Source organism: Colletotrichum fioriniae, assembly GCF_027942845.1.
Source record: "Colletotrichum fioriniae strain IMI 355084 chromosome Unknown scaffold_6, whole genome shotgun sequence".
Taxonomy (NCBI): domain Eukaryota; kingdom Fungi; phylum Ascomycota; class Sordariomycetes; order Glomerellales; family Glomerellaceae; genus Colletotrichum; species Colletotrichum fioriniae.
The window spans coordinates 2,193,398-2,465,802 of NW_027076842.1; the positions used below are offsets into that span (position 1 = coordinate 2,193,398).

Below are 272,405 nucleotides of genomic sequence, written 5' to 3' on the forward strand. Positions count from 1 at the left end.
TGCGTCGATTGATCGTCTCGTTGACTGATTGGCGCAAGGGGTAGCGGGAACAATTTGGAGAAGGGGGTTGGACAGTGTTTGTGTTAACACAGAAGGGGGAAAGAAGAAACAATCTGTCACTTGAGACTTTAGTCCGAAAAAGAACTAGAAAATGAGACGAACCGTGATTGAGGCGAGACAAGTCAATCAACTCCTAACTGGCCTCCCGTCGGGCACGCACACTAAAAGCTGCTGTGCATACCTGCAGAGAACGTGTCTGCTGAGGTGTGTTAGCTAATCCATACCTACGAATAAGGCCTGGAATGACACCGAGCACAGTAAGGTTAAAACGTTTAGGCAAACTGTTTTGAAACTTGGGAAACGCACCTTAACAGCAATTAACTAAGCTGCCAGGTAAGCTTGAACTGCAAAGTTGTAACGTACTAAACACATAACTGGGCCGAGGGACCCAGAGCCACGCATGTCCCGGCACGACTCCGTAGGTATCAACTCTTGGGTCTTTTCCCACTTTCAACTCCTTGATCCAATGTGCCGGTCTCCAGTTTACCAAGATCCAGAAAGTCCAAGAGTCCAGCCAAGTTCTAGCCCATTCTTCCCATTCTTTTCTCAACTGTGAGTTGTGATGAGTTTTATTCGATTGTACTCCAGCACTCCAGTAATCATTTCCCCAGGTTACATTACAGCGAAAGAAAAAACCACAAAAAAAAGTCTTGTTTCTTCGTCGCGGACCAGTTGGTGACCAGGCGTCACGCCCTGCCAAGAAGCCCACTCCAGATTCCACCAGTCAAGCCTGTCAGGTGTCTCCGTATAACCTGTCCCGAGCCGCTGTTTCGTTTTTGCCAATGAACTATGGGACATTCCACAGGAGACCACGCGAGAAGTGGAAGGGGGGAGACGAGACGAACGCTTTCTCCCTCCCTTTCCCTCCAGCCGCATCCGAATTCCAAAATTCTAAATCCGAACTAACCGACGTCCCTTTTCGTTCCCGATTGGCAAGCTGAATATAGCTAACCATCACACACGTAGCCGCCAGCCGCCCAGCCGCCTTACTGCGTCAAACGTGCATTCTCAAATCTCAATCCTCAGCAGCGTTAGGTTGCTTACTGACTTTTGGGACCGGCCCCCTTGAACATGCCCCCCATATGTCCCCCCAACCCCTGAATCAGAACGAAAAGAGGACCAGCAAACGACTGGCTCCCATTCATCGCTGACAAGATCCTCGAAAATCTCGCAGCCCAACCTTGTTCTCCACAGTTTCCGTGGTATCTCTCTCCCAGTCTCCCTTCTTCAATCCATGATCCATGAATCCCTACCTACCTCACTGTGGACTTTCCCTGGTGGCCCGTGGGACGACATCACAGACTCTCACTCACAGAGACAGAGACTGAAAAAAAAAAAAAAATGAAAAAAAAAGGGGTGGCCTCTCACCCTCTCTGGAGGACCGGTGTCTAGACTTTCCGACTCGTGGTTCACTGGTCTCTCTGCCCGCCAGAATGTCGCAGAAATCCACCGTCCGCCCGGGACACAGAGTCTCACCGGCAACTCTCATCATCCAGCTGTCAGTCTCAATCACTCCCTCTCTCCCGCGGACCATGACCATGATCATGGACCGTGGTGGCCCGTGTTGGCCCGTGAGTTATGAACCCATAAACCCGTAAGATTCCCACTTTCCATGTGGACAATGCACAATCTCGGAGCGACTCCTCTTACATCTACCTCGCTTCTTTCTTGATTTGATCAAAGTTGTTTAATTATGTTTATCCCGTTTACCGGTTGCCCCCCCCTCTGAGCCTCTGCTTGTGTTCACCTGTTCTGCTCTGTTTATCGCGCGCAATTACTGCCTTGTTCCTAGTAATCTATCCATACCTATAACGGTCGAGGCTCAGCTTCGCTGGCAGTGGCCGCTGCACAGGTTTATACCTATCGTGTATAAAGGGATCCATTTTCTGTTGATTATGTTCAAATTGTCCCAGGGTCGTGCTTACCTATTCATCACCGGGGAAGAAAGCCGCGTCCAAAAGGGACAATCCTATTGTTTTCCCTCCCTCCAAGGCTCCACTGGAGACGGCGGGCCAAGTAGACGGTCAGACACGTTTTTTTTGTTTTTTTCATCAACGAGCATTCCAGCACCAAAGAACAATGGGCAGTGAGAATTTGAGAAGTGTAGAGTTTGGTCGCTGGTGAGACAAGGAATCACAGGAATGAACATGATAGAGAATGACTCGGGCACAGGCCGAGCCTCAATGGCATATCCACAGCCCACAGCCGTACGACGGTCCGCAGCCCGAGAGTGCGCGGCGTCCCCAGATGAAATCTTGATTGCAATCCCAATATCAAGCAACTCTCTGCGTACGGTATCCACGTAATGATTAGGTTCGCCTTTCCCGCCCACTCGCCCGTCCCGAAGGAAATAGCTTGTTTGTCTTGCACCGCCCACACTCGCGGGTCTTAGCAACAAGACATACACAGTAACTCGTTCTCCCCTTACGTCTGTGACCTGTCTTGTGTGATGCCTTGCCGCTACGCCGCACCATCTCTGAACTACAAGTTCAACATGCCAAGACAAAACATCTCAGACATTGGTTCGAATCTGAGAAACGTGAAACTGTCCAGTTTCCATAGTGCTTTTGCACTAGTTGTCGAAAGTCAGACACCTTGTTTTGGTATGCACGTGTGCCTCGTATGTGCGCATCCGCGAGAGAGAAAAAAGAGAAAGAGAGAGCGATGGATGTGTTGTGCTGCGCTGCCGCTGCTTGCGCAAAATGATTGCTCCCGTCTTGGCGAAAAGGGATCAAGCCCGCCAACGTAGGTAGGCGAGTTAGATGACGTACGTCATGTCGTGGCCGTTTGTTGTGTACTGCTACTCTACGGATGGGCTCGAATCCTCGATAACCAACAACTGCCTTGACCTTGCATCTTATGTCTCAATCTGTCAACTTTGGTCCGAGTTCCTGAAATGTCTCTGATCGGGCTACCTGAGCCGACGATAGATGATACGATTCAGTTTCCCTTGCTCGGCATCACCGCCATGCTTGACCCATACAATTTGACCAGGTGCGTTCGGTAAACAACCACGCCGTGTTTGCGTCGGCCTCTTGGTCAGGACAAGCTGACATGTTCGAGACCGTGGACGCTGTCTGAGGGGGGAGTAGAGGATAATCTCAACTCCGCAAGATGTGGTTGAGATGTTATCGTGTACTGTTCACCAGGTATCCCCCCATTACACGAGGACGCCCGCTAAGCCGTGTACTGAAATGCACCCGTCTCTATATCATGTTGTCTATGATTTGCTCGTGCAAACTCCTCACAGCATTCATGCGGCGGAGTCAATTGTCAGGTGCCACGACTGTACTAAGCGCAACCACACCAGCCAACCGCAGCTTGTTACGAGAACATCACATCGGACGGCTTGAAGCATCAGGGTGAAAGAACTTTGCTGGCAGAGAGGAGAGGTTTCTTCGTGAATCAAAGCCCGATGAGGGAGGAGCGGTTCTAGAGTATGACAGGAGCAGAGACGAGGAACGGGCGAGACTCATCTCACTCGCCCCCGAGTCTCGCTTTGTCACCCTTACTTGGGCTCATAGGCCCCTTTGCCCGTCCTCTAAGCAGTTCCCCGACTTCTCCTTCGCGGAAGCTGAATCACACCTACTATTACACCAGACTCCCCAAAAAAGTCTCTATGCGAAAGGCCGAACCTGTCACTCCCTCCATAATACAGTTTCCCAATGGTCATCGGTTGAATATTCCAGGTAAATTGAATACTGGGCGGGGAGTTATACACCCTCCCTTACTTCGCTCTCATTTTTGGAGTTTCTTTTGATACACGGTATTGTACACACGCCAAAGACCTCGTGGGTATCTTTTACACTTGATTTTGTTGGAGTCGTTCTTGGCAGATTTCTCTCTCTTTATGACTCGTTGATCTTGGCGAGGATCCTGGGTGAAGGTATTTGCGTTAGTTACCTTTTCATCTTTGGTAATACAAATTGAATAGCTTTCTAGCTGAAAGGTTTGTGTGGTGAAGGAATGTTGTAGACTTACTCGCTGTCACGGAAGAGGTGGTACTCCTCCTCACCGACCTTGACCGGGGAGCCGCCGAACTGCAACGCATACCGTCAGCACATCGGATCCAAACGTTTACATGTTCAACCTGATCGTCCATCCTGTCTTCACCCGCCCCCATCGTCCCATTACTCTAATTCCACTTCCGCCGACATAATGCGGGGCAACAAGTATCAAGTAAAGGAGTTCCGGGCCCTGCACATTCCCGACTCTGCACTGCCTTCACAGACTGGTCACAGAAGCAAGAAACCAGAGAAGCGGGGAAGATCGATGATTGGCGCCGTAGTTGATGTTGCCATCAGGGTCGGAAACGTACCTGGGGGATCAGGACACGGTCACCAGAGGCAACGCCCATGGGTAACCGCTTGCCATCTCTGTCGAGGGCACCGGGGCCGACGGCGAGAACCTTGGCCTCGTTGAGCTCCTTGACGGAGGACTCGGGCAGGAAGATGCCGCTGGCGGTCTTGGTCTCGGCCTTGACGCGCTGGACGAGGACGCGGTCGAGGAGGGGCGCGAGGGCGCGGATGGAGCGGAAGGAGGCAGACTACAATGCGTCTTGTCAGCAAAAGGGCTTCGTCAGATGCTGCATTGTTGTCAATGGCGGCAGACAATGCCAAGGGTCAATAACGGGGTGCCCGTCGTGCGGCCGACTTAAGGGGAAGGCTGCTATCGGGATTGCTGCGTCAAATTGCGGGTTGCCAACGTACCATTGTGACTGTTGAGATGGGATTGACGGCGAGAGCGGCAACTTTGGTCTGTTTGAAGGGATTGGGCGGATGACGATCGGTAAAGTACAGAATCGATACGGGGGGACGAACTTTAAGCCTTGAAGCTATTCCAAGAGCTTCCAGAATGTCAACAATTTTTTGGGCCGATCGGCCAAAGGATTTCCCGACAGCCCCACCGTGGTATACCCCTGGATATCGTCCGATTGGCTGCATATGCCGAGGAAGAAGGATGTACTTACCAATCGACCGTATCGCATTCGACGTATGGACACAGACCATCCGTGAACGAAGATGAGTTCCTACCTTGACATACCTACTTTAGAACGGGATACCCCTTGGCATCACTCGATCACGATCGGCTAGGTCGACATATTGAGTCTTTTCTGAATAGTATTATCTACCTATCTAATTCAATCGCTTGATCCAAGGCCGTGAGCGGAGCCGCAGCAGCATCTACAAAACCTCAAGACGGACTCCGATACCACCCAAGCTCCAATATCATCGCTGTATCCCCAATCACAAGGGGCTCATGTCATTCCAAATGTCTCCCACACCTTGTCCCATTCCAAAACCCCATCTACAACCGGTTAAACGCCTTTCGGACATGCAATTTGTGGTGACCGCGCCCGTGCAGTGACCCCTACTTCGGGGGCTGTGGTGGCTCAAGAGTGTGAATATGATCCTCTGCATGTACAACGCGGCCTGGCTCGGGTTGTTGACAAATAACTGTGTTGGCAACCCAGGGCTCATCGAGAATTTCTTGCATCGTCGCACGATCCTTCACCTTGATCTCCAGCATGCGACCAATGATGTGACGGCTCTCGCGAGGTAGCAGGCGCAAGATCCTCCAGGGACCTCTTATGACCTCTTTCTTATCTGCAGGTTGCTGGCCGTCGGCCTTGGTCGAAGCCTGCGTCGAGCTTCCCTCGCCGTCTTTGGGAACATTCTTCTGGTTCTCCTTTTGGTTATCCCCCTGGCTTTCTTTCGGCTCGTGCTTGTGAGTATGATGCTTTCCATCCTCGAAAATATCTCTCTGAGGAGTGTTGGAGAGGTCGTTGGCAGACTTGGATGGCATAATCAGCTTTTTGGGGTCGTGTCCTGGTGTTGGCTCGGCGGCGAAAAGCTTGAACGAGTTGTCTGTCATGCGAGGGACCTTCCACGGAAACCTGCGCAATGTCATACAGCAAAAGATAATTGCCAATGACCAAATATCGACCGCTTGGGGATCATATTTTCGTTCGTCGTAAACTTCAGGAGCCAAGTAAGGATCGGAGCCCACGATACCTATAATCAATTAGCCAATGTGTAGAAGCCAATTTGAATGAAAGGCTTACCTGAAGCGAGGACAATGTCACTCTCGAAAGGATACTTATAAACGTGGGCACTACCAAAGTCGATGATTTTCATAATCCCATGCTCACTGACCACGACGTTGTCAAGCTTCAAGTCCCGATGGGCAAGACCCATGCTGTGTAGATATGTCACACCGTTGAGGATCTGCAAGAAGCAGCAACCGACCTCCTCTCGTGTCATCTTGCCAGTCATGACACATGCGAAAAGGTCAAACGGAGCGTACTCCATGACCTCGTACCACTTGCCCTTCTCCTGCAGAATATCCAATGTCTCAATAACATTACCGTGGTGTAGAGTTGAGCCAACGCAAAATTCAGCCGTCAGCTTCTTGACGTACTCTTTCTCGGTTTCGTAAGAATGTCTTGGTCGGAATTCCTTCACGGCGAAAACGACACCATCATCGCTGCGCTTCATCAAACGTACAGATCCCCCAGCACCTGATCCAAGAACTCTGCCAAGCTTTCCGTATTTTGAAGTCAGTCCGTGATCGTCTCCGAAAGGAACATGTTGCGACCCTCTGGTAGGGGGCGTTTTGGTGCCCGATCGAACCGATGATGGGGAGGCTTCCCTCTTCATCTTGTGATGTCCGCCGACCTTGAAGAACCTCTTCAGGTCGGCAAAGGAGCCTTGTCTGCTCGTGATGCTAGCCGAGTCATCGTGAGGGACCTGCAGCTCGTCGCCATGTCCCTTCATGCCCAAGAGCCCGGAGTGTCGTTTGTCGCTTGCTCGGCCCAGACTTGAAGTAGAACCAGATGGCGACGACCCGTGCTTGTTCTTCCGGCGCGAGAAGACAAATCTTGAATCGATCTGGCCCCGCTGAGGGGCCGGAGCCGGTGGTTGACGTTTGTGAGCCGCATAAGGGTCGTTGGCATCTCCGCCTGGCGTCATCGGCTTAGAGTAGTACAATGAGGCCCGAGATGGACTAGATTCTCGCGAAACCGGCACTGATCCTCCAGGGCCAACAGAAAACATTCCCCTCCTATGCGACCTCGTGTCGTGTGATTGGTCTTCTGCCGAAGCTGATCGTTGAGGTACCTCCTCCGTCGACTTGCCTCTGACGGGTAACTCTTTCCTAGTCGATGATGGTGGTGAGTCCTGGGAGGACGAAGCCTGCGGAGTGATGACATGGGGGTCGCTCGTGGATGACTTGCGATCGTCATTTTGATCTCTACTCTTCCTGGCTGTCGGGTCTGAGGGATCGGTCCCCGCCGGGGTCAGGGGAGGTGACTGCATCGGATGCGCCGGACCAAACCGCGGCGATTTCGGTCCGCTGGAGTTCGGGGTTGGCAGTCGACTGTTGTCGGATTCCTCCTCTCGTGAGCCAACCTATAGGTGCCGGTAGTTAGTGAGAAGCAAGTTGTGCAGGCTGGTGCGTGCAATGCAATGGCCGAGTGATGTTGTCATGACAGGTTGGGGGGTAAGTGGGATGAGCTTGAGACTGATCATTAGAGGTTCCGACGAAGAGCTTCATCGAGAAGAAGCCTCAGATGATTATAGCGAAGACGAGGTGAGATGTTTGGGGAAGACAAGTCTGACCGTCGAGGCAGTGTTGGATGGGTGGAGGGGTAGGTATGAGACTTTGAAACACAACGCATCAGGGCGGACGCCCAAGCCAACAAGAAACAACTTCAAGAAGCTCCGAGACCACGCATAAACTGAAGAGTTATGACGGAACAGACTACTTACGCGTGATGCAGGTAGTGAGTATGGTTCGAAGCCAAAGACGTTCATCCGGCGCTGCTGCAACGGTGCACCTTGGAGGGACTTGGAGAGAGCTCTAATCTGATCGGGCGTGACTTCGGCCAAGGTCTCTTCGCCGTCTCCGGTAGCGGCGTCGGTGGGAGAAAGAGTCTCGGTAGGTGATGTCGTGGTGACGGTTGGCGTTATCTCTTCGACGGAAGAAGCGAAGCGGACGGCGGGAGCATCTTGAGGGGGCATCTTGTCGTCTTTGTGGATATTTGGATTATCTGGAGGATTGTGGGTGATTTCTAGGCATTGCGCATAGCGGTCAGCACAAGGGGATCTGCGTTGAGGATAAGATGCAGGCTTGGGGCATGAGCGTATGTGTGAGGGTGAGCGTGGACGTGGGACATTGGGCGAGTGAGTGTTTGTTTGACTGTGACATGCGCAACAGACGAACCGAGGGCGGGGTTGCGCGCGCCGGAACAGACGGAAGGATATGGCGTTTGTACCTGGGACTTTGACGTCCTCTTTCTGAGGATCGCGGGCCGGAGACGGGGTAGCCATGGGCTTAGCTGGAGCTGCGGACAGTGACTATTTGTCGTCTGCAGCTTCTCTGGAGTCGAAAAAGGACGATGATGACAGCAGATGGCGGGGAAGAGGAGCGAGAGGAAAGAAAACCAAGACCAAACGACGACAACACGAAGGGCCGGGCTTGGGAAAGAGAAAAGTACGGATACCCAGGACTAGGTGGATGAGTGAGGTGTGGATGCCAATTGCGGATGGTGGGGCACTTTGAGATGCACTAAGACTAAGAGTCAATGGAAGTACCTAATCATTGCGTACCTGATGGGAAGGTACTGGTAGAATGCACGGCATGGGTACAGACTACGGAGTAGACGTTACAAAAAATCGAAGGTCCTTGCCGGAGGATCTCTCCCTGTACTGTGATTTGACACATATTGTTCAATAACGTTGTCACATGCTCTAGGGTTCTCATCTCACGTCTTTTTCTCTATTGATTTGGCACAAGACTTGGATGAACAGGCAAAGAATGAGATCACCTGAAGAGATCTTGCCGGTATGTAGATACCGGGACCCGAGGGGAAAATATCAAAGTGACAGCCCGAACCCGGTGCAAATACGTGTCGCGAAATCTCGAGTGCGCTGTTCACGGGTCCGTCTGACCTCCCGTAACCCGTGCCGAGCAAGGTACTGTAATATGGAAGGTATTGTACGTAGTATACCAAGGTAGGAGGGTCAGCAAGTACACGATACTTCTGCTAAGTGAGTGAGCTTGAAAAGGATGCAATCTGAATGGTCAACTAGATCGTTATCCATTCCTTATCGGGGAAGCGGCGGACTGGATAAGACACGGTGACATGGCACTGGAGCACCAGGGCCGCCGAAAGGGGAGCCGAGAAAAGGGAAGGGGGGCGCTACTGGGCTGGAGACTGGAAGTGTTTTTTTTTTTTTTTTTACGGCTTGGAGCCTTGGAGACGGCTTGGGAACGGGAGAAATACTTGGCAGTACCCCCAAAAATCATGGATGCATTGCGCGTATCTGCATCAGGAACCCGGCCCAAGGAGAGAAGGCCCTTGCCTGCCCTGCCCGCATAGCAGCTCCTGCCTGTCCCTGTGGTGATCGGAATATTATATTTTTTCTACCTCATGACCAGCCGGTTCTAGTGTTCTGAACTTGTCCGTCGGTCATCGGCTTTTTCCAAGATCCCTCTCGAAAGTGCCTTCACCTCAGACCCCCCGTCTTCAAAGTGCTCCTAATTTGCGCCGGGGGGTTTCTCGGCTTCGCATCCGTGACACATGCGACAGCTGTGAGGCGTTATTATTCGGCGGCTCGGCGGTACCTTTTGGTAACATTTTAATCGTTTTTACGAACCTCGCAGCACACCAACGAAGACTCATCCATGGATGTTGATGGTTTTTTGCCTGCTTCGGCCGCGGCCCGATCTCCACAAGGCCGATGACTCTTTCAATTTCTCGCGCCTCTTGAAAATCTTTTCTTTTGGTTCAGGCTCTTCATTCCGCCGACGGTAACCAGGGCATACCCGTCCACAGGGTCAACGAACGCCAATGCGCGCCAGATTATTCGACAATGCACCTCTTGTCTAGACCGGGACGAACGAGTCAAGCCCGCCAGGAAACAAAAGCACACCAATCCCAAGTCGTCTTCGCCCTCCTTCAGGCTTCAACAAACGAACAATAAATTACCTACCTATTACCTCTGGGAAGGTTGAATGCATATCCGACGGCCCACCAAACGAGAACCTCGTCACTCACCGGCTGACACGAGCCGTGAGGTCCAGCTCTCTGTCAGCTTCCGGCAAGCAAGAGTTAAGACGGTGGTTAGGATGGAGTGATGGACTGGAACAGACGGAGCTTTGCTCTCCATCTTCCCCAGCTGCCCGCTAGCCCGAGACAGACTTTCAGAGCACATGCCGAGACGTACCTTAACTGGCCTGCCTTCGTCCCGCCCTTCCGCCCTACGAACACCGCCGCATCTCCGGTCCCAGACAGACGAGCCCAGCTGTTCCAGCACAGTGGCGTGGTTGCTGATGTGTTGCACCTGCAGCATGAAAACGGCTACTGTTCCGTCACATCACCGGCTTCGAATCGGTCCCACACTGACGAGGCTTGGAGGCGTTCTTGCAGATGACAGGCTGCTGCTGATGGAACCCTCTATCCAGGCACGCTGCAAACGAGGACCGCCTTCCAGGGCCTTCCAGGGGCACCAGGTGGGCAAATCTCCATCGGCATTACCCTGGCATTGTCTAGATCTGAGCCTGCATTTCGTCGCAACCAGCGGGCCTCCGCCGACGGAACTGAAGCACCCGCTACCTGGACCCGTTACCCAATCTTGCACAGCAAGTACCTTCTTGCGCAAGCTTCTTGTAGGAAGCTTCGCATCATAAGACATGGAAGGAACTGTCTACAACACGCTTCACCAACGACGAGGAGGAAGACGTGTAAGCTTCCAGTCTCAAGAGTTTTGTCGATCTCGATTGCGAAACTTCGGGTGACTTTGAGCCCTCTCTTCTCCACTGATGTGCTGGCTTTGCCGCTTGCATGTCTGTTCTAGACCGCTGATCGCGCATCTGACTTTGGAACGACCTTGTCAATTATCCCCCAATCCTGTGGTTCACAACTGCACAATGAGGCTTTCCCCTCACACCATCCCAATTCGACATACAGAGTTCTGGCGGGTCATGATCCAATCCGCTCTGCGTCTTACTCAAGCAGGCGTGCGATCGATCATTGGCATTTTGTCATAATCTTTTGTTTCTACGTCGATTCTTCCCTTCCGAATTCTTGGATAACGGCCAGACAGCTAGTCGTTTCGGTCCCCCACGGACGGATGTCGTTACACGTACTACCGTGCGCAAGAAGAAGCGTGAGAACGGACTTCGCCTCAAAACGAGACATATGTTCAACGTCACTGCTCAGTTGGGACTTCTGGGGCGCATGAAGCATCCCTTCAGGCGTGCCATGTTCCGACCACGCGGCGCTAGTGTATGAACGTTTTTTTTGTCGCCGTGCTCTGCCTTTGCTTGGCGGTTGAGATTCTCATCGTACAGTACCTCCTGTCTGCTATTCTAACCTTGCCTCGCCTCGATCCTCCAATAATTGTACATGGGCACGCTCTTCGTCGTTTGAGATGGTATACAAGTGGATGCTTTCTTTCCGCGCCTGACTCCGTTTTTGGTATACGTGGTTGAAAATAAACTGTTGCAGGACACGTGCTCTATGGCACGACGTTGATACCAATGGACTTGCACTGGTAGATGACGGAGCGGCAGATGGCCTCAAGGCTGAGACCCGATAGACGCATTTCGGTCTGCTTGATCTTGGCGATCTCGTAGACGTGCTTCAAGCTGACAGTTCCGACCGTCTCCTTTCCGGGGTTCGTTGCGCCCTTCCGCTTGCCCTTCTTGCCGACCGGCACCTCGGCGGCGTTGAGGAGAAGCCAAGATGTATGAGGTGTGCGAATGTCAAAGTGGAATGATCGGTCGCCTCGGACAGTAACTCGACAAGGCATCGGCGTGCCGGTGATGATGTGTGCTGTTCTTGCATTGAACTCCTATCGATTGAGCAAAGACACGTTAGCATTGATCTCAACCATGGCATAACCGCCCCCTTAAAAGCACAGATGTTGGGCAGAGAGTGGCATGTGTTGCTTCATCAGAGTCCCAAGGGCAAGTCTCACCTTGCAAAAATCCATCGACTTGACACCCTTGCTACCCAGCGCAGGACCAACTGGGGGACTCGGGCTGGCCTGCCCGGCGCCCACGATGAGCTTCACGACCTGGTCGGCAATCGTCGCTCCTCTCTTGGACATGGTGGCGGATATACAGACGAGTCTGCTCGTTGGGAAAAGGAAGTGACGGGTGGGTGGTGATGGGCAGGTATATTGCGCCGCGCTACAGACAACCAAGCTTCAATCGATCAGATGCTGCTGCACCTTTTCGGAGGTGGAAAATTTAGGAGCCTTGAAGCACCAGCCACGCGCCAAAGGTCCAAGCGACCGGGATGCTCGGGGGAGCGCAGGATCCACCCTGGTCGCATTAGCCACAGTTTCACCGTCATTGGGTCGTGGGATGACCCCTCGGCCCCTCCGCTGGTTCTTGTTTGGGGCGGTCAACTCAACTTCTTCTCAACTCGGCTTTCCTCTTAAGAACACCACCAAGAAGCTTGTTTTTCCTGTTACCCGTGTATAGACCTGCTGCATTTTACCGCCATCGACGACCACCCTATATACCCCTCCCATCTCCATCCGTCGTCACCCGTTCACGCGTCCTGCTGTCAACATGTTCAAGTGGGCGCAACAAAAGTAATTAGTGTTTGCTGTTCTTCAATGTTGCGTCAGCCAAGGCTAACCTTTTGATTCTGCCAGGCTCGCCGATGTGGCAGGTACCCAAGAGCCTATCTACGGCCCAACAGCTATCAGATCTGTTGCCGAAGAGGCCAAGACGACCACCCACACGGAGACCACCAAGGATGACTTGAAATGGATTGCGGCCGACTCGACCTCTGTTGAGACGCAGAGCTTCTACCTGATGGGCGACAACGGACACCTTGGGCTGGCCCAAATCATCTACAGCAACGTTGGGTATGTGAAAGCTACAGTACCTTTCACATCTGTCTCTTGATGCTGACCCCATGTTCTAACAGTGGCATCCGCACAACATGCCAGTTCAACGCCAAGATCTTCTACCCCAACAAGTCGAAGCCGACGCTCTGGGAGACCACACAGCTCAGCCACTACGAGGTGAGCGAGGACAGGATGTCCTTTTACGCCGATGACTGCGCCGTCGAGCTGTCCGAGGACGGCACCTACTACACGATCAAGAGCATGAACTCGGAGAACGCCATTGTCAACCTCAAGGTCACCCGCATGTCACCCGGCTTCCACGCCGGCAAGACGGGCAAGACACTGTTCGGGACCGACATGTCGAAGCCGTGGGGCACCATGCGCCACGCCTTCTGGCCGCGCTGCATCACCGAGGGCACCATCACCACCAAGGACGGCGCCGTTGACTTCAAGGGCCGGGCCTTTTACGTGTACGCGCTGCAGGGCATGAAGCCTCACCACGCGGCGGCAAAGTGGAACTTTGTCGACTTCCAGGGCCCCAATTACTCGGCCGTCATGATGGAGTACACCACCCCTCCTTCGTACGGCTCGACTACCGTCAGCGTCGGCGGTATCGCCAAGGACGGTGAGATGATTTACGGCGGCGTCACCCAGACGGCTAAGCACAGCAAGGCGAAGAACGATTCCGTCAACGAGTGGCCTGAGCCCGAGGAGATCAAGTTCACTTGGTCCGGCACCGACAAGGATGGTAAGGCTGTGGAGGGTGTCATTGAGGGCTCGTTGGGCGAGAGGCTGGACAGAGTTGACGTACTGGCCGAGGTTCCCGGCTTCGTCAAGAAGATAGTAGCTGGCACGGCCGGCACCAAGCCATACATCTACCAGGTAAGCTACCTTACCGAGTCCCCAGTAGCTCCAAGAACCAAGCTAATAACGATCACAGTACTGCCCGACAGAGAAGAAGCTCACCTTGAAGCTCAAGATTGGAGACAAAGAAATCTCCGAAGAGGGTCTCTGCTTCAGCGAGGCGACCTTCATCTCCGAATAGACGTATGGACAATGAAACGACGGCGATGAAATTCTTGGGTAGTTGTTGCCGGTCTGGTTAGGCGTTCAGATGGGGGCTATGGTCACTCGTTGAATTGGGTACGCATACTTGTTCTATAAAGCTGTTCTAATACAAATACACACTTTCAACATTCTGAATACGTTGTGCGAGTTTCTGGTCATTGGAAATCGTGTGCTTTCGCCTCGTGCTTCACGCCTGACCTATTGTGCGCAGGCAGCATAGCTCCTCTGCTTCAGCTCTCAGCTACCCAAAAGCTGGGGCATCACATAGACCCCGACTCCGACTTCAGAGTTTCTCTCTTGAAACAAGACATATGACAAACATTCGCCGGCAAGTTCCCTGCACCTGCATTGCGAGCAATGAGTATTTACAGTGCGTGGTGTGTGTTTTTACGGTGTTTTGGCACGGGGCAGCTCTGCACGGGCCAGGCTGCGCCGATAAGACTCGAGACGTGACTGAGAAGATAAGGCAGAAGCGTCCCTGCCACGCCTTGGGTTGGGCTGTCTCCAATGGATCAATGGTAGGCACCTACCTCCACTGCCCTGCATCCAGTGCTTCTATTGTCTCTGGGTACCTCAAAGGCCCCTAAGGCTGCCCCAAAACCTCCTTAACCCACGGTTATTCCCCCACATAATCGCTGCCAACTCCCCCGCCGTCCCAAAGTCCTCAATTACAACAGCCCTCAAGCGGCGCGTCCACCCACCCAGCCACAATCCTCACCTTCAACTCCCAGTTTTGGCAATTCACGATCTCACCCGACGAGAGAAAAATCTAGCAAACTTTTCTTCTCCAGCAGTCTGCAACCGCATCATCACTCACTATGCCGCCCGCGCCCGCGATCCGCGGTGGCCCGTGGGCTTCCAGCTCCGGCGGCGGCAAGCGCGGTACCGCATCCAAGATGCACCAGGGCGGAAAGGGCAAGACAGTGCTGCAGAATGCGGGCACCGGTGCGAAGCGACACCGGTAAGGGGTTCTCTCTTTCAACCTTAATTTTTTCACTTACGGCAGGCGGAATTTGGCTGCTGACGAGCAGAATAGAAAAATTATGAAGGATTGTATCCGGGGTATTAGTATGTTGCACTTGACTCAGTTGATGACTTATACAACTTGGATATGAAGAGCTGACCTGGATTACTTCTTTAGCTAAGCCTGCTATTCGGTATGTTTATATTCCTTGATTGCGGGAGGTTTTCTTCTTGAATGAAAACTATTGGTACACCTGGACGAGGGCAGGTGGTCTCGGGTTTCCTTAGATTAGGATGATGAAGGGGAACTTGAGTTGAGCTCTTCCTCGAGCGAATCTCATTTCATGCTCGTCACCGACAGTATCACTTGCTTTGCCCACCTTATCTGCCCCGGTCTCTCTACCACAACGACGCCTACACTTACCTCCTTGATCCCTTCTGGAAATAGATCTGAAGCTGACCGCTTGTTCTCATTTAGTCGTCTGGCTCGTCGTGGCGGCGTCAAGCGGATTTCCGCCATGATCTACGACGACGCCCGTGAGGCTCTAAAGACTTGGCTGGAGTCTGTTAGTATACACTCTCATATACACCTCATTCTCTTTTCTTTTTGACGAAGAAAGGCCAACGAGTTACAAATAGGTCCTAAGAGACTGCGTGACGTATGCGGAGCATCGTAAGGCGAAGACTATCACTATTCACGATGTAAGTCTCATCACCTAGCCTGACCTCCCCCTGAACCATCGCCTCTGTAAGATTCTACTGGTGGGGTCGGTGTCGTTTTTGAATGATTCGTATCTGACGCTTCCCTCCTTCCCAGGTCTTGCATGCCTTGGCTCGCAAGGGCAAGCCAATCTATGGCTTCGACCCCGATACCTTTGTCGACCCGAAGTCGCGCAAGGCCAGGGCAGCAGGCATTCAGGACTGAAAGTGTTTCGTCGTTTACCTCCTCTTGCGTCTCTTCAACATTTCAGAGGCAATCTGTTGGTAAAGGGGGAAAAAAAACGCCAAAGGATTTCCATCATCAGTCAGAAAAGCGCGTCATCACCACAGCAATCCATTGGACCTCCTTCCACGTTTTGGTCCTCTCTTACTTGTCTTATGGGGTATGGGCATTTCTGGCGTTTACGGTTGAAGCGAGTATGGACGACAAAGGACTACGGAAACGGGATATGTGTGTGTGTCCCACTTTCTTTACCTGGATCCCGACGTTGGGCTATGATAGTAGGAGTCTCGTGTGGGGATGTGAGAAAACTATCGACCGCCTAAAACGACGGGGGAGGAGAGAGAGATATCTTGTCACCGCGAAGGAAAGACTGGAAAGGAGACTTGGAGATTCGTTCCCGCATATTCGGGCCTCGGGAATGAGGAAGGAATGGAAATCCCGTACATTGTCGGTTCTCGATTCTGGGCACATAACCAAAACAAGTCATTCAGCATTATACGGGGCAGCCAAAAGAAAAAGTGAGATTTTGTGGTAAACCCAGCTAGAACTTTGTCAGTGAGATGTGGATAAGCGTATCGAGGCAATCAGTCAGTCGTAAATGGTCCGAGCCATGTCGCGGCAGCCCCACGTAATTCCTAGTTGGGATATTTAAGTAATATATTGACATCGAATCGTGAGTGGAAACGGTTTTCGAGTAAGCGGGTGAGGCTGAACGTCATGGTTGAGCATAACTAATAGGATTCAGACTTCGGCCGCTATGTCTAAGTAGCCAAGTATGATCCTTACTACATCACACTGGTAGTCTCACCAAGTACTGAGCCTCTCTAACGACGAAAGGCTTCAATCACATTTTGTACGCCATAGTCCAAGAAAACTGTGAACGGATAGATACGTTGCCAAACGAAGGGTTTATATTAGGCAGCAGGAGGGAAGGGAACGGATGGGCCTATAAGGACCTCCCCCCTCTTCCCTCTCTAGACGCTGCACCTCTAGTTGTCTCTTGTCCTTGTGGTCCGCGTTTCCACATCGTTCAATGGAAGGGGGGTGCCACACTCTTGATTCTCTCCACGATTTCCTTCTTCTCTATACAACAAAACATTGTATAATCGCCACCCGAGGCGCCAGTAAAAAAATAAAAATAAAAAGAGCCGTTTGATATAACGAGGGGTATCGTTTGAAAAATAAGACAACCAAAAATGAAAGATGCTGTAGGAAGGGTTCCCTTGGGGTTATGCTAACCCGTCGGGTACTTTCCCACAGCTCTAGGGTATATTTGTAACCAATTTCCATCGACCGTCCCCGCCTAGTTGTCCGAGAAAGAGGGAGCAACAGAAAACACACATACACACACGCAGACGCACACAAAAAAGGTTGCGAATAAATGGGTAGTAGCAAATACGAGATAGAACAAATGTCTGTTGTTTTTGTAGATGATGGAGAAGTGAGACGAACATGACGACTGACGACGTCGACGGTCTTCACCTCTTCTTCTTTGTAAGCTCCCGCTCAGCCAGCACGCCGTCGAGCGTCTTGGCGGCCCAGCGCTCGCGCTTCCTAAACACGCCGTTGAAGAACTCGGGCATGACCATGCGGCTGTTGGCGTGCTCGAGCGCGAAGCCGACCTCGGCGTCCTTGCCGCACCGCTCGCGCGTGATGCGGACGGCCTCGTCGAGCATGTCGGTGCCGACGCCCTTGCCGCGGTAGCGGAGCTTCGTCGTCCAGGCGCGGATGATGCCCTTGCCGCCGCGGAAGCTCGAGGCCTTGTTGCGGCGCCGGCTGCTAAAGGTCGAGGCGACGGCCGGGCTCGCGGGCTCGAGGTGGAGCACCAGGGCGCCGACGAGCTCGTTGCCGAAGCGGGTGCCGAGGACCAGGTCCTCCTCGTCGGCGGAGGCGTCTGGGTGGGGCCGGATGAAGGACCAGGACATTTGCTCGGCTAGGGGCAGGTAGCCGCTCGTTGCCCAGCGGATGGCGAGGAGGTAGGTCATGATGACGCCGCTCAAGAGCGTGAAGGCCATGCCGATGTCGCCTTTGCTGGCGTAGGAGTACTGGTAGGCAACGCCGAGGGTCGCTGTGAGACCTGCGAGCGGCACGGGGTGGAAGACGAGTGAGTAGGCTGCCTGTTGGCGCTGCTGAGCGATGGAGTCCGCCACGAGGTGAAGGGCTTCGGCCTTGTCCTCGCGGGTGGAGAGGACTTCAAGCGACAGGGGAGGGATGTCGTCAAAGGGGTCGAGGGTCTGAGAGGCTGCCAGCGGAGATGGTGCTGCCGGGCGATGGGTGTTAGAAGCCACAGTAGGCTGAAGGACGGGCGTGTTGGTGTTGGATGACATGGCGGATGGGTTCAGAACCAAGTTGGCGCGGAGAAATGTGAAGAAGGCTGGACAAACTGGTCAGTTTACGTTCGTCGTGATACCCGAGTCCAAGTTGAGAGCATTGATGGAAGCCACGTGAAAAGAAAAAAAGTGAGATGTGGTCAGGTGCAGTGAGTTGCGAGGTTGTGACAGACAGGATGAAAAGCTTGTCAATAGTTGAGATGAGATTTTCGTGTTCCACGTCCTCTTCTGGATTGGTTCTAGAGCACCGAAAGGCCGATAGCCGTGGGCGTGGCCGAAACTTTCGGCGCTTTTGCTGCACGTTCTGAAAAAAAGCCAGATCCCCAAACGGCCCTGCCGGAGCGTTGGGAAATGAGATTGGATGAACTGGATGACGATGTTGGGGGGTGGTTGATGTAGGCGTATGAGTGAGTCGTGAAAGAGACACACAACACGAAGTGAGGTTGAATGAGAATGCCAAGATGAGAGGAAAGGTAACGTTGAAGAATAGGTGGCCAAGAAGAAATGATTTTAAAAGAGCCGCAGGGCAGAAAGATAGGGAAGACGTAACGAGAAAGCAAATGAGGGTAGAAGAAAATTCGTGCTAGCTCTTACCTGCGCTTGTCTTGATGGCGGGGACCGCATGATTGAAGGTATCGGTAAGGGCATTGTGAGAGTGCCAGTTGCTCACATTGAGCTCGCGAATGCCCATGTGGTGTGGTGAATCCATCTTATTGGCCCGTTGGTCTAGTCGACTTGACGACCCAGTTTGGTTGTTGGCTGTCCGATCCTGGAAGGAGAAATAAGTCGCTTATTAGGCGGGCAATTGTACGGATACGTCTTGTCTTGTCGGGGGCGGGTTTGCCGTCAAGACTAGGGAGAACCGCCGGTAACAGGGAATAAAAGACGCCGGCTCGGGGGTGGTTGGAAATTGGAGAGTTGGGGCTGGTTGAATTCTTAGTGGCGGCAGCTGGCGACAGACGATAGTAAGCGCCGGGCGGGAACAAGCAGCATACGACAGGGCCGCGAAGGCTCAAGATGGATGGTGGTCTCGTGAGGTCGTAGAGTGAAAGACGTGAGAGGACCCTGTCACGGAAAGAGGGGCTGCAACATGGATCGATGGGTTCCGTCTATCGTCTATATATCCTCCGGGGCTGGCCAGGTCGTCCAAAGAAGGCCCCAAATACGTCGTTCGTTCGTGTCTTTGGCGTTGGCGTTGGGGGTGGCTGGAATGTTCAGGGAACAGAGTTGTTGGTGGCCGTTGCGTTATGCCCTTGGGTATTAGTAGTATGGTGGTTATCGCCGGTAAGGTTGGTCTGGTCAAGGTCTGTGGTCCTTGGGTCTTGGACTGTGTCTGTTGGTTTGAGTCGGCCGTTGGACTTGCACACAGACAGGTATCTATAAGATGAATCGCCCGCGCACCCGTCGTCGGGGATCCCGTCCCAAAGTGGCTGGTGAAGGGGGCTTGATGAAGAAAGAAGCCAGGGGGAAGAGGGAAGAAACAAAGCTCGGAAAGGATTAAATAGAGAGTAAGAAGGGTCTCGTGGTATTTGTTACTTTTGTTACTTGACCCCCGTTCCTTCGTCCAGCAAGATGGGAAGACTAATAAGTGGGAAATGAAAAAGAAAAAGGCTTGGGACCTTAAAAATCTGCAGAGAAAAGGAAAATTTTGAAGAGTGGGTGGACTTTGGTTAAGTAGGATCGGTAGGCGTGGGCTGGACAGGACTGGACAGGCCCGGGGATAGATGAGAGAGAGAGCTGCGAGCACTGATCAATGAGCAACGAGCATGGAGCATGGGATGGATGGGGAATCGGGATGGGCATGGGAGAAGGGCAAAAAAGAGAGAAAGATTGTCGTCGTGTGCGCGTGCGAATGGGAACCTCCTTCAAACCAAGCTTCGAAACGAAGTACCTCCGCCGCTAGACGTTAGACGTACGGCACAGCCAAGCTACTTTAGGTCTCTTTTCCTTCAGCTCGAACCGGGGGTGCTTACTGGTAATAGGTATCGCTACTGTTTTTTCCCTCTGTCTCTTATGATTCTTGACCAGGAGGCCATGACCGTCACTCTAGAAACCTCACCCCCCAACCCAACCTGGAAGTGTCATGTATCTCCTTTCTTGCTGCGCCGGTTTTTTTGTTGGTGGCTTGATGCATGTGGGTGAGCTAAAGGTGAGGTATACCGCATGTTACCGCCATATCAACCCTAATATCCGTATCATCGGGTCGGATGGCACCACTGGTTGGTTGTTTCTGCCCTCTCTTGGCTCCTCTCTCCTGTCTATCTCTTGCCGCGGTGACGCCAGTGGTTGGATGCATTTGCAAGAGATACACGGAGACGCACAAGCACACACACACACACACACACTCTCTCTCTCTCTCTCTCTCTCTCTCTCTCTCTCTTTCTCTTCCTCCATGCATGTCTCTCCGTCTATCCGTCTCTTTCTTCCTCGCCCTCTCTCCTACTGTCTCTCTCTCTCTCAGACACATACCGACAGACAACCCCCCGGTCGACGTGCTTCTCGCGCCAGCGCCAGTGTCGCGCGTGCGGCGTGCTGCTGGGACTAGCAGAACCTGGGATGGTGATGGCAAGGGCTGGGCGGTGGGAAGGATTGCAGCAAGCAGTAACAGCTACTGCAAGAAGCAGGGCAAGCTGCAAATCCGCACCCGCCGTCTTGCAGATTCTGATAAGGGTCCCCCCCCCCTCCACCGAGTGCGCGTGTCACCCGTGTCACCGTGTCTCCGGAGCTTCTCACAGGCTCGATAAGGCGGAACCGTGGGAACGCCAATCATGCCTGGCGGGACCGCCGCCATGGCTTGTCAAGCCCAAACAAGGCGGCGAGCGTGCTGCCAGCGTCTGGGACCAACGGACGGGGTTCTTGGCCCGGCCGGAGAGTGGGTGGTGGGGGGAGCAAAGACTGAACAGAGTGAGAGACTGACAGACTGTGACCTTGCCCAGACCAAAGGGGTGGTGGGGTGCCCAGCCTGGTGGAAGGGTCCTTGTCAGTGAGTCGAGTGTCAGGATCCGATCCAACGCAACGTGACCCAATGCATCATAGTTGTGACTTGTTCCCTAGCCTCCTACCAGGCTCCCCATTCCCCCCTGGTAGTGGTAGCGTAGCGTAGAGCAGCCATCCCCTGGTCCCCCCGGTCTGCAATCGATGGCCTGGGCCCAGATTCTTTCTCCGAACCGTCGTCTATTGTTTTTTTGGCGTCTGTCTAGATGCGATGGTCTTTGATGCCATCGGTTTCGAAGAGTCGTCATTCGTCGCAGCTCTTTGCCGGCAAGCAATCAAGAGGGAGCTATTGGCGATGCACAGGCCATGGATTGCGTACATATCTTTCGTGTTCTAGTTTCTACGAATAGAGAGAAGTGAGAAGTGAGGGGAGGTATGTATCTCTCTCATACTCTCACCTCGCACTCTTTTGCATCTGCCTTTCCGACATTTTTTCGATATCAGAGTTTCTCGGGGTTAGGCGCGGCGGGCGGACCTTGGCAAACGAGGGTGGTGGCATTGCTTCAGACCTCGAGGTTGCTGATTGTCGATTCTGCAAGATGCTGTGTCTCTGGCGTCACCCTGAAGTCCCCGAGAAAAAGCTGAAGGTGTGCTGGTAACCAACCTCACCAGGTGGTGTTGGAACTGGCACGACTGACTGACTGGGTTTGTGGTGGTGGTGGTTGGGTGTTGGGGCCTCTTTCTTTTGGGGTGGTGGATGGCATGGACCAACGCCATTTTGAGGGTGGTGGTGGTGGGATGAGTGGGATGGGATTGGACTGGATTGGATTGGATGTCTTGGAACTGATAGCGAATTCGCCCGGCAGGCTGGCAGCAGCGAGCGAGAAGCCAGAGTCAGTCAGCGGCTGGTCCGGCCGAGGAAGAAGAAAATCTGTCGACTCGGCTCGACGTGGGCACTGATGCGAGTGAGGCAAGTTGCAGCTCAAGTTGCAGCACGCGAAAAGAAGGTTTGATTGCGGGCAGATCAATCAGCTCAGTTGTTACTAGTTGCTCTCGCTCTTTCCTGATGCCGTGACCCGTACTGGGTACTCCGTATTTTTTTCTTTCTTGCAATGGCAAGTTCTCGTGGTCTGCAACTTCCTCGGGCTTCACGCACGTCGCTGATTCAGTATCCATACCTTGACACTTCAGCTAATACTTGCCTTCCTCGGATTGTTTTTGCCGTCTGTAAACCAGATGACGCGAGTAACGGGGATCACAGCGGGGTGAGAGTTTCTACTTTTAATTAACACGATGACTCGAGTTCTTCAGAGCAATATCAAGACGGGAACTCAGTTTCAACCAACAATCAACATCGACACCGGCTTATCCAGGATGTAAAGCACCACTATGAGCATCTGCCCTACAATGTACAGATAGTGTATGTGACATTCTCCCAGAACGTCTCACCCCTCCAAATTGACCCTCCCCCCTCTTCTCCCCCAGATTGAGCTTCACAAGCATCCACCACCAGCAACATCCTTGCGGGCGCGAATCACGGCTAATCCGCACCACCAGTTTGCTGCCCTTTTTCTTGCTTTTCTCTCTACCTATCCTTATCCTTACCTGGTTATCCGTATTTACTGTCTGTTCGCTAAGATCGCCCGCCAACATTCAATATCTAAAGTCCGTCCGCCGCCGAGGGGGGACTGACTGACTGACTGACCGTTCACGGGCTGATCAAACTATTTCCTTATCTCGTGAGAAAATGCAACGCTGCAGAGTTCAGAAAGACGTGAACAAGCCCGTGACAGCGCGGCATCAAACGAGGCAAGATAAGAAGAGCAGCGCCGCGCCCTGCATAATGACGTGCCGCATCATTTCCCCAAAGCCAATTAGACAAAGATTCGAGGTGATAAGGTTGAATTCTCCGGGGGACAATCAATCCAAGGCCGCGTTGCCGCATCGTTCTCAAAATGGCTAGGCCAAGTAATGTCGTTGACTTTTTGGTTAACCTTTCTATTAATGTAATGTGTTCAGATATGACCTCAAAATTTCCCCTGTCAAAACACCATGCATCCAATTATCCGTACTCCGTACCCCAAAGAGTATATCCCTCGAGGTACCTCAGCCTTCCAAGACCTTCTAATCAATGGCTTATCGAAAACTGCCCTGGACAAGGAACCCATACTAGACCGAGCCGGTCGCAAGCGGGGAAAGCAACGTCGTCTGCCCAATGATCCAAGACTCAGAGACGATAGAGCAGACGGCGCCTGCCGGGTTAGCGAAACCGGCTACGGTGTACAGGCCGGGCGGGAGCGTGAGCGTGCCGTTGGCCACGGCCGATGTCGTCGGCACCGTGAACGGCGGGGCGGCGGTCGTGGTGAAGCTGCTGACTGTCGTGGTCAGGCTGCCGCCCGGGCCGGTGCTGACGATGGTGCTGGCGACAGTGGTAACGCTGCCGGACGCCGTGGTGGTGCCGCCGGTGTTTCCACAAGTGGATGCTTTTTTTTTGGTGTTAGTGACTATGCGTCTCACAGCTTCCATCCGTACGGAACAAATAATAAGCAGAAAGGTGGAAACATACCAACAACGGGACCGAGTTGAACGGGAGCACAGTTCGCTGGGTACGACACGGTCGGGTCAGCAAAGGTAGCATACACCTGGCCTGCCGTATCCTGGCAGAACCCAGCCTGGCCGCCAAAGAAAGCCGGGTTCGACCAGGTCAGCGCGCCGTTGCGGAGAGCAAAGGTAACGGTGACGCTGCCCTGCGGGCTGATGGGCCGGAGGGGGATGAAGGGCGTCCCGGGGTTCATGGAGATGACCGAATCGCCAACAACGAGCTGGCCGAGCGTGTTCAGGCTGAACTCCGCCGCCACACCGCAGTCGCTGGTGATGGGGTTGGCGGCCGTGTTGATGAAGCCACCGGCCGTCTGTCGCTTGCTGATGCCGTTGCTTCGCTCACGAAGGGCGGGTATCGAGGGCTGAGGGGACCCGTCGCCGCCGACGAGGTCGGGGATGGCGCTGGCGTAGGCCCCTGCTGCGTAAGATGCGGCGGCCAGTGCCGCGACTTGCTTGAGGCAAACCATTGTGATAGTGATTGTGAAATGCCCAATAACGATCCCTGCAAAGTATCTTAACTTGGCGATTGAAAGAATGGACAAGGGCGATAGAAGCACCGACTAGCTTGATATTGAACGAGTGACTAAACGAGAGTTGTGGAAAGATCGGGCACTAATCAATGCTCAGGGTGTCTGAATGGCCGGGGAGGTTTCCGTATATAAGATACCACAGGTCTTGTAGGCATGGCCGTGGCCATCAGTTGGATAGCCTGATGAATGTTAAACACTTGCTCGTCAGTCTGGAATGTGGGAAATGAAGCTCACGGCCCAACAAGGGACGGGGGACGAGAGTTCCATATGATTCACATTCCTCAACTTCACGAGTGAAGTAGCACAGAAGGAAGGGAAGCCAAGGCAAGCAACCATGTGCCAGCCCTCCAGAACGACCCGATTCCTGGGACTGCCACTGACGAAATCGCTTACATACGACTACAACCAAAAAGCCATCTCTCCTCTCGACGCGATTTTGAACATCAAACGGGCAGCCAAATGAGACTCAAAGCTCCAAACGCCAGCTATGTGTCTTTGCCGTGGAATAGAGGAGGCTGAGACAATGGCGTTGGATAATATGAAAGGCATGTCGCCGACCTTTGGACGTTGGAATCCAAGGCTGTCAGCCGCAAACAAGTCTCGGAGGTTACAGCAGACGGACGGCCCGTGGCCAGTTAGGTGATTGCTTCATTTGGCGTTTAGTTATTGCCCACCGTGGTCTCGGCCCGGACAGATCGAAAACACACTGAAGACTTCAGTATCAGCTGTCGAGGCAACGACCGGCAGACGGTTGACAGTCTGCCTGGAGCATGTTCTCCCTTTCTTGCCCCAAGCATACCAAGAGAGAATCTATCACTCAGCCTGTACGACTGTTGACTTCGCTTGGCACGGTGTGTAACGGTTGGGCGAGAATGTGTATAAGTCGCGATGCAGACGAGCTATTGGTCAGTGCCAGCAGCCAATGCTTGCTGACTAAAGGGGCGGTAGTTGAGCATCTCTGCAAAATGTACGCATGATGAGTGCAGTGACCTTACCTTACGCCTGTTAACCCCATCCTGTACGACACCGTGAACACATTGACCTACAGACAGGTTTTCGTATAGACAAATGCACATGTTGCCATATGGGGGCCAGCATGGTTCTGGCGGAGCTGACCTGAGAATATGTCTGCAACTGCTGACGTACTCCAGTCGATGCCGACCCCAGTCGAGGACGATTCTGTAACCGATGCCTGCAAGCTGGAATCGACTAAAACAAAATCCCCGCATCTGGGTCACCCCCTGATGGACAACTCAAAGGCAGCTAGCCAAGCCAAGATGTTTTGGCCCGCCTCGAGTTGTGCTCTTATTCGTCCCGAGAAGTTCGCTCGCAGCTATGCGAATATGACACGATATGCAAGTGGTAGCAGAACGGACCGACGAGTCGACAGCGCCTGGTGCTTTGAATTGGGCCCGCCGTAGCCGCTATCCGTGATGGTTGGCTTAGAACTTTCCTCGCGGAGGGAAGAACATCTCGAACTCTCGATTGTCGACGACTCAACGGCTCGCTGTTGATGCATGTCTAAACCCCCGTCTTCTCTTTGTCGTCCTTAGAAGTCTGATTGGACCGTGTCAGCCTGCAACATGAATCCTTAGCTATGCGGTTCAAAGGAACGGTCGAGGGATGCCGTGCCCCCGGCGATCCGCCCACATGCCCGATATTTGAAACAGCGGTTAAGTAGCTTTGCAGCATGTATGCTGTGCCCCCTTTGACGATCGCCCTCTCCCCGAAGCATGCTCTTCTTTTGGCTGTCCAGAGTCTGGAGTCTGGAGTCTGGGCCAAACGGGGCGTCTCCGTGCATATTCGTGTCGTGAAGTGCCAAGAATAAGATGCTTCCTTGAAGATAGGTTGCGGCATCTACTTCATACAACGTCGTCCGAATGGGGCCCGCTTTCCCCTAACAGATCTTCGAAACGTGCGCCCCCCCCTCCCCCATGTAACCATTCGCTGCGGAGCCCATGACGCCGCCTGATGTCGACATGAAGTCGTCGAATTGGGGCGGACGACGGATTGAGTCGGCGAATCCGGCCGGGAGTTGCTCTTTTGCAGATAATTACCGAAGCGGCGAGCTCCATCCGGGATTTCCACATGGTCTTTAACCAAAACAGTGATATCCGACGGCCTTGGGGGGACTTTGGGGGACAGCGCAGGTTGCTATGCTAGACTGCAGGCGTAGATCGCATGACCAGGATTTTTCTTTGACAATGATGGAAGGAAACGAGATGCATCATAACTGTCCAGTAATGCATCCGTGAGTGAAGTTCAGCGAGCGGTGAGATCAAGTTGGAGGGTGATGTTCCGTGGTCTAGAACACTAAGTGTCGCTATTAGACGGACTCTAGAGACTTGCCGGTTGTCGACTAGGTAAGAGTCTATGAGAATGAGCGCTGCCTTGGATGCAGCTAAGAGTTAGCTTTCCAGACCTCCGGTATATCCCGGAAGAGGAGCGGCATGCACGATGTGTCTGCCCTGGTGATGGTGAACTTGGGGCTGAAGGCCGAACGATTGAACGAACTTACGAAGCATCTGTACTAGCCGTGCCAGGGTTGTGGCCTGCGAGGTATGGTTTAGCAGCAGGCCAACCCCAGTTGTGTGGCCCAAGGAAGGGATAAATTGAACGACGGATGACAGAAGACTTGGGACGACTGCCAGCATAATGGTTTGCGGCAAAAGAGAGAGGCATCATATCGTCAAAATGCCGTCCCATGAGTTTGACATGTTGAGAGTTCTTCCCCTGCGTATCTGCCGTTGAGGTTCCTGCCGTCTTCAGTCGGAATCAAACCCATGGGAAGGTCCCGTCCACGGGGCGCATTGTTGCTTTCCTTCCTTCATTGCAATTGGACTGACACGGCAGCTCCGTTCCTGCCGTCGGGGGCTTGCAGGAAGAAAACTTCCAAGGAAAAACTTTACGAAAGCTAAATGATCTTCAGAAAGTTCAGCTTCGACTCGATCCCGTCTTTCCCGCGAACTCAGTCTTCTTCCGACACTTAAAAGAGTCTGCAGGGACAATAATTTAACGCAAAGTCAGATCGTCATTCTGTGTGTATGGCGTATACGGCAAGACGATACTGCCAACCGACATCGAGCACTCTCATCGCTACCTCTCTGAGGCGAGAACATCACACAGTAGCTTACTTCACCTCTTCTGCAAATCTGCGGAGGATTGGTTGCGCCGGCATCCCATCCCTCAAGTGGCTGAACTCCGTGTTCATCAGCACAGCTCAATGTGCAAAGCCACCGCAGCACAGCCTACGATGTCATCTCCTGGCTACGGATAGCGCAGGACTTTCGACCTGCCTCGTATCGGGCCCGGGTTTTGGAGGCTCCGAAAGCCTCAGTGTGCTGCATTCCGCCAATACTACCATCAGTATCGGTTCTCTGACCAATCGTCTGTGCAAGTGCACACCAAGGCGGATAGCAAGGCATTCTTCCCTTCAAGACTGCGTTTCCTGCACCAACCGCGGCTCGCCATCCAGTCATCGACTGTGTGCCTTGCTGCCTCTGCGCAAGCAAGCCACCAGCATCAAGGTTGGCTGGATGCAGAGCATGTCCAGGTATTATCTTGATTTCAAGATACTACCACAGATGATGACGGGGGCCTATACCGTCTGCCTCATTTCTTATCGCACTCGCAAGTGCTGAAGGATGTCAGTCCTATGAGGCTACTACCTAGGAACAGAGGAGGAAGAAGCCAAACAGAGTCTATCTGTGTTCGTGACCAGGAGACCAGAACGATTTGTTGATTTGAAATCTGTTTGCTACAGGAACAATGGAGTATCCCGTGTTGACTCGAAATTGAACCTTCAAAGACCCAGGACGGCACGATCATACAAAGTAAGGTGATTCGCTAACGCGCGCAGCCAAAATCTCACTCCGCCCTGCGACCATCTCGTCCTCTCACCTTGGAGCCTCGGAGGCCTGTCACCCTGCCTGCTTACCTCACCGTGCCGTCCACTCAACGGAGGCCGCGGTATGGCATTGGATGGCACCCGACCCGCACTGAATGTCTCTTCCCCCTCTCTGACGCTCTTTGGCGGGACAGTCTGACCAAAGTTCGCTCCCTCCCACGCAGCACGCACAGCATCTGCCGGTGGCCCGGGAGGAGACCACCTTTTTCAGCCAGTCCCGACCCGCAGCTCAAGTCCTAGGGATGCTACCAAGTCCTGAGAGTCCTACGAGTCTACGACACCGACCAACCTTGATACAATCTTGCAGGCTTCATCCACCTCATCCTATGGACAAATAAAACCAAAATGGGTGGCGGATCAGTCTCGACCCGTCTCTGACCGTTGCTTTCCTTGCAATTTTGTCCCTTGATTTCCACCTGTCCGTCCTTGGGAGCACCTTGGGCGCACTATGGAGTCCAAGACTTCGCTGTCGCCCTTCGGGGATGACCGCCGTTCGCTGAATCAGAGCCCTTCACCTTCAGCCCTACGAGCTCTCACCTCGTCCCGCCTCAGTTTCGGCCGCTCACGACGGGACTCTTGCTCCACGAATTCGACTTCAACCTCTTCGAACCGCTCATCTATTGACTCAATTTCCTCGCCATCATGCGTGTAAGTCTGGTTTGCTTCCTTTGTAGCCTCGTAGATCTCGGGCTGAGATAAGAATCGCAGTACTCGCACAGTAAAACCAGACCAATGCGCTCTGCACAGGTTCATAGTATGGGCCGCCGTCCAGCGCAACAAGTCTCAAAAGATGACGGCCACTGACCGTCTCGAATGCCCAATGCTTCGCTGTCGGAAGAGGTTTCCAGACCACGCCGCTATGCTGGAGCATCTCTACGAATGCCCTCAGCTTGGCACGGGCGAGTATTGGTGCTATGAGTGTAGCAAGGCTGAGAAGTTTACCGATGGGAACTGCAAACGATGCCTCGGCCATCCTGGAAAGAGACGCAAGATCATGAGCGTCGCTAAAAACTTCTTCTCATCCCTGGGGCATAAGTCAAGAAATAATCAGAGTATTCCCGACTTCCGCCTGGACAACGTATCCGAAGTCGCCATAGCACCACCTCCGAGTTACGACGACTCCTTGCACATCCGACCACACCAAGTTGAGCTTTCTTCGTCGTCGGAGATCTTGGAGATTGACTCGGTCGAGGTCCCCTGGCCTTTACCCTCGAATACAAATCACAACACTATGGTTGCTCAACATCACGTATCTACGGGCATGGTTCCGGCAAACCTCCAGCACCCAAACTCGATTCTGCCCGATCCTTGGTTCGCGCAGAACAATTTGGACATCTGCGAGAATACCATGGGCAAAGCCGATCGGCCATTGTTGGCCCTTAATACTGACGTTTTTAGCCACCCCCGCAAACAACTGCAGCCCACGACAAGAACCAAGAATCTTTCGCCGAGCAATTCACTTAGATCAAATGCGAGCACTGATACAACTGCTAGCTACCTTATTTCGCCTGCGTCTGCCTATAGTGGCGCATGGACAACTGCCGAGACAAATATCACATCACCGACCTCTGACGGCGGCTCTGGCGGATATCTCTCCAGAGGATGTTCTAATGCGAGTCGATACTCGAATAACAGCGTGGAGCCATACAACTTCATCTCGGAGCTTCCGGCAGATGACATTCTACTACAACCTTTTCCTATGACACTTCCGGCCGTTGATTTCGACCAGCCGGCATCCTCAGTGGAGATATCAGCCGCCGTTAGCCCCTTATCTGAAGCCGCCGATATTCCTACTCAGCAAACAGTCGAAGAACGTGCGCTCAACAAGTTTTCGGAAGAGGCTTTGTTTGATCATGTTGTCGACGTCAACTCGCTTGTCGGATCGGCGTGGGATACCCTCAAGACTCACATCAGCTCCTCCCTGGAAAAGCTGCAGCATGCCTCATACAGTGCTCTCGTAGCACAGCTGAAAGGTCTTTCGCCGCAACAAGTAGCAGACAGGGCCCTCATCACGTTGAAGGGCATGTCTGAGGGTAGGCATCCCGCTACCAGCATCGATACCCTTTGTTTCGTCCATCTCATCTACTCGATCTCGCTCGTCGTCCACGAAGATGGTGCTCGGGACCGCTCCAGGGAGCTTTTCGCTCAAACATCTTGGTACAGCAATGCGCTCCCTGAGTGGGAGCAATCAGACTATCTTCGAGTGGCATCAGCGGTCTGGCAGCCCTTGGATCTATCTGCCGGGGAGCTGGGTGGCGTCACATCAAGAAAATACGCGGGTGAAGTTTCTCGGTCGTCGAGCAAAAAGGGCAAAGAACGGGATTCTGGTCTGTCGACATATCAATCTGAACCTGGACAAGATAAATTACTGGAGGTGGCAATGTTCTTCCTAGATGGTACGTATACACTGGCTCTTTGGCTGGTTAACAACTGCTTACCCTACACTACAGAGTTGGACTATGCTGTTCTGTCTAGCGGGCAACCCGAGTCGGGCGAAGTCTTGACCTCGCTACTTTGGGCACAGCATTGGCAATGCAATACCAGTCGGGCTCCATTGAACGGTGCACTATCTGCAAGCTTCAAAGGAATTCGTAGCAAACTCAACCAAGACTTCCCTCACGCCGATGGTCTAAGTGCAAAGTTGAGGCGTATTCACAAGCGCATCAACGACGGCAGTATCCGGAGCGCCAGGCAAGCGGAGATGGAGCTCATGCAAGCCGGTAAAGTAAGTGTCGAGTATCGGGAAAGTTCTTACCGTATTATGCTAACACCTGGAGCAGGGGTCCATGGTGTTGCCGAACTACTTTAATCATTATGTTCCAAGTGTCAGGGCACAGTCAGAGGTCCTCTACGCCGATCCAGGGACTGTCCCGCGGATAAGCTATTACGCATACGCTATCAATCTGATGGAATCTATCATTCGCGGCATTTGCACAAAGGAGAGGCTGGAGAAGGCCGCTCGGGGCCCTTCCAAGATGACGAGTGAAGCGGCCCTCGATGATTTCATGAATCTGACAACGACCTTGGGCGACACAACTTGGGGTGATGTCCAGGCCACGATGACCGACGCGCCACTTGTCCCGGCGCCCTTGCCTGACATCGATATTTACATGGATGTAGACAGCAATGGCTTGTCGGATCACTTGACGATGTTCTTTGAGGATGGTGGGGTTCCGGCAGCGCCTGCCTTCCATACACCACCATCCGTGACACAGGCCAACGATGTGCCTGAAAATTTTGCGGTCAAAGTCCAGGAAGATCTCCCCTCGAGCTCAGCACCGAAGACAGAGGCTGAGGCCAACGAGAAGTGTGAGATCTGTGGATACCGGCCAAAAGGCCATCCTCAGTGGTTCAAGGGGAGCATGGCAAAGCACAAGAAAATGCAACACTCGACGGCGCCGCCCAAGATTTACAAGTGTCCGTTTCCAGGCTGCACAAGCCAGTACAAGAACCGCCTAGACAATCTCAAGCAGCACCAGCAAGACAAGAATCACTTTGTGGACGGGGAAACCGAGAGGAGACCAAGCAAGAGGAAGAAGACAGACTAGCGGAGTTTTGGGATATGTGTCCTTCGACAGTCGACTGTCGTCTGCCTGATAGAATGGGTTTGGTTTTCCGGAGTTAAATGGATGGATGTAAAGATACCACATGAGCGAACAGAGCCTAGGTTCTTTCTTTGTTCTTTTCTATTTTGATTTCTTTTATCGTGGTTAGGTGGGACACTGTATACTATACCCTCAACGTTTGGACTAATGGCATTCGATGACGGAAAGAGAAGATGACATTATAACAAGATCATACAAGAGGAACTGGGATATCAGTCAATTATGTCAACGTTGTGTGCGTGGCTTTCTCAATGATCGCAATTACATGCTTCACCACTGTCACGTGCCTGAGAGGGGTTTTTCACTCCGAATCAAGTCCGACTGCTGAGCTGCTCCCTCTTTTTCAGTGTTTTGCAATTTTGAATAAAGCTGCTGCAAAGAGGCCTGGTGCATTGCTTTGATCAGCTCAGATGAGCAACATGTCCCATGTGCTATCGTGGTATCTTATCGCATTGAGAGGAGCAACTCGAATATGTGCCTAATCGAGATCTCGAGCAGTCAGCAGAAAGGATGGCAATGAAAGGTGCTTTGGGCCGTGCGAAGGGGCCAACTTGATGGAGTACGGGTTGATGATTCTACGTTAGCTATAGTCACTTATCACTGGAACTAGTTTGTAGCCCTGGACGATTCGAGAATCCTAACTTGAGACGGAACGAAGATTTTAAGATATACATGTATACTAGTGTGCACTAAATGCTAATTATCCAGAGAAATATTCGAAAAGGGTGAGCCTTTTCTAATCACCTTTGGTCAACTTGGAATATACCAAACACCAGATAAAACTAACTTGTTCCTAATTATTGATATTACACTTGCCATACTGCTGATGACTATTTATCCGAAGACCGAAAAAATAAGCATATAAACGCATGGCTTCCATTCAAGAATCACCATACGGAGGTACAACATCCGGCAACCTGAGCTTGAGGAGCCTTGGACATTGGCATAGATGTCATTCACCTCGGTGAAGTCGGTGTAGGCAATATGTAAACACGCCACTTTTTTGATAGCCCAGCCTTGAGCAGGGATCGGACCTGGTCCATACCTAAGGATACATCATTGGGACTGGCGGAGGTAGGAACCCCCCCACTAAAAAAGCACCACGAAAAGCACAGACAGGCCACCCAGCTCTCACTCACTATCCGGTCTCGATTTTGTATCATTTTCGCAGGTGCCGGGGGTGGGTTGTAAGGCTGATTTGCGGGCTGCTCCAGGGGGAGCTTGGTGCTGTAGCGAGCCGTCGAAACCCCCCGTACTGTAAGGTAGCTGCATGGGGTGCGGGACGGGAACGCCCTTGTGAATAAGGTAAGGTAGATAGTCCAGTGTTTCCGTAAGGCGAGTTACGGAATAGGGGCTTCTTCACCTATAATTTGTATCTCGTACCTCGCGTGGCCTTGAAGAAACCAACAGTTTTAAAAGGCATGACATGCAGAACCTAAACTTACCTTATTCTTCTCGAATCGTACTGTTCAGAGATTCGGGGGTTGTGGAAGGGGACCTGAACAGTTGGAGGGGGCGTGGGCGTGTGGTCTGGTCGAGGTCCCCTGGGGCCCCAGGAGGGGAGCTTGTACCTGCAAAAAAGGTGGTACAAGCGCAATCTGGGTACCTGAGGTGTTTACGGATACTTTAAGGTAGGTACTCAGCGGTGGTGCTCCAAGATGGGTGGCTTATCTAATCGATTATGCCTTCAAGGAGTGCGGATAGAAAAAAGCAAGTGCAACAAGTCACGTCCAGCGCAACGCAGCGCAGCACAGCGCCGCGCGCCTCAGCTGTCAGGTCAGAGAGGTGTCGAGCCAGCGCAAAATGACTTTTGGAGCCTCAAGTGACACTTTTCCCACCCACTCGGACACTCCCGCCATCTTGCAATTTTTCCAATCTCACGCCTCTGTTCGGGACGTGGGTAAACGCCAGGAGCTGTCACCCTCCTTTTTACTCTCTACGTGCACCTGGGTGCCTACGAGGTAGTGGATGGAGTATCCGTACCTTACCTACGGATAGAGTCAAGGTCAATCAATCTTTTGAGCCTCAATTGTAGAAGTGCACCACTGTGGATTCATTCATCCCGTGTTTGCGCTTTGGACCGGCTGAACGCGCGCAAGTTCTTTAATCCGATATTTTGCTTGCTCTCGTGTTCACCCTTGACGAAACACGTTGCCTTTCTGGCTCTGTTGTTTTTTCTTTTCTTTTTTCTTTTCCCCTCTCCGTCTCACGCGCTGACGAACGCCAGCACTGCCAAGCGGGCGGTTACAAAAAGAAGTCGGCGCAGCCAACAATGAAGTGGAAAAAGGGGGCCGCTCAGTCCATTCTTGATGACATCACCGCTGGATTATAGTCACGTGCTACATGTCAATCCAGCCAATGCCAGCTGGCCCAAAGCCCCTTCGAGGGGGCGAAGGGGAAGGGGGTCCTTCCCCTCGAGTCTTGACTCCTCAGGCTCCGATCCCGATTCTAACCCTTCCCTTCCCTTGAGTTTGGCCGTCACCGCCCCGTCCCTTTCCTCTCTTTGATGCGCGCCCGCCCCAAAAAAAAATAGTTTGGGTGCACCTTGAGGAAACCTGAGGGCCCGCGCCACAGAAAATTTCTCTCCTGGTCGCCCTTTCAGCTTTACCTTAGGCTTCCCCTTCCCTGTCTTCCCTCCTGGTCCTCACTGTTCTTTCCATCGCTCTTTGGCTTTCTGTGAGGGTGTGCTTTGCTGCTGCCACTGGGCTCTCTGGCCTTTTCCCGCCAGTCCTTTCTGACTTGACACGGTCCTGGGTCCAGTCCCAAGTCAAGTCCAAGTCCACGTCCCTCCCCCAATCCGCCCAGGTCTCTTCCATGTCCGCCGCCCTTCTCTTCCTCGCACACCACCCTTCACACCTCGCATGTTTGCTCTCCCCTTCTTTTCTGTGCACACCTCCCAGAACCCACACACACTCCACGCCTCTCCCTCCCCCCAATCCCATTATCGACACCCCCAGACCACATTCAAGGGTTCGTTTGTTGCATCCTTTTGAGCATCTCTGGGATTCGGGTTACGATAGCGGAGGCTCAGCGACTTTGAGCCAACGACTCCGACGTTCAAAGTCGAAACTCCACGCGACTGTCCATCCGTTGATTCTGACGATACCCTCGCCAGACACGTTCTCCCCCGAAGCCTCGCCTCGCCTCGGCGGGTGAACGACTCTCCCCTCACCCTCACCCTCACACACACGCACACGTCCGACCTCGCGCTCCTTCTTTTTCGCCCTCCTCGCCTCCCTCCCTCATCTCCATCAAAGGCTTCGACCACCCTTCTCTCGGCACACAATGTCGAGTCTGGGGCAGTCGGGAAATAGCCACCCAGGCCTCGCCTTTCCCCAGCCGGGTAGCCTTCGTCGAAGTCATGGCGGCCCAGGCGGCTTCCCGCCCCTGCAACACGCGAATCCTGCCCAAAAGCCATCGCCAGGCCCTCACAACGCGTCCCCTTATCAACAACAAGCATACACGCCTCAGCAGCCGCCCCAGGCTCAATATCCTCATCACCTCTTCCAGACACCGACGCCCGTCAATGGCAACGTCAACGGAACCTCGCGTCCCCCGAGCCACGTCCCAAATGCCGCCGCCCTGGGAGCACGCCAGAGGGGACCGCCCCAAAGGCAGCAGATGGGCCAGGGCGGCCCCAATCTGTTCCTCCCTCTAGGCAATCAGCATGGCCTCGGTCAGCAACAAGGACTCGGTCAACAACAGAGCTTGGGTCAACAGCAGGGTCTGGGAGGTCAACAAAGCCTCAGCCATCAACAGGCTCTCGGTCAGCAGCAAGGCCTGGGACAACATCAAGGCCTTGGCCAGCAGTCTGCCCTCAGCCAGCAAGGGCTCGGCCAGCAGCAGGGCTTGAGCCATCAGCAGAGCCTGGGTCAACAGCAGGGACTCGGCCAGCAGCAAGGTCTGGGTCAGCATAGTCAACATCAGCAGCACCAGCACCAGCACCAGGCACATCAACAACACCAGCAGCATCAGCAGCAACATCATCAGCAACAACATCAACAGCACCAGCAGAGCCTGACTCAACAGCAGACACTGGCGCAGCAGCAACAGCAACACCAGCAATCTCTTAGCCAGCAACAAAAGCTGAGCCAGCAGCAAAGTCTCCATCAGCAGCAACAGGCTCAGCAGCAGCAGCAGCAGCAGCAGCAACAACAGCAACAGCAGGCGCAACAACAAGCCCAGCAACAAGCTCAACAGCAGGCCCAACAGCAGGCACAACAGCAGGCTCAGCAACAAGCCCAGCAACAGGCTCAGCAGCAGGCTCAACAACAGGCTCAGCAGCAGCAGCAGCAGCAGCAGCAGCAGATCAAGACTGAGCCAATCGTGCCGCAGCATACCCCTCAAGCCCAGACTCTGTCACAGCCCACGCCTCCCACAGTTCAACAGCAGCTGCCGCAGGTTTCCCAGGTCCAGCAGGTGCCTCAGCAAGTCCAGCAAGTTCAGCAGGCCCAACAAGTGCCTCAGGCTTCTCCAGTCCAGCAGCAGGTTCAGCAGCCTGCTCAGGCCCGACCCGAGACGCCTGCCCAGGCTAGCGATCACCATGGGGAAAGTATGGAGGTTGATGCGTCCCTGGCCGAGGGTGATGATTCCCTAGAGCCAAAGATGATTGATGGGGCGCCATTCGTTCCTCGGACGCCCATGGGAGAGATGATGTCTGCTCCTCCCGAGGGAGGCAGCTTCCCAACCTTGGAGGCGGTGCATAAGAGCGTTCTCGCATACTGCACATCTGTCGGTTACGCAATCGTCATCGGCCGCTCCAAGAAGACAGTCCCTGGGCTCAAAAAGGTTCTGTTCGTGTGTGACCGGGCAGGCAAGCCTCCAAGTCGCGTCAGCCCCGAATTCCGCAAGCGCAAGACGTCATCGCGTAAATGCGACTGCCAATTCGGCTTCTTTGCCATCGAGCAGCGGACCCAGTGGACGATTCGATACCGACCGGATCCTCAGCATCTGCAACACAACCACGGCCCTAGCGAAAGCCCGCTCCTCCACCCAGCAGCTCGCAAATTAGACAGCAAGATGGTGGCCGCCGTCAAAGCTCTCAAGGAGAATGGTGAGCCGGCAAAGACAACACCACGAGAAAGAGCAGCCGCTGACTCTTCGACAGGGGTTAGTGTGAACGAGACACTGGAGATACTGCAAGGCGAAAATCCTCACGTTCCCCTCCTCCCTCGCGACATCTACAATGCTAGAGCTGCAATCAATCGCAACCCGCAAAAGGTGGCTACGGGATTGGCAGAGAACAGACCGGCCATATACAGCAAACCACACCCCACGGCAGAAGAGAGGATTCGGGCCGATCTCAGAAAGGAACTCGCCAAGGCACGCGAGGATTTTGACAAGTACAAGGAGGACAAACAAAAAGAGGTGGACGAGTTGAAGAAGAAGCTGGTGGAAAAGGACCAGATCATTGAAAGGTTTGAGATGTTTATCGACATTTGCAATCAACGGGTCATGGTTCAACGGGAGAGGCTCGGCGGCCCAGAAGGATCTGGCAACAACGGCACGTAGTGTACGGCCGTGGACGGACGGGATTCAGCAGAGGGTATCCTTGCATGGCGGATCGGGATCGGGAAACTGGTTTGAGAAGGGGCTTGTACGATGCTTTCCTTTCTGCGTCGCGGAAGCATGGCTGTTGGTATGCCGAAAGTGCAAGGCAGGATGGAATCAGGTGTTTGAACGGGGCGGAGTCGACTATTGGTTGTGTTCTGAGGTCGGTCCCATTAGAGGCTGGGGTCATCAGGCAGTTTTTTGTCCTTTGTTATTTTCTTTCTGTCTATCTGGAAGTCCGGGGTTGCATTGGGTGGGATTCAACCAGCAAACTATCGCGAACATGACTGAAGCAAGCATTCAACTTTTGACCATGTTACTTGATGCAACTTTACGTGACATTGACAGGCTGCGGGAAGTCGCGTCAGGAACGTCAAATACCTGATGTCAAGACAGTACTACGGCGTAGTGTGCCGTGCAGACACGTGAAAGCCTTGGCCGCTGCAAATAGCAATCAGAAGGGACGGGACGTGGGATACGAATTGAGGCAATGGACGGCATCTTGAGGTAGGATATCGAACAAAGTAAAGTGAGGTGAAGTAGTGGTAAGGTAGTGGGGCAAGGGCGCGCGCGGGCTGGGCGGGAAGCTGCAGCTTGAGCTATCCAGGGGTCGCTGCTAATTAAGAGGCGATTTTAAGAGTAATTTTGGATCCCAAGGATAGCGGGCGTGGGCGTTGGATGTGGCAGATTGGATGGCCATTTCCGTACTGGTAGCATTTAAACGGGCCAGGGGTCTAGTGATAGTCTGGTGATGGCGATTTGTGAAGAGAATAGGAGCGGAAAATCATTTCATTCATCATATACTATTACTCTCGACTTGTGAGGCAAAATGGTGTTGATGGGTATTCTGCAAGCTGTAGCCTGTAGGTAGCTTAAGTATTCGGACGCGTCGTTGGCTGCATTACCTAAGACATGCGGGCATGTGAAGAAAGAACAGTTGTTGTTTCTGAGGTACAGATATGCAAGCCCACCACCTAGGTAGTGAAGGGGAGGGGCTTGTTGCTGCTGCTGACTGTTTTCTGTCCCCATCTGCGGACATGCACAGGGAGGGGACCCTGATGCAGATTTATGCCTGGTGCAGTGGTGCAGGTGAAATGTACAGACGGGGACGTGTGATGGCCAGCGTGTCTGAGCTCCTCTTATCCCCCCTTTGACAGTATGCATTGCCAGCACAGGAGAGAAAAAAAAAAAGAGGACTTGGTCGCGGTAGATCAGAGCTTTGATTTGGCAGAGAAAGAGGGTACGACCAATCAAATGACTCCCGCAGTCCCGGGTGGATACTCCGTACGGTCTACGTACAGTCGACGTACCTGAGCTTGAGTGGCCAGCAAACCTCCTGACACATGCTGTCGCGACAAGGGTCCAGCCTGGTCGCGTTAAAACTCGCAGACATTGGATCTCAGGGAAAGGAAAGGACCACCGCCCTGGAGCAATGTACCTTTTCCCGCCGTTTCCTGTGTAATTGTACACTACTCGCGGGAATGCTCCATTGCACTTGCACAAGAAGTTCCCAAACGAACGTGAAAGTGGAACCCGTGGACAAGTCAAGCCGTCCGGGGACTCTCCAGTAATTCGTCTGGAAAGTCAACATTGCATTGCAGCAGACCGGGCACCTCACCTCCGACCTACCTACCTTATTACATAGTTGCATTTCGTAGACTCATCCCACGACAAGCCCCCGAATTTGCGCTGCGCATCAAACTCGCTGTCGCAAATAATCCTCGACTACCAAACGACGACAACGGGACGACGAGCACATCTAGGTTCCCAAACGCGATAACTACTTTCTCGTTCCACTCGAGGATACCACAACTCTCCTTTAGCATTTTCCGTTCTCTCGCTTCTCTCCGTTTCGCTCCTCGGCACACCACGACTCGTCCATCTTGCGGCCGACAGTCATCGCCCCTGAGGTTGCCCTTTTTGACCTGAAAGACACACTGTCCACCCGTCCACGTTACCGTCTATCCGTCGTACCTACGATGATGCCGACCTCGACACTGTAAATATCGTCCTTCTTCGTCAGAAACCACATACCACATACCCCGAGCCGCCATGGAGGTGGCCTCCACCCCGATCCCGGGCGCGAACGGCGTCGCCTCGCCCACCGCCGAATCTTCGATCGATCCGAGCCGCGTCCTCGACCACATTGCTCTGGTCTGCCAGATAGCTCTCGGAGCGACCAACGAGGACCTCGAAAGCCCCGGGAGCTTGCTTCACAAGCATCGCTACTCTGATACTGTCCAGCGCTGCACCCGCTTCGCTACCGATACCCCGAACGCCCTGTACATCCAGAAAGACATTTTACCCGTTTCTACAATACAGAATGGAACCGACGACTCAAGTTCGTTCAACCCGCGCGAGGCAGAACTCTTGACGGCTTGCATAGGCACCGCTAACCGCTTGAGTGTAGAGTCTCCATCCTACACATACTCCCTGACGACCGAGATCTCTTCGTCTCCCACGACCGTGTCATGCCTGGTGCTGCTCAAGCAGCGCCCCGGCCCGATCGACCCCTCGCTGCCGCTCACTTCTCAGATACTCTTGACTAATCTCCCAGGCCCTGCGACCCTGAATGCCACCGCCGGCGAGCAAGGCCCCTCCACTTCGCCCTTTGAGATCCTGCACTCTTATGTTCATAATGCGCTTGCGCCATACTTTGATGCCAACACCCGAAGCCAGATCACCAATGGCGCCAGGGGCAGGGCGGATGTGGACTCCAAGACGGGAATTCCCGTCACGAAGAAGAGATGGAACGACTTGGAGTTGAGCTTGCTTCACCTCCAGCAGAACGTCGAAATCCCAGAGGTCTCCCTCATGTTCCACACAATGGTACAGAACGCGCTGGAAGAGGCCGATTCGCGACACTCGAAACCCACACTTGATCTCATCCCGGGCACCGTGCTCTCCGACAGTACCTTTCTCAACAGCTTGCAGAACAATGTGAACAGCTGGATTAAGTCGATCCAGGTCATTACGAGGATGACCAGGGACCCCGCCGACAGCGCCAAGGACTTCAAGTTCACGGCCAGTCAAGAGGTCAACTTTTGGCTTTCGATGGAGTCTGCATTGGAGGGGATCGAAGGACAGCTCCGTAGCGAGGGGGTCCTCTTGACTCTTGAGATTCTCAAGCACGCCAAGCGTTTCCAGGCGACTGTCAGTTTCACGGCCGATACCGGCTTGAAGGAGGCCATGGAGAAGGTCCAAAAGTACAACCAGCTCATGCGAGATTTTCCGCTCGATGAACTGCTTTCCGCCACCTATCTATCCAAGGTTAAGGATGCCATTGTGCAGATCTTTGGCCATCTGAACAGGAAGCTCAGAATCTGCCCGTACCCCATTCGGAGAGCTCTCCCTTTGGTCGAAGCTATTTCTGGAGACTTGGACGAGGTGCTGCATCGGCTTTTGCCCGGTACGGAGCTTGTAAACCTCGACTACACTGAGTTCAAGGCCATCATGAAAGCAAGCGACGATATCTTCACTACATGGGACGAAAGCATCAAGGAGTTTACCAACGTCGCCCGTGAGGTAACGCGCAGGAGAAACGAAAAGTTCATCCCCATCAAGGTCAACCCGAAGCATGCAGAGCTTCAAGGCCGTCTCAAGTACGTCAGCACATTCCGCGACAATCATGAGCAGCTGCAGCGGACTATTGTCAATGTCCTTGGTCCCAAGGCTACCGTGAGCGGCTTGACGGAAACAACCAACACCAACGGCGTAGTCGTTGTTGAAGAGATGGGTGATGTGGACGCCGTCGAAGAAGTCAAGCAGGCCTGGGAGGCGTTGAAGAACGTCGACCTCTTGGATGTTTCACCTGAGGGCACCGAGAGATGGGCCAAGGCTGAGAACATGTACAATGAGCGAACTTCTCGGGTTGAAAACTCCATCATTGCGCGCCTGAGAGACCGCCTGGCGACGGCAAAGAACGCCAACGAGATGTTCCGTGTCTTCTCCAAGTTCAATGCTCTTTTTGTGCGCCCCAAGATTCGTGGTGCTATCGCCGAGTACCAGAACCAGTTGATGGAGCACGTGAAACAAGCCATCCACGGTCTTCACGAGCGCTTCAAGCAACAGTATGGCCACTCCGAGGCCCACGCCATGGCCCAGTTGCGTGATTTGCCGCCTGTTTCTGGTGCTATTATTTGGGCGCGACAAATTGAACATCAGCTCGACAACTACATGAAGAAGGTCGAGGACGTGCTGGGTTCCGAGTGGGCCATCCACGCCGAAGGTCAGAAGCTGCAGAGCGAAAGCAATCTCTTCCGGAAGAAGCTGGACACGCAAACCATCTACAAGGCTTGGCTCGACGATGTTCAGCGCCGTCAAATTTCCATTTCTGGCTTCCTCTTTGATATTCGTCGTCAGAGATCCACGGGCAACAGCTACGAACTCATGGTCAACTTTGATCCTCAAGTCATCACCCTTTTCAAAGAGACGCGTAACCTCATGTGGCAAAACTATGCTGTCCCCCATTCAATCAACAACGTGTCTAAGGATGCCAAGCGTGTCTACCCTTTTGCAGTCAGTCTCATGGAGAGCGTTCGTACCTTCTCGCAGACGATGCGACAAATCTCCGAGATGGGCGAAGAAGCCGTGCTTGTGTATGGATACAGAAACGACGTCTACGCTCTGGTGTCTAGAGGAGTACCTCTCCGATGGGAGTCATTTGTTAACTCTCACGAGATCTTCTTTTCTACCAAGAACAATGCTACCTTGCCTAACGTGTCCGAATTTGGGCTCTCCAAGCCGTCTGAGAGCAAGCATAGCCTCTTCATTCGAGAGTTTGCCGCGGCCGTGTCCTTGCTCCAGGCCAAGACCGCTTCACTGGCGTCAATTCACGCGACCGTGGAGAAGGCGCTTATTGAGCTCAACACTTGCCCTTATGAAGCCAGCGCCTTCACTTCACGCTTGGAGACTATCCAGACTGCTGTCGATCAGCTTAACTTGGAGCAGTACGTCAACTTGCCGTACTGGGTCGACATGATGAACCAAAAGCTCAAGGAGGTGCTTCTTACTCGTCTGCAAGACGCCATCCTGGCTTGGATTAATGCCTTTGAGGACGACTATCTTGACGATGGGCGCCGCAAACAAGTGACTGAGAATGGCGAAGAGGCTGTGCAAGAAGGACCTACAATCAAGCGTCTAATCCTCGAGTTGTCCATGCGGAACCAGGTGATCTACTTGGACCCTCCACTGGAATACTCCCGCTCGAGCTGGTTCGTTCAACTCCACGAGTGGCTCGGAATCGTCTGCAATCTCAAGAAGATCAAGGCCACGCGATACCAAATGACTTTGACGACTACCACGTTAGACGAACCACACTTTGACGACCTTCCCAGCGATTGTACCGACTTGCTCAGCCGCGTATACGTCTCTGTCGAAAAGAAATTGCAGGAGATCGGCTCTTACGTCGACAAGTGGCTGCAATTCCAGTCCCTCTGGGATCTTCAGTCTGAACAAGTCTATGAGGCTCTGGGAGATCAGCTTGCGAGATGGCTGCAGCTGCTCCAGGAGATCAGAAAGACGCGGCAGACTTTTGACACGCAAGAAGTTAGCCGGCAATTCGGCCACATCACGATTGACTACGATCAGGTCCAGACAAAGGTCAATGCCAAGTACGACCAATGGCAGCACGAGATCTTGATGAAGTTCGCTAGCAGACTCGGCAACCGTATGCGTGAAGTCCACGCCGAGATTGAAAAGGCTCGCCGCGATCTTGAGAGCCAAGGTCTCGATGCATCGTCCACTGCACAAGCCGTCCAATTTATTACTGTTGTGCAGGCTTGCAGACGCAATGTCAAGCTCTGGGCTCCTGAGATCGACATGTTCAGACAGGGCCAGTCTACCCTCGTGCGCCAGCGCTACCAATTCCCCAACGACTGGCTTCATATCGAGCAGATTGACAGCTCATGGGAGTCTCTTACTGAGATTTTGGAAAAGAAGTCCAAGATCGTCCAGGACCAGACTGACGCCCTGCGATCCAAGATCATCGCCGAGGACAAGATTGTCAATGACAGGATTGCCGAGGTCGCAGTGCAATGGAACGACGAGAAGCCCGTTTCTGGCACCACTCAGCCTGATGTTGCCACCGCAACTTTGAAGACGTTCGAGACCAGAATCTCCAAGCTGCAATCCGATTTTGAAATGGTGGCCAAGGCGAAAGAGGCTCTCGATATTCCCACCTCCGCGGACACCTCTCTCGGTACAATTTTGGAAGAAGTCCAGGACTTCCAGTCCGTTTGGTCCAACCTTTCTACCATTTGGGCGAGTCTCAATGAGACGCGAGAAGTCCTGTGGACTGCTGTCCAACCCAGAAAGATCCGGTCCAAGATTGACGACCTCATCAAGAGCACCAAGGAGATGCCTAGTCGCATGAGACAATATGCCGCCTTTGAGCACGTGCAGACCATCCTTCGCAGTCTGCTCAAGGTCAACACCATTCTTTCTGACCTCAAGTCCGAGGCTATTCGAGACCGCCACTGGACCAAGATTTACAAGCAGATCAAGCCTGGTAAGCGATACTCACCAGTGTCGATGACTCTTGGCGATGTTTGGGACCTCAATCTTGTCGCTACCGAGGTCATTGTCAGGGACATCATTGCTCAGGCGCAGGGTGAGATGGCCCTGGAGGAGTTCCTGAAGCAAGTCCGCGAGACGTGGTCCAACTATGGGCTGGAGCTCGTCAACTACCAGAACAAATGCCGACTCATTCGCGGTTGGGACGATCTGTTCGCCAAGTGCAGCGAAAACCTGAACTCATTGCAAGCCATGAAGCACTCGCCTTACTACAAGGAGTTCGAAGAGGAGGCGTCCTCCTGGGAAGACAAGCTCAACAGAGTGCATGTCCTCTTTGACGTCTGGATCGATGTTCAGCGTCAATGGGTCTACCTTGAAGGTGTCTTCACTGGCAATGCCGATATCAAGCACCTTTTGCCAGTGGAGTCCTCGAGGTTCCAGAACATCAACAGCGAGTTTTCTGCCGTCATGAAGAAGGTCTACAAGCAGCCTTACGTACTCGACGTCTTGACCATTCCCAACGTCCAGAAATCTCTCGAGAGGTTGGCTGAGCTCCTCAACAAGATCCAAAAGGCTCTTGGTGAATACCTCGAGAAGGAACGTGTCTCTTTCCCTAGGTTCTACTTTGTCGGTGACGAAGATCTTCTCGAGATGATCGGTAACAGCAACGACACCCTGCGTATCGCGAAGCACTTCAAGAAGATGTTTGCTGGTCTGTCGGGACTGATTATGGACGATGAGACTATCATTTCTGGGTTCACTTCGAAGGAGGGTGAGGCTGTGCGTCTCAAGAAGGAAATTTCCCTCGCCAAGACGCCCAAGATCAACGACTGGTTGGCTCTACTGGAGAGTGGCATGAAGAACACGCTGGCTGAGCTCCTCGCGGAGGCTGTCGAGCAGTACACTCCTATCTTTGAATCTGAGAAGATCGACAAGGAGGCGATGGATGCGTTCATGGAAGCCTTCCCCAGTCAGATTGTCGTTCTAGCGACACAAGTCGTCTGGACGACATCCGTCGAAAAGTCTCTCGTTGACGGAGGAAAGTCACTGCAATCTCTCTACGAGCTGGAGGTGCAAGTGCTTCGCCTTCTCGCTGATACTGTCCTGGGTGATCTTGAGGTCATTCAGCGCAAGAAGTGCGAACAGCTCATCACCGAATGTGTGCACCAGCGCGACGCCATCGAGAAGCTCATCAGCCTCAACGCAACCTCACCTACTCACTACTGGTGGCTGCTACAGATGCGCTACGTCTACACTCCCGAGGGCGACTTCCCCAATCGTCTGCAGGTGAAGATGGCCAATGCCAAGCTCAGCTACGGCTTCGAGTATCTCGGAGTCCCGGAACGCCTCGTTAGAACACCTCTCACAGACCGATGCTTCCTTACTCTTACACAAGCCCTCGAGCAAAGATTGGGTGGATCTCCCTACGGTCCAGCCGGAACGGGTAAGACGGAGTCAGTCAAGGCCCTTGGTCTCCAGCTCGGTCGTTTCACTTTGGTCTTCTGCTGTGACGACACTTTCGATTTCCAGGCCATGGGCCGTATCTTCCTCGGTATCTGCCAGGTCGGAGCTTGGGGATGTTTTGACGAGTTTAACCGTCTCGAGGAGAGAATTCTCTCCGCTGTCTCGCAGCAAATCCAGAATATTCAGCTTGGCCTGAAGAAGGGAGCCGAAGACGACAAGGCCCAGACCGAACTGGTTGGACGCCAGCTTCATGTCAACGCCAACACTGGCATCTTCATCACCATGAATCCGGGCTATGCCGGCCGTTCCAACCTTCCCGACAACTTGAAGAAGCTGTTCCGCAGTGTTGCCATGTCTAAGCCTGACAAGGAGCTTATTGCCGAAGTCATGCTGTACTCTCAAGGTTTCAACCAAGCCAAGCAGCTATCGAAGCACACGGTTCCTTTCTTCGACCAGTGTGCCGCCAGACTGTCCAAGCAAGCTCACTACGACTTTGGTCTTCGTGCCTTGAAGAGTGTTCTCGTCAGCTCTGGAGGTCTTAAGCGTGCAAGACTTGTAGAGAGCGATGGCAGCATTGGCGCTGAGGAGGTCGTTGAGCCCGAAATTATCGTGCAGAGCATCCGCGAAACTATCGCCCCCAAGCTTATCAAGAGCGATGTGGAGATCCTCGGCGAGGTCGAAGAAGACTGCTTCCCTGGCGTCAAGTACGTACCAGCCAATTTGCAGGCCCTCGAGGAGGCCATCAGGACGCTCGCAGACGAAAGAAAGCTGGTGGTCAACGACACTTGGATGACAAAGGTCCTTCAACTCTACCAGATCCAGAAGATCCACCACGGTGTGATGATGGTTGGTAACTCCGGTACTGGCAAGTCTGCTGCATGGACTCTTCTGCTCGACGCTCTCCAAAAGGTCGAGGGTGTTGAGGGCGTGCAGCACGTTATTGACTCCAAGGTCATGTCCAAGGAGGCTCTTTACGGAAACCTTGACTCTACCACGCGTGAGTGGACGGATGGTCTGTTCACTAGCATTCTGCGAAAGATTGTCGACAACCTTAGAGGCGAGGATTCCAAGCGCCACTGGATTGTTTTCGACGGTGATGTTGACCCCGAATGGGTTGAGAACTTGAACAGTGTGTTGGACGACAACAAACTTCTCACCCTTCCCAACGGTGAGCGTCTCAACCTGCCCGCCAACGTCCGCATCATGTTCGAGGTTGAGACGTTGAAGTATGCTACGCTCGCCACGGTCAGTCGTTGCGGTATGGTCTGGTTCAGCGAGGACACCGTTACGCCAATGATGATGCTTGAGCACTACCTCGGCACGCTCCGCTCTAAGCCTTTCGAGGACCTGGACGAAGACAGCGTCGCAGCTGGACAGAGCCCTGCAAAGGCTCTGGCCGTCCAGTCTCAAGTCGCCGATTTGCTCAACGCTTACCTCTCCGGGGAGGACTTCCTAACAGCTGCTCTCAAGGAAGCTGAGAGCTACAACCACATTATGGACTTCACTGTCGCTCGCGTCCTCAACACACTGTTTTCTCTCTTGAACAAGGCAGTCCGCGACATGATTGAATACAACGCTCAGCACTCCGACTTCCCCCTGGACCCTGAGCAGGTTGAAGCCTATATCGCGAAGAAGCTGCTCCTCGCTTTGGTTTGGGCCCTCACTGGTGACTGCCCTCTCAATGACCGCAAAGCGTTCGGAGATGCCGTCGGTGGTCTGGCCAGCTTTGGCAACGCGCCTCTTGATGGCACCAGCTCGCTCATCGATTTCGACGTGACTCTTCCCCAAGCCGAGTGGGCGCCGTGGCAGAACCAGGTGCCTACCATTGAAGTCAATACTCACTCCGTCACTCAGACAGACGTGGTCATTCCTACTCTCGATACAGTGCGCCATGAGGATGTTCTCTACTCTTGGTTGGCCGAGCACAAGCCGCTGCTGCTTTGCGGTCCTCCCGGTTCCGGTAAGACGATGACACTCTTCAGTGCTCTTCGCAAGCTTCCCAATATGGAGGTTGTCGGCCTCAACTTCTCCAGCGCGACTACTCCCGACCTTCTTATCAAGACCTTTGAGCAATATTGCGAGTACAAGAAGACCCTGAACGGAGTCATGCTTTCGCCTACACAGATTGGTAGGTGGTTGGTCATCTTCTGTGATGAAATTAACTTGCCTGCCCCCGACAAGTATGGAACGCAGAGAGCCATTTCCTTCCTGCGTCAGCTCGTTGAGCACAATGGTTTCTGGAGAACCTCGGACAAGTCTTGGGTCACTCTCGACCGTATCCAATTTGTCGGTGCCTGTAACCCTCCGACGGACGCAGGTCGTACACCCTTGGGTGCCAGATTCCTTCGTCATGCTCCTCTCATCATGGTCGACTACCCCGGAGAGCTTTCCCTGCTCCAGATTTACGGCACCTTCAATTCGGCTGTTCTCAAGATTATCCCATCCCTCCGCGGCTACTCTGAGCCACTCACGCAGGCAATGGTCAAGTTGTATCTTGAGTCGCAACAGCGATTCACGCCCAAGATCCAGCCTCACTACGTCTACAGTCCTCGTGAACTCACTAGATGGGTGCGCGGTATCTACGAAGCCATCCGGCCTCTGGAGACGTTGTCCATTGAGGGCCTTGTCCGTATCTGGGCGCACGAGGCCCTGCGCCTCTTCCAAGATCGTCTCGTCGCTGAGGACGAGCGCCAGTGGACCGACGATGCAGTCCGACGCATCGCTCTTGATCTCTTCCCTACTGTCGATGATCAAAAGGCACTTGGCGGTCCCATCCTCTTCTCCAACTGGCTGTCGAAGAACTACGTACCAGTCGACCGGGAGCAGCTTCGAGACTTTGTCAAGGCCAGACTCAAGACGTTCTGTGAGGAAGAAGTCGACGTACCTCTCATTCTCTTCAACGACGTTTTGGAACACGTGCTCCGCATTGATCGTGTCTTCAGACAACCCCAGGGTCATCTTATCCTTATCGGTGTGAGTGGTAGTGGAAAGACCACGCTCTCGCGCTTCGTGGCCTGGATGAACGGTCTCAAGGTCTTCCAGATCAAGGTGCACGGCAAGTACTCTGCCGAAGACTTTGACGATGATCTGCGCGATGTTCTCAGACGTTGCGGTTGCAAGGGCGAGAAGATTTGCTTCATCATGGACGAAGCCAATGTTTTAGATTCAGGCTTCCTCGAGAGAATGAACACTCTGCTCGCCAACGCCGAGGTTCCCGGTCTATTCGAGGGAGACGAGTTCGCCGCGCTCATGACGGCTTGCAAGGAGGGTGCTCAACGACAAAACCTGCACCTCGACTCGCCCGAGGAGCTATACAAGTGGTTCACGCAACAGATTGTCAAGAATTTGCATGTTGTGTTCACCATGAACCCGCCAGAGGGTGGTCTGGGATCCAAGGCTGCTACCAGTCCTGCCTTGTTCAACCGTTGCGTTCTCAACTGGTTCGGAGACTGGTCCGATCAGGCTCTCTTCCAAGTTGGCCATGAGCTCACCCAGTCCATGGATCTTGATCGACCCAACTTCCAGGCGCCTGATTCTATCCCCGTGGCGTACCGCGCCCTCAGCCTTCCCCCTACGCATCGCGAGACTATTGTCAACTCCATGGTCTACATCCACTACTCCCTCCAGAGATTCAACACCAAGCTCTTCAAACAACAAGGCAAGGTTACCTTCCTTACCCCCAGACACTTCCTGGATTTCGTTGCGCAGTATGTCAAGCTTTACAACGAGAAGCGCGAGGATCTGGAAGAGCAGCAACGCCATCTCAACGTTGGTCTCGAGAAGCTTAGAGACACTGTTGACAAGGTTCGTGATCTGAGGGTCAGCCTTGCCGAGAAGAAGTCTCAGCTCGAGAAGAAGGACGCCGAGGCCAACGAAAAACTGCAGCGCATGGTTGCAGACCAGAGAGAGGCCGAACAGAGAAAGAACACCTCACTGGAGATTCAGGTCGCACTCGAGAAACAAGAAGCTGAGGTGGCCTCGCGAAGAACAGTTGTGTTGGAAGACCTCGCCAAGGCTGAACCCGCCGTTGAAGAGGCCAAGGCCAGTGTTAGCAACATCAAGCGTCAACATCTTACCGAAGTCCGATCCATGGGTAACCCGCCCCAGGGTGTCAGATTGGCTCTCGAGTCTGTCTGTGCCCTGCTCGGTCATAAGGTCAACGACTGGAGAACGATCCAAGGTATTATCCGTCGCGACGACTTCATTGCCAGCATTGTCAATTTTGACAATGAACGCCAAATGACCAAGGCTCTGCGTACCAAGATGCGCAATGACTTCTTGTCGATCCCCGAATTCACTTTCGACAAGGTCAACCGCGCCAGTAAGGCCTGTGGTCCTTTGGTACAATGGGTTGAGGCACAGGTCCTGTACTCTGAAATTCTCGATCGTGTTGGTCCTCTGAGGGACGAAGTCGATGCGCTTGAGGAGACAGCTCTGCAAACCAAGGCGGAGGCCAAGGCTGTTGAGAACACTATCAACACCCTCGAGTCTAGCATCGCCCAGTACAAGACGGAGTACGCTGCGCTCATTAGCGAGACGCAAGCCATCAAGTCTGAGATGTCCAAGGTCCAGTTCAAGGTCGACAGGAGTGTCAAGTTGCTCGATAGTCTGTCGTCTGAGAGAGTCCGTTGGGAGGAGGGCAGCAAGTCTTTCGAGACCCAGATCAGCACGCTCGTTGGCGATGTCCTCGTCGCGGCTGCCTTCCTCGCTTACAGTGGTCTTTACGATCAAACTTTCCGAAAGTCCATGATGGATGACTGGTTGCACCAGCTGCAGCTATCTGGTGTACTATACAAGCAACACAACCCAGTCACCGAGTACCTATCGACTGCTGATGAGCGTCTCAGCTGGCAGGAGAACAGCCTGCCGGTTGACGATCTGTGCACGGAGAACGCCATCGTTCTCAAGCGATTCAACCGCTACCCTCTCATCATCGATCCTTCCGGCAGAGTCACCGAATTCTTGCAAAAGGAGAGCAAGGACCGTCGCTTGACAGTCACCAGTTTCTTGGATGACTCGTTCACCAAGCAATTGGAGAGTTCCCTTCGTTTCGGTAACCCCATCCTCATCCAGGATGCCGAATACCTCGATCCCATCCTCAACCACGTCCTCAACAAGGAATACCAGAAGACTGGTGGCCGTGTCCTCATCCAGCTTGGAAAGCAGCAGATCGATTTCTCGCCATCCTTCAAGATCTATTTGTCAACCCGTGACCCATCGGCAACCTTTGCTCCCGATATCTGCTCTCGAACCACATTTGTCAATTTCACGGTCACCCAGAGCAGTCTCCAGACTCAGTCCCTTAATGACGTTCTGAAGTCGGAGAGACCTGATGTCGATGAGCGGCGATCCAACCTCATCAAGCTTCAGGGAGAGTTCAAGATTCATCTGCGACAGTTGGAGAAGCGTCTTTTGCAAGCTCTCAACGAGTCCCGCGGAAACATCCTCGATGACGACAACGTCATTGAGACCCTGGAGACATTGAAGACGGAGGCTGCGGAGATTTCAGACAAGATGAGCAACACCGAGGGCGTCATGGCAGAAGTCGAAGAGATTACCCAGCAGTACAGCATCATTGCCCGCTCTTGCAGTACTGTGTTTGCTGTGCTGGAGCAGCTCCACTACCTCAACCATTTCTACCAATTCTCGCTTCAGTACTTCCTCGATATCTTCCACTCTGTTCTGCATGGCAACAAGAACCTCGCCAACGAGACGAACCACAACATTCGGCGAGACATCATTGTCAAGGATCTGTTCATCACCGCCTTCAAGCGGACTGCGCTTGGCCTGCTCCAAAAGGATCGGATCACGCTGGCCATGCTGCTTGCGCAAGCTTCGCCCTACAAGATGGACAAGACGCTGATCGATATCATCCTTGATGATCGCGTGGAAGGCAAGGATCTCTCTACCGACAAGGATGCCAAGGAAGAGGCTTTCACTCGTGCTGGTCGCATGAGCGTGCTCAAGGACAAGCTTGACGCTGTCTCGTCTGCCGACTGGGACAAGTTCCTGGCTGAGGAGCTTGCCGAGAACTTTGTTCCCCAGATCTGGGACGACAGCACGGAGGCCTTTGACCAGGCTCTGCAATCTCTGCTCCTTGTCAAGCTCTTCCGTCTCGATCGCTTCGTCCCCGCTGCCGAGCGATTTGTTACTCTGGTGTTTGGATCAGACACATTTGATGTTGTCGAGGATCTCAAGGAGACGGTTAGCCAGGTTCCCGCCACTAGACCGATTTCTCTGGTCTCTAGCCCTGGTTTCGATGCCAGTTACAAGGTGGACAACCTTGTCGAGAGGCTTCGCGTCAAGTGCACCAATATTGCCATGGGTTCCAACGAGGGTCTCGCGAGTGCCGACAAGGCCATCAACAACGCCGCGCAGTTGGGCAACTGGGTCTTGGTCAAGAACGTACATCTCGCACCTACATGGCTGCAGAGTCTCGAGAAGCGCATGGAGTCACTCAACCCCCACTCCGAGTTCCGCCTTTTCCTGTCAATGGAGTCGAGTCCCAAGATTCCCGTCAACTTGCTGCGGGCCTCCAGAGTCCTCATGTACGAGCAGCCCGCCGGTGTGCGCGCCAACATGAAGGACTCCATGTCTTCCTTGTCTACGAGAGGCGCCAAGGCACCTGTGGAGCGCACGAGATTGTATCTGCTGCTTGCCTTCTTGCATGCAGTCGTCCAAGAGCGTCTACGCTACGCCCCAAGCTTGGGATGGAAGGGCTTCTGGGAGTTCAATGACAGTGACGTAAGTTTAATATCCAAGAGCACATTCGAAGTAGACACAAGCTAATTTGCTCAGTACGAATGCTCGGCATTCATCATTGACACTTGGATCGAAAACGCTGCCGGCACCCGCACGAATATTGCACCTCAGAGCATCCCTTGGGAGATGATCCGCTACCTCGTCACGGAAACCTATGGTGGCAAGATTGATAACGAGGGAGATTTCAAGCAGCTGAACCAGCTGGTGCACTCGTTCCTGACGCCGTCTGCCTACGACGTCGGACACAAGCTTGTCGAAGGCACGGAGAACCAGGAGGGCAGCCTCGTTGTACCGTCGGGTACCTCTCTGTCGGACTTTATGGCCTGGATCCACAAGCTACCGGAGCGCGAGCCGCCTACGTACCTCGGCCTGCCCGCCAACGCAGAGAAGCTGCTCCTGGTCGGTCTTGGACGTAGCCTTATTGGTAACTTGAAGAAGGTCACGGAGTTGTTGGAGGAAGGGGAGCAGCTCATGGTTGAGGCCTAGTGAGCTACGCCTAAGAGAGTGAGGGTATGTGGAAGAGGATAGATAGAGGACGTTGACAATTCCCTGATTACAGGAATTGCTTCTTTTTCTTTTGTGTCAAGAGAGAGTGGGCAGAGAGTCCCGTCTTGATTGCGAGTGGTAAAGAGTGTGTGGCATCATTGCCGATTTTTCCTTGCTCGAGAAGAACTCGGCGGAAAAATGGGCGTGGAAATCATTGAGGATTGGAGTGGACTGCGTTGATGTTACAGATATTACTTATACACTGATACCCTATATTTCTTGTTGTTTTCCCTTATACTGGGCGAGCTGTATGTCCTTCTTGTGATGGCTTGGTTGACAGAATGCGTGAAGACTCGAGTTTCGTCGGTAATTGATCAATTTGTACTTTGAAGCCGCGATTTGCCTGATTAGTTATTCACTTCGCAACGACTCCACTGAAAGCGACGGTTGCAGTCCTTGAACAATTATGTAGAAATATCAATAGAGGTGCGCGAAGCTCAAGTTGCAGTACCTAGTTCACATGTCGAGAGATAAAGTGACTAACTACCCTGGATTGCGAAGAGAAGAGAGTATAGTGATGCATGCATGTACCCTTCGGAAGACGACGCGGATAAAGAAAGAAAAAAGGTCAAGGAATACCGTTGCAGTTAATGAAAAGGTCAATTTTGTTGAAGGTTAAGAAGGGGAAAAACAAAAACAAAAACAAAAAAAGTCAAATGATTGATTACTCGTAATCTGTGTTCAGATTACCGACGACCAACCTGGGACTCGAACCCAGAATCTTCGGATGAGTTTGTATTCCTCATAGGAATCCGACGCCTTAGCCATTAGGCCAGCCGGCCTGCCAGGATCTTATTTCTTGTTGAAGCGAGGGGCAGAAGTTGGGGCCTATGACTCGTTTGGAATGGTAAGCGGTTTGCTGTCTCCGTGTTGTGCGCGTGCGCAGTTTAGTGGAGTGCTTGTCCCCCTGTCTTTCCCTTTGAGTCCGCTGCGCTCGCGGGCGGGTTTGGCGGGGGGCTTGTCCTGCTGTAAGGTAGTGGGCTCAGTGGGGCTTTTTGGAGTCCAAGTTCGTTTTGCTGATGAGGTTTTCTGGCTGTGGTTTACAGAGGTCCACTGGCGGAAGGTCGTGTCGTGCGTGGTTGGTATATATATATATATTTTTTTTCATTCTTGAAAGCGCCCTGCGCGGACGGGAAAGAACAAGAAGAAGAAGTTGGGGAAGAAAGAAGAAAAAGAAAGAAGAAACCCAAGCGAAGAAGTGAAAGATGGACAGGCGACGGTAGCGGGTAGGAAAGATGGTAAGGCAAAGTGCAGCGGTCTCAAGCGAACCCCCCCAAGACTGTTTGGCATGATGTGGGAGAGGAGTCGCGCGGGTAGGCAGGCAACATGGACAAGTCGGCCCATATTCAATATGCAAAGCGAGAGCAAAGAATGGCAAGCGACTGCCTTGAGTCTTTATATTTACAATGTCATGGGATGAGAGCCTATGGTACAAACTTGCCTACAACTACATCTAATCCCATGACATGTCCTTCTACAAATACACTTTTGTTTCTTTCTTTTTTTCTTTCCATCTCTTCACCCAGGGAATCTCTCTCTCCTCATTGCCCCTCTCAAATCGTAACGTCGTGAATCTGCTTAACGGTATCATCCTTCTCAGCGGCATCTTCAGTAGTCTTCTCACTTTCCTCAGCAGCCTTGTCCTCAGCCTTGTCCTCGGCCTTCCTCTCAACCTGATTCGTCTTCTCAGCCGCCTTCCTCCCCATCTTTGAAAGCCCGTCTTCTCCGGCCCTACTAAAACATTAGTCTTCCTTTGCGCTTCGGCCTTGGCCCTCCACGCCTGCCACGCCTTGGAAGGCCAGACACACGGCCGTGGCGTAGTCGCCGTCGTGGCTGATGGAGACCAGCACCTCCTGCCCTGGCATGTCGTCGTGTGTGCCGCGCACGATGGCGACGGGCGGACCGCTTCCGTTGGCGGATGTGGTTGCCGCCTCACTGCCCTCGAGTTCTTTCGGCTCCTCCACCTGCTTGTTCTCCGCTCCCTGGCCCTTGGTCTTTCTCAGCTCTTCAGTATCCTGTAGCTTCTCGAATCGCTTCCGGACGATGGTGATGTCGTGCCATGATAGGTTTCTCGTGGGGTGGGCTTTGAATGTGGCTTCCTTGGCTGCGAATCTGAAACTTGTGAGCTTTTTGCACCCTCTCAATTGACCCGAGGAGAGAGAGGTGAATTCCGGGAATAGAGCTTACCTGCCAGCTATGAAGCTAGCCTTCTTCCAAAGCAGCGGGTTACGCTTCTTCAATGCCTGGAAGTCGTCGTCTTTGGAAATCGCGGTCGGCGTCGCTGAGACATTAGCCAACATCAAGTTGGCAGGGATTGCGAGGCGCTCATTCTCGGTGAGGATGCGACGGAGAAAGCTGGATTTCTTGTCGCTGGCCAGAATCCGGTAGATACGTGAGATTTGACATAAGTCAGTCCCTAGTTGCAAAGGGAAAGGAAACCCTCTGGGCGGCAGCATGATGAACAGTTTTGGGTATCAAAAACAGGTGGGGATCTTCAATTGGTATCCGTGATCTCAAGCTGCAACAATGGCAATTGATAGATTCACTGCAGGGGGGTTGGAGGTACCTAAAGTCGTTCCACCTTCAGCTCTGAGCTAGGTACCTCGCTACAACCTTAGCTTAGTTCGAACCGATAAACAAAGCTCGGGAACGATAAGGATAATGATAAGACCGTAGCTACGTCATTCCTCCCCGGCCTCTCTTTCCTACCTTCAGCCGTATAACAAACAACATGGGGAATTATTGTGCTCTCCTTCGCATGCATGGCCATAAAAAATGCCATGTACATTCCATACCGAAAACAAATCAGTTGTCGCAGCAATCTCGGAACGAAAACAACTTTTTGACAACCATGACTCTGCCATGGGCGGCTTCTAGCCACACTTCAGCTCGACCTTCTCCCCTCGTGTAGTGAGGGATGCTTCTGTCGCGAGTACACGCCATTGCGCAGACTTTAATCTCGAGCCTCCAATGCGGATATAATGACATTTACTGGTCATCAGCAAGAAGGGGAGCGCGCTCCGAGTCGGCAGTGCGGCTTCTCCAGGGGTAGTCTTTGCCGGTCGCAGCCGGGTAGGCAATGACGAGAGTCGAAACGAACAACACAGCCATGATGGTGAAAGCAAAGATCCACTGGAAGGCGACGATTTGGCGACCGAACTGTGCAACGCCAAGGGCGGCGGACAAGACGCTGAGAGAAAAGCCCATGGTGTAATCCTGAAACATCATCAGTCAGTGAATTTCAGAATACAATGGGCATAGAATCGCTCTTACCTTGTAGGTGACGATGAAGAAACCTCCGTAAACCAGAATGGACCAGACGAAGATGTTGCCAAAGATGCGGGCAACGAGGTTGTGGGGGTGGGGAACCATGATGGCGCCGTTCCAGTAAATAGCCACGAACGTCCAGGCCAGAGGAGCGGAAACGACTGGCCAGTGGATGAAGCGAGGGTACGTGTTGTGGCGGAAGTAGAGCGACGACAAGTTGGCGAAGTTAACGATCAGGATGAACTCAGCCCAGCCGAAGTGGGAGCGCACGAACAACATGACAAAGGCGAAGTGCAAGAGGTTGTTGAAGATGAAGTGCGATCCGACGCTGGCGGCGGCGTTGACATAGTCGCTATTGCTCGAGAAAAGGTGTCCGACATAGCCGATTTGGAGGATGAAGAGAACGACCCTGAATGATGTTAGAAATGTTGTGCGCCTGAAAGGACGAGTCGGAATTACCAGTAGATGTCGATAATTGTGGAGTTCAGAGTGAAGGCAGTGCGGTAGAGGTAGTTTTGATCCCAAATTCTTCTCCGAATCGTGAAGCCATCATGGGGCTCATTGACGGTGTAGTAGACAGTGACGATGAAAGCCAAGAGCCAACTCAGAATAGTCAAGACCTTGTAGGTGGTGATGGAGGCGGCAGTATGAGACTCCTTCTTAGAGAAGGGGTTCACTGGAGGAAATGTCAGTCACTAACAAATAGTTGCATACACCGAGCAGGAATGGTAGCTTACGGGCGTGAATGCGCTCTGTTGCGGTAGGCATCTTGAACGATGATTGTCTTCCGGTATTGACTCCCAAGTGACGATACTTTTTGCGGTATTTGCAAGTCTTCTGGTGTTGCACAAAAAGTTGTTGATGACAGCAGAAGCTTGGAAGTAGCAGAAACGCCTGAGCTGAGGAGGGCAGCGGTGGCTTATAAGCGAGGGAAGCAGGAAGCAGGAAGCATGGGGTTGGTAGATGGGACGTTAAATCTGCGGGGAAAGCAGCTCGCCACAAGCACATTAGCGTGTAACGACTAACGCGGATGCAGAGAGAGGTTCCTTCCTTCCTTGCTGCAGCGGTCCTCGTCTTCCAGCGCTGGCTGTGGAGGCAAGAGGCAGGAGGACGGGGAGGAGGTATCTTTCCGGACCGAACTGCGGGACCTCAGTACCTAAGATACCTCACAGATTCCAGGCTGGGGCGGGAAACATGGACCATTGGACAAATGAGATGGAATGGCTTGGGCGTGCTTTTTTGGACTTGTTTGGACGCCTCGCTTGATCAAGTAGGCTACGGGCTGGCGCCTAGAGGGTGCTACTACCGATTGGCTGTCTCGTGCAGCACGCAAGTTAATGGGTGACCTCTTCGGTCAACGATCCTTTTTGGAGACATGAGGATGATGTACCAGGTAGCCGTGCTGTCCCACTACCTTGAGGTATCGTAGAAGAAGAACTCAAGGAAGCATTGGGTAAGAACAACAAATGGCCTCAGGCGTGAAGCGCTTTGGATCGGGATCGCCCCTGCGGGTTTGCGGTTCAACAACATGACACAGGGAGCCTGCGAGCGGCAGCCATGCCAGCCAATGCATGGATAGTCAGACGGGCTGATCTGGACCTGTCAACCCTGTCTGGCCGATGCTCTTTCCTGCTGTATCCGGACCGCATCAGCCACACCTTGGGTCCGGGGTTGGAGACGACGTTTGTAGCGACGCTGTCGTCAGAGCTGACGATGCCGCCCTGAGCGAGCGTGACCATAGTCGAGAGCAGGCACATTTGACTAGTACTCTGAGCTTGGTGAAGGTTTGAGACCATCCACCATCTTCTGCTCTTGTACCTACCTTGATGGGGTGGCACAGCAGCAAACTGTTGTGAACAATGTGCCACTCTTGAGGCTAGCGGGAAGGGTCGGTCGATTCAATCCAAGATGGCGAACATTGCAAGCCACACATTGTGTCAGGAAGCCAAGAGGTAGGCTTTGGTCTTGAAAAACCCGCCTGCGCTTCCTTCCTGGCACCAGCTTGAAACTGAAGGGATTTTTCGCTTGTCTTGGACAGTGGTCCATGGGAAGGAAGAACAGGCAAAAAAGGAGACGTTTGGAGCAAAGAGATGAGGTGAAGCTGGAGCACACACACACGCACACGCCGCCAGTGTGGAGGTACCTTGGCACCTTGCAGCTGCACCTTCAGACTTCAGTCCGATCCAATGGCTGGCAGGTGTGGGCGGAGTGGGGCTATCCATTATTGGGTCATCCTTGCACAGGTATGACGACTTGCCGCGACTTGACGCTGAAGTTCGTCGACTTCAGTTGAGGCAAGAGCTCCTAACCTCCAGTGATCCCAAATGCCAAGGAGCCACTCTTTCCCGCTTCTCAACTTCTCCATGGACCGTCAGACATTTCTTCCCGCATTTGCCTCATTGCAACCTGTTGCGCAAGCCATCTCCAAACACCTCCACCTGTAGTTGGTCTGCCTAGTTGAGGTCGGAGCTGGAGCCCGTCAACCGTCACCGAGGCCGAGACACAGTTACACTTGCTCAACTAGGCCTCATGATACCGAGCTCACTAGGTAGGTACCAGACCGCACTGATGCTTACCACCCATAGTCTTCCACTTTGGCTAAACCACAGGCCAACATCTCATTTCTTAGACAAGTTGGCATTCTACAATATACGCCCCATCTATCACTCCCACAACCAGACTTTAAGAGCCACAGGGTGCCCCATGCCGACTCTTTATACGGACCCAAGTCGCTGGGGCCCATCAAGAAACAAACCCCCTGCGTTCCATCCGTGGACCTTCATCATCATCACCTCATAGCTTCCCTTCCTGGTCTGATTTGCTGCTGACGGATGGAGCAGATGAAAACATTTGCCCAGCGCACCTAGAGCCCCGTTTCCTCCTTCTCTCCAAATACCTCTCAATTCGACCTCATACATATGCAGCCTTTGCCTATCCCTTCCATCGCATCTACCTAGAAAGTTGCGACTGATTGCACACCCACCCGCACAACATCCAATTCTCCAATGGAACGGTACGCCGTTCGAGGGGGCGGAAGCTATGGTGGGCGGGTAGCTCAGCAGCACACCACTTTGCAAACCACCAAACCCAACTAAATCCGCCGGCCACAGACCGCTCCCTGCTATGCCGGGGCACGCTTTATTATACGCAAAATGATCGGCAAGAACGCTTTCTCGCCTGATTTCGACATATAATTTCTTTATTACCAACGAATCCACGGATACCGCTGTCTCGTGAGATAATAAACAGCCATCGGCCGACTGCACGTCTCATGTCACTTGCTCTATTCTTGGCAATGGCCTCAATGCAAAGTTCCGGAACTATACGCGGCAGGCGTCGAGCTCCAGTCTCCAGAGGACCCATCCCCGTCCGACATCTGCACCGACGCGAGCAGGGACGAGGTATCTCTACCCGGCCGATACATCCCCACGTCACCGCACCTTTCCCTCCGGCCTGTGGGCTAAATTGCGGGGCACACTCCAACGTGCATCACCTGGCCCTTCTCGTGTCCTGCCCCCTCACGCCTGATGCAGCATCCACGAATCAATCCATCTGAGAGCTGCGGCACGGCCACTACCGACTGGCTGCCACGAAGCAAGGTACTGTGTTCCGAGCAAGTTCAATTCATCTCGATGGTTCAGGCCTTTTTTTTTTCCTTCTTTTTTTACAAGATTTCCTGAGGCGTGGCGACAAAGCAAACAGCTTCATTGGAATAGCATACTACTCCGGTATCTATCTACACGGCATCCTACAATTTCTACAACAACACTCTTTTTCTTCACACCAGTCATGTAAGACACTCCTTCTCGTCAATCCAGTCTCTGTGCCATCTTTTGTTATTGCAAGAAGCCACAAAACGGCTCACCACGTATCGGATTTCGGACTCTGTTCCTGATTCTGAAGTATTCGTCCCCAGCCTTGTTCAATTTACTTAGACTCATCTGCGCCCTTTGGCCTGGCAGGATGTCACTGCTAGTATCCTCTCTTTTGGTCTTGTATGCATAGAAGATCGGCTTCTCTTTGGGGCTATCGATTGCCCTATGTCGCTGCATCGGTTGTGATTGAGGATGCATTGGATCCGCATGAAATGAAGTTGCCGCCGAGTGTTGGCTTCGATGTTCTCGGAGTGGGGTCGGTCTCCGACGCCCGTGTGCCGATACTCGACCCATGTTCGCGGCTGCGGGCGCCGAGGGCTCGGAGTAAGACATCTCTCTTTTAGGCATTGCTCTCTCAGAAGACCACTTTTGAATTTGGTTGGCGAGGACTCAGCAATACTGTATGGGCGCACAGCAAAGCAAGTGCTGTTTATTCCGTGGCTGAGTGGGTAACACAGAGAGAGGGCGCAGTTCAAAAGACGTCAAGTTGAGAAGGCTCGCTTGTTGTCTGACTTGGACTCTGTAGCGAGGACCCGCTCTGAGGGGTTCCCGAGCCTGGATGCTTACTTTTATATGAAAAGCCTAGTACGGAGTCTAACGTTTGGCTGATTAGGCCGGTCTAGTATCATCTCCAGGTGGCCAGACTTCGTCAATGGGATTTACACTTTTCTTGGCTGGATGTAGCGGCATGCATGACCCTCGGCTTTTTGGTATTTCGATGTATTGGTGTTGTTGAAACCCAAGTGAAATTTCAAGTCCCAAAATGACAATGACAGGTCAATTGCTGACCCAATGGCGGTGCAGGGAAACTTGCACTTTCAACCCTTGGCTGAGCGGTGATTGGATCGTGTAAGGACTTCGCATACAGAGTGAAGTGCTATGAAATTACAATTTCGATTCAAGGCTACGTACTTGGTCCGCGGACTGGGAGCCTTATATGAAATCCAGCCTCAAGAAGGCGACGAGGGGCGAAGCCCGTTGGGCTTTCTTGGGTCATGAGGAGGACTCCAAGGCAGTGTGTTTACTGCGGAAAGATCTTCGGTTGTTGAAGACTACAAAAATTCTACAAAATGGCATCAGAATATTTGCCCGCCTTCGAAGTTCTGGGCAACACCTTTTGGGCGTCACCAGATTCTCAAGGCCATATGACCAACGGCCTCGATATGGCGAAAGAAGCAAAAGAAGCGAGCTTGCGAGCGTCCCGAATTCCCCTGGAAACCTGGGAGAACATGAGGCCGACCCTCCGCAAAGAATATAAAACGAAGACTCTTGAGGAGCTGATCACGTTTATAAAAGACGTACATGGCATCATCGTTACGTATGTTTTCCCTGGAAAATCCGATTTCGGTACTGACTTTAGTTAGGAAACGCCAACTTGTCTACAGGCTAGGCATATGGAGATACGGAAAGTATAACCGCAAGGATTTCAAAGGTTGTGATGGCGTGCTTGCTTGATGACGATGGGGATTGCTGACGATGTCTTCTCAAGACGAACATAGCAACGAGGACTTCGACCTGGACGATGAAGAATTCGGCCCAGACGACAGTCACTTCGACGAGGCTACCGACGCATTGGGGCTCACGTCCTCTTTCGAGGCGAGCTCCTACGAGTACGATCTCCAAACCCCCAACATCCAAGCCGCGAACGCGATCTTCGCAGTCGCCGGTGGTACTTACGCCTGGCCAAAATATAACGCGGACTTCCCCAACGACGTGGAAGATTCAAAGAGGCTTGTCGCCCTTTGCCGGTCAGCCGAGACCGTCGAACAATGCCGGGAGGCTCTGGAGTGCCTTGAATCACGCATCTCGCACTCCAGCAGTCACGTAGGGTTTTGGTCCCTACTATGCGTACATGTTGTGGAGAGCATGAACCACGAGATTAGAGACGGCAATCTCTGTACGTTGAAGGAACCCGTTAATCAAATGCTTACGGCCGCTGTTTCGTCCATTCTCCTCGGATCCTGGAAGGGCTTCTTGCTCAAGGAAGGCGGTTCTGTCGATCTATTTGCGTTCCATCTCTTGGACACCGTCTATGAGCGACAGCACGTGTTCTCTCTACAGTTGGAAGAGACGGAATTCGGTCGCCTACTCTACGATCTGAATGACTGGGTTCTCCCGGCGCATAAAGACAAAGAGAACTGGTGCTCTAGACACGGTGAGGCAGTGCGCGAAGTGGTGCTTCCTTTCGCTCAACGAAGTCGCTTGCGATCCCAACCAGGCGCGGCTACAGATTTTCTCTGCCCACAACGAGCATGAGGCTGACTGGAAGGCGCTTCTCGAGATTTACGGAACTCTTTGGCACAAGCTGTTTATGCAGCAGCTCAACCTCCCAGGACAAGGCTTTGGCACCGGTGCCGAAGCCGAAGCCGATGAGGGGCCTCTTGCGTGGGCGCAAAATTCCCGGAGGGACCTGGGCATCTCCCCACGCCGAGGTGCTTTCGTGCATGTGTTGGATCATCGTGAACCATGGTAGTCCGAGAGACGACGGCCACGGCCGCGACGATGGAGCTCAGGAGAGCTTGTTTGGACGGGCAAGGCTTGCGGCCGCTGAGGTGTGGAATATCGGGCCGAGGGAGCTGTGGATCGAGTTCCTGCACACTTTCAAGAGGTTCAATGATCTCACGGCCACGGAGGGGCCAGAGTATGAGCGCTCCAGGAATGCGTTTATGGAGGAGTTTGTGGCGTTTGTGGAGGAAACGCTGAAGGTATTTGTGACGTTTGGTGCGTCTAAGACGGGAGAGAGGATTGGGGATGAGTTCTATCCTGTGGTTGCCTATTGAAGACCGGCGGCCGACATGCTTGCCGGCATTCTAGATGATCAAGTGTAGCATGTATTCTCAAGGTACCATCTCGGGGTAATTTCTTTTGTATTCTGAGAAATTGGTTGGCACTTCTACATGTATCATATCTAAGGCAGGCCAGGTAGTTGATCCTTCATGTTATCTAAGGTAAGTATTTGCGCAACTAGAAAACAAACAAGTCCTAATAGTGAAATGTTCCATCTCATCTCACTAGCTGTGGTTTTCAGCCGTGAGAGAGAGCCTTGGCCTCCACTCTCATAGCAATAGCCGGATCTTTGGCTGTGGGATCAGTAATCGAGCAAGTTGACAGTCAGATCAGTAAGGCGGCTGAGAGGCGAAGCTGCTACTAAAGCAGAGACACGTTCGAGTCTTCTCTTGTGAATGTGGATCATCTCAGTCACATAATACGGAGAAAGACGTGGCAGTCTGATTCCTGTTGCTCCCGTTCTCAGTAAGTAGGCGCCAGATCGAATGCACGACACACAGTCGTCAAGTCAGTTGAATTCTAAATAACGCACATGATATTCTCCGGTTCCTCGACTTCATGATGTAACCAGCAAGGCAGCCATTATAAGTAGACCCTTATGCTGAAGGTAGACAGTTGCCCGGCCACAGCCATGACTGTCCCTTCTTGAGTGTACGGATGGAAGACTCTTTCTTTTCTTTTGCTCTTGTTAGAGCGGCTGATGCGCTTATGCTCTGATTTGTATACAAAGGTGATGAGAACCCATGGTTTCCGACGCAAGGTTCTCACAGACAAGACAATGGCTCTGTGCATGATCTCTCATCCCATTTCTCTATTATAAGGGCTAGAATACACGGGAAACAAGGACGAGTAGTAGCTGCTACTGCTACTGCTGAATTTGAATAGGGTCGACAACAGGTCAGGGTTGCGAAGATACAAAAACGAGAACCAATGCCTCCCTCTCGTTCTTGTCTGACACCGAAGACGACTTCGAACTTGCGTTCAGTGCTCTCCAGATTAATGTGTCCAACAGGCCAGGCATTGATACGGCTTTGGTACTTGCTTTTATATCTCGAAACATCTGGGTACTGCACCCCCGAGGGATGGGAACCTATTCGCCTTGGCACAACCAATATGTAAACCCAGCGTGGAAGATGATTATTCCGAATCTCAGGGGAGCATGGCAAACTTATCTCTCCAGGTAATGTGTACAGGAGGTTGGAAAGCCCCGAATTTCGGCAGAACCTTGCGGCAGAACTTTTCCCGGACGACGTGTACGGCATCAAAGCCCTCCACAGACACTTGAGCAGGTTTTCTCGTCTTCAATTACCTCACCCCCCCCACCCCCCATACTTGAAGGGCTTCAGTAGAGACAATGAACGGGCGAAAAGGTTCTGGAAACACCAAAAAGTCTCGGAAATACACCCCGATGATTGGCTTTCCGGCCGTAAGGGGGGGGGAGGAGCGGTAACCGGTTTGGTCGGTCGGTTGGGTGAGAATCCCTCCGTGTTGCTGTTGAGAATTGAGAAAGGGATTGGCAGGGTGTTGGTTCTGAAAGGCTTGCGATGGTGTGTGTGACTTGGCATTTTGTTTATGAGCAGACAAGAACGTATGGTGGTTTGTCTAGGGATTCCAGCTTGAGAGAGCGGATCTCTGAGGTCTATTCGTGAATTCGGGATGGCCGCTATCCGAGAAAGGTTTCCTACCATCACAGATCCAAGCCACTTGAAGGAACGCGAATAAGAATCCGAAAAATACGGAAGTGATCAGAAAACATGGCTGTCAAGGGGCTGGCTGTCAAAACGATAGCAGAGCCGCGAACGGGTAGTAGCTTCATTCATTGAATGTGGAAACAAAGCCAAGGCCCACGCAAAATCATAGCATTTCAAAGCACATTCCCAGATGGACATCTCCACCCCCCTCTTTCCCTCTAAACTACGATGAGGACCTTTATCCAGGCCCGTACTGGGTAGGTATTTACTTTTGCACATCTACGGTAAGCTAGGAAACTTTGTGAAGCCGCCTAAACGCTGACGGTGATCTCACTGGTCAGCTCGGGCCCGGCAGAGCTATGTTTGCGAACTATGGTTGTTTCTTATTCCCCAACATTGCAATGTAATTGCAGGCTTGGTTTGATGAATCCGCCAATCAGCATCAACTCTCGCTTATAAAACCTATCGGACCATCCATTGGCCGGTCTTTCTTTTGAATTCCTAGTCGCCATTTGGCGTGAATTATGAGGGCATTTTGGTGGGTGGATCGTCTAAGAATGTTGTTGTTGATGATGGCGAATTTAATTCTGAAGAAACCCTAGAGTCGAGGGTGATGTAGGGTAGGTAAGTAACCGGCGAAATAGGCCTCGATCGGTAAGACTCGCCTGTGTCTTTGCATATGGGATGCCTTTCTCGCTAGACACTAATAAGTGTGCACCTGTCCGCATGCTCGCCCGCAATTTTGGATCAAAACCACAGCGCTTAAAGGCAAATTAGACGAGCATCCGGCCGTAGGCGAGTAAACCAAAGTCTCGCTTGTGCATTTCAACCTGTCATGAGCTAGGCTTATCAGGTGTGGCTCCGGATACGTAGGCGGCTGTTGAGGCTTGGCTGCCCATTTCTTACTTCTGACCTGTAGCAATTGTAAATTCCATGAATCGAAAAGGCTCCCTTTGATCCAAACTCGATGAACGGGATTTGCCGCGAGTCTACAAGGTGCAAAGTGGCAATATAGACACCAAGAAAGAAATGTAGGGCCAAGCGTATCCCGCCTCTTTGGAACGACCCCACATCCCGTGAACGGCATTTCTTCTCTCGGGAGAGAGCTCGGCCTCGATTCTTTGGGGAGTTCTGATGACTCGTCGATATGGGAAAGGGCAAAATGCCATCCTTTCGAAATTCGGAAGCTGCCCGGCCCCGAGATCCGGAGCGGGGACGAATATCGAACCGAAAGGCTAACCTGTGTTGACCAAGATGCCATGGGGCTAGATAGACGGCATTTAGCCGCTTTATCCGTATGAAGGGGTGTTGAATGCCGCGCCGAATGGACTCGGTGAGCAGAACTTCTCCATATAAGGGAGTCTGGACCACTCTGCATGCGTGTTTGTCTCGTAAGGCAAACCACTCCCTCCACCTGTTGTCTCTCGCTTCTCGGTCGAGGCCCTTTGAGGTGGTGAGGTATGCATTACCGAGATTACCATAGGGTACGTAGCCAGCTCACTAAAGGAACTTGGATATCGTTGGGCGCGGCTGAAGAAGGGACCAGAGACGGTTCCAGAGACATTTCTCGTAGAGCTCAATTTGGCATTGTGAACTGACTGCTCTCCTTCGTTGTGGATAGCATGTGATCTCGATCTCCTGACTGTTGGCATTATCAACTTCTAAAAAGTATTGAGACAGCATGTGAATAACGGTTGCGACATGTGTTACATGAAATGAATGAGTCTCTGAGCGAAGTAGGTGGCGGGCAATACACTAGGTACGTCGAAAGCCTCAGTGTCTCGTGGGTTCAGTTGTGTTTTGCGGAGAGCATGAGGGAAAACGGGCAGAGGCTCACTTCTTGTCTTAACTTTAATGGCGCCCTTTCCCACCAATTCGGTAAACTTGGCAACGATCGGTCCGGAAGGCTTCTCGTATTACGCGAGAGAAGCCAATCCGTTCCCTCGCTTGCCTCGTTGGAACTGCTGGAGGGCTGAAATGCCTGGGAATGATGTGTGGTAATTTGTGAGACATGAGAGATGCAGGGATGTAAGTCACCCGTGGCCGGCCTAGACAGCTGCCGTCTTGGGGTCTTTTTGATGAATTTTCGGGCTTGCGAGGCTTGCATGAAAATCGATGCTTGAAAGAGTAGGTTCCTGAGTGGTTTGGAATCCTGGCTACCTGATGCAATCGATACAGCGGCCGCCGAATTTCGGTGCGAATCTAGGAGGACTGTCGATGAGAAGACTGGGCGGTAACGTGCTTGCGGCTGATTCCTTTGACTACCCCGAGCCGTATGTAAGAGGTTTGTGGGGAATCAAGCCCACGATGACGATGGATGGAATGAGAAAGAAGGTGATTGAACATGCAGAGAGGACACTCGCCCTGTAGATGTCAGGGATCGGGGCAGGAACATGATAAAGTTGACGTGACTGCCTGAGAGGCGATGGTGCGATGGTGGCAGGCAGAGATATCTCACAAAAGAATGTGAGGGAAGGCTTCGGCGAAGTTGTACTGGGCGGGACAGGTCTGTGTCTCTGTGATAGGATCGAATCACCGATCGACGGCAGGAAGAAAATGAGTTCATCCGTGGCGGGAATCGGTTAGCTCTTTCCTTGCAAGCCGGTACCTTTCTCTCCCTTACCTCGCGGATGTTGGGGAGACGGAGCGCAACCACGTTGCTGGGCTCTTGCCAAGGCGACCTGAACAACAGAGTTGGCCGACTCTGCTTCTCTACCTTACCATTGCTATCATGTGTGTACTCCGTACATGGCCGAGGTCGATTGGGCGAATGCTTAGGTACCGGGATGCGGACAGAGTGAGACATACGAAGATATGGGAAGTGCGCATTCGTGCCTCACCCAGAGGGCACTCTGGCCGCCCTTGGGCCAGTGGTATTTCCCCTCACCGGACATCAGCGGAGTCCGATATATGGCGTGCAGAAACAGTCTTCAGTCCTGCTTGAATTGAGGTGCAAGACGGCCCGACCATGGCAGGCAATGGGTACTCTCTCGGTCCCGGGTTCTCTGGTATGTCTACAGGTACGGTGCTGGTACGGATTGGAAAGACCTGGGGACATGACCTGCATATCTGTTCATGGGTGGTGACCGTGGGATGCCGAACCCAGACACCGAAGAAAGCATTCTTTCACTGAGGGCATCGGGACGAAGGGGCGGTCAGACATGACTTTACTATGACGGACGATCCCCGAAGATGCTGCTGATGATAGGCACAACCACTCAGGCCTCCTCCAGCCGCTCCTTTGAGAAGATGCTGGGAGTGGTCAGGGAAAGTCGGAGCTGAAAACATGCATTCATGGATGCTGCTGCTTGGTACCCTAATAAGATGGCCGACTTCCATTTTGAGAGCTTGACTTTTGAGAAGGAGGGGAGACTGCAGAAAGTGTGAGGGGTGAAGTGAGGTGAGGTCAAGACAGGAGAGCTTGCCAGCTTAGAGGTGCCCCGCTATTGTACCACGTGAGCAACGAGTGGTGTTCCCTGGGGTTACACGGAAACGGCCTTCAGCTGGCAGGCCCCGTCCTTCGAACCTGCCTCATCCATTTCCACCTGTTATCGCCTCCGGCTGCCTTGCCTGGCCTGCCTGCCGTGGTCCGGGCGCACCTGGGTTCTCTTAGTAAGACGGTACGTACTGCGACTTCACGAGGTGACGGACACACGGCCCACGGGATGAGGTATGGTATCCGCACATCGTCAAGGCCCATACCCAAGTACGTATCGGTCCTCCAGTAGCATTGGCAACCACTTGCAAGTCGTGCGCTCTCAATGTTTTCTCCCTTCTCCCCCTACCTCGTCCTCTCCCTCTCTCTTTTTTCCCGTTCCAACACCTCGACCCGCGACACCCGCCCGCCGTGGCGGTATGGCTTTCTAGTCCCCCTACTGCCACAGGGCCGACTAATGCCTATTCGGGTGAGAGGCATGGCGCGTCGCCTCCACTGGCATTCTCTGTCTCGTTTCTCGTGTAACAACCGAACCCCCCGCGAGACATACCAAGCAGCATTGTCTCTGGCACAAACTCGTCCCGGAATCGCACATCATTGACAATGATTGGATCGCAGCCAGCTCCGAACCATTCCGTCCATTCACCAAAAGACTCTGGAGTCCACTTATGCCTAACCGTGGAGAGGAATCGCATCTTGGGCGAGCAGAAGCAGAGACATTCAAACGCAGACGATGCTTGGCCTTTCCATCACCTGCCTGCCAGTTAGGCCGAGTTGGGCCAAGCAAATGGAGAACCTTCAAACGACCGGGGGACATCTCTGCGGGCTTATCCGCATCCCAAGGTACCATCCCACGAACTTCGATATTTCGGACATGGCAGCTCGGCAAACCTTGTCTGGTTCCATCCATACATGCTTCGCACCCACAGAGTGTTGTTGCGTCGCTACCAATGTTCCCACACGCTTGACGGAAATAGCGTGTGCAAACTTTGAAAGTCTGGACGAGACACTAGAATCCATGCAACATTCATTGCCTGCGTCTTCAGTAAAACGTCTAGAGTACGGCGCTAATTTGGATCATCGTCGTTGGAATCTGCTCGGCTGACTGTCGGCGGAGGCATACCAAATCCGGACTGCCGACTGCTTTCTTTTCAGTTTCACTTCATAGGGCCATCATTAACCCTTCTCTGACTTGTCAAATGCAGTGTCCGTGTCAACGATCGGAGCCCCAGGAAAGGGGTCTTTCTGGTCTGGCTGGCATACGGAGTACGCACGGCGGTGCCACAGCCAGCCCGTTGCCGACACTACCTCTCGCCTTCGTACCAATCAATCACTAATCGACCTGAGATCGGTCGATGTGCAGCCCGGGACCAGGCATTCTGGGACGCGGACCGAAATGCAAAAGCATAGCCAAGGCAGACGCCGCTATCCACCCCTGGACATGGAGACTTCCTGTGGCCATTTAGGCTTTGGGAAAAGGGGAGGGGGGTTAGCATCGGCACCACCACCGTCAGCGGTCCCTTATGCCTGGAACCCTGGGTCGTTCGGCTACGTTGCTCACGGCGCGGGCCATATTGCGGCGCACGCTATGAATTCAGCAAACCATGCTCCATCTTATCTCATCCCCCGGTCTGCCACCATCAAGTTATACGTTTTTTGACGGACAACACGGGCCACTCCCGCGCCTCCTTCGGAGCAAAGAGTCAATGCGCCAGATGCCCGCTGACCGATCCGCGGCCGTCTGCGTCCCCAGACGAAGAGAACCTACCTCGGGCGGGATGATGCCTGTTCCAGTCCTGAAGCAACCCAGGTGATGTCGGCGCGGGGGCGTGGGCATGGCTAATTTTCCCTTGACACGCCAAACGAAAGCCGACATGCTCTGCAGAGAGGCGACAGCTAAGCAAGAAAGCCACGCCGATCATCCGTCCCTTGTCCCAGTCGTCTTGCTATTGAGAGTCACGAGTGTATCCATAGGCTCTGTCAGTCAACCTCGAAGCCGGCTGTGGAACGCGCCATGGGAATGCGGCCTAGAAGATGCAAATCGCCATCTGCACTTACGACGGAATGGACAGCGATACTGGAACCACGAGAAGCATGGAGTTGTGATCTTCACGATTATTTCACGTCACAATTGCAGCCGGCAATTGCCACCTGATGACGATACGTTTGGCATATCCCGCCTTTCATCGCCGTCAAATGTTCCACAACAGTCGTTCCCGCTGGTTAGAACCGTTCGAATAAAGGTCAATGTGCCAGGGTTGAGCACAACAACAACCCCAGCTACCTTGCGGGGCCGCCCGGCCGAATACCAAATCTGGACCAGACGTACCGCTGAGCAGAGGCACTGGAGTCCTGGACGGCAGAGTATCAGAAATGTACGAAGATCCGTCCTACGGTCCCTCGTCTCCCAAGCCAAGCGTTTGGCTCAACAAGAAGCTTGTATCCCTCGGGCATATCACACGAATAATGTCCAGGCAAAGAACTCCCTTGGAGTCTCAGACCCAAGATGCACAAAATGTTCGGCGAAAGCGCCGAAGGGACTTCTTACGCTGTCCAACGGGACCCTTGTGAATGCAAATGTACTTTCCCTCGGGGATGGAGAGCAGCTTCGCTCGTCTGTTCCGGTTGGCACTATCCGGAAATCGTTCCAGCATCCTTGCTTGGCCGACCTTGATCTTGACCTGGGCCGTCCACAGCGACCCCTCGTGCGCTCCCACCAATGCCCGCCTCATTCCTTCTGCGCGTGGGGTTGATCAGAGACATGGGGCCTGGTGTGTGGCCAGAAAGCACATTCACACCATACGGATGGCACACCCGCCTTTTCTACAGGCTTGGTTCACTCGACTGTGTTGCTATGCTGTTCTGACTGTGTCCCCATAGAATTACTCTAGCAGAACCAACAGCCCGGACGACGGCGACGAAGGGGTAGAAGCAAACATGCTTATTCCAGACTCTATCGATCTAGTCGGTGCCAGAGAACCCCTCCGTAATGGAGAGAGCAGAGGGACAAAGCCAGCTTAATCAAGAGAGACAACAAGCAAGGGAGAGGCGGGCAAGCAATGCTAGCCGGTGAGGCCCGGCACACACAGTCAATTTGGGGGCCGACAGCACGGCCGGCTAGAATTCGACCATTTTCCCACCCTCCCACGCCTCCCTGCACCCCGGCCACTGCTTCGTGGGAACGCAAGCTTCAGACCACCACTCATTGCTTATTGCTCAAGTCGGCCACATCCATCCCCGATTAAATTCGCAATCCCACTTCCCTGATTTCCCTACGAATTGTGACCTTACGCATTCCCAGCAGGGCAACTCTCTTTACCAGAACGTTTTCACCAGCACAGCGTTCATTCAGACTCTTCGAATTGCAAGCCAAACTTCGCTTATTCAATCACTGCACGCATCATTGATCCCGAGATACCAGCTTTACCTGCCGTCCCCAAAGCTTCGTTCTTTAAGCTCTCCACCTCAGCAAGCAAAGAAGTAGGACTACGCCTATCCAGTCATCGCACCTTGGCCACCCGTCAAACCCGAATTTGTTCAGCACCTTATCGTGGAGTGCGGGTTACCCGACGTACTGCAGGTGTTTCGTGTAGCACCTGAAGCAAACACCCGTCGGTCGCAAGCTGTCGACAGCCACTGCCTGCTCATCTGTGCCACTTGAGGCCTGCCTTACTTAGCATCGCCTCGACAAACATTGGTCACAGTCGTCCAACTCTGCGTATCTTGCCCTCCCCTATCCCAAGTCACTCTGTCACGAGCACAGTCATCCTGGCGCAGCGCGGGTTCTACAGGAGGGGAGCCCACTGGTACTTGGTGCACCGAGTATCTCGTCAAGGTTTCTGCGCCCAAATATCTGCCACCCCTCACTGGCTTCGCGGGTCTATAACAGGCCCGAACCGCCACGATTTCTTCCCAACTTCGCATTCAGTCTATACTCTCTCCTGCGTCGGATTCCGATGACGCACCCACAGCGTCCTCCACTCACACCACGCCGAAGAGGAGATATCAAGAAACCTTTTCGCCATCGGAGAGAACCTCCGCGCCCCCCACTGTAGCAGAGCCCGCAGATAGGCAAGCTTCGGGAGGGGCCAGATTTCACACGTCTGTCGTGCCCGACGACGATGACTTGAGGCCGATCTTGGCGGGAGGCTCAAGTGCCAAGAGACCTTCTAGAGCCATGCGGCCGCCGATGAGATCTAGCATAGCTTGTTTGAGATGCAGAAAATCTAAAATCAAATGCGACAACGACAACACTGGGTCGCCTTGCGACACATGCATCAAGGCAGGACACAAGTGTGAGTTTCCTGATCCAACGCCTCTCCCGGCGAAACGATCAGAACCGCCAACTGCGCCGAAGCAGGAAAGGGAAGTCGGGCATGATCGGAAGCGAGTGAAGAAGCTCGAAGATGCAACGTCCTCGGATGGGCGTACTGTTGCTGCGCTCGCCCAGGAAGTGCTTTCGGCACCATATCTTACTGTCGACTTGTGGCATCAACTCTTCGACATTTATAAGTTGCACTTCGCTACCGAACTCCCGTTCTTGCACCTACCAACTCTCAAGGGTATCATTCACGACAAAGACATTAAGAAGCCGTCAACCGAATCAAATCTGATCCTATTGGGCATTCTGGCTCTCACTGCAAGATTTCACCCAGACTTGGTCAAATATGTGGCGCACATCACACATGACAAAATCGCGGGCCCAAAATCTCGCGGTGCTCTACCCAGGCCGGAGCCATCAATGGCGTCAGAGTACTTTGCAAATGCTCTTACAAAGGCACTTGGGCAACTCGAGTCAGCCCTGACATCAGCTACTGTCGTCCGTGTCCAAGCTTTTCTCATGCTCGGCCTATACAAATGGAGCCAGCCGAACGGCGGCCTAGCTGCGTGGATGTATGTTGGTGTTGCCATACGGATGGCCCAAGGCTTGAAGTTGGGGTTTGGAGACAAGCCTTTGGGAGGCAAGAGAACCTTGGCTCCATCTCCTCGGTCGAGTAAATCTGCTCAACTACCCTCGGACCGTTGGAAAGACCAGGAAATCAGACGCCGTACCATGTTTAGCTGCTTGATACTAGATCGTCTCTTGTCTTGCGGATCTGATCGGGTTTCTATGGTTCGGTCCGACGATCTTCAAATCCAGCTGCCATGCACCGAACACGCCTTCGACCTGGGCCGCGTTGTCTATACCGGATTCTTACGACAGGTGGGACATGGCGGCATGGGGCCACCGATCGACGACAGCGTCTTGAGTCGATTTGTGCAACTAGCAGATTTCTGGGGCGATATCACCAAGTACAGTTTCGCGGGCGGCCGCCATACGGAATCCCTTCCGCCGTGGGACCAAGAGTCGACTTTCTATCAACTAAACAAAAAGGTTGATGCCTTTTACGCTCACCTTCCGGAAGAATTTACCTGGTCCAGCTCGAACTTTTGGAAACACGACAACAGTATGTACGTATCACTTCACATGCTGGGCGCCCTTTGCAAAATCATGCTACATCGCGAATACATCCCGTTCATCGCCATCAAATGCTCCGAGCCGGTTGGTCCTCTGGATGAGCCCGTATTTGATCCCGAAACTGTTCCCGACCACTTTTGGGAGCGCAGCGCAGAGCAGGTTTTTAAGGCTGGAAGGGAAATCATCGACCTCATCTCAACATGCCGAGACAAACTTCCTCATTCGTCACTGGTCATATTCGCGATTTGGCAAGCAGCGTTTGTTGGAATATACGCACGGCACTATCCTCACATGGATACTCAAAATCACATGGTCAGCAAACAGGAGATCGAAGAACGGAACTCGGGAGCCATCTCTGAGAACACGCAGACGGGGAATACCAGTATCGCTTTCCAAGCATTGACCAAAGTTGCACCTTACTTCAGCATGGCCTCCAATTACGTCACGTATTTCAAGGACATTGATCAGTATCTCACCAAGGTCTTCTCCGACTACACGAGTCGAGGTTCGAGGAAGAGCGGGGATGGTTCTCTGACCATTCGACTGGGCGGAGGTGGCGGCGGACTGGAAGAGTGGAGGGTAAAGGCCGATAAGATTACGAGCAACGGCATCATTTTGGACGACGACCGGCCAACAGCCTACGATGGCTCCGACGGATCGCGGGCTAGCACGTTAGAAAGGAGCTCTTCCTTGGGCCCTGAGTATTCCCATCTCAGCGGCAGTGGTTCGGATAGCCGAAGGGATTCTCGCCAGGCGTCGTCATTTACCGCCATCAACGCCGCCGCATTCCACCAGCAGTCCGGCCACGAAGGCTATGCCGGAGGCTTTCCACATCACTCACCAACCCAGGGCTTCCCGCCAACTCCCGGCTCCCTGCCAAACGAGGCTGCGATGGCTGGCCTCAATGCCGAGACAGTCAGTATCGATTCTTATGTTCAGCAGAACCAGGGTCAGCGATTCGGCACCATGCTTGAGGACATTCAAGAATTCACGACGGGCGGGATGGTCTGCGCGCCCAACATTGGTGACTGGGACATGCTCAAGCCCCCCTTCTACACGCAGATGGCCGGGGGCAACCCGTTGACCCAGTTCAGCGGGAGTTATTCTTGAAGGGTTCAGATGAGCAGGTGGGGGAGGCTTCGAGGCCCCCAATCCGAGACACGGTTATATGGGGAATGATGTATGGGAACGCCGTGTCATGGAATTGCATTTAAGCGCGTGTGATATTTCAGACAGAAGTTACGAGTGCGTTATAATCTTTGGTACGAAGCTATGACGAATCCCCCGCCGCGGAGCGAACAGTCACAGGAAAATGTCGACCGGGCATAATCAGCATGAGAGAGCGTTAGAAGACAAGAAAAAGAAAAGACAATCATCACTGTATTGGGCTACAAAAATTCATTACGCGGTGCAATAAGTTGCGCCACATAAGGGAAGGGGTAAGAGTAGGTTTGTCAATTTTGGCCCTCTAACGAAGACCAAGGCAAATGCGTGACGAAATTTACTGATGGTATCGTCACCCTTGGCGCCACCGCGAACGTTGAGCACGTTCTCCTCACGCTCACGTCACGCAGTTTCCTCGTGGTATTCTTTCGTTTCTTTCTGCTTGCAGCTTTCGCTCCTCCGTCACGTGGGGAAGGCGTGTCAGAGTCGAGTCGAGTCGACTTGATTTGAGTTCGAGTCAAAAAAGGAGGAACAAGTTAAGTCAGCTTTTTTTGTTTTGTTTTGTCAGTCAAGTCAGTCAAGTCAGTCAAAGCTGACCTCAGTCAAAAAAGGGGTCTCTGTCCTGTCTCTGTCCTGTCTCTGTACTACGCCGGCCGTGTCCGTTCCCCTAACATGTTTCGGTAGTGGAACAATGTCTCGACTTTTTATTTTCCTGGAATGAAGGTTTACCGATTCCCAGGTACGCGTTTTTTTTTTGTGTGCTTACGCCGGCTTCTTTTCTCACCCATGACAAAAAAAAAGTTGACCGAAAGGGAGCGCATTCCATCCCCTTCTAAACCCTTCACCCTTGGAAGGGGACCGTAATTCGAGCCCCAGCTGGCTTGGCCCCAGGCCAGCCAGCCACGCGGAATCCAGGGTTGAGAGGTTGCGGGCGTTGAATGTTTTTTCTTAGGGGTTTCGATGACGCGCCGACCGACGCTTTTTTAAATGTATTTGTATATCTCACCTTACTCGAAAATGCCGGCGCTATTTGTCGAAGGCTCGGTCTGGAATACTATCGTGTGATATCTAAACGATTCATGTCGATGACGACTACCCGATGCCAGTGCCCCCCCCGACTTCCGGGTGAAGAAAAAAGTAAACATGTACGGCAGCGTTACACAGGGAAGAAGGAAGAAAAAGCCACGTAGACCGGCGCTCGGGAAGCCGTGTGGTGGGATCACTCGAATCCCGAGACCTTTTTCTTTCCTTTGGTACCCTTAGTGCGTCTAGGCCTATTGGGCTTACGGAAAACTCCATCTTACTCACTCACCCCTTCTTCTTCCCCCCCTTCTCCTCCCTCACACCCGCGCCCGCGGCGCGACAGCAGTCCCGCTAACATGCTGCTTTTCAGTTTCTCACCTGGCTTCTGGATCGTATCTTTGTACCACGCACACTGTTTATCATTTCTTGCGCCTCCCGAGGAAAAGATTGTTTAATTTTGTTGAATGGCATTCTGCTGTCTCATCTGACGAACGTGTGATCGTCACCGAGTGCCAGCGTGCGGTTTGTGCGGTTTGTGCAACTTGCCTTATTCGTATGCGTGGTGGGAAAGGGGAAGGGGGTTACTCCCGGTCCGAACCGTCCGGTGGGTTCGGACGATAATGCCGACCCGACCGGAAGGTAAGGTAGTACAGGGAAGGTGAGGAAGACTCGGATCCGGTGTGGGGTGCGGCTCCGGCCCGGGAGCGTACAGGACCGAAACGGGACGGACGGAATGGGGGCGGGACTGCGGGGCCCCGACACGATAACCGGACCGTGATGTCAAGACAAAGAATACGGGAGCCCAGAACAGTAAAGACGGTGAAGGCAGACAGCTGTGTCTGAGAGCATAATCCTTTTCCATCGAGGACCATTGCCCATTACCATCGAACCGTTGTTGGTAATCAAAAGGTTCGTCCCAAAAATAGAAATTAGACCAGGTTGGTCATGCAGTCAGCTTCTCAGCCCAGCCCTAGAGGGGCTTCTTGCAGCCTAGGCAGCAGCAAACGAAAGAAGGATGCAGCGGGCATCAGCAGCTGGCGAAAAATGCACGGCCACACAGCCCGCATTGGAAAGGAAAAAAAAACAAAAAAGTAGACAGATGGGCGACGCGGGTGGCCGCAGCTTTTTCGGGGCTGAGGTATGAGGGGATGACCAAACCCGACCAGACCATACGAATAGCAACAACCAACGCGGCAACTGCCAGCCATTCGTGCGTTGCAGGAGACCCAGTCTATGAGCTCCAAGGTAGGATTTTCCAGGATTTGAGGGTAATAATAAGCTTAGCTTACTAGCGAATCCCACGGGCTGCATGTCCGTCCACTTGAACAGCCTGTCCCGCGTTGGCCCTACCAGGCGACCGCTTGGTTGACCGATGAACCTGATATGCCCCAGTCAAATTATCGCTGGTCCCTTTGCCAAGAATATTGCCTTACCTCGCCGGCCACGCTGCCATTGCATGGTGGAGGCGCACTCGGAGGAGTTGCTTTTCATCCCCCGGTCCAAGCAGGCTCTAGCCCGAATCACACCTTCGTACATGGACCGACGTCTGGTGTCCAGCGCGGAGAAAATAGAGACAGGCGATTAGGCTGTCAGACTGCCAGATTGAGGGCCTTCTTGCTGCGATACTAGTTTCTGGGCACTGGCTGGGGTTCTCTTCCTTTTCACGGTAGTTTGTATCTGCGGTTGAGGCTGAGTGATGTTGTGGGCTGGTCGATGGAAGGCCCAGTGTCCGAGGCTCACCAGAGCACCCGAATATCGAAGAATATATGATCGAAGAGGGCACGCTTCTCTAGGTATTAGTGTAGCCGAATAGTTATCAGTCTCAATACTCTGTATACCATCGAGACCAAGATCTTTTCCTTTTCTCTCGCTTGTCACATTGTCAAGTACCTGTTTCAAGATGAAGGCCTCAATATTCGCTTCCGCAGTGGCCTTCGCAGCCACTGTGATGGCTTCAATCCCGACTCCACAACTAAAAGCGCCGCAGCTATCGCAATTCCCTAAGATGGGCGGCCTCCAACGTCGAGCGCATTCGGGAACGCAGGTCCACAACGGCACGTTCGACCAGTACCTAGACCATACCGACTTGTCCAAGGGCACGTTCAAACAAAGATACTGGTATAATTCGGAGCACTGGGGCGGCCCAGGATATCCCGTATTCATGTTGAATGGTGGTGAAGGTGATGCTGAGGGCCTGACCGGTTATCTGGAAAATGGCACCCTAACATACTTGTATGCTGAGACGTACAAAGGGGCAATTGTCCTGATGGAGCGTAAGTCAGCTGTTGGAGAGTCCACAAAAAGACTTTGGTAGACTGACACCTACTATTATAGACCGATATTACGGAAAATCTCTGCCCTTTAAGACTTTCACAGCCGACACCTTGCAATATCTCAATGTGCCGCAAGCCATCTATGACAACACACACTTCGCCGAAACTGTCGAGCTTTCTTTTGACAAGAAGAAAGGCGCCAACGCGGACAAGTCTCCTTGGGTATTGATCGGTGGCAGTTATCCTGGTGCCCTCTCCGCGTGGACATCTGTCATTGCACCTGGCACCTTTGCTGCCTACCATGCCAGCTCTGCCGTCGTCCAGGCTATTGATGATTTCTGGCAGTTCTTCACTCCCATTGAGCAGGCCCTGCCGCGCGCCTGTTCTGCCGATGTCAAGCTTGTCATCAAGCAAGTAGACAGCGTGCTTGAGAAGGGCTCCGCCAAGGAGATCGATGCGATGAAGGAAGAATTCGGCTTGGAGACTCTTGAGGACAATGCCGACTTCGCATGGTACCTGCTGAGGCCTATAATCGAGTGGGCACACAACGAGACCGCGGTATACGAGTTCTGTGACTACATCGAAACGAGCACAAACAACGGCAACGTGATCAAGGGCACCGAGAAGTCGGGTGTGGGTTTGAAGGCTGCGTGGAAGGGATACACATCGTATATGCACAGCCGGTATAGCGAGGTGTGCGAAGGCGAGGAATCATGCGACTTGTATGGAAAAGCCGTGGGATATAACAGACCGAACGACCTTAGTACTGATCGTAGTTGGACTTGGCAACTCTGCAACGAGCCCTTCGGATGGTGGCATGTCGGCCCGCCCAAGTCGGACGGCACCAATATCGTGTCATCGCACGTGCGGCCTGCCGACCGCCAGCGCCAGTGCGATCTTCGCTTCCCACAGACGTTCGGATTCAAGCCGGCCAGCTCTGAGGGATTCACCGCGGCCATGTTCAACGACTGGACTGGTGGTTGGAACGCCACGTTCGAGAATGTCCTCTTCTGCGATGGCGAGCATGACGGTTGGAGGTCGGCATCGATGAACTCTGATTATCGCCCCGGTGGACCGGTCAAGACCACCGAACAGACGGCTACCTTTGTGGTCAAGGGAGCAAACCACGTCCCGGACTTTCTTCTGAACAACGGCGAAGACAATGCCGCGATCATTGCGCAAGAGGTGAAGGTTATTGGCAAGTGGATTGAGGCGTGGAAGCCGAACAAGTCGTCATAGTTAGACGGGGTTATGAAATAGTCGTGGTGTGTTAATGGCATAGCATTGGGTGGTGTTTATGGCGGCTTCGGTCTTGGCAGCTATTTGCTGAATAGGGGTGTTCGAGTTTTGGTGATACCTTTTGCGTATTAGATAGGATAATTCATGAAAGGAGGGATTTGCATGTCCAAAAGGTAGAAGCCTTTTTGATGCACCGTGGAGAGACCATAAATCGAAAATCGGCGAAGCCAGGTGGTAAAGAATTGGCCAAGAAGGCGACGCAACGGCATTTCGTATATCAACTGATGGTCGACAAATCGGGATACGTCGGTGATCCATTCTAGCAAATAGAAATAGACAGCTGGCCCTACAATGTCGTGGTTGGGAGTTGGATTGGTGTGGAAGATGACTCCTTCCGGGAAATATTTGACGACTGTTTGCTCTTGACATCAGTGCTACTTTCCCAAGTAGATGGAAGTTGCCTAGTCCAGCAGGAAGGGTATCGTGCATCCAGGCAAGGACTTCTCAGGAAGCGGCGGGGCTGATCAGTCATTCCTTCCTTCGCCACATGTAGCTCTATGTACCTCAATGCTGTAGGCATACTCTTTCTCCGTCCGGCTCGGATGCAAATTGCAGAAGTCTTACAAACTCCTCACTACACCTGCGATTATCAATCGGCTACTAGGGCGTTTGGCGCTTTATTTGCTGACTACGGCAGAAGTGAGTCATTTGTGCTGTTTGTATCCATGAATAAGACAAATGTGTAGTGCTCACTCATCTTTGTTGTTTCTAGGTTTCCACTCTCCACATTGGCGAAAACGAGAACGACGGCGTAGCCTCACAACACAGGCAGATGGCGATAGTATCGGAACGACGTCCGTCCCAACGGCCCCACGAATACCTACTGATGCGGGCCGCGGTTCCTTATCTATCTTGGAGAACTCAGGAACCTCCTCGATTGGCCCCGGCTCCCACCTTGGACTACCTTGTCACTGCTCGAACCGGCCGAGTGATCTTCAGAGACAACTGATAGATAAGCTTATCAGTCTGGGGAAGATCGAGCTGCTCCTCGCCGTTGGGACGTTCCCCCCAGCACCAATGTCACGGGAACTTTCCCGTCTGTGGCCTTATGCAAGGAACAAGTGATCCAACTGGTTCGCCCGAACTCGAGATAGCCGAGCAGCGTCAATCTGGCTGTCAAACAAAGCCAGATGTCGATGCTCGCCCATCTCGCTCTACCCATACTTGACCGAGCTTCACCGAAGGTGTCTGGACCCCCCACGGCGCACACCGCGGTACCGGGCCGAATTGTCTTGACCACGCCAGCCATGGCGATAGGGTCTTGTACAGATGCATACTGGCGCAAGAATCCTCGGCCATATACGATGCTCATTACCCCTGACGATGATCCCATGTCCAACATTGTCAACACTTTTCGGAAAATACGGCAACGCGACAAAATCCTCCGTGGGCTGTTTCGGACTACAAAGCCTACTAGGGTTGGCAGACGAGAAGAGAAGCTGCACGAAGGTAACACCGACACGCAACAGCTTCCCCGCACTCGTGGACGGAAATCATGTCATGCATAAATCGCGCTTTGCTGTTGAGCTTCTCTTTCGTCGCCTTGACTTTTGCCTTGCAGTATGGCATTGTCATAAACTGCGCTTTGCAACGGGGACAGTCGATCGGCACGCCCTTTGGGTAACTCAATTGGAACGGTACCTGAGTTACCCCGCCCTCGTGTGGAATCTTTGGCTGTTCTTTGGGTGCCAGGCACAGCATCAATAGTTCAAAAGTACTATGAGAAAGTTAGCCGGGAGCCAACACTTTTGCTGCCATGTCCCGTCAGAGGAAACATGACGTCGACATATCCTCACCCACACGCAGTATGACCCGTTGTTGTCGGCAGGATTGGTCATCTGGGTGGGCTGAGGCTCACCAAGACGTGTCGTGTAAGTGTCGGAACCTCCAAAGGCCCCTCACTCTACTTGGTCTCACCCCCACAGGCTTCAGGGAGTTTTGCAGCTAATCTGGGCCGGGGTTGCAGGCTTCGTGCCGATCTGGAAGCCCAGGCCAACAAGTGCTCCTTGTCTTTGGTGGCACCTTGGACACCAGTTCGCACCGTGACACCCACTCGTGGTAGTTAGTCACGTTAGTGTAGGCGACCTCGCCAGCCGATGGGGAGCTTCCCAAGAGCTTCGAAGAGCTGTGGCAACTCCTGAGCTGCGACTAAGCTGGCTGATATCTTCACTTCTGCAGTCAGCTTCACTACTGCTCTTCTAGTGCCGAATTACTCCGAATTATGGTGTTTTTCATGAGCCTCAACCTCGCGGATGAGAGCTGGCCCTGCTGGAATTGGATGCTGCGTGTTTGGTTTGTTGGAGACACCCGAAAGCTCTGCACACTCTCTCCGAACGCTCGTTCTGGAAGCTACGAGGATGGCCTTAGCCGCGAGGAAGTTTGTATCGAGCATGCAAAGCAACCTTACCGACACCCCTGATAATTGCGGTTTCGAGCCTCGCCAAGATGCCGCACAACTTTCTTTTTTCGCCAGATATCTTTCGACCAGGCAACAAATGCCAAATAAAGGTCTCTTGAAGCTTACCCTTTCCCGCGCAGTAGGGCGCAACAACGGCCGCTTCCAATAATCAAGGTACCACAACTATGTCGAATCCGGTGATCCGCGTCGAGCTCCAGCAATAGTAGCGTGGCTGCCCCCTCGGTGGGGCGTGGGATACGCCTCAGATGACGTCCGCTGATTTGCTCAATTACAAACCTCTCCCACTCTCTGTCAAGGATGAAGCTGTCACGCTCCTCTTCTATCTGCACGTTATGACCAAAGGAATTGCACTGACTGGTACAAGGTCCACGGAACCGGAATACCTTTAGTGTACTTCCGAACGCAGCCTTCAATGTGCTGCCGTCTCACTTGATCCCATGTCTGGCGCCCAGTACCCCGATCGTACACATGCTCACGCTGGCTGCCAACATCCCCAAAATACTTCTCAGCTCCGTCAAGTAGCTGCACTGTAGACCAGAATGGCAAACCATGGCCCGCCGAGTCACCAATTGTACGTCTGACAATCCACACTCAGCACTTGGTACATGTCTCGAACATGCCCTATTGCTAGCATGGCAACACCAACGTGTACCGTCGTATGCTTGCCGGCACCTCCGCCGGTCTGGGAGAACCCAGGTAACTTTGCTGTGGCCCCTATAAGGTAAAGGTACTCGTCCGTTCTTCTCGTCTCGAAAGCACATGTTGTCTTGCACATGCTACTTTCAACATTCTTCATATAACTCTGACCTTTGTTCCTCTCTCTTGTATCCGGCCTGTATTCAACACTCAAGCCACTGTCTTTCCGTAAACCCAATTACTTGTCACGATGGGTTCTCTTGCCGTCTCTCAGGACAGCGTTCCCCACGCCAGTATCAAGGCGACTAAGCAACAGGCAGTACAACCAGTGGGCAAACATGTCCTTGACATCATCGATATTCGACGCGTTGCGGTTGAAACAAACTTGAAGGACGACATCATTTCCATGTGGAACCCCACAAACGGACCCCGGAGGCTACCGACCCTGCTTCTCTACAATGAACGGGGCCTGCAATTGTTTGAGGATGTAAGTGCTGATCGAGTGCTCCTCAGCTCAGCCACATCTTGCGTGATCAACGCTAACAACTACCCCAGATCACATATCTGGAAGAGTACTACCTGACCAACAACGAAATCGAGGTTCTTGAGAAAAACTCAAAAGAGATTGCTCAGAACATCTCAACCGACTCTATGGTCATTGAGTTGGGAAGTGGGTCAGTGAATACCTGCTAAAAATTGATGACTCGCCTGAGATGATTCTGACCTTTTCTTGAAGCAACCTTCGTAAAGTTTGCTTATTGCTACAAGCGTTTGAAGACGCCGGCAAGAACATCGATTACTACGCACTCGACCTCTCCCGAGAAGAATTAGAGCGCACGCTCGCTCAAGTTCCTGATTTCCATCACGTCAAATGCCATGGTCTTTTGGGGACCTATGATGATGGCCGGGAATGGCTGAAACAGCCATCCAACCTGGCGCGCACCAAGTGCATCTTGAGCTTGGGTTCAAGCATAGGTTAGAGAAACTAGATCTTCGATTCTCAACTCTAGGCATATCTGACTACTTGTGTAGGAAACTTCGAGCGCGATGATGCGGCCGGATTCCTCAAGCACTTCAGTGACGTTCTGACGCAGTCGGACAAATTGTTGATTGGGCTGGACGGATGCTGCGATCCTTCCAAAGTCTAGTGAGTTTCGACCCCGTAGCTCTCTGGTCTTCAGCTAGCTAATCTCAGGTCCAGTCATGGTTACAATGGTAATGGCTCTGCCTCGTCCAACCCACTAAATCCATCTACTAACACTTAGGTTTTCAAGACCAGAAAGGAGTAACTCATGCGTAGGTGTAACATGAACCACTGTTTCAGCCCCATTGACTGACCTCTCTGTAGGTTCATCCTCAACGGACTCGCCAATGCCAATGAGATCTTGGGAGAAGAGGCCTTCAAGCTCAAAGACTGGGAAGTCATCGGTGAGTATGTGTACGATGACGAAGGAGGACGTCACCAAGCTTTCTATTCGCCCGTTCGAGACACATACGTTTTGGGAGCACTTGTCAGGCAACACGAGCGCATTCAAGTTGAGCAGAGCCTGAAATACTCTCAACTGGGAGCCGAGAATTTGTGGAACATGGCAGGCTTGGTCGAGACAAACTGCTGGACAAAAGGAACCGAGCATGGTAAGTGAAATCCTTCCCTCGCATATGAAACCGAGTGATCAGGGCCGTTGGTGGTCACCCTTCGCGAAAATGGTTCTGCACCCCATAAGCCTCCCCCACGTTTGGCCGGCTACGTGGATCCAATTGCCCAAAAAGGCCCTGTGCAGTCTCCGGATCGTAAGATGATGGATCTCACTGGTCCCAATTCGATCATCTGACCGAGTCCCAAATATTATATTTATTGCAACCGAAACCACTTGCATCATGGCTGGCAGCCCGATCTTCGTTTCCAGAGCTGACTTGGTCATAGGAATCCATATGATTTCGAAGAGGAAAATGCCCTTCAGTCGTCTCCCCGAACTTTACGCTTCTTCGCCCTGTCCCACTCTGGACGATTGGGAGGCGTTGTGGGCGGCATGGGATGCTGTTACACAGCAAATGCTACCAAAAGAGGAGTTGCTGGACCAACCCATCAAGCTTCGCAACGCCTGCATCTTCTATCTTGGACATATCCCGGGGTTCTTGGACATTCAATTGTGTAAAACTACAAAGACGCCTCCGACCGAGCCAGCCCACTTCCAGCCAATGTTCGAGCGGGGCATTGACCCTGATGTCGACAATCCGGAGCAATGCCACTCTCATTCCGAAATCCCTGATGAATGGCCCGCAGTGGAAGAGATTCTTCAATACCAGCAGCGTGTACGGTCCAGGCTACTTGACCAGTACAAGAATGGAATCGATAACATTCCCAGAGCTGCTGCTCAAGGTATCTGGGTGGGATTCGAGCACGAGATCATGCACATGGAGACGCTCCTTTATATGATGCTCCAGAGCGACAAGACTATCCCTCCTCCTGACGTTCTGCGCCCGGACTTCAAGCGCTTGGCCAATAAAGCTCGCCAGTCCCGGGTCTCCAACCAGTGGCACGATGTACCTGCTCAGTCCATTATTCTTGGCATGGACGAGCCTGATCTTGATGCTGGTGTCAACGGGTACTTTGGCTGGTAAGCGACGATTTTCAGAAACGTGAATTCACAACTTATATGGTACTAGGGACAACGAGCGACCTGCAAGGAAGGCCAATGTTCATGCATTCCAGGCACAAGGACGACCGATCACAAATGAGGAGGTGAGTGACTAGATATTCTGCGAGATCGGTTCAAGGCTGACTTGAAAAGTATGCGGAATACATGTTTGAAAACCACATCAAAAAGGTCCCTGCATCATGGGCCGATGTTCAAGCAGCAGAATCCGATTCTGACACGGCCGTGGATGCGAATGGGCAAACGTATCTTGCTAATGGAAATACAAATGGCCATGTCAATGGGGTCAACGGGCATACCAACGGCCACGTCAACGGTCACACAAACGGACATGTCAATGGCACTGCAAATGGACATGTGAACGGACACCAGAATGGTGATAGTGTGGTCCCCGATTCATTCCTTGACGGTATTGCAGTCCGCACAGTTTATGGTCTGGTCCCGCTGAAATATGCATTGGACTGGCCCATTTTCGCATCTTTTGATGAACTCGCTGGTTGTGCAGCATGGATGGGAGGCCGAATCCCGACGTTTGAGGAGGCTCGAAGCATCTACACTTACGTTCATAACTCGAAGAAGATGGAAGCTGAGCGTACGCTGGGCAGGACGGTGCCAGCAGTCAACGGGTAAGTTGAATATTCAGATGAGTACAGTAGTCTTATCAGCTGACGTCCCTAGCCACCTGTCGAATGATGGCGTCGAGGAAACACCGCCAAAGAGAAAGTCGCTTGAGGCTGCGAAGGCTCGATCGGAGCTTTTCGCGGACCTCGATGGTGCCAATGTTGGCTTGCAGCATTGGCACCCGGTTCCCGTGACGGCCGACGGCGGTCGCCTCGCGGACAGGGTGAGCTCGGTGGCGTCTGGGAATGGACCAGCACGCCCCTTGCTCGCCATGAAGGGTTCGAGCCTATGCCTCTATACCCTCAGTACACGGGTAATATACTTGCATTTCACGAGATTGACAATCTTGCTAACGATGAGCTGTAGCCGACTTCTTCGATGGTAAGCATAACATCGTGCTTGGAGGATCGTGGTCAACGCATCCCCGCATCGCCGGCCGAAGATCATTGTAAGTCGTATAGTATGTAAGCGATGTCTTGACATTATGTGCTGATAATTTGTAGCGTCAACTGGTACCAACGAAACTACCCCTTTGCCTGGTGCGGCGCAAGACTCGTCAGAGACATTAAATAAGCAGTTGCTTTCTTTTCATCTTGCTGGCTTTTATCGCCTAATGTAGCATTACCTCTCTTAATCACATCCCTTCTGGCAAAGGCTCTCAGTCCAACACTGCCCTCGCCACGAGAACGACTCAACTTCGTTCGCACCATTCCCTTGGCATTTGTCCAAAAAGCTTGAGTTTCTTTTGTCTTGTCTCGTTTTGCAAGGAGCATCATTGGGGGAAACGAAAAGGGATCAAGGGGCATTCACACGGGTTTTCATATCTAGGTGTATCGTGTTTCCTACTTCGGGTTCCTTATGGGTGGCTTGGGTATCGTTTCTTCGATTTGAGATTGGGCATCGAGAAACGTTTTCACTGTACCACTACTTTTCGCCAAACCAGGCGACTTCCGCCGACTTGAGCGGGATATCATCAATCAAGATTCACATTCGCTAAAACTTACCAGAGCCTGTGTTGGCTCACCGCGACGACGTGGTATTTGCCACTACTGAGTACTGACGATCCAGGATCCCGCCCACGATCTCCCGCATCCTCGGTTCTCGGGCACCTTACCTACCTTTACCAGTTACGTACCTTTTCGGGAACAAGAACGAGGTGCCGGACATCCATCCATCCATCCATCCATCCCCGCCTTTTCCAACTCATCCCCGGACCATCAAAAAAGTTCCTGCAAACCCCTCGGTCGGGCGTACTGCGTATGCAGGTCATACTGCGCGCGTGGACAGTTCCCATATTGGAAGTTGTGACGTCAACAGGCCGTGGGGGTCCGGTCGGGCCCCCCCTTCGGTTTTCACCTTCTTGGACCTTCCCCGTCTTTTGTTGTATCATGGGGTAGCAGATATCACGAACAAGTTACGAGTGCAGGGGCGAAAGGACGGACTGTGAGGCGGGGGGTGGAGGGCTGCTCTGCCCGCCCGCCCTATTGTGAGGTCGTTCGTGTGCAGTGTAATTACGAGGTAGTCCACCTCGTTGGACTCTTGGTTGCATATTCTCGTATATAGAAACAAGCCAATTCGGCGAGGGTTCATCTGGTCTGTACTGCACGTATGCGTTATGGACGCAGGTAGCAAGCAGTGATTGGAAAATTGAACTTTTTTTTTGGTCTTCCTCACTCTATGTCGAGTTCTAAAACGGGCATTTCTTGCCGACATGTCTCTCCCGTCCCGTCATCAGCAGGATAGTTCCCCCCGACAAGGCGTCTACGCCTATTCAAGTGACAAGCACCTTTGAGGTGCCTGATTCACGGTCACACTACTGCCGCTGACCATGATCGGTCAGTTCCCTTACTATGCGCCTGGCCATCGGACTCTGCCATTGAGACGCAGCTCTATATCGCCGGCGGGACTTTTAGTCTCCACAATACGGCCCCCGGCACGTCCGCGGCCGGGCCCCAGTGGCATCAACGCCCACGATTTTCATCATGTGCGGTCGGGAGTCTCCAAACTGTGAAACTCTGAAAATCATAGGCGGGTATATCATATGTGTTTCGTAGTGAGAATCAACCGTTCAAGCTACCGTAGATGTCGAGGAGCTGCTCAAACACGTAGCTGGGTAGCTTGACGCCGTTTTCTGTCACGAGGTTGGAGATGAAATCAGGGGGCTGTAGTATGTTTATTAGCACTCATGGGCACTCAGTCAGGATATTGTGATTCATATAAAAACTCACAGTGTAGTCCACCGCATCCTCGGGCTGCTCGCTGGCACCGTCCGTCCGGAAGTCCAAGACGTGCTGCTGGAAACCGAGATCCCGCTGGTCCAGGGGCACCTTGCGCACAAACTTGTGGGACTCGGCGGCGACGTAAAAGGGTAGACCGGCCTGCTTTGCCAGCTTGGCAATCTGGTAGGTGCCCATGCGGGAGATGATGCCGCCGTTCTGCGTGACGGCCTCGGCGCCGACAAAGACCATGTGGACCTGGCGCAGCAGGCCGAGGACGTGGGCGACGGCGGGCTCGGCGATCTCGGCGACAGGAATGCCCTTGTCGCGGAGCTCCTTGACGACGCGATCCGACTCGGCAGGACGGTGCTCGTCGCGGACGTAGACGACCTTGAAGCGGACGCCGCCGTCGCCGGACTGGTCTGCGGCGCGGAAGAGCAGGTTGGATACGGCGCGGGAGGCGCCGTGGGTGAGGACGACCTTGCCGTCGCGGACGAAGCGCCAGCCGGCGTCGGCGATGCGGTCGCGGGCGGCGATGGCGCGGGAGGCGAAGAGGCGGCCGTTGCGGAGAAGGTGGGTGCGGACGGCTTCGAAGGACTGGTAGGGGGAGGGGGCGGCGGCGGCCGAGGCGGATGCGTTTGCGCCTTCTTGCTGCTTAAGCGAGGAGACGAGGTACTGAAGGAAGAGGTCGGTGCCGGCCTGGAGCGGGACAGGGTTGTTCACGGATGCGTGGAGGGTGTTTGAGGCGCGCTTGACGAGGTCGAGGGTCTCGAAGACGGTGGTTGTGCCCGAGGCGTTGAGGAGGGCGATGAGGGCCTCGATGGCGGCGACGGGTTTTGTCAGGTCTGGGTCCTCGAGGAGGGAGTGGTATGTTGAGACGATGCTGGAGGGGAGGGAGAGATTAGCTTTGGGCTAGATCTTAAGAGTATGTGGTGTTGTACTCGATGGCATCACTTGTCTTGATACGAATGGGGATATCGTTGGAAGCCTTGGGCTTTTGGCTGTCGCCAGCTGCTGTAAAATCACGCTGTCAGTGTTAATTCCTTTTATTTGGTGCGTTTGCATGTCGGTAGGTTGCTAGATAGGGAGAAAGGGGGCAGCGCACGTGTGAGGTCGCCGGTGGCCATGGTGATGTATGAGAAGAAAGATTCGGCTCGAAAGATGGGCAAGATGGGCAAGGCCCTGCGCAGCATGCAACTCGTGCGCTGCTTCTCGTGTCGTCAGTGGTGCTCACAGCGGTTGCCGAAGAGACTATCGGATATCGGTGGTGTGGTCAGAGGGGAATCGGCCGAAGTTGGTAATGGGACGTCGAGTTGCGAGTCGCGATGGCGGGGTTTGGTGTTGAAGCTCTCGGAAATTTTGGGCAAAAGGCAGTGACTCAATTCCCACGGGCCACGAGTGACCGAATGGAGCTTGCCGTTGCGCCCAGGCCCCAGGAGATTGATGGCTCTGATTTGGCGGGGTAATTAGGAGGGGCTCTCCTTAGGTTCACCACCGGAACCTCTGATACGGGGCTACCTTTCCTCCCATGCCATCTACACGTCTTTCCCAAGTATCCACCTATCTGCTCCGTATCTTTCCAGGTTGCCCTCCGATGCCGTAAGCAAGGTGCACACCTCCGTCTAGGCCCCCCGTCGGTCAAGGGTCCTTACAACACCATAGAAATAGCGGTCTCATCGCCCTGTATCGTCACCGTCACCCTGAAAGCATCCCACTACCGACAGCGGGGTCCCCTCCACTCCCGAAACACTGACACCACCCAATGCCCAGCTAATCAAGCTCCCGTCCTTGTAAGCCTTCATCTCCCCCCCTCCCTCCCCTGAATACAAGCAAGCAATTCAACCCCGTTCTTTCTCCTCTGCTTCTTTTCTCCATCATGAAGCTTCTTCTACCTCTACACGATAGAGACACCCGTAGAAGCTCCCAAGCACATCCTCTTACCCCTCCCTGACAGTAGTTGAAGCTATATCCATCCTTCCAAACCACCATCACCACCACATCTACAACACATCACAGTTCTTCACACATACACAAAGAACAAAAGGCAATGGAGCAAATCGATCCTACAACGGGCAACCCCCTTCCCACCGACGCAATCCAGCGCATCCTCTTCATCGCCTCCGGCGCCCACGTCTATAACATCCCTCCCTTAACCTCGAACAAGGGCTACATCGCCGCCGGCTGGACCGACCGCCAAATCTTCACTGCGCGCCTCCGCGTCCTCGAAACAGCCTGGGAAACCACCGCCGCCGCCCGCCCTACCCCAGTAGGCGTAGGCTCCGCCGTCGTCCCCGTGGCCCCCGGCGCCCCCGCGGGCATCACCTCGAAAGAGAACCACATCAAGGTCGACATTGTCCTCGAGGACCCCTCCAACGGCCAGCTCTTCGCCGCCGCGCCCTACACCTCCATCAACGCCGTCGAGCCCGTGCTCGACTCGTCGCGCTTCTTCGCCGTGCGCGTCATGGACGGCCAGGGCCGGAAAGCCGTGCTGGGCGTCGGCTTCGAGGAGCGCAGCGAGGCGTTTGATTTCGGTGTCGCGTTGCAGGAGGCGCAGAAGAGCTTGGGTTTGCTGGATGCCAGCCACGCCAAGCAGGCGGCGGAAAATAGTAAGCGCGCCGAGGAGGAGAAGAATAAGGATTACAGCCTCAAGGAGGGTGAGACCATCACAATCAACTTTGGCGGGTCAAAGATTGGGCGCCGGGCGAGGACCGAGTCCGGGTCCGAGATCCCCGGCGGAGGAGCGGGAGGAGGGCTGCAAGGGTTCTCCCTTCCGCCGCCGCCGAGCGCGCCCAAGAGCAGCAGCGGTGCTGGTGCTGGCAGCTTCGGATTGCCGCCGCCGCCAAGTGCTGCCAATATCCGGGACAAGAAGAGGGAGAACAGGAAATCCGCGCAGGATCTGGGGTTTGACGACGGTCAGTTTGGAGAGTTTGCGTAAGGGGCTGGCTGACTGCCGCGGAGCGTCAGTCATGCACGACCTGGACGAATGCTACCAGGTAGTTTCGTTTTCGCAGCTGCCAACGAAAGAAGAAAAAAGTAACAAAAGCTCAGCCCCCTACAAGAGGAGGCTTACGAAAGATCCGAGCTACACCTCATATGAAATGAGGCTCGGATTTTTACAAGAGAAAGCCGGGACTCGAACCCGGGACCCATGGGAGCGGGGCAATTCAAACGAGGACATTCCCCGCCACGCCATGGGCCTTGGTGACAGTATCAAATAAATTTGTGTGTTATAGAGGCATGGTGGCAGGTGGTTGGCGGTGAGTGAGCGAGCAAGCAAGCCTGGATGAGTTGGTGACGGTTGTGGTATATTCATGGCCAGGAATAAACACAAAAGTCTAAAAAGATGCACGTTAAGGAGTTCGGAGGCGGCCCTTGTTTGATGATTATAGTAAAAAGATTCCCTACCCTGCTTTACTGCAATTACCATATGTTTGCCTACTCCCTGGATGAAACATGAGAACACCAAAGGCACACGCAGGCTGGGTTCGTCTACTTACGCCTGTCTGCCGTACAACTATGCTCAAGGTAGTTAGTTTGGATAGACCTGTGATACTGGCTCGTTCGCCTTTTCGCCTGGTCTACGTAGCCCCTTAACCTCTGGCCAGAGGCTTTTCAATGAGGGTAGACCACTTCTTCTGCCCGACATCAGGAGTTTGTTCTCCTCGCTTGGTTCCTGGCTCTGGCCTTCATTAACGTCCTGCCACGAATACTCTGCCCTCTCCCCATAAACAAATCGTAAGCCATGATTCCCAAAGTCGTCCGTGAAAACCTCAGCAGGTTAACTCAAATCGGCCCACGATTCAGCTGGTGCTGTATTATACACCTCGTAACACACCTCATACCCATGCTCCCTGAAACGAGGCGCCGCCCCGTGCCACGTGTTGTAGATTGGATGGCAACCCGCGGGAAAGAAGACCGGGGAGGCCGCGTCCAGCGGCGGCGGCATCATCGATGTCACATCAGATGGAGTTGTAGCATAAGCAGAAGCACTGGGTGAATCGATGGACCACCATCCATATCTTCGCTCGTGGAGTTCGTTTTGTATCTGTATCCAGGTCTCGCGGCTTTGAAGCTCCACGTAGATATCGCCGAGCCGCAGGAGAATGGCCTTCTTTTGTGCCGTGGCATCGATGATCTTGCTCTTGAGCAGAGCTATCTTCTTTCTAGTCTTGCGGCGCTCGTCAGACGGCAATCCGCTGTCCACATTCCCCTGAAGAGTCGACAGCCTTCGCATGAGGTCGATCTCGCGTTCGCCCTGTTGCATAATGAAGCAGTCAGGTAAGCCTTTTCCGTGTATAAATGCTCGAAAGAAAGCGGTGATGCTGAGGCCGACCACACTGATTTCGGATTGGTGGTCGTGATGAGGCTGGCTCCTGGATTCGGGCATCCGAGTCTCAGAACGGGCCGGAGTGGTGATGGTACTGCCGGAGTATAAAGCATTCCTGGCCCTCTGAGGCATGGCAGGCTTGGAGAGTCGTTCGAGGCCGAGTCATCAGACGATGCTGTAGAGTCTTGATTTCTGATGTTGGAAGGAACGAAGACTGGAGCTTCGACATACTGATTCATGATGAGGGGCAAAGATAAACCATGGTACTAGTGTAGACGAGGTTGCCTTTCGAGAGGGAACAGTTGGCTCTGTCCGATCAGATATAGGTTGTAACCAATTAGAGTCGATTCCCACTGTGTCCCGATCTGGCCAGTTCGAGCCTTCGAGGCAAAGGGTAGCTTAGGGGTTCATAAGTATGAAACCCCCTCGCCGCGGCATCCCCATATCCGAGACCGAGAGCTCTAATTGAACTTGATGAAATAAAAATGCAGTGACCAAGAGAAACCGGATTTAGTCTGGTACGTCTGAGAAAGAGCAGGCATTTGGCAAACAAGATGGCGCAGTTGAAGCTCCGGTGCGATCAGTGCTTCCCAACAATATCCGAATTCGCAGCAGATACGGCGTCCTAATGAAGTATGCATGATAGAGCTGCCCATCTGCTTGTACTGGCAAATCAATACGGGCGATTTTACCTGCATGCTCGTCAGCCCAATAGTTCTCAAACGTAGACTCGAGGTGAATGAACGCCTTAAGAGCTACTGAAACGCAATTGTGGATCTGAACATTGATATGAGGACCAAACGATCATAGAGGGTACTATGCCAGCAGTGATGCGATTGGTAGCAAAACAACCACGTCACTCACGCAGCTGTAGGTGTTGACGCCATCATAAAAAACGGTCGTGCTGTTGGTATAATCCAGACGAACACCCCTGCTAGAGAGGTCTGGATCGCCATACGTCTGCGGCCGTCCTACCCGTGCAGGGGCATCTTACCCCTTTGAGGAGCAACTTCCAAGCCTGTCGCAAGAGCACCTACCATCGTTCCTTTCGACGCAAGGTATTTCTTTTCAGATGTTGAAGCCGTCGTGCCGAGGAGGATCGCAGAACCGCCAAAGACCAGCCGTTTCCGCAGCCTTTCGGACCGAGGATACCTCGTCTCCCGATACGGCTCGGTTGATTTCGCTATAGCGGAGCTCGTCGTCCTGAGTGTCGGTGCTCTTTTTGTTCCGTCTCTTGGTCTTGCCAACGTGCGCGTCTGGGTGGTACTGCTCCATAATGTTGACGAAGCAGTCTCTGGAAACTTCCTCAGCTAAGAACTGCATTATGCGATGTCCCTCTTTTTCCTTTCCGGGCATGACAAGATGGCGTACTAAGAGGCCGCTCTTGGCGATGCCATCTCCAGTAAAGCACAGATCACCGACCTGATTATGCATTGCTTTTATGCTCTCGCGAGCCGTGGCGGCATAGTCGTCTGCCTTGAGCAGCCGCTTGGATGTCGCCGACTCCCATACCTTGAAGTCAGGTAGGTAAATATCCACCAAGCCATCAAGTAGCTCCAAGGACGCTAACGAATCAAAACTGGAAGTATTGTATATGATTGGCACTCGCAAGCCTAGCTCTTTCGCATGCAGGATGCTGAGGACAACCTGGGGAACGACATGTTCCGGGGTAATGAGGTTGATGTTGTGAACGCGGCCGATTTGCTGTAGCTTAACGTACCATTCACCCAGCTCTTCGGGTGTCAAGTCTTGGCCGTTACGCTGATGTGCAATGTCATGATTTTGGCAGAATACGCAACGCAGATTGCAACCCGAGAAGAATACAGCGCCACTGCCATTGTGCCCTTGGACGCAAGGTTCTAGACCATGGTTAGCTCGAAAGCATTTTGCAGGACCTCCGAGAGGTTGGTAAAGATGTTGGATGCGATGGAGAGGTTTGCTCCAGACCTTCACCAAAATGCGGAGCAATCACGTTGACCTTGGTGTCATTGCCAATCAGACACATTCCAGTCGTCTCGAAACGATTGACACCGCAAAGTCGCGGACAGAGGTTGCACTTGGAAAGATGAGCGTAGGCCTTTGATCGCTTTTTGGATTCATCGATGGAGGTCAAGGCCATATAACGGGGCGTGTAGTCGTCCAGGAGGAACGGGGGCGCAAGATGTAGGTAGCGGCAAGCGCCCGCCATGCTCCGACGAAAGACGTCGTGCCTCTGTGTGATGGCTCGTCTCAACATGCTCATTCTGCGAGTTTGGGCATGGCAATCTGAGGTGTAAGGTAAGCGATGGAAACATTTCTTGCGTCACACAGGACGATTGGAAGGAGGAGAGGTGACATTACTTCATGTGTCGTTTCATTGGCTCAAGCGCCTAAATATGGGTCCTCTTCCGATCGTCCATCGGCCGACGGCGAAGGAGCTGTCCGTCCGTGCCGTCCTGCTGCCCCTTCCGTGTAACCTCCTCGCACATCGTCCTTCTCAGATGTTTCCTCCCAAGTTTGCCATCGCAATTCTTAATTTGTTTCTCAAGGAAATGGTCCGAACTTCTGCAAGACCTACAGACAATGCAAAGTACAATTCACATTTCCCGCATTGAGATAATGGTCGACTTGGCGATTCCGAGAGGCTCCAAGCCCTGGCCGATGTTCGTCTCTCAATTTGTTGCATGACAGGAGCTCGCAATCGCATCATGGGCTATGTCAACGCCCGAATATCTGGTACGGCTTCAAACGGATGAATTTAGCAATGGTAAACAGTCATCTTCATCTGGATTGAGAGAAGCATCTCAGCGCTGAAGCCGTGAGGGTAGTGCGTGTATAAGTATCAACACTTGTCTTTACAGGCTTGTCTTCCGTAATCATCTCGACATCCATTTTCGCCAACTTATCTTGATTTCAAAGCTGGCCGTGCTGCAGGGATCTCTATTCAGCTCTACAACAAGCTCCGGCTTCCGTGAAGATCGACATAACACCACCCGAGGGGACGGCCAGAATAGAGGGGCACGTTTTTGCTTTTGCAACGACCCACTGAGGGTTCTTCTCGAGTGTAAAAATTGGATCTACGAAGATACTGAAGATTTCAAGTGATTCAAGCTAGAGTCTTGCACAAGATACAGCGCATGATCTCAGTCAGATCTATCACACATCATCGACCATTTCGAAATGCCCAAAAGGACGGCACGTCAAATAATTTACCCGTCCGTGAAAGCCGATGGCTTGTTACGATCGCCGGATTACTTGCGCGAGCTGAGTCAACTTCAGATGAAGGAGGGGCAGCTGTCGGAATAAGAAAGTTGAGTCTCTCGGCAAAACAGTCTTCTACGAGTCTCTAAGCTCTGAAATAGGGCGAAGAAGAAGGACTTGCGAGCTAGAAGACTTGTAACGCGTTCTAGTGTGTTTTCAGACACATTGCTGTGGGTGAAGGGGACGCCAACAATACGAACTCGTGGGTTGAGGTGGTCTCCGCAACTCTCTCTTACAACACGATCTCGTGCCACTTCTTGTCTTGCTGGACTGAGGTGCTCCAGATATCTGCGTGGAGTGCTCCAGGAATCTCATCACAAATGGCAGAAGAAACGAGTATGGAAATGGGAAATGGATATAACACTTGACGGGGTCGAGTCTTTGGGTGCCCAGTCATGCGCTGGTGAGTCTTCCGTGACTCTGTCCTTTCACTCTTTTCCCGTTGTCCGTGTACATCCTCAAGATAGTCAAGGCCGGGCGACTAAGCCTTGCATCCATTCGTTTGACCTAGACGTTCACCTGGAAGACCTCTTTCTCACTCTCGTTAATCAGAAAGCTCTTTTTTTTCTTTTTCATTGGTTCTGTGTCAATAATTTCCACTTCATCATCATCCTTTTTTTCAGTGTTCATACATCTTGGAAGGGCGTTTGTGTTCGAGCCCTGACGACAACAATTCTATTCTTAATATCACCTAGAGCGCGTCCCGACCTCAACCAATATGAATTCGACTTTGGCGTTGCTCGTATTCTTATCTTGGGTGTTGCTTCCCATTTCGAACGCCCTACACATCACCGACGAGACTATCGACAAGTTCCTCCTCGAAGAATATGACTACATTGTCGTTGGCGGTGGTCTCTCAGGCTTGGTCGTCGCCAACCGTCTGAGCGAGGATAAGAACAGTAAGCCCTTCTTCTTCTCCTTCATAATCCACGCGCGGGTTTCAACATCACTGACCGTACGCCAGCGACTATCCTCGTGATCGAGTCTGGCGAGCTCGACGGACGTGAGAGCAGGGTTATCGCGCCCGGTTACATTGGCCTCACGCCGCCCTCGCCGTACGGCAAGAGCGTCACGACAGCTCCCCAGAAGTTCCTCGATGGCAAGACGCGCGGGATCAGCCAGGGCAGAGTCATTGGAGGCGGTTCCGTCACGAATGGCATGTGCTGGACCAGAGGCTCGGCAGCGGACTTTGATGCTTGGGAAGAGTTGGGGAACCGAGGATGGGGATGGAAAAGCCTTCTTCCCTACTTCAAGAAGGTGAGCTTGATGTTTCACACATGGCAATGGCAGTGAACAAATAAGAACCCCAAAACTGACGTGACATACAGGTTGAGACGTACACCACCAATGTTGATCAAAACATCCAGGACCGCCTCAACATCCACCCAGATATGTCGGTTCACGGCACAGAAGGAGCCATCAATGTCGCTTATCCTGAGTACTTCTACAACTCGTCCGGTATGGTCCCCTTACCAACCATTTGGTTTCAATATCCTGACTTCCTCACAGATCATGTTATTCACGGACTATCAGAGATGGGCATCCACCTCTCGGGCGACCTTAACACGGGCGACCCGACGGGAGCCATGATGGTCCCGTCCAGCATGTCTCCCACCAACCAGACCCGTTCTGATGCGAGAACAGGCTACTTCGACCCGGCCATCCCTCGATCGAATCTGCACGTCATTACCGGACAGACCGCGACGCGTCTCATTGCAGGCTTGCCAGGCTCACTGGCCAAGGAGGGAACCCGCCGTCGAATCATTGGGGTTGATGCAAGTCCACCATCCGTTCTCCTAAGATGGCGTCTCCGGATTCAGGGGGACCTATTCACTAACTGTCTATAGTTCTCATCTGAACCCCTTGGCATCAACAGAACAATCACCACCAAAAGGGAGGTCATCTTGGCTGCCGGCGCAATCCAGTCGCCCACGCTTCTTCAGGTTTCAGGCATTGGTCCTCGGAACGTCTTGGAGTCTTTGAATATTTCTGTGCAGATTGAGCTGCCAGGTGTCGGAAACAACTTTCAGGACCATCCCATGGCCCAATTCGGGTTCGACTGTATGTCCTCCCTTCATCCCTCTTACTGCCTCCCAAGATGGCCATAGAGCTGACTCGAACCACAGATTCCAACTCATCCATATTCACTTCTCGCGACCTCACCGGCGCCGCCTTCGACAGCGCACTCGACACCTTTGTCACAAATCACACCGGTACGTCGACATCCCTATATTACACAACCAAAACTAACAAGTCTTTAGGCCCCCTGACCGCCCCCCTAATCAACACAGTCGCCTTCCCAAGCCTTCAATACCACGCATCCGAGTGGAAACCCCTCCTCCAGCACGCCCAAAACCAATCCTCCTTCACCTTCCTCCCGCTCGACACCCCGCCGACGGTACAATCCGGCTACACCCGCCAAAAGCGCCTCGTCCTCTCCCACCTAGCCCGCCCGGACGTCGGCGCCTACGAGCTCCTCGCCGCCTCCTGGGGCCAAATGTCCATCGCCAACCAGAAGCCTCTATCCCGCGGCACCGTTCGCCCCGCGTCCGCCTCAATCTTTGACGGACCCGTGGTTGACCCGCGCTACTGTGCCGACCCGCTCGACTGCAAAATTATCCGTCTCGGCCTTCAACTCGTCCAGCGCCTCATGCGTACGGAAGCCATGACGCCTCTCCAGCCCGTCGTTGAGGATCCGCGTTTGAACTCGACGGATGAGATGGAGCTCATGGCGGCGCTGAAGCCGCTCGTCGGCACCGAGTACCACCCCAGCGGTACGACGAGCATGATGCCTCTGGAGCTGGGCGGGGTCGTGGACGCGGAGCTGATGGTGTACGGGACGTGTAACCTGCGCGTTGTCGATGCCGGGATCATGCCGCTCGTCCCTGGGGCGCATATACAGGCTGCCGTGTATGCTGTTGCCGAGAAGGCTGCGGATATCATCAAGGCTGCTGCGGGCGGACCGGAGTTGTGTCCTTTGGGTCGGCCGGAGTGGCCGCCTGTTTAAGGGGATGGGTTGTTAAGATTGAAGGTTGTGAATTGAGTGAGGTGGGCCAAAGACCAAGATGGTAGAGAGGTTATCATTGATTGAACTTCATGATTGTGTCTATGTCGATAGTAATGATAATTAGGCGGTCGATCATATTGACTGACGGTTGATTGAACTAACCACCTGCTCTCATGGTGACCATGATACACAATTGCTCAGAATTCCGACCACAGTCTGTGCCATAGTCAGCGAGATAAATACATGTGAAAGAGGACAAAAAAGAGTTCATCCCCCCGGTGCTGAACTGGGGGCTACATCTCTTAGTGCTCATGCTGGGAAACTTGGTGCTCATTCTGGGATTCGAACTCGGCGTACTCTCGCTAAGCCTGTCGTCGAGTAGGCTGGTTGGTGTAGATAATTGATTATTGACCATTAACCACTCCACCATCCAGCCAGTTTGACCTGACCCGTCGACCTAGACAGGCGCCTGCTGGCTGGTGACGGGAATGAGACTGAGGGGATATGTAAAGGTATACATCAAGGTCCTAGGGCAGGCAGGACCGGAATACTCGTACGTCTGGCCGCGCCTGCCTGGCCGACAGTTCCTACCTACCTTGTGCTGCGTACATATATGGTTTGGCTTGAGGTTCTCTTCTAAGCATACACACCATACCGAACAGCGGAGACATTTCATGGACACGTGAGATGTGCCTTTACTTGTTTGGAGTCTTGTCAATTTCAACGCGAAATTAAGACTGGATAAGGGAGCGATGAAGCTTATCCCCAATGGCTTTGTATGTGTACTAAGACCTAGACGCTGAATATACCGAGCGTCGCATAATTCATCACTTTAATACTGACCTCGACGCAAGGCAGAGAGTACTGACGGTATGCAAACAACCGAGACTGGCATGAAGGAGGAATCGGACTCAATTATATTCATCCCCATCCCACATCTACTCCAAAAAAGAGACCGCCTTGGCCCCCGCCTACAACCCTTTCATAAACTCCAGCAACGAAATCGGCTTCCTGACAGCATTATTCAATCCTTCATGGTACGTAACCCAGACCTTATTATCACTCTTCCCGCCCTCGTGATGATCGTGCCCCTTCTTCCTCTTAGCGTTGCCATCCACCTCACCTAGTGGCCTCGCAGGAATCACACGCCCGAAAAAGTCCTTCTTCACGCTCGACGCGAGGATCCTCTCCTGCTCCTTGATCATGTTCTCCTTGTCCGCCCGTTGTTGCTGCTGCGAAGGTGTATCCTCTGCCCCTCCCAGCGGCCCGCCGACCTTGAATCGCGCCTGGCGGGCCGCGGCTTCGCGAAGAATTATGGTCTTTTGCAATTCCTGGTCTAGCACCTGGCGGACGGCATATCGGGTTGGTGCTTGGCTGGATAGTACCAGGTTCCCTGCCGTCTCGTATACCGCGAGGGCATCGAGATCACTATTTGAGCCTTGTTAGCAGAATTCCCACCGAATGTAGTCCAGAAGAGGGAGAAAAGTAACTCACGGTTCCATACGGTACACCCACTGCGGCCCCCTATTCACCAACGAATCCGTCTCGATCTTGCCCTTCTGCATCTCGATCCCGACCTCCGCCATGATCTCCGCCGCCCGCTTGACCATGATCTTCTCCGTCTCTTTCCGCACGCTAGCCGTGCTGATGCCGCTGCCGCCAATCACTACCGGCTTGACGTCCGGCGACACCATCCGGACCAAGTACGGCATGAACTCGGTCGAGATATCTTCAGCGCTCCGGAAGGACCGCCCCAGAGTGGGCGTAAGCTGAGCCTGAATGGCCTGGAGCATGGCCCTGTTCTGCTTCTGCGCCTCAAAAGCGGCATAATCAGCTCGGGGGCCCGAGAACGGCACGGGGGGCTCGCTGTCCTCCTCCGTGGCGCCCCATTTCTTGTCGTAGCCTTTGTTGACTTGGTGTCGTTTGGACGAGGCGAATAAGCTGTGGCAGGCCAAGATCGGTTGGCTCAAGTACGGTGCTAACTCCCACTCCTGACTTCCAAATGTGCGTGACGAGCAGGTGTCTAGAAAGTTCATCCAGTCGTACGCCGCATTCGGCTTTGAGAGGAACGAGTCATCGTTGAATTCTCGGTTTGGGTACTCCAAAAAGACGTCTGTCATGACGCGCTCGACCTCTCCGCTGGTGTCAATCATGTGTCGCAACCGCTCCATTGCGTTCTTCTTGTGATACTCCGCAAAGCCCAGCTGAGCCTTGGGTTGCTCGTGCTGGTTCTTGAAATTTTGTGATGTGTCCAGGGCTTGTTTCGGGAAGCCACCGCCTTCTTGAAAGACGCGCGACACAATGTCCTTTGCACTCCCTCTCCCAAGCCCTCTGGCTCCTCCAGCGCCTTCTGTAAGGTCGTGCATCACGTTTTGGTCTAGCCATTGCCTTGTCAAGCGCTCATTGAAGCCGGCGGCAGCCCTGAAGCGCCCGGCAACCCATTCGCCAACGACCATGACTCCTCGAAGATCGCCCTCAGCTCCGCTCTCCGCGCCACGCTTTGCATCGATGCCGCTCGTCATGCCCCAGGCGGCTTCACAAACCTTGCGTGCCGCGTCTTTCTCACAGGGGATACCCTCCTTGTCGAATACGGTCTTGAGGCGTGTAACAACAGCATCGATGCCCGGCTTACCGACATGGATTACCTCCGCCATTCCCGACTGCCGAAGAGGTCTGAGAGAGGGGTGGTAAACATCATTGCAGATGAGAATAAGGGGGCGCAGTAGGCGAAAGTCATCCCCCTTTTTCTTCTTCTTGGAGTACGATGAATCGGATCCGCCAGCACTGTTCTTTTGATCGATGAGCACGAGGTCAATCAAAGCCTTAACGAAACCACCCTCCCCTGAAGCGCCGGATCCACCCACGACACCGTCGACCTCATCAACAATGACGCAAGCCGGTTTGGCAACCTTTTGCTGTACCTCTCCATCTTTGGACTTGACGTTCTCGACAGTCTTGACACTCTCGGTTCCTAGGGACGTTCGTATCCGGTTCTTGACGACGTCTCGGCTGCGGTCGTCGCTGGCGTTGATCTCCATCACTTCGTACCCCGCTTGTCTCGCACAGACGTGAGCCAGAGTCGTCTTGCCGAGACCCGGTGGTCCCGTCAGCATGAGAATCTTCTTGTGCGGCTTCTCCTCCTCTTGGACCTGTTTCGCGCCTGGCCTTCGTACGATTGGGGCCTTCTTCGCAATGCCGGGGAATACGATTGGGTCCCACCGCTTCAGCCAGCGCAGGACCATACGATTTGTACCATCGTCACCGCAAAGATCCAGAAAGTTCTTCGCCCTGTATTTTTCGGTCCACAGGAGGGTCTTCTTTTGAGATTTGCCAGTGTGTGTCGGCTCGACTGACCGCACTGGGACATCGCTTTCCTTTCTCTTTGGGCGTGGTTCTGAAGCTTCGCTCTTGGCCTTGTCGATGAGCTCATTGATAGCTATACCGTAGTATGCACGCTTGGCCTTTCCCTCTTTCGTCTTGGACCGCGCCGCGATGATGCTTTCGTAAGATGCGTTCGCCGTCGGCTTTCGTTGCTTGATGGTGGTAGTTGTCCCGTTGCAGGTAGTGAGATTGAAGGTCCTCGAAGATTTGAAGATTGATGGCGTGTCTTGGAGTAGCGATGATGCAAGGCTTTGAGGTCGGGCAGGAGGAGGGGCATTTCGTGTAGGCGCAACTTGAACACGATCATTCGTCTTTTCAGGTGCTTGTGCTAACGGATCGGGAACATCGTCGTCTGAACGGGAGGTGATGGGTGTTGGGCGCTGCAAGCGGGCGCTAAAATCGAGGAGTTGCTTCTTTAGCGGAGGCTGCTGCTCATTGTTGTCGTCGGAGTCGGAATCATCGTCAAGAAGGAAACCGCTGTTGACCTTTGGCTTTGATTTCGTCGGGTCAGCCGCCGGGGGCCTTGGGCGTTTCGCTACGGGCGGTGATGGGCTGGCGGGAAATGTGACGGGTGAAGATGCGCTCGGCATTTTGGAGGAGAGCCCGATTGAGCTCGAATGGTTCAATTCTCTCGTTTTTTTCGTTGCGACGATGTTAAGTGCTGCGCTGAGTGCCTCGATTGCAGTCTGGTAGATTGGTGTCGCTACAGTGACAATTATTCTTGGGATGGAAGACGCGACTCGACGCGACGACCCTGGACGCGTTAATGATTTGGTGGGGGCCCCTGGACTTGCTCCAAGCTCCTTGGTGTACCGTGCTAATTGCGAGCTAGCCAAGCCAGGCACTGTCTTCACGACGAGGGAGTACCACGATTAAGGTATGTATCTTCGACTAACTCCCAGGTTGCTGAATTGCATCCAAATGTTTAGATTATGGTATGAAAAAGATGCTTCTTTTTCTCTTTCATACTAATGAGTATTTGTCTCATAAAAATCCAGACTTCTGTGTCAGTCTTGTGTCTAGCACTCCGCAGCGTGATGACGCACATTGAGCACATTAAGCTGAGTTCAAAATGAGAGCAACTTACAATAATCAACTCTTGGAACGCTCAATTCATCGTGATATGGTAGATAGGTATTCGATGTCTAGTTCTCACTCACTGAACCCATATCCTTCAACAACTCACGATACGAGTCAGCCTCAGCCACCATCTCCTCCATACTCCTCGCCTTCCTCATCGCATCCTCAATCTTCGCAAACTTCCCTCCGGCCTCTGGCCTCCTCCCCAACTCCGCATCCCACAACGCGCCACCAACGTTTCCTTCCTCAGCAGACATCTGCTCATAAATCTCATCTCTCGGCCCTTCTCCATCCTTCCCCGTCTCGCCGGGGACGCGCGGGATAATGTGGACGTGAACGTGCGACACCGTTTGGCCCGCGTCGGCGCCGTCCTGGACCGCAATATTAAACGATCCGGGCCTCCGGCGCTGCCGGTTCTGATGCGGAGGTGGTTCTGGAAAAGTAGCGGCGCGCGAGCATCTTTTGGATGAGCTGTGTCGTCGTGAAGAGGTCCGTTACCTCGGCGGGCTGGAGATCCGTGAGGCGTTTATGAGGCTGGAGGGGGCAGACGAGGACGTGGCCTGGGAGGAGGGGCTTGAGGTTTATCAGGGCGAAGGAGTGTGCCGTCTTGTAGAAGACCTGGTCTTGTGTTAGTCTATGAATGCAGCCGCGATGCCCGCATCAAGGTTTCTTGATGTTGAAAAGAAGTGGTGGTCATGCCACATCCGTAAAACGTCTCCACATCAAGATCGTTATGAGATGTCGCAAAGCTACTATGAGATCGATATCTTTCACACCAGGTTTTCAATGACTGAGATGATGCAACTGACCTGGTTGGTGACCTCAAATGGCCCGAAATGAATCTTGTTTTGAGAGCTCATGTTTCGTCGGATATTGAGGGTTTGAGCTCGAAGTACCTTTTGTACCAAAGGCCGTGTCTTGAACATAGCCTACTGTCAAATATGTAAGCGTGATGAAGTCGATTTGTAGCTTCAACCAGAGTAAGTAGATTGATTGAGGGCGATCGTTGGTGGAGCTAGGCTTGGAAATTGTTAGCACATTTCAGGAATACAGTGGCGTCATCATCACAGGCAAAGTCCCCTTCAACATTTCCAATCCTTGCTTCTTTGCAGCTGGTCACTTCATATTCACCACACATCTCCAATTTGAACAAAGGTTACCTATGAAGTTGCGGGCGAGTCACTTTGTGCATGAATGATGCAAGAGATTTGAGAGTTGATGTACTTTTGAATTCGCCATTCTCCGAATGCCATTTTAGACCCTAACAGATCCCCGATTCCTGATATAATACACGATTACGGATACATGCCGCAAATTAGATGCGACTCATTCTTTATTGGGCAAGAGTCTTCTCCTGCGCGGGGAGGAGCTTCGACTGCTGTCCCGCAAAGAACTTCTTCGACTCTAGGCACCGCTCGCTCTTGCAGCCAGGGCATCGCAACTCCATCTGCGGCGAGCAGGCCACGCTGCTGTCGAGATGAGCCTTAGCAATGTCGGCAAGAGCCTTAATGAAGACGGGGCTGCCGTTCAAACTCTCCACTCTCTTGACAGTCTCCGGGCTTCCAGAGTCAGCGATGACCTCGAGGTCCAACTCGAATAGGGTCTCGATGTGGTCCGACGTGAACGCAATGGGAATCAACACAAGGTCCTTCTGGCCCTTGTGGACGTAATTCTCGACCGAGTCGGAGGTCTGGGGTCCCAGCCAGGCCGACGGGCCGACCTGGGATTGCCAGCAGAGGCGGTATGGGTTGGAGAACTTGAGGCGCTGCATGACAGCGTAGACGGTCGCAGCAACTTCGGCCGGGTAAGGGTCGCCTCTGTTAACCACAGACATGGGCAGGCTGTGAGCGGAGAAGATCAAGACGGCATCCTTGCGTCTGTCCTCCGGGTATTCCAACAATTTCGCCTCAATGTTCTGCGCAAACGCCTCGACCAGGCCTGGGTGTACCGGCCAGCGATCAATCACACTCCATGAGATGGTGCCGTCGCCGGGCGTCGTCTCTCCGACGGCCTTGCCTTCCAGCCGTTGCCTCCACTTCCACAACTCGTTGATGCTGCTTCCTGTCGTTGAGCAAGAGTACTGGGGGTATTGTGTGAACGCGACCGCTCTTCCGCCTCTTCCCTTTCCAAACCCATCCTCAAACAGCTTGTTGTACATCTCCTCAGTCAGAGGGTCGGCGTAGCGGAAAGCCGTATACGGCTTGTGCGGCGCCGTCTCGGGGGAGATCTCGTCGAGGATCTTACACATCTCGGCGTTCTGATACTCGGACCACTTGCGGATAGGTGAGCCGCCACCAATATCGGCGTATTGCTTCTGGATCTTGGGAGTTCGTCGCTTCGAAATCAGGGGACCGAGGTAGTTCTGGAAACGGCCGAGGGGAATTAAGTCGCCATCTGCCTGCGCATCGTTAGTTTTGCGTCGGCGTCGCAAAGTAGAGTGAAGGGGGACACCTACAAAAAGCCTGCTCAGGAAGTCTCCCACTTCATCCGTCGTTGAAGGGCCACCCATGTTCATGAACACCATCGCCGTTGGGCCCTTGGATCCGGCAGAGTTTTGCGTCACAGGTGGTACGACCGTTGCCATGGATCTAAGCTGTGCAGCCGACTGCTTCGGCAGCGCCATGGTGAGAGGCGATGAAGCATTGCGCGCGGTTGTCGTCGCCTTGGACAAGCTCCGCGAGAGCTGTCCTGTTGAGTACTTGAGCGCCATTGGATCGTGACGATGGATGAATGCGAATATTTGACAAAAAATCAATGTGGTGGGAAGGGGAAACGTGGTTAATGTTCAAGTGACTCTAGATTCTCGCACTTGTGGCAATCCGCGAACCCCGGTGATGCGTCGATGCTGGGCGACACTTTGAGGAATTCGGGCTTCGATGACGAAGGAAATCCCGATCTGGACAGCAGCCCACCGAGCACCGAGCAGGACCCCTGTGAGGCCGAGAAGATACCTCGATACTTCTGGAGTCCCCTGTTCTGGCCCTAAAACAGCTGGTGCCTGGGTATACCCCTAACCCGCAGTCAGATTGACCAATAAGACACTGCGTAATCCAGAATCACGGCGATCACGGTCACGTGGTCTCGCGCTGTGATCAGGAGCCTTTGCGAGCTTGGCGCGCGAGCTTCCCAGGTGCGCGAGGGCCTTAGTCGCGCTGGCTGCCTGGAGCGACGCCTGGTAGCTAATCTGCAAGTGCTTGCTATATCCATCCCCATCACGACCAACGCAGCGCAACTCACCCCATCTTCCCTTCATACATATGACGAGTGAATTCTCAAAGATGGCTGATCGCGGGCACTTCAAAAGAGAGGATGAGGATGAGGACGATGCTGAGGAGGAGCTTGATGAGACCGTAAGTCCTATGCACTGTGGATCATGACTTACAACTGACCTTCCGCAGGACTTCAAGGCTCAAAAAGATGCCATTTTGCTTGCCATTGACGTGAGCTCATCAATGCTGCAGCATCCGCCCGCAACAAACTCCAAGAAGGCCGATAGGGACAGTGCCGTCGAGGCAGCTTTGAAATGCGCCTATCATCTCATGCAGCAGCGCATCATCTCTAATCCTAAAGACATGATGGGCATTCTCTTCTTCGGCACGGAAAAGTCAAAGTTCCAAGAAGAAAGCGGTAGAGCCGGCCTGGGCTACCCGCACTGCTACTTGTTTACAGACCTCGACGTTCCCGCTGCCGAGGATGTCAAGGCACTGAAGACCCTGGTCGGTGCAGATGGAGAAGAGGCCGAAGACGAAGATGAGGTGCTAGTGCCGGCGGAGGAAGAAGTCCAGATGGCCAACGTCTTTTTCTGCGCAAACGAAATCTTCACTACTAAGGCGGCGAACTTTGGCAGCAGACGACTCTTCATCATCACAGACAATGATGACCCACACGGCAAGAACAAGGATGCCAAATCGGCCGCGGCTGTCCGTGCGAAAGACTTGTACGATCTTGGAGTTGTGATAGAGCTTTTCCCTATTACCAGAGACGAGAAGAAGTTCGACCTTGGCAAGTTTTACGATGTAAGTACTGAGCCCTACCACTGCAATCGGCACAAAGCTGACCGCACAGGACATCATCTATCGAGACCTAGTTGCAGAGGCGAATCTCTCCGAGACTAGAAACTCAAAGTCCGGCGACGGCCTCAGCCTTCTCAACTCTTAATATCAAACATCAATTCCAAAGAAACGCCCAAACGCTCATTATTCTCCAACCTCCCCTTCGAGATCGCCCCTGGACTAAGAATCTCGGTCAAGGGATACAACATTCTTCACCGTCAGACTCCAGCAAGGACATCATACATCTGGCTGGACGGTGAGAAACCTCAGCTCGCCAACGGCGAAACGACACGAATCGCCGAGGATAGTGCCCGGACGGTTGAAAAGGTCGAGTTCAAAAAGGCCTACAAATTTGGGGGCGAGTACGTGCACTTTGCACCAGAGGAGCAGAAGTCACTCAAGGACTTTGGCGCTCCCGTCATCCGTATCATTGGTTTCAAGCCGCGCTCTATGCTGCCTTTCTGGGCGAGTATCAAGAAGTCAACATTCATCTTCCCATCAGAGGAGGACTACGTTGGCTCGACTCGTGTCTTTAGCGCTCTTTGGCAAAAGCTGCTAAAAGACAATAAGATTGGCATCGCATGGGCTGTCACCCGTGTTAATGCTAGTCCAATCCTCGTCGCCATCATCCCTTCCCATGAGAAGTCTGAAGACGATTCAGGGACGCCCTATCTACCCGCTGGTCTCTGGCTCTATCCGCTCCCTTTCGCTGACGACCTGCGCGAAGGCCCTGAGCCCCCAAGTAATCACGTCGTTAGTTCCAACGAGCTCATCGACGAGATGCGCATCATCGTTCAGCAGCTGCAGCTGCCAAAGGCCATGTACAACCCCAAGAAATACCCCAACCCGTCGCTACAATGGCACTACAAGATCCTCCAGGTCTTGGCTCTCGAGGAGGAGTATCCTGAAAAGGCGGAAGATCTCACAGAGCCAAAATACAAGGCCATCAGCAAGCGCGCCGGCGGTTACCTGGATGATTGGGCCGAGACCCTACAGGACGAGACCAAGATAGCGTTAGCAAAGGCAGCCATCAAGCGCGAGGCGGACGACGGTGAGGACGACAGGCCAGCCAAGAGAGCAAAGGCGGCGCCGAAGGCCGCAAAGGTTTCTGGGTCTGGTATGACGACGGCGCAGCTCAAGGCTGCTGTAGACAGTGGTGGATTAAGTAAGATGCTAGTCGCAGATCTCAAGGAGGTGCTTGCTGCGAGGGGGCAGAGCACAGCAGGCAAGAAGAGCGAGCTGGTGGAGAGAGTTGAGGAATGGGTTGAGGAGAATGCTTAACGCTGCCGTGGAATGACGACTTTGTGATGAAACTGTATTATACCAATTGATGACGAGTCAACAGCAGGCTTGTTTATTATTCGGGGAGTTAACCCCAAGTACGCTATGCTCAAACTTGCCATCCTAATTGTCTTGCAGATGAGCTAACTCTTTGAAATCATATCCTTTCATTTCTTCTCACGCACCTGAGCTTACCGACAACCCCCCGCTCGCCAACCCGGATGATGTCCAGGTGGCACAGTCCTCCTTGCCACGCAGCGCGGTTGCCCAAGAAGCTGACGGCGACGAGCAGGCACCCAGTCATAATCAAGGATGAAAGCCAGAATGCCACGCCAAGCCTCTGTCAGCACAATATGAATCCTGCCGGCTCTCTGGACCTGGGCGACACATTCAGATCCTTCCTCTGCAAGCGAGTAGCGAATATGCAGGCCAGTGTTGCAAGGCGCGCTTCAATTGGTTTTGCGGCCCAGCCTGTGACTTGCACTCCTACCCTTTCTGCAACAGCTTATGACCTGCTAGCCTGATGACAGTATATATCACACCCGACAAAGTAGGTAGGTCGCGTTTGTCACTTCGTATGTTCACTTGTTTTCTTCACGCCTTATGTCTTTCCGAGACTTGAAACTTGAACTCCTGCCCACTCTGGCAATTTCCGTTTTACAGTCGACACTACATAGGCTCAGAAAACCGACAATTCATATCTGATCTACGATCGTGATAATTCTCACTCGCAAACACAACTTGCCGACCATGGACACATCCGAAGAGGCCAGACGCGAGGCCTCGTCAAATTCTATCAAAGGAGAGTCGAGACTCTTGCAGTGGCCTCCGCAAAGGCTCAAGAATGGTCTTTCGAAACCATCAGAACTTCTGCTTGGTATTTTTTCCTTACTCATAGTGGCTATTGTCATAACATACATCGGTATTTTGCTCTTAAATGATGGCCGAAACATTGAGAGCATCCCAACGATGTGGAAGTTCGCTAGTGAATTCTCCCGGCTCGTAAGACTTATTGCTTCCCCAAAGAATCCACTTTCAGTATTAAAACTGTTGTCAGGGCCCTACGGCGGTACCCTTGATGTTCGCATTCGTCATTGGCAGGGCTGTCAGGAGCTACGGGCATTGGAGGCTCCAACGAGGAGAGCGCATCGGGACCTTAGGCAGCCTCTTCGGGTCGACCACATTGACTGGGACGGTCACCACTATAATTGATCTGAAGAGGATTGGGGGCTTAGGAGGCTTACTGGTGGTTATTTGGTCCCTGTCGCCACTGGGAGGACAGGCGGCGCTTCGAGTCCTGTCCCCACGGACCGAGGAAATTTCCTCTCGCGCAGTACTGCCCTACCTCAACAACAGCGTTGGCTTTCCTCAAAGATATATGGCGGCAGGGATGCAAGGTCAACAAGTTCCTATCAACACACTAGTTCTCGGATCACTTGGGGCTACGGACGAAATCAAGAATTCAAGGACAGATACTTGGGGCAACATCAAAATCCCCATGATTGAGTCCTTCCCTCAACATCTTTGGCTCAACAATGACGATTGGATTTCCCTGGACCAATACCGAGGTGAAGTCATGTACTCTGCACTTGTTGGAATACCTGTTGCGAACGTTTCCCAAAGACACCGGTCAAGCTTCACCTTAGAAACTTCGTATTTGAAGCTAGACTGCATCGACCTCCGCAACTTTACAGGTAATGCTACCGAAGCGGTCAACCCTATACGGGAGGGATGCGACAAAAGAGAAGGAATAATGGAAAGCAGATGCAATTACGAATTCAAGTGGGGCGATATAGCCACCGTTCCTTACCCGTATGGAAGGCAAAACTCTACGCGACGAGATGATCGCTGCACAGAACCTCGAATCGCTGCCAGAGACTTGCTCTACTGGAACTATGATAATTATCAACCAAGTGGCGGTTACACAATGGCAAAATGTTCCATGACGACGTCATTCGTCGACGTCCAGGTTTTCTGCTTGGGTTGGGACTGCAAGGCCACGGCAGTGCGACGGTCGGCTTCAGCACCGCAGGGCGGACAGGCCACAAACAGAACCTTCTTTGACGGTTGCCCACAAGAGAACGTTAACATATGGAGATGGTTCTTTCGTTACTTCGATACTATGGCCGACAGCGGTGGCGGCGGAATTGGCTCGCCCACCATTGTGCAATCATACTTGGTTGATCCTAAGCTAGGATTGAACTCTTCAGCAGCCTGGGACCTTCCACCAGTTTACAAGGTTGGGAAAGAGCTGTTTTCAGTCCGCCTGGGTCAGATTCTGAATACTTACTGGTGGGCCATGATAGGCAATGAGCCGTTATTCTTAGGCCATCCAGAGAACTACGACGGCCTGACGAAATGGGCCACGGGAAGTTCAGAGTTCCCATCAAACGACGACTATGTGTTTTCAAAAACAGAAGCCACTGTACACGTTCGCGTCCAAGTCCTCCGATATAACAAACCCTGGATGATCGTTCTCATCGTGGCAACTTTGGTGTTGCTACTCACAACAGTCTTGGATTTCGCGCTGAGCCTGAAGATATGGGTTCCTAAGCTTCTCATGAACGTCTCGACTTTGACGAGGGGCAACCCAAGCTTTGACGTGCCTGCCGGCGGCGGAGCGCTTTCAGACGAGGCCAGGGCTAAGCTTTTGGCTAACGTCAAAGTTAGGTTCGGAGACGCTGAAGGTGTCGATGAGTCCCATGATCTTATCATTGGGAATTGTGTGGAGCATGGGGGTCGCGTGTCTAAATTGACGAAAGGGAAACTTTACACTTGACGGGTCAACTGTTGAGAATACGACGGTTTCTCCTTTGCTTTATCCAGACAAGATCTTCCAGGCTATAGAGAAGATCTCACAAGAGAGCGAGTGTCTTGACATAGTATGAAATGATATTCAGGTTGAACGCGGTCTCCACCGCCACCGTAGCGTTGGAAACCAGCCATTATACTGCCTTTGAAGAGGATGTGATGACCACCAGATTCCTCGGGTAGCTTCGCCCCGCATTCCAGACCTTCTCCGGCATATCGGATACGGTCGGCCGTCTCGACTCGGTGAAGTGGAACCGATCGGGGAGTTGTGGCGGAGGAGGTTCCCGACAGGCTTTCAGGGCGCAATCCTAAACCTGTGAGGGGCGGAAGATTCCCCCTCAAAAAGAGAGTTGCGGGAGGCGCAATCAGTACGAGCGAAATTCAGAGTCACTGGTTTTGAGGTAAATAGTGGCTTCAAGGCGTCCTCTAAATAAGATGGCGGCGCCAGATAAGGCTCTTCGGTCGAGTTCAAGACCGCTTAGGTCCGCAACTTGCACGAACACTGTAGTGCTGCTCTTCATAGAAAACGGCGGGTTGCAGCGGACGGCGGTTAGACGAGCGCAGCTGGAGAGTCAGAGTGCGCTTGATAAATCCACGTAAGACTAAGGGAAAGCATGAAATCCGGCATGGTGTAGCGGTTAGCATACTCCGCTTTCATGGAAAGTCCCGGAGAGATCCGAGTTCGACTCTCGGTGTCGGAACGCCTACTTTTTTGCGGTTTCTTGAAAAGACTCGACGCCAAATATTAAGTACCACTTATACCGAAATCTGTAAGAGCATTTGGCGAGGCAGGTGATCAATTCATTGATTCTATCTCTTTTTTCATGACGTGGTAATTGAATTCTTACTTTTCGGTCTGTGCTGTGCAGCAACACCATTGAGCTGAACTCAAAATGTCGTTTACTGTGTTAGTGCGCGAACTGGTTCCGTGGGGACTACGCCTTTGGGCCTCGCTCATTGTGTACGAACTGTGCAAATATTTCCTTACACTTGACATCACATATGGTTATTAAGGTGAGGCTTCGATATCATTGTCTTATGGCTTTTTCTTCTGTTTTTCCCTCCCGAGAGAGAGCAATAGATGAAATACTCATAAGCTCTCATAAATGTGCTCCGAGAACACCGTAACTGGCCAAAATACATAGCAAATGTCTACACATAGAAACGAACTCCTCGTCCTCCTAAACTAACCCTCTCAATTACACCTCCTCACATTGAACCCCCCACCATAATTCGGGATCGGATTCGCACTGACATGCCCAAAAAAGTACCGATGGTATCGTTTCGAATCCTCTCCGTCCGCGACCGCATAACACGAGCCTCCCTTCCCCGGGTCGCGATCAACCACCTTCTTCCGCGCGCCGGGCCTCTCTTCCTTGACATCGACCGACATCTGGCAGTAACTGAAATACCAGTCCTGACACTCTGCAACATAACACTGATTCGTCAGGCCCCGTAGGGGCTCGGTGCCAAAAACGTTGTTGAAGACGTCATACATGATTAACAGAGCTTCTTTGGTGTTTTTTTGGCCGATGCGGTTGCAGGTCCAGTCTGTTTCTCCGCGCTTTTGGAGGGAAGAGGTGGTAGTAATGGGTAGGTCCCATGCTAATGGGCTTGTGTTGCTGCGATTGAGAGCGTCGAGGAGGTCTGCTGGGTGCCGGTGATGAGTTTTGTTGGTGGTGGTGGTGGTGGTGTTTGCTCGCTCAACAAAGGGCGTAGATCTCTTCCATCCGTCGGAGCCACCTCTGGTATCGGAGCATCCCGCGCACTGAACGAAACCCCCCTGTCCCTCGCGGAACTTGGGCTTCGCAAAGGGATCTTCGCTGCTTCCTCCGTCTCTGAGGACCGGATTCCATGGACCGTCTTCGACATCTCTCCTCGCGGGGCCAGAGTAACTATACGCGTCCAAGGCATCTTGCTCATAGACTCTCTTGGCAATCTCATCCGTCCCGTCCTCAGAAAGGTCGTCGTCAGAAAGGTCGTCGTCATCCTCAACCACCTCGATTAGCGCCCACTCTAGAGCATGTTCCTCGATGGCCTTCCGTAAAGCTTCCATGTTGATCGGATCAGCCCGCGCAACCCGCACTCTGCCCTCATCGCTCTCGGAGAAGCGGACGCCGTAAAAGAGCCTGTTACTATCGCTGCCGTCGTTGTGTCTCGTGCTATAGGGACGGTTGAGAATCTCTCTGACCATGTCTTCCCCGTCTCCTTTGAAATCGGCTTCGAGGATGGTTGCTCGCTGCCGAGGAGGTGATATGGCCCGTCGCGGAGCACCGAGGGTGAGAGAGGCGGGTTGGAGGAGAAGCAGGCAGATGAGGGGGAATATCTGATGGGAAGATGTCACCTTCAGCTTCTTCAACGGCCTCGAACTCACATTTTGGGCTACTTACCATTGTGCAGGCTTCTAGCGAGATCCCGAGCCAGCAGAGGCGTTGTGTTTTAGTGGCCGGTATGGCAAAGAATAGGCATGAGATGGATGGCATATAGATCTCATCGAGATGAAGGTGTTGATGGTCTTTTTCACTGGCTCTGGACGTAGCAAGGGACGGACGACCGTCGTACTAGCTATTTCCACATACAAAGGTCTGGTCAATGGCCAAGGTACCGAGGCCAAGGGAGGGCAAAAGCCTTGATCTAGAATCATTAAGTGTTAACATATGTGGTCAGTTAAAGCTCTGCAAAGGAAGCACGACTCTTGAACCGCTCTCTCGATGCGAGGGACGTCTGAACGATCAAGGAAAGGTGTATTGATGGTATCGAGGGATACTCTTGTATCCGGTGCGGCAAAATCGCCGAAGCTCTAAATCAAAAGAACCACTACTCTCTAGCGCTCAATGGCGCTGACGTCTATGTTCTAGGTATCTCAATCCCCCTCTCGCTATTCTTGTGAAATTACACAAACACTACATAGAACGTACAACTCGCCAAAGCCCATACCGGAAACCTAAGCTTTAGTTATTGGGTATCATCTCTTCCTCCGTCAATACCTCTAGCGCCTCTGAGCTGGCGTTTGAGCTCTGCTGGGGCGCCGATGAAGGAATAGGCTCATAAGTCTCATCGAGGAACACTGTGTTTTCAGTTAGCAAATGGGGGGGTTTTTTCTTCTTCTTTTTCTTTTTGCAGAACTTGAGCGGCATTGAACAACTTACCACCGGGTCGCACCACAAAGCTGGCCAACAAAGCCAAACCAAACAGGGATGCAAGGAGGACGAAGATGGCCTGATCAAAGACGCCGACGGTCGAGTAGTAAAGGGTGTTGAAGGCGATCGGACCCAGCACTCTCGAGAGAGCGTGCAGGACTCCAATGGCGCCGAGCAGCTGACCGACCTGATCCGCAGGCACATGCTTGGTGATGGCGGCCTGGATGGTCGCACTGCCGAGACCGCCAAAAGCAGTGACCATACCAGAGAGCACGAATACGGCCTCATTTCTCGCAAACAGGTATCCAGGGAGCCTGTGACGTCCGAGAGCAGGGCGAAGCGGAGAATCCAGCAGTCGACGTTGTCGGCGCCGTTGTTCGCCTCGACGATGGAGACACCCGAGACCCTCCTCCGGTGGGCTGCGGGCCGCACGCGGAAGACGTAGTTGACGAGGGGAAGGACGACGAGCAGCGCGACGACGCGGACCATGGAGACGGCGGAGATGTAGCGGGAACTCTCCAGGGTGCCCCAGCCCCATGTCTCTGGGGACTCGGAGTACAGAAGGATGACGGTGGCGGCGCTCATGGCAGAGCCGAGGAGGATCATATCAGTAAAGGAGAGCGCGGCGATGTTGAGACGCAGCCTCGAGGAGGTGCCGGGTCCCGTAGGCCAGAGAGTCTTGAGGGGAGCCAGAGGGTTGGCCGCCTTGATCGTGGACCAGGTTCCAGCCCCGGCCTTGGCCTCCTTTTCTTGGTCGTGCTTTTGGCGGGCGCGGAGCTGGCGCTTCACGCTGAGAGACTCGGGAACGATGAATCCGACAAAGATGATGAAGTAGATGTGACATCCCATTGTCACATAGAAAACGGAGAGTAAGTTGCCGGTCCAGGCGGCAAAGTAACCTGTCAGAAGGGGGCCAAAGGCGAGACCGCTGAAGAGGCAGGCATGAAGATATCCGATGCGCACACCACGCTGAGACGGCGCGGTGCAGTCGCTGGTGTACGAGTTGATGAGAACACTACCAGCCGTGAAGGATCCGGTGAGGCCGTCGGCGACGGCGCCGAGAAGCAGCCAGTTGTAGTGGAACGTCCAGGGGAAGTTGGCACACATGATGACAATGAACTCGGCCACGACGCCGCCGCAGGATGCCAGAGCCAGGAGTTTCCGACGGCCATAACGGTCCGACGAGAGTTGACCCAACTTGGGCGCGGTGATTGCGGACAGGATGCCGGTCAACAGGTTGATGGCCAGGGTGAACATAGACACACGCTTCTTAACCTCGGGAATGAGGCATTGTGGGTTATCCGCGCCCAGTATCACAGGAGTGAAAGCGAAGGCCGGGTCCAGCGCTGTCTCATCGGCAAAATGCCTTTGGCATACCAGATCGACGATTCTATGTCGCACACGAGATTAGCGACTGCGATCGGCCGCCAAGACATCACGAGATCATTTTTACATACAGATTCAGCTTGGGCACCAGCGAGCCTCCAAAGGCCAGCGTGAAAAGAGCATACGGGATGAGAAGCCAGAAAACCTGGCGCACGGAAAGTCAGCACCTTTGTTCGGGACCATAGGGCGGCCCGAGCCGGAGGCAGAAAGAGAGAATCCTACAGAGGGAGTCCGCCACCACGGCAAGTGTTCGAAATCCGCATAACCCGGCCATGTATCTTCGCAGGAGCTGCCACCGTCGCGAGCGCCTGCGCTCAACAGCGATGTGGTCTCTGTTGCCTCATTTATGGGTTTCCCGTGGACGTCCTGGTCCACCCGGGTGACTATAATGTCGTCTTTCGGTGCCGACATTTTTGACTATTTTGTTGTTGTTATTGCTGCGCGTGCGCTGTATCGAGTTCGAGTGTAGGTAGTGTAGTGTAGCGTGCTTGGTGCAGAACACAGCACAACTGTCGCAAGTAGGTTCCGAACCCTTTTTGAGCTTACTATCTTACAGACAAAAGGTTGCGAAGTTTCGTCTCGAGTTTCTGTGTCTCTGGGAGAGCCGTCGTCGAGTATTGGAGCTATATCCTGACTTGGACTGTGTAGTTGGGGGCGAGCGCGGCAAGATGTACAGAGCGACACTGCCACGATTCCATTCCTGTAGGATCGTGTTGGACGTACACAGCAGTTGGACGCCTCTCCGAGAGTGTAACTGTCAAGTCGGAAGAAGGACCAGAGCTGGCAAGGCAGAGGGGTATGGATACATGAGCAAGGGAAGAGAAGCGCTATGTGCGGCGCAACGAGAAGTGGGAATGGGAAAAGAAATAGAAACCCGAGCTACGTAGCAGAGGACCAGGGTGCGCTGCCCACATCAAGAGATAAGGCGGGTGTGGAACAGCGATGGACGCTGATGAAATCGAGCCAAGGGCCCGGGCGAGCGAGAGACAACTGCACAACCACACATAACCAGAATTGAACAGGGGGGGCGGCTTCGAAGACGGGTGTGGAACAAAGTGGGATGGACCAAACTAGGTGCTAGGATGGGAATGGGATGGGATGTGTCGTGGACTCATGGAATGGGAACAGCGGCGCCCCCAGGGGGACATGGATCGTAATGTTCACTTCAGAAAGCGGAAGGTCATAGCATCTCTCGAGGCGCCAGTGATTCCTATTGGAGCGGCGTGGGGACGTTGACAAGATCAGAAAGAAACAGAGCAGCGCAACGCTTCGTCCGGCGTCCGTAACGGCCTAAACACGTTTCGGTTGGGGGCGTTGTACTTTCGGGCCACGGGGAACTCGGGGATTCTGATAGAGACTGGAGACAAGAAAAAGGTCCATCATATTGCGGTCATGTCTGAGAGTTTGTGAGTTGTATTGGGTGTATTGTGTGGGTGGGATTAGCCCAGCGAGGGGGAACTGAAGACGGCAGTGATTTGCTTGTAAATCCTCGTAACCGAAGTAAACAGGGAGGTACTTAATTCATGGTCGGGGAATCGGGGAAAATGGACTGAGGTCTCTGTGAGTCTCTCTGAGTCTCTTTTTCCAAGCAGACCTCTTAGTACATTAGGTAATAGACGAGATACGGTACAAGTTACAAAGACCGAGAGGAAAGGGAAGGGAAAGGTGACGACGAGACAAGACGACAGGACGCTTCCTGCCGCGGGTTGAGGAGCAACCATCCCGTGTGACGGTGGGATAGGTGCGTGCCTGCCGGACTTAAGAGTGACCCCGTGTGAGTGAACCAATCTCGTGGGACAGAAGGCGCATGAGTTGGCGTCTGCCAGGCCTATCCATGACGCAGTTTCGCAGCTTCTACGCTGTAGGCCGATAAGGGGGGGTGCCACAGTACCTCCTGAACCTGGGAAGTTCAGCCACAACCCAGATCTGTCAGGGTCGCCGTTGCTCTGTTGGAAGGGGGGGCCAGACTCTTGTCTCTCGGTGCTTTGCTGCAGTGTGTACGTACTCCGTACCTTAGCGTGCTTAGTTCACCTAGTGTAGACAACTCCGCAAGCTTGGGGAGGTGATTTCTAAGCTGGAGCCACTCCCGCGCGGGCACTTTGCTCCAAGTTACATCACCAGAGTCAACTCCGCAGCCTGTCTTACGAACGACCTATCCGAAAACAGAGTGACAGAGTCCCAACGCCCACCGGCTCGCCAAAAAGACGTTGTTAACTTTCAGCCTGTCAACTCATCGTACCTAACCATCTAGGTAGTACTATCGTTGTCGCCGTTCAGCAGGCTTCAAATGTCCGAAGTCCGGTTTATCAAAAGACAGTGAATTAACCCTCTCACGCGCGCGGTGCCACGTATCTTGGTGAGTACTTACACAAAGACATGCTGCATCCAGAACTCCCATCTTCTCCCATTTTACCTGAATGCCAGCACGAACTTTGACGCCCAAAATGGCAGCACAGCAACACTTCGTCCAACACGACTCGACAAGGTTCGGTGGTCGGCATGTTTCAGCACCGACTGGCGGACCGGTCCCGCGGAACCACTGTCCTGGAAGACGCCACGCTCTCCATTCACCTTTACTGAAAGCTTGCCCTGCTTTCTGGAAATTCTGTCCAAGTCCCCCCTCTCTCTCTCACTGGGCTGGACAGGTCGGCAGGTTTCGTCTCATCGTTGTCGTTATCGTATTCCGGTTTCCGATTCGGTGGCCCCTCTCAAGACAATCCGAGAGCGACTTGGACCACTTGGTCGTAGATAGATTATCCCATCTGCGTCTTTGGGGGGATGTGTTTGCCGCCATCCGACGGCATATCCCCTGGGCTTCCGCGAGGGTGCGCTGTCTTGTTTGGACTCGTGCTGGAGACGGCCACTCTTAAATTGTCAGACGGTGTTTTGCGCAAGCGACAACGTGCTGTCATTGCCTTTCTCGCCATGTGCTCGGTGCTGTTTGGACCGCCTGCTGCCGTGTTCCGCGGTGCTTGATACCAGGAAACGGCTTGTTGAACAGCATGAGTCGGCATCTTGTGTAGACTCCGCTCAACTGTGTGGACCCCAGACGCCACGCCATATTGCAAAGCAAGTGCTCAGAGCTCGCCACGAACAACTCATCCCCCAAACATATGGCCTCTTGTAATTGATCATTGCTCTGCATCGGAAGACAGAAGAAACCCCTCTCTTTCAGCCCAACAGGACGCGTGGATGCTACTATGCCTCGGCAGCAGAATAAGGAAAGTGAGGGGGTGACAAGCTGAGAGTTCATGAATGCGGCTGCCCTTATCAATATAGTAGCGGAGTTGGGCCGCCAATCACTGCCAAGATCCATGCACCCTCACCTTGTGTCGTCGTAATTGACTTCGATCTATGCTCGCACTACATTCCTTGAGCAGGACAGCACCATATACGATGTTAAACTTCCAGCTCGAAACCGCGGGTTTCGTAAAAATGCCGCCGTTATCTAGAATCAGGAAGATGCAAGAATGGTGTGTTTCTGGGAATGCGATTGCTAGAATGGGCTTTCGTATACTTTAGGTCAAAGCATTTTGTCAAGAGTTTATTTTGCATGGCTTCAAATGTTCTGACCAGAAAGGAGCTTGCACTGGTGACCCTGTCGGACTTTCAATCCGGACAAGCAGGACCTACACTAGGCATCAACTTCTCTTGGAAATTTCCAGCTTCACCGGCTACACCGAGGAAATCGAGGTGTGCGTCGGTAAGCTGCATTAGGCGCTTGATGTGGAGCCAATCATCATCACTCTCGAAAGCTGACTAAGATATGCCGAGCCGCTCTCAGCCTTGTGTACCCATCCTTCACGATTGGCCTCGCATCACAATTTCTTTTGCGCAACGCCCTCGCGAAGGGGACTTTCGACAACCACAACTCGCGCCGCCTTCCGATATCTTTCAATCCTCGTCGTCATCATGGGTGTCGTAAAGGGAGGCGTTTGGACCAATATTGAGGATGAAATTCTCAAGGCCTCCGTGTCAAAATACGGTCTGAACCAGTGGGCGCGTGTCTCGTCACTGCTCGCGCGCAAGACCCCGAAGCAATGCAAGGCAAGATGGAACGAATGGCTGGACCCGAGCATCAAGAAGACCGAATGGAGCAAGGAGGAGGACGAGAAGCTTCTGCACCTCGCCAAGCTTATGCCGACACAATGGCGCACCATTGCACCCGCCGTCGGCCGAACCGCCAACCAGTGTCTCGAGCGATACCAGAAACTCCTCGACGAAGCCGAAGCAAGAGAAGCCAGCCAATTCGGACTCACGGGAATTGATGGTGGCGAGGCATCAGCACCCAGCGCCGACGATGTTAGACGATTGCGCCCCGGCGAGGTCGACCCAGACCCAGAGAGCAAGCCCGCCCGACCCGACACGATCGACCTCGACGAGGATGAAAAGGAGATGCTTAGCGAAGCCCGAGCGCGTCTGGCCAACACACAGGGCAAAAAGGCCAAGAGAAAGGCGAGAGAACGTCAGCAGGAGGAGTCTCGCCGTTTGGCGGCGCTGCAGAAGCGACGCGAGCTCAAAACGGCCGGCATCAACATCAAGGTCGTCACGCGCAAGAAGGGCCAGATGGACTACAACGCCGACATTCCTTTCGAGAAGAAGGCTGCCCCTGGATTCTACGATACCGCTGAAGAACAGGTCCGGAACGAGCATCAGCGAGAGGCTTTCGACCCGAGGAAACAACAGCTCGCGAGCAAGCGTAAGGGTGATGGCGACGACGATGGAGACAATAAGAGGAGGAAGAAGGAAAAGGAGGCGCCTTCGGCATCATTCCAGGCCGCTGTGAAGGCAGGCCAAATGCAAAAGATTCGAGAGGCTGAGCAGAGCAGCAAGAGAAGAGCGCTGAATCTGCCAGCTCCTCAAGTCAGCGAGGGCGAATTGGAGGAGATTGTCAAGATGGGTATGATGGGTGAGAGAGCAAGCATGATGGCACGCCAGAGCGAGAACGATGCAACCCGTGGCCTGGTCAGCGAATACTCGACCCTGAACAACAACGCCCCGATCCGAACCCCTCGAGCTCCCGCCCAGGAAGACCATATCGCAAACGAGATCCGAAATATCAGAGCCTTGACGAACACCCAGTCTTCACTACTCGGCGGCGAGAATACCCCGCTACACGAAGGAACTGAGTCGACTGGATTCGATGGCGTCGCCCCCCGCAAGCAAGTGGTTGCGACACCGAACCCCCTGGCGACACCAATGCACACAGATAGCGTTGGCCAAACACCGGCACGCGTTGGACAGACTCCAATGAGGACGCCCCGCGACAGTTTTGCTTTGAACGCCGACGGCAGCCAGGCCCTCGTCTCAGCGACACCGAGAGATGTCAAGATGCGAGAACTGGTCCTGCGCAGCCAGCTGAGACAAGGCCTTGCATCGTTGCCCAAGCCCAAGGATACCGAGTGGGAGCTCGAACTTCCTGAAGACCAAAAGGAGCTTGCTCTGAATGAGGATCAGTTAATGGAAGATGCTGGAGAGAGAGATCGCAGGGAACGCGAAATCAAGGCAGCACAGGAAGCATTGGAGGCGCGGAGACGGACACAGGTCATACAGAGACAGCTGCCGCGGCCGGCAAAGGTGGACGTCTTAGCTCTGCTTTCGAATGCGGAGTCTTTCCAGGACAGTGCCGAAGCGCTCATTGCGCGAGAGGCTGCTGCTTTGGTCGCCAACGATGCCGTCAAGTATCCCTTGCCTGGCTCCAAGATTAGTGGCGCTGCTCCTCGGCTAGACACCATCAGCGACGACGATCTTGCCGAGGCGCGTCTCCAGATTATGTTGGAGACGAAGCCGACGCCTTCGCCAGCCGAACTCCAAGCTTCCTTCGAGGCCAGGAGCAAGAGCTCTCTGCTCCTGGGCCTGGGATGTTACGGCGATGACGAAGAAGAGGAGGAGGCAGCCATGAAGACCGCCTTTGACGTAAGTAACACCACACACTACCCTCTATTCATGCTTCAATTTCAAAAAAAAAAAAAAAAATATAACCTAACATCATTCACAGTCTATCCAAGATTCCATCTCCAGCACGGCCGAGGAAGGCATCAAGCTCGAGAAGAAGCTGGGCCTGCACCTGGGCGGCTACCAGAAGCGCCAAAAGATGCTCAAGGACAAAATTGGCGAGGCCGCCGAGGCCCTGGAGAAAGCCAACAACGCTCTCAGTGGGTTCAAGACGCTGGCCATTTCCGAGGAGGTGGCGATTCAGCGGCGTCTGAGCGCCCTGAGGGAAGAGGTCGGGTTCGTCAGCAGGAGGGAGCGCGAGGCGCAGGAGTTGTATCGCAGGACCAAGGATGAGCTTGATGCGTTGCGGGTTAATGGGATGAATGGTCACTATTAGAGGTGAAAGGGGGGGGGGGGGGATTGGTGTATGCGCGTGTATTTATAACGGGCGAAGAGAAAGGCAAGGCAAGGCAAGATAAGGCTTAGGCCTGGGTTTAAGGCAAGGCAAAAATTGAAGCTTGTATGATGACGTGGAACCGCGAAATGCTTCCGCTAGAATGCTAAAAGTATCTATGCAACACAAATGCCATACAAGATGACGCAACGACAACTTTCCCCCCCAAATTCATCATAACCAGTGCATGATAACCCGGACCTCTTTACCGGCTTGTCTTCCTCGCACCCAGTCTGGGTAACTTGATTGGGACAAGCAGGGCCACCGAGACAAAAGCAATCACGACACAACACAAAAACGTTGTCCGCAAAGCCGCCTCGTAACTCATGACGACCTGCTCGCGGTACGCAGCCGGCAACTTCACAATCGACTCGACGCTCTCCCTCACCTTGCGAATCACCTCGTCCTTGTCCGGGCCCTGTACGTACTCGTCCAGATACCCCACCAGCGCATTCTGCACGACGAGACTGCTGCTCGCCACGCCCAACACCATGCCGAGCGAGCGCCAGAGGATGAGGGTGCTGGTCACGACAGCCTGCTCGCGCTGTTCGCTGGCGGCGAGGACGGCCATGAAGGTTCCGGGGAACTGGAAGCCCTGGCCGATGGAGGAGGGGACGAGGCAGAGGAGGTAGACCCAGGAGGGCCAGCCGCGCCGCATGGTGGAGAGGGCGATTGTGCCGACGAGGAGGCCTACGGCGCCGGTAAGGGCAGGCCATTTGAGGCGGCGTGTGTAGGTGATTAGGAAGCCTGTTGCTGTGCCGACGATGGAGGAGACGATGGAGGGGAGGACGAGGTTGAGGCCTGACGAGGTTGCTGTTGTGAGGAGGACGGCTTGGAAGAAGAGGGGGCTGTTGTGCGCTGGGTTAAATTTTGAAGTTTTCTTGGAGGAGTCACCTGTCTTCGAGATTGTTTGGATGTATACGGGGACTATATTGGGGACTTACATGTTGAAGAGGATGGCATTGCTGAGGAGAGCCGCAAAGAAGTTTGAAAAGATGAGGTTCATTCGGGGCGAGCGGCGGACGAGGTAAAGGGGCATGATGGGGCGGCTGACGTAGGATTGAACGTAGAGGAAGACGGGGAAGCAGACGCCAAAGATGGCGAGAGATGCGATTACGAGAGGATGGGACCCTTGAATCTCTATTAGCTTACTGTTTCGAGAGGAGGAACCGCATTCAATGGGAGTGATTTGAGAGCCACTTACAAGGGAGAACATTTCCTCCGAGGTTCTACAACATTGCGACAAGAAGACGTTAGTTCACATATTTAAAGAGTCTGGCAAGTGGTGAGGCCACTACATAGTACAGATCCATCCCAAGTCATTCTATAAGAGGGCAAAATGGAGGACAAGACTTACAAGACCCAGAACGAAGAAGGTGATGGCCGTGGTCAGGAGGATGGAGCCCTTGAAATCAAAAGCCTTGAGGGCCTCGACAAAGCTCTCCCGCTTGGTGCCGGCCATGCCCAGGTCGCTGGGGACGGCGATCATGGCAATGATGCAGCAGATGATGAGGGGCGGGACCTGGATGCCGAATTCCCAGCGCCAGCCGAGGTGGTCCGCCATGGCGCCGCCCAAGGCCGCGCCGAGGGCGGAGCCGACGCCATAGATCATGTTGATGTAGGATTGGTATGCGCCGCGGTTCCTGCGTTTCATGATCAGCTTTTAAACCGCTTCTCACAGTGACTGTGCTCCCATTGCAAGGTATGTCATGCTAGACATGTTCGTGTGCATTATTACAAAAGCGCACAAGAAAGACTTTTGTAGACTTAGAGAAACAACTTACTCAATTGGAACCAAATCGCTAACAATGATACTACCCAGCGTCATCATCCCGCCGGCGCCAAGTCCACACGCCGCCCGGGCGAGAATGAAGCTCGTCATGCTCTGCGCGAGCGCGCACCACACCGTCGCGAGGCAAAAGATGACCATGGTGGCGACGTACGGCGGCTTCCGGCCCACGCTGTCCGACAACCGGCCCAAGATGGGCTGAAAGGCCGAGGACGTCAACAAGAATGCCGTCGACAGCCACGAGGCGCTGTTGGAGGCCTTGAAGTAGGACGTGATGACGGGGTGGGACGAGGCCATGATGGTGCCGTCGAAGCAGGCGATGAAGTAGGTGAGGAGGATCTCGGAGAAGATGAACCAGAAGCGGGAGCGGGAGATGCCGTTTAGGAACGGTGTCGAGGCGACGCTGCTGCTGATGGAGACGGCATCGTCGTTGTCGTTGTCGCTGTCGTTGTCGTCGTCGACGGCGGCGATGCCTCCGGCCTCGGAGGCACGGTCGGAGCGGCTTGCGAGCGAGGGCCGGCGGTGTTTGGAGGCCGTGCTGTAGCGCCGGGGACCGCGGAGGAGGGGGTTCACGGTCGACTCGGGCTCGAGGAAGGGTCCCGTGGAGGGAATGGACCTGGAGAGTAAGAGGTCGAACTCATTTGGCGGGATGGCGTTTTCGTCTTGCGGGGTGATGGGGAGAGGGGTCGTGGGCTCGTCGACTTGGAGGAGAGGCGTGCGCTCGGTGGAGTGGTTGCCGTTTGACGCCGCCGACGACGAGGCCGGGTTGACTTTCCGGGGTGCCATTGTGAGGAATGGCTTTTACGGAAGAGCAGACAAGGGTGGCATTCAAAAAAAATTCACGATGGGACCGGGCGGGAGATCTGCCTTCATGAATCAGTCTTGTGCGGTCTTGGTAGGTATGATGGGGCCGGGGTTGAGAAAAGCTTACTCGAGAGATCTATATTCTGCAGATGTGAGATAGAGTCTTGCAGATGGACCGCGCGCAGGAGAAAAAAAAGTCAAGTCTAACGACCTTGGTGTCCTGCTAACAATTGCTGTTCAGTCTCAAAGGATTGAGGTTCCGGAAACACAGTTCGATGACATAGGTGACACACACCAAGGGAATGTCACGAGTCAAGAAAGATGGGATGAGGCGAGGTGAAAGAGGAAAGTACCTTGGACTGGATACCGAGAAAGAGAAAGAGATGAATCTCAGGTAAGGCAGGAAAGAGAAATTCCGCATTGAGATGGGACGCGAGCGCGAGGAAAGCACGCCTTTTTCTGCTCACCCTTGCCCCGGGAAGCCGTTGACTCAATAAATCGGTGTACCTACTTTTGTACCTTTTTTTTTTTTTCCACTCTTGGGATCCGCCGTTTCCTTGTTCTCTAAGGGACCTTACAATATCAACGTTGGTAGCAAACAGCCATGTAGAAAACGACCCAAGAAGTACATGGCGCCGCGGTATTGCTCCCGCCTACCGCTTACCGCCGGTCACGGCCCCGGCCTTTGCGCGCTGGCAAGTCCAAGTTTGCCGGACCTGCTGACTCTTTTCAACTGTCAGCGCCGGCGTTGGCCCTCCTACAGTCTTACGGCCTACTTTGACCCCTCGCTTCTCCCCCCTCCATCTGCATCACGCTCAACTCTCACTAGGACGGGGGATACCTTGCCGTGTACATTAAGGGCGTCGAACTAAAGAGATCCTTATCCTGCCCCTCCATCTTCCGTCGCCGTTGCCCATACCAATGGCCTCAAATTTGTTCATTGTCCAATCACGTAATAGCGGGTATGCAAAGGCGGCAGAAGCGTACAGCGCGGACTCAAGCCGACATGTGCCCGTTTAGCTTACCTGATTAGCATGCGCGAACACCGCCCAACGATGGGGAGGGACGGAGGAGATGTTGCCCACTTCCCCAGCTGGGTGTCTTGTTTTTCCCGCTGCAGACTTGTCCAGAGCGGCGTTTTTGCAGTGGGCCGAAGGATCTGATCCCAGAGTGGGGGGTTCCTTCCATCCCGGCCAGCGGGGGTCCCGTTCCGGTGCCGGATATCGGAGCCGACCCGATATGGTACATGGGCACCTGCCGAGATGCTGTCGTACATGTGCCACCGTCTCGCCTTTCTGTATAACTTTCCATCCCGCTGAATCTTTGCATCAATTTTGGCCTACCAACCTTTCTCAATCGCGTACGGAGAGCTGCCGAAATCGATGTCGCACAGATCGAAGTCTATCACTGGCAAGATTGAGAACCACTCGGGAGTTTCCTGGGCAGCACTCTGCAGGCTGCCAGGGACCGGACTAATGTGCCACATAGATATTGTATATGCGACTTTCCGCCGATCGAATCACCGACTTTTGCATTGCATCTATCATGTCTGGTTCTGCTTGTCTCGTTTACTTGGACCCGGGCGGGAATGAACCTTGAAGCCGAAGCCGATGATTCGATCAATGGAGCCGAAGCCGAACTTTTGGGAATCTAGCTTCCCAGGGGTTCGTATCCCTGATCAAACGGCTGAATGCATGCAATATTTGACCTCGTTTAGGCATTTGACCGTTTTTTCTGTTGGGACCACAATGTTCGGACTTGCACGAGACTATGAACAAAACCAAAGATCAAATGTAGTCTGAGAGGAGCGTGCACGCTGAAAAATGGTGTTCGATATGCTGCGAGCCTTCGCGGCTTTTCAACCGAGTCCTGAATGAGGTACCTATGGTTTTTCTCCCTCCATCTCGGAATCGTAATCATATACCGAAACAGGATAGTCCCTTTGCGACCCATTCTTCCTGATTAGCTTCATATTGAGCATTTGCAAGAACAACCTGTCATTAGCGTCTCCATCGTAGTCGTCTGTCCAGATAGAATTGTAGTTCTCCCACTGTCTGTTGTTGTGCTCGTAACGCGGATGGTTGGAAAAGTAGCTGAGCTGTTCTGCGCGAAAGATCTCAAGATCAGGGCAGTTCGTCCTCAGATGCGCAAATACGTCTTCCCAGTTGCCCCCATCCCAGTGGATCTTGACGTCGTCAAAGTTGACTCGGCGGATCGCTGAATCCTGTGACGATAACGGGACAGCTGACAATAATTGCAGAAGTGAGCGAACGTTTGTCCATATCCGGCGAAGCGAGAGGTCGCGCAGATTTTTGGATCCAAATCGTGGATTCTTCCACTGTTGAAGGTCCAAGTTGAGATAATGCGTCGCCTCGATGCCGAGTGCCTCAAGTTTGGGGCAAGATGCCACCAAGGCCCAGAGTGCGTCCTGATGTTCTCTGTTGGGATAGGTTGCCTGCACATTACTCGGCGCAACCGATCCCAGGATAGTCGTCCTATCGCCGTCGTTATTTTCCTCTTCTATCTTGGTGTATTGTGCGCTTCCGCTCGGTCCAGTCTCGTCGACGATGACCAAACGTAGCTTCCTAAGGCGATCCCGGGCATCTTGAGAGAGGCCACCAGCTAATTGTCCAATATGCCACGTCGAAGGCACCGCAAAGCTGAGGTCCATCAAGTGTTGGAATCCCGGACTGGTCAGACCATATTTCACTGTTGCTAAAATCTCATCTACGCCTTGCATATCGTAACAATTTGCCATGAGATCGTGTTTGCTATGGGCCGCAGGGAACTCAATACTGAAGCGCTCTATGTGTTTGACAGTGTCAAACAAGCGTCGAAGAAGCGCGTGTTCCTTGTTCTTCCCGTAATGGAGCTCATGTCTAGAGCGTGTCGGGTCCGAGGTCCACCAATCTGTCGTCCTAAGTTTGTCGACATAGGAGTGTAAGATGATGTAGTCGTCGTCGACATCCTGACCCTCGAACCTGCATCAGTCTTGGGTCAGTCGTTCGTTCTTGTATAGGCAGTAAATTCAAGTAGGCTTGTTGGCGTTCTACAAAACCGAGGAGTGCTTAGGACATGGTGGTGGACGAGTAAATCTTACATCTCAAAGTCGTACGAGTAAAGCCGAGAAAAAGTTCGTAGTCCATCGAGATCGTGGAGATTGAGGTTTCTGATCCAACTACATGGACCGCCATCAGACCCGTCAGAGACTTGCAGAAGTTTCTCGAGGCGATTCCGATCATCAAAGGGTACACTCCACCAATCGTGCTTCTGCAGCATTCTGATGACGGAGGAGTTCCATTGGCGCGAGACCAAGCGCAAGTTCCAAAAGCCGCATCCGATGGGGGGTAATTCGCCCCGGTTAAATCCCATCAAGATGCCAGAATCGTGGCGCGTGCCAACAGGAAGCCGCGCAGATTGTGACGTGAAAAACCTCCAGTCATCTAGAGAGTAGACGCCCCGGACTCTTGGCAGCGGCTGGTAGACCATCAACCCATCCAGTACCTATCGAAGGCGCATGATTAGCCGACCGCACACAATCGCAAGAGATTCAACGAACCTGGTCGAGTATTTCGGGAGGCAGTTCCATGATGCCCGAGATGGATCGTGACTAGCTTACCGAAGTGCGGAAACCCGATCACGATGAAGGCAGTGCCACATCTTACGTGGTCGTTTGGGGTGTTGAGTTGTAGTTGCTGTGCCTCAGGGAGGAAAGTAGCGCAGGCCGCCATCAGAAGTCGGGCTTAGCGCAAGATACAGGAACAGGCCGCTGTAGGATTAGTCATACGCCCTGCAGGGAGCACCTGCCATCAACCATTCTCTCCGGAATGGAATTTATGCACAACATCGATCTTTTCTACTCCATGACCACTTCTATTCCGAATTCATTCTGGCAGGCTGTGAAACTTCTTGTGCCGTTTTACAACTGAGTAACATAACGTTCTCTTTGAACCATGTCGGTGAAAAATCCCAGTCACTATAGAATTGGCAGAGGCCGAGGGGACGTACTCCAGTCTAAATACCCACTGGGTGACTGACTGATCACCGCTCCCAACGTAAGCGCGAGGGGTGTTGAGTGAGCAGACGTCCCAAGAAGAGTGTGCATATGTGCTTAGATTACTCACGACTAATACACATTGCCACCGGTGCAACAGAACCTCCGACCGACTCAAGCCTTGAATCATGCTCAATGCCATTCACAGATTAAAGAGCCCCTCAAACTTTTCAATTCCACCTGTTTCTGTATACAAAACACCAACCGGGGTTTAAGACTGCTGACTCGCAGACTTGCAAGATTACTAGAAGTACTTGGCGTGAAGAGTGACTATCACGTAAAGGGATAAGACATGGTAACTGGGGAATTTGAAACGGAGTTGAGTTCACTATTCGAGAGTGAATTCAGCCTCAGGGTGCGCAAGTGAGACTATTGGCGCTGCAGCGTGTAAATTAAGGGTACACCTAGGCAATGGCAACCGTCAATGTCAGACTATCAAGTTATCAATACCCTTGGCGTCCTTTACCATTGCCAGTATATCACCCTCCAAATTTCAATAGTAGTTCTCACCACGGCCGCTCATAACACACTACAAATAACTCTATCCAATATGAAAGCTACCGCCATTGCCCTCCACCTTTCCAGTAGTCAAGCTTCCGCTGAAGTCGCCAGAGTACCTTGGACTGCCAACAGCCCCTAGGCATTGAGGAGTATGTTTGACCCTGGTAAGATATTTTCAATAAAGAATAATGTAGACTGACGACTTGGCACAGAACGGCAATTGTAACGGCGACGATACCTTGGCGTGTGGTCAGCGTTGTGGCCAGGTTGGTTTCCAGGCTCTGTTAGACAAGTTAAAGAACGATTCACTAATACACTGCAGTGCATCGACGAGAATGAGTAACGTGGCTATGCTGGATCTTGGTTCGTGCTCATCTTCTCCGAGATCATTTTTAGTTTTTCCGCTCACATTATCAGGCGTTCATCTGACAACAAATGCGACTGCTGTTGCTACTAGAATCTATAAAACTCTTCATGCTCTGAGACCGTTCGATCAAATCTTGCCGATGGCTACACGCCTTTTCCCAGCAGCCAAAATAGAGTATTACCGATCATTTTATATATGTAAATCACCAACAACATGACAATATGTGTACATGAATAGAGAGAAAACTTGACATTGGAGTCTAATTGATATGATCTGTATTATTCTTCACATTTGCCACGTCAAGAAATAAGCATTTCCGGAAAGAAAAGATTTTTTTCCTTCTCGTTCTTGGACTTCAAATTCGAGACGTTATTTTCTAACCTGATACAGAAACTCTCCTGGAAGATAAATGTTAGACTTTGGGGGTTGTCATGGGATCTCAAGCTGGAAATATCATGTGGTTGCCTTAGGTACCTCGTGCTGACGGTCACAGTCAGGGGACGCCCGGCATAAGGGATCCACTATACCCGGGTCATGCGCTTAGTCATCGCATCTAGAATCTGCGAACCGATCTCAACCGATGCCAAGTTTTGCCGTCTTGAATCTCATCCAGGATATTTCACTTGTAGGGGACGATGAAAAGCAGTATACAATGACACGACGTCTCGATGACGGCACAACGACTTACGACCCGTTTACAGGCGTCCTACCTGTCCTACCGCCTGATGCCCAGCTTCCGGACAAGAATCCGCGCAGCAACGCTGCAACCGCAGCATCGGCCGCCGGCGTGCGCGCCTTGAGCGCCCAGGCCATTGCATTCTACTTCCGCGCTCCCGTCAAGGCCTTCTTTCGCACCCGCGTCGACTATCTCGCGTACGCGCGGAGTGTGCACCAGGCCCAGATCGAGCTGCTCGCCCAGGCCGCCGCGAAGGAGCCCTCGACCAAGCTGAAAGCGACGCTGAATCAGGCATGGTTCTATCTGCGGGGCACGACGCCGGGCGTGCTCACGTCGGCGGTGAAGCAGCACGGCTGGAGCGTGCTCCCGAATCAAGTCTTGCCGCCGCTCATCGCGAACGTGGGCGTCGGAGCCGTGCTGTATACCAGCTACCTCACTATCCTTGGCAACTTGCATGAGGAGAGCGGCAGAGCGACAAAGACTGTCTACCCACCACCACACCCGACGCAAACCTTCACCGCGGGACTTCTCGCCGGAAGTCTCCAGAGTTTTATCGCGGCACCTTTAGATGCCATCCAGGCACGGTATGATCACCGCGACCTCATGCCAACGGAGGGCGGGAAGCCTAGAAGCATGTGGGCCTTCAGTGCCGAGAAGCTGAGGGAGATTGGTGTGCGTGGCATCTTTGCGGGATGGGGTCTTTCTCTCATGAAGGACAGTTTCGGCGCGGCCGTCTTCTTCAGCGTTTTCGAATACGTCAAGGCTCAAGGATACTACCGTTTCGTCTCGTGGTACTACGGCGGCCTTGAAGAGCACATTGTAGACTTCATGGCCCAAAAGCGACCTGCGAATAATGGCAAACCGGACGATGACAACAAACAGCCTCTTATCATTCGACCGCACTATGCCATAGAGCCTATCTTCTTGCTCCTCGGAGGACTCAGCGCATCCTTTGCCCAACAAGTCGTTCTTCATCCCTTGACTCATGTGCAAGTGGAGCACTGGGATCGCCTCGAGGAACTCGACGCCAAGGCAGCGAAACTGAGGGAAACCAAGGGAGCCGACCAGACACAACGTAGAGACGGATGGAAGATGGCGAGGGCCTATTATCGGGCTTACAAAGAGACCTGGTCAGAATGCTGCGCAGAGGCCGCAAAGGAAGGGTTAGGTGTGAGGAAATGGCTATGGCGCGGTTTCTGGTGGAACACCATCCGCCAAGTTCCTAGCACAAGCGCTGGACTGATAATTTTTGAACTGGTGCGACGAAAGTACGGTCTCGGCAGCGAAGAGGTTCGCATCATGGGAGACGGGTACGATATATTACTAAACTAGAGCATTTGGCACGCGCGCAGGCGTTCGGAGGTTGAATTTCTGGGATACTCGACTCCCCGCTAAGCATTTGTACAAATTCCTTAAAGAGACTTGTTTTTCCATCACGGACCGGTGGTACGATACGAAGTTGCAGCTGTGGCTTGTATGTGGCAGGACTCTACAATGGCTGGCTGGTTTGCGGCACCTTCGGGTAAGTATTTCCTGCACCTCCAACGTCGTGCGGTGATAGAGCAATGAGCTTTCACATTGGATGCAAAAACCTGGGGAAGTGGAGAAGACATGTTCATTTGATAATCACCGATGACGTCGGGGCGCCATGCGGCTCAGGAAACTTTGTCTAGTATCTCTCCCCTCTTTATCGCCCTAAAGTTGTCTCATAGTCTGTAAATCCACTATACTCAGGTTCATCAACAAATCGACGAAATGGCCAACATTCCAAAATCAGACAATGTCGTGCGCGTCAAGCTTGTCGATACGACAACTGCCATGGTCGGTGTGGCCGAGTCCTTCGTTCAGCCAGTCGTGAAGGGGCATGAAGTCATCAATTTTTGCTCGCTAGCGTTCCTCCTCGAACACGAGAAACTCGGAAAGAAGGCAATGTTCGATCTTGGTGTCCGAAAAGATTACTGGAACTTGCCCAAGGGCGCCCAACAAGGAGTGCTGGGGCCAGATAGCGTAATCTTTGGCATGAGTGTACCAAAGGGCATTGATGAGGTGTTGGCGGATGGAGGAGTAGATCCAAAGTTAATTGGTAGGAGCCCTTTTCTCTGAAATGGATTTTAGGAACATGCTCTCATAGACGACCGTACAGATTACTGCATCTGGTCTCACGCCCACTTTGACCACCGCGGAGACGTGTCCGTCTTTCCCAAATCAACAACCCTGGTAACAGGACCTGGATATTTCTCGTCCAAAGGAAGACCCGGGGGAAGGGATGATCCACAGGCAGCAGCAGAATTTGAAGGCCGGCCTCTCGAGGAAGCTAACTTCGACAAAGGTCTGATGGTGGGCAAGTTCAAAGCCCAAGACTTCTTTGGTGACGGGTCCTTCTACCTTCTTGAGGCTCCGGGTCATCAGCCAGAGCACATATGCGGTCTCGCCCGGACGACGCCATCCTCATCCCCTGAGGGAGCCACATTCGTCTTCCTGGGCGGTGACATCTGCCATTTTGCAGGTGTCTTCCGGCCGTCCGAAGAGACCCCGCTCCCGGATGGAATCCCCGCCTCGGCCATTGCATTGCGCAGAGATTGGGCGTCCAAGGCCATGTGCCCATGCTCCCACTTTACTCCCCACCATCCTAATGCGTCAGACGAGAAATTGGCGTCGATCACGCCCTGGTATGAGCTACCTCGTGGAGGTAAACACCCCGTCTATACCGACATTGACCTGGCTACCGAGTCGGTTGCAAAAATGCGTGAGCTGGATATCAAGGACAATGTCATGGTCTGCATCGCGCACGACGCAAGTCTACTGGACGTGTTGCCAGTATTCAACAAGCAGCCGGACAGGGACATCAATGACTGGAAGACGAATGGATGGAAGGCGACGACGTATTGGAGTTGGCTGAATGAGGTGGCGGTGGACGGTAAGACGCCGCATGAGCCGGTGGTGGAAGGCTTTTGGAGGGACGGCAAGAAGTGGGACTACGCGGGACACTTGGAAACTCTCAAATGAGGCTGTATGATTCCGTAGCTAAACGAAGTAAGTAGCGTGGGAAGGAAAGTCTTGTGATGGAATGAATAAATACGATGATGCTATCTGATGGAGAAAAGAAAGTGAACCCAGAAGAAGTGAACAGACAAGGCAGAATCCCGAAGCCTGAACAAGGAAATGAAGAAACAGCTTCTCTACTCGCATTAATGAACGTAAAGCCGCTCCAGATGCGTAAAGTAGTTACGAAGCCTCAAAACGATAGACTATTCCTCGGCTATTCACTCTCTTCTGCCTTCTTTGCTTGTGAAGCGACGTATTCAAATGCACTCATATCGGGCTCGCACGTAGTCCCGATCTCAGGCATCTTGCCATTCTGGAAATATTCACGAACGATATTGTCCACGCAACTCGAGGGGTGGTTGGTATATCCATGCTGAAAGACATGTTAGCATTGATATTCGCGGAGAAAGTGACCTGGAGTACTTACACCAACACCATGATGAATAACAGCCCGACTATTTCGGAACCGCGCAGAAACCTCCCACGCCGTGTTCTCAGGGGTGACTGGGTCCCAGTGCCCATTGATGATGAGGGCTGGGAAGCTAGTCCTGACGTTCCTCAAAGCGTTGAGGTCGATTTTCTCAGCGGCATCGAATCGCCAGCGAGAGCATGGCATGCGCAGTCTGGCGCTGGCGTCGCCGAAAGAACTGCCCTCCCAATGGGTCCGGTAGATGGAGTACAGATCATCGACGTTTTCAACGCGGAAAGACGAGTCCGCGCAGGCGATGCCCCAGACGCCAAAGGTGCCGCCTTCGTTCCATTCGGACGGCAGTGCATTAACTGCAGAGGCAATGGCGCGGGTCCAGTTGCCTGTCAAGGCGGCGTGGACTCTTGCGACGGCTAGAGGGTATTGCAGCGGCTTGTATAGCTCTGTCAACAGGGATATCTTGAAGAGGGACACGAGATCGTCTTTCTCGTTGGCGGTGTCATTCTTGTCGTTGATCTGCTCCTCGAGAAGGGTTTCGAGTGCCTTCATCAGGCTGTCCCCGGTAGTATCAGCGCCGGTGAAGTTAGCCAGTACGCAGACCTCAGGACCGGCCTCGACGCACTCGTCAAAGAGGTGGTGCAAAGCGCGCTCCGTGTCTCTTTGGCCGGTTTTCCACGTGGTATCGGCATAGTCGTCGGCGATGAGGTTGCTGTCCAAGACAAGACGTCCAACGCGATCAGGGAACATGGAGGCGAAGACTTGCCCGAGAACGGTACCGTATGAGACGCCCCAGTAGTTCACCTTAGGGCCTTGGCCGAGGGCGTCGGCGATCGAAATCATGTCTCTAGCCACGAAAGGCGTACCAACGAAGCGGCCGTACTTGGCATAGTCTCTGAAGCAGGCATCGGCTGTGACTTTCCAGGATTCCCAGTCTACCGTCTTGATGCTGTTCCAGATATCGCCCTTGGGGAGCGTCTCAAAATCACGTCGGGTAACGGAAGTCTCAGCCGCTGTCACGTTGCAGACGTATGGAATGGTTTTGCCAGTGCCTCTGAGAACGTGTCAGTCGCAAACATAATGAAGGCAGGGTGCTAAAATGGCACGATACCCACCGAGGATCGAATCCAATAATGTCGTAATTTCCTCCGACAATGCTACAACCAATGGCTGGGGTTAGCAAATGAGAAGCAATCGTGCTAACGATGACCTACTCTCGCAATTTGAGCCCCAGAGCAGCAACCGACTCGACGCCAGAGCCTCCTGGTCCGCCGGGGTTCCACAACATACTCCCCATGTAGGGTTCTTTGTTTGCGCTGGCCTTAATCAATTGAAGCTGGATGGTTTCGCCCGAGCTGAGGCTGGTGTAATCCAATGGAACCTCGAGTTTGGCGCACTGAAATTTCTCCGCCATAGCGTCAAAAACAGCGTTGCCAGCCTCCCCAAAATCCAAATCACACTCTGCCCATTGGATGGATGACTGGTTTGATGGCGCCGAAGAATTATGGTTGTCTCTCCGTAGGGCGAGGTGGGCTTCAGTCGGTACCATCAGGGCACTGGCTGAGCCCAGAAACAGATGGCCGATCAGGGTACTTTGTAATTTCATGATGACTGATTTAAGACTTGAAATGATGTTCTGTGATGTGTGAGTATTCAGAAGATATGATCGAAATCTGTGGCACCGGCTTGCAGACTTATATGTGCGACGAAGTGTGAGATGGATGTTATGGATAGTGACGGGATCAGCTTGAAGTGACTAGAGGATATTGATTGCCTGGATAGTGACTATCAATTCGAGAAAACAAGCAAGAAACAAGGTTCTAATTTCGAGGATCGAGGCTATGCGGCTGACCCGTCGACTCATCAGCTTAATTCGTCAAATCATAGCAACATCTTATTCCATCATGTCGGAACTGGCGCCTTGGCGACGAAAGCTGAGCCCGACTGAGCCCACAGAGGACGTCCAAAGTCTCAATTTGGCAAACGAATTGCATGCGCAGTGAGCTCACATGCCGCCCCAAATGCGCATCCAGCCCTGCTTGTCTCAGACTACAAGGGACAGCTTCGAACCTCATTGGGAAGATTGAGTGTTGTTAGGGAACTGTCAGCAATCTTGGCAGGATCTACGTAATTGCTCTGCTGGGCTTTTACCCTTTTGGGGAAAAAGAAGTAGATAGGTACAAAACAGTAAGCGGGACGTTTGCTTAGCGGCTGGCGGGGTAAACCAACACCCGATGATCAACATGAACTTAGGGCAGACAAGTTTCCTCTTAATACATGAAAAGGAAGCCTAGTGTCTTATACTTGCCATAATACGGCCTTGGCGATGCATCATGACATTGTTGAACAAATTTCAACTATACCTAGCCATGAGGCTCAAAATTTTGGCCCTTTCAAAAGGCGTCTTCATCGTAATCAGCTCTGCCTCACATTCTCAGAACTCCAGCAGTAGGTTGATCTGAGGCACTAAAATTCGGACTCAATATTATCTCATTCAAGGAGCAGTATCAGTCAACGTAAAGATGGCCAAACGTAGTTGAGATTTTCTTTGAACTAACGGCAAGATATTGAGACCCAGTTAGAGTCCACCACTATGGAAATTCCCCTACTGTTCCCGTGAGCCGGAAAGAAGTTCTTGCCTAATACCACTCGCCTATGTTGAGTTGGTGATGGTTGCCTAGGGACTCTGGCCAGAAAGGGCATCTTCGCCCATATTTTGATCATCGTCACTGCTGCTGTCAGACTCATCCCCTTCTCCATCAACAATGTCGTCATCCTCGTCATTGAGAACATCCTCCATCATCTCCGTGTCGGGATCTTCAGGAGGCTCATTTTGAGCTTGTTGCTCATAAGAGACGGCTAGCGAGGGCTCTTTGGCTCGTAAGTCTCGCCCATGCTTTGGCGAGCCCGACAGCCACCAAAGCTTGATGCGTTGAAGGCTTCCACTCAGAAGCTTGGAGACAGATTCCTTCATGTACATGCCGTCCAGACAAAACAGCTCCAAAATAGCCAGAATGAGAACCACCTTCCACCACATTGAAGTCCAGAAAGAGGCTGGCCAGATGAAAACCATCGTGAGTGCCTCTGCCACAGCAGCAAAATGCCAACGATTGGGATAGATATGATTCCAGAGAACCCGAGTGTCGTTTACGAAAAGCTCTATCGAACTTGGCAAGACACACGTTCGCCAGTGCCTAGCAAGCTCGCCATGATCGAAATCTTGTCTTGAGTCGGTGAACCGAACTCTATGCCGCAGCCTATGTTCCCACATCGGCAACAGCCTGCCTTGGGAATCCCACGGCTCCTGTTCACAGAATTTTGTCCATCTGCTCCAAACCTCTAGAGCGATTTCATCGCTCACTTCGAAATATTCCCTGTGCTTCTTTCCGCAGCCGCAAGCCCATGATCGACAAAAATTGATCAACTCGGCGTGGACCAGCTTTTCGGCAAAGCTGTTCCAGGAAAATTTCGCTGCCGGTGCATTTTCATGTTCAAAGAACTCTGGATGTTTGCACTGGTATTGAATGTCTTTGCCACGCTTTTCTGGGAGAAATTTGGTGACGCCGATTTTAAGCAGGCGTTGGCTGATTTCTCGTGGCTTGGTGACCTGGACATAGAGGAAACCCGCAGACTTTGCCTTAGGGCCGGCCTTGATCATGTATTCAAGTTTGCGGTCAATTTGGGGTCCGCTGAGCTTCTTCGCTTGCGTTGAAGGTGGCTCGCTTGCACTTCGATCCCGTACGACAGGCCGTTGATTTCGTCTTTGAATTTCAGAGGTTAGGCTGGGGGAAGTGTGGGAAGTGTGAAAAGCTGGCTTAGCCCGGGTTACTTCGCCAAGGTCGTCAGAATTTGGCCCGAGGTTGTCAGATCTCTCGATGTGGGGAGGTTTTGCTGATTTCAACGACATTGCAGATGTCGACCTGTTTCTGGGGACGCTTTTCTTTGACGGGGTGTCCAACTCAGATTCATCAGGCCTCCCAAAAGTTGGAGTCCAACCAGGACTGGCGATTTGATCCCAAGAAGGAACATTGACTGACGCTCGGCGTGGTAGCTGATCGGGCGTCATCTCCGTTATGGCCGGCGCCAAAGGGGAAGAAGCTGTGCTCGGCTGCGCTGCCTTCACGGGCCTAGCCCTGCGCTTTGTGACCTTAAGTTCCGGAGAATTCTGCATCGTAGGAGTATTTAAACTGGTTGATGGGTGAAATCTTGTGAAGAGAAATCTGAACTAATCCAGTGAAGGCAACTAGGGAAGTAATCGATGAGCAGGTGTTGTGGAAGCCCGTATCAATGAATCTTAGACCTCTCAGTGGTATAAATACTAAATATTATTAGGTTCAGCACAATTTTGGGAAAGGTTCCGGGAAGCAATTTTCTTTTTACGACGTTAAGCTGTAAGCGCCCTTGTTGGTTGCGGAAGCTGCGCCTCCCTGAGCCAGTGAGGTCTGTCTGAGCATCCTTGCTCATGCATCGGGAGCTTCCAGATCAGGTCCAACGAGGCAGAATCTTGTACCCAGAGGAGGCTTCAGTGCGGGTTTCCAGCCAAAACGCGACCAACTTCGTGGCATTGCTGCAGAGTGCCATCGTGTGTGTGGGGTCCTTGAGTACAATTAGGAGCTGCAATGGCTTTTTCATTGCTTGTGTTGCACAGAAGCCACCTACCTTGGCTAGACGGGTTCATATGCGAAGATGATTCGAGCATCAAGAAATATGCCTTAATGACAGGCGGTTTTAGATGTACGACTCGCTATCTAGTACAACGGACATTAGCATCGGAGCTCGACATCCCGGTGGTGTCTATACCATAGCCATTGTGTGAAATCATACAAATCTGGTGGTGACGAAAATCAAAATGTTCGGTTGATTCTGCGGAAGACAAAGAGGAGGTTGTATGATTGAGCTGGCGACCGACTCGAATGTGATGTTATCCGAGATGCTCGCATCGGCCTACCTGGCTCGCGGGTCGAATTGGACTTTCAACCCGGCACTCCGCTAAATTCGAAGTGTTGGGTAAAAGAAACAGCCCCAGAGCAGCTTCGAAACGAAAGACCATGATTTTCGTCTCATGAGCAATGTTATGCGTGAAGGTCCTTTGAAAATGATTATCCCAAGACCGGTCTGTCGAAAGCATTGGTTGGCCTTCACCAAGCCTATAAGCCGATAGCTAGTCCGGGGGTTCCAGTTTTAATCGGCGAGACGGAGTGCTCCAGCAGCATCCGGGCCGGCCTAGCCGGGAGACACTACGCTTCGGTCGTCTCGCTTTTGGCTCAGACAGAAGCTTTCAAGACCTCTCTGAATAAATCAGCTGAGATATCACTCTAAATGTAGCCAGTTTGACTTTTGAAAAACAAGGTTGGGACCTCTTATATTTGTTGTTATCTTGATTCTTCGCAATGCCGAACATGACATCCGATTCTTCACGTGACGCAGCGATGGTGAAATCGCTTCTGAGGATGGCGACAGATGGCGAATACATCCGATCAACCCAGTTTCCTACCAAAACCCCTCTTAACGTGTGATAGATGACAAATGAATCTGACTTGACTCGATTGCGAAGTTCATTTCCTTCTGGACTTTTGTGCTTTAAATACTTTTGTACACCGTAAATCTGCTTGTGAGACTGCTTTGACTGACAAGCGGATCTAGCCATTCTTCGCAGTTTGTTGGTCTGAGCTTTTAGACGCACTGTCATAATGGGAGGCGAACGTAAGATCAAGTCTGTAGCCATTATTGGGGCAGGCGCTGCAGGTAAGTACCTCTTGAGCCGCACATGGCAGCTTTCCGGATGCAAAGATGCAAGCCACCGAGAGATCATCTGCTGCGAATGCTTAATCGATGATAGTGGCTAATTTATCTCCGATATGGACTAGGTGCTGTTACCGCTGCAGCTTTCAAAGCGGAAGACTACTTTGAAAGAATCCAGGTATTCGAAAGAAGAGAGTCCGCGGGCGGAACATGGTATTAGTTCCCCTTTGATTCTTATCTTCAACATTAGGCTAACTGTATCTTCTAGGATCTACGATCCAAGCCCATCAGAGCTACCTCCGCTTCAGCCTGGGAGCCTCCCGCCCGATGTCGATCCCGCAGTGGAGATCCCGGGCGAGCTTCCCCAGGTCAAGCCCCATAGTCAACGAGAACGCTACTCACAGACTCCGATCTATCACTCTTTGACGTAAGGATCGCTGAAACTCCACATGTCATGCGAAAGAGCGATGCTAATGATATTGTAAAGTACCAATGTTCCTGACATTGCAATGTCATTTTCGGATTCCAGGTTCGCTTATGGCCCCTTTGCGCCGCATTGGATTCCACGACAATACATTGAAAACTACTTTTCCCTGCACAAAACCGATTCGATCCTGGTGCTTAATACCACAGTTGAGGATGTGACAAGAATTCCGGCCAAAGACAGGCCTGAGCAGTGGAGATTGACTCTGCGCAAGTTCGACGCTGCGCGTAACGTCGATGTGTGGTGGCAAGAGGTGTTTGATGCCGTTGTTTTCGCTAATGGCCACTACTCGGTACCCTATGTGAGTATAACTATTTATGAATCCCGAATTCGAGTAGCTGATTTGCCTTTAGGTTCCTCACGTTAAGGGTTTAGACGAGTACATCAAGAAATTCCCAGGCCGCGTCGTACATTCCAAAACCTATCGCATCCCACAACCTTACACGGGAAAGAAAATCATCACCATTGGAAACTCTGCATCTGGCCATGACGTGACAGAGGAACTGGTGCAGACAGTCCGTACTCCGGTTTATCAATCCCGGAGGTCCAAGTCACGCTGGGATGGCGACGAACCGCCTCCAGGCATCGCCTGGAAGCCTATTATTAAAGAATTCCGCCTCGACGGGCGTGTAATCTTCGAAGACGACTCATATCTTGACGACGTTGATCACATCATCTACTGTACTGGCTATAAACCCTCGTACCCCTTTTGGAACTCGGAAGCGAATGGCGGAAGGGCCCTATACAATTACAAAAGTGGAAAGCTGATCAAGACATTCTGGCACACCTTCTTCCAGGACTTCCAGACGTTGGGGATTGTTGGTATACCAAGAGTTCTTACGTTCAGGAGTTTTGAGTATCAGGCCATCGCATTGGCAAGAGTGTTTTCTGGAAGAGAGTCTGTTGCATTGCCGCCCGTTGAGGAACAAGAGCGATGGGAGAGGGAGAGGGAAGAGCTTGTCAAGAAGGAAGGAAGAAAGTTCCACGACATTGCCTGGGAAACTGGCGAGACGTTTGAGTGGCTCAACTGGTTGTTCCGTGTCGCCGGTCTTCCGACGCTCAGGGGCAAGGGGCGGACGCCGCCTGTACTTTCTGAAGAGCTGATTTGGGCGGTCGAGCACTTGAGGAAGTATCCCGAGCCCGGGAACCCGGATGATGATGATGATGATGAGAATCAGCGGAAACACAAAGGAGCGCAGAGTCTGGGTCTTCACGAGCAAAGTCATGAACAAGACGAGCAGGGTCATAAGGGAAAGTGGAAGCTGGCTCAGAGGCCAAAGAAGGACCTACTGGAGTTTATTTAGGCTGGTTTGGTAAGATGTTAGATTTACCGACGATAGAAGAAGATTTATCGATACAGTGACGATGCTAGAGATGCAAATCTGAGACTTGCGCAGCTGGGCAATGCGGCAGACGGGATAACGCGGGATAGACCTCTCACTTTGTGCGGGATATCGGGGTAGTGCGGGGTGTGGGTTCATCCCCCGGTTGCGGATCGATTCAGCGCCATCGGCCATTTCCACCAACTTAAGCTCGGATATGACCCCTCAATTTGTTCCATAGCTCTACCGAACACGGATGCTGAATTATTCCTTGTGAAACGGGGAGAGATATTAGTATTATTCTATCCCATGCTTTTCTGCACTCTTGATCTTTAAACCTTCACCTATTTCCGACGTTCTCCTGCAACCCCTAGAGCAAAGATGTCATCCGAAAATAGCAAAAATCTGCGCGCCGAACTATTTGAGACTGGTCTAAAGAACCGACGCGAAGTCGTTGGAGAGGGCTATGTCGAGACCGCGATGCGCAATGGCTCTAGCGAGTTTGCTTTTGCTCAACAAGAGCTGATTACGGAGTGAGAATCCCAATATACACCAATTGATTGTAGTTCAACCTAAGATCCATCGAAATAGGTGGGCTTGGGGAAACGTATGGTCGCGTCCTGGCCTGGAACGCAAGCAGCGAAGCTTGCTGAGTAAGTCAATTCGAATTGAGCCGTGCCGCAATTGTGCATGACATGCATATAGGTAGTGTGCCCTCGAGCTAACACCTACACCAGACATCGGCATGCTCATTGCTCTGAAGAGCTGGGCTGAATTTGGAATCCATATCCGAGGGGCGATTAGAAACGGGCTGACAGAGCTTGAAATCCGCGAGGCGATTCTTCACGCAACGGTTTATTGTGGTGCACCAGCGGGTGTCCAGGCTATGAAGGTTGCCGACGAAGTCATCAAAGACATGATCGAGAAGGGGGAGCACCAAAGGCAGTTGTCAGAAGTCTCACCGAACTACAAGAAACCCGAGTAGATCACAAATCAAACTTTACAATCTCGACACGGCGTACCAAGATGGGAATTTATATCATTCAACTGCCTAAGGGTATCGGACTAATAGGCGTAGTGGGACTTAAAGACCACAGCTCATCGAGTTCGACCAACATGGCATCGGCAACAGCAAATTGCTTTTTGACTTCGAGGAGACACTCAGTCACGGCCTGACGCTGGGAATATTCTCGGGACCTTGCCCCTGCTACTCTTAGTGGGAAAAGGTGCAGAAGCGGCGATAGAGTAGAGGATCGAAGCGCTTCCCTGGTTGTCTGCAAGATGTCTTCCACATGCTTCATTATCTCATCTCGGCTTAGCACTGGTACCGCAACGGTCATTGCTTGCCAGTGATGTAGGTCGTAGTCATAGTTTCCAGAGAGATATATGCTTGTTGCCGAGTAGTAGCTCATGGCGAGAAGCATCTCGTTGTGTTGGGCAGATGACAATGATGCATCAAGCTTCCAATTCTCAAGTGCATCGCGAAGATAGAAGCCCTCAGTAGCTAATTCTAGAGCATCAATGGATGGGACCTCAACTCCGGAGAAGCTGGTGTGAGCTCTGATGAACTGGCCCGTACTGGAGTCGTAGATCAGCATTATCTCTTTGACGCAAATCACACGAAGAAACAAAAAGCGCTCGAACTTACCGTGCTCTGAGCCTAGAGCATAACACAATCATGTTCAGGATATCATCTACAGAAGCCCGACTTTGAATGTTTGCCTCTTCCGATAAATTGCGTGTCACCTTCATCCACTCTGGTGCTGCCAGGAAGCTAGACTGGTTGAATATTATGCTTCTACAGACTTCAAAAGTTCGTGCCTGTATGAAGAAGTTTCGCATTGTTCCCGAGGTACATGCTGACGGGCCGCGGGCGATGAGGGCCTGAGATGTGCCGAAGACCATGTGCTGTAGCCATTTCTGGCCAGAGGCGTCTTGAAGCAACTTTTGCCAATGTCAGCTCGTTATCTTGCCATTTGAAAAATAAAAAATGAAAAGCTCGAGGCTAAGTAAATAAGAGCCTCCGGAAAGGTTTGTTGAGCTTTACGAACCTCAAATAGCCCTAGGAAAAAGGTTGACCAGAGAATGCTATCTTTCCGTGTCAACGTGGAGTCCAGGACAGCTCCTCGGAGAGAGGTTATGGACTGCAAGTAATGTTCAAGCGCGAAACGTAGGCTATTGTGGCAGCCTAATGCGCCAAGGATATTTGCTTGCATAGCACCCAGAGCTAACATTGCGTCCAACAGATGGTTGTGTGGGGCTCTCCCTGCTCGGCCGCAAGTCTTGACTAATTGTTGAACGTCTGTGAGGAATTCAAGCCCTCGACCGGTGAAGCTATTCTTGCGTATAAAGATATCGAAGTAAAAGAGGTAAGTAATGGTGTTGTCTGAGAGCGGCGGGGCAGGTCGTTGTATGACAGGCGTTGCGAAAGACTTGGCCGTGAAGAGCTTCCCCTTGGCCAGCCGGATTGCAGCTCCGTTGCTCGGAGCCGACGCTGCCGGAAATACACATTCAATGCGGCGTTTCTGGCATTGGGGGCATGGAATTGAACCGGAACACTTCGATAGGCGAGGATTAGGAGACCGTAATTCGAAGAAGCCCAATTGCTCGCGGCAATTGCAATAGCAAAGACAGGGGTGGATTGCCGTACCTTCGAATGGCTGGCAGCGCACGGCGCGCAGCGAGAACGTCTAGTCCGACGGTCGAATGGCCCAAGATGCATTGTTGTTTTGCCAGAATATCATGAGAGACCTATGATTTCCGTATGGCTCAAAGTCTTTGTTGCTCGCCGCAAAATTTGCGAGAGTAGTCATCATAGGGAGAGTGTGTGTACGAAAGGTTCGCGCAAGTTGTGTAAGATGTTGAGATCGTCGGGGGGTGGATCAGGACCCCGAACTCACCAAACCCAAAGCGGAAGCAATTGAGCGACGCTAAGTAAAAATCCCCAGTAAAACAGGGTAGTGTGGCCAATTGAACAAAAGCCAACGTCTAAGCTGAGGTGGTGCCTGGAGAGATGAGGGCCAAAGCCTCGAGTTGTCTTCAAAGTTCCGACTCAAGGTATGAGAGGCGCAGCTACTCTCTTTTTCCATCTTTCCACCTTGCCCAGCCTAATTACACTTATCTCAAATGGGAAGCAACCACGCGAGAGGGTCTTTGAGCTGTGATCATGGGCACGACGAAGTGACAATGGATGAGTATAAGATACACCGTCTTTCTCGTTCTGTTTCATCATTCTCAACTCAGACAAGCACTATCTCTCTTGATTGTATTACATCTCACACACCGAGCACCTCATCAAAGCATTTTCTACCACTTTCCAACCTTCAACTTCTGACATCATGATCCCAGCGTTGATCATAGGCGCTCTCGCCTCAGCGACTCAGGCGATTCTCGTCAACGGGCCAACTGGGCCTTACGCGGTTTCCATGTCAGTGGAAGCCCTGACCGATGAGAGCAGGCTCGACCCTTATGCTCCAGTCAACAACACGCACTTACGACGAGTTATGACTTCGACTTTTATGCCCGTTGAGAAGACCAAAAACTCCTGTGAGGGTATGGAAAGAGTGCCATACATGACGCCCCTCGTGGCCGCGGCCTACGACCAGCTGGGCGTCGCTGTCGGCCTACCCAACGGCACCTTCTCTTCATTCGAGATGGAGTTCTGCCAGCCTAAAACTCGTTCATGCAGGCGTCCTCGCTCGAACTTTCCGCTGGTGCTGTTCTCCCCTGGCTGGGGCAACCCACGCCTCCTCTACGGCGCTATGGCTCGCGAGGTGGCTAGCCATGGCTTCGCTGTCGTTACGATCGACCACCCGTATGATCCTTCTTTTGTTGAGTTTCCTGATGGAACCGTTTATCAGGCAGTCAATCTTGATACCGACAATACTACACAGTTGGAATCTCTCACCCAGGTAAGTTCCACCCCTAAGTAGTCCCTGGCCGACGTGTAGCTGACAGAATTCCAGGTTCGAGCTGACGATGTCTCTTTTGTACTCTCACATCTTCAAAAGAATCCTATCAATAGCGTCAACCTCAAACACACGATTATGTTTGGCCATTCTTTGGGAGGTGCCACGGCGGCGGCTGCAATGTTGCAAGATTCGCGCATCCTAGGCGGTATCAATTTGGACGGCAAGCTCCTCGATCCCGTACTCAACGCAGGTCTCGATCGACCATTCACTCTCGTTGGCCGACCGGGGCACTCGGCCGATGATCCGACCTGGGCCGTCTTCTTCGCCGCTCTGCGAGGCGCGAAAGCTCTGCTGACCGTCAATAACACTACGCACGGGGCGTTCACGGATTTCCCCAACCTCATTTCTTCACTGAACCTTACATTGCCCGAGGCAGCGCGCTCTTTGTTGGAGAGCGAGCTTGGGAGCCTGGAGTTTGGCAGGATTGGAAAGGTCGTTGCTGGAATTGTTGGGGCTTTTGCTGATTTGGTGTTACACAAGCGGGTCAAGTCGGTCTTCACTAGCGCGGGTGATCCTGCTTTCCCAGAGGTTGTGGGAACCAGCATCGACATCTGATTTCGATCAAACTTGAGTGCATACATGTTTGAATGCTTTCAGACTGATATCAGAGCGAAAGGGTGCTTGAAACCACCATGGATACATCGCGGCTGAACTGAATGCCCGGAGGCTTGAATTACAAAGGGGGGAACAATAACATAATTTTCACTTCTTTTTGTATCATTAGTAATATATTTGCTGAGAATCTACTTTCCCGTGTAATTTTAGTATTCGAAAAAAATCTCTATTTGTAACATTGGCCAACCAGGCGAGGCGCAAGTTAATGCCGTTACTGTTGTAGGTATGTTCCCATCTTGGCCAAGCCAGCATTGTTGCCAACCTCCTCCATGCACCTCTTCAGCATGCAATGGAACAATTCGAGTCCTTCGCTGCTGACCTTCTCTTCGCGAAAGCCTCTTAGAATCGTCTCGAGCCCCTTGATCTGCATCGAAGCTGGGTTCCCAAAGTTTTCTTCCCAAGTTTCCTCATCCAGAGATTGGGCAACATCAGACAGATGAGATAAGAAAGTCGAAAGCAGCGGCAATATGATCTTGTCCATCGGTTTCTTGGTTGTCGGGGGGGTTCTCATTGCCCTTTTCCGGCTTTTGGCGTTTGAGTAGGTTGAGAGCAACGATACCTCCGGTGAAGGTTCCATACAAGGCAGCTAGGGCTGCGAGATCCCACAAGCTTGCTGCTCCAGAATCCTCAGAGATGTAGTGGACTTTCCCCAGTGGCTCCAGATAACGCGGGGATACTTCGCTGAATTTGGCGTCATTCTCGCCGCTGAAAAACATTGAAGCGTGTTCGGTGCCTACCAACGCCGGCGTCACCATGATGGCACCGTCAAAATACGCAGTGATGCCGTTCTTCTTAAGGAATGATGCCATATCGCGCGCCTCCTTGGGAGTTCCCGTTATAATATTGATGACCGAGACAGAGCGTTCCCCTCCACCCAAGGGAAGGGCACGTCCGAGGACGTCCATGATGTTGTCGTAGATTGAGACACACAAGACAACTTCGTTGCTGTTTCGAATAGCTGATCTGATGTCTGTCTCGAGAACAGCGCCTTGCTCGACGAGCTCTTTAAGAGATGGCCGTTGAGGATTTCGGTTCCACAAGGTGACGGCTAGTCCAGCTTTCAGCCAGACTTTCACCATTGCGGCACCGATGTTGCCGACTCCAATGAGCGTAATATCCGTCTTAGACATTTCGATGGGACGTGAATTCGGCGGTTTAACTTGCTTTGATTGAGACAATGTATCGGCTTCAAATAAGGTTCAGGATTGGTCAGGCCTAAGAGCACACTTGACTAGAGAACGGGATTCGAGAGACTATTGTCTTATCTGAAAGGTAGAATGATACCAAATATCAGTTCTGTCGTAAGTTTCGTCCGATACGCTTACAAACTTGCCGTATGGCACCTCATCAATATTCCATTACTTCCGAATCTCTTTCGGTATCACGGGCCTCGCGGACTCCGAGAATGCAGTTGAGGAGCATGCCATAATATTTAATGACTACCTAGTTTGTACGGGCATACACTTGAGATTGTAATTATATCTAAAACTGTCAGGAACGAGAACTTGAAATTCCTCTATCCTAGGGCTCTTCGACAAGCCTCATACAACTCAACGACGTGCACTGCTGGTAGACAGATAAGCAATCCAACTTGATACTAATATTTTCGAAACAGTGGTCAATGGTGTTCAGAGCGAGTCTGAATGCGGGTGAGCTTTCTTTGCGTGCATGGTTCACCAACATGCTTCATTAGGTTTAGCATCGACGACGTGGGAGCCGAGGGATGCGCCTAACTATGACGGCATACAGAATTTCCTAGGCATCGACAAAGACAGCTGAATCTACAGCAAGGTGATGATACCTGCATGTCCGTTGGTGGAGTTCGCTGGCGGAGTTTGTTGCTAAGTTAGAATCGACATTTTTACCTCGTCATGTACGGAAAATTGACAGGGAGCCTTCGGGATTCGACTTCCGATAGAGTTCCAGGATCGATACTTTAGCTAGTAGTCTTTTCTCGAGACCTTGTCATGGAATGATTGCAGTTCCTGTACCAAAGATTCGGCATTCCAACCGGAAGGTAATGAATGGCTGCATTAGGCATCAAATACTAGTAATCTATCTATTATAGGGCTCCCATCCTAGGATGAATCCAGTAGCTCCTATGCTGTTCCCCGAAGACTCCATGAAAACACAACGCTTAACCCATGATTCATGAATCGTATAACGAATGGTAGAGGCCGTTCAGCCGTTTTGCCAATGCCTTTAAATAATCTTGCCCAAAATCAAAGCAATTTAACAGTCCATGCAGCAAGTAGAGCAGCTGGACTCTGGTGAGGCAGCCTGAGGTTCTCTCTTCTTGGTTTGACGGCACCTCCTTGGGAAGAGGTTGTTCCTCAACCTCTGATGAATCTTCTTGTAGTGCTCTCTCTGTTGTTGCAAATTAGCTTGTGTTCCAATGGGGTTACAATAAGAGTGGGCTGAACGAACCATATTGTCCTTCCGGCTGAAGATGCGATCACAGTCCGGGTGCATGCACCTCACAGCAGGCTTGTGGGAGCCCATGTGCCGTTGAAAGTCCTTGCGGGTCGCAAAACCAACGCCCGCTTGCTGGCATCTCTTTTCGGTGCAGAAAAAGTACTTTGCATGGCCCCGGAAGTGCTTCCTAAGATCGCACGCGCGTAGAAACACTCGGGAGGAGCAGCAGCCTGAGTAGCGGCAGCGCCAGTTGCCGGCGACGTCGAGATAACCCATTTGGTGAAGATCTGCCGGGCCCCAGCTCTCGGGCTGCACCTCCTGTGGGGGCGATCGCGGCGAGACAGGTCCGCTGCTGGTGCTGGGTGGTGATGCGAAATCCAAAGGCTCACTGGGAATGGGCGAGAAGTCTGAGCGGGGAGAGGATGCGGTGAATGGGGTGTTGATGGTTGCGTAGTCGGTGTCCAAGGAGAGTGGAGAAGCGTTGTTCATGAGAGGCATAGATGTTTGGTATGGCGGGAATGAGTATGGATAAAAGAAGTTCTCTGTGCCCTCTGATGCAGGGAAAGGAATGAATTGAGAGTCGAATGTGTACACTGGGCTGCTGCCCTCGACACTGGGGAAGAAGGTGTAAGATGTCTCCTCGAGATAGGAATCCATGGTGCCTGATACCTGCAGACAATGAGTAGGTTGTTGGAGTAGAAAAGATGTAGTTGCGAGTGGTTGATATTATCGCAAAGTATCTTGATGTGAGCTTGAGACACAGAAGAAATGAGCTTGGCGAGAACTGGATCGACGACGACGTTTATGTATCTCACGATCACAGATTCTCCAGATTCTCAAATCACCAATGCACACCTTATGCAAGTCATATAAACACTGTAGTATAGCTCGATTCGGGATGCAACGTCGGCGGCCCCAAACGCCGGGTGCTGTTTGCGCAGTCTTCCGTCCAAGACGGACGAGGGACGTTAGCGGCCTTACAGCGGTGGAATCATGAGATGGGAAAGTGAGAAGCGTGCAACTTGCAAGGCCCCTAGTCGGCATTTGCGTTAGACTTTGACAACCTCAGCAGATCTATCCCCAATTTAGGGACAACCAACCGACTGTTTCAATTGTCAGCCATTTGACATCGGCGTTAGACAGCGTTCCTGAGTGTTCTTGCCAAGGATCTCGTGGCACGAACAGTTGGGGAAATGAGCGGGGGTTGGAAGGGGAGGTGTGCTTCCGCGAGAATGCGATTCGCTAGTCAGCCGTTGTGGAAGACATGTTACAGCGTCAGATCGCCTGGAGATCACGAAGAGCACAGCCGCGTTGACCAGGGGCACACATATAGGTAGTGCGAACCTATATGTGAAGAGTTGTGTTCGTTCCCCCGGGACGGGATGCCACCGTCTTTCATCAGCGCTGACTGAACTTAGTAGAAAGCATTAATCGATATCTGATCCCTAATTTTGTCGACACCTGGCTGGGGGATGCTGTCATGCCGCGTTTATTTGCTGGGGGGTTCAGCCGCTGTTATATCTGAAGCCCCTCCGCTCAGACTTCTCAAGTTGATTGCGATTGGCTCTTGCGATTCTGTCAACGTGAACTCTAAAGTCCAGGAAGCGCAGAGTTCCGAGATGGCTTCTGGGTAGCCAATCGGTATCCAGCAAATTTTGACAACTCGCTTGTCTCTGGGATAACCCTCTGAAGCTCTCCAGTTTCCGAGATGACAGCTCGATTACAACGCAAGACTGCCTGCCAAACCGCCAAGTCATAAACACAGTAACCCAACATAACCCCTCTCACCCCCCCGGTCTCTTCTGACACTTGAACGTCAATCCTCGTAAGGCTAGACGACAGGCCGTCAACCGTCAATGTCTTTAAACGGATAATAGTGGGGTCCTGTCACTGTTCGTGAAATGCGATTCGCTCATGAGAATCGCCCTCAGCCACCACCACTGCATCAGTCGAGACGTCTGGCGGCACCTCCTCCTCTGCCTACCCGACTGGATCTTCGCCCTTCCATGTTATGATCGCCGTGGCTCATCAACGTCACTTTCGTCGATGATCTAGGCCCCCCTTCGAAACGGACCATTCTGACCATAAACAATGCAATCACGACAAGGGCGGCTACGGCGTTTGCACCATCCGCGCCGACTCTCATCCACATGCAGACCACCTGGTTCCATGAGAGTGGCTGGACCGCGAATCATTGGCCATCGTGGAGGCCTCTGTTCTGGAAAAACCTGGTTGGGCTTACCTCAATGTTTTGGAGCCTGCATTCATTAGAGGCAGTAATTCTGCTCTCTCAGGGACGGGTTCGACGATCATGGTTTCGAACATCATTTTGCAATGTGATTCTTCCAACTTCGGTGCTGATTCGGCCGTGTCTCACCTTTGTCTTCTCCAAGCCGTTGTTTATCTGTGTCTCTGCCAAGGTACTGCTCATTGCAGCACTTGTATTGCACCCTGGTGATGGAAACAGGTGCCAAGCAGGACGACCTCAACGGGACCCGTGGTCGATGCAGCTCAAGACGTAGCCACTTGTCTTGTAGGGCTAAGAAACTTTTGAAGAAAATTTCTGAATCGAACCTGGATAGAGTCAGCAGTGGTAAAAGTCAATGTCAGTTTGAGTCAGTGTTCCATGGCTCGGTGCACCAGTAGATCTCACCTTGACTCGCCATGCAACGACGTTGAGAATACGAAGTCAATCTGAACGTAGATCTTCAGATTGAGTTACATAGTCAATCGGTAGGCGCTAGTTGCGCAGCCTTCAATTGTGAGTGAACCCGGGGGAACGGCAAAGTTTAAGTCATTTTCGAGTGTAAATCCACAACGCCCCTTTTCACTGTTCAAGGGATACTAGTCTTGCGTAAGTGACCGGAGCCGGTGGGACAAGATAACTTCAAGCACGATACGACGTGTCATTCAATGGTAAGGTCCCTGCGTAACTGATGGTTGACGCTAGAGAACCTGCCATTGTATGCCATGAATGCAACGGGTTGACGGCCATTTTCGGGTTATGGACCGAAATTCGCAGGTTCGTTTAGATGAAATTCAGAGCAGTTCGTCTCGATGAACGAAGTCCATCTAAGCTCTGATTCCATATGCATCATCTCAGCTAAGAGGCCTCCTTTATGTCAGTAAGAACATGGGAATCGAAACATTGGCAACGGATGTGGAAAGACGTTGCCGGAAGAGACAGGACGGTAGACACGTGGAAGCGAGAGCTTCGGCTAGACCAAAGTGCCCTTTGGTATGCTTTTTTTCTTCTCAGCTGTACTCTGGTAGTCTAACAGAGACTCAGACTTGTCCCGCATTCTATTAGGAGTACTTGAACGTGTTCATCTTGTAGGTCCGGGACTTCATTGGCCTCGTGTTTCCAATAGGTAAGATTAATAATCTCTAGGTAGAAGTCAAAGTTGTTTGACAGCCACAAGCATACAGATCCCCGTCAAGGATGACACCAATGTTTAACTTGCCAAACGAACGCCAGCCAGGTTCCACGCAAACTTCATATGCCGGCTCCCACCCCAGCAATCTCATGGCCAATGGCCATCGCTCTTGGGCTAGCCAAAGGCTCGCCGAAGGAACCGACTCGGCCGTATTAGATCCGAGCCAATCATTTTCTGAGGAATAGGAAGATTATCTTATTATGCCTCTACCTTGGGGGTTTATGTCAGCAATGCAACTAGGAACAACGGTTCGATCTGTGGTTCACGCACCCGCAGATTAGGAACCCGCAACATTTGAAACGAGGGCGTGACACAAGCACCGCCTCATTGAGCTTTGTGACCTTCACTAGTCTCTTCTAAATTTTTCTTTTGCTAAAACGACAATGATGAACTCGATCCGTGAGAACTGCGGAGCTGAGCATCGCCGCCTATATGGCTGATATAAAATACGTCTTTTGGGACGAAATAGGCCGTATAGAGGCAGTCAGGCGTTGCAACTTGATACAGGCTCGACTTGTAGTTTTGTTAGTCTTGAGAAGGGAATTGACTGGAGACTGAAACAATCCCGAAGATGGTCACGTGGTCCTACCTACCTTGGCCGGTGATAGTCAAGTACTTGCCCTTCAGATGAGGGCTAGCTATATGCTAGAAGATCTATAGATAATGAGTCGTGCACGTACTTCAATAACGGATATTGAAACATTTGGCCGACTGGCTCAATGTTCTTGCAGAATGAAGATTAAGGTAGTTATACAAAAAGAAAAAGGAAAAAAAGAAGAAAATAGAGGGAAAGGAAAGGAGGAGAATACACGCCTTACAAAACACGCCCCCATCCAAAATCAAATATCGAGCCCCTCAGTCAACCCGGACTCTTACTTCATTGCAGTAATTTATTTATTTCACCACTCGACTATCTCACACACACAATTCGATCTGACCCGCCTTTTTAGATAGGCGGCTCCAGTTACCTGCACTGGTGATAGCAACGAGGTTGGAGGTGCCTAAGTAAGATGGCCCCCGAGTAGCCTTTTTCGGATGATTTGACGAGGCTTCTGGACCATGTTAAGACTCCGAGGGTCGATAGAAGATGAGGAAGTTCCTGTCTGGAAGCCTGGGGGTAACATGGCAAGTAGAATCAAGGCACAATGTTTATTGCCACAGTCTTCCGGCTATGGGCGTTATACCTAGACGCTATTCGGTCAGTAAGTGCCTTGCCAACAGCTATGACAGGTTTTAATTGAAATCATTCTAGAACATCAGGCCCGACTCACAACACACTATATATTTCTCAACACAAAACATGCCCAGCATATGCTCTGTGTTTAGCAATGGCGATATGCGAGCCTCAAATATGCTTGCACGGAACTCAATGGACCCTGGCGATAAAGTCCCTGTTCATTACTTGCGAAGATGCTTAGCTAGTTCTGCTCACCTCAATCTTGTGGCATTTAGGGAGCGGGTAATCCGGCTGCACGGGAATCGCATTATGACATTGAACTTTGGCTGAGCTCATCTACCTTCTAGTCAGTGCCGGGCTTGTCAGACCACTTAAAAATTCAATTTGTCTCAATATTCCTCCATCATGTTTCTTGACTATGCATGTCAAGTCACGTAACGTTCATTATACAACCGGTCTTGTAGTATTTGCTCTCATTTATGCTGTGTCCCATGATGGCGGACATAACCATTTAAAGGTCATCTGATTGAGCCCAGAGGGGACACATATCAGTATGCAAGCTATTTTCCATCCAAGATGGAGAAGCCTCCTTTACCGATAGGTCCCTGAAGCTGAAGCCGATTCCAGAGGTAAAACCATACCTGGCGACATCCCAGTAGCTCAAATCTCCGCGAAGCCTTGAGAGATCACCGCTTATTAGATCAAGGACTCAGGGCGAAATCGTGGCCAAAGGTCACATTACTATTCATCAATCTCAAGTGAATTGATATCACACTACCGACCATCTCAACTGTCCTGTGTGAAGTATGCTGGATGGCCACACCATGACTGTGTTACCGCAGGCGGGTACACTGTGTTTCTACTCCCAGAACAAGGTTTCGATCCCTTGACTGCATCTGCATGAACCGGGTCATCATCATATCCAAAGATGTGGCTGATATCTAGGTAGGAGACATGTCATCTGGATTTGGGTACCCATATCCTGCAGGCCAGAGCTTGTTCCCTAGCTTTTCGGAACGGCTCCGGCCCACGGTCCACCGGGGTCCGTGAAGCGCGGCACATCCGTTGTGGATACCAGCCGAGGCACAAGCTTATTGTAGAATGGCGAGCATTGGATGTTTCTTCCATAGAAGCACCTATCCTGCAGGTTGATCGCCGCCGAGGTATACTTGGACTTCATTGTTCTTAACAGTCCCATGACCAGCTTCCACGACCGGCAACTTGCAACGGCAAAAACTCTCGTTTTCACCAATACAGTGTTTGCCCTCAACTATAGAACCGTACGCAAAGTTATATAGTTACCTGCCTCCCTGTCAATGACCATCCCCTCATCCAGGCAACGTCACTCTGCCCTCTTGTGCAGACTTTGGCCATGATGAGTAAGTCAGCTTTAGTCTGGAGCGAGGCGCACTCTTCCCCCCCATGTTGTCTTCCCGGTCTATCTTGTCGCCTATAAAGACGCTGACAAGAATTGATCACCAGAAAATCTCTCAATTCCCGACCACCTCGCCGCCGTCTGGGCCGGCGTCTTCCCACTATCCGATGCCACTGGACCTCCCCAGCAGTGGATCGACCTTCACTCGAAATCAGTCATCTACAACGATCACGCCTTCCGTGTCCAGCGCAAAGGGCACGCCGGCATAGCGGATCACGTCGGGATGTGGAAACATGCGAACCCCGACTTTGAAATGCACGTTGAGCTTGTCTGGCCGGAGCTGAAGAAGGATGAGAAAGTTCATGTGACTTTTGCCTTTGTCGGTACCGGAACGTACGTGAACGACCTGACGAGCTAGTTCAAGGCCAGCGGGAAAACGTTCCGCTATCGAGGAAGATTGGACCTGACTATAAACGATGATAATGGGCTGATTGAGGTTGTGGATGAGTACTATCCTCTCTGCTTTGACGCGGGGACCTCGGTCGAGGAGTATCGGAAGCGCGAGAAAGACAATTAGTTCAAGGCCTATGGGCCTCACTAGACTTTTGGGTCGCGGAGCAATGCGGTAGTGTACCTCAATAACGTGAATACCCCTCCCTCCTTCGGGCACTCACTATTACTGAGGTTTGAGCAACACCACAGATAGAGCGGGATAGGCCTTTGATCCTTAGCAGCAAAGAATCGTCAACACCATTAGCAGACTTGCCCACTAGTATAGAAGATGAGAACCAAGACCGCTGCCCTGAAAAGCTTGGCCGCAAGGTGATACTTCAGTACAATTCCTACCGCGTTACGCTTGGTCAAAGCCAGCTGTTGATGATGTTCTATTAGGATCGCCTTACGAAGCCAATTGCTGAGACTCTTGATCGTCTTCGCGTGGTTTCCAATATGGTAATGGGTGCTTCTCAGGGTCGTTCATCGCACTATCTTCACACATGTTGGTATTGCTTGCCGTCGGAGCAAAACCGAGGATTCAGCCGAATTGAGATGACCATTCAACCTTACTCTAGAAAATTTGCATGTTAACTCTTCAACGAAGAGACGCTGACAGATACTTCGGGAGAGCCCATAAGCGAGATATCTACTTTATGCTGAAACCATCTTACCTTATGGTGCAATCTGCACTGGTTGTCGTTGACTTGTGATCTTATCGATACCGACTATCTCGATCAAATCCAAGCTCGCTAATCAATCGCGTCTGATCCCCTGAATTCGTCTTCCTAAACAGCAGAGGGTACATTCGGATCCATTCATATCCCCTCAGAGCAACACCCAGTCTCCATTTTTGAGCAAAATGACGTCGTTCAGCACGGTACCTCTTCAGTACCCGCGAGGACCGCGAGGGTAGTTCCTTGTGAAGGATTCTCCTGATCTCCTATGAAGGTACAGACTTTTCCCTCTTTCTCCACCGACAGTTCTCCACCGGGATGCAGACCGGTGGGGCTCCCGGCGCACTCACTGGCACCCCCTCCGAGGTCTTGCCGTCTCGGTCTGATTTGGCGGATCCGGTTCTGACTTCTGAGACGATAAACGGCGGGCGTTGAGTCGGTGCTGCGTGGTGGAGAAGAGTTGACGTCCCTGGAAATCACCGTTAGGTACGTCATTATGTGGAGATGCTGAAAAAAAGAAGTGGTCCCTGAATTCTTGAGGTGCATTGACATCTGATGAGTTGTGCCCCGCGTTCGGTGAAGGAGGGGCTCTCACCGAGACTCACCGAGCGATCAGCCATTCCGGATCGCGGCTCTTGGCTTGGTGATTGCAAAAGGCATCAATTAGATGCCAGAGATTCAAGTAACTTCCAATGGTTTAGAGCATGACCGACCAAGCACAATGATTCCATGCCAGTCGCCAATATCTCTCCGAGTCTATCTTTGAGAAAGACTTCAGAACACCCCCCATCCGTGACCAGCCGCCACCAGCCGGGAGCCCGAATCCACTCCCCGTCCCGCGTTACGATTCAGGTTCCTGAGTAAGCCCGGACAGCCGCAAGAGACGCAACTTTATGGCTCATCCCACTATAACACCACCACCTCATCCCGACTCCCGCCTCGCCCTCGCCTTCCATGTCCCTGACTAGCATCAGTACAAGTAGTAGAGCTCTAAGATCAACAGTCTCGTCTCTGTCCCTCCGCTTCTTGTCTTCCTCCTCCTCACTTTCATCTACCACCTCACGCCCCTTCTCACACCTCACCACCAAAACTCATCCCCTCACCCCATCCCGCTCACCACTCACACCCAAAACCACCCCGCCATCAACCTTAACCTCAACCTCAACCTCCCTCCACCTCAGCCCTCGCCGCACCCTCACAACCACACCCAACATGTCCCTCGTCGAACAAGCCAAAAAGGCAGCCGCCTACCGCGCCGTAGACGAACACCTCGCCCCAGACGCCCGCTACGTCGGCATCGGCTCCGGCAGCACAGTCGTCTACGTCGTAGACGCCATCGCCGCCAAAGGTCCTTCGTTTTACGGCAACATGACCTTCTTCCCGACGGGCAGCCAGTCAAAGGGCCTCATCCGCGCTGCCGGGTTGCGCCTGTGTAACCTCGACGACAGGCCCGTGGGCCCGGACGGCAAGCTCGTCGCCATTGACGTCGCGTTTGACGGCGCCGACGAGGTGGACGCCGAGCTCAACTGCATCAAGGGCGGCGGCGCGTGTTTATTCCAGGAGAAGCTTGTTGCTATTGCTGCCAAGAAGTTTGTTGTCGTCGCTGGTAGGTTTTTTTTCCCTTGAGCAGGGAGACCTAAGAAAATGTAGCTGACTGGATATCCCAGACTACCGCAAGCTCTCCGCGAGACTGCTCACGAACTGGAAAGCCATCCCCATCGAAGTCCTCCCCATGTCCGCCCCCGACGTGCTGGACAGGCTCACAGCCCTCGGCGCCGTCAAGCCCGCCGTCCGGCCCGGCGCCCCCGGGAAGGCCGGCGAGGTCGTCACCGACAACGGCATGTGGCTCATTGACGCGCCCTTCCCGCAGCTTCTCCTGTCCTCTGAGGTGTCCGACGGGAGTGCCCGTAACGCGAGTGGCGCGTGGGAGGTTTCGGCTCTGGCCAAGGAGCTGCTCATGATCCCCGGTATCGTCGAGATTGGTATCTTCCACGGTCTCAACGGTGTCGAGGCTGCTGCTGCCGGCAAGGTTGGGTTGGCGCAGAAGCCCGTCGCTGCGTACTTTGGTATGGAGGATGGTAGTGTCAAGGTTACGGGAGGTTCTTCATAGATTTCTGCCGCGGGGTGTGTGAGTAAGAGGTGTAGAGGCGGAAAGGGCGCATTTGCATTTTATAGCGAGATTGGAATACCTAGAAAAGTTGAATTTTGTTTTCCAGTAACAGCTGATCTTGTTTTTTGCTGATGACTTGGTCGGACTACGATGGCTCTGCTGATATTTACTACAGGATTCATATCGACAAGCGAAAGAAGGCGGCTGACTGTACGTTCTGATGGTGTTACTGCAATATTAACGGACTATACGGCAATACCTATCAGTCAACTTTTATGCAGAATCTCGTCGGATCAGAGACAAACATGTCAAATTTCGAGGCTGATCGTCATGCACAAATTAACTATACATTACTATAAACATTATTCTGAGCTGGTTAGTGTAAAAAGACAGTGGCCGTCAGTATCAGATAATCCTCAGGCGTCAAGCACCTTCCAACCCCCAACCAAGAGGTTCGTATAAATCCTCAGCGGGTCATACTTGGCGCGAATAGCCTTGAGCTTCGCCAAGTTTGCCGCCGGGTAACTCTGGAATATCTTCTGCCCCTGTCCCGCATCGTTCAAGTACAGATACCCGCCCGCAACGCCCTTAGCCACCAACCCGGCCTCGATCTTCGCCGTGACGCTGTCGGCAAAGGCCTTTACCGCGGCGTCGTCCTTGGCGTCCTGCCACGTCAGGTTCTCGACGACCCAAAAGTACGGCGCCTTGGACGGGTCCACGCCCTGGGGGTTGCCGCCCTTGGCGACGCCCTGCTGGATGAACTCCTTGGTGATGGGCTGGAAGGTGATGGACGCCGAGAGGCCGACGATGCTGGCGAGGCCGGCGCTGGTGGCTGCGAGGAAGGTGTCGTGGACGTAGTCTACTGCGTCGCGGTTGACTACAAGGGACATGACGCGAAATCTGGAAGAGAGTTAGTGCTTTGGTAAGATAGCAGTTCGAGGGGCTTAGACAACTAACTCTTGTCGGAGACCGGTGGGTTGAAGTGCATCAACGGCATTCACATAATCGGCGAGAGGCTGGAGAGCATAGGAATCGGCCACAGGCGTCAGGGCAGGAGAGGTAAAGTTCTCGAATGCCGTCGTGGGCGCGGTCTCTGAGTCGTAGAACCGGGCAGCCGCGTACGCGGTGATGTTATAGGAAGGATAGGTGAGGATGGTGGGAATAATGGCGGCTTTGCCATCCGCGGAACCGAACTTTCCAAAGTTGTAGACGGCGTCGAGGTACTTAGCGCTGTCCGCCTGCGCGTACTGCGAGATTCCTACCCACACCTTTGGCGACACAAAGGTCTTGAGGTCGAAGCGAGTGACAATGGCAAAGGAGTTGCCGCCGCCCTTGAGCGCCCAGAAGAGGTCCGAGTAGGCATTGGTAGCGGTCGCCTCGACGACTAATCCGCTGGAGAGCACGGCCTGGTACCGAACAACGTTGTCGGCTGCGAAACCGTACTGGTTCGAGTAGAAGGAAATTCCGCCCCCAAGAAGTAAACCGGGGACGCCAACACCGCCGATACGGCCTCCGACGACTGCTAAGCCAGAAGGTGCAAGGTAGGAGTAGACATCTCTCCACCTGTAACCAGCACCAACAGATACAGTGGACTTGTCGCTGGAGAGGGCCAGAGTGGTCAGATTTGACGTTGATAGCAGGACACCGGACGATCCGATGCTGTTGTATCCAACGACTGGCATATGACCGCCACTGCGGACGGCGAACTTGGTCAAGCTCAGAGTCAATGTGGTAACAGCAAAAGACACTTGCTGAGTATTCTGCGGAACGAAGACGCAAGCTGGTGTGTTGTACTCTGTCGCGGACCAGTACTGTGTCTGTGTCTCATACGCGTAGCCATCGGAACCGGAGTAAAAGGTCTGCTTGGGGTAGCGGGAGTTGAGCAGCCCACAAGCAATCTTCTCTGAACCTGCAAGGCTGGCTACAACAGTCGAAGTGGTAGCAGCGTCAGCGATGTCCTCAGCCGCAACGGCGAGGGTGTTTGCGACAACAGCCAGCAAGTTGGCGACGAGGGATGCGCCACGAACCATGGTTATTGACTAAGGTAACTTGGCAGGAGAGTCAGAGAAGCGACGAACCACGACGAAACGCGAAGGAGGTCTGGATGCAGGAGGAAAGTCAAGCATTCTTCTATCGCGGGATTCCGGGTTTCGAACCCAGTTTCGTAGCGATGGGAAGTATATTAAAATTGGGAGGAATTTCCCCCCAGGCGATCCCATGAACCTGCAGAAATATCGTTAGCGAAGGACGGAGGGGATCATGCAGGTTGGTTGAGGTCTGCCATCGAGTGCAGTAGTGTCATGGTTCGACGACTCTCTCATTGGCAGGTCGGTAGCATCCTCGCAGACGCGAGATGAGGTGCTGCCGTTGGTGGCAAGCCCCCGGTCGATATCCAAATACCCTTGTTCAACCCCACGTCGTCCGAATCCCGACTCGGGCTAGCATGTCCGTTGACACGAGCGAGAAACAGCAAAAGAATATTGCCCTGCTGGTATGGCGCAAACCTAGCCGGTATTCCCGCAGGTGAGTGACGAGAATCCCTTCCATCCTTCTGTCAACTCGCATGGGCAGGATGCGTCTCGGCGTAGTGCCCCTGATCCAGCAGGTCGGTTCGGGGGGCGAAGGCAAAATGCAAAAAGAGAAAAAAGCAACGTGAATGCGTTCTTTTAATGCCCTCGTGTGGCCACTTTTCCCGATATTCAGCTGCTGTACCGCTGTCGAACTTCTGAGTAACCCACCAACCGATCCAGAGACGCAAACCTACATCGTCCGGAAGACGAACGACTCGCAATATGGCGACTCCGGTGCTCGGCTATACTGAGATGATGGTAAGCAGCCAACCGACCCGCCCGTGCCGCCCCGCCCCCGCTTACTCGGAGTCCGGCACGGCCGGGGCAACGTCTCCGTTTGTCGATCTCTGATCCGTGCCTCGGTCGTAACCGTCGCATTGGCCACGCTACCCTATATCACTCCGTTATTCGTTAGCTGACACGAGATCTTACGTCTGATAGATACTCATCTGGGTCATGTGGGGAGCCGCCTTTGGAATGACAGTCTTTCGAGGCAGCTTCCAATGGATCCTCCAGCGGCGCCTCTTTGCCGACGACTACTTCATCATCGCGGGCTTCGTCACTCTGACGGCCTTGACTGCAGTCATCACTTGCATGCTGCCGCAGTTCTACCTCGCCGGCGAGTATACCAAGGCGGCTGCTAAGGATCCTCTGGCACCTTTGCCTCTTGCGCCCGAAGAGTTCATTGGCAGGACGATTGCATCCCTCAAGTTGATGTTCTGCCAGATGCTGCTGTTCTGGACGACACTGTGGGCCGGTATGTTTCTCCCCTCTCTTATCGGCACAACGAAGACGGTGGTCAACAACGCTGACCGTATTTGTGTGATGAACAGCAAAGTTCTCCATTCTCTTCTTCGTACGAAGGCTTGTCACCGGACTGCCCAAATACATTCGCGCCTGGTGGGTGTGCTTCGGTGCGGTCTTGGTGCTGTATCTAGCTTGCATGCTTTCCAACTTTTTGACATGCACACCGTTGACGAAGTATTGGAGTGCTAGTACGTTTTCGCGAACCCAAGACTATTGGACGAATGGCTGACGCTGTAGAACCAGCCGGTTGCAGTGCGCCGGAAGACCTGGTACGAGCAGATGCTTCTATCAAGTTCGCGACGAGCGCAGATGTCGCGGCAGATATCCTCAGTACGTTGTCGGGTTCGAAGCTGCAGTAGGCGTCCCATATTACTTACGCAATGCAAACAGTCATGATCCTACCTCTCAACCTTCTACGCAAGCTGAGCACCTCCCCATCCCACAAGTTCGGCCTAGCTATCCTCTTCTCCCTCGGTGGCATCATCGTAGCCTTTGCCATCGCGCGGCTCGCGCAGGTGACGAAAGCCACCGGCGACGCAGCAAAGGACCCAACAACGGTGGCCAACGGGCCAGTGCTCCTGAGCATGTGGAGCCACATTGAGTCGTCCGTCAGCATCATCGTCGCCACGCTTCCCGCCTTCCGCTTCCTGCTCAGCAAGAACAGAAACACAACGAGGAAGACGACGGCAAAGTACGTGGGTCCTACGATCGGGGGCTCGGGCGGCATGTCGCTGCGGTCGAGGAAGTGGCAGAAGGGCGCGGTGCGGCTGGAAGGCGACAGCGATGGGCGCGTATCCTCGGCGCAGGACAGCGAGACGGAGCTGCGGCTGGTGAGGGGGATACAGAAAGATTTCGAGTACAAGGTTGAGCAGTCGCCTGCGGACTCGTCTGCTGGGGAGACGAGGCGGAAGACTCAGGAGTTATTTGCTTGACGAGGAAGTGAGGCGTACCGAATGGAATCTGAAAGATCAACTCATGCAATATGAGGAAAGAACAAATACGGGCAAGGGGAGAGAAGACCTGATTTGAGCATACTCTAACAAGGTACATTCGCACTTTCCTCCGCCGCTTCACCGCTCCCGTCTTACTCTTGCCGCTGTTCTCGTCGTCCCTCTACACCTGCCGTGCATGTCTGTCCTACATCCGACCCTTATCTCACCTCACCTTACACAATGTAGGTGAAAGCGGATTCATTCTCCAGCCTCTATTCAGGTTTGAATACGAATTAGCGCTCAGCAAAACCACGGTGGTGGAGCATAAGCAGACTTAATCAGTGATTCACATCGTAACAAGAGTTCATATTGACACATATTGTGCATTGACAATTAGAATCTGACATTATCTTCGTAAAACATAAGAGTTGAGTTGCCCTGGATTAAGCACCCTCGTAGATAGACCAAGATTCCTCCTCCTATCCCTAAATGCAACCAAAACTCCATGGCCCGTCTGCCTGTTATTAGATTCTATAAGACTTTCCTGCACAGTCGAACATGGTATCTAGCGAAAGACAAAAGGGGAAGCTAACTAGAGTCGAACAAGAAAGCCCAGAATTTGTGAATATGCAATCTCCCGCTTCTTTCTCATGACGAAACGACAATGATTTAGGCGGCACCAGCCAGGTTCTTGGTGTTGAGCTTGCTCCACCTCGATCCGAGAGAGATGAGGAACGAGATGCCGGCGCCGGCGACGGCCAGGGCAAACGCGACCTTGAGACCGTCCATGTAGGCCTGGATGACGCCCGGCACGGCGTCGGCGGGGAAGGCGGTGCGGATCTGTGTTGCGCCGGTGAGGGCGACGAGGTTGGGGTCAACGTTGGGCACGTTCTCGGCGACCTTTTTGAGGACGGTGATGAGGAAGCCTGACTGGGCTGCGGCGACGTAGAAGGCTCCGCCGACGGTTTGGAAGACTGTAAGATTTGGTGTTAGTAATTACATCCAAGGTAATTTGCTAGAGATGGACTTACAGAGCAGAACGGCGGTGGCAGATGCAAGATCACTCTCGCTGACTGTGCCCTGAACGGCAATGATGGGAACCTGGAAGGCCGCGCCCCATGCGAGACCGGTGAGCACCTGATATCCGATCCACTTGTCGCTTCCAGTGCCGATGTCGAGGGTGTAGAGGAGGCCGGCGCCGACGGTAGCGAGAGCAGCGCCGACAACGAGGATTGGGGTGTAAAGTCCTGTGGCGGAGATGGAGATGCCCGAGGCAACCGTGGCGATGGTGACGGCGATGATGAGTGGCAAGTTGCGGACGCCGGATTGCGTGGGAGATGCGTTGTCGACGGATTGGAAGTAAATGGGCAGGTAGTAGACCAGAACGAAGTAGGCGCCGGCGAAGAAGAAGGCGTATGCGGAGGAGATGTAGACGGTGCGGTCGCTGATGAGGCGGGGCGCGATCATGGCACGCTCGCCTTGATACCACTCGAGGACGATGAAAGCGACAATCATAAGGCCAAAGCCGACAAAGAGGCCGATGACGGTGGACGAGTTCCAGGGGTGCTGGTGGCCTCCCCACTGCAGAGCGAGTAGGAAGGAGATAGTCGCAGCCATAATGAGGGCGGTGCCAATGAGATCCATCTGGAGGAACTTCTCAAGCATGCTCGCCTTGACAGGGACGGCCTGTGGCGGGGTGTGGAAGTAGAAGAGGATGATGGCGGCAGAGAGACCTCCGATGGGGAGGTTGATGTAGAAGCACCAGCGCCAGCTAACGTGGTCGGTGAAGGCGCCGCCGATCAGAGGCCCAATGACCGAGGCAATACCGTACGAGGCTCCGATGATACCGGTGAAGGTGGGTCGCTTGTCGGGAGGGGCGGAGAAGCCGATGATGGTGTAGGCACCGGAGCCGATACCTGCGGCGCCAACACCGGCGATGGCGCGGCCGACGATGAGGGCGACGGAGTTGGGAGCGACACCGCAGATGAGGCTGCCAACTTCGAAGATAAAGATGGAGAGCAGGAACGAGGTCTTGAGTGGGAAGTACTTGTATGCCTTACCCCCTGTTCACGATGGTGTTAGTGATGTTCTCGTAGAAGGAAGGGCGTTTAGGAGGGGTCGGATGACTTACAAGTTGACTGGAAAGCGGCAACACACATGAAGAAAGCGGCACCGTACCAGGCGACCTGATCCAAACCGCGGAATTCGTCCGTAATTTTGGGAATGGCGGTTGCGACAATGGTCATATCGAGAGCAACTAAGAAAATGCTGAGAACTAGAGCGACGACGATGAAGGTGAGCCGGATCCCGGTGGGGTATTCGGGCTCTTTGGGTTCCGTTGGTTGTGATGAGCCGGCTTCCTCATCGGTCGCGGTGTCGGCCTCCTCCTTCTTCTCTACTGGCTCTTCGTCAAGCATCGATGGTGTAGGAGTGTTTTCTCTATCTGTCTCTCCTCCTGTCTTCTCCCCGGTCTTCTCTCGTGGTGTTACTAGGGTGCTGGTGGTTGAAGTCATGGCTGCGGTGTTGCCAAGCAAGTAGGTCGAGTACTCTGGCGTTATGACTGAAAGTTTGATATGCCTGCAACGGCTTGTGGCTTCTAAAATCCAAGCCAGAGTTGGATGCTAGGATAATCAGGTTGAGGCTGAATGTTTCTAAGGTGCGTGCCACAAAATAGACGAGAGTGAAAGACCGGGGGGAGGCCCGGCTCTCTTATGTGTCTGATCAGACACCATGATAAGAATCTGGAAGCGATGCGGGTCGGAGTTTGGAAAGCGTTGACGCCGGTAGCCCGCCGCTCGGAGGAAGAGAGACAACCCGCAAGTGTGGCCTTGGTCCACTCCGAAGTGCGGTAGACGCCTGGGCGCGGTGAGAAGCTGACAAGGGGGGAGCTCCTGAACGGAGACATTTGATGCGATGGCTCATTGTGTATGGTGCAAGACTAACATTTGTGCTATGTCGCGGTAACATAACGGGCGACGGGTCGTCCCAACATGCTGGTGGTGCGTTCAGGTCCGAGAAGGATGCGTTAGGCTGGGACGTTACGGCGGTACGTATGAACGACTCGAAGCGTGATGTAAGGGCGTCATTGGTAAGCCCTACTACAAACACTTTAGCACCGAGCCCAAAAGGGAAAATGACCCAAGATGTGAGAACCTTTGCACGACTTTGGCGCTGCTGCTTGGTAACGACAGAAGTGAAAATCGTCCAATCTCCGCATGCGTGCCGCAGGTGTGGTTGCGATTCGTGATGCATCCCTCTTCTTGCACTGGACAGTCGAGTATATCTCATCTTAGGCTTGACTCCATTTCGTAGATCTGGAATGTTCCGAAAGTCCGCAACATCCCTTGTGGGCTTAACTTGGGGGCCTCTGTTCCCGCTGAGGCTCTCTGCTTAGGCAGATTGGAGGCCAAGATAGGCTCTCCGAAGTTGCATCGCTTACTGTACATCAGCCGCCCCCCTGTCTCTGCTCATGGGGCTGCATTTACGCAGCGTGCAGTACCGGTTCCGCCGACTCGGTGGAAGTAATGGACATAACGACCTATCTGCGGAGTTTGGGTGGGCGTAACTCGGGCGGAGGAGTCAGAGCCTTCAGTCCAGGTGTCTAGGTACGCAATGTATCGTTCTTTGGGGTCGATCCGAGCCCCTAGAGACGCACTTGCGAACACCTGGTACAAGCCAGTTGGGAATAGCTCGAGTTTCACAGGCATCTCGTTGGATGCTGCAGACGGATAAGGCTGCGCTTGTTGCCCACTGAATGCCGCCACATCATCAAAACTTGCGCCCGTCCCTACTACTCAGACTAATGTTTCCCATGTTGATTTGTAAAGCAACCGTGTGCCCGATGGTTCGCCTGCCGGTGACTCGTCCGGTGATTCAACACTCGAGAATCTTGAGACGATGAATAATAAGGACGTCGGAGAAAAGAAACGAGAACCGAAAAAAGAAACGACAGCTCGATAGGCTTGATCAGACAAGCATTGCCTTGTGGTGCGGAGCGGAGAAGAACTAGGGCGAAGTTCGAACAACCTGTACCCAGTTCCCATTGAATAGGCTCTTGAACGGTGTGCCCGCTGCAAAGATGATTCATCCGCCGTGGCTGCTAGGCCGACATGATGCTGAGTGCTAATTCAAGAATGTCGCTTGCGACACGAATCGCCCAGTGCTCATAGCACAAAGTTCATCCATCACGGGTGGATTTTCTGCACGCTAGGTTCGGAGCAACTTTGCCGACTTGGGGTCATGCATCCATCACAACGTCCTCCGCGAACCCGGATGAAGGGTTTTTTTCGTGTATCGAGACTGACTGAGATGCATTGGAAAGGGGTCTCGGGATGCGGAGGAACAGAGTAGACTCGAAGCAGACGAAGTGTGTGTGTGTAACACCAGACTGGTGTGCCGATCTTGAAGCCAACTGGGCCGACAAGTCCGTTGAGTATGATGCCAAGTTGACGCTTGGGGGTGGCTTGGGTGCTTAGGTAGGATGTAAGGCGGAAGAGGGTCGTCGGCGACAATTGCGTGCCAATGTTGCCTGCCGTTGCACGTGTCGGAGAGATTGCCGTCTGTCAGATTTACGAGGGCTGCAGAAAGGACCAATTACCAAATACAAATGAGGTAAGCAGCGCTGGCGCAAGTTGTGATACGTACCGGCACCAAGAGACCGAGATGGACACACGTAAAAACCTACTCTGAATCTGGAATGGAGGGGAGCAACCAAGGAGCAGGTACCGTAAATCTGCTCGGGCACGGATGGAATGATCCAATGAGATTCCCCCACGCCGGCACACCACCTCGTCCATTAAGCAGGCAAGCACCCCTGGTACACCGAACACACCTAACTACACCGAGCTCTCACCTAGAGTGATGACAGGACCGGTGGAGAAGTACAGAGGGACTTTGTGCCATCCACACCAAATGATCCCATTAACTTGGTTCTGAGCGTTCCCGTCTGATCAGAAGGGATTCTCCGACAGGATCCAACTCACGCTGTTTGGAATCTTCCGCAACTGTAGATAGCTTACACAAGGTAACTCAAGCTACCTGTACCTTAGTGTGTCTTGCCTTCAGCCCAAGAAGTACGTCACAACTCCACGCTGCGTACTCCGACACGATTTAGGCATCACGGTAAAATATAGGATACCCTTCATTCCAAGCTGACGTGGACCGAGCGGGCGACGACACGCCTCCCTCCACTCGAATTCATAACATCCGATACGGGCCGGACTTTCCGGTCGACTCGGCCGCACCGTCCGCTTCCCACCATCCTCTGGTGGACAAGCTTCATACCGCACCGAAGTGACGGCTCTGCTAACTAAGATGTGGCGGCAGAGAGATACAACGAATGCACTCTCGTTAACCGGGCTGCGAGCATCTGACTTACACCGATACACTGTACATGGGCCTCACGGGCCTCTCGATCTTCTCCGCCTTACAAGAGTCATGCCATGATAACCCCAGCTCGCAGTGGATAATGGCAACTTTAAACAAACGCCCCAACCACAACGGAAGTAGATAAACATCTACGGGCTCTCTCTACCTTACGCGCTTGCCTTCATGGTTAAGAGAAGTATAGTGCCCATTTCCCCCTTTTTCCACGTCACAAGCTCTTTGGGGATTGCCAAGACATCTCACCTCACACAGCATCCCTCGTCCTTATCAGATATTCATCTCACCAGTCACGTCGATATCCGCCGCCGTGGGATCCGGGCTCTTGGGAGTAGATCATTATCGGTTCGTCCTCGAATCAAAGGGCGACACCTCACGCAGACGGGCGGTTCGGAGTAATGCGTCAGAGGTCTGACGTGAGATACCTTGTCACCGTTGTTGTACATACTCGGTATCCTAAATACCGGTAGTCAGAAATGCCATCTCTGAAAATTGACAAATTGTCAGATTCCTAAAATCAGAGAAAACATGGCATGTCAGTCAGACGAGGCACTGTCCTGATACTGTGAACAGCATGTCCCGGCAGGCAACGGTGGCTCGCCTCCGCAGTGTTAAGTAAGCTGGGTAAAGGAGTGCAGGAGGGCCAGGCCCCTTCTTTCAGCGCGAGAGTACTGTGTTTGTCAAAAGTACTGACACTGTTTTCGACTTTTCCTCCGTCATATTCAATCACCGCGCTTCTTAGTACTTTGATCTTTCTCGTGACAACCTAAGATCGCAGATGCAGATCGGACAATCCTAGCCATGGCAGAATCGACCCCTCACCCAAAGTCCATCCTCCGAGGTCACAAAGCCCAAGTGCACGCTTTAACCTTCATCCGCGGTAACGATCGTTTAGCCAGCGGAGATGCAGAAGGCTTCGTCGTCCTCTGGGATCTCACCATAATGCGCCCGACGGCCGTATGGAGGCCACACGAGAACGCAATTTTGGGGATAAAGGGTTGGGGAGACGACCGGATAATAACGTGAGCATCCCTTCATCACTGCATCGCTGATCCTCTGTCTCACCCTCTACATAGCCACGGCCGGGATCACAAGCTTGCCATCTGGCAATTGGGATTCAAGGATGAGTCCCATCTGAGCAAGAAGCTACCTCTCGACGAGACACCAGAGTCAAGGCCACAACCTTGGCTTTTGCATCTCATCGACGTCAATACCATGAATTTCTGTTCATTCGCATCATGTGCTCCACTGCCTGGCGACGACGCGTCCGAGTCTTCGGGCTTATTGCTGGCAGTGCCAAACACTTTGGCGTCGGAATCGGTCAGTTCACCACCCCGGCCAATTATCTCCGCCATTAAGCCCGGCCTTCTGCATGAGACCGGCAACCTAACCCGTGCATCCGTGATAGGTCGACATCTACGAATTACCGTCCAAGAAGCGACTTCACACAATAAAGTCAACAGAGAAAAATGGCATGGTCATGGCCCTAGCCCTGCTGTACGTTGATGGGCCCGTGTCTACGCAGGCATCCACCAATGGTCGTTTGACCCTTGTCGCCGCATACGAGAATGGGTTAGCAACGGTCTTGCAGCTCAACAGTGGGACTTGGAATACTACCTACCTGTCTCAAGTCCATAACCAGCCCATCCTCTCCCTCGACGTCGTCTCGGAGCAAGGCTACTTTCTTACCTCCGGTGCAGACGCAACAATCGCCAAACACCCTATTCCGGGCCCTAATACGGGACCTAACTCCGATATTGACGGGGACATCATCCAACACCCTGTGAAGATTCTAAATACCAAGCATTCGGGCCAGCAGGGTTTACGCATACGGGACGACGGACGCATCTTTGCTACCGCTGGCTGGGATTCGATGATTCGTGTGTACTCCTCCAAGACCCTTAAGGAGGTGGCGGCTCTCAAATGGCACCAAGTGGGATGTTATGCGGTTGCCTTGGCCAGTGTGAGCGCGACATCTCGGACTGATGAAACCCGAGGCGCGGCCGGCGATCCCAATCAGCTTCCCCACGATCTTATCTCTCGTTCAGGACAGCAACAGCTCAGCGTCAAGGACAGGCGCATCCAGCAAGCTCAAAATGCTCACTGGCTGGCAGCTGGGAGCAAGGACGGCAAAATATCCATGTGGGACATTTTCTGAGGGTCCTTCCTGAAGAGGGATACGATCCCCTGTCTGATCCAGGTCGTAAATGATCCTGCAGTAAGACCTACTGCGATGGACAACGCCTAGCGCGGAGCCAAAAACATGATATCCCTTTCAAAGGTCATTGGAGGCTGGTGGAAGCTTACGCCAGCTCAGCCGGCTGTTAGGACCCGATCAAGTCGGCCCGTGTCCGAGAGGTAGCAATTGACGTCCCTCAAACAATGACCGCCTGGTTAATGCGCCACTTGTCACCTTAAGGACCTTCCCCGCGTCTAGGAAGCTCGCTCATATCGACGTTTGCTTTACCCCATACTAAGCACTAAGATACCCAATAAGCCATTGGATTCATGTACGAAAGAATGTTTACGGCTAGGGTACGGAACTTTGGACTTTTGGTCTTTTGTAAAGTCTTACGCTTGAGCATAACGACCCGACACTTTCTTTTCCCGACAGACGCTGACGTGAGAGTAGGGTGTCCACCCGTCGCTGCATCCATCGTGCTGTAGAAATTCTCCTCGTCAAACAAGGTCAATGAAAATCATTAGCTAGGACCTCCTCTGGAGCATCGCATAGTACCGATGCCGGGTCCCAGAGACAGGCCGATAGTCCAGCTCCACGTTGTCGCTACCGGAGAGAAACCAACTGCGAGCCCCGGCAGCCTCTGGTAGTCCCTGAAGGTCCACAAGTCGGCAGCATGCAATGTGACGTTTGATGAATCCAGCATGATATAAAAGAGTTGCCATAGCCGCTCTCTCTGTCAACATTGGGACGCATCGATATCTCTTCCATTACTTGGATACCTCACCTCAGAGACACTATTCATCTACTATCATCCATCTTCCGAACGGACAGACCAGCCAAGATGTCAGTCATCGGCCAGGAATACAAGAATGTCCCCACGCTGGGCATGAATGCCTACGCGGCGCCCTCCCTATTTCAACCACACAAGGCTCGTCAAGCCATTCGCGATGCGCATGAGAAGAAGATCCCCCCATTGATGTGCTACTATGCTGGCCTCAGTGCTCTACCCATCACCCGCTTCCTTGCCCCCATGGGATACGATGCAGTCTGGATTGACTGGGAGCACACTTCCTGTAACGTTGAGACCATGACATCGGTGAGTCATCGGCCAGAACGGCTTACTAGCTGTGCCGAACTTCACTGACCAACGGGGATAGATGGTCCACGAAGCTATCTTCATGAGCCAGGGACGAACCATCCCCTGGGTTCGGTAAGGGTACCCACAAACAAGTAGCAACAGTGAAGCTAGCGCTAACATTCATCCCACAGTGTTCCCGGTCACGATCACGCCGCCATCGGCTACGCCCTCGACTGCGGTGCCAGTGTCGTCATTCCCCAGGTCGAGACGGTAGAGGAGGCCAAGCACGTCCTGTCCGCGGCTAAGTACGGCACCAAGCAGCGAGGCACACGCTCTGCTCCCCCGTTCCGCCTCATCCCCTTCCTCACCGACACCCCCTACGACCCCAACCGCGACATCCACAAGTGCGTCAACGACCAGGCCGCCATCATGATCCAGATCGAGTCCGCCGAGGGCGTGCGCAATCTCGACGCGATCCTTACAGAGTGCCCCGACATTGACGTCGTCTGGTTCGGCACGCTCGACTGCCGTGTCAGCATGAACCTCGAGGCTAAGATGGGCGGCATGGGCGCCGACGAGCCCGAGTGGCTTGAGATCTCGAAGCTCTTCTTTGATACGATTGACAAGCACGACAAGCCATATGCTGGCTTCGCTTTCTGCGCGCCGCCGTACGGAAGCCCGGAGAAGCTTCGGGAGGCGGCGAAGAGGATGAGCCTGATTGCCATGTCGGCTGATGTGCTTCACCTCGGCGCGTTGGCTCAGGATTTGATGGTTGCCCGGGAGGCTATTGGTCCTGTTGGTCAGGAGAACGGTAACGGGACGAATGGAAAGGAGACAGAGAAGACTGAGGAGGCCAACGGTAAGGCGTAGAGATGACCATTTTACGATTTCATGATCTAAGACCTTGTGCAGGTATACCCTTGAGAGGAAAAGAAGAATAGATTCTTTGCAATTTAACGGCCTTGTGGAAGCTAGAGACCGATATAGTGATGTTTTGTTAGACTGAATGAGAATCTTGGATTACGGAGGATGTCCCTCATACTACAACGGAAGTCCAAGTCATGTTGACAATGCCAAAAGTCCCAAGCTGCAATCTCATATGTTTGAGCAACTTAGATATAAATGACAGATAGCCCCTTGCAATAATTCCGCTTTCGCTGTCACAGACAATGGGCGTTGGGGGTGTGGGAGAGAAGTCGATCTCGATGCAGGCTGACTGAAGCGGCGGTTATAGCCGCTGTTCTTCTTTGAAGTCGATGACATGAGTTCGCAAAACCACGATGGGCTTAACAGTAGTTTCTCTGTTCCCTATGTCATCCTCGGCTGTTTATTCGTACCTGTAGTCTAGCCCGTCAGGACTCAGTACTGATGACTACTTTTAAAGACTTAGTCCGAGGGATCTAGGGAAGGGTTCCGATTCAGAGGCATGACATCCACGAGTCCGACTCCGTGGACGAAAAGCATATACGAAGACTCGACCAAATCCGAAGAACACTTCTGGTGTCAGAGGGCTCTTGCTGCTCTCTTCTTCCTATTCTCTTTGGCCGCTACTTATAGGGAGGTAGGCGAGAATCTATCTCAAAACCTTGACATCCACAGAGATCTAAATGAAGTCCATCTCCTTGGTCTGTGGTCTTTTACATGAGACGGAACCCCATACCGGTTGTGCGTAGTGTTACAACTCCCGTATTCTCTTATTAATTGTACAGCGCCGCTGTCAACACAGATTCTAGGTACGCTGCAAACATGGCATCACGGATATCTCGGGCCAGAACAGCCGCAGTTTCTCCTCGGCAATCAGTATGCCACGGGTGGACCCCTTCACAATCTCTCTTCACACACATGTAGCAAATCACTACCTCGAGAACACCTCTTCAGCATCGACAAGGTAAACAACCCCAGCCAAGGAGAAGCTGCGGGGCTATTGAGTCAGCGGGAAGTCATAGAAGCAATGTCTTGACACAGTCCTATGACCAACACCTTCAGATTTTAACCCTCAGTTGCGGTCTTTCCCAGGACAAGACTCTGTCTATTAGGTATTCAGATGATGGAAGGCATGACTGGATGCTGGTGTTAGCCGTGATTACTAATGTGACTCGAAGTTGAGGGAAACCCCGCCACTAGCGGCGTCATTATCATGTGACTTTATTGATAAGCCCCGCGCTCGCCTTATCGGCCGGGGTTCATGATATTTTTTTTCCCCCTCGATGAACAACCCCGCCATATACCGAGCCCAAATTGCCCAAGAGAGCCCCTTGTCGCCTCATTTTCCCATACCTTTTCCCTCCTCGACATCGACAAGGACTTAGGCAGTGAGGGCAAAAGAGACGCAAAAATGAATAGCACCCACGCCACGATTCTCTGCTGCAACTGCGGCGCTCCCATCGACGGAACGACTGCCGCCAACGCACTCTGCTTCGACTGCATCAAGTTGACCGTCGACATCTCCCAGGGCGTCCAGCGTGAAGCCACTCTCAACTACTGCAGAGATTGCGAGCGCTGGCTGCTGCCGCCCAGCAGCTGGATCGTCGCCGCGCCCGAGTCCCGCGAACTCCTCGCCCTCTGCCTCAAGAAGCTAAAGGGCCTGAACAAGATACGCATCATCGACGCCTCCTTTGTGTGGACGGAACCCCATTCGAGACGAGTCAAGGTCAAGATTACGATCCAGGACGAGGTCCAGAGCGGTGTCCTTCTCCAGCAGGCCTTTGAAGCAGTTTACATCGTCGCGTACCAGCAATGTCCCGACTGCGCAAAGTCGTACACGGCCAACGTGTGGCGTGCCTCTGTCCAGGTCCGGCAAAAGGTCCTGCACAAGAGGACGTTCCTCTACCTCGAGCAGTTGATTATGAAGCACGGCGCACACAGAGATACCCTCAACATTAAGGAAGCAAAGGACGGAATCGACTTTTTCTTCTCGGCGAGGAATCAGGCTGAAAAGTTCTGTGATTTCCTCAACTCCGTTGTGCCTTGCACGGTCAAGAAGTCACAGGAGCTTATTTCGCAAGATATCCACACATCGACAAAATCTTTCAAGTTCACCTTTTCAGTTGAACTGATTCCCATTTGTCGTGACGATCTTGTGGCTCTGCCCATTAAACTGGCCCGGGCATCCGGCAACATTTCTCCCCTCGTCATTTGCCACAAGATCGGAACCGCAGTATACCTTTTCGATCCCAACACCCTTCAGACCGCAGACGTCAGTGCTCCAATCTACTGGCGCGCACCGTTCCGTTCCCTCGCCGACGTCAAGTCCCTCGTTGAGTTTATCGTCATGGATATCGAGCCGACGGGTATCACAAAGGGCAAGTGGCATCTCGCAGAGGTGCAAGTAGCCCGCGCCTCCGATCTGGGCTCAAACGACAAGACCTACTTTGCGAGAACACACTTGGGCGGCCTGCTGCACGCCGGCGACTCGGTCATGGGCTACATGCTCACGGGCACCAACTTCAACAATGAGGAGTTTGACGCGATCGAAGAGTCGCACGCCTACGGCTCGACGATACCCGACGTCATCCTCGTCAAGAAGCACTACCCCAACAGAAGAAAGCACAAGAACCGCAACTGGAAGCTCAAGCGCATGGCGAAGGATGAAGGCGAGCTGCTGCCCAAGCAGGCTGACCAGGACCGCATGAACGAGGACTACGAGCAATTCTTGCGCGATGTCGAGGAAGATGACGAGCTGCGCGCGACGATGGCGCTGTACAAGTCACAACAGCCGCAGAAGGTTGATCCGGACGCCATGAGCATCGCCGAGACCGAGGGCGATGAGGGCGCTCCGAGGGTCGACATGGATGAACTGCTTGACGACATGGACGAACTCCAGATTCAGGATTAAGCGTCAGGTTAGAATGTCCGTCTTCCGAAAGGTGGAGGGCAGGGGAGGGGCGTGTCTCTTTGAGGTCCCCGACGTTTAGTGGCCCCGGGGCGGTGTTAAGGTTAAGTGGCCGTCTGCGGGGAGGAAAGTTGTTTCCTTACGAGATGGTACGTGGACACGTTTGGTTTCTTGGGCAAAAAGAAGAAGAGAGTGAAGGTATCTCTCTCAAAAATGGATGGGATGGTTTCAAGGATGGGGTGGCAAGGCGTGTATGCATCATCAGATACCTTTGACTGAGACTGCGACGCAAGTGAAAAAGGGCGTTTGCGTTTGTCGTTGGAAAGAAAAAGAGACTATACTACTAGATCACCACGTGGCTCATGCGTCCGCCTTGTCTTGTTGCGTTTCTCTGTGTTTCTCTCTGCCGTTCAACCGCCGCATCTCACGATCCATCGCCATCGCCGTTAAGCAGGGATCCAGTCTCAGAGCTGTCGGCGATGTGCCATTTCAGCCTGTCTGAGCTTCTCTTCATGCACTCTTTCTTGTTCTCTCTACGTCCCGTGCTCAACACTCCCCCAAGTCCCATTGATAGGCAACGTTGTACGTGCGCCCGGCAGCAACCTTTCGCACGGCCCTCGGCAGGGGCTCCCCCGACTTATACCATTCACACCATTCACAACCTATCCTCTGGTGTTTCCATGCTTACATACCCAAGGGCCAAGAGCACATCGACCTTCCCATCAACAGCTCAACGTCCGTGCCTCCTCCTTCAGTTACCCAAAGAGGGTGCCGACTGTCTGGGACTGCCGACCTGACTGTTTCTAATCGCCGACTCCAGCGGGCTTAAGCACGCAAGTCACACCACAAAGTCGGCAACCCCCAGACCCTTCTTCACCTTAGTCATGAGCCTCATGAGCCCATGGCCTGTCCCTTCGTCTGTCTGTCTGTTCATTCGAGAGGCGGAGAGCCTCCCCTACATCCATACAGCACTGGGCACTCTTGGGACCGCGAACCCGGCCGCCGCCGACTCTAGGAGCCACGCCCTCTGAGGCTCTGCCTAGGAACAGAGACGGCGGTCGTTGTTTCAACCCTCTACGAAACCGAACTGGCCCGTCCTCCTCCTCATACCCTCAGGCTTCCCCCAGAGTCTACCCAAGGGGCCCTTTCGACTCAGCCTTACCCTCCCCGACCCCGGATCCGAGTCCTAGACAGCCTCAAGGCGCCGGCGGGTAAACGGGAGTAAGGAACCTGTCGGCACCTCCCTTTCCCCAGACTTTGGACCACGCAGACCATAGACGTGTCCGCTACACCCATGGAGGCTGTTCAACCGTACACACCCCATCCATCATGAGGTAAGCCTCCACCTCCACCCTTCCCGAACACCAACTTTCACTGGCGACATTGATGAGACGGTGGAGGAAGGGAGGGAGCGGGATGCCGACGGGGACCTGACTGTCGGCGCCGCACCGCACGGATTTACAGTTTCTCTCTGAGGTTTGTCATGATGGTGGGGAGGAGGGTGTACGTTTTGTATTCAACCTTTTGTTTCTACCTTGCTCACCCACAGGTCAAGGCGGACTCCGACGGACGGGAGGCTCTCTCTCTTACCCACACGGCGGCGGGCGGGGCGGCTTGATTTACTCCATTTGGCCGGGGGGGCCTCGGCGAGCGGGCAGAAGTTGGAGTGGAGACCGCCCGCGTGCGCGCGCAGCGGGTGTTGCCTCCTGCTTTTTGCGTTTGAGGCTTTTGGAGATCGGGGTTGCTGCCATCTGATCGAGATGCTGTAGACGGGTACTTTGTTTGCTTGGTTTCTTGGTCGCCGGTGAAGGTTGGCGCGGCGCGGTGCTTTTTGACAATGACTACGGTTTCGTGTGAGTAGGAATAATAACATGCCATGGGAGGCATTCTCACTCATGGCTTATGTCTAGGAGCTTGGATCGGTATTGTTGAGTTGAGAGGTTCGCCGAGGTTGCGTTGTGATGAGCTCGGTGTAAGTTGGTGTAATTTGAGGCCGAGGCTGGCGGACGGCTGACGAGGTGATCAAGATCGCAGCCGCGGCTGGCAAGGATCTCTACACAATGACAACTTGTTGCAAAAATCCAATGGAAGGTCGTCCCGAGCCTAGATTGCTGCAATTACGTACTCTCTTCTATGCTTGTGCAGTTTATCGAGCCTCTTTGGGCATTGCGCTAATACCGAAATGCCAACCGTTAGCGCCGGCTATTGTAACGACTTCATTTCGAGCAGCTTCTTCGTCCGAGATTCCAAAGGGTCATTTCATCATATCTTTCATGCCAAGTGAGTAGATCGCCAAGTCAGAAGCTCGCCAAGTGTGTAGCTCGTCACGGAGCCGAGAGTGGTGTAGATGAAGTATTCGCATTCGCTCCGTTATGCAGTAACATACTTCGCAATCCCAAGGGTCTTCTTTATGCTGGCGACTACAGACGACACGCATCATCCTGCCTGAAAACTACCGCGGCTTCTCAACTGTGCATAGCTTCGTCCCGTAGAGGGAGATACACAAAGGGACATCATTTCGTCTTCTCTTTTCATGCCAAGGTGCCAGACAAGATTGCCCACCTCAGCCGTCAAAGATGGTGACCCAGTAGCTCTCGCATTCGTAGTCCGGCAAGTCGGCCATAGATGCCCACCCCTCCGCGTACGCTTGCAACCACACACACACACACACCACAACATCCCGAGGCTGCCGGTCCAAAGGGCTATTATTTTTCATCTTATGATTCTTGAAAGTCACATTCTATGCTCCCTATTACCAGTAACATAAGCGGCGATAACTGTTGAACGCCGAACATAAGCACACACCCTACCCCTCCCCATCTTCATCAGAAGATCTTCCCGAGCACCCTCGCAACATCACTTGCCGGCTTCGCAGCCGAGCCAGCCTCGCTTTTCCTATTTGCCAGGGGTATCTGCTTAAACACCGTCCGCCTCTTGTCCAGCTTCTCGTCCGCCGCCGACCCCGCCGCCGCAGCACCGTCGGCAGAAGCCCCCGCTTCCGTCGTCGACGCAGCCGCCTTGCCGCGCTTCTCCCTCGTCGCAGCAATACCATCCAACACCCTGGCCCTCTCCACATTGCGCACAAACTCCTTGTTCTCCTTGCTCGCCTTGCTAATCTCGGCACGCATCCTGCTCGTCCGCTCCGCGTTCTCGGCCGTGATCTGCTCCGTCAGGTGGCGCCACTTGAACCCCTTAAGGTACTTTAGCGTCCAGATGTCGTCGTGGTAATACGACCCCTTCTTGCCGCCAATGGTCCGCGCGTTCAGCAGCTCGCAGACGGCTTTTGCGTCCCTTTTCCGCATGAACTCGACCCAGCCTTCCGTGTAGGACTTCTTTTTGTTGCCGCCGGCCTTGACGCGGCGCGCGTGCGCGGTCGGGTCTTCGGGCGCGAGGAAGATGCGGTTAATCTTGCCGTAGGGCTCGAGGAGAGAGCGCAGCTTCTGGGGCTTCATGAAGGGCGGGATGCGGGAGATGTAGACGACGCCGGATTTCTTGATGGCCTCTTCTGTCGCGACGAGGTTCTTTTTCGTGAGGGGCTTGGAGACGTCGGGAAGATCTAGCTTGTTCGAGCTTGAGGACTTTTTCTTGGTTGAGGTTGAGGCTTCCGCATCTTCTTCGTCGGCATCTTCGTCGGCGCCTTCATCGTCGCTCGCTGCGTCTTCTGCACCCTTTGTGACATTCTGCTCCTCGTCGCTAAAGTCGTCCTCGTCTTCGCTGTCGACTTTGCGCCTCTTGGCGCTGCGGCCTCCCTTGCGCAGCTCCTCGGCCTCGGAGTCGTAGCCCTGGTCGAGGTCGTCGTCGCTCTCGTCTGCGTCGAGGAACTTGTTTCGTTTCTCGGGAGCCATGGTGGCTGCTGGGACTGAAGTATGAATAGACGGTGGGTCCTCAAAATCTTGGATTGCTATCAAGAGTAAGATGCAATTCCCCTGCTGCAGCCTTGTCGGTAGCCTCGTGGTCGGCGGTAATGCAACTGTCGTTGTACAATATCCAAGTAGGAGTCCGCGATCTCAACCTCCGGCGCGCGGTCTGCAAAAAAATTGAGCGGGCCTTATCGCCAATGTCTTATCGGTGGGTGGTGCTGATTGATTACATCATCCCTTATCTTACCGCGTTCCCCACAAGCGCGGTCCGGCAGGAGGTCACAGGTGCGGCGGTTGCCCCTCCATGTCATTGCCCCTCCACCTGCCCCTCAGTGAACTCACGATTCATGAAGGGGGATATCTAAGCTGCGAATTGCCTCCTGATCAACAACTGTGAATTGATTCCCTTTTTCTCATTCATACTCTTTTCTCTTCAACTTGAACCCTTTGATACCCCGTGAAGAAGAGAATCAACCAAACATGTCTGTCGAAGTCCTCAAGACTATCTCCCCCACCACCAACGAGGCCATCCTCACCCGGAATGGCGTGTCCCAGGCCGACTTAGATGAGCTCCCCAACACCGCCACCAAGGCTTTTGAGTCATGGAGCAAGACCTCACTGGCCGACCGCAAGACCATCGTCAAGAAGGCTCTGAGCCTCCTCCTCGAGCAAAAGGATGACCTCGCTCAAGAGCTTACCGTCCAGATGGGCCGCCCCTGCGCCTATACCGGCGTCGAAATCGCCACGGCGGTGAAGCGCGGCGAGTACCTCCTCAAGATTGCCGATGACGTTCTCAAGGACACCGACGGCGAGGCTGAGAAGGGATTCAAGCGCTTCATTCGCAAGGTTCCCGTTGGCCCGGTCCTCGTCCTCTTTGCCTGGAATGTGGGTTTTTGTTGTCTCTTACTTTGCGTGGCTTCTCCCGTTACGTGGTGTCCGCAGCATGGTTGAATATTCCAATTGCTGTGAGACAACGCGCGAACTGCTGAGCCACCACCACCGCGATACCCCTGTCTCTTTCACTAACATTGCACTCCCAGTACCCTTACCTCATTCTGGTCAACTCGCTCATTCCCGCGCTGTTGTCTGGCAATACCGTCATCTTGAAGCCCTCACCGCAGACTCCGACCATTGTGGAGCGTATGGCCAAGGTGTTTGAGGAGGCCGGTCTCCCGGCCGGCGTGCTGCAGTACTTCCACTGCGGCTCTCCCGTCATGATTGAGTCTATCGTGCGTAACCCCAAGGTGAAGCTCGTCGCCTTCACCGGCTCCGTGGCCGGTGGTCTGGCAGTGCAGCAGGCTGCGTCAGACCGCGTCGTCAACGTCGGTCTGGAGTTGGGAGGAAAGGACCCGGCCTACATCCGTGGTGATGTGGATATTGACTGGGCTGCGGCCGAGATTGTCGACGGCGCCGTCTTCAACTCGGGACAGAGCTGCTGCTCCGTCGAGAGGGTGTACGTCGACGACAAGATTCACGATGCCTTTGTCGAGGCCGTCCAAAAGGTCCTCAAGGGATACGTGCTTGGAGACCCCTTTGACAAGGGCACGCACGTTGGCCCCGTCATCTCGAAGCGTTCTCAGGAAGCCATCGAGTCGCACATCAAGGACGCCCTCTCCAAGGGCGCCACTGACGCAACCCCCGAGAACGAGTCCTTCAGCAACCCCCCGCCCAAGGGCAACTTTGTCAAGCCCACGCTCCTCACCGGTGTGGACCATTCGATGACTGTGATGACGGAGGAGACGTTTGGACCGGTGATTCCCGTCCAGCGGGTCAAGAGTGACGAGGAGGCTGTCAGGCTCATGAACGACAGCGAGTTCGGCCTGACTGCCAGCATCTGGACCAAGGACACGGACCGCGGCTACGAGCTCGCCGACCAGGTCGAAGCAGGAACCGTCTTCGTTAACCGATGCGATTACCCCAGCCCAGTGAGTATACCCTACAACCAACAACATGCCATTTCTTGGACTTGGCGATCGTCTGATCTATGTTCTGCCCGCTCCGATCACTGTGCTCCGTGTTTGTTTGTCTCCGGTCCCCACTCTTTCCCTCTTCCTTAGCCCGATGCTCCCCCCGCCCCGAACGCTAGAGTTGGCAAAGTGGTTAGGAAGACCCGACTCGGGGCGGGTAGCCGCACCTTATCTTCTTTTTTCTTTTGTTGTTTTATCTGCCTGCCGGGCTTCGCAAACTTTATCAACTTGCACGTCGTTCTTCTATATCCCACCATTGTGCAAGCCATCTTCGTCATCAAGCCACCGCCATCATCCTTCCCCCCAGAGTCTTCGGTACTGACAACTCTTTTAGGACCTAGCGTGGACGGGTTGGAAGAACTCCGGCAAGGGGCAGACCCTAAGCCGCTTCGGCTACGATCAGTTTGTCAAGCTTAAGAGCTACCACTTGAAGGACTACCCCAAATGAGCGGTAGGACCGTAGCCTTCCTCGCGTGAGCACGCTTTGCGCCCGCTTTCACTGGCTTCTTCCGTGTCATGTGGGAAAGCTTGGGTGACGAGGAGGAGGAGGAGGAGGAGGAGGAGGAGGAGGAGGAGGGGTGTTGGTGATATTGATAGGATGGTGTTTTGCCCGGTGAAGAGCAGAGATCGCGGCGGGACATGTCAGGCGAAGGAGGCTCTATCTAGTCAGCACTGTCTCTGTCAGGAACCTGAATCCCGGGTCCCGAAGCTTTTCTGCTAGACTCGAGCCCACGTCAGAGGAGACGGCGTTTCTTCAGCGCACAGGCAGCCGCTTCTCTTGTGGACACTAACATGGTGTAGTCTTCCTTGACAAGTTTTGCGAAGCAGTGGGCGGCCGGATGTCTGTGTCACGGCTAGGCTGAACCAGAGTATCGGAGAGAGATGCAGGATGGAGATGGAGCGTGGAGATGCACGATCACACGATATTGTCAACGCTTGAAAAATCAAAGATACCTCTTATTTTGTTACTCTCGCCTCACCTCACTCTGTCAGCGAGTTACACGCCAAGGGAGCCGACGGAACTACCCATGGTAAACCTGCCATGTGATGTGACTAGTTGCCAAAACTTGTATGAAGCAGAAAGCAAGGCACCAAGGCTAAAGCAATGGCATGATTGACTCAACCCGCCGACAACGTCAAGTTGCCAGTGTCACTCACGTCAACGGCGTTCGCTATACGCTCAGATGGTTCCTCACGTCGGGTCGGAATCATGCCATTTGGTCTATGGTAGTGTGATAAATATTGTGATCTGTGAGTCCACGCACGATCGTTCCACTGTACCTCCCCTTACGTCCCCGACGAGCTGGCACGCTAATTCCCCTCGTGTCCTCGACTCCTCTCTGCTTCTGTGCCCATTTCCGACGCCGGCTCCGTGATTCCCCACGGCCGCGCTCGGAAGATGCGGTGTCGAAGACGGCAGGTACTGTGGTAGATCATTTCAGCGTGGCAGCGTGTGAGCAGCGTGGTATGGGCATGGCGATTCCGAGACCGAGGCTGTGAGTGGTCAGTTTGCGATTGCGTTACGTTGCGACATGATGGGATTGCGATGCGTTCGTGCGTTTGCATGCCGATTGTGTATTCGCTTTTGGCATCTACACACGTTTCTCTCTCTCCCTCTTTCCCTTTTACTACCTACGTGGAGGAGGGAGGCGTGTGCAGCAGCAGTCCGAGAGCCGGCAAAACGGGGACGTGTCATCATTCCTTTCCTGTGTCCCCCTTGCATGGCGGATACAACCACACGCACATACGGATACAGAAAATAAGCTCAAGCTCGACACGGAAACGGCGCGGAGGAAGAAGCATTTTTTTGTCGTCTCGTTATCGCAACTGGGGTTTTACCCACCCGTGCGGTGTCTTGTCTGGCTGGCTTTCCCCTCATGAGACGAACAGCTGATGACTGGGCTGAGGCTGCTGGCATGTGAGAAACTCTACGAGTCTGAGTAAGTCGCGGGAGAGTATGAATCTGAGTAATGTCACTTGAGGTAAACTCCCCACGACTGTTAAAAGGTTAAAGGGCAGAGAATAGTGAAAATACAGCCAAGACAGCTAAGCATCGAGACAACCATGCAAGACCCTTGAAACCTCGGAAACCGCGAGTGCAAGATGTCCTGAAAAGCCTCGCGAAGCTTTTTCTTCCTTGCGTCGTCTCGTCGCATTCAGACAAAAGTGACAGAGTCTTGTTTAGATCAACGTTGGAGTTAAATTGTGACATGTGTATGGTGTGTGAAGTACGGACTCCGGAAGCGTCTTACAATATGTTTGAAGGAGGCGAAAGATGAAGAAGAGCCTATGGAGGTTTGTTCCGACTCGTGCGAGACACATTCTGTAGGAAAACTTGACAGTGTTTGGTCTCTCTTGTGTGAGTCTATCACGTCCCTTTGCGGACAGTATACGAGAACGACACCTTTCACGTTATGGACTCTCCGAAATTCTGGAAGCAAACATGGACGTTGGCAAGAAAAGCGTGCGTGCGGGCGGGCGGCCGCGCACGCGTGGGATATGGTCGAGTTTAAACAATGGAAAGCTTGCGTGGCAATGGCCGAGAACATCTCGAGGGGGATTCAAGGATTTTCGCCTTCAGTGTCTTGGGTGGTTTTGTTGAACCATTTCGGAATTGTGTCTCATTGCGGACATGTACGAAACATCAAGATAACCGCATGAGGCATACTGTTATCGTTTGAGCGGAAACATAACGACTTTTTTTCCTTTGCTCTTGTAAGTTGTACGCCGCAATAAAACCGTCGACTTGCTCGAATGCGGCCAGAAAGATGAGAGGGTGAGGGTGATGGAGGCATCGTCGGCCGCTGGGGAGGCGAAAAGGCGGGAAGTGGGAGGGCGTGTCGTGCCGTTGCGTAGGCAAAGGGTGGTGATGGGGATACCTCGGAGGGTTTCAGTCGTTTCCTTGATGCGATTCCTCCGTACGGACGCAGTGGCACGACGATTTCGGTACTACAGAGCGGGATGGACGGATGGTAGTAGCAAGGATGATGAAGAAAAACTTGATTAGAGAGAGAATTTACCCTGCTTTCGTGCTGCGCCCCGACGTTGGACTCTTGAAACTTTCCGCAAACGGAATATACGATGATTTTGATGCTGGTGTTTGCCAAGTTTGAGAGTCCATCGTGCGCTATAGGAGAGGGCGCACGATGAGGAAGAAACTGCCGGTGGGTTAATTGGGTTTTTCTTTGGGGAGCTTGGCAAGGCCTCAAAGCCAAGAGTAACTGCCGCGTTCAGCCATGTTGGGGGCTACTTTTGAGGCTATCTTGGGTCGGTGATCCGTCCGTGCTGGTTGGTGTAGGTTGTCGATGTCGATGTCGATATCGATGCATCGGGCAAGATGTCAAAATGCTTCGACCGTGACGGGGGTGTGTGTTGTCTCCACTATCAGAACCGAATTGGCCAATGACGTTGGCGGTGAATGGTGGGGCCGTTCTGGAGCCGGTCTCTCTCGGTGGTGAGGGGTTCAGTGGTCACGGGGGTGTGTGGTGGAAGGAGTGAAGGAGAGAGAGAGGGAGACAGAGAGCGCTGATCTGGAGAAAGAGCCACAGGACGGGACGCTTAGTTAAGCCACTGGAGGCCAGTGCTGAGCGGGAAGGGTGGGGCCTCGGGGGCTCTCTAGTCCCTGGGGGCAGCCGCCATTTTCGTAGCGTGCAATTCTCTGTGCGACGTGCCTTGCACCACGCCTAGTTGGTCAGTTTACTGGCTTGACTGGTGCCATTCGCTGTCAGGGAGGCTCACGAGGCTCTGTCAGTCAGTACCTACCTACCTTACTCTGTCACTCTTTACCGTACTGAATACTGGCGATGGCTTCAAGGACCGCACATCCATTGGCCGTCGAGTCCTGACAGTCACTTAGGTAAGCTGGGTTAAACGTCTCTCTCCTACCCTACAGTCTGCCTCGAACTCTACCAGCTGATTAACCCATCTATCCATCTGTCTACTCTAGCCACCATCTCTATCTAAACTAGCTCCTCAGATCACAGGTCCCAGAAAGATCACACACCCCTCTCCACCACTCTTCGCGGTATCCACCCTCTTCTCCCTTCGCTTCGGCCGTAACTCAGCTGCTGTGGGAGGGCACTTGATCTGGAAAGCGGTGCTTCCGTGACGCCGTCGCCTGCCTCTGCCGCGTCCTCCATCATTCCCTCCTCTTGATCCCCCCTCTTCCAGCTGGTAGTCCGAGCAAGTCCCGCTGTGGCACACTGAAGCTTGCGGACGCTAACGAACAGTCGGGTTCGATCCAATGGAAATGGTTTGCAGCCACCCAGGGGAGGGGAGCATTTTCCTTCTCTGCAGCAGATCACAGATCGTCAAGACCTGGACTGGGCTGGCGGACACGGCGTCGACGAGGCGAGCTGCCAAACCCTTGCCCTGGGACGCGCGAGAGAGCAGCCCAGCTGGCAAGCCTGGCAGGGCCTATGGAGCATACAAACTAGGTATATGGATCTGACCAGGGGTTGATACGTGCTGAAAAAGCCCCCGATCGGGAAGAGTAGTGGCCCCTCCACTGTCAGCACTGACTGGCCTTAGAGGCTACAAGGGCTTTTATTGGATCGAGTCTAATTGCTGGGTTAAATTGGCAAATGGCACATCATTTCACGGGTTTGGCACATTTTGAGGCTGAAGAGGGATTCACTTCCAAATCCCGATATTGAAGGGGAAAAGAGTATGTGCGAAACAAGCAAACATGCTGAGACGAGCTGCGGATATTAGCGATCAAGAGATTTTCTCGGTTGACCCAGATTGTCAGGCACTCCAGGCACAGGGCGAACGCGAACGTGCAGGGGCAAGCGAGTGCAAAGCAAGCATTGCAGGCATTGCAATCCTTTTCCCGCCATGATCTGCCTATTGCAGATTGCTGGGCGAGATGAGAGTCTGCAGCCAAGGGGGGCCTGCAAGCTGCAATCTGCAAAGGCAGGGGGGCAAGCATACGTTCCAAATCATTGGGAATCAATATCTATTTGTGCGTACTCCGTACGGAGGATGGGGTATGGGTGCCGCAGTATCGGAATTAGGAAAATCGTCAGCGTCAAATCATCTGCATCATGGCTTCACCGCCATCATCACCGTCATCATCATCAATCCATCATCTAGGTGTCACCATCACCCGGCGGGGTTCGCAACCCGCCAGCTCGGAACCAGTGATACGCGTGAGAAGCTGTGAAGGTAAGTGCTTGCGTCTTCTTGGTTCTGCAACTATCTCCACTCCTTACACGCCCTCTGGCTCCAGCTTCGTGCAGCTTTCGTGGAGCTTGCAAAAGCCGTGGTGCCTGACGGTCTCGCTCGTGTGACTCGATCGTATGTGCAATTGTGGTGCTGCCGATGTAGGTATCTCCATCCGTATTTTCCGAGTGCAGGAACGGCTAGCACACCAGTATCGTACGCTAGGTACACACGTCTGCGTTCGAACCTGGTGATGGACGTTTGGTGATGAGGATCAACCGCCAACCAATTTAAGCCCCCATCCCTTGAGTCCGACGATGTGCAGCCCAGTCCGACAGCCCCAATGCCCCCCTCCTCTTCCCCTCGTCCACCTCTTTTTTGGTGGGCGTACGCCTGCTGCAAGCCGAGAAGCCCTCGCAGGCATGTCCCAAAGCGTCCATCTTTCTTTCGTTTGCTAGACTCTGAAAGGTAGAGCGGCCAAGTGCTCACCGCCCACGGGACCTGAACTTGGCGAAGTTGGGCGTTAGTTCCATGCAAGTTCGGGTCTTGTAGGCTGTAGAACCTGCCAGGGCAAGCTGGCAAACGCGGATGTGGCGCGGGAGGAACAGAATCGAGAGTGAGGGGAAAACAGAGAAACAGACGCCACCACAAGCTCAAGTTGTTCAGTAACTGCTCTGTGCACCAAACATCTAACAATACCTTCTGTGTAACTGTACTCTGAGTGCTCTGTGCTTCTCCTCTGACACGCTGACAAGTCTGTCTACCAGCGCCCGTTTCCACGCCTATTTTGCTTGCCTTTATCAGCACCTCTAAAACGGTTGGGGCTTGGAAGATGTTTCCAATGCTCGAGCTGTGGCTCTCACTCTCTGGTCATGCGTTCCAAACGAAACGTGAGCCCGTTCTAGTGCTTGGCGTTGAGGCTGTGGAGGCTTCACATCTACGACTGCGAGTTGCGACAAAAATGCACCTCACCCCCCTCATCTGCAGTGCGTGTACAGAAAAGGATCCATTAATAGAAGCCAAGACTCTTGGTATCATTGATGAAGAAGATGATGATGATGCCTAGAGAAATGCAGCTAATGCACCAAGGACACCAAGAGTCACAGAGCCGGAGGGAAAGGCTGCACGAAGACCCAAGGAATGCCCGAAATGTCAGGGGTCCTTGATTCCATTCCTGCAAATTGTTCAGCCCCAAAGGGCACGGGTTTGACCATTGTCGCAGGGGCTCCGCATCGCATTCCAGCTGCTGCTGCGCTGGCGGAGACAGGGATAATAGTTAGTACGGATACAGGTGCTGGAATGTATACCAGCCTCATTGGAAACTCTGCTGAAGAAAGAAGCGGTAAGGAATGGACAGCAGTTAATGGGAGTACGTGGAGAAGCAGGGCTGAGGGCTGGACTGATACTACGCTGGAATGGCCGGATGAGATGGATAGAGTATTGGAATGCTTGAAGCTCCACGCTTTCCACGGCCGACGAGAGGAATGTTAGACTCAACCTCACACTCGGCGGGCTCAGTAACTCGTAACACACGACGACATGTTTCCGAACCTGTAATGCGGTACAAATGTCTCGTCGATCGCATGTCTGAAGCTCAAACCAGAGTGTCTAGTGCCTAGCGCACGATGATGCCGCCCGTGTACAGACTCAGAAAGAAGTACGGATTCAGAATACTAGGGAAACCGTTGCCGTACTACCACATCCGGGTTTCCCGTTACCACGCTGCATGCCTCATGCCAACGATCATCGCGACAGGCAACAAGTAACCTCAACTCTACGATCGCGATGCCGATGCCGACGGACATGAACGGAGTATGACCCTCCCAAACAAGACAGCTCGTAAAAACGAGTGAGAGTGAGAGCCCTATCGTCTCGTTGCGCGCAGCCCTGCCCGCTGTCGCCTGAAGATGAAGGGAAAGCTCCGATGACAAACTCTGCTTGTGCACCCCATCAAAGAAGGTGGTGTAGCTTTCGGCATCACACGGGCTTCTGCTGTAACAATCTAACTCTCTCTCTCTCCTTGTCCCTATCCCCCCATGCCTTTTGAGTTTCCTCATCCATGCCCTGCCTTACCAATTCGTACCCATGCCAGTGATGCCACGCCCAACCCAATACAACTTTAAATCTGCTGTCGGCTTTTTACGTGCGCAACCAGCAGAAGATGCCTGCAACTTACACAGCTTACAGTTACACCCCTACTGTAGCTTTGGGTTGGGCTGCCAGCAGTGGACACACATCGCCGGGCCCCGGACTCCGGCTGTCTGGGTTGGCGAAAGGCGGGCGTCACACACAGCGCGCGCGGCGGGGGGACCAGGGTCGTTTCATGATCGCTTTTTCTTTCTTTCTCTTTCCTTCTTACCTAATTACACAAATCTTCAATGCAGCAGCGGGCAAGGGTAAGGTAGAAATGATGAGGGACCCGCGGGCACGGCCGGAGCAACATCACGGGGGCCCTGCTTCGGCAGCGGCGGCGGGAGACTAGGAAACGGCGATGTGCCATTTCCCCCCCCATCGGCCGAGAGAGTTAGGATCTCCATCTTCTTACAAATGAGGGAGGATGACAGATTGACTGCAGGCCGTCTCGATATGGAATCCCGCGGACGCGGCGCGATGAGTAGTCGGGCGGGCGGGACCTGCATGGTGCCTTGCATACGTTCATGTGTTCACGGTCATCTTCAACGCTCCTCCTCCGCGATGCCTCAGGAAATGTCCGCAGCCGACAAAGGCGTGATATGACGCGCCGTAAGGCCCGCGTGCACTCTGGAATAGATGGAAGCTGGCGTATCCGTATGCAAAGCCGTCCAAGCAAGCGGCCTTTTGGTGAGAACACCACTCGGCCGGCCGTTGGTGAACCATCGTCACAATCAAAGGGACCAACCTAACCATGCGGGAGAGCAGCGTGCATGTCTGTGTGTATGTGTGTGCGTGTGGTGTGTCTAATTCCAGGTCCGCGATGTCATCTCCCATCTCTCTCTCATCCACTCACCAGCCCCGAACCGGCCGACTGCGCAACACTCGGCACCGCAGCAGCGGACGTAAGAGTTGGTGACTAACAGAAAGGCATGAATTGAAATGTCGTTGCGCGCGTATTGCGCAGCAGCGTTACGAAGCAGCACACCACCACACCCCATGGCCTACACACCCATCCTCCCAATCTTGAAACAAATTCTCTTTTTTTTATAACTACACAACGGACGGAATGTAGCGGTAAGCCGTACGTGAGTGTGTGTGAGTGAAATGGTATGAGTGAGCCTTACGGCGCCGAGTTTCAGATTTCGATGTGAGGGTGGGCAGTCAACTCTCTTTTTTGCGCACTCACTCACTCAGCCCTCTCAGTCAGTCCGAACTCTCTCTCTCACTCTCACTCTCATTCTCAATGCTCACACTCACTCACTCACAGGGCTCGCAACTTGGCAAGGGTTGCAGGGGATTCCATTCAACCAGGGGCTGCCGGTTCGGCGATCAGCGTACGGCCGGCCGTCTGTGAGCAACTGGAGCACTGGAGAAGTCTCCTCCCCCACGCGCACGCGGCGATGATGATGATGATCCTATCCCCCTGTCCTGTCCGTCTCGTGATTGGGGATTTTCCCGACGTCCCCGATTCAATGCTCGATCCAAACACGGAGTTCGAAACTTTTTTACTTTCTGCCTGTGACCTACTCTCTCGCAACAGCTCGTTTTCGTCGTTTTGCTTCACCAGGGAGTAGTCATCCAACGTGGACACAAAACTGAATTGGGAAACTTTGTTGCCTAATCACCTAATGCCGTTTTCCCCGTTTGCTGCGGTACAGTCAGCCCACGTAAGATTCCTGACACTCACTCTCTCTTCCTCAAACGACCGATATTGCAACAACGTCAATACTCAGCCCAAAACGATAAGCCTCATCAATATCACTTCCTCTCTCTCAATTCCATCACGGAACTATTCCCAAAGAAGTCACATTTAACCCAGCAAGCGAGAATCTGTAGCAAAGGCAGTAAGGTAGTAGCAGTCATCGTCGTTATCAGTAGGTATTAGCTTCTTGGTCCCCATTGCCTCTACGTCCGTTGCAATGGATACACACCTTAACACCCACACACACCCTGTGCCTGTCCCCTCCACGAAAATCCTCCCTCTCCTCCACATCCTTGCGGACCATCGTACTTAGCCTCTCCCGCCTAACCTTGTTCCGCGTCCGTGGCGTCCGTCGGCCGACGGACGGACACTTTTCTTTGGTCGACTTTACGATGGCATGCGTTGTGTTTGTAGAGGCGGTCAAGTTCTGTATGGTTGTTCCTGGGAGTGCGATTCTGCACACGGCAGTTTCATCCCACATCTCTCCTCACTCTGAGTCTTGGCCGTACGCACATCACTCTCACACACACACAAACACACACACACACACACACACACACACACACACACACACACACACACACACACACACCCCTCCACGCCCTCCTCCACCCTTTCCGCTCCCCGACTGTCGTCCTCCCTGGGATGCTTTTGGCATTGATGAGATGACTGGCACACCTCAAGGGAGGCACTTCCCGAAGGTCCACGGCGAACGACAGAGAGGCGGACGGGGACGGGGACGGGGTGTACGGTTAAGAGCCTGGAGAGGGGGGAGTGGAGCTGATGGATTCAGTGGAGGAGGGGGCGTGCGATCGTTCCCGGGGACGTATGTGCCTTACGCACGTCTTCAACATGCTAGCGCGGCACACCCCTCACACCCTCACCCTCCTCCTCACTCGCTCACTCACTCCTTGCTTCTTTTTTGCTCGTCACACACCACACGCCCCCAGGGTTGAGTCCACCGATCTGGGAATAGATATATGATTCTACTTCCCACCCTCTCCTTCCCGTTGCTTGCTTCTTCTCACCAGTATTCAAAGCAGCAACAGGAATCAAATTAAACAACGAATCCAATAAACCAACCAATCTATATCCTTGACTATCAGACTTCTCCAAGGCAGAGCCTAAACTCCACCAACAAGACACCGAGGAACCAGAGAGCTGGAAGAAAAAGCAAAGAGGTTCAGGAATACATCAAGATTATCGGGAACACAGATCCACGACCACGAGACAAGGGGGAACACTTCAGAAAGATATATCACCACTCGTCTTCCCGCCATCTTCGGAAATCTTAAACATCAACAACTTGAAGAATCATCCCTTCGATCACCATCAACAAACAAACAACATCTTATCCCTGTGAATCAGACGCGGCGCTGGAGGTACACACACATCACCAACATATAATAACATCATCTGCACCTCAATATCTTCACAATTCACCATCATCACAATGCAACACGATTCAGCCATGCACTCCAACGACGGCTTCAAGGTCTTCCTCAACAAGGTGATCCGCCGCAACAGGAAGGAGGTCAAGCAGCGCGGCTCCGAGATCTCTGCTCCTTTCAACTTCCAAAAATGCAACCTTGACCTCGCCGGCATCAGCGCAGATGAGTAAGTCTACAATCCTTACACTACACTTCACTAGCCAACAATATACTAACACGTTTCTCTCAGAATTGCCATGCTCAAGGAACAAGCAGTCGCGAGCCGCATCGGCATCGCCGACTTCGACTCCGACTTCCCTGCTCGCCCTCTCTTCTCCATCCAGCCCGTCCTGTCCAGTGCCTCCATCTCCAGCGTCGGCAGCTCCTACCGATAGATGGGTTCCAGTCCTCATACAACTACATCTCAACTCTTAATCTCTCATTTGTCGAACAACATCACTACCAACTACTACTACAACATTACATCACACCACCACCACTACTACTACTCTACTACCATCACTGCCTTAATGAGAGTTGGACCTAATGGAGCTGCAACCGGAACCACCAGGCTGGTGCGGAGGAAGATCTTTTGAGCGAACTTTTTTTTCTATTTGATTACTAGCGACTGCATGGTACATGATACCTTGGATGAACATTCTTAGCAAGCGATGGCGTTTAACGGATGGGAACACTCATGGCGATGACGTGAATGTCATACGCACATTGGAGAGAGCGAGAGCTTTTATTTTGAAAAGAACGATACCACTAGGTACGCGAGGGGGAGGCCACATGCTGAGGGATGAGCCTAGGAGAGAGGAAGAAGATGTCGAGACACATGTCCGACGCTGAGAATCAATGAAAATCAATCATCAAACAAATACGTGCTCCCTCTTACTGTTCTCTGTCATGCCACCATGATTATCCAAGTGATCTCTACTTTCCACACCCGTTGACGCTACTATTCGGCCGGGTACTGGGATCCGGGACGGTTGATGTGCATCATTGTCAACTTTTTACCCTCCTCCTCTTCTTCCCAGGAGTCTCACTCTCCATGTAGTCGCCATCATTATTTTCGTTTCCTGGAACCTTTGCCGTATAAAAGCTATTAATAAGCTACCCATGTGAAATCGGGATTCTCGACGTTCCAGCTTGCCATTCTTTCTTCAACAACAAACGCACCCGCATCAGACTTGCTTCGAACCCTTAGTGCTACTATTTGTCGGGTATTGGGATCCAGGACGGTCGATTTCCATCACGGCCACCGTTTTGCCCGTCTACCAAGGACTCTTACTTTTCATGTAATCCTGATCATCGCGTCCATTTCCAAAAAAGAAACCTGGCGCCGTATGGAAACCACCGCCAGCCTACTTACACATATGTTGCGGTTTTAGATGTTTAAGCTTTTCATTCTCTTCCAAAGATAAACCCGCCGTCTTCACCTATACCTTGAACCCCTTGAGGTTGCTATCCCCTGCCCTCCCCCGAGCATTGGATTGAGAAATGCCAAATCTCCCTTGTCGTCATCACCACCACCATCCGCCCAGTACTCGTCACCTTTTTTCAACAAGTTATGATGTGTCCCATTCTTCCCGTAGCCTGCTTGTGTGTAAAGTGATGGTACCACCAGAACTTTCCAACACCGGTTATATAGATATTCAATCAAGGATGCCAATTTATCTTCTTAAACCCCCTCCTCCCCCCTCCGCTTCATCTTTCCCTTCCGAACCTACAAGGCCTGTAAACCCTTCATAATTTTATTGCCATTCTCACAAACCTTTGGCTTTAAAATTTTGCTTCGAAAAAGCTCGCGGGCTACACGAGTGAACGATGAGGACCTATGTAATCCTCTGATTAAAAGCAAACTGCCTTTCTTCTCCTACGCAGAAGGACAAACTTATACAAGAGATAATCCTCTGCTGGCGCGAAAAGAGGTATGACGGGTTTGAGGATGTCGTTTTTCTCCAGCTGTAGTCAAGTGACTTTGGGGGGTTCAAATGTAAAGTGGATGATCCGGCATTTCGAGGGGGAAAGACAAGACATGAGATATGATATGTAGTCTGTTTTTCTTCCGGCTTTAGAGGCGCAAAAGATCGAGTTTGACGGGATCTGGCTTTCAAGGGAAGTCATACGACACGGTATCATAATTTGACTACACGATACGAAATGTACCCACCACAACACAACTTCACGAATTTCGGCACTATGCACCAAGTGGCATGGTAGGAAAAGGCCTAAAGGTGGTATCAACTTTTGATTGTCTATAGACTCGAGTCTGCCCATGAAGTCTGACATCTTGATCTAGGTATAGACAACATCGGGGAAGGAACTTGCTTCCTTGTCTGCATCTCTGTATTGTCAGATAGCTGGCAGCATGCAAACGAGTACCACTGAAGAGGGTATTATCACCGGGTATTGTGATGTCCTCAACAACGGTATAATGGCATAATTATACGGCGTTACTTGTGAAATGATAGGGACCTATTGCTCGTACAGCTTGAACAGATCACCGATTAAAGCATGTCACGCGTGGTAGAACCTCATCATGATAGGTGTACGTAAACTTCACTCTCCCAAGGCAGCAAGCCGCGAGATGATGATGTACTTGTACGCGTCATACAGACTAACATCCCACAACTTATGTCACACGCTTTCACACTAGCAAATGATGGAAGCTTTGAGATTGTAACATGAAGTTATGCACTGGAGAGTATTGGTCGTTGTAAGGGGGCGGAAACAGGTGCAGAGGGCAGACTTGCGACTTCGGTTTCCCGAGTTAGCAAGGGGAATTACTATTCTGCAGATACGCAATAAGGGGTGTAGTTTGCGGTTCCGTTTGTCATTTGCCAGTGAACTAGGGGTGTTGCGTGTGTCGTTCAATGCAGCAGGCCCAGCCTTGCATGATCCCTGGTGCATCGTGCAACAAACACGCGTAGTCCGAGATGATCGGATTTCCATCTTGGAGCCACCTTTGTAAAATCCACAGTGGACCTGTGACAAGCAGACATGTACAAACAGCAAACGAAAGAAGATTTCATGTCGGGATGCTGCGTAACGATGCGCCATGTGTCTTCCCTGATGCTAGCTCTGCACGACATCCGCTCGCACGTTGTGTGAATTTGCACTGCTGCGACCCACGTGGGAAAAGGCGTGAAGTCAAACATGTCACCTTGTCAAGACTTGCCTGGGCTGGAGTCCGCTGGACTGGGTACGGGCGTCGATCCTCCACAGCCCACACCGAAGTCCCGAGCCGACACATCTCGGTGACAGGCGGAGGCGAAATCCCCGGACGGACGCAGGTTGCAGCGCATTAGGGGCGGGTGATGAATAAGCCGCAATCCCCTGGTCAAACCGTGGTGACGGCATCAGACGTGACCAGGGCATTAACGACCAGCGGCCGGGTAGCTAGTGGCACTACTGTATCTCTAACCCGTCGGCGGCGGTTGGCAAACAGAGAGCATATGCTATGATGGAGGCACGGGGATAACTTTCGTTCAGTCCGCGGCGGCGGAGGTAAGCCGGCTCAACCAGAAGCCCGTTCCTCCGAGTCTGACGTGCGGCGCGCCTATGTTCGCGAGCCTTCGGAGCCTTAAGGGTTCCAACGGCGGCGAGTAGGTAGGTACCTGCGCATTGCAGCGCACATCATCCATGGTCATCCATGTCTGGCGGGGGGGGGGCTTGTGCCTGACCGAGATCCTGTTTTAGGATCTGTGAGACTGTGGCTCTGCACCGTGCCGCAGAGTCGATGGCGGCTCTTTTTCGTGGAGGAATGGCCTCGTGATGTGAAAGATTGTGAGGCGCCCCCCACGAGTCGCGGGAAATTCAGGTGCTTGGCCACTGTTAACAGGGTGTCAGCCAGTGTGGCCTGGAAAATGCTGCCAGTTGAGCGTGCGTTTCTCTCTCCAATTGCGGAGGAGGGGTTCCTGGGCCATGTCGATTTCTCAATGTCTCGACGCGTCGCGTTTGTTAGGGCACGACCTGACAACCGTCTACGGTCTGCCATAGTAACGACAGGGAATCTGAGATGCTTCACACCGCCAGGCCAGTTTGACTTTTGGCCCAATATGGCTCCCGCTGCCAGTTGACAAGACAATTGGCAATGAAGATCTCATCGCCATCTCCGGGCCGTGTTCGAGATTCAGGGAAATGCGGTAAGTGACCCTTGAAGCAAAGGGTCCACGGGGACTTGGAGGGGCAGATTACATTGTCAGTTTGGGCGCGCCGCCATTCGTCCGCGGAGGCAAGGGATGGGCGATAGACAGGCCCCAAAGGCATGGGATAGAAGACTATGTATCCGTAGCAGGCTGGGTCTCAGACTCTCAGAAAAGGAGTCAAACCAGGGATTGCCTGAGGGGAATTTGGAAATGCGAAAAAAAAGGTCGAAATTTGATGCTGGCGGTTTGTTGTTTCTTCTTCCGCTCGTGTTTCTGGCGGCGGTGATCCATAGCTTGGTGCCAACCCTCACTTCACCTGAAGTCAACGGTTATGGCTTGGGAAGCATTGTTGGCAATGTCTGATCACAGGTAGTAGGTCAGAGATGCGTGAAAACCAGAAATTGAAGCTGGCCCAGCTCTGCCAGTCTTACCAGTAATAAATTGCTTCAGCCACGATCATCGACATAGGAGACGGTGGGAGCTGAGCAAAGGGTCCGCCTCAGCTATCATGGCCCCTGGATTTGGTGTTGAAAAAATTTGCGTGCGAGGATAGGAGTTTTGGTGGTCAATCACCAATGGGGACGACTAGCAGACGCTACCGGCGGGGAAGTACCGGAGCAGGGGAGGGAACTGGAGGCAAGTGTGGACGGTGCAGAGTTGTGCAGCCACTTGCCAGCCAGTGACGGGCGAAACACAGCAATGGGTGGGAACGGAATGGAAAGGGCGGGGCTGGAGGCAGCTTCCCGACAGGATGGAACTGAGCACTTGGTCCTTCCTCGACCTTGGGTGAGTGGCTTCCGAGTGGAGGCAGGAAGGGCTCCCCGACCATCCCGCGCCTTCCGGCTTCTCCCAGTATTGTACCGGCTCTGATTGGTCACGGCCTGGGTACCGTCTATTCGTGTCCACGACCTTCCAACTTGGCTCAGCCAGGGGAGGAGCAGGTATCCCGTACCTTCTATCCGTTCAATCCCACGTCAATTGGACAGCCCCAGGGAAACATTGGGGATGGACCACATGCATTTCTGTCAAAAGTTCGAAAATGTCTCCAGCCTTGAAGCGGCCCCACGCAATCCAGTACACTGGTGCCGGTTTCTTCTCGCAGAAGGGGGGCCATTGGGTGGAAGACATCAAAGAGTCATCGGCCTGATTTGGCAATCGCCTGGACTCGTGAGCCCTGGGAGGCCCCCTGTGCTACGTACCTCGACCTGCCCCTGGGATGCAGCCCCAAATTTCCCCGTGTTTTTGGTGGTCGTGTGCGTTCAAGCGTTCAAGGCGTTGTCAAGTTGACGTTCCAGCGCAGCTTTTAGACCGTTTCTTAGCACGAATATAGCTGGGCCTCTTTGATGCGCAGCGATGATCAATCAATCTCGCGTCCTCAGGCGGCAGGTCAGAGTCGTCATCTCGCTGCGGGAACCATTTTGGAAAGCCGAGGGAGGTGAGGGGCTCAAAAGTGAACTTGTGACCGAACGGGCTTTTCAAACTTGCGACAAGTATCTTTTTTGCGCCTTCAACACCTCCAGGAGTCCAGTATCCGTACCTATGACACGCATAGTCGGCCCCGGGGGCGTATACTAGACGTATCCGTCCCGTCTCCGACTTCATTTCATCCCGTATTCTAAATCTACACGCCGTCACCAAGTCAATGGGAGGAAGTGGCAGATCTCGGGAAGAATTGGACATTGAAGCCACCTAGTGCCTACCTTTCTGTCCATCCCCTTTCTCAGATTCTGTCTCGGTATCATAGCTAGATCTTATGGATGGATGTACTGTCAGTGTCAGGGCCCATTCCAATATGAACCAGCATTGCTTTTTCAATGCTTGGTCCGTACACCCAAGCGTGAACAAGGGAGTGAGCCACAGCAAAACGAGGCTAGAGAGAGAGGCCAGCCACTCAGAGGTCGCGAACAGTTCGGGGTTTGCTGCCTGAGTCATTAATATCAAGGAGTAGCCACAATGTATCCACCCATAGGAAATGGTAGCAACAAGTCACCGAAAGAACACTGGAGCCTTTGGGAGTTGGAAGTTGGAACTTGGAAGGAGCTGCTCGCCCGGACGGACACAACGGCCTTAGTAATTAAAGTTCCCGAATCCACCCTTGGCCGTCACGTACCCGCACCTCTCCCGTCAGCGCGCAACATGACTGGACGAGATCGGCACAGTCCATGCGACAGCTCCGAATCCACGCGAACAAGTTCCCCAGTCTTTTGCGCATATTCTTGTTGTGGTTTTTTCCAAGTTCTCTAGAGTATGTCTCTCCTCCAGGCTCCTAAGTGCGCGCAAATGCGAGTGAGACTCTATGCGAAGTACCTCGCCTTCGCCTTGCTTCCTTTCCCCTGGTCTGCGGCCTGCCACTCGCCCTTGTCTAGTGTGCCCGTAGCTGGCCCCCCTTCTGTTCCATTCTCCATTCCTTCCAGAGTCTGAAAGAGACAGCCGTGACGGGCCAAGGAGGGATTCGAGAGCCGTGGCCGGTGGACGATCCGTAGTAGCTTCAGCTGAGGTGGCAGAGGCAATCAAAGTACCTGCCACAATGACAGCTACGACATTCACACTGTAAACTATGGAAAAGTGACTTCCTTTGCATCGGCTATAGTACGCCTCATCGACTCCGTCCGATCTCAAACGCGCTCCCGTTCTCTCCCATTTTCCATTCCCAGGCCCATTCCCACTCCCACCTCCCTACCGATCGGTATACCCTGCTCTTTTCTTCATTTTTCCCTTGCGGCCACCATAGACATTTGGTACGGAGTACGCAGTAGTGGATGGCAGTATCCGTACGGGTAGTCACCAATCCTATCGGCACCTCAGACTAATACTTCTACCTCAGGCCCCCTCCCGTCATCATCTTGCTTCCCTCCCTCTTCCTGCTTTTCAATACTCAATACAATAACCTTTTTTTAATCAGATCGCGCGTTTATTTGACGGCTACAGTGCTGTCAAATGAACCTGCAACGGACTCTTCATATTTCCCTATGTAAGTCGTCACACGCTCAATGATCCCGGCGACTGTCTGAGTCGCCCGTGCTGTTATCCCCGTTCGCCCGGCTTTTTTCATTTGGCTGTGGCGAAACATCCCCAAATGCGCAGCTTCCTCCAAGAAACAGAGGAGAAAAAAAAACATGTGTCATCTGAACACGCGGGAAGCACAGCGCAAATCTTGTCGATCACCGTTTATGCAGCAACAAATCCAAAGGAAACCACAAGCTGACCGATAATCCTGCCATACAGAATTCCCCCCTCCGCCGCGTCTTCTAAATGCCCACCATCTACTCCTCCCTCTACCAGAACTTCATCCGTCAAGGATTCGCAAAGTCATTCACCCACGGTTACGCCCAGTCCGTCGTAGCTGCCACACATCCCATCCTCAACACACAAAACCGACCTTCATTTGCGCGCCGAAACACCAACCGCTTCGGTCGTCTTCAGTCTCTCCAGCTTCAGTCCGCTTTCCACACCGCTGAGCGGACAAGTGCTGGCCTCCCCCAGCACCACCACGAGAAGCTCGACGAGAAGCTTAAGCATGGAAGCTTAGACGCCTACTTCGAGGCGCTGCAGGAGCAGCAGGCCTCCGAAGAAGATCTCGACAAGGAATGGACCCAGTTCCAGTTCCAGCGCCAGATTGAGTGGAAGCCTTCACCAGCTTCTATTCTCGTTGGCGAGTCAAAGGCCCACGATGCCGAGGAGCTCGCCGCCGCTCAGGATGGAGAAGCCTCCCCAATTCCATTAGAGGCACAGGCCGCTCTAGCGCAGATTGACGCAGCACTCGAGAAAGAAATCGAATTCAGGAATCGCATGGAAGCTTTGGAAGAGGCTTCTGAGCACTCTATTCGATCTGCATCCCACAATGGCTCCGCAGCTCACTCGTACCAGTCCCCCGCAATCGACAGATCGCGGACTCCCGTCAGCGTAGCCCGAACTGCCACACCTCCTTTCGACCCTCAATCTCAGGTGTACGCCGACCACCTTCACAAGCTCTCTGAGGATGGCCGCTACGCTGAGATCCCGGCCGTCTTCGAGGCTATGCTCGTTGCCGGCGTGCAGCCCATTGCAAGCGCCTACAACGCTCTGTTGGTTGCCGCCATTCACCTGCCCACCGCTAAGAACGAGATGGTCACCAAGGCTCTGGATGTCTACGCCGACATGCTCCGCCGCAAGATCGTGCCGGACAGCGATACCTACAATATTCTTGTTGGTCTCCTTGCCGCCCGATCCCTCGAGGTTGCTTCTTTGAAGAAGACCCTCCACGACAAGTTGGTGCGTTTCGGTGGTATGGATGAGCCCGGCAAGTTCATGTTCGCTTCTCACGAGCTCGAGCATGCCATTCTTTCCGAGGATGACAGGCTCGACCTTGCTATGGACATGTTTGAGAAGTCTGTCCTCACCCAGAGGGCGTCCTACTCTGCTGAGTCATACCACCAGCTCATCTCTGCTTGTGCACAAGCTGGGCGTGTTACTGACATGCTCCGCCTCTACGAGCACATGGAGTTGAACCGCGTCACTCCCTTCGCCGCCATGTTCCCCAGCATGATCACCGCCTTTGCGACTTCCGGCGACCTGGTCAGCGCTGTCGAGTGCTACAACGAGTACAAGGACCTTGCAGTTGCTAACGACAACGGCGAGCCTACCCTTAATGACAGGTTGGACGCCGAAGTGTACGCTTCCGTCATCCATGCCTACATCATCTCCGACAAGGTTGACGGTGCCATGAAGTTCTACGAGAAGATCATCAAGGAGTACGGCGTCCGCGCCGGCGACATCAAGGATGCGATTGTCAGCTCTGGTATGGTCAAGGCTTTCACTGACCGCGGCATCTTCAACGAGGCCCTCCGCTGGGCCCAAGTTGTTGAGGCTGAGGTTAGAGCAGAGCCTATGAGCAGCCTTGCCACCCGCGCCGCGGACCACGGCGACAAGCACACCGCCGTCGCTGCTTTTGCCAACCTGCCCATCAACTTCCACCAGATTGCTACCCCTGCCATGGCACTTCTTGCTCTGAGCGTTCGTCAGGGCGATGTCGCTTCGGCAGCTCGCTACTGGCATGTTCTCTGTGCTCCTGAGACCCCCGTCACCCCGGCGCTCATCGAGCCTACTTCAATGTACGCCATTGCAATGATTGGATCTGGCCAAGTTGCCGAGGGCCTGGCTGAGTCAGAGCTCATGTTCCAGCGCATTCGTGCCGCCAACCCCGAGTCTGCCGACGAGATTGAGGAGGGTATCGATTTTGTTCATCAATTCATGAGCAGCCGTGGCATCACCGATCCTCGCGAGTTGTCTTCCCAAAACCTCTCCGCCTCTCCCTTTACCACATCAGCCACTGTCTCGAGCTTCGAGGATTCCTTCGACCCGTACGCGCACAACACTGACTTCAAAGGCTCTTCGTTGATCTCTGATGAGCTCGAGGGCTCTCATGGCCGCAAGGGTCCCAGACTTCACGATGCTCTTGGTCGCTTCCGCAACATGCGCCGTGCTGGCCGCCACCCTCGCTATATCACCTACGCCAAGTTGATCTCTGCTGCTTCCCGCGAGGGCAAGATGGAACTTTGCAACGACATTCTCGCCATGGCCCGTACCGACGTCCCCCTGCTGCCCCAGTATGCTGTTGTTCGATACGGCTGGTCTTCCATTCTGGATGCCATGGTTGGCGCCTGCCTCACCATTGGTCACCGCCAGATGGCCGAGCAGTACCACCAGGAGCTGCTTGCCATGGGAGCCGCCCCCTCTGCTAATACCTTCGGCTTGTACATTACCACCCTCAAGGAATCCGCCAAGACTTTCGACGAGGCTTCCGAGGCTGTCAAGATCTTCCATCGTGCCAAGGCCGAGGGTGTTGAGCCCAGCTCGTTTCTCTACAACGCCTTGATCGGCAAGTTGGGCAAGGCTCGTCGCATCGACGACTGCTTGTTCTACTTTGCCGAGATGCGCGCTCTGGGAATCAAGCCCACTTCGGTCACCTACGGCACCATTGTCAACGCCCTTTGCCGCGTTAGCGATGAGAAGTTTGCGGAAGAGTTGTTTGATGAGATGGAGGCGATGCCCAACTACAAGGCCCGCCCCGCTCCCTACAACAGCATGATGCAGTTCTTCCTTACCACCAAGCGTGATAAGGCGAAGGTCCTGGCCTACTACGATCGTATGATGGTCAAGGGAATCGCTCCCACTGCTCACACCTACAAGCTTCTTGTCGATACTCACGCCACCCTCGAGCCCGTCGACATGGCTGCTGCTGAGAAGGTCCTTGAAGCTATCCGTACCTCCGGTCAGAAGCCCGAGGCTGTCCACTTCGCTGCTCTCATCCACGCCCGTGGCTGCAACCTCCACGACATGGAGGGCGCCCGCAAGGTCTTCGACTCTGTTATGGCCGACCGCGCCGTCACCGCCAACGCTAGCCTCTTCCAAGCATTATTTGAGGCCATGGTTGCCAACCACAAGGTTGCCGACACTGAGGCCATCCTTGGTCAGATGCGCCGTCGAGGTGTCGAGATGACTCCTTACATCGCCAACACGCTGATCCACGGCTGGGCCGCTGAGAAGCAGATTGAGAAAGCCCAAGCCATCTACGACTCTGTCGGTCACGAGAAGCGTGAGCCCAGCACATACGAGGCCATGACTCGTGCTTACCTCGCCGTCGAGGAGCGCGAGAAGGCCAAGGGCGTTGTCGGAGAGATGCTCTGCCGTGGCTACCCCAGTGCTGTTGTCAACAAGGTGCTGGAGCTTCTTGGCGGTGGCGGTGGTGAGGAAGCTGTTGCACACAACTGAACTCACTCCAACACCTGTCTTGTCTACCTTGTTCATCAAATCATCGAACCACGCATTGAGCAGCTGCTCTGCGTGTTCCCTCGATGAACACGTTTCCTTTGTAACTGCCCTCATCTACCGCGTTGCTTGATACCCCGTTGTGTTTTGAAGTAGGTGGACTGAGGGTGCCTGGCCAGGATCGGCGGCCAGTCTGGTTTACGGCAGTGCGCCGAAAGCATTTCATATCGTCACATGGTTTTGGAATTTGGAGTTTGAACCGGAAGTCGAATTCATACCCCCATAATCGGGATACTGGGTTGGTACGGCGTTTGTCGGAAGCAAAAGGGTCACGGCGACTGAGCACCCGTGCAGGGGCTTTTTATCGGAAAGCGAGCGATGACGGCCAATGGCCCAAACTATAGACACAACCCCACTCAAGCATAGTATAAAAAAGAGGGCGCCGGATAGAAGCGCAACGCAGCATAGAGGATCATGAATGGACGGAAAGGATATTGGGGGTCGGTTTACGACGACATGTCATGAGGGCATGTGATCCTGCTGTATGTACATTACCGGCAGCATCCAACAAAATAAGATTTGTCGACTGTTAAAACAATTGGCCTGCATTATGTGAAGATAACGGTGATATCAGTTTTAGTGTGCAGTGTTCAACAGATTTGAATCGTGATGATGTGTTGAGGAATCTGGGAATATTCCCTATACTTTGATTAGTATGTAATCATGGGCTCAACCCGGGAGTCTGACCGCTAGAGCTGGAGCTCTGGTTGTCGTTCCGAGTGTGCCCAGGTTTGGCGATAATTTGAGGCTTCTCGTTGGGACGGAACCCCAAAATCAGTACAGTGCATTATTGTTGCATCAACTTCCTCACACATGTCACTAGCACTGTGCGTCCGTTCCTCTCCCACGATGCGATTTCGCATCCCAAACTTTCAACTACCTAGCTGCCCTTACCTCCATCACGCCTGCGTCATCACACAACCAACCCCTCACTGTGCCTCATCTTCTAGCCGTACCGCATTTCCAAGCGCGCTGAAATTCCGCCCATTGCAAGCTGCATAACGGCATTGTTTCAATTGGCGAGATTGAACAATCGTAGATATCTGTCTCTCGACCTGCAATCTGAGATACAGATCTGACATACCCCTCACACAAACCGGACTCAACCCCGAAGACATACACCGACACACATACATACATACACACTCGCCACTAGATACCTAACCAGACCACGTTTCCCGGAAAAGAAAAACAAACATGACGGCTTCCTCGGTGACCGCGAACCCCACGACGACGGCCGTCTCGGCGCCCGGCAAGGTCCTCCTGGCGGGCGGCTACCTGGTCCTGGACCGGGCCTATACGGGCCTCGTCTTTGGGCTCAGCGCGCGTATTAATGTCGTGGCCGCCGAGATCCACACCATTCCGGGCGTGCACCTGACCGAGATCGTCGTCGAGAGCCCGCAGTTTGTCGACGCTGTCTGGCGGTACGGGTTCCATCTCGCGCCCGAGGATGGGGGCATTACGGTTACGCAGCTGCAGGTGTAAGTGAATTTTTGTCTCTTCTTTTCCTCGGATCTTTCGGTGTCTCTTGTTTTGCATAGTATAGTCGGTCATGTGTTTGGCGTGGGGTGTGTCGAGGGAAATTGTGTCTCTCAAAGTTCTTCAAGCGTTTTGGTGCGGGGCTTGCGTGGGATGTGGTTGATCAGGGGCGATTTCTCAAGATGTTCGCGCGGCAGATGAGTGTTGGGTTGGGCGAGATTTCTGTGTGCTTTTGCTATGCCACGCCCTCTCATATGGACTTGACGATCTTTCCGCTCATGATGAACAATATCATCATCACATCTAGCAAGCATACCCACTCCAGATCTCATATTGCCTCACTTGCACTCACACTCACTCTCACTCTCACTCATCTCATCTCATCTCATCTCATCTCATCACTAACCTCCTCCCAGCGGCTCCAAAATCAACCCAAATACATTCGTCGAGACGACCCTAAGCTACGCCCTCACCTACATCGCACGCATCAACAAGCAGCGCCCAAGCCACGCCCTCACCTCAACCCGCCTCATCATCCTAGCCGACAACGACTACTACTCGCTGCCCTCTGCATCCAACGACCCGGACTCCGCCGTCTCCGGCACCGCCGTCCCGATAGCAAAGAAGGGAACCCGCTTCGCGCGGTACCCCCACACCATCGGCGAAGCGCACAAGACGGGTCTCGGCTCCTCCGCCGCGCTCGTCACCTCCCTGACGGCCGCGCTCCTGACGCACCACCTTCCCACGTCCCTGTTTGACATCAACTCCGAGGCGGGAAAACATACGCTCCACAACCTCGCGCAGGCGGCGCACTGCGCCGCGCAGGGGAAGGTCGGATCCGGGTTCGATGTCGCGGCTGCGGTGTTTGGAAGCTGTCGGTATCGCCGCTTCTCGCCCTCTCTGCTCTCTGACCTCGGCGCGGCGGGGACGCCGGGTTTCTCGGAGGCGTTGGTGAGGAAGGTGGATGAGTTGCTCGCATGGGATGTCGAGGTCGATAAGGCTGGTACGGGGTTGCCGCAGGGCGTGTGCCTTCGCATGTGCGATGTTGATTGCGGTAGCCAAACGGTGAGTATGGTGAAGAAGGTGCTCGAGTGGAGGAAGGCCGATGCTGAAGGGAGCAAGGCGCTATGGGATGAGTTGCAGGGCAAGAACGAGGCTCTCGCGGCGGCGCTGAAGAACGGGGAGACGCACAAGGTTGGCGGCGCAGTTGCGGATGTGAGGGAGTTGATTCGGGCTATGGGACAGGGGAGCGGCGTTCCGATTGAGCCTGAGTCGCAGACGGAGCTGCTTGATGCGCTGGGGGGTGTCGAGGGCGTGTTGGGCGGGGTCGTGCCTGGCGCGGGCGGATTCGATGCGGTGGCTTTGATTATGAAGGATGACGAGGCTACGCAGAAGAGGGTTGAGGCGTTCTTGGAGGTGTGGGGAGAGAAAAGGGGGCGAGGGTGCGGTTGTTGGGTGTTAAAGGGGAGATGGAGGGTGCGAGGCGGGAGGAGTTGAGTACGTATGATGGGTGGTTGGCTTGAAATGTGCGGCCGAGGTTTACGGACTGCGAAACAAAACAAAAAGCGAAGAATTCGGGGCATAAAAGTATAGAAAAGAGTATGATATCAGCTAAGGTAGCGTATACGAATGTTCGAGAGGAGGTGTTCGATACAAAATCAAGTACATTGAATTCTTCAGTCACAATTTGGTGACGCCAGCCAACACTACTTGCAAATAACGATGGGCTTCAGAGGTTACGCTGCAGAAAGACTGCATTGGAACATACCGAACTCAAAGTGACACGACATATTTGAGCTCCTTTGAGACCAGACTTGGAAGCTCACCTCTCACGATACCTGAACGCGTGAGGTCGGCGCGGAAGATGCCCTTTGGTACGAAGTGTCCCTTTCTCGGGGCCTGCCGCCTGGGGTCTGGGCCTTAGTGCAGCGCTACTTAGCGCACAACAGCCCCCTACCAATCACATGCGGCGGACATAGCTCAGTTGGGAGAGCGTCAGACTGAAGTCAACTTCAATCACTTAATCTGAAGGTCGTGTGTTCAATCCACACTGGCCGCAATATCTTTTGCTTTTTTTGCCTCTTACTTTATGGGAAGCGCATATTAGTCCTGAGCATAAGTATTTCTACTTTCTTTTGCCCCATCTTATACGTTGAAGCTGTTTTGTTGACCTAAATCAAGCCAAGAAGTAATGTTTCTTTAGAGTTTTCGGGAGACATCTGAAATCCAACAACCTGTATGCCTGTTCGCAGCTCTCTCTTTTTTTCTATGTCGCCCTTCACAGTCGATTGTGTCGGCACCTGCGACACGCGTGGATCCGACACTGGGTGCATTCGTAAATGTACGTCGGCAAGCGGTCATGGCACTCCTCGCACCGAAAACTGCCACTCCGGCTCCTCCACCTGTTATGGGCGCACTGGTGGTTCTGAACGAGGTTGAGCGCCTCTTGCTCGACCCGCTGAGCTCTAACCGCGGCGTTCAAGTGCATGGCGTCGGCCTCGCGGTTCACAATCACGTTAGCGCGGGCGACGAGCCGCTCCTCGTTCCACTGCTCACAGGTGCATGTCTTCCACTGCAGACCGCAGAGGTAGCAGAATTGGGATCCGCAGGGGCAGGCTGATTTTCTTGTTCATCATATGTTTCAAGGATTACCGGGGGCGGTAAGAGAGACTCACTCATGTGATAGCAGCCGTGGTCGAGCTCCACGATTCGGCGGCACGAGGAACAGCGCTGTCAACCGTTGGCGGCGGCGACCTCGAGAAGAGCCTGCGTCGACGTGTCTTGCGCGCAATCCTGGTTTCCGTGCTCGGCGCCTTTGCACATCGTGCACGTCTGGTATTGGCACTGCGGACATGTTCCGACGTCGCCTCTGATGAACTCCTTGGGAATGAATATGGAGCAGGTCGGCCTATGACAGTACGTCCTGTTGGGCGTTGAAAACTCGATCTCCTTTGCCCGGAACTCTCCTACCAGCTTCGGGGACAGTAGAACCCTGGCAAAGCCTCCGTCCACGGGAATAGGCAATTTGCAGCATCTCGGCGGGAAGAGCGACTCGTCTGTGAGGGAGAGCTCGAAGAGGGTCCGAAGACAGTCGCGGCAGTAGTTGTGTTTGCACGGCAGCTGGGCGACTGCGATGGGGGTGTAGGCATCTTTACAACTGTCGCATGTTGTTTTCTTCTCTCGCCTAGTCGGTTTGATCGCTACCGCATCGATTTGCTTCCTGGAGGCCGCCCACGATGATGATTCCGGTTCTTCCTCGTCATCTTCGTCATTGTCGTCGTCGTCGTCCTCCTCCTCCTCGCCATAGTCAACAGAGACGTAAAGCGACGCGAGTTTTCGTAAAAATGTCTCGTCTTCCACGTTTGTGGAAGACTCCTTTGGCACGACGGCAAGATTCGTAAAAGACGTACCCTCGCCGAGTGTGGCTCCATTGCTGAGTCGAATAGCTGCTTCTCTGTCGCGAGTGGCCTGGTTCTCCTGTTTCGTGAGAATCGCAATGAGGCGACCGTCGGATTGATTTGCTTTGGCTATACTCTTGCACATACACCTATCTGCCGCGAGCACAGCTTGCGACTCCAGTTCCGCGTGGTATGCATCGACAGCCAGGTCGAGATCAGAGACCTCGTCCACTCGGCACTTGCCCTTGCTGCTTTCCTTAATATTCTCCAAGTCCTCCAACTGCATCTGGAGGACCAGGCGCAGCGACTCGTCGTCAATCTCGTAGCACAACATTGGAGGCTGGGATGTGATTTCCGGGATACTCATCAGTTTGTACCAGATAAAGGCCACAAGCAACACAAGAAGACAGATTCCCTCTGATAAGTCGTGTAGTTCAATGGGCTCGAGTTCTGATCGAGCCGATCTGAGATCTAGAGGGAATACTCTACCCAAAAGGCGGGTGATGATCGAGTGCATCACCGAGGTTAGGCAACTGATTGAAGGATACGTTCTTGGAGGAAACACAAGATAAGCGAGGCGAGGGATTGCAAGACTTCCGTAATAATGCCAGTAGGAAAGGCAAGGCCTATCTACTTACTGTTCTTCTGATTTGCTCATGTGTATTTGATTTTCAGGGTGCATGTTGCGTAGAGGGCCTCCGACATGAAAAGTCAAATCCAAATGTGTGTCTGGATGCTTCCACCCAATAGCTAGAGCTAGATCTCACACAGTGAATCTGGAATCCCTCCAGATATTCAAGGGCTATTGAGAAGCTTGCCGATCATGACAGAAACTTTGCATCCGATGACGTTTGCTCGTATGCATCTTCGGAGCTGCGCCGCTGTGTCTCCCTCCATCTTTTAAGAGCTTGCTTCTTGGCTCGGAAGTGCTCTTCATCCTGGATATGATCCATGAAGTAAGGCCAAGAGTATCCCGTTGATTTCGGATGAGCATCTATCCCTGTTCGTCTCCTCCTCCAGGCTTTCACGGACTTCGATACCGCCATCATCTAGAATGCATAGTCCAGTCGCTAGTTTGTCTAGAAACACGTAATGTCCTGCTTCAGTCGCAAAGCTAATAAGAAAGAAAGAGAGAGAAAATATCGATTTCCATGGTATTCCAACAACCGAGAGGAAAATGCAGAATAAGAATGGTTCCAAAGAGAGGTAGGCCAGTAGTGAAGTCCACCTCGGGAAAGGGAATCTCATTTATTGATATATTGGCTCGATTTCCTAGCTGAAACTGGAAGGCCGGCGAAATGGAGCCGCTTTCACCACACGAGACAGGTTCTTTTCCTAGTCGGACTTGATACTGCTGAGTCGGAAGAGAGCGAGGTAAAAGTCGCGCCCGTGCGTGAGGTCGGCTCCGAATTCGCACTTTAGAAGGGCACTTCCGCCCATCGCCCATCGCCCCCCAGTCTCGACGAACTAAGCTACGGGGAGGAATATACGGACACGGAAGACAGACCAAAAATCTGAGAACGATAAAGTTGAAGAGAAATGTGTCGGAAAGTATTGACGAAAAGAATGCTAAATCTAGGATAAGAGCAGAATCTCACAAAGCCATCACCGCACCAAGCCAAGACTATCTCAGCGTGAAGCGAGAAGCAAGACCAGAGTCAGAATGAGTTGAGATCTGGCAGTATTGATAGAGAACGATCTTTAGCAATTCTTCAGGGAAATAAGGGAAAACGAGAGTTTACCCTCCTTGAGAGGTAGAACTAGCGTATACCGTAGTACAGAAGATATCTATTTTAGACTGTCTTATGATGATGATCATGAGAGGTGTGAACAACCAGACAGGTTCTAGGATATCATGTCTTCCATTAGGTTGAAGCTGATAAAAACGGGGCCAATTTCAACGGTGGCCCGAGCACCCCTGCAAGAGGTAAAATGGTGTGGGGCTTATCTAAACACCGAAAGCGATAAGACTTTGCTTGCCTGAAAATTTCCACCGAGTCTCGGCAACCCAGCGCCTCAGTTTCGCGACCAACGGCAAATCTCATCGACAAAATGGCGGACGATGGCATGATTCTCAATTTTGATATGGGCAGTGGCCCTATCAAGCCCCATGTCAAGATTCAGGGTGGTCGCTGGCGCGACAGGAATAAGGCCAACCGGATTGCGAATAAAGGCACTGAAAAAGATGCTTCATCAACAGCCAAAGACGATGCCCCGCTACCGCAAAGATACACACCTGGATCCAAGAAACCCCAGAGGTCAGACCGCCCTGGCGATGACGACGATTCTTTTGAGCGCCCGGCGAAGCGAGCGCGGCCAGAGCATCCTCATGCGACGGCCTACCGGACTGGAAAAATGCCGCCCGGCAGTATCGCGAACAAGCTGAGAGACGGCCAAATCTCATCGAAACTCTTCTCTTACAACCCCACGCCAAAGACTGTCTTCGATGAGCCCGGTGCTGAGAAGGTCGAGGAGAAGGTTGCTGAGCCTTCAAACGCGCCGCTTTCCGATGAAGCTGCCAGCTTCCACGCCCTCGGTATCTCAAGACGACTGGCGTTGACGCTCTCTGGCAAGATTCAGCTCAAGGCGCCGACAGCTATCCAGGCCAAGGTCCTCCCTCAACTCATCAAAGAAGACAGCGATGCTTTTGTGCAGGCGCAAACCGGTTCCGGAAAGACTTTGGCGTATCTCCTGCCCATCATCCAGCGGATTTTGTCCGTCGAGGGTCAGATCAAGAGAGACTCGGGCTTGTTCGCCATCGTTATGGCACCTACCCGTGAACTTTGCAGACAGATTGAGCTCGTGCTCGCAAAGGTCCTCCCGCCCTACCTCGTCAGCACAACAGTCATTGGTGGTGAGAGCAAACACTCTGAGAAGAGCCGCCTGCGGAAAGGTGTAAACATCCTCATCGCAACACCTGGTCGTTTGAGCGATCACCTCGAGCACACAAAGACCCTTGATGTCGGCACCGTGAGGTGGCTAGTTCTCGATGAAGGCGATCGTCTGATGGAGATGGGTTTCGAGGCGGAACTACGCACCATCGTCAGCAGGATCCGTGAGAATCCCCTGGCGGACAAGACAGCCAACGGCGTGTCCCTCGCCAACCTCCCGCAGCGTCGCGTGACTGTTCTTTGCTCGGCCACCATGAAGATGAACGTTCAGAAGCTTGGCGAGATCAGTCTCGAGGATGCGGTTCACATCACCACATCGGGAGAGGACCATGTCGAGGGAGAAGAGATCAAGTTCGAGGCGCCGGCACAACTGAAGCAGAATTACCTGATTGTACCAGCCAAGTTGCGGCTGGTGACGCTCATAGCACTGCTGAAGTCAACATTTTCACGGAAGGGGTCGGTGATGAAAGCCATCGTCTTCTTTTCCTGTGCCGATTCAGTCGACTATCACTTCGATCTCCTTCGTCAGCCGCCGAAGAAGGAGGAAAGCTCAGCCGATAACGCAACGTCGGCAACCGCAAATACCGTCGCGTCCTCGGCGTACATCACATCAGCGGCGAACACAAATATCGTCCTTCATAAACTGCACGGCTCTCTCCCTCAGCCAGTCCGTACAGCTACGTTGGCGTCTTACAGCAAATGTACAGACCCAACAGTACTGCTTACCACCGATATTGCGTCCCGTGGTCTCGATGTACCCTCCGTCGAGCTTGTAGTCGAATACGACCCCGCCTTCAGCGCAGACGACCACGTCCATCGTATCGGTCGTACAGCACGTGCCGGTAAGCCTGGTAAGGCGGTTCTCTTCCTTATGCCTGGCTGCGAAGAAGGCTACATCGACCTCCTCAAATCCAAGAATACTTCACCTCCCAAGCCTGAACTCTACGACACTATCCTGCACAAGGGCTTCACGACAGGCATGGAATTCCCTGTTGAAACGGACACCAAGCCCCAGCCCGCGACCGATAGAGGCTTCAGCAACCGTGCCGAGAATCTACAGCTTCACCTGGAACAGCGACTTCTCCTCGAATCGGCAACAAAACTCCTGGACGAGGCTCGCAAGGCCTTCCGCTCGCACATTAGGGCGTACGCGACCCACATCAAGGACGAGCGCGTCTACTTTGACATCAACGAGCTTCATCTCGGTCACATGGCAAAGGCGTATGGCCTGCGCGAAGCGCCATCAGGCATCGGACGCGGCGGCCACGACAGCAAGAAGGCGGTCATGAAGCAGAAGAACGCCGGCAAGAGAAGAGGAGACAGCAGGTCCTCGGGTGGAAACGCTATGGAGGATATCGATACTGGTGCTGAGCCGAGTGAGATGGAGAGGAAGATGAAGATGAAGATGAGGGCTGTGATGAATGCGGCCAGTGAATTCAACCTGGGTTGAAGGGTATATGTTGGTGTGGTGTGTATTTTGTCTGGGCTGGGTTACGGATGATAGATAAAATGGGGCATACTCAGCGTTTAAAATAGTCATATCCTGGATCGGGTACTTTCCTTTCGTATCAAGATGTCTTCTCTGCGATGCGTCTCGTTCTTTTGATGGTGATGGGTGTTGATGCTTTGACAGTTATGCAGAATGCGGGGCGCGCATTCGGAGATGGTTATGCATGCTCTTGCATAATTCCTAGTGCACATGCACCTCTAACAGTCTCACCTGGAAGGCGCGACGAGCTTCATTCAACCACATCGACCTTATTGGACCGCTCATTGCAGGCAGTCGTGATCAAACATCTCATGCAATCTCAGTTTATTCTGATGAAATCGACTTGAGAAATCCAGATTATGAGACTTTCCCGTCCACAGCCTCATCGCATCAGATCTTTCACACACTATCGAAGTCATGACGCGACAACTTCCCTGGGACCGTAATGCACTGGAACGGACGGCAACTCAAAAGGGAAAGACTGCATCGACACCTCGCAGAATCGCGACACCAAATCGGGCCGTGTCTCGAGCAACAACAGCTGTTGCGTCGCCGCTGGATCACTCGAATCATAAATCAGCCCGCTCAAATGGTTTCCTCAGAGGTATGAGTTGCGCCTGCTCACATCATTTCTCTCACTGACCTCTCATAGGCAGAAGCCCTTCAACTTCACCACCACCCGAACCTCTTCCAGAAATGTACTCATCCCCCTCTCACCCCAAAATCTGCGGATCACTGACAAGCATACAGATTCATGGTAGAAGGTCTCGAAAATGACGACAAGTATCGCATGGTCGAGGACGAGCTCGTCACAATCGCAGGTCACTTCACAGCACACCTCCACGCGGCAGAATACCAGCGCCTAAAAGCCCAAACACGCACCCAAAACGCAGAAACCATCAAAACCATTTCCCGCCCCGTCGTCGGGTCCCTCACCGAGCTCGCGCGCAAACGCCAGGAGGAGCTGCTCCGTAAGAAGAAGCAGCGCGAGGCGTTGCGCCGCGCAAAGAGGGATGCCGGCCGCGACGACGAGGACACTGGGGACGAGACGAGTGTGCCGTGGCGGGGCACATCGCTGCAGGGGCTCATGGATAGTCCCAAGAAGAAGGAGGTGCCGCTGATGGCGCTGACGAGGGCGGATTCGGGGGCGGTGAGGACGTCGGCTTCGGGGCTGTTTGGGGGCGTGGTGAGGTCTTCTCAGGGTAAGAGGTCGGTGGCACCGGCGAAGAGGAGGACGCCGGCGGATGAGGCGATGACGGAGGATGAGAGTGATGACCTCGGAGGACCCGTCAAAGCTCGGGTCAGGAGGGATATCGAACACACAAGACCGGCTTATCCCTCAAAAACTATGGCAAGGGTCTCGAACCGACCTAGCCATCAGCAACGTACGACGCATTCAAGCAGCACGCGAATATCAGAAGCGAGAGCGTCCACAAATGGTCGCGGAACCTTGGGAGCAGCGGCTCCGAAACCGATCTCATCCGCCAGAGCGGCTACGAACACACAACCCACGAACGATGAAGACGATGGCGATGACGACGATGATCTCTTTACTAGATTCAAGAACCGCAGAGCAAATTCGAGGCCTCAGCGGCGGGCTCCAGTTAAGAAGGAAAAACCAGACCCAAAGGAAGCCGGAGACATCATTCCCTCATTCATATGAATATCTCGTGGAAAGGAACTCAATCAGCTATCTTGAATTATGAGTCTTTGTCTAATCTTCAGGAACTGTCTCTTCAAAGCCATGAGCTTGACACCGCGATGAGCACATGCTGTTAAGCTTTCTTCTCGACCTTTCACGGTGATCTACCATGCTCAACCGGAGTCCTAGACTCAGCAACGTAGGAATAACCAAGTTGAAGAGTATGTCTACGAATCCCATGAGTTATTCATTCACTTTCCCTGAGAACGAGTTGGAATTCGCTTTGCATCTGGGCCCATAGGACCGAGAGGTTACCGTGGGATCGTTGTGGTGCATTCCATCAAGGTGGTCCTCTCTCTTGAAGTTGCAACTGATATTCATTCCAGTCTTTCCTGTTTACCCTATGGAACTTACCAACCCTTTGGAACCTTTCTCCGACGTACCCATCGACAGATACATGTTGAAAGATGATGCAACCCAATGACCCTTCAATTCCGTCAGAGCATCCACATCCACTTCATCAACGACCTTCTGGCCCTTCTGAAACCAGGCTGGGCACCCACAGAATCCTTTTGATATACGACAAGAAACGTTCGCCCAGTATGGATTCGACGGTGGGAGAGGAGGTTTACCTTGCCATGCAGGATGTCTTTTGCAAACACCACGCCGAGACCCGTGATAAGAAAGCCATCAAACGCAGAATCCACGCCTGCTTGGGCCCAGCGATCAACGCTCTGGACTTGAAATATACCCGGCCAGCTGTTGTCAGTACGTGCCAGGAGCTCCTTGAGAAGGGGATCTTCGAAAGCAGGTGGAAGGCCGAGCAGCAGTTTCCTCATTTATTCCAGTGTTCACCTTCGCCACAGGTAGCTACACCAGCGAATGCGCCAGAGAACCCTGAAGCTACGAGACAGGAGACAGATTGGAAGGAGCAGATCGTGACGCTCATAGCAAAGAGCAAGGCCAAAAGGACTTCTAGGTTGCAAGCTGCGGTTGTAGGTCCACCGCCCGAGTTTGAAGGAAATATGGTGGCCATTCCAGAGTCTTATGCTGCTGAGGCTACAGGGGAGGTGGGCGACGCGGCAAGCGACACCATGAGTGATGCGATGGGCAGCATCGCCACGACAAGCAGCGACACCGCCATCGCCGAGTCAACGGCAACGGCAACAGCGCAACAGCCACCTATAGAGACCGCCACTTTTCCCGGGCTGCGCACCGCCTTCCTATCATACGAAGCTCAACACGCTCTCTTCACAAAGATCCAAAACCTTCTAGAGAAAGCCTGCTTCGACTACGCGAAGCAGGCGCACCCCAAGATCCTGGAAGCAGGACAATGGGAGTCGCCCGAGTGTGTCGAACTCCAAAAGTGGATGTGGATCTTTAAGAACGAGGTGTTTGATACATTTCAGGCTGAGACGGTGCCCCTGCCGCATACTGGCTGGCACGCCTTCTTCGAATCGATCAAGCAGATTCGGCACAAGGCCGTCCATCGCGAGGTTCTGTGCGTCGCGGATGTGAAGGCGTACCTCGCTGACGCAGAGAGCCTCGCGAAGCTGCTGCGTCAGGACGAGTGTATGGCCAAGCTGGGCCTGCTGAGGGAGGAAATGGAGATGGTGCTGGCCGTTTCGGAGCGAAAGAAGGATGCGCTGGCGGTGAAGTATCAGGCCAAGTTTGAGAAGATTGAGGTGCGGCGGAAGGAGCTGGGTGAGATTGAGAGGCGGACGAAGGAGGAGATGGTACAGGAGCATCGGAGGATGCAGAGTGATCTCGGGTTTGGGTTCAAGCTTGCGGTTGCGGAGATGAAGGAGACGGAGGTCCCGGGGAAGGGAGGTGAAGTGGAAGGGGATAAAGAAGAAGGCGCGGGCTCTTGGGGACTTGCCGCTGGCCTCTGGAAACTGGTTTCTGGCTGGTAATCTAGGTACTTTGCGTCGCCACGGCGAAATGCGTTCAGACGTATGGTTTACCAGGTCCTTCAGGTGGCGTATAGCGATGGACGCAGCCGGCAGATGCTGGACCTTAAGACCCCGCAACGATGCCAGTCGACGATGTCTTGTTCCAAGGTCTAGCCATCGAGACCCGGAATATCTTGAAAGCACGGCATCAAGAGGCATCGATTATTAGGATCAAGAGAGAATATTGATTTGTCTCAAGCTAATTCCCGCCATGTGGGGCTTATTCTCTGCTGTATACCATCCCAACGACGAGCAATGATTGCCCTCTTTGCCGAACCCGTAGATAGTTGTGAACCTACGAGTCCGTAACTACAGATTAATCTAGTTGAAAACCATGCTGGGTTCGGTTTCCATGGGAGCCTCTCTGCGAGCCCTGCCACACTGGACGATGCTGTTTCACTGATCATCCCAATGAACCTGTGTGCGGCAGCCCCTTTTATATGGCCGATATCCCCGCTTGAGAGGTACTCGGGTAGCGGGTGAATTCCCCAAAATGCAACATCTTCGCCTTCAGTGGCCTCTAGAACACATACTACGCTCATCACCGTGAGCTTGTCGGCCGAAAATTGACTCGCCACGGAAGAGATGGAACAGGAGCTAACGTCGTCCGAAAGGAGACATCGAAGAGCAGGCTTTAAGGTTGGAAATCGCCGAGATTCTTCATTAGAGGTGTTGCATTTGCTACAGCTTACTTTCTCTATCGTACCAGATTAGCAATGGTGATGCTCGTCCTCGGATTCCTCCACAGTCGCGATGACCCGTTCAGCCACAACGGCGCGGGCGGGAAGCACGCGAGCGCTCAGCTTCTTGATCAGGTTGGTTCCGTCGAGGGCTAAGGCAGACAGGACATGAGCAGTAGTCTATCCATGAAAGTCAGCACTCAAATACTTAAATAAACCTCGCATAATAACTTGAATGACTTGCCTTCGCGTTGACCGTGAGCTGGTCCAGGTCCGGGTTGTTGATGTTGTCGCACGGCTGGTGATAGCAGGGATCCTGCGCAGAGCCCGTTCCCGTGTGAAGGCCACCGATAGGCTTGCCCAAGACCTGCCAGAAGGAGGCATAATCACTGCCGTTGGTGAACCTCGCGGCAGTCACATTGATGCCCTTGGCGACAAAGTCGGCGGTGAAGAGCTCCTGGATGACGTCGGAGCCGGGCGGGGCAGGGACGCCGTAAGACGCGCCGTCGCCGTCAAAGACGCCGTAGTAGCCCTTTGCGACCATGTCGAAGTTGAGGTAGGCCAGGATGTTGTCGCGCTCTTGCGTGGCGAGGTTGTTGACGTAGTAGCGGGATCCGATGAGGCCCTTTTCTTCGGCGCCCCACCACGCGAAGCGGATTTTGTTGTTGGTGGTGTATTTTGTGAGGGCCAGAAAGAGCTCGAGGAGGAGTGAGGTTCCGGAACCTGATAATTATGAGTCCTTGAAAACTTTGTGAACGAGTTCACTGGAAGACAGAGTCTCTTACCGTTGTCGTTGATACCTGGACCCCATGCAACGCTATCCAGATGGGCACCGAGCTAGAAACTCGTTAGAAGTCTACCTGGTACTATCCAGGGCGCGCATGACTTACGACAATCACGTTGTTCTCATCACCACCCTCCGTCTCAGCAAACACGTTCTGCGTGACGCGGCTATCGACAACCTCAGCCTCCCAGAAGAAAGCCGTCAGTACCTCCCCAGCAGCCAACCGAGCCTGGAGCGGAACGCCAATGTGCTGGTTGACGAAGCCCGTAGGGACAAACGTTCCATCATCAGCCGGACCAAGGTTCCCAGCCGTAAGATTCAGCGCAATATCATTAACAACAATAACGGCAGTCGCACCCGCTGCAGCAGCGGGCTTCATCACACCAGCGTGGAACCCATCCCGGTACCCGGGACACACCGACTCCGTCACAATCACAATCTTGCCGTTGACGTCGAGGTTCTCGTAGGAAGCGGCCTCGCAGGCGGCGGTGCCCTCTGGCCCCGCGACGAGCTGCGCAGTGATGCCCTCGGCGGGCGTGTCGGGGGACCCGTAGAGCCCGTAGATGGTCAGCTTCTCGTCGTTGACGGTGAGGTTGGCGCGGAGCTCGGTGCTGTAGGTGGCGGAGAAGTCCTGTTTCCAGACTTTGGCGCCGGCGGCGCTGGAGATGCGGTTGAACACGTAGTCGACGGAGGCGGCGTAGCCTGGGAGGCCGAAGGCGCGGTTGCCGCCGTTTGCTGTTGCGATGTCGCTCAGTTGGACCAGGTTGGCTTGCAGGCTGTGTTCATGTTAGGAATGATTTTCGTGTGGACGAGGGGAAAGTTGGGCAAAAAGGCGTACTTCTCCTTGGTGATCTGCTCTTGAAAGCTGGCGGAGTCGACCAGAGGCTTTGTGGTCTGCCTCTCCTGGACTGCGGCGCTGACGCCAAGAGTCGCCCAGGATGCGAGAACGGTTGTCGTAGCCAAGAACTTCATCGTGGCGGGTTGTCCTATCTTGTCAAGATGGCGACAAAGTCCGAGAAACAAGACACCAAAACTCAGACTAGAGTCGCGGGACGAACCGCACCTTAAGTCATCGTCGTGGCGCCGCCACCGTCTCGCTTTCGTGTTGTGCGATGCTGCTTGAATGGCATGATGGCGCACCTCTGCGGGTACCCCTGAAGCGGTCGAGATGGAGGATGAGGAAGGTCGCAATGGGAAACCGGGCACTCTAAACCCAATCTTTATCGCATCCCGAGGAACTCATCCACAACTCTTCAATGCCAAGATATTGTTTGCGACCATGTAATCAGCGAATCTCGTAAATGCAGTATGGGCTTTGAGATCCATTCAAGGTAAGTGCAAAGATAGATGAATTGATGCAGTCGTATTATCGTTCTTCAATGATGCGAGTTCAGCTTACCTTTGCCAAGCTTTCAGTCTGTGCCATTCTGCCTTGTGTGAACGGGATCGACAGTGTAACGTCCCGGCAATGCAAGGCAATGCAACGCTTGATTTCACGTCTGGTTAGTGGGCACAACAATTGGGCTGATGCGAATCTGAATTGAGGATCCCAGGAGTTAGAGCGACTTGTAGAGTGCATCATGAAATGACTGCAATTAGGTTCCTGTACCTGAATTATAAATCAGCAGGGCAGCACTTGGAACCTCAAAACCAAAGTCTGCTGCAATGATTGAATTGACTGTTTCCAAAAAGGAGTGTCCTTCGTAACTGAAGCAACTCGTTTGCGGCATTCTCATCCCACTCGGCATCTTTTTACTGCGAGACAATACCCTGAGGCTAGACGAATGCAGCAGTTGGAGTTGCTGGTATTTCAAATCAACTCAGTTGCCCGGTTGTCCTGGATTGCAACTCAGTTGAGCTCAACCGTCAACATGGCATTGATTGATATCAGCGTGAGCGACTCAACATTGACCAAAAGTTGAACAAAGAGGCAATTTCTGCTCACCGAATAACGGCGGTTCCACGAGCTTAAGTGCCGCGTCGGGATTCCCGTTGCCCTGAATGCGGGCTCCGAGCTTCGTTGATCCATGTTCACCGCGAGACAAACCAGCCACACTCAATCCGACACTTCCGCCAGTCTATTTTGGTCGCCGTCAACATACTGCGCAATAAGAGCCTCCAACCCGAAGCGCATTGGGCCAATGTCAATGGTCATCCAATGCCAGCTCCTTGCCGTGGTTGTTCCTTGTAAACCATCACCTAAAGAGAACCACTTCAACGAGTCATTCCAGGAACCATTCTCTGTGATTCTCAAAGGGTAAACGATTCGACTTCATGATTGTTTTCGTCTTTGTCGCTTCGTCGCGGCCGGAGCCCGACAATATCCACTTGCCGGGCGATCAGAAGGAGTTCTCAGCTGCTCGTCTCGTCTGTCAGAACCTGCAAGGCCTTGTTTGACAGCGCTAAGTTCCAACACAGAGGAGAACATGACGTTACTATGGCAGATAGACCGGGGCTGCGACAGTTGGGATCCCTGGACCTTGGTGGATCAGGGCTTATCGTTGACTCGTATTTGCCCGTAACGGACGGCCTCCGGAATGCCACCCACCGGCTCGCCGGCTCTGGGGCATCTCATCTATCTCCAGCCTTAACCGCAAGGGGTAGGAGTCCATTGCGACAGACGGACTTATTAAAAACAGCTTGGTAGCCGATGTCGCGTACGTTCAATTCGCCTATTGACATTTGCTTCTCCTCGCTATTCTCTCACCAAAAACGAAACGGCCCGCTGCAGGCCCATAGATCAAGCTCACGATGGTCTCATCCCTCTCGGCGGCTCTCGCCCTCCTCTCCGCTACGCTGCCATTGACCTCGGGTACCGCGATCGTCACCCCGCGCCAGGCCACAGGCGACGCAAACTGCCAGAGCGTGCACATCTTCCTCGCGCGCGGGAACAACGAGCCCTACCCAGGACGCCAGGGCAAGCTCGTCACCGCCATCTGCGACGGGCTCGACAGCTGCGACTACGAGGACATTCAGTTCTATAACCCGCTCGAGGCGCCGTACTGCCAGTCCATCGAAGAAGGCGCCGCCAATGGCACCGCGCAGATCACGGCGTACAACAAGCGCTGTCCGGACGCGAAGCTCGTCGTGAGCGGGTATTCCCAGGGCGGCCATGTTGTTGGTGATGTTTTGGGTGGTGGAGGTGGCACGTTCTTCCAGGGTTGTCAGCAGAAAGCGAATGCTGGGCTAGATGCCACCAAGGCGCCCGGCAACAAACGTAAGTTTGCATGTGTCGCAACTTGTGAGGACGGGGAGTTGCTAATACCGGACCTTTCGCAGTTGCTGCTGTGCTCATCTTTGGCGATACAAGACATACGGCCAGTCAACCGTACAACTATCTCTCGGGAGCTCCGGACAACGGGCTCTTCCCACGACCGGAGAACCAGCTTGCCGGCATGCGGGCCTTTTCCAGCGTGATGCGCTCGTACTGTGTCGAATCCGATCCGATCTGCGCCGGAGGAGACACCGCGGCCAACCACCTCAATTACTTTGATGTCTACTCCAGCGACGCGGGTAAATGGGTGCAGGAGATGGTTGGCAAGGCAGACACGACGACGTCGTCATCGTCCTCGAAGACCAGTGCAACGTCGACCTCGTCAACACCAGCGAGCTCGAGCTCATCGGCGAGCGCGACGCCTACTGCAGCATCATCGGCTGTAGGAGGATCAACCACGGCAGCCCCGACATCTGCTGATGCTGCATCTGCATCCTCTCCTACTCCGACATCCCAGAACGCGGCTGGGGCTCTTACATGGAATGTGGCATCGCTCGGCGTCACTGTCCTTGCCTTGGTGGTGGTTGCCGGCCCTGTTTAAATCACCGCGACGATTGGTGCATTGTCTTTAAGCGAGTCATATTCAGGAAGAGGAAGCATTTACGCGAGTACATGAATACATGATCCAGGCATACGCAAATTAGATTCAACATACCTCCAGTACATAATACCTCAAGCAGTTGGATTGAGACATAAACTAAACATATAGAAGGCATACATGCTAATGTTCCTATTGAAAGCTGAGAGTTTCGATTGCTTGGTGACAATATTCTTCTTCGGCGATACAACCTTGAATACAAGTTTGACGCGTCTAGGCTTTGATTGAAGCAGTGAACACAGAAGTGCCACCTATGAACGACCGTTAGCTAGATTCTGATCTGTATGCTCACTCACAAGCGAGACCAGTGGCTGCATCAGCATCATATCGACTGATCGGTAAAGTCACACTAATCTGTCACATTTCAGGGCTTACATCCACTTCAAATCCCGTGAATTACAAGCAAGCGAGCAACTTCTTTCCTCGAACTGAATATGAGGGTGTTCTTGGATAGAATGGTTTGAGTTTCGTAAATCATGAACCGCAGGTTGATATCTCTCATTATGCAGTTGCCTGTCTTTGGCGTCTATTTGTGGGGTTACTTGTAACTTGAGGCAGAAACACTACGCCCTTGCTATTGGACTGACAGACGGACGCCCTTCCCGTTACACGAATTGTCCACCCAATGTCTTCGACTTGTCACGGCAAACGCCCTTAAAACCACATTATTAAAGATGCATTTTTTTGTGTAGAAGGGTCTTTCTCCTGCTTTTCGATAAGAACTCCAATTGTTCCACCCAGCAACACTTCATTACCAACATTTCGACATCGAACCACTTCTAATCTTCCGTTCACAACCCCGCACACAATCAACATGGCCGAGATGAACGACCTTATCTCCGTAACTTTCCGCCCTGCAACTCAAGACGACGCTCTCCAAGTAGCGCAACTCGTAGAGGCCGCATTCCGCGCCGAAGACAGCCGAGCAGATTGGACGGCCGACATGGAACTCGGCAGATCGTTCCGCTACTCAGCCGATGAGGCTCTCGCCACCATCAACAACGCGGATGCAGTAGTCCTCATGGGCTTTGACTTCCACGGCGTCCTCGCGACCACGGTCCAAGTTGTCGTCAACCGCGAAACCCAAATGGCCCGTATTGCCATGCTTTCTGTGAATCCTCAGCTGCAGCGCAGCCTCATCGGGCGCCAGGCTCTTGGCTCTGCCGAGGAGTACGCTTGGCAGAATTACGACATCAAGAGGTTTGGGTTAAATGCACTTTCATCTCGCGAGAAGTTGCTTGCGTGGTACGAGCGCCGTGGGTACAGAAGGACAGGTGAAATATCGCCGTTTCCTGTTGATCGGTTTCCTCATCTAGATCTTCCGAAAGATTTGTGCTTCGTTGAGCTAGAGAAGGATGCCACACCTGTTGTGGTTTGATCACGAATTTCCCAAGGAGGTCACAGAAATGAACTCAAGGTCACATTGTTTTGTGATACCTGCAGCAGAAGGGCCTCTACCGTAGAGGCTCCTCAGGATCTAGACGTACCAGCAACGACAGACTTAGGAATGCTAGGTCAGCATAGCTTTGAGGTGTTTCTAAGATCTCGCTAACGTTTTAAAGATCTTTCTTTGTCAATTCTCGAGAAGGTTTTCAGGTACAAAAAGGCCGTTACATCCTCAACTTTTATTCCTACGACTATCACACCCAGTCCTAGTACTCTTACCGGATGCTTCTTTGGTACTTTCTCTGATGAAAATACCTCTGGAAGCCTACACAGGAAAATATCAATAAGGCTGTTTATGATGGTAAGAGCTTGCTTATATGTCGATCGGCATGAGCAGTCAGGTGGTCAAAGAGCTTCTTTTGATGCGATAGGGGCGCGGGTTTCCTCTTCTAAGCCAGTCATTTCTGTAGACCAAAACGATCCTATCAATTACATTAAGATTTAACTCGTTCAGAGAGTGATACCTTCAGACGTAGCCACTTACGATCGCAACCTGGAATACCTACCTAGACAACGAAGTCCGACGTGCTGCATGCTTGAATTAGTGAAGTGATTAATCTCAATTTGAGGGGAGAACATATTATTCTGTTGACTAGAGTTTCTAAAAGTACAGAGTGGCGAGTCCATCTCTCAGCACTACTTGCACTCGTTTAAGTGCACTTCAAATTCTTGACTCGCAGCTGGCCAACACCGGGACCTACGTTCCCAATATTGCACAACGCCTCCCTCTTACCCTCCAAGACAAAGTCTAGTGTCCGCCGCAAGAGCTCAATCTCAATCTTGGCCAACACATCGCCATCTATGGTGCCCAAAACTTGCTTGATGAGACCAGAATACTCTGCGGGCAAGGCCTTGACGGCCGGAAGTTGCGGAGCGTCAAAGAAAGACATGTGGGTTGTTCCGTTGACGATTGACATCAAGGACGGACCGCGCAGATTAGCCCAGGTCTCATTCCAGCCGGAAATATAGTCAAATGTTGTCGGTGTGCTGACAAGCACTAGGGGTTTGTCGGTGCCTTTGGTCTGGACTGGTCCGACCATCTGACCGTCAAAGTTTAGGCCGCCGAGGACGCGGTCATCAGCATAGAGAGATGAAGCTACCGTGGCGCCCCCGAAGGAATGACCTGCGACGAAGATCTTCTCCGGCTTGATGGAGGCCTGTGTTCCAGCGAGTAGCGGTGTAGCTACTGAAGGGTCTAAAAGCTGGTCGATTATGAAGGAAACATCTTTCTGACGACTCTGCGGGATCGCGATATTTAGGGTCTTCGTATCAACACAGCTTGTTTCTCCAGTGGCAGACTCACCTCAAGAAGGCTCTCAACGTAAGCCATGTCGTTATTCGTTGCGTTCTCCGCAAATCTGATGCTTCCATCAGGGAACTCGACGATCGCAGCATCATATGTATGGTCCAGAGTGACGACGATGTACCCATAACTGGCAAAAGACCGCGCAAGCACACCATGCGCAAGTCTTGAGCTAGCTCGCCCATGTGAGAAGAGGAAGAGAGGGTGCTTCTCACCTTTTCCGGGCTCGGCGCAAGCTGTGTCGATGTTGCAGAATTCGAGCTCCATTCCGGAGAAGATTGTGTCCGGCAGCCCAAACAGGGTCGCGGCTCCTTGGCCTAGGGCGACTGCTGTGGTATGCGGCATATAGGGGACGGTTTCGACAGAACATTTGACTTCCTTCTTCAGGGGAACGTGGACGGAGACCATAACCCTTCGCTTCTCAGGTTGGTCTTGAGGGGCGTGAGGGTCCCATCGTGCTGCGTCTTCGAACGCTTTCACCCGCAAGGCGACGGGGTATGGCCCAGGAGGCCCTGGTATGATGGTTGCTGCGGCCATTAAAGCTAATGTAGAAAAGATCAAAATCAACATGCTCCTGCCCCAGGTAGAGATTCTTACAAGTGCATGGTGCTCAATATAAGGTACTGACAACCGTCCAGATATACACATAATCCTGGCTATGTATTGACTCTTAGGTCGTTTGAACCGCAGATGGATTGCTGACATCGGCATTTGTGCACATGACCTCTAAAGTCATTCCTCTTTGCTGACTGTATGTTGATCTCTACAAGGGGTGAACCAAAGTCCCTCTCATGTATGCAGCCGCCCGGCATGGAGCCCTTCTTGTCGCAGGCTGTGCCATGCCCAAAAACCAAACGACCTTTTCCGTCTGGCGCTGTCTGGCGCCGGAATCTTCGGTAGGGTAAGTGACATTCACATAGAATCGTTTCTTATTCAATCTTGGCCTCGTCGCGGACTGATTACTCCCGGGCTTACAAGCACTCTTGTCCCGACGGCACAACAGCGCCATTTATGAGTCAAGCCGGTAGGCTGATCGAGTAATCAAGGAACCGAAATTAGGCATATTTGGCAAACTCATGTGTCCAGATACTAATGACACCGTTGAATTCAGGTGAGTTTCGACATCGACTACCTCAAGAAGGCCTTCCGCTTTTGCTCAAACATCAATGTTATTCTATTTATTCTCATCTACCTTAGACATGTACCCTGATAAGGGGCAATAGCGCACTAGTCTACTAATATCTAAGTATCAGTATCAAGTTCAAAGAAACCTTGTCTAGAATTTTATTTGATGTAATAATTACTTAAAAGAAGTTTAGTATTATAGAGAATATAAGATTAGCTCTAGCTACCCTAGAGACTTGATCGATCCTAGGCCATGTCGGGACGATGGTGTACTCTAATTGTACCTTCCTTTCTACTAGTAGATTCGCAAGATTGAGTTTCCGTTCATAACAGCAGCGCGCCCGGGGAAGGGGCGGGGGAGAGCAAACGATGACGGTCCTCTGACGGCGGCACCAGTTTTTATAACAAAATCTGGTTTAGCCCACGAGTGCCTGCTGTCATGGAAGGGGTCCCTTGTGGTGTATTACTCCGCACAAAACCTGGAAACTTCCAATTGGCTGCAACGCCCGGCGTTGGACGCCGTTCATACGCACAATGACCTGACATGATCGCCACTGCTGAACCTAGCCGCCTATCTGTATCATGCTCGTTGGTCTGCTATCTTTTTAGCAGCGACTTGTCTCAATGAGTGCAAGTTCTTTTCCGAGCTACCTAGCCAAACACACTACTCAATTGTCAAAATTTCTCAACTACGTGAGATTCGGCAACCACAAGACTACAACCACGTCCACCTTACGTCTATCATACCTATCACCTCGTGTCATTGCAGCCGAAGAAACAACCGCATCGCGCATTTCCTGTGTCAAAATCTAACGAGCAATGACCAAGTTACTAATAAAAAACGTGCGTGTTTTTGACAGCAACATTGTTCAAGCTGCTAGGAGTGTAGTGTTTACCAGGTCGGCCGGCAACATTGACGACATGATGGCAGATGATTCCGATATCGAAACTTCAGATCATGTTATCGACGGCCACGGCTGCACATTGATTCCGGGGCTCATCGACGTCAACGTGAATATCAAGGGCACGAACGCAGCGCTAGGCATATTCGCTAGTTATGGTGTGACCACTGTCATCGATCTCAGCAGCAGTACTGAGCAGTGCCAGTCACTGCGCGTGTTTGCCGCTGGCAAGATAGGGCTGGCGTCTTTCCTCACTTCCGGCACAGAAGCGGCACCGACGACCATGAGCGAAGATCGTCTGCAGGTGTACAACGACCCGGCTATTATTGTGATTCGCACGCGCGAAGATGCAGAGGCTTTTGTCTCGGGGAAATTGAGCGGCCCAGACAGCGCAGACTTTGTTAAAGTCGTCGTTGGCCTACAATTACATACCGATGAAGTTCTCAAAACCATCGTGGATCTCGCCCATGTGCACGAAAAGTTGACGGTGGCACGCACCATGGGCAAAGCGTCTTATGAACGTGCTATGAGGGCTGGCTTCGACGTCTTCGTTCATGCGCCTCTGGACGCACCAATAGATGAACTAATAGCCCAGGAAATGGCTGCAAAGAGCAAGATTTTCATCCCAACGCTTGCCATGATGAAGAACCAGGCGGCATCAGAACGAGCATCCTCTAGCACTACCACAGACAACGTCGACCGAAGCACATCGTCAAACATCGTTTCAGAAGCGCAAGATACAGAGATGGGAAATGTTGTGCCAGGTGCAACAGTTGGAACCAACTATGCGAACGCGACAGAAAGCGTGCGGACCCTCCACAAAGCCGGCGTCACGATTTGCGCGGGTACGACGGCGAATCTGAAACCAGGAACTCAGATGCCATTTGGCGAGAGTCTACACGAGGAACTGCGCTTGCTTGTTGACGCTGGTATGCCAAATCTGGATGTTTTGCGCTCAGCGACTTGTGTTGCCTCTAAGGCATTTGACCTCGGCGATCGAGGGGCTCTTCGAGGCGGTCTTAGAGCCGATCTCGTGCTCGTCCATGGCAACCCGTTGGAGGACATCAGCGCCACACGGAATGTCAAAGGAATATGGATTAAGGGCGAATACATCAGTCCACACTACGCCTCGGCAGACTCGTTAGAAGTACAGCCAGACAACAATGGCTTACGGGTTCCGGTCTAGTTTGATCGATGGAGCGTGGCATCTAGATTGTCTTTTACACAGCAAGACTAATTCATGTTGAGCAGTACTTGTAGTGGATGAGTGGAACATTTACTTTGCTACGGTCAGCCGACTGGTCACAGCTCATCCACCTACTGTACAGAAAAGAACCAAAGTCATATCCAACTTTAGCCAGCCGCATGTTAGAATCCAACACGATCATGGGATCAGTCAGTACATTTAAAATGAGTGCCTAATAACCGTCTGTCGACTTTGAGCCCCGCATAAACCTGATAGAGAGGTACAACGCACGTAAATGGCCCGATACGGTCAGTCGAGAGCGTTATCATTGAAAATTGAAAACCCCTATTCTTCATCTCGAAACCGCAGCGCTCTGCACCGTAATATGCGTCAGTCAACACCAACAATCTTGTCTTGAAACTTGACCGTGAAAGTCTCAGTTTGGGAATCTACCACCCGGTCTTTTCCGTCATCGAACACCCTCACCCCGTGGATCGTAATTACAGGCCCAGTTTCCCCCCTCACCGACTGCCTGCCAAACACAGGGATTATCCTCTTTGATAATTTTGCCTGTTTCTCAATGTTGATGAGTATTGCCTGTGCGCGATCCGATACTCCGGCATTGGACATCTCATTGATTATGCAGCAAGCTTTGCCGATGATATCTCGTACGGTGAGTGTCGCATTGCCCAAATCGAGGAGAGGCATGAGTTCGTGCACCGTAAAGGAGCAGTACTCGGCTGCCCAGTACTCATGCCTAATCTTATGTATGCCACGATAGGTCCAAAGGCTGGCCATCATGGAGCTCGCATGGCCAATTTGGAGGGAAGCGGCGTCGTGACCGTCAAAGACATCAGTGTCCGCATTTTTCAAATAACTGGACAGGATTCGAAGTGCAATAAAGTCGTAGCTGGCCCTGAGAAGACACTGTCATCAGAGGTGGGGTTCACATCATCTCTTGGAGGGGAGAGGCGGCATAAGAGATGGAAGCAAAGATATCACTTACTGAAGCAACAGAACAGATGAAGAAACACTTCTGTCCGCCACAAGATGATCGGTAAAGGAAAGTTGCCAACAAAAAAGCTTTTTATAAAGCGCCTTGGAACGACGATCATCCAGGCCGTTGCAGGCGGACTCAGTCACAAATTGGGCAGCGATCTCGCAAAGGGCACATTCAGCAACGAAAGCCTCCGAGTATGGAGGATCTGTGCCTGGATATAACGTTAGACTCTGCCCCCTGAAATAGATTTGGCTGCTGAAGCTTTGAGATGTGTTACTGATAAGAGGCCTCGGGACTAGCATCTCGGGCGAGGCGACTACGGATGCTTTGCTGGAAAGAGCATATTAGCCACTCAATAGTGCCGCATTGGAGAGACGCAGAAGGTACTCACGAAAAAAAGCAGTAAAATCCCCAACTTATGTGAGAAACTGCCTGGCACATCTTCGCGGGAGCACCGTCGTCCTTCCTCGAGGATGCGACCAGCCTGGAGCCTATGCCACCTAGATCAACAGAAACCCAATTTTGTCTCAACAGGCTCTGCAGGCTTGCACATTGTCGTCGTGCGTGGTGGGATCCATCATTGCTGGCAAAAGTCCACAGGACAGCAGCGGCTTGTAGTAAAGTCAAAGAGCTCACAGCCCACTCCGATTCTAGAAGCTGGAATGCGTGATTGGCAAATTGATGACCAAGCGCTATGGTATCTACAGAGTTTGCTTCAGAGATGTTTCTTGTCGCATGGAGCTTTCATTATAGTCGTTTTGTTACCACTTCAATCTGATGGAACAACAATACGAGGAACATGAAATGTCATACGTACTGAGGCCACAGCCAGGATGGCATTGACAAGTAATGGCGAGCAGAAGTGGCCGTATTCACTATATGAAGTTTCGGATTCGGTACCTGTCAGGGAGGAGAGAAAAAGGTCTCTATCTATGAGATGCGACAGCGTCGTGTCCCAAATCCAGAATGAGTTGACAAGATGTGTCAAGGCCTTGTCGTCTTGAGAGATCTTGGTCCAGCGCGATACGGGCATGATCTCATCAAGAGGGCTGACAACCTCATCTCTTACACTTGGGGGAGAGCTGTGACGACAAAGGAATCAGTTTTCTGAAGAACACAAGACAGGGCTCCAGAAGGGACATGCGTTATTGTAAATGACCCTCTTGCCGAAGTCCCCTTTTGATTCAGAGGGACCCGAGATCCTGGGCCTACAATGGGTATATCACTCTGAGTCAGTGACAAGATCAATCCTCAAGTAAAACAACGAAACACTGACTGGAACACCCAAAGCTGATTGGGAGGAGAAGGCTAGCGTCGGCTATTGACTGAACAGCTTCTTCAAGATCATCGGACCCCCGCAGCTGCTTCACAATGCCATCCACCGTCTGGTCGTGGCTTGTTCGAAGTAGCTCAAGAACTTGTTGACCCTTTGCATGCGCTACTGAAACACTACTGAGTTTTTGTTTCTGGGCTTCCCTCGGGGTGATCCCTTCGGCAAAGGGGTAGACGCAGGGCGTATTGATCGAGACGCAACCATGGCAGGTCGGCCGGGCTCCATCACACTATCAGTATGACAGCAGCAGTCAGCATTGCCAGGACATTTGCCATGACCACAGAACGAAACTACGAAGGATATTGGAAAGAGGTGTGAATAACCTTGACTTTTCGGCTTCGGCAGTCTGGATAATGGGTCAGATAATTTTACGGAACCATCACAAAAAAATGGAAGAAATATACTGGCGCAGGCTGACAAGACTTGTGTTCTCTTCCGCTTGGACACCACGGCATGGGGGAGGTGGGGCGGGACAGTTGAGGCCAGAGGCAACAATTGCCTATAGGCTGGCTTATCCGACATCTGTTGGCTCCACAAAAGGGCACGAAGCTAGCTGGTTGGGCTGAAAGCGAAATAGGTCAAATTAGTGAAATGGTGCAAACGTGCGGTGTAGAATGATAGAGTAGTTTAGGATGCAACTTATGGATTGAATGACCTTATACTAATCTATTTAGTATGATCTGACTTTTGACCGCATCCTTTCCTTCATGATATGTCATACCCCGCTTTCTTTACACACTCCTCCCATGTGCCTCTGACGTATTATTTACGTGCCTCTACCCCATCCCAATTTTGTTCTGGTTGGCGGGCTTATGACACCAGGTCGATGTATTTGATGATTGACACTCACCTTTTCGCAGCCAAGTTTAACGAGCTTTGTGGAGTAGGCCTCACGCGTCTGGATACAATTTGGTGTGTTGATCTCTTGGCTTAAACCAGGTGGTCTCGGTAGTTTTTTTACACGAAGGCCCTTTTTGACATCAGCGGTTCATTGGAGCTTCTTGTTAAGGATTGTGAGGATTTTTGCCAAGCGTAATGCTTCTCTCAGCCAAGAGAACATGGAAGTCTCATTCGGTATCGTAATTTCCCCCATATCCTTCCGGAGATCTTCTGCCTCGAGAACATGCTGAGTGTTTTTACTCATGGCCGGCTATTGCAAGTCTTGTACTGGAATGAATGTATGTATAAAGTTTTTGTAATGGTGACTTCGATCCTTTCTATTACGAGGTTACACATATGCCAGGCCGATTCGATACAATAAACTTAGCCAAAGCGATATCTAAGCACGCAAGTAGCCAGTTTCCATTTTAGGAACTTTCTCCAGAATCAATTTAGCTAGAGAAAATTCAACGCATCATAAAGTTTATTACCAGTCTATCTTCCTTTTTACAGTACTTGATAGTTTATTTTATTACTTTAGTAAGGACGTTTGTGTGAGAGCATGGGGTTATTCGGCCTGTGGCGTCGATATCGTTTAAGAACCTGTCGGTTCTCAGCTTTCGGCTTAGAGCATGTCGATTCTGCCTCCGAAGATCTCGGTTCTGACTCTGGGTATGTCGACCCGCATTCAGAATCATAGTACACCGCCTCAGAGCATACCGACTCAGAAGGTGATGCGGCCCGTCTCCCAGAATAAGCCGAGGAGTTCTTGTTGGTGGATGCAGTATCTCTGAGGAAGAGAACGAGGAAAGCAACGGCGATGCACCATTTTGCTGTAGAGTGGAGAGCGGAATCCATGAATGCGGCCTTCTACCATCAAGCTTGTTCTTGCAGATTGTTTTCATTGTTCCGAAAGGGAATATCCCAAGAACCAGAGAGGAGATCCAAAGTAAACAGGCCCTGTCCATATTTATAGCTTAATTTACCGGTACCTGGATAGGTGGAGAGATGCCTTATATGGTCAGCTAAGGTGAAGGCGCAATTCGAGAACTTGAAAAGAGCCAGGAAGGTGCAAGGAACGCCTCTTTAAGCTTCCAAATAGAAGATCCGTGCCACGTCAGACTGAGAAGCAATGGATACGCACCCTGCTTGGACCTCCTCGTGTGATCCGACAACAGCACCGTAGATAGTTTATTTACTAGTAATTGATTACTTTGGCGATGAGTACATACAATCTTGGACGTGATACGAAACGTAGTCAGGTGGTCACTGTGGACATAGACAGAAACGTTGGTGATCGTCAAACGTAAATACATGTTCCTATCTGCAGGTACTAGACTACACTAGGCTATCTCAAAGCACGAAGGCTAGAGACGGTCTCATTTCCTCGTAATCGACATTGCTTTTTGAGCGATTTCATTCTAACCATCTAAAGGCGGCTCGGCACACTACCGGACTGCTTCTTAAGATCAAAGCGGTCCAGGTTCATGACCTTGTCCCAAACGGTCACGAAGTCCTTGACGAACTTCTGGCCGGCATCAGCCTGGGCGTAGATCTCCGCAACAGCGCGGAGCTCAGCGTGAGAGCCAAAGACAAGGTCGACACGGCTGGCAGTGTACTTCTTGGAGCCTGACTTGCGATCGAAGCCCTCGTAGACATCTTGATTGTTGGTGGCCTTCCACTCGTTGCCCATGTCGAGCAAGTTGACGAAGAAGTCATTGGTCAAGGCGCCGGGGCGGTTGGTGAATACACCAGTTGACGAGCCATCAAAGTTGGTGTTCAGCACACGCAGGCCACCAACGAGAACGGTGAGCTCAGGAGCGGTGAGCGTTAGTAGGTGTGCCTTGTCGACAAGGTAGTGCTCGGTCTTCGCACGGTTGCTGGACTTGCCGTAGTTGCGGAATCCATCGGCGTAGGGCTGAAGGTGGTCAACAGACTCAACGTCGGTCTGCTCCTGGGTAGCATCGCCACGACCAGGGGTGAAGGGCACGTTAATGTCGACGCCCGCATTCTTGGCTGCCTGCTCGACACCAGCAGCACCGGCGAGGACAATGAGATCAGCCAAAGAGATCTTCTTGCCCGAACCGTTGAACTTCTGCTGCACACCCTCGAGGGCCTTGAGAACCTCGGCGAGCTGCTTGGGGTTGTTGACCTCCCAGTCCTTCTGGGGCGCCAAGCGAATACGGGCGCCGTTGGCACCACCACGCTTGTCGCTTCCACGGAAGGTAGAGGCTGAAGCCCAAGCAGTGGAGATGAGCTTGGAGGCATCAATGCCAGTGGCGAGAACCTCCTTCTTGAGGGCAGCAACGTCCTGCTCGCTGACGAGGGGCGAGCTGGGAGCAGGGATGGGGTCCTGCCAGATGAAATCCTCAGAGGGAACCTCGGGTCCAACATAGCGGGAGCGCGGGCCCATGTCACGGTGGGTGAGCTTGAACCAGGCCTTGGCGAATGCATCGGCGAACTGATCCGGGTTTTCGAGGAAGCGTCTCGAGATCTTCTCATATTCGGGGTCGAAGCGCAGCGACAAGTCGGTCGTCAACATGGTGGGAAGCTGCTTCTTGCTGGAGTCGAAGGCATGGGGGATGATGGGCTCGGCGTTCTTTGCCACCCACTGGTTAGCACCAGCGGGACTCTTGGTGAGCTCCCAGTCAAATTTGAATAGGTACTCGAAGTACTTGTTGCTCCACTTGGTGGGAGTAGCAGTCCAAGTAACCTCCAGACCACTGGTGATGGTATCCGCGCCCTTGCCGGTACCGTGCTTGTTGGCCCAGCCAAAGCCCTGAGCCTCGAGACCAGAGGCCTCGGGCTCGGCACCAACGTTGCTGTCGGGAGCAGCACCGTGGGTCTTGCCGAAAGTGTGACCACCAGCGATGAGAGCCACCGTCTCCTCGTCATTCATAGCCATGCGTCCGAAAGTGACGCGAATGTCTCTAGCAGCGGCGACTGGGTCGGGGTTGCCGTCGGGACCCTCAGGGTTCACATAAATGAGACCCATATGGGCGGCACCAAGTGGTGACTCCAGGTCGCGGGTGTGAATGTCTGACTTGCTCTTGGTGTCCTGAGAGCCGTCGAGGACGCCCGGCTCGGCCTTCCCTTCGTGACCGTGGGAGTAGCGGACGTCGTTGCCAAGCCATGTGGTCTCGCCGCCCCAGTAAACGGACTCATCAGCCTCCCAGGTGTCGGGACGTCCGCCAGAGAAACCAGCAGTCTGGAAGCCCATTGACTCGAGGGCAACGTTGCCAGCCAAGATCATAAGATCGGCCCAGGAGATCTTGTTGCCGTACTTTTGCTTAATGGGCCATAACAAGCGACGGGCCTTGTCGAGACTGACATTGTCAGGCCAACTATTGAGAGGGGCAAAACGTTGCTGACCCTGTAAGGCGCAATAATTAGCACCTCGTCTACCAATGATGATCCGTTTAGTTTCCCGGATCAACTTACCTCACCACCGCCGCCACGGCCGTCATGAACACGGTAGGTACCGGCGCTGTGCCATGCCATACGAATGAAGAGACCTCCGTAATGGCCAAAATCGGCAGGCCACCAATCTTGAGAGTCGGTCATCAGAGCCGTGAGGTCCTTCTTGACGCCATCGTAGTCGAGGGTCTTGAAGGCAGACACGTAGTCAAAGTCACCACCTAACGGGTTGGTGACGGGAGTGTGCTGGCGGAGGATGTTGAGCTTAAGGGAATCGGGCCACCAGTCGCGGTTCTTTGTGCCGCCACCTCCGGTGTTCATGGTCCGAATGAAGGGACACTTTTCCTCGGCCATGGTGTCTGATTATACGGATTGTTTCTTTAGTATGTGCTTCGATGTTTTGCCTGGTAGGTAGGAGATTGATGTTTCTTTTGAACCGTCAATCGTTGGATTGTGTAGAAGGAGAAAAGGCAAGAAGGAAAGAGCTCGCTCCCAGGAGTCCTCGGCAAGTGGAAGGAGGCGACCCCGCGTTTTATGCCATGGCCCCCCCTCCCCCTCACTCATTGCATGACCAATGGGCCGAATCTTGTTGGCGGTTGAGGGGTGGGTGGTCAAGGGCCGAGTACATAGTAAGAACCACTGTGCACTCCCATCTCTTTCCTATTAATGCTGCACTAACGTGTGACAGCAGGAACTATGCCGTAGTCATGTTGGTGTGGGTGGGGGTTCTCGAGATTTGGGCGGAAGGCGTTCAGGGTAGCTCGGGGGCGGAATGACAAATGATGGGAGGCGACGGCCATGTTTCCTCAAGGGTCTTTTGGCCTTTGATTGTTCGAGAACGCCCGACGAACGACTAGTCGTTGTCTTGTTGTCTCATTACCCCCGCCAGTTTGGTCATGAAGAATTCTAGGCTTTGCACCGCGATACCGGCTCGGAGATTCGAGATGTGCTCAAGGGGGCGCGGGCCAGTTGGACATGGTGAGGGGCCGAGGGAAGTTATCGCGGTGTTAGGGAACGGGTAGAACAGGCTCATGTAGCTATGACGCGGACATTCAAATGTTTGTCGGCGGCCCCTAGCAAAGGTCGGAGAGATTGCCACATTGGTGCGTTAGCTTCACAGTCTGTAAAAGATGCAACAATACCGTGAGCTTGCGTGACCAGCATGGAACAGTAGCTTGGGCCGATTCAAAATGCCGTGCGGGGAGGACCCATCGACCCATTCGAGAGCTGCCGCTTGCTCTCTGAACCGGGGAAGAGGCAGTAGGTGTTCAGTACTGCAAAAGAGCATGTAAGAGAGCAGAGATGGGATGTGGCAGAGTTTGGACTGTCTGTAGCTGCAGGTCAAGGTGTACGCACTACGCAGTATGGAGTGCGGGAGTGTGAGGTGAGGACCCTTGCGTCCAATTGAAACAGAGGTGATAAGCAGCGGGTAGCCATGCCGCCATGTGAAGTGTGTGGCACGGTGTACCCCCTCCGCACACTTCCTTAGCACAACTACATGGCGCATTGAGGTAAGGTGCGTTAGACAGTGACATCGGAACCCAGCGGAATTGAACGTTCGCTGTTGTGTTCCGTTCGCTCCGACCCGGCTGTGCTCCATCGCTTTACCCCGTTTTGCTCCATTTATCCCCCATTTATGCGACCAAGCGGGGCTCTGTGGTCCTGGAAGGAACTTCCATCGCGTCTGTTGTCTGTTCTTTCCCGCAGACTGCAGTTGTCCTTGACGCCTTCCGTGAGGAGAATTGAATTGGACGTCTCCTGGTTGGCCCAGACAACCCCACAAATCGCCTTTTCCTCAGCTGTTTTTGCTGCTCTTTCGAAGCTCCTTCCTTCCCGTTCCCGTCCACTGATGCTACGCGGTACGTGCATGTACGCGCCTACCTTACTGAATCACCTCATTTTACCTTACCTTACATAAGAAAGACATGGACCTCGGTACCTACCTACCACAGCTATATTTACCCAACTGCAGACAAAACGGCCAGGGGAGTAGCTTCTTATAAAGTCCACGACGTCACCCCACCCCACTTTGTGCTGCTGCCTCCCACCCCGAAAAGTCGCGGAAAAAGTCGAGAACATCGGCTGGGCACGCACACGCACTGTGAATATCAACGCTAAGTGGAAGAGGAAGTAGACCAAGCCGCCGGACAACACCTCAAAGGAAACCGCGTCGGGTTGTTTGAGTGACGATCATGGCTAAAATCGCCGGTTTTCGGACCTTCTTTATAATCACTTGATGGTGTACAGACACACAGAGCACAAGGCCAAGGCTTTGTGTCCAGGGTAACGATATCCCAGTAACACACCCACAACCGTCCATTGGTCGCCGTTTTCCGATATCAGTACTCCGTACCGCAGTATGAAGAAGATATCTTTGCTCACGACACTTTCCATGGTCCGGGGTCAAGTCTACGTTCGCCGATCAAAAAATGTCTATCCTACCAAGCATTCGCTGCATTGGACTCGGGTGACCTGCGACCCAAAACTCTCATTGCCATTGAGGCCATCGTCAGCCAATGCTGCGCCCGAGCTTCAACCCTTTCCCCACACTCTTGGCAATTCCGGGATTCGAGCGAAACATCACCGACCCAGTTTCTCGTCGCCCATCCACTCACTCTCTTCCCAAATTTCCACCCCCGGCCCAGCTGCCAGACCCGTTCTGTCTCCAGTATCTCCATTCCCACCGCCGGTGACCGGGCCCCATCTCACACGTGTCGGCCCCGGTTTTCGTCAATGGTTGATCTCATCGACTTGATTTGAAATAAAAGAGCGGTTCTCGAATTCTCTAGCTCCACAGCATGTGACTAGCTCCCCAGGCTGACAGTGAGAATCGCTAAGGGTTCTCAATTGAAATTCACGATAGGTTTCCAGATTTACGACGGTACTCGGTACGATGGACCCCTGCGAATGTGAGCGATGTCGGCGCCGTTGGATTAATAATTCTTCAACATGCATGTGAGTCAATGAGGCAAGTTCTTCATCGTTGAGGGCTTGCATGTGTCAACGCCAACTGTAGAGCTGGAGCCTGGAGGCAAACCAGATCATTCGGAGCCGATGGCTCGCAGCTCGGATGAAGCTAGTATCGGAAGGTGAGATTAGAGCCGAAACCTACTTGAACTTCAGTCAAACCTAGCTTGTTGTTGCTTTGCCAGAGGGCTCAAGGGCTGTCATGCAATCCGGTATCTCATTCCTAAGGAACTCGAATTTCGATTTTGATAGAGAGGGAGTCGTGGTAAGTTCTGGTAATGTGCTCCTGACACAGAATGACTGTGGATATGAGCGCTTCACCCTGAGCAACTCAACCCAACCAACCAACCGACCAGGCAACTCAAAAGAACAACTATCGAAACGTCTCTCTCAATCAGTTCAACTTGAGATGCAAAATTGAGTTGATCACGTCGAGTGCAGCGCCGGCGGGCACTGGATTAACATGACTCTCATAGAAGCTTAGCACTCACGTAAAGAGGGATATAGGCAAGTAGGTGACGGCGTGGAAATAAAATACAGCTTGAGAATTCCAAATCTCTATTGCCACTTTTTTCATCATCGTCAATCTTACCTTTCTTATTTTCGTTATTAGCCCTTCTTGTTATTACTACTATTTCTTTCCTTCTTTGGTCTCCGTTTATTCAGCGGATAATATGCTTAAGAAGATGAAAGAAGGAATGGATACGGGACTCGATCCTGTCTTAACTCTTATCTTCTTTATAATTGGTTTAATAATTGATTTCGCGGGCCTTTTAAAGGATAAAATGAATAAGAGCCGGCCACCCCTCAAGTCAGTTGCACAATTAGCGACTTTGGAGGAAGAAATGGGCGGGGCTCCAGGGCTCCTCTGAAGTGGAAGAAAGTAGGTGAATGGAGGGGCCGTGGCAAACGGCCCTCACCGCATTCTGATTGCCCTTTTCTGCCCTGATAATACACCAGGGCAACTAATAGAATGACTCCTTTTCAAACCAGAATCTACGACGTCGAATTTCGTATGTCGAACTTACAGAATGAACCTACCATCGCCATCCTGCTTGGGTATTAACGAAAGAAGTGGCTAGAGACGATCTTCTAACGACCGGCACCTCAAGTCCAGAGAGTCTTCAAAGCCAAGACTGTCAAGATACATCACATGGGCGATCGGACCAGAGAGTTCATCGATCCAGGCGGACCTGGGGTATGCCGACATACATGTCTCCTCGTCTTCAGGGCAGGGTTGGAAAGACAACTTCACTAAACTCTGCTGGTGTATTACAGCTGGTGTAAGCTTATACTAGTGAAATGACTGAGTCAAGGAAATGTCTACAGTATTTAATCCATGAAGCCATCTTGCTCTTCGTAGCTCTGTTTCCCGGTACCGGACCTCGGACTACAAACCTTTTCGGTTGCCTATTGCAAGAATGCATAGTCACCCTCAACTTCTCCGTACGCCATCCTGAAAAAGAGGCTTCATCGTCGAAAAAGCATATCTCGCAATCTTCCACCCCTCACTTTCCTTCTTCATGATGAAAAGCTCCTGGTTCGCGTGCTCCTCAGAAGCCTGGGTCGCCAGCATCGTCTTAGTTCCCTCGGCGGTTGTCCTCGCAAAAGCCCATTCGGGAGACATGATGACAATCTCGTCTATTGAAAATGTGATGACGAGTTGAACCGTCGAGAAGATGCGCGTGTATGATTCACGAAGTGAGTCTGTGCCCACGGCGGCTGTGAAGTGAGGCGGCATGATGACACCACCGGACGTATAAAGATCGACGATATCCTCGACGTTGCGGCTCTTGAGAGCAGCCCCGTACGCGTGGAGAACTGACGTGATGGCTTTGACTTCAGGAGAAGACACTTGTGGGGAGTTAGCAACGGTTTGGAGTGGTAGCAGAGCATCTTCGTCCACCTACTAATTGCAAGTAAAGCGTGAGGTATTTACAGAATGTTCTCGGCAGTCGATACACTTTTCCGGATTCCTTTCCTTAGGCCTGTTTAATGATGCTTATACTACTTATACCTGTATCTGAGGTGTAAGTGGAGGAGCTTATCTAGGTCGTAAGTGGGACTCTGCTGACAAGAGTGGGGGTGGACCACGATATGCCATTTTGCGACGTGAAGATATCTTCTTTCGATCCGGCTACACCAAACGATATTTTTGTTACAAAAATCTTTGACTAAATCATCATCCTACCCCTAAGAATTTGATATCGACGAACCTTGTTTCCGTCTCGGGTCTGCGAGTCGAGGAATTAAAACCCCATTCGTACTTTCAACCTACCTAGGGCAATCAGAAGCCAGGTTATCCTTCTAGCATGAGGACACCATGTTGGTGCCAGGAGCCTGCTCATCATCTATCCAGCCTCAAAACAGCCCAGACACCGCAAATGACTTCGAAACAGCGATACACAATTCAAAGAAACTTCATTACCACAATAACGCATACCCATACTTCTGTCCCACCAATTGCGCAATGGCGACAGCTTACTGAAAGATCTCTTTATCTTTTCCAACTTCCCTTTATGTTTATTTTCTCACAAAAAATCCGAGAACGTAGCGAATTCAGGTCGAACTGAGCGTTTGATTGGCCTAGATCATAAATGTGTACAAATGTCTTTATCCTGTGGCTATTACGCAGTCGGTGAGAGATACTCTAGATCCAATTCACCAACCCTATTCTTTCTTGGACGATTATTGTTGTAGGAAAAACATAGAAAGCTCAATCGCCTTTCAATTGCGTCTTTCTTCTATTCAAATCTCAGCAAATCTCCGATTCTGCTCTTATGGCTGACTGGCTCCCCTCGCCTTGGTGCGCGTGTCGCTCCTTGCCCCTTACTTGCCCTTGACTATCGATGGTGTTCATGTAGCCACCAACAATATCGTATAGCCATAGCTCCCTTGAAACCTGTAAACTTACACTCTCAATTCACATTTACTGGCAAATTTGAGTCTTCGCGCAAAGAAAGAGGAAGTTGCAATGTCTGAGCAGCTGTAGCTTGTGAGTTGTGAGTTGTCACTGGTGGCTTGTTGGCTCTCTCTAATTTTGAGAATAGTATTGAAGATATTCCAAGGAAAATGAGATGCTCAAATTGAGTCACATTCCTGAAAGCGACCTCTCTTGAGTTGAGCCCTAGGCCGGCAGATCCGGAAACCTCCTTGTCGTGGCGGCTGACCTAAGGTGAAGTGAAGTGACTGCAAGACTGATACTCAATTCATTGACACCCGCTTGCAGCTTGTGTTACAGGAAAATCTAGTCTCTCAGGCCAAATAGACCTGAAAACGAAGGCTAAATGTACAGGTCTAGACCACCACTTAGCGCAATCACCGACAGGATGGAATCATTGATTCCGAGGCTCTGGTCGCCTGGTAGATGTAACGGCTTTGATTTTAACTTCAGGGGCTGAGTGGATGGCACAAGCTTCCCCTGGCAAGAGACCAGGGTGCTAAAAAGGACCGGGGCGCTCGGGTTCCGCTGAAGAGCGAGACCCTTGACTCCCATGACTCCTTCTCGCATTGCCAAGTCTGTTTATGAAGAGTTGAGTGGCCTCTGTAACTGCTTGATGTTGTGTTGTAGTCTGTAGATCTCCTCAACCCAAATTTCCCAAAACGAACCGCCTTGGCAGCAATTCTTTGATTACGGTACCGGCGTCAGCGGGTGGCTTTTATCTATTCGCTTTGTATGGGTTCCTACTAGTAGGGCTGGGGGAACTAGCAGTGCCGCATCTGTAAGGGAGCAAGCCACTCCAGACTGGCGATCGGGAAATAATGCTGCGATCGCTCTGTGGCGTCTTTCCCATACAGACACTTGAAGACTTGACCTGCCTCACTCCGCATCTTAGCCTACGTCGGCCCCCAGAACCCCGGAATGGATTTGTGCAACTTCACGCAAGACAATACGGAAGGGCCAGCCAGCGATTGGGCAATGCTGCCAGCAGCTGGTATGATGGGCTGGGGACTAAAATCCTCCATCACCGCGGAAGAAACCCTGTCTTGCCCTGTCAGTCTAGCGAAATGTGCCGTTGTCTTTCAAGCTAACGTTGATATGATCCGATTGTGCGACCTTGAATGCGAAGTGCACGCCGAATAAATGCCTACTTGTATGTCACTCGTGCCCCTAATCGGGAGATATAGTCAAGCCAACAAAAGGGTCTGGGTTCACACTCTCCGGCCCGATCTGATCTTCTTTTCACGCTTCATACACTAGGTAGGAACGGGTTCCCAACGACTTCACAGCCTTTGCACCTGGCTGTAACATCATTCATAGCAGCATTCAGCAAATGCGATGAGTCAAGATGGCGGTTGAGCTTTACTTTGAGCAATGCTGGGCTATTTTGAGCACTATCGGCATCTCAAACGTGTTCCTGGGCCTCATCGTCATCAGCATCACGAAATTCTCAAGCATCGCGCTGGTCCCAATCATCACTAGCATGGCCTGTGCCATCGCGAATGGACTATGCTTTCAAATATTCTACACGGATAGTTCACCATTGGATAGGGCGCTCGCGTCTGGGTTTGCCGATACTTTTTGGCTAGTACGACATCCGCTCATCCGCTGGATCCCTGACCGCGAAGTTCAAGATTAACGTCTAATTCAGGTCCAAGAAGCCGGCATATCATTCTATTCGTACGCGATGTTGACTCACATGTTGGCGGGTCGTAGTCGGACAATCTACCTGACGGCCTTCTGGATTCTGATTGTCGGTATCACCGCTCTTCGCGGCACGATCTTGATAGCTCGAGTCCTGGGTATCTACGACGAAACCAACAACACCGCCTCGAAGGTTGTCGACTTTACTCACGTTGGATACTTCGTGCTCCTGGCGCTTCTGGAATGTCTGAGCGCCTTCTACTTGCTCCGGAAATTCGCGTCGACGAAGAAGAGGTCGTTGCGGGCTGCGCTGAACATCAGCTTGTGGGGTCACTTGATGCGCAGCACAGAGATACGGGTGTCTTCTCTGGCGTTGATCGGGGTGTCTAGGTCCATCACCTACACTTTCCACCCGTCTCTATTGAATACGCCTACCACGACGCCCAGGCAAATCGACCGATTTGTATATACCTTGGAATGTATCTTCCCTGTCATTCTATAGTGAGCATCGATCTTTTGACAACTTGAATCCACTTCATCGGCTTACCTAGATGTTGCAGTTTCGATCTTTTAGCTTGCAAGATCCAGTCCGAGAATCGTGGAGGGAAGAACAATTACAATATACGGCACGTGGAAACACCAAACATGTTGAGAGATTCTACAACTGGCGAGTTCAGCAGTACAATCTCTCCGTCGTCAGAGAAGCCTGTCGAGGTTTGCAGAGAAAATAGAAGATAGTGTCAATGTTCGAATCTATGTGGCTTGAAAAGTTTGACTGAAAGTTGTAACTGGTCTGTTGCAGGTGGTGACCGCACCTTGCATGAGTTGCATTCGTGGTCTTACTTATTACGGCAGGCTCCTAGCCATATCTCAAATCACACCTTCCTGGATTGCATGCTTCCCGGGAACAGTTCCCGAAGCCAACCCAGGTTGACGTAGTCCGGCTAAGACAGCATAACTTGAGTGGGCCTGTCACCGAACCCCTCTTCCAAAACACTCTCATAGGCGCGGTGTGTTGATGAACTATCACACTCTGCATCATAGTTACGATATACCCCCACTCACTGTCCCATTACAATCGGCATCTTTACCGGGGATCTGACGCAAGGGGGCTCTTTCTTCCTCGATCGGTGACCGAGGCTCACGGCTATACTTTCCGAACTCCGAGAAGCAAAACATCATCCTGGTTCTGCTATGCAGAGCTCCTGATTAGAAGGTAACGGCGACTATCAATGCTATGTGGCATTGAGCCCCACAAGAGTCTAGTGCAACGAGTTTATTGAAGTTGAACCCGATAGGTCCGCCATTCTGCTGACAACTCAGACTGGACTTTTAGTGTAAGTGTCAGAGATTGTTCACACAACACAGCCGCAAGATGCGACGTTGAAAATGTGGATCAATAATACGGGTAGATGAAACAAGGTTTTGTTTAATCGTTTCACTGATAGGGTGTCTCTAAGTCTAATAAAGCGGAACTGCAGATCGGCTAGAATAGGGGTACCACAAAAGTGACAAAACCAAAGTGAACATGTTCGAATTGTGCCCCCACGTGCCTCTGACTCTTCGAGCACTCTAGAATACGAAAGCTCAGGAGACAAGCTTCGCTCAGTCTCCACAACCAATGTAGATGCAACTGTTGCTGCAATGCTGCCGCATCCCTTGACGGCAAGGATCTATGCGCGGATAACGGATACAATATACTCAGCACCAAACCGCTGACACGTGTAATCGTGGCGGCGCCTTTAGCAATCGTAGTTGGCATTCCCTGTTCAAAGCCTGCAGCCCAGAAGAGACGTTGATGCCTTGCTGAGGATACTACTACGTAAGAAGTTATTGCACTCCCGATGGGCCACGATGTTGTATTGTTGACAAAGAAATTGGGCACTGCTGCATGTAGTGATCCGCTCAGAACCGCTCAACTGTGAGCATTGCGTAAAGATTTACCCACCGACCCTTGTTCACATTCTCGTCATGTTTTCTGTTCGAGTTTGTGGGAAGCTCAAGGTGGCCGAAGCTTGACAAGGGTTCAGCAGTTGTGGTGGGGACAATCACTCAGTTACCGGCTGAGAGAGGTTTGAGAATAGACGATGTACCGTGATTATCAATGAACTTTTCAGATTTTGATTACCCTGTAACACTAGAAATTTACTGCTAAAATCTAACCCCTCGTTCCTGAACGATAGTCTTTGGGGAGGCAAAGCTGTAGTTCGCTAGAGGCCGCCTTGTCTATGATCCCGAATTTCCCAAAGTGACCCAAGAAAAGAAAATAGAGGCTAGTTAGGCCATGTGTTAACACTTCATCCTACGCGCCACTTTTCTCCCGCCCAGCACGATTCATTTTCTCTATTGTGACTTTCCGGTCAATATCTATCACGAGGTTAGGTTAGCAGGAAAGATAGCAACCAGGGACGAAAAGTCTTCATACCCCTCCCGAGCCCATGCTGTTGCGATTCTTCCGCTTGCGCCAGAGTATCAATACGGCCATTGCTAGAACGGATGCCGCCGCTGTTTCGAAACAGGTTAGCTCATGGCATGATCATAAGGTTCCACGAAGTTGTCTCTCTTACCTATGCCCCCGAGCACCCCAAGGACGGCAACACCAGATCCACTGGTGAAAGAAACGCCTTGCGTTGAACCGATGGCTGATGGTTGAGGTTGAGGTTGAGGCTGGGGCTTACTTCCACTATCGCCGTTGAGGTCATTTGACGGGAGAGGGACCGATGGTGCAGTCACTGTGATCGTCTGGGGCGCAGCGGTGACAAATACCGTGTTTGTAGGGCTTGGAAGGACTGAGGATTGAGGTCTCGTTGTTGTGATGAACACTGTAGTTTTTGATATCGACACGCTTGGGCGAAGAGTTGGTGACTTTGGAGGTGCGCTGGAGATTGGCGTTGATGGAGGAGTAATAACCCTTGGTGGTGCGCTTGATGAGGGTAAGACCGCAGGCTGAGTGGTCGTTGGGATCTGAGGAAGCGTATCTGCTGGGCCATTTGATGGAAAGGAAGCATGACTAGATGTTATGGTGGTTCGTTGAGGGGCTGGGAGTATAGGAATATCAGAGCCTATGAGGGGTCTGTTCGGCGTCAGAGGTCCTGGCGACTTGACGGCTCGTTCTTGATGCTGTTCTTGATCTTGGTCTTGAGGAATGTCGAGCCGAAGCTTGGGAGGAGGACCTCTCCTACGGTTCATCGAAAGACCAACCATTTTGTTCAGCTTAGCTGTAAGTCTGTGTGGTTGTTGGCTGTGAAGAGAATGTTAGTTTTTGGGTGTTCAGTCATTTTAGACCAGAGCGGGAAGGGCGTTTGACTTACACGGATGAACTGTCACTACCAGAGCGATGGGTTCGGTGGACCCCGTGGGATACCTATCCAAGATTCTGAGGCTGACGTGCCATGTTTCTGAGACGAGACGACTGGACTTCTCTTGAAAGGACTTGGCAACGGTAAAGTAGCCGGTCTATCAGTTGCTTAGCTGAATGCACGTGGTGGACCGATCAAGGGAGGGCTTGAGCGTCATGAGGGGACTGTGGCAGATCTTGGAGGCATATGTGGGAGAGTGGGATCCGGAGGGGGTCGCCTGTCGTAGATATCGGCCTCTTGTTGTTGTCATTGACATATCGTGCACAAGCTGTCGCAGGGATTGTCTATTCTTGGCATTGATTGTCTTTGCTTTCTCTCCATTTTCTCTACCTCTTTCCATCTTCGTCTGAGACTTCCCTGCGCGGGTGCGGACGTGTATACTTCACAACCTGCCGCCGCAAAACCTATCAGCCCGGCAGGCGTTTTAGGCTCGGCGCAACATCCTGGAACAAGTTTCACGCTTACTGGACAACGGACCAGTAACATCCCGTAGCGAGCGCGGGTTTGCGTATAACCCAATTGGTTCAGAGGGCATTGGGTCCAGAGTCAGCTCTAATCTTTTGCGGCCCCTTCGCCCCGGGACGTGGCCTAGCCGCAAATCACCCTTGGTCGATCAAGAACTCTCGAGGCTCAATAAACCTTGCGCCAGTTCACTAAACTTATTTTTGGCAGTATCTGCGGGCTGTGTGGGATGATGTGTCTTGACGTGACGTCGGCAACTGGTTGCCGTTGAACCCCAGGGCGGCCATGGCCCCATCTTCCTGAAGTTGAGGAATTCTGCTGCAAGAGCCGGTGTTAGTCTGAAAATGAACTCCGCAAATGTCTTGGCCTCAGATAGTGTTACTCTGAGAGTGAACTGTGCTCGGTTTGTGGATAATCGGGTCTCCCGTGGAGAGAGAGAGTATCTGTCAAATATCATCAAGAGTGGTTCCTCTTGGAAATCGTCGTATCTTTCTTCAGACCAAAAAGAGAACGGCAAGACCTTCATTTTGACATCTCAGTCGAAGGCGTTCAAGCAGCATCGCCAAACTCCTCGCCGCCATGGAACGTCCTAGCAGTGAGACCTTGGAGTCTCGAGCCGCCAGACCCAGCATAGCTAAACGGATCTCCGCCACAGCTATGGGTGGCTTGCATCTTCTCACAAGCGACACTGAACTCTCTCAAGACCGAGACCACGACGAGTACATTTCGCCAACGAGGACGTCTGTCCGAGGCCGCTCGAGATCTCTCAGCAGGAGCCTCAGCGTTGCCAGCTCGCGCAGCAGCAACTCGTCCATCTTCTTCGGCCGGCCGAACTCATTACCTTCCATCACGGAGAGCGAGAATGGTCCCCACGGCACTGAGTTCCGCGACCCGTTTGCGGACCAAAACTCAATAGAAGGGCATTCTGCTCCGCGTGAAGTTCAGAACCCGTTCGACGATAACAGCAGTGGCGATGAGGGAACAGCCGTTCAGGAGCTGGAACCCGAACCGCCTTACCACGTCTTCACGAAAAAGCAGAAATGGGTTGTTATCGTCATCATCGGAGCCGCCGGACTGTTCTCTGGTCTTTCTTCCAACATCTATTTCCCAGCTCTCGATACGATCGCACGGGTAAGTCCTGTTCATTCTCCCGGAATCCTCGGAAACTCTCTAATTCACAAAATCTCACAGGATCTCAATGTCAGCTCGCAGATGGTTTCTCTGACCATCACATCCTACTTGATCATCCAGGGCATTTCCCCGTTGATTTGGGGCTCGATCTCGGATGCTCTGGGCAGAAGGCCAATCTACATCGCCTCGTTCGCCGTGTACATCATTGCCAACATCGGACTCAGCTTCTCTCCCAATTTCACAGTTCTTCTGATCTTCAGGGGCTTACAAGCCGCCGGAAGTGCCTCCACCGTGAGCATTGGTAAGTTACACACGGGAAAATACAACCCTTTTTTTTTTCTCCCTTGGATCTCTAAATTTAGCCAAGAAAAAGTCGTCGTAATTCCTTTTACTGACCTGTGCAACAGGAAACGGCGTGATCCAGGATATTTCTCCCCCGGCTGAACGGGGAGCCTTTATTAGTTTCTACCAGGCGAGTAAGTCACTATGGGCCCTATCGCTGTTTCACTAGCATTACGGTGTTTTGCTCGGTGGCTCGGTTTTATCTCCTGGTGAGCTCGGAGCTAACACCTCGTAGTCCGAAACTTCAGCATAGCAGTCGGGCCTGTGCTCGGCGGCCTGCTCGCCAACTTCCTCGGGTTCCGGTCCATCTTTGTCTTTCTCCTGATCCTTTCTTCTATAGTCACCTTGGTGATTGTGTTTTGGCTGCCTGAAACCATGCGGAGCATTGCCGGGAACGGCTCGCTTCGTTTGGGGGGCATTTACAAGCCGATCATATGGTACCTTGGCAAGGAGCCAGAGTACCTCGAAGACCCGGATGAACCCATTCCGCGGAAGAAGGTGACATTGATGACATTTGTGGAACCATTACGGCTGTTGATTCAGAAGGACATTCTGATCAACTTGGTTTTCGGTGGCGTGGTCTATACCATATGGACTATGGTCACGTCAAGCACCACCATCCTGTTTAAGGAGTTGTTTGGACTTAGTGACCTGCAAACCGGTCTCGCATTTCTACCTAATGGTAAGCAACCTTCCCTCCTTCATCTTTTCTTACTTCTTCCAAAAAAGGAGACTCGCTTACATGCAGGACAGGACTTGGAACCATTGTTGGGTCCGCAATCGTGGGCAAGCTAATGACAAAAGACTATCTCGAGATGGAAGAAGAGTATAAGACATCTCATAACATAGCAGGAACAGAAAAGCTCTCAGGAAAGAATATGCCCGCCGAGTTCCCCATAGAGCGCGCCCGCCTCCGTCGTCTTCCCTGGATCGTCCTCGTTTTCGTCGCCTCCACCGGCGGCTACGGCCTCTCCCTCAACTTCCCCTCTATCACTTCCCGATCAGGCTGGATCGCAGTCCCACTCGTTCTCCAGTTCTTCATCGCTGCGACCAGTAACGCCGTCTTTGCCCTCAACCAGACCCTCGTCACCGACCTGTGTCCCGGAAAGGGAGCCAGTGCCACCGCGATAAACAACTTGGTCAGGTGCGGCTTGGGTGCCATCGGCGTTGCGCTGGTTGACAACTTTGTCGCTACTACGGGGCCTGGGGCCGCGTTCTTGGGCTTGGCTCTTGTCACGGTCGCTGTTGGTCCGTTGGCGGTGATACACTGGTACTGGGGACAGACTTGGAGGGCGGCAAGGATGAGGGAGAAGATGTCGAACAACGAGAAGGCGTGAGGCCGCAAGGTCTCTGCGTTGCATTAGTCGTCACACTTTGTGGCTTGGTGAGGCCGCGTCTGTGACGCCTACCGGTCGATGCATTATCATAAGTCTGTAGCGTTGAGCGTGCATGATTTGGTGATTCTGCGAAAGGGAGTTTAACATCATAGTTTGGGCTAAAAAAGCAGGATAGAATTACATAGATTTACATTCAATAGCAGTGTTAGAGGCGGCATCAACAGTCCACCCAGTTCCACACCTGCGCACCTCGAAAATATCTCACGTCTCCCTCCTCTTCCCTTCAATACAAGGATGAAATCGACCTACTTTTGCCGTACATCAAGCAACATGATTGCCGAGTCTTGGCGAAAACGAAGTGTTTGACACATGGGTCCGGGGAGAAATCGTGTAAAACCATTGGCTCATAGGCCTCCTCTCCCAGACATGGTAAGCAGCACACAACCTGACACCCACCCCATGCTGCCAAGCAGTCTGTCGGCTAACAACTCATTTCGCTTTCGGAAAAGGAACATGGCAGGTCAGACATCTTTATCGACAGGACACTGAGGTTTGAGAATCAATTCAAGCTATACGTGGAAGAAGTCTCCCCAGTTTCGGGTATGAGCCCTTGGCTAGTGCATCTTTCCCGAGATTTTGGCTGACTCAAATTTCCGAACATGATTCGGCATCCCGATGTCGCATACCCGAGCGGGGTTCATCTTATCTACAGTCCACGAAGAACGCAAAAGATTGACAGAAGCGTCAGATCGGACCTAGTTCCGCGGCAAATTTCGCCAGTATTTAACTCATCAATTGTTTAGGAAGGCATGCGAATGTTTCTGTCTCCTCTTATTCCTCGACGAAAGACTCATCAGCAAGACGTGTAACATCTTTAAACTTTGTGTACTGCGCAACCGAGAAATCATGGTAGAACTTCAACAAAACGGGGAGGCAGCTCAGCCTGCGGTGAAGATCGAGCAGCAACTGAATGCGTACGTGGACAAGTATGTCGCAGAAAACCAGGGCTCGCTCCAAGTCAACAAGACAGCCTCCGGATCGCTCCCTGGAGGAACGACCAGATCCGTTCTGCATTACCTGCCTTTCCCGTTGGCTTTCTCCGGAGGCCACGACTGTCACCTCATATCCGTGGACGGCGTCGAGTACCTCGATTTCGTATCGGAGTATTGCGCCGGCATGTTTGGCCACTCTCACCCAAACATCATCGCCGCGATCAACAGCGTTACCAAGTCGGGATTTACACTGGGCGGACCGAGCCCCAAGGAGGGCGAATTGGCAGCCCTGCTCGTTGAGAGGTTCCAAAGCGTCGATGCCATCAGATTTTGCAACTCGGGAACTGAAGCGAACACCATGGCAATTGGTACAGCTTTGCACTTCATCGGAAGAAAGAAGGTTGGTTGTTAAAGTCTCTTGAGCCGGAGATCTCTCGCTAAATCATCTCTCACGCTCAGGTTTTGGTGTTTGAGGATGGTTATCACGGCGGCACTTTGGCTTTCACGCCTAACAACCCGCTGATTCTTCCCCACGATTTTGCATACGGCCGGTACAACGACATCGAGTACACCCGTTCGCAAATCACCGACGATATCGGCATCATCATCGTGGAACCTATGCAAGGCGCAGCGGGCATGCTTGAGGGGTCAGAAGAGTTTCTCCAATTCCTCCGCGACGAAGCCACGCGCATCGGCGCCATCCTCATCTTTGACGAGGTCATCACCTCGCGACTCAACTACGGCGGCCTGCAAGAGATCTACGGCATCACGCCTGATATGACCACCATCGGCAAGCACTTTGGCGGAGGATTCTCGTTTGGCGCATTCGGCGGGCGCAAGGAAATCATGGACCTGTACGATCCGCAGGGGCCGCGGAGTCTCTTTCATTCGGGAACGTGGAACAACAACGTCTTTTCCATGACGGCGGGTGTCGCTGCTACCAAGCTCTTGTCGAGGGAGGCACTTGAGAGGAACAATGAGCTGGGAAACAAGCTTCGTGACGAGCTTCGTGAGGTATTTGGGTCCAAGGACGCGTCCATTGTCAAACTCACTGGTTTTGGGAGTGCTATTGGCTTGCACTTCCAGGGTCCTTCGGCAGGCAAGTTGCAGGACCTCTTCTTCTTTTACCTTCTCAGCAAGAGGATTTATGTTGGACGTCGTGGGTTCCTTGCGCTCAACCTTACTCATGGGGAGGAGCATATCAACCGTGTTCTGGATGCGGTCAAGGACTTCTGCGCAGACATGTTATGAGTAATGTCTTTAAGCTCAAGCCTCTGGTCCTGTGCTGCCAGCTCATAGACAAGATCAAACAAATGCCATCAACCTAACCCTCTCTCTCTCACTCTCTCACACACACACACTCAACTGCGGCAATTGGCAGACATCGTAGTCAGCTTGATTCGCTCTTCTCAAGACCGAGATCATGGTCTAACACTTACGCTTTAACTTGACCGTCGCCATCGCACATAAGACCCTTCCTTGGCATCGCCAACCTCCTCCTCATGATGCTCAGAAAGGAAGGTTGATAGCGCGACATTGGCTTTTGCTTGGCAACTCAAGAGTAACGTGGTATTCACTGCAATTCCAACCTTTATCCGCTTCGGATCCAGCATTCAAATGCCCCCTGGACCCCTGTCTATCGGCGCAGATCAGCCTATCGCGCGGGGTAAACAACACCAACACCGGCGCGGTGGTTTGAGCGACCGTGCTCTTTATTAAAGCCTCCCTCCGCAAACCGGTCGGCCAGTCTCATCTCATCCCACTTGCGCCATCGTCACTCATTCTGGCAAATAGCCGCCAAGCTCATGCTATCTAGCCATTGAGTATCTTTCCTCTTCCTCTTGGACCTTCAATTATTAACCCGGCTTAACCTCCGGAAGCCACTCACAATGCCGGACCTCCGCCCCCGCACCCTCGCCCCACTCATCCTCTCCCTCCTCACCGGCCACCGCGTCCTCGGCCAAGCATCGCCGGGGTTCCCCATGGTCATCAACACCTGGGGCGGCCCCTTCACAGCAGCCACGGATGCCGCCTATCAGGCACTTGTCAAGCCGGGCACGTCGGCCCTCGACGCCGTCGAGATCGGCTGCGCGACCTGCGAGGCGAACCAGTGCGACGGCAGCGTCGGCTTCGGCGGTTCCCCCGGCGAGAACTGCGAGACGACCCTTGACGCCATGATCATGGACGGCGTCACCATGAAGTCCGGCTCCGTCGCCGCCCTGCGCCGCGTCAAGAATGCCATTGGCGTCGCTCGCCACGTGCTTGAGTATACCTCGCACACCATGCTGGCCGGCGACCTCGCGACGGAATTCGCCATTGAGAACGGCTTCGTCGCCGAGAGCTTAACTACCGAGGCCTCCGCGGAGCGGTGCGCCGCGTGGCGGGCCGGAAACTGCCAGTCGAATTACAGGCAGAACGTCACGCCGGATCCCAAGGCCGCGTGCGGGCCGTACACGCCCGTGGAGCTCGACTCCAGCTCGTCTGGCTACTTTGACCTCATTGCCCCAAATTCGGCGCAGGCGTCACACGATACGATCTCCATGATGGCTCTGGACACGAACGGGGTCATGGCGGCTGGCACCTCTACCAATGGAGCCTCCTTCAAGGTACCGGGACGCGTCGGCGACGGTCCGATTACAGGTTCCGGTTCTTACGTTGACGGTGACGTTGGGGCATGCGGCGCGACTGGCGACGGCGACATCATGATGCGCTTCTTGCCCTGTTATCAGGCTGTGGAGAGCATGCGAAGGGGAATGAGCCCCCAGGAGGCGGCGAGAGATGCCGTGGTTCGTATGGTTAAGAAGTACCCGGCCGTGTCGAGCGGCATTGTGGTTGTCAACAACAAGGGTGAACACGGCGGTGCTGGGTCCGGGTGGACTTTTACGTATGCCTTCAGAGGTGGTAAGATGAACGCTACCGAAGTTGTCACTGTGCCGCCCGTTGTTGTTACCCGGTCTTTGCGCGTTGAGTCAGAGTTGAGGTAGAGAACGGTCGCATTTATAAATTTGTTGAGGAATAGACCTGATTTGACCTTGCCCCCGGCAAACTGAGGCTCGGCTTTCACACCGAATGACCAAATTCCTTCCACACAAGATCCGAACCTTTTACGCTACATGGGCCATATTCGGTTATTTACAGCGTTCTACTCGTCGAATGAGGTTCAAGTTCGAAAGACGTCAAAGCAAGGTTGTCTATCACCATTGTGGGGTTGCAGCACACCATTGCCTCGCCTGGCTTTTGTCAGCTAACTTGCAGGATGGCCAGCCAATCCAAACACATAAGTACCTGGTCGATAAAGCTCTCTACCGATATCGCAAAATCCCATCTTCTTGGCAGTTCAAATGTTCTATCTTCCCACAGCTTGACGATACTACCAGCCCACTTTTGGCCGCATCGGCCGAATTCACTACGACCATCCATCAATTGCTGAACCAGATGCTGCTGCTCAGGAGCTCAATAAGAGTTGCGCAATAGCGGGCAACTTCCGGGTGGGATACAGCTTTGAACAAGGGCTCCCGGCCCGTTTACGTCTCTCATTTATCAATCCGCTGAGTCTCCTTCGTCGAGCAAGTATGACTTGACCTACCTCAATTCTCGATCGTTGTTATCCTAGCAGTCTCTGGTCGAGTGCCTCAAAGACTTTGCAACGATGTCATCTGCTCTGAAAGAGTCGGTCCCAAGAGACAAGTGGTGGGAGTGGAGATGGTTCTCACCAGATGATACGAAGGAGGAGAGGCGCCTCATCACGAAAATTGACCTTCTCTTGGTGCCTTACTCGGTCCTCGGTATGATCTCTCATGTAGTCTCCTGGCTATCTGGCTAACATCCAGCTCCAAAGGCTACTGGGTCAAATATGTCGACCAATCCAACTTGAATAATGCCTACGTCGCTGGTATGAAGGAAGATCTCGGTTTTTATGGAAACGAGCTTGTTCAGCTCCAGACGCTGTTCACTCTTGGATCGGTCTTAGGCCAGATCCCTTTCTTGTATGGATGATGCTCTCAGGATCTGCTGTTATATGCTAACAGGAATTCAGATTCATCATGACCTATGTCCCAATCCAATATCTCATCCCAATTTGCGACGTTCTATGGGGAGTTTTCACGCTTCTACAGTATCGCGTCCATTCTTACGCAGAACTGGCCGCCTACAGATTCATGGTTGGCTGGTTTGAAGCTGCATTCTTCCCAGCAATGCATTACGTCTTTGGTACGGATTAGACTCTTCTACTCTCAAGACAGCATCGTTGACTTTGGCCTAGGCTCTTGGTATCGGGGCCATGAAATTGCTCGTCGCGGCGGCATCTTCTACACCGGTCTCGCTGCTGGCACATTGACAGCCGGCCTCATCCAAGCCGGCGCATCAAGCTCACTCGAAGGAGTCCACGGTATGTACAATCATCATCCAGGCCGCCCTGATTGTATCTACAGTAGCTGATGAGGGAAAAAACCACAGGCATGGAAGGCTGGCGATGGATGTACATCATCTATGCCCTCATCACCATCCCCGTCGGCATCTTCGGCTTCTTCGTGATCCCCGGCACCATCGATCAGCCCAACAGGTGGTGCGTCAACGACAAAGACATCGAGACCGCCCGCGAACGCCTCGAGAAGCACGGCCACGTCCTGCACGGAAAAATGAAGTTTGGCCACATCAAGCGTACCCTCCTCGGCTTCCGCTTCTGGCTCGTCATCACGACCGACGTCCTCTTCTGGAACGCGGGCATCCATAAGAACACGGGCTCTTACCTACTCTGGATCAAGAGTCTTGGACGGTACAGCGCTGCTCGTATCAACGAGCTGGGTACAATCTCCCCCGCGCTGGGGATCGCGTACACGCTCATCGCTTGTTTCGCTTCGGATATGTTCCTCGGCCCGGCCTGGTCGATCACAATCTGTTCGGTCCTCAACGCCATAGGTCTCATCTTCCTGACGATATGGACTGTTCCCGAAGGTGGTCTTTGGTTCGGATTCGCGACCATGTATTGGTCGAATGCTCTGTCCTCTGTCTTCCACGGATGGGTCAACAACCTGCTGCGAGACAGCCCCGAGGAACGAAGCTTTACTCTGGTTCTCATTAACTTGCTATCGCAAAGCTCGACGGCGTGGACGCCCTTGCTCACGTTTCCGACGGTGGAGTCGCCGAGGTACAGGAAGGGCTTCTCGTTCTGTTTAGGATGCGCAATCGCGTTGATAATGTTCACCTGGATCATGCACTACTATTTGAAAAGGGATAAGAAGCACGACACTGGGTCCACTGACGAGGAGACGAGCACCCAGTCCGAAGTTGGCGAGGCGTCTTCAGTGGAATTGAAAGCCAAAAGCAACTCGGACGCCAAGGAAGACGATCAGGTTGCTGTGAGTGTCAATAAGGAGACGGGCGATGACAGGATCACAGCGATTTGACAACTCTCTCATCACGTTTGCGAGACTGTATGCGGACTTGGCCATCAATGTTGGAGTTCTTTGCAAATATGTATATACTGAAATGAAAGCTAAGCTATGTACAGTCTCGTCCCGGGCTTATTTGTCACATGCCCCAGAGCGATATCGAATGAAACAAACTTTGATGCAGCGCTCTTCCTACATCCTGTCTCTCATTCCGGTCTCAGATGACAAAGAAAGAGCCCGATTTTTGAAGAATCATCCAGCGGGCACTTAGTAAACAGGAACCTTGAAAGCAGGGAAGGTGTAGGTCCAGCTGTCGATGGACTTAACGTCGTTGACGCAGTCAAAGTCGGAGCTGTTGCCGCGCCAGACGGGACGAGTAGGCCACTGGCAAAGCATCTGGGTCTCGCCAGCGTTGACGTTGGTGGACGAGGTAACAGTGGCATTGAGGCGGCTGGGCTTGTTGCCGTTCTCGACCCAGTCGATCATGATGTTCATGTTGTTCTGGGGGTAGGGGCCGGGCTGGAGGCTGTTGGTGCCGCAGTGGCCGGCGCCGGGGACCAGGTAAAACTGGTACCAGTTCTCGAGGGACTTGATGGCCTCCTCATCCTTGGCGTCGGGGTACATGACGGAACGGACGGACTGCCAGTAGTGAACGGAGGAGGCGGCGGGGATGCTGGAGTCGGACTCGCCGTGGTAGTGGAGGAGCTTGCCACCCGAGGACTGGAAGGGGGTCAGGTCGGGGAGGGTGGTCTGGAGGCTGTCGAGGTAGCGGATCATGCCGGTGTTCATCCACTCGACGAGGGTGTCGTAGGTGATGTTGTTCATATCGGAGAGGTTGTCGAGGTCGAAGAGCTGGACGAACTTCGTAACGTACTCGCCGCCGGTGGAGGGGATGCTGAGCTCCCACGCGTCGGTCTCGTTGTTGTAAACCGTAGCGGCGTCGCCAAGCTCGGAACCAATCTGCCAGGAGAGGTAGGCGCGCTGACCCTGAGAGTTGAAGACACCATCGTAGATAGCCTGAGCGACGGCGACGGCCTGCTCGGTGACAGTGCCGTTCTGCTCAGGCTGGTAGCTGGTGGTGCTGCCCTGGGCCTGTCTCTTGTTGAAGCCGAAGCCGAGCGAGCTGCTCGTCTTCGCAGCGCAGTAGTAAGACTCGCCGATGGTGGACTTCAGATCGAACTGGAGCTTGCAGAGGTCAGTGCGGGAGATGACGCCGTCGACACGGCCGTCGAGGCCGTCGCAGGCGGCAATGGTGGAGTTGACAATCTTGGCCAGCTCGCAGGGAGGCGGGTAGTAGTCCTGGGTATGCTCGACGGCAGACGAGTAGACGTGGAGGACCTGCTGCTGGGCGAAGCGGAAGGCCGGGGCACCGGCGATGACACCGTCGTACTCCTCACCCCAGCGCTGGACCTGGCTCATACCCTCGCGGCCACCGTCGGAGCAGCCCTCATAGTAGGTGTAGACCTTGTCGTCGGCGCCCATGCTGTAGAATCCCTTGGTGATGGCCTTGCCAACCTGGGTCATCTCGCCAAGGGCCTGGTACCCGAACATGTGAGTAGCATCCCAGTTGATGGAGCCGTTTCCGTAGAGGACGACCTCATCGTAGCTGTTGCTGAAGGCGTCGTAGCCGGCATCAGTGGCACCTCCGGCAGCACCGTATGAGATACCGCCAGTGGAGTCGGAGGAGAGGGAGAAACCGCCACCGCCGGCAACGTAGAAGCGGTTCTTGAAGACGTCGGGGCTCGGGAAGGCGTACTTCAGGTTGACGGTGTCGCCCTTGCCAGTGTGGGTGTAGGCCACGGTGACGTTGCAGTATGTGAGGGGGGTGCTGCTGCCGCCCATCATGCCACCGCCGCTGGTGGCATTGTAGACCGGGCTGGCAGTGACGGAAGAGGGAACCAGATCGATGCCAAGAAGAGTTCCGTTGGAAGGCAAAGCGTTCTGCACGTGCTCGACAGTGCACACATCTGCCAGGGAGGATGTGCTGGCTCTGGCCGCCAAAGCGCGAAGAGCCGCCTTGGAGTACTTAGACATATTAGAAGGATATGAAGTTCAAGCCGGTGTGGAAGTTCAAGCCGGTGTGGAGGAAAGACAAGTGAGTGAATGAGAGAAGAGAGAGCGAATGATGGCGGTGATGCCTCCTAAAACAATCAGCAACATTGTGCCCGGGCAGACATCTTTATAACAAGCTTGAAAACTTATCCCGATGCTGCGGTTCCCGAGTCCTCGGCGACGGCGTTGCCATAGTAGACGCGGCTCCACACGTGGTCCGTCTGTACGCCTCATAGCGCCGGGGCGCAGTGTATAGACGTGCGAGCCGTATGCTCGCATCGACCCCAGTTTGGCCGTGGAGACCTACTCCCAAAGGTTCAGTTTACGTCAGTCACAGCTAGCGTGAATGGAAGAGATGACGGTAGGGCTGATGGTCCGGACGAACCTTGTTCGGGTGGGGATCCAACTCCCGACGCTTGGAGGGTTGTTTTCTGGTTCGTCCAATGATCCTTGGTACCCTGACCACCGGTATGCCGCGTCACACTGGTCCTGGACAATCTTTGAATGCAGTGTAGTCTGATTTGTGACGCGTCTTCCACAGGACGTGGAAGGAAACGTGTTGCGGCGTTGAGGCTAATTCGAATACAGCTTGACGATTCACGAAAGACATTAAGCTCCCGGTCTGGCACCTGACTTCGAGAACGTATCAGTTAGCATAATGTCTCAGTAATGCGCCAAATTCTTGTTGCAGTTCTCTTCTGCATGATTCTATCTGAATAGGGGACAAGATGACACCGTAAACCCAAGAGTGAAATCTAGGGGCCACTCATAAGGGATGCTAGGAGCAGTGCAAGACACTCGCAGTGGCATGAGTGAAGTCCAGGCTAATATCCAACACCACCTGACGTTTCTGGTCAATTTCATCCCAGCAAAGAGCATAAACATGTCTATGAAGGTTCCACAGCTCTATGACCCCTGACCAAAGTTGATAAAAAAAGATCCAAAGTCCGCCGGGAAAAACGTGACCACAAGCCACAACAGTAAACTTTACTTCGGTACAACCCCACAAAGCTTCTGGGGTTATTTGGAAATGGGGCTAGGCAAAACCCACGAATGCTAGTTAAAATCTGCTCAGTGTGTTCCGACACACAGCCAACTCCCATCACGGGACCGATTCGGCCAACGGGTTGTGGGTATTAGTGATGATGAATTTGTCTCTCCATCCACCGGCCGAGTGTAATTGCCTTCTCCAGCTTTCTTCAGATTCTAGCCACTTCTTTCTTTTGGTGGCGGATGTTGCCGTGAGAGGGAAGAACGGGAGCACCGTTCTAGCGCTGTCTCTCGGAGGCCGTTGTGGGGGCACCTCCGATCTACGGCCGGGATTTGGGCCGATGGTTTCAGTGGGGCTAGTCCGAGCTAGGTTCAGCCAATCACGGATTTCGGCGGACAAGCTTCCTTACTTGATCTGGCCGAGAAATACTAATCTGGTTGTCATTTACAGCTTGCCAGACAGGCGAGGACTGCCCAGAATTAAGGTATAGGGCAAGGGAGAATGTGAAAGGGGTGGCCACTGGCCTATGGAAAGGCAACACGGAGAGCAGCAGGTGGGCATGTGAGTTAGTTTACGCTTGACCTCTACGCGGAATGTGTATCCTTTAATCTACCAGAAGGAGTATTTCAAGAATAATCACTATTGTTTCGGAATCTTTACAGCCCACATCCCGATGCCATCAACCAGAACCACTTGCTGTTGGGTGCGGAAAGCATCGTCGTCAGAGCCGACGGAAACATATACCCTTTGGGCTTCCGGCGCAAGTCACATGGCAGTCTTGTGTCGAAAAGTATGCGCAAGGCAAGCGGAAGATAGTCATAATAATTACTACAGAGAGATGATCTCAGCAGAAAAGATCTGCCAATTCGCTATCACAAGTCCGGATCGATAGGTACGTGGCAGCCAACCTCAACGAAAAACTTCTTCAGATAGCATGAAACCAAGAGACACCATGAAAAATTCATGTTCAGGCTATGCTGAATTTTTTTGTACTCGATAGGCGCGTTACAGAATCCCCCATTCTCCGAAGCCACGTCCAAAAGCTCACAACTAATTTCACCAGACTGCAGTCTATGTTCACCATCAGCGTTCATCGTCAAGCCTCCACCTTCCTAGTAATTGCCGCCATTATAACCAGTATTGAAGGACTCAGGAATATCGTTGGTGATATTCTCGTAAGCAATGACCTCTTCCGAATACTTTGGAACCGCCGTCGGGTCATTGGGGTTGAAAGTGACCTCGTTCGATACAACGCAAACAAGGAGGTTGCTCAGGTCCCCCGGCGACTTCAGCTCTCCATTGGGAAGCGTAACCTTCCATCGAATGTTGTCGTTCAAGTACGCAACCACGTGCTCAGGTGCAAGGCTCTCGATCTGTCCAGCCAAGTACCGCTCGACAAGAGCGATGGTCAGAGGGATCTGGCCAGTGATTCTCTGATCTTCTTCGCGACCTTTCTTGCAGTTCTCGCACGAGCTGTGTTCGTCCTGACCGAAGGTGGCGAAAGATCCGACGTGAGCGTGGTCCTTCATGTACAGAAGAGGATGCGTGCTGGCCGAGGGATCACCGATGAAGATATTGACAATGTAATTGCCATCCAGCTCGTGTTTGTTGGCTCTGATGTTGACCAGCCATTCGAGATACTTGTTGCCGACTGCCAAATTGCGGAGGTCGCGACCGGCCGGGAGTTCAACGTCCTCGGTGCTAGAGACCCCCAAATGGGCCTTGGCACGGTCCTGAAGCGCACGCAAAGTACGAGCTTCTGTTGGCTGGGTTCGCAAGATGTTGGCGAAGGAGGCTCTTTTCTTGTAAAGACGATCGACTTCGTTGAGAACGTCCTTCCTAGTCTTAAACTTGCTCTGAGTCTCCGGATAGACGTAGCCGAGATCTTTGGTGTTTTCCACTCCGACTGATGTCCAGAAGACCTGGCTGCCATCCTCCTTCACCGCATGAGCAAACGGAGGCAATGAGGTGTCTTTGTCCTCCTTCACGTCTTTCGCCCGGAAAACGGTGTCTTCGGTCGGATACTGCGGTGTAACGTATTTCCCAGGATTGCAGGCCTGCCATATGGCGAAGATACGGTCAATGTTGGCGTGGTGCAGCCAGAAGATGGGGTCGAAAGCAGCGATCCTGACGTCACCCATGTAGCCTCCAATGTATACATGGACAGCATTGTGGGCATCTTCGATGCTACCCCAATTTTCGAATTGAGGATCCTTCTTATTGCCAAATGCCTTGTTATTTGACACGGCACCAAAGTCCGTATACGACTGAAGAAGGAAGATGATTCTCTCAGACACGTTCATACCCTTGGCGCCGACATCGCGGCTATTCAACTTCTCAATGAGAGCCTTCTTCTCTTCGGGGTCACTGAGACTACCGAAGGTTCTCGAGGTTTCAAGCTTTTTTCCTTTCTAGAGGATAGGAGTAAGTCAAAGTTCTATGAGAGCATCGATAAAAATTACCAGAATTATGTCAAAGTCGCCGCCGGGAAGTTCGGGTTTCTGCTTCTTCTGAGACCGGGAATACTCTCCGAACTTATATCGGGCCAGCGGGTTCATCTTGTAAGAAAATTCTTCGAGCTTTCCCTTCTGACTGTTGGGTCTCTCTGGAGTGTGTTCCGTTGCTGAGAGAGCTTCATCCGGATATAATGGAAGTTCAGGGTGCGCCCAATCCCAGTAAGGCAGTCGAAAGGTCTTGGCGGCCTTAATGTACTTCGTCTTCCCATCTTTCTCGAACTCAGATGCAATGTAATTGACATGCTTGTACAGCTCTCCCTAGAATGGCAAGTTTAGCATCAGTGCAATGGAATTAGCTTTAGCTATGTATAATCTTAACTCGAACAAAGCGAGATAGACACGATGCCGCGTGAGGAACAAGATGGAAGTGTGGGTGCAGTACCCACCAAACACATCTTTCAACTTGTCTTCGTTGAATTGCGAACCCACATTGTTCCAATCAGCATTCGGCCATTTCTGGGCTGGCAAACCGTGGATACCTTGAAGCTGGGCTTAGAGACCTAAAGTAGCGTAGAGAGGGGGGCATCTTACCAGCAATCTGGAAATACGAGAGCGGTTCTTTCTCGTCAACCTTTTGGAACCGCTCTAGTCCCAGGAGGAACAGGTTCCATTGGTCCGGGTGATTTTCGACCATGTCGCGCAGCTCCAACCGCATGGATGGTTCGCCTTGATATTATCAGCGTCAAAAAGCATGGTCTGAACATGTTACATGGAGAAGTCATACCTCCTTCGAAGCCATCGTGGATGCCTTTGATAATGACAGGGCCGTTGTTTCCGTCGGAAGACATGTTGAGAATCGGGGCAGTTGCGTAACTGACTTGGGTAGTTGTGCTGAGGCTTTGTGGTAAGATTGAGGTGACAAGATAATCGTAATGATCTGAGGGCGATGTTCGTGAGGATAGGTTGAAAGGGAAGCGGCCAGCTTTTATGTCATCTTTTGTGTCAACTTTGTGATTATTCCAAGCCCATCACTATCCGATAGAAGTCCTTTGGCATGAGTGGGATGCCGTTGATGCTCAGCATTCAGCACGCCTCGGCCGTTTCTGTCTCACATTCGCCATCTCGGGTAGGCCCGTCGCGTGCATGATCAGCCTCCAGCCAGCCACTTCACTCCAGCTGTGGCTCTCAATCACATCTCGACCCCAAAAATGACATGTGTGAGAGCATATCAGTTTGTCTAGACTGAGCGGTGTGTTCAAGATGCATCAAGACATTCGGGGGTCCAGCCCGAGGCGAGGAAAGGCGGGGGAGATGCCGGAGAGGGAGGGGGCTTGTTGAAGCTCTCAAATGCTCGCTTCTTCCGTGCGAGCATCTTCATTCTAGACTATGGAATATCGTGAAAGATCTAGTAATTAAGAGCCATGAATAGGAACAAAAAGTTAGACTATTCTTGGATGGAATGGGCTAATGGTGACAAACCATTCTAGGAAGCATCATTGCAAGTAGCAATGGGTGAGAATAGTGACCTAGATCTATACAGTGCATACTGAGTCTTCAAATTCTCATAATTCATCACAGTCACTGATGAGAGATTCAGCTCCAAGCTAGTCTCTTGGTCTCAGCCTCACACACGAACGCTTGAGACACATTCCCATCTTCGTGAAGCACAGCATTTGCCAAGCGGTACTTCGTATCTGGTCTATGGCCTTTGGTCCAGACCATGACCTAATGCGTGTTCATTGATGCGGCCGCAGGTTTGTCGTGATATGTGATGTGTGATCGGCAGCAAGCCTGAAGGAGCCACCGCTGATTCGTCCCATTTGAAGGCACACGCAACTTAAATCAAGATCACTTTGAGGCGGTGAACAGCAGGGTACTTGCATTATACGACTCTGCAAGGCTTCGGAAGTTTTCTGTTAGGGCAGTTAAAGTAAGTAAGACTCCTACGTACCCATGATGGTACAAGTAAATAGACCTGACTCTGAGCGGCAAGCTGTATACGGGAACTAGTTAGACATCACATGCCGAACCGTGACGGTGATAGGTATATGGTATGCAGAGATTGCCATCATGTGTTTGACTCCCAATGAAACTGATACTCGGCACAGAGACGACTATCGAAAGGTCTGGGGGCTAGGCCATGCAAGTATTTCGATCCTTGGCGGCGATGCTGTAGTTCCCCACCCCTTAATCGACGGTGCCATCTCTCGACTTCAGCCAAGACTGAGAATTGTCTGCGTCCATCATCCTCGACGTTGACGATGTCATCAACCTAAACATCAAGATGCCTCCATACATAATCAGCCGGAGAAAAAAATTGGTTGATGTTATGAAAGTGGTCAGCTTTGCAAGCTCAGATGGTAATCACAATTATGGGATGATTCACAAAGTGCACAACCTATGCATATATGGGGTACCTAGCTACGAGGCTTTGCCAAGAGATTGTCCGAAGATCTGGTCATAATATAGCATACACAAAGTAAGGATATATCAGACATATCAAGCACGGTTGACTCGACCCGGCGCAAGATGTCGACGAAGGTGCCGCCTTCTCCGGGGAATCTTCTCACTACTGGGCGAGTCCGTCCAGCGACCAGATGGTCCTGGAGGAGCGTCTCGCCAGCCCCGAGCGCGTCGGGTAGACCAAGACGAAGTTGACGGATGTAAGCGACCTTAAAGACCTGCAGCGTGAGAATCGCCTCATCGAGCCGAGATCGATTGCAGACGGTGAGATAATGGTGTTGGTATCGACTCTGGATGTGAGCAGGCCAGCGGAATGTTGCATCGACGATCTATGTTAGTGAAAGTCGAGCTCTAAAATCGGCATGAGGTCTGGAACCCTGAATAAGCTGGTCATTTAGGGGCAAACCCCCATTCAACCGGCACTCACTTATGAAAAGGAAACAAACGGAAGCAGTTCTATGTCATGAAAAGAAGAAACAACGTGCATCTCAGGCCGACGTCGCCTTCGAGACATCATTCCCATCATTCTTTTGTGTTCGTGCTAATTCTCATCTATCTACACATGACTCTTTCAATCTTTCCTTTCCCATTTCTTCATGCTCATGTCGCTCACGGACATATCCTGCATCAACATCCTCTCCATTGCTTCATGTTCCCCAATCCCCAAACGTTGGGATCCAATACGTACACGACATGCCACTCTTCATTCATTACAACAAAAGCAGACGTTTCCCAATGCCATCAGCTCTCATCACGTCTCGTCTCGTCTCGTCTCATCAAGACGCATCAAAAAACACAAAAACCCATGTGATATCTCTGAAGAACAACAAACAATAATCGATTCCCAAACTTACCTCCTTGCAACTTTTTCGCAATAGGAGATGAAGGAACGACGACCCAAAAACGCCTAAAAAAAGCTGCAAGTCAACCCCATCGTCTCGTGGCGGTTGTCAAGAAATAGCGGAAGGAAGCCAACGCTGTGTCTATGTAGCAAAAGCAATAGTGCAAGAAGCAAGCGCCGACAGTCGGCACCAATGGTGATAGGATGTGGATCAACGCTTGAACACACTGCTGAGCTTGCTTCCGCCGACGCTGCTTCCCACACTACTCGACACGCTGCTCATCTTCTCGCTGACCTTTTCGCCGAATCCGCCCATCCACTTGGGCACCTTGAGACTCATGCGCACCTGGCCATCAACAATCATACTGACGACATTGAGGACGGCAAACGTCGTCGAGCCGATGGCGCGGAAGAGAGCCAGAATCGCCACGGACCAGAGAATGAAGGCAAGGTAGTAGTTTTCACCAATGCCGCGTTCGCTATACGCCTCAGACACGGCCATGGCGAGAATGGCGTTGCAGATAAGCCACGAGAGCACCATGTAGGTACGTACGCTCTTATAGTAGTCCTCTTGCAGCTGCGCCTCAGAGATGGCTGAAGGAGGCACCTCAACACGGTCGCGGAGGTTGCGGAGCGCCTCGTCGTAGCCAGAGTCGATATCAAGCTGCTCAGATGGCATCTCGAGCTCGACACTGTTGCCCTTTCCGATAGCGCCACCCAGATCGGTCTTCATGACGTTGTCTCCCTTGGTACCCCAGGTGACGTCGTGCGTGTTGCAGAAGGCGTATACTTGCAGAGTGCAAATGTACGCTGGTAGAAGCATGAAGTACTGAGCCGCGCTAGTGAACAAGTGCCAGGGATCAAGGTACAGGAAGGACATGACAAAGTACAAGCCGATAGTCGAGAGAATCGAGACAATGAAGTTGGTGAAGACGTTTTCACCCATGTGGATCTCAGGGTTGTCCTTTTCCTTCAGCTGGCGGATGACGATGTAGAAGGTGGCGAACGTCGTGTATATCATGATGATACAATACACGACGATACTGAAGAGGTATAGTTTCTTTGCTCCCTGCGGTCGATTACCTAGCGATAGGATGAACTGGGCGCAGATGAGCAAGACACATGTGTATCGTAGGACCGTAAAGATGTATTGACCAATGTTGTGACCGAAGGGATCTACCAGAGGATCGCCGAGACCGCCTGCGACGAAGTAGAAGGTCAAGTAGAAGTTTGCTAGAGAGAAGTAGGTGAAGATGAGCTGCAGGAACTGGTAGATGAACTCGATGTGAAGGAGAATCTTGCGAGTGATGGTATGATCGGTGTACCAAATCTGCTTGAAATGAACGAGTGAGTACACAGCAGCAAAGAAGGCACCGTTCAGCCAACGACGTCTCTGCGAGATGAACTCAGGAACAGTATCTATGGGGGTTGTGAGTAATTATTAGCTTTGGCAGGGTTAGATCTCTTACCTGGCACATCGGTTTCACCGTGACATCCCTTCACATACTTCAAGACCCAGCTCTCGCCGCGCTTGGCGACAAGCTCCCAGCAGAGGATACGATCCTCGGCGAGGTACATGTTTGCGGTGAACACGTCTGCATGCTGACCGTGCAGTGTCTCTCCCTTGAAGTACTGACTGAGAGGACCGTGGCCCGTCTCGTCATTCTGCAGAGCGTGGTATCGGTAGGCACTAAGCGCACCGGGCAAAACGGTAATGTAGCCAAAGATGGACTCAAGAGGCTTGTCGAGAATGTTGGACATCTTGTACTCAAAGTTCTGAGACGCGACAAGGGGGTTTAGAAGGTTAACTCCGAACTTGCCCTTCATGGCCTTGATCTCTCCACAAGCACCGGCAACGTTGGAGTCGTTGTCAAAAGCCTTCCAGAGGTGGTACAGAGATGTACCGCCGGGTCTGGTACCAACATCAAGCAAGATGCAAACGTTGGGGTTGAGGGCCTTGCCGAAAGCGTTGAAAAACCAACGATGTGAGTTGAGCTTCCTCTGGTTTTTCTCCTTCAGACAGAAGATCAACTGGCAAGGCACGATACCCTTTTCGGCACCCTTGAACTTGAGATCGGAGTCGAGCGAGACTTGTGTTGTGTACTCGTAGACGTGGGCCTGCACTGCCTTCTGGTTGACGTAGTTCTTGGCGATGCCGTGCTGGTAGACACCCATTGCGGCCAACGCGTCGAGCGTGCGAGGATGAATTTTTTCTCTGCCGTCTGACACAATACAGACTACAATCTTCTGCCATCCATTGTCGCCCCACGTGCGCGATTTTGAACGGGCGCAGAAGTGGGAGATGTTCTTCATGACAGCGTACATGGTTCTCGTGAAGCCGAACTCATCCTCGTTATACATGGTGACACAGATGAACAGTTCCGTCTCGCGAGCAGTCTTGCCAATTGACTGGCGAAGCTTGTATCCGCGTTCGACAAAGTCATCTGGGTCGCAGGTGACGGCCGTGTATCTCATGTGAGTGAATTCGACTTCGTCGCGACGAGGCAAGAAACTGTAAAGAATCGTGGGAATCTTGCACTCCAAGACCAGCTCTCCGTTGATAAGCTGGACCTCCTTTCTTGACATCTGCGGTGCGCGGACACCTCGGCGCTCTTGCATTCCGTCCGGAGCCGGGCCGTAATGTTCTACCTTCTCATTGATGTCGGTGTCTGCATCTTCCTCGCTCAGTGTAACCTGGTCGTGAGACATGTACGATTCTCTCATCGGCTGGCTCTCACTGATGTCGGTCTCGGGTCCAAATACGTCGTCGTTATCGTGGAGAGGGATCGAAACGGTGGCGTCGTCGGCAAAAGCGGCAGAGTTGCGGTTCGCACCAGTCGAGAATAGCGGCGCAGGCGGAAGGGGGCGTCGGGGGCTTCCGCCATATCTGGAAGATGGAGTTCCCGGTCTGGGGCTGCCATTGAGGTCTGATGGCTCGTAAATGCCAGAGGCAGGAGGCCTTGTGAAGTCTGATGAGAGGCGGGAAGGGCTGTATGTCCTCGTTGGTGAATGACGTCCTGACTGGTACTCGTATGGGTAGTCGTCTTGATACTCTTGCTCGTAGGTGCGCTCGTACTCGCGAGCGTAGTCGCGGCCTTGGAAGGGGACGTAAGTCGAATCGGGCGGCGGCATGCTGGGGGGGTCTCGAATGGACGCGGAGCGGTCGGAGAGAATGGACGACGCATAGGATCGTCTGCTGGATCGGGGTCTGTTGTTCTCTTCAGGTGAGCTTGTGCTGGTACTATTCGTAGAATCATCTGACAGTGGAGGAACAGGACAACTGGAAGACTGGTGCAGCTCGCTTTTCCGCAGCGAAGGGCCCTCTGGTATAGTGGGGAGACTGTCCCGAAGTTGCGACTCCCTGGTGGAGCTGGGCCTAGTCTTCTTCTGCAACTTTACAGTAGAAGACCTCACCGGTATGCGAGAGGTGCGTTGAGAGTCTGCAAAGTCGACAACGCTCACGCCACTTGAGCGCGACATGTAGACGGGTGCTGGGGACAAGGGTGACGTTGGGTGTCCCTCCTCCTGCTGCCTCAATGCGTCGAGGTGGACCGGCGTAGAGATCACCGGGTCTGCAGCGTCCGATTTCTTCCTGCGCAGAGATAGAGGGCGCGGGAAGAGGCCGGGCGCCGACTCGAGTGTCTTGTGAACCTGCCGAATGCGGGGAATGGAGGAAGCGGAAACAGGAGTAGTAGCAGTAGTAGAAGAAGCATAATGAAATTGTCGCGATGCGCCCTTGGCGCCGTTGACTGGTGTCGAAGTCGATGTCGACTGCTGGGGCGCAGTGGGTATTACGTACGGTGCTCTGTCCATGATGGGCTCCTCGACTGAAGTCAGTAGTCGAATGGCGGCGGGATTGTTGGAGCGTCCCGTGGGAGTGTCGTCGTCGCGGTCGTCGTAGGGTGGGAGGCTGTAGTCGGGCGGTCGCGAGGGGGTATTTGGGTCCATGATGAGATGTTGTTTGCGCCGCCGGTTACCGGGACGAAACGGTTATAGGAATGCTGGACTAGATTGTTGTTCGAGGGCCGGGTCTCGTATGGGTGTTCTTTGTTTGCAACGGGCCGGCGCCAGGATGGGATTGTGTGGGCGAGAGATTGACGTAGCTCAGGTTGGCCTCGTGGCGTCGGTTCGGGTCCTAGTGAGTGTCTCGATGATTGGAATGAGGGTCCAGGACGTAGTGTGAGTGTGTAAGTGTCGAAACTCGACAAAGAGTAGCGCCGTTGGAAATTCTCAATGGGAATTCCAGACGGCAAGGTTGGTGATGATAGTGGTGGTGGTGGTTATGCTAGAGACTAGCTTTTTGGCAAAGTGGGATCTCGAGAGATAATAATGGAAGGGAGCAATGTGCGAGAGAGCAACAGCAGCAGCAGCAGCCAGGGAGGTAAAGCATCTGGGCAAAGCTGCGGGAAGGAGGGTCAAGTGTTGGGGAGGCTGGGGGGCTCAGAAAAAACGTGGATGGGCAATCACTCTGCGCCTGTAACCTGCGCCATTCTCTTTCTCACCTCACAGGCAGTGTCTCTTTTGCTCCCAGCGCATCCGCGAGTGTGTCGAGGGGCAACAGGGCGGATCGGGGACTTTGATCGCGTTGACGGGGCAACGGGCCACGAGTACAGGGGATTCGTGTGGTGTCCCGGCTGCGAAAAGCGGGTCGGTGAGGCACAGCACAGGGGGGCTGAGCCTGTTCGTGGGACCTCTTAGCGGTTAGCGGCTTCTTAGCGCCCCCGGGGACCCGCAGACCGTTCCTGAGCCCGTCGCCCAAAACGGATTGATTACCTCACCTTAGCTAAGGTAACAAAGTACGTGGGTCGTCACTCACCTGCACATGCACCTCATCACTCCGCCAAATCTGTCAACTCTTGCACCCATGACCACAACACGATCTTTGCGCCAGATGGTAAAGGTAATGTAGCAAGGTAGCTTTGACAGGCCCACGGTGGAGGAGGGCTTGGATGATTTGCTTTTGGTATTCAACGTCTATCTTTACCACATGCGGCTCTGCCTACGGATACACTTTGGTACCCAGCGTCTGAGATATCTATCCCGCATGGATGATATGCAGCTCACCTCTGGGGTAAACAATCACCTACCTTACCTACTTCTATATCCACCAAAAGTCTATTCGCTTCTCTTGCCCTCCTCCTCTCAGTGCTATTGTCCTTTTGCGCTCACTTGGCCTTGCCATTGTGGAACCGATTTATCAGACACCCCAGAGAGCCCTCCACCGCTTCTCATCCGTCCTCAAAGGCCCATCAAACCGCCCAAACCGCGCCGGCAATCCCTCGTTGGCCTCGGGCAAACAAATCCACTCACGCACGCAATCCGGAACCTCCTCCTTGATGTGACTAATACAGATCAACGCTTGCCTCTCACTCAACCCCCCTCACCCGCACCCGGCCCGCCTTGGCCACCTCGCTATCCACGATCCTCTCCCCGCTGTACGCCTTCTCTTCTCCTTTAGCAAGGAAGAGCATACACTTGTCCCTGACAGCGTCATCCATGCCGCTGAAGGCCTCGTCAAGAACCACCACGTCGGGGTTCTTGATCACCGCGCGAAGCAGCAGCGCAATCCGCTGGGCGCTAAAGGAGAGGCCACCAAAGAGGTAATTATCTGACCAGCAGAGGTCACCCTGACCCTCGCCCGTGACAGAAAAAGACGCTGCCTTTTGATATCCCGGGTTCAGCTCCGGTGCGAACCACTCCAACGTCGCCTCAACCTTCCCCCGTGCCTCGTCGTCCAAAACAGGAATGCCCTTGAACGTATCCGCCCACGCATTCTCCAACACCTGTCGAACAGTCAGGCCGCGGGGCATGTGTTGGTGCACCTCGGGACTCGAGTGTCCAATCCGTGACTGTATATCCCAAAACGTGACAGGTCGCTGCCCAGACCCGGGCTCGGGCAGTCTGCTCCGACCAAATAGCTTGATGGGGAGCGAGTACGTCTGTGGGTGATCGGAGCACAAGAGAGACACGACGGTCGTCTTGCCCGACCCGTTCGGGCCGAACACGCCCCATCGCTCCCCTCGCCGGACGGTCCAGATCAGCCCGTCCTTGGGCCCGGACGGCGTGTCCTGAGACCAATTACCCAGCGCAATCTTGTTCCCGTACCGTACCTGACACCCGTCCATCTCGATCAACGGTTCACCCACAGGCGTCTCCCCTTTAGCAGCAGATGACGACAACGCGTCAGCAGAAGAAGAAGCAGACTCAACAGCATGCAAATCCTTCTCCCCGCCGACAAAAGCCCATCCCCCTCCACCCCCTTCGCCGTCAACACCTTACCCATCTCCACGAGCGAATGCACAGGCAACCTCTCATCCTCCTTCAACCCACCCTTCCACACGCCCCTCACATACGTCCTCAAGCCCTCCAGCACCTCCTCCTTGGGCCCCATCGACCCAACCTGACAATCCCCGCGCAGATACACCAGATGCGTAATCCACTCCGGCAACGGATCCTGCGGCCGGGCACTCAACACCAACCTCGGGCTCGCCCGCTCCGCGATCCCCTCCAACACGGGACTCAGCCCCGCCACCGTCGGGGGATCAAGCCCCATAAACGGCTCATCCAGCAGCAGCACCTCGGGCGTCGCCAACAGCGCCCTCGCGATGCGCGCGCGCCTACCCTGGCCGTTACTCAGGAACGCGACGGGTAGATCCAGTAGCGGCTCGAGGCGCAGGTCCTTCACGACCCTCTCCACGAGCTCCGGCGGCATCAGGTTCTCTTCCCCCGGTAATGTGTCGAGCGGATTCAGCTCCGTGTTGCCGACGAGGTAATCCCGCAGCGAGAAATCCGTATTCTCCCTCCTCGACTCGTACCGCGCGGCGAGGTACGCGCTCGTGGTATGCCCGCCACCTAACCCGCCATCGCCGTCGAAACCGACATATTGAATCGCCCTATTTGCGCTCCGCAGGCGCGGCGGGACGGCCTCAGTGGAGAGATACGGGTAGGTTCGCGCCGTGGGCGGGATGGCGAGGTGCTGGCCCCGGAAGACCTGCAGCAGGGTCGTCTTGCCTGACAACGAGGGGCCGACGATGCACCAATGGTTCTTGTTCTTCTCGGCGGCGGTAGAGGAGGACAGCTCGAGGTTCAGGTCTGTGAAGAGAGGCGGGTTCGGGTGCGTGGTGTGCGTGTTGGGGTGGCGCCGGTAAAAGGAGCCGTTGGCGATCCTCAGGATCGGGGGAGAACGGTTCGGTATCCGCATCGTGATTGTATGTATGTATGTGTGTGTGTGTGTGAGTGTGTGAGTGTGCCTGCTTCAATGGGAGAAAATAAGCGAATAACTGCTTGAACGAATATTCTCAACGCCAATTGACCATCATTCCCATTGGTATCTCGGCGTTGAAGGATAATCGTGGGACGAAATTTACATTGTGACTTTTCCTTCTCCTCCCAAAAAGAAAATCCGGGGCAGCTTTCCCCGGACTTTTTGCTAATGTACGTAAAACCAGCTGGCTGCTGCGATCTCGGTGTTGAAGCTCGGCCGTCATCGCCCCACCTGTAATGTGGTTCCATGTCCGGGGAGCGGAAAGAAAAGACCGACAGGGATCAGGTAAGCTAGTGTAAAGGTTGAGGTTTGTGGTAGGTGGTGCTGCCGCGCCTGCATTTCAGCCTGGAAGTCACGTGCAGGTTTTCTTGCTGAGGTAATGGCGGGACCGACTCGCACGACTGGGTAGCAGCAAGCCAGCAGCCCATACGCCGGAGAGCTCCAGGCACATCAACGTAGCGCAAGCTCCCATAATCGTCACCCAGTCGTCCAGCTCCATCTCAATCAACACGATCGCCCAAACAATACCTCTCCTTCCAACAACCACAGTCCACACCACCATAACAACAATCAAGATGTCGGTATGTCATCCTCCACCAAGCCAATCATCTCCCCCTAACCCAATCCGCCTCACATCCCCAGAAGCGCTAACATCATCTCCCCCCTCCAGATGCGAATCGTCCCCGCCGCAAACCAACCCACAACCTTCGCCGCAGGCGCCAACGCCCCCTCGGCACCAGGCGTCCACGACACCCTCCGCGCCGGCGTAGGCCAGTCCGCCTACGACGCCAAAGAAAACGTCGCCGCCTCCGCTCACCCGCTCGAGTCCCGCCTCAAGAACTGGGAGGCTACCCAGGAGGGCATGCGCATGGAGACGCTCCGCCGCACCTTTGGCCTCGCGGAGCCCATCCGCCGCCAGATGGAGCTCAAGATTACGCAAAACGGCGAGTGGCGGCCCCTCGCCCTCGGCGGGCAAAAGGCCTCCGTCCACGAGGAGATCCTCCGCGGCAAGGACTCTAGCGTCACGTGGGAGGACGTCTACTCTGGCGAGGAGAGCGTGGGCATCGTTGGTATGCACGACGAGATGGAGAGGAAGCTCAAGATTTGAGAGAGCAGGAATTATGAGGGTTTGAAATGACCGAGCGCGGACCTGGGCTCCTGGATCCGAGGGATGCGGCATAAGGACCAGGATTGGAATTGTATTACTACGATATGCGTCATGACTTTTGGACGGCGCGGCATAAGAGATGTCAAGGCCATAGAAGGGGTTCACCGAAGCGTCCAGGTTCAACGGAAAGATGGAACAGAATGCGTTCTACTATCCTATGGACAACACCCATAGACGGGGCGTGGAGAAGAATCAACCAGAACAAATACACAAAGCTATGATACGCCGCTGTACTCCGAATGTCCCCTTATTGTCTTCGCTCTTTGTAATACGCTCGATGGATGTCGGGGTGGCCTCCAAAGAGACACACAAGACATGACAAAAATAAATAAAAGACCCAAAGCAACACCGTTACCGAAGGCCTCACCAGGCCAGCTAGCCCATCCATGCCGGGCACTTCTGGAATTGCATGCATTGTCGAAACCATGACCCCGGCTAGGCCCCTGCCTCTTTGTATCGTGTACCGTATCATGCAGAGCACTCAAGCCAGATTGACCCGACGAGGTCTTTTCTCGCCTGCTCTTCTTTGATGCATGTCATTTTCCCCAGTAGAAAGGAATGGCTGTTATTCGGCGGGGAAGATGTGTAAAAGGAAAGGAGTGATGATCGCAGAAGGAAAAGGCCCAGATCTTGGGACCGCTCGATCATAAGATGACACAGCATCCGCCGCCACCTTCTCGGTTGCGGCCGCCGCCAGAGGTTGACTTATTGCCTCCCTTAGGTTCTTCTTCCTCAACAATATCGGCTGGCCGGACGGTCATGTGTACAACGTTGGCCGCCTCTGCACTGAAGTGGTATTCTGGAAGAATGTTAGGACTATCGAGGAAATCTTGGGTGTCAGGGAGAACCTACGTTTCAGTTGGTCCTTATCGTCCAGCAGCTTTCCGAAATGAATTAAACGTATACTGCTGGGGCTCGCAGGCTTGGCATCCCATTCTTCACGCCACTCCCTGAGGATGAGTTCCTTCAAGGTATAAACACTGATAGTGAAGGGGGTCCTTCTTTCCGGCCTCGGTCAATCCAGGAACATTGACGTTTCTCTTTGTCAAGTACTTTTCGTCCAATTTGTAAGGGTGTCTTGCACCAGTGGTGAGCAACAGGGTGATGTTACAAACTGGGCCATCCGCTGGAGAGTTGGTGACGGGCTGGACGTCATCGACAGAGGGACCGATGGCCATGGAGTCATCCTGGGTCTTTGCCACTGGCGACGAAACCGAGTCCTTCTCCTTTCCTTTGGTTGACGGCTCGATTGAATCGTCGGCATCGCCTACGGCGGAATTGCTGGCTTCAGGCTGTGTTGACGCCGCAGCGCCGGGTGTCTTGTTTGATGAAGTAGTCGTCGGCCTCGTTGTGTCTGCGGCGGCGACGTCGGCTTCCGTCGACGAGGATTGAGGGAGGGTCTTCATTGGGATGGTATCCTTTGGCGCCGCCGAAGAATCCTTGGGTGGTTGGCCGACGGTCGTGTTGGCGTCGGCAGGTTTGGTGTCGGCCATTGCGGATCACAGGCAAGAGCAACGGCAGCGTCGAGCCTCGGGGAGCGCGGGCTCGTGGTAATTGTGATTGGAGCCGAATCGGATACAGTGGCTCAATGCATGCGGCAGTCTGCGAAAAAGTTGAGGATATTTCGACGAGTGGGATCTCAGTGTTTCGCGGAAGAGAGTCGGGTGGTGGATGAATTGCAGTCGTCGGGTGAGACGTTCAGACGCAGAGGCACAGCGACGCAGAGACGCCAGTCGGGATGGTACCAGTTGGCGTGGGTAGCGAGGCCGGGTGTTGTGGCAGTTGCCAGGATTTGGGGGATCGTTCAGGATGTTTGACGGGAACGCTGAAGGCGGAAGCGGATGGTAAAGGCGGGTGATCAGTGCATTCAAAGCCTGGGCGTCGACCAGTCCGAGTTCAAGTCCAACCAGAGAGGTGGGAAAAAGGAAGGATAAAATGGAGACCCGGGGCCGAGAGTTGGAGAAGGGTAGAGAGGACCTGACGGGAATGTCGAATGGAGAGATGGCTTGGCGGAACTTGGAAGGCGTGGCTTCTGGGCCGTGGGCGGTGGGCCGTGGGCGTGGGCGTGGGCGTGGTCTCTCTTTTCCACCTGCACGCACTCCAGTCTCCAGTCTCCGAGTGCTGGGCTCGGCTGGGCAGGCTGGGGAACGTTGCTTTGCTGAGGCCGGGTGAGTGGACTGGCTGACTGACTACACCACCACACTACCTAGTGTAGTAATCTGGACTAGGCAAGGTTGGTAGGTTGAGTGGACGGGCTGGGCTGGATGGCTCGGCAATGATTCCGTTCCAACTTCCAAGTTGTGCTGGAGGCGAAAGAGTCGCGGAGTGTGTGCCGGGCCAGGTACGTGTACGAACAAATACTCTGTATCGTACCTAGTTAGGTAGGGGATGTTATGTGAGTTCGCCGCTGATAGATGAGTGTATTCGTTCGTGAGTATCCGTAAGGTACGGTTTACCTAAGGTAGGTACGTCGGTGGGGGAGAGCGGTGCTTCGCTGCCGAAGCGGCGTTTGGTCGTCTCCTGCCTCGATAGTTACTCTCACGCTCTTCCAGGTAGGAAGTACCTCTGGAAACAGTACCCATGGTAAGGTAGTCAAGGTAGGCACGTACATAGAGAGGATCAGACAGGGTGATACTGTAACGATGTACCCGGCAATCACGTCGTCTCCCGTCGAATTTCCGAGCGGTCGGTATTTGTCGAGTCGTGCAGGCTGTTTCGTCTATCAGGCCCTCCTTGACAAAGCTGCTACGGCGGAGGCAACGGCGATGGCGATAGACGCGGCGGCGGCGGC

At 52.9% G+C, this 272,405-nt stretch overlaps 71 protein-coding genes and 3 non-coding genes across 74 annotated transcripts; 40 read left to right on the plus strand and 34 right to left on the minus strand.

The window, feature by feature from the left end:
- Window positions 1-3,908: 3,908 nt before the first annotated feature.
- Window positions 3,909-4,772, minus strand: NPR1_1 (Nitrogen permease reactivator protein; the record flags this gene model as incomplete). The annotated part of the gene is made up of 4 exons (XM_053198552.1): window positions 3,909-3,936; window positions 4,042-4,100; window positions 4,379-4,606; window positions 4,770-4,772. 4 exons carry the CDS (start codon window positions 4,770-4,772, stop codon window positions 3,909-3,911), a joined length of 318 nt encoding a protein of 105 aa, XP_053043973.1.
- A 658-nt stretch (window positions 4,773-5,430) lies between these two features.
- NPR1_2 (Nitrogen permease reactivator protein) lies at window positions 5,431-8,081 on the minus strand (the record flags this gene model as incomplete). The annotated part of the gene is made up of 3 exons (XM_053198551.2): window positions 5,431-6,074; window positions 6,125-7,469; window positions 7,830-8,081. 3 exons carry the CDS (start codon window positions 8,079-8,081, stop codon window positions 5,431-5,433), a joined length of 2,241 nt encoding a protein of 746 aa, XP_053043972.1.
- Window positions 8,082-11,582: 3,501 nt separating this feature from the next.
- MRPL19 (mitochondrial 54S ribosomal protein uL11m) lies at window positions 11,583-12,176 on the minus strand (the record flags this gene model as incomplete). Its single annotated transcript, XM_053198550.1, has 2 exons — window positions 11,583-11,918; window positions 12,045-12,176. The coding sequence occupies 2 exons, from the start codon at window positions 12,174-12,176 to the stop codon at window positions 11,583-11,585; spliced, it is 468 nt and encodes a 155-aa protein (XP_053043971.1).
- A 469-nt stretch (window positions 12,177-12,645) lies between these two features.
- Window positions 12,646-13,974, plus strand: SVF1 (putative cell survival pathways protein; the record flags this gene model as incomplete). The annotated part of the gene is made up of 4 exons (XM_053198549.2): window positions 12,646-12,668; window positions 12,732-12,947; window positions 13,010-13,811; window positions 13,870-13,974. The coding sequence occupies 4 exons, from the start codon at window positions 12,646-12,648 to the stop codon at window positions 13,972-13,974; spliced, it is 1,146 nt and encodes a 381-aa protein (XP_053043970.2).
- An 841-nt stretch (window positions 13,975-14,815) lies between these two features.
- N0V96_006003 (uncharacterized protein) lies at window positions 14,816-15,885 on the plus strand (the record flags this gene model as incomplete). Its single annotated transcript, XM_065757549.1, has 6 exons — window positions 14,816-14,958; window positions 15,034-15,065; window positions 15,139-15,154; window positions 15,439-15,526; window positions 15,600-15,662; window positions 15,778-15,885. The coding sequence occupies 6 exons, from the start codon at window positions 14,816-14,818 to the stop codon at window positions 15,883-15,885; spliced, it is 450 nt and encodes a 149-aa protein (XP_065613892.1).
- Window positions 15,886-17,381: 1,496 nt separating this feature from the next.
- N0V96_006004 (uncharacterized protein) lies at window positions 17,382-18,942 on the minus strand (the record flags this gene model as incomplete). The annotated part of the gene is made up of 2 exons (XM_053198547.2): window positions 17,382-18,277; window positions 18,828-18,942. 2 exons carry the CDS (start codon window positions 18,940-18,942, stop codon window positions 17,382-17,384), a joined length of 1,011 nt encoding a protein of 336 aa, XP_053043968.2.
- A 4,394-nt stretch (window positions 18,943-23,336) lies between these two features.
- N0V96_006005 (uncharacterized protein) lies at window positions 23,337-24,235 on the minus strand (the record flags this gene model as incomplete). The annotated part of the gene is made up of 2 exons (XM_053198546.1): window positions 23,337-23,650; window positions 23,734-24,235. 2 exons carry the CDS (start codon window positions 24,233-24,235, stop codon window positions 23,337-23,339), a joined length of 816 nt encoding a protein of 271 aa, XP_053043967.1.
- Window positions 24,236-29,064: 4,829 nt separating this feature from the next.
- On the plus strand, window positions 29,065-31,753 carry N0V96_006006 (uncharacterized protein; the record flags this gene model as incomplete). The annotated part of the gene is made up of 3 exons (XM_053198545.1): window positions 29,065-30,601; window positions 30,656-30,930; window positions 30,986-31,753. The coding sequence occupies 3 exons, from the start codon at window positions 29,065-29,067 to the stop codon at window positions 31,751-31,753; spliced, it is 2,580 nt and encodes an 859-aa protein (XP_053043966.1).
- A 7,659-nt stretch (window positions 31,754-39,412) lies between these two features.
- Window positions 39,413-52,585, plus strand: DYN1 (dynein heavy chain; the record flags this gene model as incomplete). Its single annotated transcript, XM_053198544.2, has 3 exons — window positions 39,413-39,701; window positions 39,771-52,081; window positions 52,136-52,585. The coding sequence occupies 3 exons, from the start codon at window positions 39,413-39,415 to the stop codon at window positions 52,583-52,585; spliced, it is 13,050 nt and encodes a 4,349-aa protein (XP_053043965.1).
- Window positions 52,586-53,338: 753 nt separating this feature from the next.
- Window positions 53,339-53,427, minus strand: N0V96_006008. The gene has a single exon. It is a non-coding gene; the product is annotated as a tRNA-Arg (tRNA).
- A 771-nt stretch (window positions 53,428-54,198) lies between these two features.
- On the minus strand, window positions 54,199-54,945 carry N0V96_006009 (uncharacterized protein; the record flags this gene model as incomplete). Its single annotated transcript, XM_053198542.2, has 3 exons — window positions 54,199-54,379; window positions 54,452-54,757; window positions 54,833-54,945. The coding sequence occupies 3 exons, from the start codon at window positions 54,943-54,945 to the stop codon at window positions 54,199-54,201; spliced, it is 600 nt and encodes a 199-aa protein (XP_053043963.2).
- Window positions 54,946-55,633: 688 nt separating this feature from the next.
- On the minus strand, window positions 55,634-56,680 carry N0V96_006010 (uncharacterized protein; the record flags this gene model as incomplete). The annotated part of the gene is made up of 4 exons (XM_053198541.1): window positions 55,634-55,861; window positions 55,919-56,321; window positions 56,372-56,588; window positions 56,650-56,680. The coding sequence occupies 4 exons, from the start codon at window positions 56,678-56,680 to the stop codon at window positions 55,634-55,636; spliced, it is 879 nt and encodes a 292-aa protein (XP_053043962.1).
- Window positions 56,681-60,857: 4,177 nt separating this feature from the next.
- Window positions 60,858-62,567, plus strand: N0V96_006011 (uncharacterized protein; the record flags this gene model as incomplete). Its single annotated transcript, XM_065757550.1, has 4 exons — window positions 60,858-61,105; window positions 61,287-61,950; window positions 62,018-62,172; window positions 62,261-62,567. The coding sequence occupies 4 exons, from the start codon at window positions 60,858-60,860 to the stop codon at window positions 62,565-62,567; spliced, it is 1,374 nt and encodes a 457-aa protein (XP_065613893.1).
- Window positions 62,568-71,878: 9,311 nt separating this feature from the next.
- On the plus strand, window positions 71,879-74,269 carry N0V96_006012 (uncharacterized protein; the record flags this gene model as incomplete). Its single annotated transcript, XM_065757551.1, has 1 exon — window positions 71,879-74,269. The coding sequence occupies one exon, from the start codon at window positions 71,879-71,881 to the stop codon at window positions 74,267-74,269; it is 2,391 nt and encodes a 796-aa protein (XP_065613894.1).
- Window positions 74,270-77,351: 3,082 nt separating this feature from the next.
- N0V96_006013 (uncharacterized protein) lies at window positions 77,352-78,858 on the plus strand (the record flags this gene model as incomplete). The annotated part of the gene is made up of 2 exons (XM_053193890.2): window positions 77,352-77,619; window positions 77,681-78,858. The coding sequence occupies 2 exons, from the start codon at window positions 77,352-77,354 to the stop codon at window positions 78,856-78,858; spliced, it is 1,446 nt and encodes a 481-aa protein (XP_053048466.1).
- Window positions 78,859-82,223: 3,365 nt separating this feature from the next.
- Window positions 82,224-85,824, plus strand: N0V96_006014 (uncharacterized protein; the record flags this gene model as incomplete). The annotated part of the gene is made up of 13 exons (XM_065757552.1): window positions 82,224-82,460; window positions 82,529-82,643; window positions 82,751-82,936; window positions 83,006-83,120; window positions 83,175-83,188; window positions 83,239-83,269; window positions 83,322-83,608; window positions 83,898-84,591; window positions 84,641-84,716; window positions 84,802-85,256; window positions 85,309-85,529; window positions 85,618-85,699; window positions 85,755-85,824. 13 exons carry the CDS (start codon window positions 82,224-82,226, stop codon window positions 85,822-85,824), a joined length of 2,583 nt encoding a protein of 860 aa, XP_065613895.1.
- Window positions 85,825-87,311: 1,487 nt separating this feature from the next.
- GCN3 (translation initiation factor eIF-2B subunit alpha) lies at window positions 87,312-88,594 on the minus strand (the record flags this gene model as incomplete). Its single annotated transcript, XM_053193892.1, has 4 exons — window positions 87,312-87,413; window positions 87,480-88,350; window positions 88,409-88,481; window positions 88,573-88,594. The coding sequence occupies 4 exons, from the start codon at window positions 88,592-88,594 to the stop codon at window positions 87,312-87,314; spliced, it is 1,068 nt and encodes a 355-aa protein (XP_053048468.1).
- A 920-nt stretch (window positions 88,595-89,514) lies between these two features.
- N0V96_006016 (uncharacterized protein) lies at window positions 89,515-90,402 on the plus strand (the record flags this gene model as incomplete). The annotated part of the gene is made up of 1 exon (XM_053193893.1): window positions 89,515-90,402. One exon carries the CDS (start codon window positions 89,515-89,517, stop codon window positions 90,400-90,402), a length of 888 nt encoding a protein of 295 aa, XP_053048469.1.
- Window positions 90,403-90,960: 558 nt separating this feature from the next.
- N0V96_006017 (uncharacterized protein) lies at window positions 90,961-91,731 on the minus strand (the record flags this gene model as incomplete). The annotated part of the gene is made up of 2 exons (XM_065757553.1): window positions 90,961-90,981; window positions 91,384-91,731. The coding sequence occupies 2 exons, from the start codon at window positions 91,729-91,731 to the stop codon at window positions 90,961-90,963; spliced, it is 369 nt and encodes a 122-aa protein (XP_065613896.1).
- A 1,131-nt stretch (window positions 91,732-92,862) lies between these two features.
- Window positions 92,863-93,982, minus strand: N0V96_006018 (uncharacterized protein; the record flags this gene model as incomplete). Its single annotated transcript, XM_065757554.1, has 2 exons — window positions 92,863-93,653; window positions 93,742-93,982. 2 exons carry the CDS (start codon window positions 93,980-93,982, stop codon window positions 92,863-92,865), a joined length of 1,032 nt encoding a protein of 343 aa, XP_065613897.1.
- Window positions 93,983-95,752: 1,770 nt separating this feature from the next.
- On the plus strand, window positions 95,753-98,041 carry N0V96_006019 (uncharacterized protein; the record flags this gene model as incomplete). The annotated part of the gene is made up of 7 exons (XM_053193895.1): window positions 95,753-95,933; window positions 95,999-96,291; window positions 96,363-96,492; window positions 96,544-96,803; window positions 96,882-97,095; window positions 97,161-97,247; window positions 97,296-98,041. 7 exons carry the CDS (start codon window positions 95,753-95,755, stop codon window positions 98,039-98,041), a joined length of 1,911 nt encoding a protein of 636 aa, XP_053048471.1.
- Window positions 98,042-99,012: 971 nt separating this feature from the next.
- Window positions 99,013-102,012, minus strand: ctf18 (Chromosome transmission fidelity protein 18; the record flags this gene model as incomplete). Its single annotated transcript, XM_053193896.1, has 2 exons — window positions 99,013-99,469; window positions 99,536-102,012. 2 exons carry the CDS (start codon window positions 102,010-102,012, stop codon window positions 99,013-99,015), a joined length of 2,934 nt encoding a protein of 977 aa, XP_053048472.1.
- A 555-nt stretch (window positions 102,013-102,567) lies between these two features.
- Window positions 102,568-103,362, minus strand: HNT2 (Dinucleoside triphosphate hydrolase; the record flags this gene model as incomplete). Its single annotated transcript, XM_065757555.1, has 3 exons — window positions 102,568-102,873; window positions 103,001-103,120; window positions 103,312-103,362. 3 exons carry the CDS (start codon window positions 103,360-103,362, stop codon window positions 102,568-102,570), a joined length of 477 nt encoding a protein of 158 aa, XP_065613898.1.
- A 473-nt stretch (window positions 103,363-103,835) lies between these two features.
- Window positions 103,836-105,212, minus strand: HEM15 (ferrochelatase hem15; the record flags this gene model as incomplete). The annotated part of the gene is made up of 2 exons (XM_053193898.1): window positions 103,836-104,900; window positions 104,958-105,212. The coding sequence occupies 2 exons, from the start codon at window positions 105,210-105,212 to the stop codon at window positions 103,836-103,838; spliced, it is 1,320 nt and encodes a 439-aa protein (XP_053048474.1).
- A 568-nt stretch (window positions 105,213-105,780) lies between these two features.
- On the plus strand, window positions 105,781-107,835 carry KU70 (ATP-dependent DNA helicase II subunit 1; the record flags this gene model as incomplete). The annotated part of the gene is made up of 3 exons (XM_065757556.1): window positions 105,781-105,852; window positions 105,901-106,518; window positions 106,618-107,835. 3 exons carry the CDS (start codon window positions 105,781-105,783, stop codon window positions 107,833-107,835), a joined length of 1,908 nt encoding a protein of 635 aa, XP_065613899.1.
- A 3,431-nt stretch (window positions 107,836-111,266) lies between these two features.
- Window positions 111,267-111,347, plus strand: N0V96_006024. Its single transcript has one exon. It is a non-coding gene; the product is annotated as a tRNA-Glu (tRNA).
- Window positions 111,348-111,841: 494 nt separating this feature from the next.
- On the minus strand, window positions 111,842-113,039 carry N0V96_006025 (uncharacterized protein; the record flags this gene model as incomplete). The annotated part of the gene is made up of 2 exons (XM_065757557.1): window positions 111,842-112,885; window positions 113,037-113,039. 2 exons carry the CDS (start codon window positions 113,037-113,039, stop codon window positions 111,842-111,844), a joined length of 1,047 nt encoding a protein of 348 aa, XP_065613900.1.
- A 558-nt stretch (window positions 113,040-113,597) lies between these two features.
- On the minus strand, window positions 113,598-115,583 carry N0V96_006026 (uncharacterized protein; the record flags this gene model as incomplete). The annotated part of the gene is made up of 5 exons (XM_065757558.1): window positions 113,598-113,713; window positions 113,796-114,069; window positions 114,108-115,176; window positions 115,244-115,317; window positions 115,395-115,583. The coding sequence occupies 5 exons, from the start codon at window positions 115,581-115,583 to the stop codon at window positions 113,598-113,600; spliced, it is 1,722 nt and encodes a 573-aa protein (XP_065613901.1).
- Window positions 115,584-119,084: 3,501 nt separating this feature from the next.
- On the plus strand, window positions 119,085-121,503 carry CEF1 (Pre-mRNA-splicing factor cef1; the record flags this gene model as incomplete). Its single annotated transcript, XM_053193902.2, has 2 exons — window positions 119,085-121,088; window positions 121,171-121,503. 2 exons carry the CDS (start codon window positions 119,085-119,087, stop codon window positions 121,501-121,503), a joined length of 2,337 nt encoding a protein of 778 aa, XP_053048478.2.
- Window positions 121,504-121,765: 262 nt separating this feature from the next.
- N0V96_006028 (uncharacterized protein) lies at window positions 121,766-124,135 on the minus strand (the record flags this gene model as incomplete). Its single annotated transcript, XM_053193903.2, has 5 exons — window positions 121,766-122,408; window positions 122,505-122,691; window positions 122,765-122,789; window positions 122,918-123,203; window positions 123,345-124,135. 5 exons carry the CDS (start codon window positions 124,133-124,135, stop codon window positions 121,766-121,768), a joined length of 1,932 nt encoding a protein of 643 aa, XP_053048479.1.
- Window positions 124,136-129,655: 5,520 nt separating this feature from the next.
- Window positions 129,656-131,083, plus strand: N0V96_006029 (uncharacterized protein; the record flags this gene model as incomplete). Its single annotated transcript, XM_053193905.1, has 1 exon — window positions 129,656-131,083. The coding sequence occupies one exon, from the start codon at window positions 129,656-129,658 to the stop codon at window positions 131,081-131,083; it is 1,428 nt and encodes a 475-aa protein (XP_053048481.1).
- A 423-nt stretch (window positions 131,084-131,506) lies between these two features.
- N0V96_006030 (uncharacterized protein) lies at window positions 131,507-132,757 on the plus strand (the record flags this gene model as incomplete). The annotated part of the gene is made up of 2 exons (XM_053193906.1): window positions 131,507-131,834; window positions 131,895-132,757. The coding sequence occupies 2 exons, from the start codon at window positions 131,507-131,509 to the stop codon at window positions 132,755-132,757; spliced, it is 1,191 nt and encodes a 396-aa protein (XP_053048482.1).
- Window positions 132,758-133,010: 253 nt separating this feature from the next.
- N0V96_006031 (uncharacterized protein) lies at window positions 133,011-134,517 on the minus strand (the record flags this gene model as incomplete). Its single annotated transcript, XM_065757559.1, has 4 exons — window positions 133,011-133,169; window positions 133,224-134,274; window positions 134,336-134,377; window positions 134,435-134,517. 4 exons carry the CDS (start codon window positions 134,515-134,517, stop codon window positions 133,011-133,013), a joined length of 1,335 nt encoding a protein of 444 aa, XP_065613902.1.
- Window positions 134,518-135,897: 1,380 nt separating this feature from the next.
- N0V96_006032 (uncharacterized protein) lies at window positions 135,898-136,257 on the minus strand (the record flags this gene model as incomplete). Its single annotated transcript, XM_053193908.2, has 1 exon — window positions 135,898-136,257. One exon carries the CDS (start codon window positions 136,255-136,257, stop codon window positions 135,898-135,900), a length of 360 nt encoding a protein of 119 aa, XP_053048484.2.
- A 2,653-nt stretch (window positions 136,258-138,910) lies between these two features.
- Window positions 138,911-140,750, plus strand: N0V96_006033 (uncharacterized protein; the record flags this gene model as incomplete). Its single annotated transcript, XM_065757560.1, has 5 exons — window positions 138,911-138,965; window positions 139,088-139,175; window positions 139,231-139,389; window positions 139,450-139,747; window positions 139,800-140,750. The coding sequence occupies 5 exons, from the start codon at window positions 138,911-138,913 to the stop codon at window positions 140,748-140,750; spliced, it is 1,551 nt and encodes a 516-aa protein (XP_065613903.1).
- A 399-nt stretch (window positions 140,751-141,149) lies between these two features.
- N0V96_006034 (uncharacterized protein) lies at window positions 141,150-141,753 on the plus strand (the record flags this gene model as incomplete). The annotated part of the gene is made up of 2 exons (XM_065757561.1): window positions 141,150-141,301; window positions 141,573-141,753. 2 exons carry the CDS (start codon window positions 141,150-141,152, stop codon window positions 141,751-141,753), a joined length of 333 nt encoding a protein of 110 aa, XP_065613904.1.
- A 2,353-nt stretch (window positions 141,754-144,106) lies between these two features.
- On the plus strand, window positions 144,107-145,294 carry N0V96_006035 (uncharacterized protein; the record flags this gene model as incomplete). Its single annotated transcript, XM_053193911.1, has 2 exons — window positions 144,107-144,679; window positions 144,779-145,294. 2 exons carry the CDS (start codon window positions 144,107-144,109, stop codon window positions 145,292-145,294), a joined length of 1,089 nt encoding a protein of 362 aa, XP_053048487.1.
- A 488-nt stretch (window positions 145,295-145,782) lies between these two features.
- N0V96_006036 (uncharacterized protein) lies at window positions 145,783-146,484 on the minus strand (the record flags this gene model as incomplete). Its single annotated transcript, XM_053193912.1, has 1 exon — window positions 145,783-146,484. The coding sequence occupies one exon, from the start codon at window positions 146,482-146,484 to the stop codon at window positions 145,783-145,785; it is 702 nt and encodes a 233-aa protein (XP_053048488.1).
- A 7,274-nt stretch (window positions 146,485-153,758) lies between these two features.
- Window positions 153,759-154,176, plus strand: N0V96_006037 (uncharacterized protein; the record flags this gene model as incomplete). The annotated part of the gene is made up of 2 exons (XM_053193913.2): window positions 153,759-153,762; window positions 153,866-154,176. The coding sequence occupies 2 exons, from the start codon at window positions 153,759-153,761 to the stop codon at window positions 154,174-154,176; spliced, it is 315 nt and encodes a 104-aa protein (XP_053048489.2).
- Window positions 154,177-156,139: 1,963 nt separating this feature from the next.
- Window positions 156,140-157,037, plus strand: RKI1 (ribose-5-phosphate isomerase rki1; the record flags this gene model as incomplete). Its single annotated transcript, XM_053193914.2, has 2 exons — window positions 156,140-156,533; window positions 156,595-157,037. The coding sequence occupies 2 exons, from the start codon at window positions 156,140-156,142 to the stop codon at window positions 157,035-157,037; spliced, it is 837 nt and encodes a 278-aa protein (XP_053048490.1).
- A 416-nt stretch (window positions 157,038-157,453) lies between these two features.
- Window positions 157,454-159,067, minus strand: N0V96_006039 (uncharacterized protein; the record flags this gene model as incomplete). Its single annotated transcript, XM_053193915.2, has 2 exons — window positions 157,454-157,937; window positions 157,995-159,067. The coding sequence occupies 2 exons, from the start codon at window positions 159,065-159,067 to the stop codon at window positions 157,454-157,456; spliced, it is 1,557 nt and encodes a 518-aa protein (XP_053048491.2).
- A 762-nt stretch (window positions 159,068-159,829) lies between these two features.
- On the plus strand, window positions 159,830-161,346 carry N0V96_006040 (uncharacterized protein; the record flags this gene model as incomplete). Its single annotated transcript, XM_065757562.1, has 4 exons — window positions 159,830-159,865; window positions 160,049-160,364; window positions 160,658-160,744; window positions 160,805-161,346. The coding sequence occupies 4 exons, from the start codon at window positions 159,830-159,832 to the stop codon at window positions 161,344-161,346; spliced, it is 981 nt and encodes a 326-aa protein (XP_065613905.1).
- A 669-nt stretch (window positions 161,347-162,015) lies between these two features.
- On the minus strand, window positions 162,016-163,859 carry N0V96_006041 (uncharacterized protein; the record flags this gene model as incomplete). The annotated part of the gene is made up of 3 exons (XM_053193917.2): window positions 162,016-162,320; window positions 162,378-163,409; window positions 163,478-163,859. The coding sequence occupies 3 exons, from the start codon at window positions 163,857-163,859 to the stop codon at window positions 162,016-162,018; spliced, it is 1,719 nt and encodes a 572-aa protein (XP_053048493.2).
- A 3,670-nt stretch (window positions 163,860-167,529) lies between these two features.
- asa1 (Astra associated protein 1 Asa1) lies at window positions 167,530-168,886 on the plus strand (the record flags this gene model as incomplete). The annotated part of the gene is made up of 3 exons (XM_053193918.2): window positions 167,530-167,750; window positions 167,805-168,048; window positions 168,137-168,886. 3 exons carry the CDS (start codon window positions 167,530-167,532, stop codon window positions 168,884-168,886), a joined length of 1,215 nt encoding a protein of 404 aa, XP_053048494.1.
- An 865-nt stretch (window positions 168,887-169,751) lies between these two features.
- Window positions 169,752-170,858, plus strand: N0V96_006043 (uncharacterized protein; the record flags this gene model as incomplete). Its single annotated transcript, XM_053193919.1, has 3 exons — window positions 169,752-170,006; window positions 170,068-170,120; window positions 170,180-170,858. The coding sequence occupies 3 exons, from the start codon at window positions 169,752-169,754 to the stop codon at window positions 170,856-170,858; spliced, it is 987 nt and encodes a 328-aa protein (XP_053048495.1).
- Window positions 170,859-172,323: 1,465 nt separating this feature from the next.
- Window positions 172,324-173,823, plus strand: NMD3 (ribosome-binding protein; the record flags this gene model as incomplete). Its single annotated transcript, XM_053193920.2, has 1 exon — window positions 172,324-173,823. One exon carries the CDS (start codon window positions 172,324-172,326, stop codon window positions 173,821-173,823), a length of 1,500 nt encoding a protein of 499 aa, XP_053048496.1.
- Window positions 173,824-176,645: 2,822 nt separating this feature from the next.
- ESF2 (RNA-binding ATPase activator esf2) lies at window positions 176,646-177,665 on the minus strand (the record flags this gene model as incomplete). Its single annotated transcript, XM_053193921.2, has 1 exon — window positions 176,646-177,665. The coding sequence occupies one exon, from the start codon at window positions 177,663-177,665 to the stop codon at window positions 176,646-176,648; it is 1,020 nt and encodes a 339-aa protein (XP_053048497.2).
- Window positions 177,666-178,160: 495 nt separating this feature from the next.
- On the plus strand, window positions 178,161-180,095 carry N0V96_006046 (uncharacterized protein; the record flags this gene model as incomplete). The annotated part of the gene is made up of 3 exons (XM_053193922.2): window positions 178,161-178,565; window positions 178,721-179,605; window positions 179,982-180,095. The coding sequence occupies 3 exons, from the start codon at window positions 178,161-178,163 to the stop codon at window positions 180,093-180,095; spliced, it is 1,404 nt and encodes a 467-aa protein (XP_053048498.2).
- Window positions 180,096-190,116: 10,021 nt separating this feature from the next.
- Window positions 190,117-190,470, plus strand: N0V96_006047 (uncharacterized protein; the record flags this gene model as incomplete). Its single annotated transcript, XM_053193923.2, has 2 exons — window positions 190,117-190,262; window positions 190,326-190,470. The coding sequence occupies 2 exons, from the start codon at window positions 190,117-190,119 to the stop codon at window positions 190,468-190,470; spliced, it is 291 nt and encodes a 96-aa protein (XP_053048499.2).
- A 7,011-nt stretch (window positions 190,471-197,481) lies between these two features.
- Window positions 197,482-200,979, plus strand: N0V96_006048 (uncharacterized protein; the record flags this gene model as incomplete). Its single annotated transcript, XM_053193924.2, has 1 exon — window positions 197,482-200,979. One exon carries the CDS (start codon window positions 197,482-197,484, stop codon window positions 200,977-200,979), a length of 3,498 nt encoding a protein of 1,165 aa, XP_053048500.1.
- Window positions 200,980-202,233: 1,254 nt separating this feature from the next.
- On the plus strand, window positions 202,234-204,100 carry ERG8 (phosphomevalonate kinase; the record flags this gene model as incomplete). Its single annotated transcript, XM_053193925.2, has 3 exons — window positions 202,234-202,517; window positions 202,932-203,933; window positions 204,082-204,100. The coding sequence occupies 3 exons, from the start codon at window positions 202,234-202,236 to the stop codon at window positions 204,098-204,100; spliced, it is 1,305 nt and encodes a 434-aa protein (XP_053048501.2).
- A 384-nt stretch (window positions 204,101-204,484) lies between these two features.
- N0V96_006050 lies at window positions 204,485-204,574 on the plus strand. The gene has a single exon. It is a non-coding gene; the product is annotated as a tRNA-Phe (tRNA).
- Window positions 204,575-205,248: 674 nt separating this feature from the next.
- Window positions 205,249-206,247, minus strand: N0V96_006051 (uncharacterized protein; the record flags this gene model as incomplete). The annotated part of the gene is made up of 1 exon (XM_053193926.1): window positions 205,249-206,247. One exon carries the CDS (start codon window positions 206,245-206,247, stop codon window positions 205,249-205,251), a length of 999 nt encoding a protein of 332 aa, XP_053048502.1.
- A 1,718-nt stretch (window positions 206,248-207,965) lies between these two features.
- Window positions 207,966-210,254, plus strand: DBP7 (ATP-dependent RNA helicase dbp7; the record flags this gene model as incomplete). Its single annotated transcript, XM_053193927.2, has 1 exon — window positions 207,966-210,254. One exon carries the CDS (start codon window positions 207,966-207,968, stop codon window positions 210,252-210,254), a length of 2,289 nt encoding a protein of 762 aa, XP_053048503.2.
- Window positions 210,255-211,047: 793 nt separating this feature from the next.
- Window positions 211,048-211,956, plus strand: N0V96_006053 (uncharacterized protein; the record flags this gene model as incomplete). Its single annotated transcript, XM_065757563.1, has 1 exon — window positions 211,048-211,956. One exon carries the CDS (start codon window positions 211,048-211,050, stop codon window positions 211,954-211,956), a length of 909 nt encoding a protein of 302 aa, XP_065613906.1.
- Window positions 211,957-212,537: 581 nt separating this feature from the next.
- On the plus strand, window positions 212,538-213,848 carry N0V96_006054 (uncharacterized protein; the record flags this gene model as incomplete). Its single annotated transcript, XM_053193929.1, has 1 exon — window positions 212,538-213,848. One exon carries the CDS (start codon window positions 212,538-212,540, stop codon window positions 213,846-213,848), a length of 1,311 nt encoding a protein of 436 aa, XP_053048505.1.
- Window positions 213,849-214,597: 749 nt separating this feature from the next.
- Window positions 214,598-216,323, minus strand: N0V96_006055 (uncharacterized protein; the record flags this gene model as incomplete). The annotated part of the gene is made up of 5 exons (XM_065757564.1): window positions 214,598-214,719; window positions 214,808-215,290; window positions 215,353-215,404; window positions 215,458-216,127; window positions 216,190-216,323. 5 exons carry the CDS (start codon window positions 216,321-216,323, stop codon window positions 214,598-214,600), a joined length of 1,461 nt encoding a protein of 486 aa, XP_065613907.1.
- Window positions 216,324-218,102: 1,779 nt separating this feature from the next.
- On the plus strand, window positions 218,103-219,166 carry N0V96_006056 (uncharacterized protein; the record flags this gene model as incomplete). Its single annotated transcript, XM_065757565.1, has 2 exons — window positions 218,103-218,568; window positions 218,631-219,166. 2 exons carry the CDS (start codon window positions 218,103-218,105, stop codon window positions 219,164-219,166), a joined length of 1,002 nt encoding a protein of 333 aa, XP_065613908.1.
- An 871-nt stretch (window positions 219,167-220,037) lies between these two features.
- N0V96_006057 (uncharacterized protein) lies at window positions 220,038-220,601 on the plus strand (the record flags this gene model as incomplete). Its single annotated transcript, XM_053193932.1, has 1 exon — window positions 220,038-220,601. One exon carries the CDS (start codon window positions 220,038-220,040, stop codon window positions 220,599-220,601), a length of 564 nt encoding a protein of 187 aa, XP_053048508.1.
- A 718-nt stretch (window positions 220,602-221,319) lies between these two features.
- N0V96_006058 (uncharacterized protein) lies at window positions 221,320-222,509 on the minus strand (the record flags this gene model as incomplete). The annotated part of the gene is made up of 2 exons (XM_053193933.1): window positions 221,320-221,826; window positions 221,973-222,509. The coding sequence occupies 2 exons, from the start codon at window positions 222,507-222,509 to the stop codon at window positions 221,320-221,322; spliced, it is 1,044 nt and encodes a 347-aa protein (XP_053048509.1).
- A 1,407-nt stretch (window positions 222,510-223,916) lies between these two features.
- N0V96_006059 (uncharacterized protein) lies at window positions 223,917-225,185 on the plus strand (the record flags this gene model as incomplete). Its single annotated transcript, XM_053193934.2, has 1 exon — window positions 223,917-225,185. One exon carries the CDS (start codon window positions 223,917-223,919, stop codon window positions 225,183-225,185), a length of 1,269 nt encoding a protein of 422 aa, XP_053048510.2.
- A 4,641-nt stretch (window positions 225,186-229,826) lies between these two features.
- On the minus strand, window positions 229,827-232,168 carry N0V96_006060 (uncharacterized protein; the record flags this gene model as incomplete). The annotated part of the gene is made up of 2 exons (XM_053193935.1): window positions 229,827-231,770; window positions 231,839-232,168. The coding sequence occupies 2 exons, from the start codon at window positions 232,166-232,168 to the stop codon at window positions 229,827-229,829; spliced, it is 2,274 nt and encodes a 757-aa protein (XP_053048511.1).
- Window positions 232,169-236,216: 4,048 nt separating this feature from the next.
- On the minus strand, window positions 236,217-236,885 carry N0V96_006061 (uncharacterized protein; the record flags this gene model as incomplete). The annotated part of the gene is made up of 2 exons (XM_065757566.1): window positions 236,217-236,635; window positions 236,876-236,885. 2 exons carry the CDS (start codon window positions 236,883-236,885, stop codon window positions 236,217-236,219), a joined length of 429 nt encoding a protein of 142 aa, XP_065613909.1.
- Window positions 236,886-242,064: 5,179 nt separating this feature from the next.
- N0V96_006062 (uncharacterized protein) lies at window positions 242,065-242,760 on the minus strand (the record flags this gene model as incomplete). The annotated part of the gene is made up of 3 exons (XM_065757567.1): window positions 242,065-242,330; window positions 242,467-242,544; window positions 242,754-242,760. The coding sequence occupies 3 exons, from the start codon at window positions 242,758-242,760 to the stop codon at window positions 242,065-242,067; spliced, it is 351 nt and encodes a 116-aa protein (XP_065613910.1).
- A 1,084-nt stretch (window positions 242,761-243,844) lies between these two features.
- On the plus strand, window positions 243,845-245,997 carry N0V96_006063 (uncharacterized protein; the record flags this gene model as incomplete). Its single annotated transcript, XM_053193938.2, has 5 exons — window positions 243,845-244,318; window positions 244,379-244,619; window positions 244,726-244,794; window positions 244,896-245,342; window positions 245,465-245,997. 5 exons carry the CDS (start codon window positions 243,845-243,847, stop codon window positions 245,995-245,997), a joined length of 1,764 nt encoding a protein of 587 aa, XP_053048514.2.
- A 906-nt stretch (window positions 245,998-246,903) lies between these two features.
- Window positions 246,904-248,240, plus strand: N0V96_006064 (uncharacterized protein; the record flags this gene model as incomplete). Its single annotated transcript, XM_053193939.1, has 2 exons — window positions 246,904-247,389; window positions 247,449-248,240. The coding sequence occupies 2 exons, from the start codon at window positions 246,904-246,906 to the stop codon at window positions 248,238-248,240; spliced, it is 1,278 nt and encodes a 425-aa protein (XP_053048515.1).
- A 638-nt stretch (window positions 248,241-248,878) lies between these two features.
- On the plus strand, window positions 248,879-249,973 carry N0V96_006065 (uncharacterized protein; the record flags this gene model as incomplete). Its single annotated transcript, XM_053193940.1, has 1 exon — window positions 248,879-249,973. One exon carries the CDS (start codon window positions 248,879-248,881, stop codon window positions 249,971-249,973), a length of 1,095 nt encoding a protein of 364 aa, XP_053048516.1.
- A 665-nt stretch (window positions 249,974-250,638) lies between these two features.
- SEO1_3 (MFS transporter (Seo1)) lies at window positions 250,639-252,394 on the plus strand (the record flags this gene model as incomplete). The annotated part of the gene is made up of 4 exons (XM_065757568.1): window positions 250,639-250,774; window positions 250,828-250,975; window positions 251,231-251,376; window positions 251,445-252,394. 4 exons carry the CDS (start codon window positions 250,639-250,641, stop codon window positions 252,392-252,394), a joined length of 1,380 nt encoding a protein of 459 aa, XP_065613911.1.
- Window positions 252,395-252,646: 252 nt separating this feature from the next.
- On the minus strand, window positions 252,647-254,413 carry N0V96_006067 (uncharacterized protein; the record flags this gene model as incomplete). The annotated part of the gene is made up of 1 exon (XM_053193942.2): window positions 252,647-254,413. The coding sequence occupies one exon, from the start codon at window positions 254,411-254,413 to the stop codon at window positions 252,647-252,649; it is 1,767 nt and encodes a 588-aa protein (XP_053048518.2).
- A 2,121-nt stretch (window positions 254,414-256,534) lies between these two features.
- N0V96_006068 (uncharacterized protein) lies at window positions 256,535-258,726 on the minus strand (the record flags this gene model as incomplete). Its single annotated transcript, XM_065757569.1, has 4 exons — window positions 256,535-257,833; window positions 257,885-258,192; window positions 258,470-258,604; window positions 258,663-258,726. The coding sequence occupies 4 exons, from the start codon at window positions 258,724-258,726 to the stop codon at window positions 256,535-256,537; spliced, it is 1,806 nt and encodes a 601-aa protein (XP_065613912.1).
- Window positions 258,727-261,393: 2,667 nt separating this feature from the next.
- On the minus strand, window positions 261,394-265,130 carry CHS2_2 (Chitin synthase, class 2; the record flags this gene model as incomplete). Its single annotated transcript, XM_053193944.2, has 2 exons — window positions 261,394-262,601; window positions 262,652-265,130. The coding sequence occupies 2 exons, from the start codon at window positions 265,128-265,130 to the stop codon at window positions 261,394-261,396; spliced, it is 3,687 nt and encodes a 1,228-aa protein (XP_053048520.2).
- A 1,418-nt stretch (window positions 265,131-266,548) lies between these two features.
- On the minus strand, window positions 266,549-268,383 carry N0V96_006070 (uncharacterized protein; the record flags this gene model as incomplete). Its single annotated transcript, XM_065757570.1, has 2 exons — window positions 266,549-267,339; window positions 267,462-268,383. 2 exons carry the CDS (start codon window positions 268,381-268,383, stop codon window positions 266,549-266,551), a joined length of 1,713 nt encoding a protein of 570 aa, XP_065613913.1.
- A 638-nt stretch (window positions 268,384-269,021) lies between these two features.
- UMP1 (20S proteasome maturation factor) lies at window positions 269,022-269,554 on the plus strand (the record flags this gene model as incomplete). The annotated part of the gene is made up of 2 exons (XM_053193946.1): window positions 269,022-269,027; window positions 269,117-269,554. The coding sequence occupies 2 exons, from the start codon at window positions 269,022-269,024 to the stop codon at window positions 269,552-269,554; spliced, it is 444 nt and encodes a 147-aa protein (XP_053048522.1).
- A 704-nt stretch (window positions 269,555-270,258) lies between these two features.
- On the minus strand, window positions 270,259-271,107 carry N0V96_006072 (uncharacterized protein; the record flags this gene model as incomplete). Its single annotated transcript, XM_065757571.1, has 3 exons — window positions 270,259-270,395; window positions 270,467-270,564; window positions 270,596-271,107. 3 exons carry the CDS (start codon window positions 271,105-271,107, stop codon window positions 270,259-270,261), a joined length of 747 nt encoding a protein of 248 aa, XP_065613914.1.
- Between the last annotated feature and the right edge of the window lie 1,298 nt (window positions 271,108-272,405).